The sequence below is a fragment of the Podarcis liolepis genome (genome assembly GCF_965112155.1).
Source record: "Podarcis liolepis genome assembly, chromosome: 8".
In the NCBI taxonomy this organism is placed as follows: domain Eukaryota; kingdom Metazoa; phylum Chordata; class Lepidosauria; order Squamata; family Lacertidae; genus Podarcis; species Podarcis liolepis.
The window spans coordinates 68,673,670-68,917,462 of record NC_139560.1 but is presented as its reverse complement, the minus strand read 5'-3'; the positions used below and the strand labels follow the sequence as shown (position 1 = coordinate 68,917,462).

General features: G+C 44.5%; 5 protein-coding genes and 3 long non-coding RNA genes across 23 annotated transcripts; 4 read left to right on the top strand and 4 right to left on the bottom strand.

The window, feature by feature from the left end:
• Positions 1-1,426: 1,426 nt before the first annotated feature.
• Positions 1,427-80,469, bottom strand: DROSHA (drosha ribonuclease III). Of its 2 annotated transcripts, none has more exons than XM_083519043.1 (32): positions 80,367-80,469; positions 78,398-79,281; positions 76,080-76,172; positions 75,110-75,335; positions 73,779-73,920; positions 72,536-72,687; positions 70,992-71,072; positions 70,127-70,213; positions 67,943-68,029; positions 66,349-66,420; positions 64,479-64,560; positions 61,534-61,608; positions 59,941-60,110; positions 57,218-57,342; positions 55,658-55,757; positions 53,494-53,601; positions 52,421-52,528; positions 51,174-51,312; positions 48,579-48,639; positions 47,621-47,680; positions 44,567-44,666; positions 37,516-37,618; positions 30,243-30,313; positions 27,856-27,900; positions 25,112-25,269; positions 23,200-23,305; positions 17,517-17,658; positions 13,891-13,973; positions 13,303-13,406; positions 9,378-9,470; positions 8,485-8,531; positions 1,427-1,861 (listed from the first exon to the last, which is right to left on the bottom strand). In XM_083519043.1, the coding sequence occupies exons 2-32, from the start codon at positions 79,270-79,272 to the stop codon at positions 1,731-1,733; spliced, it is 4,026 nt and encodes a 1,341-aa protein (XP_083375169.1). In that variant the 5' UTR covers positions 79,273-79,281; positions 80,367-80,469; the 3' UTR covers positions 1,427-1,730. The 2 variants fall into 2 exon arrangements, with proteins under 2 accessions (XP_083375169.1, XP_083375170.1); XM_083519044.1 differs by having other exon boundaries at positions 78,404-79,281.
• A 402-nt stretch (positions 80,470-80,871) lies between these two features.
• LOC310714227 (UPF0489 protein C5orf22 homolog) lies at positions 80,872-96,833 on the top strand. The gene is made up of 9 exons (XM_083519475.1): positions 80,872-80,995; positions 81,829-81,974; positions 82,355-82,504; positions 84,041-84,485; positions 85,464-85,526; positions 86,473-86,594; positions 89,005-89,071; positions 89,920-90,059; positions 91,956-96,833. Exons 1-9 carry the CDS (start codon positions 80,891-80,893, stop codon positions 92,095-92,097), a joined length of 1,380 nt encoding a protein of 459 aa, XP_083375601.1. The 5' UTR covers positions 80,872-80,890; the 3' UTR covers positions 92,098-96,833.
• A 376-nt stretch (positions 96,834-97,209) lies between these two features.
• On the bottom strand, positions 97,210-107,086 carry LOC310714245 (N-acetyllactosaminide beta-1,6-N-acetylglucosaminyl-transferase-like). 6 transcript variants are annotated; one of them, XM_083519503.1, is made up of 4 exons: positions 106,877-107,086; positions 102,324-103,724; positions 100,693-100,779; positions 97,210-98,931 (listed from the first exon to the last, which is right to left on the bottom strand). In XM_083519503.1, exons 2-4 carry the CDS (start codon positions 103,270-103,272, stop codon positions 98,741-98,743), a joined length of 1,227 nt encoding a protein of 408 aa, XP_083375629.1. In that variant the 5' UTR covers positions 103,273-103,724; positions 106,877-107,086; the 3' UTR covers positions 97,210-98,740. The 6 variants fall into 6 exon arrangements, with proteins under 6 accessions (XP_083375629.1, XP_083375630.1, XP_083375632.1 ...); XM_083519504.1 differs by having other exon boundaries at positions 102,324-103,611; positions 106,881-107,086; XM_083519506.1 differs by lacking the exon at positions 100,693-100,779.
• Positions 107,087-116,335: 9,249 nt separating this feature from the next.
• On the top strand, positions 116,336-127,509 carry LOC310714383. Of its 8 annotated transcripts, none has more exons than XR_014529655.1 (8): positions 116,336-119,721; positions 120,588-120,634; positions 121,609-123,432; positions 123,794-123,955; positions 124,137-124,491; positions 125,827-125,931; positions 126,278-126,788; positions 126,911-127,509. It is a non-coding gene; the product is annotated as an uncharacterized lncRNA (long non-coding RNA). The 8 variants fall into 8 exon arrangements; XR_014529658.1 differs by lacking the exon at positions 126,911-127,509 and having other exon boundaries at positions 117,871-119,721; positions 123,075-123,206; positions 123,308-123,432; positions 123,824-123,955; positions 126,278-126,654; XR_014529659.1 differs by lacking the exon at positions 126,911-127,509 and having other exon boundaries at positions 117,874-119,721; positions 123,075-123,206; positions 123,308-123,432; positions 126,278-126,654.
• A 13,296-nt stretch (positions 127,510-140,805) lies between these two features.
• MC4R (melanocortin 4 receptor) lies at positions 140,806-143,629 on the top strand. Its single transcript, XM_083519632.1, has 2 exons — positions 140,806-140,946; positions 141,515-143,629. Exon 2 carries the CDS (start codon positions 141,884-141,886, stop codon positions 142,883-142,885), a length of 1,002 nt encoding a protein of 333 aa, XP_083375758.1. The 5' UTR covers positions 140,806-140,946; positions 141,515-141,883; the 3' UTR covers positions 142,886-143,629.
• LOC310714462 lies at positions 141,131-152,627 on the bottom strand. Its single transcript, XR_014529800.1, has 3 exons — positions 152,609-152,627; positions 149,324-149,480; positions 141,131-143,075 (listed from the first exon to the last, which is right to left on the bottom strand). It is a non-coding gene; the product is annotated as an uncharacterized lncRNA (long non-coding RNA).
• Positions 152,628-160,087: 7,460 nt separating this feature from the next.
• LOC310714530 lies at positions 160,088-170,441 on the bottom strand. 2 transcript variants are annotated; one of them, XR_014529873.1, is made up of 3 exons: positions 170,154-170,441; positions 165,270-165,391; positions 160,088-160,122 (listed from the first exon to the last, which is right to left on the bottom strand). It is a non-coding gene; the product is annotated as an uncharacterized lncRNA (long non-coding RNA). The 2 variants fall into 2 exon arrangements; XR_014529874.1 differs by having other exon boundaries at positions 170,164-170,441.
• Positions 170,442-201,640: 31,199 nt separating this feature from the next.
• On the top strand, positions 201,641-238,318 carry LOC310714197 (glutamate decarboxylase 1-like). 2 transcript variants are annotated; one of them, XM_083519407.1, is made up of 16 exons: positions 201,641-201,797; positions 202,528-202,584; positions 211,661-211,795; positions 212,543-212,785; positions 214,317-214,407; positions 218,734-218,846; positions 220,358-220,473; positions 221,566-221,645; positions 223,033-223,087; positions 225,597-225,713; positions 226,488-226,552; positions 228,224-228,302; positions 230,304-230,453; positions 232,371-232,478; positions 236,145-236,193; positions 238,056-238,318. In XM_083519407.1, the coding sequence occupies exons 1-16, from the start codon at positions 201,743-201,745 to the stop codon at positions 238,106-238,108; spliced, it is 1,566 nt and encodes a 521-aa protein (XP_083375533.1). In that variant the 5' UTR covers positions 201,641-201,742; the 3' UTR covers positions 238,109-238,318. The 2 variants fall into 2 exon arrangements, with proteins under 2 accessions (XP_083375533.1, XP_083375532.1); XM_083519406.1 differs by having other exon boundaries at positions 201,647-201,797; positions 236,104-236,193.
• The last annotated feature ends 5,475 nt before the right edge of the window (positions 238,319-243,793 follow it).

The following is a 243,793-nucleotide window of genomic DNA, read 5'->3' as shown; positions in this document are numbered from 1 at the left end:
TACCATTTGAGCACCGCATCTGGTTCTCAAGCTCCATTTTAAGTTCAGTTAAAAGTTCAGTGTGCGTACTGAACAAGTGGATTTCGCTGTACTTGATACAGCAGTAAAGAAGTGAGGCAAAAGACCCTGGGCCTAAGCATATATGCATATTGTAAAAAGGTGCAAAGCCCTTCTTTCGCACCCTGCGAAACATAAATGCAATTTTTAAAAACTGGGCAACGGCGCACTACCCGCCCGTGACTCCCGAGCCTTCCCCGATCTCCTTCTCCCTTTCCCCTTTGTTTTGACAGATCAGGGGAGGCTCGGGAGTCACGGGCGGGCAGCCGTTGCCCAGGAGGGGCGAGCCTGGTAGTGCAGTTGGCTCTGGCTGGCTTCAGGAGCTGCTCACTGCTTGCTGCCGTGGCGCAGGAAAAATGGTGGGCATCATGGCAGCTGCCACGTCTGGCTCTGGGTTGCTGAGGTTGCCGCTGCCACATTTCCCGGGGACAGATTTGCAAATCCGGGGACGTTCCGGGGACGGAATTTGTCTGGGGACAGATTGGCAAATCCAGGGACTGTCCCCAGGAACCGGGGACGTCTGTTATCCCTATGCCAGAGCCCTCACCCCTCCTTCCCCAAACCCAGTGAATACCTGGCTTTGGGAAGGCAGTGTGAGGGCTGGGGGGTGTTGCCAAGGGCCACTGGAAAAGCCCTTAAGGGCCACATGCAGCCCTTGGACTGAGCATTGGACCACTCTGGTTTGAACTATGGAAAGACAGCATACAAATAAAATTATAGTCGTACCTTGGATCCTGAATGCCTTGGTACTTGGACGTTTTGGCTCCCGAACGCCACAAACCTGGAAGTGAAGTGTTCCAGTTTGGGAACTATTTTTGGAACCTGAACATCTGATGGGGCTTCCGATTGGCTGAGGAGCCTCCTGCAGCCAATCAGAAGCCGCGCTTTGGTTTCTGAATGTTTTGAAGTCAAACTGACTTCCGGAACAGAATCCCTTCAACTTTCAAGGTACGACTGTATGTATATATGTACGTACGTATGTACTGATTGTAGAAATGCCTTAAAGAAAATACAGGACAGAGGATACACAATCTGCAAATTATAAAAAAAACTCTTCTTTTTTAGATTTCGCTTACGGATGACGCTGTTTATGGAAGCCAGCATTTTGGTTCATCTCTTGTGAATGATGCTTAGATTTTCCTCATTTATCCTGCTATCAGGTGCTGTACTGAGGAAATATTTCTGAGCTAGATCATCTCATCTCCCTGGATCCAACCCCAGCACAGATTAACCCACGTCTTTCCAGTGGTAGCACAACCCAGACAGAGATCAAGGCGAGATGTTGGAAGCAGCATCTCATTTCTGCCTTATTATTTCCCATGATTAAAGACTCCGACGAACACAAAGCTTTCCCCTTTTTTGGAGATGGTTACCCGTTTTGAAATAAAACACTTTATTATTCCGCAAACTCAAGATGGAAAACAAAAAGCACAATTCTTCAGAAAGAATGTTAAAAGAAATTGTTTCGTCAAGCCTTGTGAATAAAACTTTACTAGCTAAAAATGGAATAAAACACATTCTTCTTTTTTTATGTAAAAAGTAACAATTAACATGAAACATGATTTAATGAGCAGACTTCGTTCATCCTTTACGCAAAAGTAGGCTATGTCTCCACAGGCCCACATCAAAGTTATTAAGCAGGCAAATCCACCGTTTGCTTCCATGGCCTGTACTTATTTCCGGATGTCGTCCGCTTCCTCCAGTTCTCTTTCCTGATGCTCCCGTTCCCACCTCATTTCTTTAAGCTCTTGCCTGTACTTCCGCTCAATGAATCGTTTCTGATGGGCCATCTGAGGAAAGTTATCTGAGGCAAGAAGAAATGTTTCATGCGTTAAAATAAAGGCCAGGCATTCCGAGTCTTCATTATTCTATTACACCAGGCAGGAAAAGGAACATTTCCAGCTATGGTCATGTAATACGTTTACTTATCACACTCACAGTCAAAATTTCTGTCAGGGTGCGGAAATAGGAGACTTCACCCAAGGCTTCCCAGAGAGTCTCATGAATGAATAGAGCATTCTCCCCAGCCAAAAGGTCCCCCAAATTGTACTTTGCCAAACCTTTATTAAGCATTACAAATACCTTGGAAGTCGAATGGAATCCGTTCCAGAAGTCTGTTCGACTTTCAAAACGTTTGAAAACCAAAGCATGGCTTCTGATTGGCTGCAGGAAGCTCCTGCAGCCAATCAGAAGCCACGGAGTCCCCGTCGAACGTTCGGCTTCCAAAAACAGTTTGCAAACCAGAACACTCACTTCTGGGTTGCAGCGTTCGGGAGCCAAAATGTTTGAGAACTAAGCTGTTTGAAAACCAAGGTACAACTGTATAGGCCAGCCTTTCTCAACCTGTGGGTCCCCAGATGTTGTTGGACTACAACTCCCATCACCCCTAGCTAGCAAGGCCAGAGCTCAGGGATGGTGGGAGTTGTAGTCCAACAACATCTGGGGACCCAAAGGTTGAGAACCGCTGGTATAGGCCATCATAAAACATCCATATATAAAAATTTAAAAGATGTGTGCTGGCTGTGCCAAAATGGTTGGGAGTCAGTGACTTAACAAACACAGAACTTTGCCTAGGGACTCAGCGGGCAGCGCTGTGGTCTAAACCACAGAGCCTCTTGGGATTGTCGATCAGAAGGTGGGCAATTCGAATTCCCACGAATTGTTGTTCTGTCCCAGCTCTGGCCAACCTAGCAGTTCAAAAGCACAACTCAAAAGCAGATAAATAGATACCGCCGTGGTGGGAAGGCAAATGGCATTTCTGTGTGCTTTGGCTTGTCATGGTGTCCCATTGCACCAGAAGTGGTTAAGTCATACTGGCCACATGACCCAGAAAGCTGTCTATGGACAAATGCCGGCCCCTCAGCCTCAAAGTGAGATGAGCACCGCAACCCCATAGCCACCTTTGACTGGACTTAACCATCCAGGGGTCCTTTACCTTTACCGTACAGCTGCAATTATAATGTTTTAAGTGCATTATACACATGTGACCCTAGATGGTGCTGGTGAGCTAATGGCAAATTCCATATATAGATTTTATTTTTTTTTAACATTTTCACAGCTTTTTGTATATATGTATAGCTTCAACCTAGGTGATGCTACTTCAGAGCAATGCTACACTCTGGAGACAAAAGCAGAGCCAACTTGATTATTTTAGTGCTGTATTTTAATCTTGTTTTTAAGTTGTATTTTAATCAATTGTTTTGATACCTGGTGTTAGCAGCCATGAGCCCAGTCTTGGCTGGGGAAGGCGGGGTATAAATAAAATTTATTATTATTATAATGAAAGCTGCCTCCAGGATCTTTCCAAGTCAAACAATGGGTGAGTGGGAAATCATGTTACCCAATAGCAATGGTTGTGTATGTGTGTGTGTATATTTATGTATATATCAACAATTTGAATCTGGCTATTTATTCCTCCATTTGAAGATTCTACCCAAATGTACTTATTGAGCAATTTGCGAGCCTCTAACATGAAACATTTTAGCCGGGGGGGGGGGCAGAATGGAGTATCCTTATGGAAAATTTGTAACAGTGAACTATGCTGGAAAAGTCTCCGTACTTTGGGAAGCTATCATTTTTCATCAAGGACAAGAAGGGCTCCATCTGGTGCTAATCAAGATAATCTCCCCCATTACCACCATAATGGGCATCAGGGAGGGGCAGGGGGAAAAAAGCTGTTCAGCTCTTAAAAACCAATATATACAATTGAGAAGCCAACAGGAGCTAATATATACTGCTCGGCAAGAGCGGTGCAGAATAAGGTAGACAAACACATCATCCGTAGTGGCGATGCCAGGTGGAAGGTCGCCGGCAAAAGCGTCGCCTCCGTCGGATGTGGTGCCAGATGAGAAATTGCTCTTTGTGATTGACTTGCTAGTGCTGACGCAGAAACAGCTGGTGTCCTTGGGAAGATGAGGCTTTCGGGGACATTATAGGAAACACAGCTGATGCAAGAGGCTGAGGAGGAGGCTTGAATGAAGGGCTCAGCCACTTCTGAACCCAAGGCCGTCTCCATAAACAAACAACCTCCTCTTGCAGAAGCGATTCCATTCTCTCTCCCTCCCCTTCTCCGGGTCTCTCTCTCCTCAAAAGATTGGAAGATGCCGCCAGCCGCTAAGTCTCTGGTACCGCAAAGGCACTCCTGTGCAAAGTGTGGTCCTTTTGTACTCTTCTTGCAGATCTGATGTACCAAACTAAGTGCCACTTATGGACGACAAAAGTTCGGTGAAGTCTCCCGCTTGTGTTTTCCCCAGAATTGCTTGAAAGCCCTTGTCCTCGTAAGATCTGAGTCCCCCTGACACACACGGCGGGTTTAAGAACCTCTGATGGCTTTAGACGGAAGTTCTTGTGGGGGAGAGACTGCGCCTTCTGCTATTTCGTCGTTTTCCTTTCCGTATTTCGGAGGCTCTCATATTAACTCAGGGGAGTACAGAAGGTGAAAATCTTGCATGTGGGGCAGAGAGGTGAGACTTCACATGCCACATTGGTGCTCCGTATTGGTACACAAAAGGAAATAATGGAAAGAAATCATACCGTAAAAATGGACCTCTCTCAAAAGCGCACATTTTAAATGCACCTGTTTAAAAAAATGATATTAATTCTTCCAAGACAGCGACTGAAGGCTACCGACTGTTTGGCTGATGTAAGCAGATGAGCTCAACTCTTGATAGATAAAAGTACGGCGACTTTTGCCAGAGATTTCAACGAGATTAAGAGTTATCTGGGGTTGTAGCACAAAGATTTAAGTCCCTGTTTGGCAGCAGCTTGCGGGTTTTGCAATCAATCCTGCAAGGTGAGCGCTCTGGCCCCCATCTAGCAAAGCGCCGACTTTATTTTAATCACAATGCCTAGATCATGAATGTCAGTGGAATGACTCGTGTGCCTGAATTTAAGCATGGGCTTAAGTGCTTCGCTGGACCGAGGCCAGAGAGCTCAGCACTTCACTTGACCGACTCCCCGCCAACTAGGCCTGAAATATTGTGACTTTTGGGAGGGATTATGCTTACAAAGGGGGAGAGGGCTAGACACATAAAGGAACACAGAATGGAAAACCTGCCATCACTTTGCTGAATTTTCAAGGCTGAAACTGCACGCTAAATCGCTTTACCTTGAGCAAATATGCTCAAAGCAAATGCTTGAGGGCCAGTTTTGCACTTACTTGCTTACTGCCACATCTCTCCTTGAGCCTACGCAACTGACACCACATTTGTTTAAGGCCAAGAGTGTAAAGCGCAATGCGCTCAGAAACTACATGACCTGAGGTCCCCTTACCACAAATAACCTTCCAACTTATGTCCATATCAGAGAGGGAAAGAAGGACCATCACTGCATTTTGAAAAATAAAAATGACCCGCACAGACTTCCTATATGTTTAATAATAGGTTTCTGAATACCCTAGATGATTATGATATTATTATTATTATTATTATTATTATTATTATTATTATTATTATTATTATTATTATTATTATCCCACCCATCTGACTGGGTTGCCCCAGCCACACTGGGCAGCTTCCAACACACATAAAAACATAATAAAAGCATCAAACATTAAAAGCATCCCGATACTGGGCTGCTTTCAGATGTCTTCTAAAAGTTGAATTATTATTATTATTATTATTATTATTATTATTATTATTATTATTATTATTATTTATACGTATGGTTCTTTATCCCCTTGGCATCTGATGGGAGGATGTTCTACATTGCTGAGAAGGCATTTCCCTCCAAGTTTCTTAACACTATTATACAACTCCATGGTGTGACCACATCTGGAATAATGAGTACCGTTCTGGTCACCTCACCTCAAAAAGGATATTGGGAAAGGTTTGGGGAAGGGCAAACAAGATGATCAAGGGTCTGGAGCAACTCCTCCGTGATGAAAGGTTACAGCAATTGCGGCTTTTCAGTTTAGAGGAAAGGCAGGCAAAAGGAGGCACAGAAGACAGAGTGCAGATTTTTGCGTGGCGTACTTTGGGAGAAGTGTTTCCTTCTCTCTCTCCTAACACTAGAACTTGGGCATCATCCGGTGAAGCTTGACATTAAACAATTCAGGACAAGCACAAGAAAGTTGTTGTTTAGTCGTTTAGTGGTGTCCGACTCTTCGTGACCCCATGGACCAGAGCACACCAGGCACTCCTGTCTTCCACTGCCTCCCGCAGTTTAGTCACACTCATGCTGGTAGCTTCGAGACCACTGTCCAACCATCTCGTCCTCTGTCGTCCCCTTCTCCTTGTGCCCTCCATTTTTCCCAACATCAGGGTCTTTTCCAGGGAGTCTTCTCTTCTCATGAGGTAGCCAAAGTACTGGAGCCTCAGCTTCAGGATCTGTCCTTCCAGTGAGCACTCAGGGCTGATTTCCTTCAGAATGGAGAGGTTTGATGTTCTTGCAGTCCATGGGACTCTCAAGAGTCTCCTCCAGCACCATAATTCAAAAGCATCAATTCTTCGGCGATCAGCCTTCTTTATGGTCCAGCTCTCACTTCCATACATCACTACTGGGAAAACCATGGCTTTAACTATACGGAGCTTTGTTGGCAAGGTGATGTCTCTGCTTTTTAAGATGCTGTCAAGGTTTGTCATTGCTTTTCTCCCAAGAAGCAGGCGTCTTTTAACTTCGTGGCTGCTGTCACCATCTTCGCAAAGTGCATGGTGAAACAATGGATTTTGCTCCCACAAGAAGCGACGGCTGCAAACTTGTGGTAGCCTTAAAAGAGGACTAGACAAATTAATGGAGGGTGAAAATACTCGCTCCGGCAGCTGTGATACGTCTCTAATGTCCAAGGGACACGGGTGGCGCTATGGTCTAAACCACTGAGCCTCTTGGGCTTGCCGATCAAAAGGCTGGCATTTCGAATCCGCATGATGGGGTGAGCTCCCATTGCTCTGTCCCAGCTCCTGCCAACCTAGCAGTTCAAAAGCACACCAGTGCAAGTAGATAAATAGGTACCGCTGCGGCGGGAAGGTAAATGGCATTTCCATGTGCTCTGGTTTCCATCATGGCGTTCTGTTGTGCCTGAAGAAGTTTAGTCATGCTGGCGACATGAGCCGGAAAGCTGTCTGTGGACAAACGCTGGCTCCCTCGGCCTGAAAGCGAGATGGGTGTCGCAACCCCATAGTTGCCTTTGACTGGACTTAACTGCCCAGGGGTCCTTTACCTTACTGTTCAAGGCAGTCTGCCTCTGCACATCAGCTGCTGGTAATCACAAGTGGTCAGATTGCTTTTGCACTTGGGTCCTACTTTTGGACACATCTAGACGTATCTGGTTGGCCACTGTGAGAACAAGATGCTGGACTAGATGGAGGGGCCATTGGCCTGATCCAGAAGGCTCTTCTTATGTCCTATCATTTATTCTTGTCCAATTGACCAGGTAAAGGAACAGGGTATTTGAACATCTGGACTCTCTGGGGTGCATCTTAAAAAAGCAGAACTGATTTACGGATTGCAATGCTATCTATCATCTATCTATCTATCTTATTAAATTTTCTGTTTTATAATTTAAAGTACTCATGTTTACATCCTTACAATATCAATGACTTTCCTTCTTCTCTTTGCAAGGTTCATTTTGCATATCATAAATCCCTGCATATTTTACAAAAACTATATTCCATTATTACATCCATCAAGATTTATTTACACTGTTGAATTTATCCTAATGCTGCCAGCGTTTTCAGCTGTACACAGTTATTTCCCAATAAACGTTTTCCAATCTTCTCTAAACGTATGCTCTTCTTGTTCTTTCATTCTATATGTTAAGTCTGCAAGCTGCGCGTATTCTGTCAACTTAAGTTGCCATTCTTCTTTAGTTGGGACCTTGCTCGTTTTCCATTTTTGTGCTAACAAAAAACGGGCCGCAGTAGTGTCATCCATAACCTTTTTTTGACACCTGGGAATTTCAGCCTGAATTATTCCCAACAGAAAGGACTTGGATTGCAATGCCTTCTTGGTTATCCGAGTTGGGTCATAACAGAGTCTGGTTTATTCTCTACCTGGAACTGCGATCTCTCATTTCACACGGCGCCACATAGCTGTATCTGCTTCTAGCCCAGAAAATCTTGTCACTGTGGTCTAATGATAGAGCGATTTAAAAGCCCCGGCCATTAAAAGAATAATGATAATAATAATAATATTTCCACGGCTGGCTTGTTGAGACCCACTTGCCAGGAAGCTTGTGTAATGGCTCTGCCACACTGGGGAGGGGAACATTTTTGATTTAATCCAAATGTGTGTGTTATGTAAGCAAATTTTCAATTCAAAATCGTCTAAAAGAAATGGAGGGGGAAGGTGGATGGGGATGCTGGTGTTGACTGCCATTTGCTTGTTTTATGTGTACTCTCTCTCTCTCTCTCTCTCCCCCCCCCCATAGGTAATGCTTGCACACCCCCTGTCCCAACCCCCAGAACAAAATAACCCAAGAAAGCCTCTTACATTTTTCCAAGGCATCCATTGCTGCGCACATCTCTGCTTGCTGAATGCTGTTTTTAAAAAAGAAAAGAAAAGAAAAGAAAGGGGGAGAAATCATGGCAAATGTATTTATGGGGTAAACTACAGCTTCCGAGAAGCAACCACTCTGATGACTCTGCTGAGACTAATTCTTCAAATAATCATTGGGCACTTGTTCCCATAAAAACCCTTCATGCACAGGCACACACACAAACCCGTTCCAGCGAGTTGTTTTTAAAACTTCAGATCAATACTACTAAGATCTTCCGCTTTCATAATTCTTCGGCGAATTGTTTTAATGAAAATATTAAATTTAAAACCGACCGACCAACCAACAGGCAAACTCTACAGCTCTAGAAAAATGGATGGCGATATTACAGCAAATAGAACACTTTCCCGCTAATATTTTATTAGGAATTATTTTTATCTTATTCTTAGAATCAGTGCAGTCCGGACAAGGAGGTGATCAATGGAGAAGGAGAAACCCTTTAAATATTATTTATCATGCAGCTGGCACCCTCGCTGTGCAGTCCCTAAGATGCTTTTCTCATTCATCTTCAATACAAACCTACAAAGTGTGTTGCTGTTCTTCCATTAATGGAAATGCCGGCTGGGAGAGACTAATCTGTCTGAAGGCTGCTCAGAAAGGCCATGGCTGAACTAGAATTCGAACGCAGGCCTTCTGTCCCTGGCACTCTAGCCATGGAGCTATAGAGGCTCTCTGCAACATCTTATTTTGGCCAGATACAGACTTAAATGGGAGTAGTGGGAATTCTAGCATTCGCTTTCTTAAGGAGCACCATCTAAATCGCCAAGGGATTCCCTGTAGCTCTCAAAACACCTGTTTAATTAAACGTGTATTCAAAAATTTACCATACCTTGGTCCTTTACCGCATCCTATTCTTTCGCCTTTAAAATAAACAGCTACGGTGTATGTCCTGGCATGAGAGGGTCCGACTGTTTGCAGAGTCCTAAGTCCCAGGAAAGACAGTAACACACAAAAAAAGTCACACCTTTGAAAGCAGGACTTACTAAGGGCTCTTAACAGAAATGCCCCCCTGTCTGCAAAGATTAATCACGGGATTGCAGACAAACAGCACTTTATGGATTATTTTACAAGGCACTGCAAACACGTCATTGCTTTAAAAGTGAAGTATTTATGTACGCTTGGTGTAGAATTATAGGCATTTACACTTTTTGGCAAATTCAGATCTTCGGGATAGAAATATAAGGTACGGTGACAAATGCTGTCGCTCTAAATGGCAACTACTGCAAATTGCCCCATCAGTAACGGAAAGTTGCAGGATCTGTCACTACTAACCAGGCAGCTTTCCCTTTGGACGAAGAGTTTTATATAAATCTGCAGCCATTTTAAGATGAGACACGAGTTCTCAGACAAACGATAAATTTGCTTCTCTTTCCCGTCTCCCGCTCCGATCCATCTCCAATGTCACGCTGAGTATTGGTTCTACACAGTATCAGCGGTTAAGGTACATTTAGGAAACGCTTTACAGCGGAACTAAACAAATGGTGGCTTCAAGTCAACCAAACAGCCCATCCCAAATTGCCTATGGATCTATACATTCTTTCCGCCCGCCACGAAACAAGACGATCTGTTGCAAGAGAGGCGCTAGACCATTCGAATGTCAAAGTTTCATTACTGAGCTTCACTTTAAAACAGTTTACAATAATCCTTCCATCCGTGCCAGATCCCAATTTTCTGTCCCTTTCCTGTGGCCACGAAACAGAGTCCAGGAGAAAATGGTACAACTTAAAGGGCGGGATGGATGGATCGTCAAAAGATGGAGTCACCGGTCTCATTGCATCTCCAACACTTATCTGATTCAGTCTTATACATCTTAGCAAGTCTACTCGAAGTTAGAGACCATCTGTAAATCATTTTCAGGTAGTTCTCCTTCAAGGAATAACATGATGTAAAAATTTCAGATCGTTTCCCCCCCAGAGATTAAAATCTATATTGTGTCCTATATCTATTGCCCAGCGTGTCATGGAGACTTTGACAAGCTCGTCTTTTGTTTCCCATTCTAATAACATTTTAGATAAAAGTTTTTCTTTATTTTCTAAGAGTTCTTTTTCAAATTGTGAGTTTGGTCCAAAAAAACCCCCAGTTTCCCCGTTTATTTTAAACATTTCATGTAACTGATGATATTGTAGCCAGTCTGTAACATGGCTCCTTACACTTTCCATTAATTCCTCTGTAAAGCATAGCAATTCCCTGTAAGTTGTCCACTGTCTATCCTTATTAATGCTCTTTATTGTAATAGCCTCAATAGGAGATAGCCACAAAGGTGTCATCCCTTCCCAGCAGATTTGTATATTTCTCCCAAACTCCATACAAATTCTTCCTTAGAATATGGTTTGTAAAACTTTTGTAAATTGTCGCCTTCCCATACCACAGACATGCATGCCAGCCAAATTTTAAATCGTGGCCTTCTAGGTCCAGGGTGTCTGCATTATCCAATGTAATCCATTCTGTTAACCAACACAGGCAGGAGTCACCAGGGGCTCAGAGCAGCTTAGGGCAAACTCTAGTGCTGTCCTTAAAGGCTCCCTTCCTTCCGCCCCCCCCAGCCTTCTCCAAGATGGGGCTCCCCAGATATGCAGTGGTACCTCGGGTTAGGAACTTAATTTGTTCCGGAGGTCTGTTCTTAACCTAAAACTGTTCTTAACCTGAGGTACCACTTTAGCTAATGGGGCCTCCCGCTGCTGCCACGCCGCAACCGTGCAATTTCTGTTCTCATCCTGAAGCAAAGTTCTTAACCTGAGGTACTATTTCTGGGTTAGCGGAGTCTGTAACCTGAAGTGTCTGTAACCTGAAGCATCTGTAACCCGAGGTACCACTGTAAATGATTACATCTCTGACTACAGGCCATGCTGCCTGGAGCTAATGCAGGTTGTGGTCCAAAATGTCTGGAGGACACCAGATTTTGGGAAGGCTGCTTTGGGCCCCTGGTGAAGGACTGTAGATCATTCACATCTGTGGGAAGAAGTCAAGGCTAAAGCCCGTGAAGGCTAAAGCTCACCGGCCCTGGAGTCCCAGGTCCTCTCTGGTGGGGATCCTTCTGTGAGGGATATGCACGTTGCAATGCGTCACTGAGTGGCCCACCCTGGCAAGCACGTCCTCCCTGCCTCTGTGCAAACGCTCTGGCATCACACGCCAGCCAAACAGGAGCGTCTCCATTCTCATCCTGCTTCAGCTCAAGAACGGCAGAAACGGAGAGCGAGAAGGAAAAGGGGAGGGTTCGCACTGCCTCTTCGCTGTTCCCTGAGTCCATCGAGAGTTGGAACACCTGCTGCACTCTGGCTCTCTTTGCCCTGCGTCAGAATATTCCTCTTGCCCGCTGCAATGGGCACTCTGCCCCAGGAGCAGGCAGAAGGTAGATCTGGAGATCCCTGCCGTTTCCAACGACCAAACAGCAACAAAAGAGCTCACTGCACCCCACAAAATTAAGCTGCCAAAATGAAGAAAGATTGAGGTGGCCGTGAGTGGATCTTTGGAAAGGCCTGTGTGCTTTCTTCCATTAAGCTGGAGTGTGGCGCTGATAATGCCAAAGTTGCAGGTTCGATTCCTGCATATTCCTGTATTCCAGGGGATTGGACTAGATCAGTGTTGGCCAAGCTGTTTTGGGACTACAATTCCCATCATCCCTGACCACTGGTCCTCTTAGCTAGGGATGATGGTAGTTGTGGTCCAAAAACAGCTGGAGGGCCAAGTTTGGCCAACACTGGACTAGATGATTTGCAGGGTCCCTTCCAACTCTGCAATTCTATGATAATTATCTCCTTCTCTCTCACACACACATATGCTATCTCTAGATTCCTGGGCTCCAAATTCTTTAATATGAAGTGTATGTCTAAATCCTTAAGCCTCTTCCTCACTTCCACTGTGTATTCATAAGGGAATTGATGCTTTTGAATTATGGTGCTGGAGGAGACTCTTGAGAGTCCCATGGACTGCAAGAAGATCAAACCTCTCCATTCTGAAGGAAATCAGTCCTGAGTGCTCACTGGAAGGACAGATCCTGAAGCTGAGGCCCCAATACTTTGGCCACCTCATGAGAAGAGAAGACCCTGATGTTGGGAAAGATGGAAGGCACAAGGAGAAGGGGACGACAGAGGACGAGATGGTTGGACAGTGTTCACGAAGCTACCAGCATGAGTCTGACCAAACTGCGGGAGGCAGTGGAAGACAGGAGTGCCTGGCGTGCTCTGGTCCATGGGGTCACGAAGAGTTGGACACGACTAAACAACAACAAATGTCTTTTGCACAACTTCTAGTTGGAGGATCTCAGGGACTGAGTTAAAAAAAACAACACCCAACAAAGCAGATCTTGCAAGCCTGAAGTCTGCCCACTCCATCAAACATCATGCTTTTTGAAGACAAGCAGCAACTCTGCTACCAATCCCAAATGACTCTGGAGAGTTACACTTGCAGGAGTTACAGAGTCTGCTTAAAGCAGCAGTTCCCACTCCCTGACGTGCGAAGGGAGGCACTGTGGGTGGGCGAATGCGAACTTATCGGCGAGGATCAAATGATCACCCATCCACTGAATTTAGAGCCATCCCATCTTCCACATGCAGCGGCTCTCATGACTACATTTGTGGCGCTTGAAGCTGAGTTCGAGATCGAAAAGGGGAAACGGCAAACTAATCCCTTCTTTAAACAAACGGCAGAGGGTGCTTAATCCGAGTCATATGGATATGGAGACAAAAATAAACGCCAAGTGTGGTGCTGAAAATGAGAGATCGGCTCACAAAGTTCTAAGGAGAAAGGCTTCTTACTTATAGAGAGGGATGTCTGGCTCCTTCCCTTCTGTTCGGAGAGTTAAGCAGCATTGCTGGAGCTGGGATTTTGGATCGTTCCAGTCCTGGTTTAAAATGAATTCCTATAATGCAGAGAAATAACAGCAGGCTCCAATTAGAGGAGCAGGAAGAGGCTGGAAACAGGGTTAAAGACAGGAGTTTTGCCCCAAGTTAATGTTGTTGTTTTTTGAAGTTTATACCAAAGTACATGCATGCAACAGAAGGTAAAGGTAAAGGGACCCCTGACCATTAGGTCCAGTCATGTCCGACTCTGGGGTTGTGGCGTTCATCTCGCTTTCTTGGCCGAGGGAGCCGGCGTACAGCTTCCGGGTCATGTGGCCAGCATGACTAAGCCACTTCTGGCGAACCAGAGCAGTGCACGGAAACGCCGTTTACCTTCCCGCCGGAGTGGTACCTATTTATCTACTTGCACTTTGACGTGCTTTCGAACTGCTAGGTTGGCAGGAGCATGCAACAGAACAAAGGTTTTAATTATCATAAAGATGGGACTCTGTGGCAAACCCAGATTTGTTGCTGCGTTACGTACAAAACTCCAAGCTGTCCTACCTTTAGTCGTGGGAAAAAGCAGACATTCATGAAGGTGTGGACGTATTCCAAGTCCTTGTCTATGTACAGAGCAGCGATAAAGGCTGGAAGGGAGAAAAACCAAATATGCGAGTAATGTTATTCGCTGGGTAAAAAGAGTTTACACTTGCAGAGAATCTCTGGTGTTCTCAAGGTCTCTCACGGCAAATATTTCTGAGCTAAGAACCCGGGCTGCTCAGCTGCTTGAGTGCATCTTAAGGGGGGAAAGGTGACTTGGCAAACACAGTTTTTGACCACCTTGGGAACAAGGTGAAAAACATAACGAAGAGTTAGGAGGTCTGTTAAGGCCCCAAGCAGAGAGGGCACCCAAAAGGTGAGAGTCTCCAAAAGGGAAAAGAAAATGAAATAACAGAGGGCTGGACCACCAGTTGTCTGTATCATCAAATATCACGGGTGGAATGGGATTCAGTCTGTGAAATTGCATGTTTTGGGGCGAGCGGAAGGAACTCAGCCCAGTCCAGAAGCACATAAAAGGCTTAGGGAGGTCATGTTGTAGAGGGTGTGATTCTTCTAGCCACTTCAACAGCTGCGAGGGTCAACTGACCTCTTTTGGGGAAAAGGTTCCTAAGGGTTATAGTTCCACGAAAGTGTCTCTTGCTTTTAATTCCAAAGTGGGAGGTGTGGGCTGGCCACCGTGGAGCAATCTCATAGCAGTGTTGCATTGCCGCATGTCTAATCTGCCAACATACAGCTTCCATCTAATGTGGGATGAAGGCACGAGGCCACATCAACAAGTCTGCGGTCGACAAATAAGCACATCTGATGCTCAGAGCGGCACGCACCCCCCTCCACATGCTGGCTTGTTAAGTCGGGAATTGGTTATGTGAAGTAGGTCACATTCCCAACAGCCTCTCCCTCCTAAAAAAGGTAAAGGGACCCCTGACCATTAGGCCCCGTCGTGACTGACTCTGGGGTTGCAGCGCTCATCTCGCTTTATTGGCCAAGGGAGCCGGCGTACAGCTTCTGGCGTACATGTGGCCAGCATGACTAAGCCGCTTCTGGTGAACCAGAGCAGCGCATGGAAACGCTGTTTACCTTCCCACTGGAGTGGTACCTATTTATCTACTTGCACTTTGACGTGCTTTCAAACTGCTAGGTTGGCAGGAGCAGGGACCCAGCAAAGGGAGCTCACCCCGTTGCGGGGATTCGAACCGCCGAGCTTCTGATCGGCAAGTCCTAGGCTCAGTGGTTTAACCCACAGCGCCACCCGCGTCCTCTCCCTCCTTAAGACCCTTTAAAGTTGCATTACGCTATGGGCGTCCTTCGTACAGTTGAGCAGATGGTCGTTTAGGAAACGTTGTTCTAAACTCCTAAACTCCTACCCACTCAAACCTCTCTTGTACCTGCGATACATTGACGATATTTTTATCATCTGGACACATGGTCAACAGACCCTGGACACCTTTCACCAGAAATTTAATGATTTAATACCCCTCCCCACCTTCTCACTATATAGAAGGATCTGGCAACTTCTGTTTCAGTGTATCTGAAGAAGTGTGCATGCACACGAAAACTCATACCAAGAACTAACTTAGTTGGTCTTTAAGGTGCTACTGGAAGGAATTTTCCTAAGAACCCCATTCACTCTCTTCCCCAACCCCAGACCCACTAAATGCTTTAACTGGACAGATCCAAATTGCTCCTTAAAAGCAATTGCTCCTCTAAGAATTCCTTCCTTTCCTCATGCAGTTCACCACAGTTGGTTTAATAATAATAATAATAATAATAATAGACAATCTGGTCGTCCCCCCAGATGTTGCTGGACTATAAAACCTATCATCCATGGCCATTGCTAATCCTGGCAGAAGCTGATTGGTGTTGTATTCTATAAAATGTGGAGGACACCAGGTTGCCTATCCCTTCTCTAGTACAAGGACACTGAAGAGCAAATCCTGGGCTCTGCCTGTAACCTCTACTTGAGAAGGGCTGAAAACTGAGTCACTGAATTGTCAAAATCTGGACAAATTAATGAAGCATTCTGAAGAGCTGGGGACAGAGTCTGGACTTCTAAATCCTGTGGTTTAGCCAGCAGACTATAACTTCTAAGAAATAAATCTCTGCAAAGTATACACTCCCAGTGCTTCGGATATCAATCACGATTGTTTGTGAACAACTTCCATTTACTAAAAGGATTTGGCAAGAGACACGGGACCTGCTCAACTCACAAAATGTATTAAAATGCTCTGGATAGAGATTAACTTCCTTGGCCCGTTATTTATTGCCACTTCACTTGCACTGGAAGCAGAACCTTAAAAAAACAAATAAACTTTTCAAAAAAATTAGCTGAAAGGGGATTTAAACTTCACTATGGGGGTTTACGTTACCGTACCTTCAGAAGCAATGCCATTTATGAAACTGCAAATTGACTGTATTTAAAATAAAATAATAAAGAACTATTTCCCCTTTATTTCTGTACTTGCAAAGGGGCACCTAAAAGCAGGTGTTACTGAATGTTTGCTGTTCCGCCGCATGCTATGTAATGCTCATGATCTCTTTAAGATGGGGATAACCCAACATGGTGCCTGCACTCCAGGTGTTGAACTACAACTTCCAGCGCCCCAACCATTGGATATTCTGGCTAAGACTAATGGGAATTGTAGTCCAGCAACATCTGGGGAGCACCATGTTGGTTGCCCATCTTAAGAGATCAAGAAAAGGTGGCAGAATCACATGTTCCCTCTCTCCAATCCTCCTTCCCTCTGGTGCAAACTCCTGCACAGCCCTTCCCCAATGCGGTTTGCTATGGCCAAAGTTAATAGTAAAGATAATGATAATAATAATAATTATTATTATTTATACCCCGCCCATCTGCCTGGGTTTCCCCAGCCACTCTGGGAGGCTCCCAACAGAATATTAAAAACACAATCAAACATCAAACATTAAAACCCCCATAAACAGGGCTGCCTTCAGATGTCTTCTAAAAGTCAGATAGTTGTTTATTTCCTTGACATCTGATGGGAGGGGGTTCCATAGGGTGGGCGCCACTACCTAGAAGGCCCTCTGCCTGGTTCCCTGTAATCTCACTTCTCGCAGTGAGGGAACTGCCATAAGCCCTCGGAGCTGGACCTCAGTGTCCGGGCTGAACAATGGGGGTGGAGACGCTCCTTCAGGTATACTGGGCTGAGGCCATTTAGGGCTTTAAAGGTCAGCACCAACACTTTGAATTATGCTCGGAAATGTACTGGGAGCCAATGTAGGCACCAACATTGAATAACAGGTGCCGTAACTTGATGAATTGATTAAATGTAAGTAAGTGAACAAATACACGCCAATACCTCAATAGACACACACAGCTCAATATACCTTTTGGGGAACGCAAAAGAAATGCAACAGAACCACAGTTTAAAGAAACAAAATCTCCCTCCAAGCTGCACCTTGAACTAACGCCATGTGCATTCTTGATGGATTCCAGAATCCACCAAACCCACTTGGTGTTTTTTGGGGTTTTCTTTGTTTTTTTTAAAAAACCCAGTATCTCTTATGGCACAGAACCTTGCCTAAGGACTTTCTCACTTCTGCTATCTGCTGTCCCCTTTAGCGTCACCCCTGATTTGCTTTGGGAGGAAACAGAAGATGGTGGTACTCACATTCCAAAAGATCCGCCAGCGTCTTCGTCCGCAAGGCCACGGGGCGCTTGGTTTTGTCGTTTGTAATGGCGAACTCCTGCATGCCCAGTTCTTCGGCGACTTTGGCCTGCGTTCTGTTGTTGACCAGGGAGCTCCGCAACAGCTACCGACACAACAGAGAGCGCTTAGGTAAGAACATCCCCAAAATTCTTGGGAGGAACCATTTCCCCAGCCGTTGCTTGGCAAAACAGAAGAAACCGAGTGACCTCTGCTAGATTTTGTTCCTACGCCAAGTTGCCGCTCATGCTAACCACTTAATACCAGGGACCTTCTCCTGATGCTGATCTGTATGACTCACGTGGTCAACTGCTTGGTCCCTCAGCCCCAAAGTGACGCAGGAGAATAGTTTCTCCTTCTCTCCCCCTCCCGGCTGCGCCAAGTTCCTGCCGATCAATTGGCTGCTTTCAAATGGGAGCAAGGGGTCCATGTTGCTCTAATCTTTTTTGGTAATAATAATAATAAATTTTATTTATACCCCGCCCTCCCCAGCCAAGACCAGGCTCAGGGCAGCTAACAAGCAATAATAAAAACAAGTTGATTGAAATGTAACTTAAAAAAGCAAGATTAAAATACAACATTAAAACATTAAAATGCAGCCTCATCACAGGAGGAGAAAGGAAAAAAAGAAAGAAAGAGGGGAAGGGAGTCAAATTGATTCTAAGCCAAAGGCCAGGCAGAACAACTCTGTCTTACAGGCCCTGTGGAAAGAAATCAGATCCCGCAGGGCCCTGGTCTCACGAGACAGAGCGTTCCACCAGGCTGGAGCCAGTGTTGAAAAGGCCCTGGCTCTGGTTGAGGCTAATCTAACTTCCTTAGGGCCCGGGACCTCTAGGGTGTTGCTATTTATGGACCTTAAGGTCCTCCGTGGGGCATACCGGGAGAGGCAGTCCCGTAGGTACAAGGGTCCTGCTACAAGAATCTGGAGATCACTGGAGCACCGGGCAAGATTAGTAGGTAAGCATGACTTGCTGCAGCCCTTATTCAAGAAACCTGGGGTGGCTGAGTAGTCAGAGGAAGAGCTCAACAAAGGCATTTTCGGTGGGAATAGTAGATGGGTGTCAAAAGAGGTTTCTCACCTGGGCACTTAGGATGACACCATATAAAGAAGACACCTGGTGAGGAACCTACTAGAACAGGACTAAGAACATGGGTGAGAGGGAACAGCCAATGTGATCTGAGTGTTCAATTAATTGCATGGTATATATTGCATTATAGCCTACCTCACAGTACAGCCTACCTGGAGTACAGAGGAGGGACCACCATGTTGTTCTGAGCTTCTTAGAGGGAGGGCTGTATGGAAACCAGATTGATGTTCGGTGGGGTGGGGATCCAAAAGTGATCCACTACCGCCTCATTTTGGGGAGGAGGGGTTTAGACACAGCTGCATGCTTTGCGTGCAGAAGGTTCCAGGTTCAGTCCCCATTAGGGCTGGGAAATCCCATGTCGGAAAACACAGACTGAAGCCGCCAATCAAAGTTGGCGATGCTGAGATGGATGGACCTGGCTTGACCTAACGCAGCTTCTCGTGACTCTACGGCTCCCCTTACAGAGCAGGAGCGACGGAAGGCGTCTCAGAAAGATGTCTATGACAAAAGTGTCTCTCGCCAAATGCTAACGAACTGAGAAAATGACTATGAATTGAAAGTGAGGACAATAGATGTACCTTTCCCTTTTGATCTGTTTGCTTTCTAACACACACAAAAACTTTAATAAAAACTAATAAGAAAGAGGCATGCAAAACACACCAAAGTGGTTCAGATGTAACACCAAAACATGGGTTAGGGTTACATAAATGGTACCCAACGTGTTGTGTAAGGTAAAAAGGCAAAGGACCTCTGGACTATGGGGTGCGGCACTCATTTCTGCTTTCAGGCCAAGGGAGCCAGCAGAAAGCTTTCCAGGTCATGGGCCAGAATGACTAAACCGCTTCTGGCACAACGGTCCACCATTACGACTGCCAGAGGACACGGAAATGCCATTTACCTTCCTGCCGAAGTGGTACCTATTTATCTACTTGCACTGGTGTGCTTTCGAACTGCTAGGTTGGCAGGAGCTGGGACAGAGCAACGGGAGCTCACCCCGTCGTGTGGATTTGAATCGCCGACCTTCCGATCGGCAAGCCAAAGAGGTTCAGTGGTTTAGACGACAGCGCCACCCGCATCCCTGAAATGTTGGGTGCTCCTTCCTGACCAGAGCACACAGCTATCCTCTCCCTCCTTTCCTAGCTTGAGGCAATCTGTAGTTTATCATTTGGTCCAAACTGGCAAGCCACGGTTTGTGCTTATCCTAAGATTATACTACAATTTGTCTTAGGTCAGAAGCACCCGACTCGTGTCCAGCTTCCTGTTGAAGCAAGCTAATGGGCAGAAAATATGCCAAGCTCAATTTCTCTTGCCGACAGAAGTTTGCTCTTGCTTCCACTGTGCATACAAAGCAGAGAGAGCTCCTGTGTAACTCGCTAATGATGGAGGTGCCTAAGGTGCTGCTTACATATAATCCTCTCCAATTGTCTAAAGGATGCTGCAAGAGCCGCGGTAACAGGCGGTCGATTTATCGCTCTCATCCTGGATCCGTGAATATTACTACGGCTTCAGCCAATTTAACGTAAATAGACTTGGCAACATATAATCCTCTCACACCGGTCAAAGCGAGCTGGTCCCCAATGTGTCCGTCGCAGGAGGACTGCAGTGTTAATTGTCAAAAAATGCAGCCACCTGTGGCGACGAAGAATTAAGTACTATGAGAATCGAGAGCCGGTTGACAGGAAGAGAGGAGCCCAGCGCTTTAATTAACAGCAGCCACTTTCCAAAAGAACAAGCACGCAACTTATTGTTGGGGCAACGTCCGCAGCAAACCAGTGGCTCGGAAAGCAGAACCTAATGCAATTTGCATAGGATGCGAAGGCTGGGTGAACAGCTGAGGTGAAATTTCTGTGAAAGATGGAACGATACGGGCGGGGGCTGGCAGAGCACGAGAGCGGCGCGAAACGAAACGTTAAGGCGCGCCCGAAACATAAAAGCAACTTTTGAAAGCTTATTTCAGTCTGATCAGATGAAAGGGAGCTCGGGAGAGGGGGCAGGCCCGCTGATAAGGAAATTTAACATGTCATATTTATTCATCAGAAGACAGAAGGGAGACAGGCTCAAATTATGCTTAAGAGAAGGTCTCGGGCAGAAGGCAGAGGAAGGGGACCGAGGGAGAAAGCGGTGTGGAGGGAAAACGCGCTCGCTGCTTAAAACGTAACTTTGGTTAAACATTAAAATGCCCTGCCACTTCAGCAGCAAGTTCAAAGAGCACTCGGGTCTTTGAAATCAGGGGTTAGCCTTCCTCGGAGCTACTGGCCAAGTGGAAATATGCAGAAGAGAGCAAAGGAGAGGGGGGATTGGAAGGGATGGACAGCATAAAGTCAAAACTGGATCTTCTTTGTGCTGCAGAACTCTTAAAAAAAAAGATTTGGTTGCATTCGGAAAGAAATTTATAGGAGAGGCTTCTCCTTCTGGCTAGCACAAAGGCGAATGATATAGGATCATTATATGTAAATAAAAGCGAGTTTCCTGGATTGTAGTCGCACTCCAGTTAGGGTATATCAAAATGGCGCCCTAACGATGCAGAAACTCAGATGTATAAGCTTGGCACCAAAGGATTCCTTAAACTGGGGTTACAGTTGCCCAAACAAAATGCCTGGTTGCCATTTTGGGGCAAAGCAGCTCAAAAGTCGTGTTTTCCAAGACAATCTTTGGGTTCCTTAAATTCATCCTGATTGCGCAGATAACATATAACCGATAGGATTCTACAGGGTGAGGTATCAGTGTGTGAAAAAAGTCGAGATCCAAGGGCATGCATCTCCAGATGATGGAGGCGACTAGTGCCCTCCTGGCCCCCGGGCATCTTCGCTTGGTCGCAAGTGGCCGATAGCCAGGTGAAAATGCGCCTGGCGAATTTTGAATGCTGCAACCACAGACGACCTTTTTCTTTCTGGCAATGCACAGGCACTGACGGAATGATATCATTTCTAGACTGAGCACTGAGATGTAGTTAGCTGTGTTTCGTCTTATCTCTTTGATTTGCCCTCGCTGAGCTGGATGAATCCCTAGCTGGAATTAAGATTGCCGGGAGAAATATCAACAACCTCAGATATGCAGATGACACAACCTTGATGACAGAAAGTGAGGAGGAATCAAAGAACCTTTTAATGAGGGTGAAAGAGGAGAGTGCAAAATATGGTCTAAAGCTCAACATCAAAAAAACAAAGATCATGGCCACTGGGCCCATCACCTCCAGGCAAATAGAAGGGGAAGAAATGGAGGCAGTGAAAGATTTTACTTTCTTGGGCTCCATGATCACTGCAGATGGTGACAGCAGCCACAAAATTAAAAGACACCTGCTTCTTGGGAGAAAAGCAATGACAAACCTAGACAGCATCTTAAAAAGCAGACACATCACCTTGCCAACAAAGGTCCATATAGTTAAAGCTATGGTTTTCCCAGTAGTGATGTATGGAAGTGAGAGCTGGACCATAAGGAAGGCTGATCGCCGAAGAATTGATGCTTTTGAATTATGGTGGTGGAGGAGACTCTTGAGAGTCCCATGGACTGCAAGAAGATCAAACCTATCCATTCTGAAGGAAATCAGCCCTGAGTGCTCACTGGAAGGACAGATCCTGAAGCTGAGGCTCCAATACTTTGGCCACCTCATGAAAAGAGAAGACTCCCTGGAAAAGACCCTGGTGTTGGGAAAGACGGAGGGCACAAGGAGAAGGGAACGACAGAGGACGAGATGGTTGGACAGTGTTCTCGAAGCTACCAGCATGAGTTTGACCAAACTGCGGGAGGCAGTGGAAGACAGGAATGCCTGGCGTGCTCTGGTCCATGAGGTCACGAAGAGTCGGACACAACTAAGCGACTAAACAACAACAAATAACAATGGTACTTATTCGAAGATTGGTTTGACGTGGTTTTAAGCGGCTTATCATGCCGTGCCCTGGGACCACGTGTGATGGGGGGGGGCAGAAGCATGAGTAGGAAAGCCTTTCTATGGTGGGAGGTATTCGGCTAGGGTAGAAGGATTGATTGTAAAGGGCTCCTGTTCAGTTCTATGGGGCAAGGTAAGCAAGTTGCAATAAATGTCTAGTTGAACAGTCGAGAGACCACCCAACACTTGCGTGTTACCGAAACGAAGCAGCTATTCTTAAAAAGAAAGGCAAACTTGATTTGTTTGTTGCTTTGAGATACCTATTAGCCCTGAAACTGCTCCCCCAAAAGCATTCCTACAGACCCCATGTTCATAGCATCTGTCTACCCCAAGTGCTTGCTAATGAAACAAGCGCTACTTGTAGTTTTGAGGTGGAACAAGTTAATCGCGGCGGTTATTAAAGCTATTGACCTGCTTTAAAGGAGAGAAGATATCATGCCTGGGTGGCAAGAATCAAAACTTCGTTGATCGCGGCTGGATTCACATCTTCAAATTAACAGAACCTTATTAAGAGCAGGCTGCGCGCTGAGGTTGTGGATCTTCATTAAGCCCAGAATAAATCACTCGCTGCTTCTGCAATTCCTTCTCTTTTTCCCCCTGCCCTCTGTCTCTCCTGTCCCCTCTGACTTGTCAAGTTCTGCTCCCGGAGAAGAGTGACAGGTGGCAATCTCACCGTTAGGTGGCCTTCATGATGATCGGGGAAATGTATGAATAAATATTCCGTGGCCACTAGCTGCATTATGGAATCTCCCAAGAATTCCATCCTCTGATTGTGGCCCCTGAAACAGAAAGAGGTAGAAATCAATAAAGTTGAAAAGATAGAAAAACAAGCCTTTCCTCGCTATAGAACTACATGTGTGTTGGGCTCGCTTTGGCGGCACATAAGCTAAAATTGGAACGATTTAGCATGGCTCCTGCGCAAGGCATTTAAAGAGGAGTGGGAATTTTTTGTCGAGCATATGGGAAACAATTGTGTACAGTTGAAAACACTGGCAGTGTTAAAGTAAAATTGACAGTATAATAAGTATTGAAGATAGGAGAACAGAACTAGATGGATATATCAAAATATGCAGGAATGGTGGGAAAGTGAAATGAACGTTGGAAGGGGAGGGAAGTCAATAAATGTATGGTAAAATAAAAAATGTTTAATTTGTGATATAAAATTTGAAAATGCAAAAAAAATATTTATAATGTACAATATATAAAAGTATACATAATTATTATAATTATATTACATTTAATAATATCCTAATAATAATATTAGAATAATATCACAGTCGTACCTTGGAGGTCGAATGGAATCCCTTCCAGAAGTCTGTTTGACTTCCAAAACGTTCGGAAACTGGGGCGCAACTTCCGATTGGCTGCAGGAAGCACCTGCAGCCAATCGGAAGCCACAGAAGCCACATCAGATGTTCGGGTTCCGAAGAACGTTCACAACCGGAACACTCACTTCTGGGTTTGTGGCGTTAGGGAGCCAAAACGTTCAACTCGCAAGGCGTTCGGGATCCAAGGTACGACTGTATAATTATATTATATATACATTACCTATAAAAAGAACCGCATGTGTCCCCATACTGTATTTCTACAATATTTTTGTCCTCGTAGATCACCATTCCTATCGCCCAACATTACTTGTGAGGGTCTCATAGTGGTTTCCCTCGCATTTTATTAGATCTCTGACCTTCCCGTCTCCACAAAAACTGGAGTCTCCCCACTTCAGGAAGCCACCCCCCAACTCATAGAGGGTGACAAGGATGAAGACTTGAGGGAAGAGAGAGAACTGGTCCATTTGCTGGCACAGCTCCTTCCTCGGGAGTTTGACCGCCTTGTTCTGCGCTTCTGGGCAGCGCTTCTGGGCAGCGTGTTACAGCTATCCAGTCACAGAATGTGTCACAGGTCAATTTCTGGAGCACAGGAGATGTCTCAATCAGCTGTCGGTCAGTATTGGACTCTTGTAGCTGTAAAGAGTCCAGTCACGATGTTGGTCTACCGTGGTCTGGCGATCCCTATCCAGGAGCATCCATAGCTGGCAAACCGGACAAAGCTGCCTGTTCGGAAGAGAATGCCTGAGATCCATTTTAAAACTTTGCAATGCATTTTCCAGGCAGTGGCGTAGCGTGGGTTGTCAGCACCCGGGGCAAGGCAAGTAATTTGCACCCCCTAACCCGTGGATTTGCGCCCCCTAACCCTAACCCCCCAGATGTTGCGCCCGGTGCGGCCCCCCCTGCACCCCCCACGCTACGCCACTGTCTCCAGGCCTATTTTACAGTTTAGTTTTCTGTATTTTAATTTTTGCTGGTTGCTGTAACTGTTCTCTCTGTTTCATACACCGTATTTATTCGGGTGCAATGCGCACCTTTTGGGGGGGGCAAATTACACCGCAGAAATTAGAGCGTGCATGAGATTTGATGGCGCCAATCAATACTTTTCTGGGGTTTCAAGGTTTTGAAATTTGAGGTTGCCCTTAAGATTTGATGGCGCATTAGATTCATGTAAATACGGTACGTTCTAAAATGAAATAATCATAAACTTTACTGGGGGGGGGGGAGAGAGAGAGAGAAAGAAACGCCCAACAAACTCACAGGGTCAGGTGGTTAAATCCGACAGTTCTCAAAGTGAAAGCCCGGGCCAGAAGCCGAACGTGAGTGAAAATTACTCCGATGGCTTCCTCGAACTCGGTCAATTTCTGGAGCACAGGAGATGTCTCAATCAGCTGTCGGTCAGTATTGGACTCTTGCAGCTGTAAAGAAATATGAACGCAGAGAACAGCGTGAACTTAGAAGAAAGATTTAAGGCCCAATTTAGGAAGCTGGAGCTAACAAAATAATGAACACTGTGATTTTTACTTTGCATATGACCGAGAAGAAATGGGGCCGAAACACAACAAAGCAGATTTTCAGTGGCTACTGAACATTACCTTAATAAAGCCTGGACCACAATTTTATTTTTTAACAGGTTGAAAGGCAGCAGATAACTCTGAAGCAAAAAGATCAACGTCACTGGGGCCTTTGAGCTCTCTGGCCTTTCCTGCATACATTCAACAATGCTATTTTTTATTAGCTTTTCTCAGTGGATTGACTACACCTTTTGCTATTTTAGTGATTTTTTTATTTTAAGAAACTGGCCCTATTCATATTTTCTGTTGTCCCACTGTCCTGACAGCAATTGTATGCTGAGGATTAGAAGGATATAAACATAAATAATAATTTTTTAAACAAAAAGTCTTGATGCAAATGTTTCTTTTATATACAGTCATACCTTGGATCTCAAATGCCTTGGCTCCCGAACAAATCGGCTCCCGAACGACCGAAACCCAGAAGTGAGTGTTCCGGTTTTCAAACCATTTTCGGAAGCCCAACGTCCGAGCTTCCTGCAGCCAATCAGAAGCCGCCCTTTGGTTTCCGAACGTTTAGGAAGTCGAATGGACTTCCGCAACGGATTCCGTTCGACTTCCACGGTACGCCTGTGTATGTGTGTATAGCAAGTAACTTCAGTATTTCACTATCAACTCCTCCCCCTTCTTTCTCTAATTTAGTATTTTCAAATTAAATTATTTCAGCGAGAAGCTAGCAGGAATGCTTGCTAAATGATAATACAATGCTCATACTTTGGGGTTTTGCAGGAGCATAATTAACATTTTTGTCCCCGTTTGCTGAGAAGTAGCTTTTCTATGGGTGGATCCCGAGTACAGAGAATTCTTTCAGCCATCATTTAGATTGAGTTTTCGCAACGGGAAAAGGTAGAGGATTTCAACTTCTTTGTGGCCCTTTCACAACACTGATAAAGTCATATGTGGACCACCTACACAAGTAGTTTTGAACGGTGGGATTTCAGCATGAATCACTTACGGTGCATTTTCATGCCACTCATTCTCACAAAAATACTGAAAGTACTATTCGTTTCTAATACTATTTGGAGTTGGAGGAAGAGAGGCCACTGCCAGGGCTTAGAGATTTCCTGGCGACCTCCATAACATACCATATTTTTTGCTCTATAAGACGCACCAGACCACAAGACGCACCTAGTTTTTGGAGGAGGAAAACAAGAAAAAAAATATTCTGAATCTCAGAAGCCAGAACAGCAAGAGGGATCGCTGCGCAGTGAAAGCAGCAATCCCTCTTGCTGTTCTGGCTTCTGTGATAGCTGTGCAGCCTGCATTCACTCCTTAAGACTCACACACATTTCCCCTTACTTTTTAGGAGGGAAAAAGTGAGTCTTATAGAGTAAAAAATACAGTATGTGAAGGGGTTTATATAAAAAATATAAAAATATAAACATCAGATGCATTAGTTAACGGTGTTGTTAAATTTGAGATGATGTCACCCTTGCCATTATGCTCAATGAATAGGCATTCTTTTTTTTCTTTTTTTAATTTCACAACTTTAATTTCAACACTTGTACAAAAAAGCCACAAAGCCTTGTTTGCAAACACAGGGTTTGTTTTTTTTTGAGGGGGGGTGTTTCTGAAAAGGCCGCAAGTATTCTATAAAAATATGAACTGGGAAACCGGTTCTTTTGTGTAAGTTCTGAATCAAGCCACAGCATATCAGGAAAATCATATTTACACATATTTACAACGTAAGGCCAATGTTCCAACGTTGGGGGGGAAATCAAAATACGTCCCTCCCCTGGAGACCAGCTAGCTTTGGAAAGTGGAATGCAATTTCAGAGAGAAGAAGAAAACTATTTTCCTCCATTCCCCCCACAACTTCTTCGAAATGACCAGAATTTGGGGTCTGATCGGCATTCTTCCCAGGAAGCTTACTGTCCAAAGCAAGGATGACTTCAAACTAGGAATCCCTGTGGATCATTCACTACTAGGGCTGCTGTCCAGGGAGAGTACTGGATCCCAGGTTCACCTGGGAGAGTCACTCCACAGCCCAGAATGGCCCTGATGCTGAGAGGAATAAGGACGTAAGAAGCCGACCACGTGATGCTGTCTGCTAAAAATGCTCCCATTTTTGTTGTACTCTTCCACTTGGGGAGATTTTCTAGCAAGGAAGACGGTCTGGTTATTCCCCCCCCCCTTTTGCCACCAGACTATAAATCTGCCGCTCACCTGTCCTGTGTCTGCCACCCACCTGCCAAATTACTGCCTGCCGGTTGCCTGAGGCACTCTGAAGTCCCTGCCCCCCCCCTCGAGCCCGAGCTCTCGACAGTTATTAGCCACAAAAGAAATTCACAAAGGCCATGTGCCTGCTAGCCGTTCAGAGATGTCAGCGCAGCTGAATACAGCTAAAAAGGCATCCTTGGGAACGGGGGGCGGGGGGGGGAGATGAAGAAGAAAAGCACTCTGAAATTCCTTACGGAAAAGGGAGACACTTACTTGCAGAGGGTGCAGCGGATAATTAAGCCATACTTCCCGCAGGTCCTGCAAACATCGAGAGACGCTTTTAAAGCTCACGGGAGCCGTTTAACAAATTCCACATTGCTAAATAAAATGTCATTCTGCGAAGTACTGAAATGGGTTCAGATGCTGACTCTGCTTTTTTTTTTTTGCGATTTCAATAGTGCCGGCAAGCTAATTTTTTTGAAAGCGGGCACTCTCTGCTCAAACTGCCTGTAGCGCATCCATTTAGTGCATATCCATTAGGTGGAAGGAGAAAACGAACACACACACAATTCTTGAACTATGTAACAGGTTACCTTCTCCCCTTCTCCCCCCCTTTTTTTTTTTTTTTTGCTTAAAAGTTTAGTAAAAAGGATAAGAGGATAAGAACCCCAGCCTGAAAGGGACATCTTACATCTGAAAGGGAGGGGAAAACTCAACACAAACCCAAAGAATATGACCACATAATACAGTAGGATTCTATTATACTCGAAGGCAGATGCATGCAGAAAACCAATTACATCTTAACACTTATGTTTCAGGGCTGGGATGCAGGCAGCTGAGTCAGTGAACAGCAGAAGCTGTGAGCCCTGGCAGGATCAGAGCCAGGGTAGAGCAGTGGTGAATTTTTTTTTAGTTGTTTAGTCGTGTCCGACTCTTCATGACCCCATGGACCAGAGCACTCCAGGCACTCCTGTCTTCCACTGCCTCCCGCAGTTTGGTCAAACTCATGTTAGTAGCTTCGAGAACACAAATTTTGAGAACAAAATTGTTAGGGGGCACCAAATTTCAACACCCGGTGCTGCCTCAATACAGCTGTGTGCTTCCAACACTGGGATCTGCTGGAAACATCTTCTGCATGTGAACCAGGAAGTGTCCTCTCCAGGCAACTGAACAACTCTTCTTTTCTTATATTCGTGCCTGCGATCTCTTGGGTGGCGCATGCGTGCTCTGTCCATTTACCTCCCTCCGATCCCCTGGGCTCTGGCAACCCATGCTACACCACTGGGGTAAAGGAGAAGAACTGTATGCATGTGTTGAGGAAGCCCAGGAAGGCCGGTTACCTGAAGAGTCTTGCCTCAACTGATCCATCTCCTTCTCCATGCCTTTTGCTTTTCACTTACAATAACTTTCACCTCCTCGACTTCCCCCAATCCTAGACACTTTCTACACCAAATGACCTTTAAGGTCCTTCACAGTTTGGGACCAGAATAGATCTGTTTGGAATTTTAGATCTTCTCTGGAACCCTTTCTCTGAGCATTCCCACTGAGTTAGGGGAGGGCAGGGCCTTTTTCAGTGTTGGCTCCCCAGCTGTGGAATGTCTTTCCCAGAGACGCTCACCTTGTGCCTGCCTTGGTGTCATCGGGTGCCACACAAAGGCCTTTTTATTCTCCCAAGCCCTTTAGCCTGTTTTTAGCCTCTGCAACACGGGTTCCTATGCTGTATTTATGTTGCTTTTTATTGTCGCTGAATATTAAATAGCTTTATTTCTGGTTCTGATCCCCCCCCCCGGTGATAACTCCATTATAAGTAAAGGTAAAGGGACCCCTGACCATTAGGTCCAGTCGTGGCCAACTCTGGGGTTGCGGCGCTCATCTTGCTTTATTGGCCAAGGGAGTCGGCGTACAGCTTCCAGGTCATGTGGCCAGCATGACTAAGCCGCTTCTGGCAAACCAGAGCTGCGCACAGAAACGCCGTTTACCTTCCCACCGGAGTGGTACCTATTTATCTACTTGCACTTTGACGTGCTTTCAAACTGCTAGGTTGGCAGGAGCAGGGACTGAACAACGGGAGCTCACCTGTTGCGGGGATTCGAACCGCCGACCTTCTGATCGGCAAGTCTTAGGCTCTGTGGTTTAGCCCACAGCGCCACCTGCGTCCCAACTCCATTATAGGGTGGCATTTAAATACTCTTCAGGGTTTTCCAAACTTGGCTTCCCAGTTGTTTTGGGACTACAACTCCCACCATCCCTGGGAGCTAAGGATAATGGGAATTGTAGTCCAACAGCAGCTGGAGACCCGAGTTCAGGAAACCCTGCTCTAACCAATTGAACGAATGACTGAATGGGTGTTTGCTGCGTCAAGTGGGGGAAAGAGGGATTATAAAATAAAAGCAGCGCATGGGGGGGGGGAGAGAAGGGACAAACACTCCCTGCGCTGCTTCTGAAAACCACCCTGCGCATCCCTGTTTTGCAGCAGAGCACACTTAAGGACAATAAAAAAAAATGCTGCTGCTATATAAAGGCAGAACGTTCTGAAAAGCAGGAAGCCTTCCCGTTTTCCTTTGAAACACTCCCTTTAATGAACCACAGCATAACTCAAATTGATTCTGTAAGCAAGAAGCGTGTCGGAAGGCGCAACGAGGCTATGGATAAAGTCATACCTTGCCGTTGAAAAGCAAGCGTCCGAAGAGCTGTTTGGCTTCCTCCAGGCTGCCCTCCAAGTAAACCGCCCCTGCGTGACAAAATTTGCCGTAAGATGCGCATTAACATTCAAGGGACTGCCGGTAACGCAAGCTGTGAGCCTGAGCCAGGAAGAAAGAAAATGCCTAGATGTTCTGGTGAGAGCAGGAGGACAGAATGAGATTATAATTATTGTTTCTTGAATTTATATACCGCCCTATACCCAGAGGTATAGAGAGAGGATCTTTTTTTTCTTTCTCTCTGGCAGGATCCACTGCTGGCTTGAGCCTTGTCTATAGTCATCAGACAAACCCTGACAGAATTACCCCCAATGGATTACCCCTCAAAAGAAAAAAAGGTTCTTCATACCTGCTGCAAAGGGAATATTTAAACAGCTCAAAAAATAACCAAAGACTAACCATTTTTAGCCGATCCTCTCTATCTCATCCCTATCCGCTGTTCCCTGTATCTCACCTCCCTGCTAACGAACCGTCCCCCTTAAGAAACAAAGGGATTTAGACCCAGACACACACATAAGAACGTACAGTGGTACCTCGGGTTAAGTACTTAATTCGTTCCAGAGGTCCATTCTTAACCTGAAACTGTTCTTAACCTGAAACACCACTTTAGCTAATGGGGCCTCCCGCTGCCGCCACGCGATTTCTTTTCTCATCCTGAAGCAAAGTTGTTAACCTGAGGTACTATTTCTGGGTTAGTGGAGTCTGTAACCTGAAGCGTATGTAACCTGAGGTACCACTGTACTTGAGTGGCACTTCCTTATTATTCAGTCCTGGTTTGTGAAAGTCTGCTGCTTTGCGACGACCCCTACAAATGCCAAACGAAATGCAAGCTTCCCTTTGCTTGGGGCCGACGCTCCACCACAGCCCCACGTAGCATGATGTATAGGTAAAGGTAAAGGGACCCCTGACCATTAGGTACAGTCGTGGCCGACTCTGGGATTGCAGCGCTCATCTCGCTTTATTGGCCGAGGGAGCCGGCGTACAGCTTTCGGGTCATGTGGCCAGCATGACTAAGTCGCTTCTGGCGAACCAGAGCAGCGCACAGAAACGCCGTTTACCTTCCCGCCAGAGCGGTACCTATTTATCTACTTGCACTTTGACGTGCTTTCGAACTGCTAGGTTGGCAGGAGCAGGGACTGAGCAACGGGAGCTCACCCCATCACAGGGATTCAAACCGCCGACCTTCTGATCGGCAAGTCCTAGGCTCATGATGCATACAATGACCAAAATTAAAATTAACAAACCACACACACACACACACACACACACACACACACATACACACGATGCCCTGGCTTCCCTTTGCCAAATAAATGGCAGCTAGCTCCTAGGAGACGGCCCTACCCTTCCTTGTCCCAAAAGCGCTGGAATTGTACCGCTCCCCCCTCCCACCCCCTTTATTTTTTTAAACGCTGAACATCAAAGCGTGTGTAAGAAGCGAAGCAGAGCTGGAAAGCACAGCTTCCCCCACCCACAACCCCCTTATCTTGATCTGATGAAACGCAATACAGCCCAAGGCACAACCCAAAGAGCTAGAATCTGTTTTCCAAGGCAAGGCAAAATGCATAAGGATGAGATTCAGGCGGTTCTGTTCTGCGTCATCCCATCGCTTGCGAGTTTTCTTTTCTTTTCCACCCCTCTTTCTCCTCGCCTCCCTTTTCCGCCAATTCCCTCTATCTCCTCTCCCTGCTGACTACCCGTCCCCTTGAGGAACAAAGGGATTTAGACTGATATTACCCTTGCTGGTACCTTTCCCGGGAAAATCAGAGGCTCACTATGTCAGGTTCCTATTGGAAGACCGGACAAATGCTAGAACATTAGCAGTGGCCAAGTTTTTATTGGTGGCTGCAAGAACCAATGATCCCTATCTTTAAATCTGAACAAAATGCATGTTTAACCTGGAGGTAGGCTGTCTGAATTGTGCATTGCTTTGTAACAATTTGTTGGGTCTCTGGACCGTAATAAAGATTGAATGATTGATTTAGACTAACAAGAGGTCCATAGAGCATCAAACTAGGAGGCCAAGACCAGAAGACCAGGTCCAAGTGGGTCCAGCTGCCGCTGCCATTATTACTTGCAAGGGCAAGGTGTGATGGGGACAGCCTCTTCCAAGACAGAGTGGGGGTACAGCAGCAGGCGCGCGGGTAGCCGATGGGGTGCCCTCTGGACGTCATTGGGCTACAACTCACATCATACCTGACCATTGGGCTACCTTGGTTGGGGCTGATGGGAACCTACCCAGACCCTGAGATCATCTTCTGAGGCCCTTCTTCATGTGCCTCCTCCTTGAGAGGTCCAGAAGAGGGTGGCAACATGAGACAGGGCCTTCTCTGCAGTGGCTCCCTGCCTGTGGAATACTCTCCCCAGGGAAGTTTGCCTGGCGCCTTCATTATATACCTTTAGGTGCCAGGCCTTTGGTTGACATTCTATGTGGCTTTTTTGAGGGGGGAGGGCTATCGGGTTGTTGTTTTAATTGTGATTACAGCGATACCTCAGGTTATATACGCTTCAGGTTACATACGCTTCAGGTTACAGACTCCGCTAACCCAGAAATAGTGCTTCAGGTTAAGAACTTTGCTTCAGGATGAGAACAGAAATCGTGCTCTGGCGGCGCAGCAGCAGCAGGAGGCCCCATTAGCTAAAGTGGTGCTTCAGGTTAAGAACTGTTTCAGGTTAAGTACGGACCTCTGGAACGAATTAAGTACTTAACCCGAGGTACCACTGTACGCATTTTGCAGTTTTACATCTTGATTTTATTCTGTGAACCGCCCTGAGACCTCTGGTTATTGGGCGGTATATATATTCAATGAATAAATATAACATGAAATTTAAAAATTGTACACCTCCTTGGAGAACACCATCATAGATGTCATCATCAGACACAACGAGCCCCTTTAGGAAGGCAGCAAGGCAAAGTATCATTTATCAATTGGCATTCGAAATATACAATAATAAGAGTACATTCATTTGTAAAAAAGGAATATACAACGGGATAGACAGGAAGTCCAAAGTGTTGGTACGTATATGATTTTGGAATAGTTTTTTGTCCTTGTTTCTTTTCTTTAGCTTTGTATACATGCTGAAAATTATATTATAATAAGCCTTGTGATGTAATATGATAATGCTTACCGATGTAACATAAGAATGTTAATAAATAAATAAAACATATACAGTGGTGCCTCGCAAGACGAAATTAATTCGTTCCGCGAGTTTTTTCGTCTAGCCAATTTTTCGTCTTGCGAAGCACGGTGTCGGAAAAGTTTTGGAAAAGCTTCAAAAATCACCAAAAACCTCAAAAAAGGCTACCACACTTCTATGAGTTGCTCCTCGAAGTCAAGTCGCAACTGTATTAACGGTGTTAAGAAAAAGGAAACAAACTTGCAAAAAACGCAAGACGTTTTCGAAGACGTTGCGAAGCAAGCCCATAGGGAAATTCGTCTTGCGAAGCAGCTCAAAAACCGCAAAACCCTTTCGTCTAGCGAGTTTTTCGTCTTGCGAGGCATTCGTCTTGCGGGACACCACTATATATAATAAATATAAATTAGCATTCGCCATTTATCAATTAGCATTTCTCCACCCTCACCCCACTCCCTTCATTATTCTGACTGCTTTCGAATCCCGGCGTGTTCACCCCCCCTTTCCACTATTTTAGGAGTAATTAATCCATTCCGTTTCTCCTTTCCTTTGTTGGTGACCAGGGTCCTCCCATTTCTCGACAACGCTGCAATGCTAATCTACCTCCCCCTCCTTGTGTGGCAGTCTTTCCTTCCTTGCACTTTATTAAACCGTCGCCCGGCAGTTAATAAAGCTGTCGTACTTAATGATTTTGCTATCTCTGATCGTTTTTCTTGTTTTGCTCTTATTGAAACATGGATTTCCCCATTAGATGATGCTACTCCTGTGGTTCCTTCATCCAATTCCTTCTTCATTTCCCCACTCGGCTTAACCAATTGGTTTTCAGCAGCGGATATGATAGGGTTTTTATTTCTCCCCTCCCATTTGTCTGTTTCTTCTATACTTGTACTTCTGTTTGTTTTTTAAAAAAAAATGGCACAATTCGGCTTTCTCCCTTTCAATCTCCACTTAGATGCCCTGCTTCTTTTTCCTCGCCTGCTGCCGACTCTCTTTCTCTAATCTTCAATACCTTTGATTCTCGCTGAATTACAGAATTGTGGAATTGGAAGGGACCCCGTAGGTCATCTAGCCCAACCCGCTGCAGTGGAGGAATCTCAACTAGATCATACATGACAGACACTACCCCACCCCTATTTTAAAAACTCCAAGGAAGGGAAGTCCACCATCTCTCTCTTTCTCTCTCTCTCGCAGGAGTCTGTTCCACTGTTGAACACTTGCCATCATAAAGTTCTTCCTGTTGTTTAGTCCGAATCTCCCTTCTTGCAACTTGAAGCCACTGTTTTGAGTCCTACCCTCCGGAGAAGGCTAAAACAACCTTGCTCCATCCTCCACATGACAGCCCTTTAGATACAGTGGTACCTCGGGTTAAGTACTTAATTCGTTTTGGAGGTCCGTTCTTAACCTGAAGCACCACTTTAGCCAATGGGGCCTCCCGCTGCCGCCGCACCGCCGGAGCACGATTTCTGTTCTCATCCTGAAGCAAAGTTCTTAACCTGAAGCACTATTTCTGGGTTAGCGGAGTCTGTAACCTGAAGCGTATGTAACCTGAAGCATATGTAACCCGAGGTGCCACTGTATTTGAAGATGGCTACCACTCCCCACTGAAAAGTTTTATTTCCTTCTTTCTTTCTTTCTTTCTGCTGCCGTTCCAGAAGATTTTGTCCTTAACTCCCAGCTATGTATTTACTTCTGTCGGACTCCCTTACTCGTTCCTTTAGTGCTCCTTTTTCAAGTCGGTAGCCTACAACTCTGTTTTCCCACTCCCAGCTTTTCTTTCCCAGTTTAAGATCTCTGCCTGCCTTTCAGCTGTTTCTTAATGAACGATGCCTGCTCCTTTTCTGAAACTGAATTCATTTAAAACTGAATTTTTGATTCATCCTTTGAGTTCTGGCTCTCATCTTTCCTCGTTATTGGTTCTGTCTCTATTTCTCCCGAAGAAGTAGGCACTGGAGGCTTCTTTTCGACTGAACTTCCTTGTCTTTTTGCTAGAGCTAATTCTCACTGGTCCCAACATTTAAGCATCTCCCAGCATTCCTTTATTTCCATTGCTACTACAAATACCTTGCTTACTTCTGTTACCGGAAAACACTTGGTCATCCTTTCTCATAACTTTGGCCACTCTCATTTATTTTAAATCCTGCCGCTCCTTTGCTTTTTACCAAGGGTTTTCATCACCTTCCTGGTCTAGCCTAAGGCCTACAGGGAAATGGAAGCCAATTTAAATTTCTTTTTGTGGATGTTTCCATGCTACGGCTCCGTCTCATCTTCCTGCTTCTCGTTCCTCTATACTCTTCCTTGTTCTTTATCTTCTAAAGGCACTTTACTCCTCATCAAACCCAAAATCTCAGCAGTTTCTCCTCACCTACGCTGTTTTTCTCGTTATTCTAGATCGTTGCAACGCTATCCCTCTTGTTGCTAGAACATCTCCATCAGATGTCATTTTTTAAATAGCTTTTTGAGTCAGGCGTGCTAACCTCTGGTCTTTATCCATTAGTTAATCCCCTCCCCTGTCACAGTTTCCCTTCCTATTATGTTCCTCCTTCTATAATGTCCAAGAGACTGCAAGCCGGCAGACAGGGCCTACTTAATTCCTTATACCGAACAGGACTTTGCTTTAAAACCAGTTTGGAAACCATTCCATTACTGCTACTCAGAATAACAAGAGCTTAAACAGAGGTCAGCAGAGCCCAAATCCAAATAAACATGCGTTGGGCTTGTAACCTTAAATCCCACCAGCATAATTTAGTTTAATTTTGTTCAGTGTAGCTCATAAATGTTTTGATGACCTGGTATTTGTACTATGCCAGAAGTCAGATGCAATTCCTCACAGTAGGAACCCGAGAACTGACTTGATGGATCACACCACAGTCATACTGGTCCCTATTCTGTCTCAGGTTGGACTTTCTTTCCTGGCTTCATAAACCACAATTTATGTAGCTGGGAATGAGCACCACGGCTGATTGCTCCTCCTTCATCTCCACCCTTCTCTTTTCCAAGACGGGCACTGACTTCAACGTTTCCAAGACCATATAACACCAGTCCTGAAAGACCTACATTGGCTCCCAGTTCATTTCTGAGCACAATTCAAAGTGTTGGTGCTGACCTTTAAAGCCCTAAACCACGGGTAGGCAAACAAAGGCCTGGGGGCCGGATCTGGCCCTATCGCCTTCTACATCTGGCCCACGGATGGTCTGGAAATCAGAGTGTTTTTACATGAGTAGAATGTGCCCTTTTATTTAAAATGCATCTCTGGGTTATTTGTGGGGCATTTTTTTTCCTCCAAAATATAGCCCAGCCCCCCCCCCCCACAAGGTCTGAGGGACAGTGGATCGGCCACCGAAAAAGTGTGCTGACCCCTGCCCTACATGGCCTCAAAGGCCCAGTATACCTGAAGGAGCATCTCCACCCCCATCGTTCAGCCCGGACACTGAGGTCCAGCTCCGAGGGCCTTCTAGCGGTTCCCTCGCTGCTAGAAGTGAGGTTACAGGGAACCAGGCAGAAGGCCTTCTTGATAGTGGTGCCCACCCTGTGAAATGCCCTCTCATCAGATGTCAAGGAAATAAACAACTATTTGACTTTTAGAAGACATCTGTTTAAGGAAGTTTTTAATGTTTGATGTTTTATTGTGCTTTCAATATTCTGTTGAGAGCCATCCACAGCGGCTGGGGAAACCCAGCCAGGGTATAAATAATAAATTATATTATTATTATTATTATTATTCATTCCTGGGATGTATTAAGGCCCTGTTACGTCCAAACTGGGAAACTGGCTTAATGTCAGTCAATAAACTAGGCGTGATCTGATTCTGTGGCACGAAGTGAGAAGTGCTCATTCCTGGCTTCATAAACTGTGGCTTGTTTGAACCGGACTTCAGAGTCCAAGAGAAGCAAGTTGCAGGTCCTGGTAACCGCACAAACAGAGCACGAAGATGACATCCTGTCTGTTAAGTTTGTCCCGAGAATCTGATATTCATTTTGCTACCACGTTGAAGAGCCATTTGCGGACTTATTTCCAAACAGAAATTCATACAGATAAGGGGAATTAACGCTGGACAAAACACACAATTAGCACAACAAAAGCCGCAGCGCAGGTATCTCACCTATCAACGCTTCAAAGCAGTTGGCCATTGCATGACGCAGATCTGATTCTCGACAAAGATCGGGCCCGTGAGCATAAAGCATAAATCGATCCAGCTCCAGCTTCTACAAAAGACCAAGACAGTTTCTGTAAGATAAAAGAGGCCCCAAACTACAGACCAAACCCACTGTGGAGATAGACATGGAACACACACTGTTAGGGACAAGTAAACGTTGGGGCATCTTCGGGCAACTTGTTTAGTGCTGAAGGTCAAACTGGAAACGCACAATGGGCTGGAGAGCCAAAGCTAACTGGCCAATTTACTTGCACATAATTATTATGATTTGCATGACATTTTGATGAATGTAGTAGATGCCAAATTATAGTTGATGGAAATGTTGCATTAATCCCACAGTACTCACACTCTGTAGAACGGTATCCTCAGGAATGAAAATGAAGCCCAGCCTTTTAAAATGTCTTTAGCAGTGTTAGAAATTGAGATACGAAAGCTAGGAGCTAAAGGGCGCCTTAAACAGGGGTTAAGAGCACAACAACGAAATGTCTAGGCGCACTTTTTTAATAACAAGAATACAAAGCTGAAAATGAATGAACTATAGCTAAAATATTATGTTTATTTTTCACATGGTCTAGTCCTTCCCCTGCCCACTCCCCTAATATTCTTAAGAGGGTCTCTTCTCCTGTCTTCAGAGAATAGCTGGAAGTGGGGAGGCAGAAAAAGGTCCTCCTTTCCTTCCACTTTGAGGTTTGAATCTGAAATTTTAGGCGCAGTCCTGCGCCCAGAGCTCAGAAACCGCTCACATCGATGAAATTCCCTGTTAAAAAATGCACCTGGAACAATGGGAGTTTCAAACGCTGGTCTTTAGAAAAGGATACAGAAAGGGTAAGTTGAAATGTATTTCATATAAACGTATTTTGAAGTTGCCTCCTGGGTTCTGATGTTAACCCTATGCAGATATTCTCTACATGGGTAGAGAATCAGGATGACACCATTCTGCCCCAATCACACTTCCAGCATACCCACCCTTTTCCCAGACCTTCCCAATACCCATACTTTGGATGCTATGTATAATAGAATCCAGTATCCCAGAGCCCAGTATCTACATCACTATTTGCACATCCACCAATGTTGTTTTATTATTATTATTAATAATAATAATAATAATTGAATTTCCATACCACCCTATACCCAGAGGTCTCAGGGCAGTTCACAGAACAAATTTTTATGGGTAAGAACTGCACAGATCGTGGGTGGCGCTGTGGATTAAACCACAGAGCCTAGGACTTGCCGATCAGAAGGTTGGCAGTCCGAATCCCCGTGACGGGGTGAGCTCCCATTGCTTGGTCCCAGCTCCTGCCAACCTAGCAGTTCGAAAGCAAGTAGATAAATAGGTACCGCTCCAGCGGGAAGGTAAACGGCGTTTCTGTGCACTGCTCTGGTTCGCCAGAAGCGGCTTAGTCATGCTGGCCACATGACCCGGAAGCTGTACGCCAGCTCCCTTGGCCAATAAAGCGAGATGAGCACCGCAACTCCAGAGTCGTCCGCAAGTGGACCTAATGGTCAGGGGTCCCTTTACCTTCACCTATACTATGTTAGTCCTATTGAGTGTAGACCCACTGAAATTAATGGACATGACTGATTCAGGTTCATTAACATCAGTCGGTCTAGTCTGAGTGAAGATTAGTTAAATATAACCCATGCACATATTTGAAGCTGAGCTGACATGAGTCTTTTTCCTGGGCCTCTGTCAACACTGAAAGCCTGCGAAGGACTTTAGAAAGCTTTGAAATCAAAATCCTTTCACTTATCCGACAAAGAAAAGAAAGCGAAGATCTTTTCCCAAGTTATTTTTTATAGCTTTGCTCTCACAGGCCATTTCGGTTGGGATGGGTCATGTTTAAGAGTCAAATCTATGTTGGTCTACTTCAGTGCCAAGGCACGCATTCAGAAAACAACACACTGCTTCCATAGCGATTTGGCACTAGAAAGAATGTGCATTCAACTGTTATTGAGTTTAAACTATCACCCCTATTTTAATATAAAAAACCACTGTATTTTTTCAGTAAAGTTCCATTTATGGTGAATTTTACCGCAGCAATTCAGACCTGAGTCACTGAACGAAAACAACAAGAGGTACATCCATATAAAATGTCTGAAGAAAATGCATCCACAGAACTATCCAAACTGTATAGAAATTTATTCATATATGCAACTATAGCGGCAAGAAAGTTACCGTATTTTTCATCTCATAGAACGCTCCGTCCCATAGGACGCACCTAGTTTTTTGGGGGGGAAATAAAGGGGAAAAAAAATTTGGGGGGGGGGGAATCAAGGGAAAAAAATGGGGGGGGACTCCCACAGGGCTCCCCACGCTGCGGATGTCTGCCCGGTGTGAGGGGCACTCTGCTTCAGGCCGCCCCGTGCGCCGGGCGGCAGGCTGCTATCCGCAGCGTGGGGAGCCCTGCGGGAACTCCCGCGGGCTCCCCAGGCTTGCTGATAGCTTCCTGAAGCCTGGAGAGCGAAAGGGGTCGGTGCGCACCGACCCCTCTCGCTCTCCAAGCTTCAGCCAAAGCCTGTATTCGCCCCATAGGACACACACAGATTTCCCCTTCATTTTTGGAGGGGGGAAAGTGCGTCCTATAGGGCGAAAAATACGGTATTTGCCCATAAACGGAAAGAAGAAGTCCTGACAAAAGAAGAATGGATACCAAAACTTATGGAATATGCAGAAATGGCGAAACGTACCAGAAAAATCAAGACAACATTTTTTATATCAAGGAAGGGAAATGGTCTATTGAATATTTACAAACAAACTGTAAACAGATAAGAACATTGGCAGGACGCGGGTGCGAGGAATGTTGGGAAACAGTTAGAGCGTCTCCTTCGGCCGCATCACACTGTGGTTTGGTCCTGGGAAATGAGAAGGAACCTTGCTCAAAAAAGGAGCAAGTAAGGAGGAGAGGCTCATTCAGATTTGAAAACCACAGTTTGCGGGGAGCCGATGACGTAGCTGCACAAGACTATTAAGGAGGAAACTGCTGTTTAAACAGAAGGAAGGAGCAAGCTTAGTTAGAATAATGTCACCAGAGTGCAGGTTCTTGTTTTGCTTTAACTCCTGAAGAATAAGAAACAGAATATGCACCACCATGGAGGAATAAGGAAAAGAGGGAAATAAGCAAAATCTAAACAACGCCCTATTGCGTCTGTAAATTGTCCCTAATGATTTTATTTCCCTCTGCCCTAACAACACGCAGCAAATTCAAGCATATGCCTCTGAGCACGAGAGAGAGAGAGAGAGAGAGAGAGAGAGAGAGAGAGAGAGAGAAAGAGACCCCGTTTGGTTTCTTACGCCACAGCTCCACCTAGCTTTTCCGACATGTGAATGTCCTCACATCAAGTCATCTGCTAATCTCCTTCAAGTCTTAAAATCAGAGGCGTTAGGTAATGCATGCTAATTCTGGGGTGGAAATACATTCCAGAGTTATTAGACTTCCCCTTTTAATGCATTCATTTTGCTTGGCAGAAAGCCGCTTGAGGAGTTTTCAAAGCCAGGCAGGTCGAAGAAGAAGGGACAAGGGAGATTTGTGTAAACCCCATTTTGTTTCTGGGGCGCATGAGAAAAACCCGTTCTCTACCCATGGAGACTTCTACTGGCCAGTCTTTCCTTTATTTCCCCATCCGTTCCCCCGGATTTGAAAAACAACAACAAATCCTGAAGGAGACATTTGTTGAAACACCTGTACACTGTGTGCAGCATAAATACATTCGCCTATTTAGTTAATTACAGATGGAAGCGAAGGATCTCAGGGAATCATCCGTGTTCAGAATTATGTGTGTTTCATGTTTAATTTAAGATTTCTGCCAATCCCACAGCCCATGAGAGGCCAATCCAGAGGCCACGTAATATATTGGACCTTACTCTCCAAAGCTTCACGCACAGAGTGGCAAAATAACGGGATTATTTTCCGTGCCACCATTGCTAGGTATGGTAGCTGGGTTATCAAGTCCAACTCACAAACAAGGTTTTCCCTTTCCACATTCTGAATCAACCTTGAGTGGCTTTGAGAAAGTACTTCAAATGAGCCAGAAAGATGGACCCACAAATTCTACAAAAAGCCAGGAAGGTAACTGTGCTTTCTCTCTGCAGGGCTAAAGCAACAAACAAGAGGCAAACGAAGAAGAAGAAGAAGAAGAAGAAGAAGAAGAAGAAGAAGAAGAAGAAGAAGAAGACGACGACTCCTCTCTGGACTGCAAAAGCAATTCATTAAGGAGTGCCACTTCGGACTACAAGACCAAATCCTGAATTTGGGGGACGCTTCTGTTTCGAGGGCTTTTTGTAGAAGAAGAGGAGTTTGGATTTGATACCCTGCTTTATCACGACCTGAAGGAGTCTCAAAGCGGCTAACATTCTCCTTTCCCTTCCTCCCCCACAACAGACACTCTGTGAGGTGAGTGAGGCTGAGAGACTTCAGAGAAGTGTGACTAGCCCAAGGTCACCCAGCAGCTGCATGTGGAGGAGCGGAGACGCGAACCTGGTTCCCCAGATTACGAGACTACCGCTCTTAACCACTACACCACACTGGCTCACTGTAGCTGAATTGGAGGGGTATAAATCCGAAAGGGAAAGATAAATAGAGATGACCAGACCATGAGGAAATGCAAACCTGCTTGCTTTATATTAATGGCTCGAGAGATGTCCAGAGAATGATGGCCCAAATGTGAAGCTTGGGTGGGCATCGTTGGGGTAAAGAACAACAAAGTGTGAGCAATTGGACAATTAAAATGGAAGGAGAGGGACTCTTGAGGTCCCCAAGAAATAAAAGGGAGGGGAATCCATGAACTATGCCTCTTTGGGAGCGTTAAGTGGCACTGGTTAAAGGAAAGTAAATTGAAAGATCAATTGGAAGCCCTTGGGGCAGTAACTAAGTCACTGCTATGTTTTCAGGCACTTCTAGCACATCTGTAAATCTTTCAGTAGTTTTAAATACGAGGCAGGCTCTGCTTTATGGCTGCGCTCAGAAGCAGCGCTGGCGAGGAACAATTTTTAAGCATACAGTGGTACCTCGGGTTAAGAACTTAATTCGTTCCAGAGGTCCGTTCTTAACCTGAAACTGTTCTTAACCTGAAGCACCACTTTAGCTAATGGGGCCTCCTGCTGCTGCCACACCACCAGAGCACGATTTCTGTTCTCATCCTGAAGCAAAGTTCTTAACCTGAGGTACTATTTCTGGGTTAGCGGAGTCTGTAACCTGAAGCGCCTGTAACCCAAGGTACCACTGTACAAAAGAGAGGGTTACAAACAGAGGTCTGGATTCTATTTCTCAAAAAACAAAAACAAAGCTAAATTCATAAACGAAGAAAAATAGGGACATACATCTCAAACTATCTGGGGTGAGGAGGTCTTATTTAGTTAAGTGGAGCTTTGCCTAACGTGGTGATGGGGAAAAAATCCCCTGCTAAACTCTAGATAAAGCTGATCTGAGTTGGCTGGCTGGGGAGGACGCACGACGTCATTGCATAAGGTGAAAAAAAGATCTAAAATTGAGAAGCATGGAAGAATGACAGAAAGAATTGGCTAAATTATTTGCCACCAACTAAATTGTGCAAAACCAGCAAAGTAGTCAACTTGTGGCAGCTAATTGGTAATTGTATGCTTCCTCTGAAGCCTGAAATATTAGTCATTGTCACCAATAGGGATGGCTTTCCTATTGCCGAAACCCATTGTGACAGTTCTGACCTTCTTAACCTGATCTGCTTCGAACAGGTCTTCCCTTCCGACGTGCCATGACTGCAATGTTTTGCAAGGTTCTTTAAAACCACTGTTTACTTTCACGAGCCTGTGATAAAAGCAGGTTGCAGGTAGCCTATTTCGAAACAAGGACCCACCTGTAACCTTAAGACACATTGACATCCTTTTACTGTGCAATGGCCGTTTTTGTCTTTCTCCCACTTTCTGCACTCTCCATTTTTATTTTATTTTATTACAAGCCTCTTTAAACTATCAACTCAGACCAAGTTACGCATCCCATTTTGGCATAGCTGAGCTGGCAGAGCATGAAAGACTCTTAATCTCAAGGTCGTGGGTTCAAGCCCCCTGTTGGGCAAAAGATTCCAACATTGCAGGATGTTGGATTAGACAATCCTACTGGTTCCTTCCAACTCTGCAGTTCTATGACTCTTCATAATAATAATAATAATAATAATAATAATAATAATAATAATAATAATATCCCACCCATCTGGCTGGGTTTCCCCAGCCACTCTGGGCGGCTATATATGTGGCATATTGTATAAATAAATAATTTCCCCAATGGAAGACCGACTAACTGTGTGAGTTCCCCCCCACCCAAGAACTCTCGCAATATTTAAATTACATTTTAAAATATATTACCATGTCAGCCCGTGTCTTTAGGCTGAAGAGCGGAGGGGGGGGGAATGTTTATTTAATTATATAAATAGTAAACAGACACATAATTCTGGGCCAAATGCTTTTTTTCTTTCCTTTTTTTGCCCTCCATTGTCTATCTGCTCCAGTCCACTTTCTCTACCATGTTACATAGACGGAACAATTTAATTGTTAATGCCCCTTTCGTAAGCTGGGTTTAAAAGGGGACACACGTAAAGTGAATTGTGCCCAAAAGAAAACACTCCATGCATATTCCGAAGCATAGTCATCTCCCACTGAAAGCTCCTAATTAAACTCCTAATTTAAGTACCTTTAAAAAGAAAAAAAGAAAACATCTAAAGGACATTGGTCAGATTCTTGTAGCACATTGCAAGGCCTCAGAAGCACAAAGCGGCGTTTTCTGTCCCCAACCCTAATTATGGCCCCTCATTTGGAGGCTGCTTCTCAAAATATCTTGACTCCAAGGCGCGCCCCAGTTGGGTCCTGTTTCTAATAAGATTTAAAACTTCAGAAGATCTTCTGCCTACAAGGAGATTGCAGTGCAGCCCCAAGAAAACACAAGTGTGGATCGCCCACCTTCACTTAACGAATCTATCTTGGCAATTCAAAGCCAATTCAAACTGTGGGGGACAAAATTTGTTAAGTTACCTTGGCCAGCATGGCAAGATGTTGGTTCTGAACGATGGCAGTGCGGTACGTGGCTAAGCCCCCTTCCTCTAGACTTGGAAACAGGTAGTACAAATGAACACTGGAAAGAAAGGAGAAAAGGCACATGAAAAGCCATAAATCTCTCAACGGCAGAGACACTTAACAAGTTATTTCAGCAGCTGCCTCTCCCCGCAAGAAACCATCATTGTCTGCTCTTATGCACAAGGCAAAAGTGTTTTCATGAACCTAGGCGTTTGGTCCTTAATATGGCACAGGAGTAGGGGAAGCTTTGGTCCTCCAGTTGTTACTGAACTACAACTCCCATCAGCTCCCACAAGCAAGGGTGATAGGCAGGGAATGTGGACTTTATAGTTCAGGAACATCTGAAAGGCAAAAGGTTCCCCACATTTGATATAGAGGATACTTACCGTACTTTTCTGTGTATAAGACGGGGTTTTGTGTGTGTTTTTTTACTATAAAATAAGGTTTAAAAACCGTCTTATACATGGGTAGTGGGTGGGGTGACGGGTGATTTGTTGGGTTATTGAATTACTGCATCCCTAAAAAAGCTGCACAACTCTGGGTCATTTTCTTAAATTGGAGTCCCCAAAAATAGGGGGCGTCTTATACACAGGGGCGTGTTATACATGGAAAAGTACGGTAAGTTATTGGTCATATTGGTCATGTTTAGGGCAGACTCAAGAGACATGATTCATTTAGCTTCATTAACTTCAACGGGTCTACTCTGAGTAAGGTGTAGCTGAATACAAAGCTAGGTCGACGGCCTCCTTTTTGTGTTCATCCTTTAAGTTGGTTACCTTGGCCGCACTTCCATGGAAGCAAGACAGCAAGTTTCAGTGGAAAGCAAGTTCCGCTGAGTTCATCCTAGATTTACCCAGAAGTAAATCCAACTAAGTACAATGAGGCTTCCTCCTAGGTAACTGTGCAAAGGATTGCAGCCGCACGGCGCAATCCTATATAGGCCCCACTAACTTCAGCGAGGCAGACTATCTCTTTTGTGCAAACTCGCACAAAGACCGAGGCGTTTTGGCTGCCAGAACTGCCCCTACGAAGAAAGTTCTATGCTCACGGTGCCAATTTTCGAGCCTCAGAAAGATTACGTGTAAAAATGCACTGCGGAGGTTTACGTAAATAGAAGTACTCAGAGAGCTTGTTTTTGAGCATTAAATAAATCTGTCCTCCTGCAGCCCCTGCTATTTTCAGAGATAAAAGCCCACATACGGTTTTATGCAAACCAAACAATGCAAAAAGCCGCTCATCTCAAAGTAGTTGTTGGAAGGCACTGATGGCATTTTTCTTTTCTTCTTCTGTAACATCTTAACACTTTTGGAGCCTCTCTCTACATAAGTAGACCACTTTTCCCATTACAAACGGACACACCTGAGATCTGGAAATGAGCTTCAAATCTCCCACCCTGGAGTTTTGGGGGCTACCTGCTGTCACAAATGACACTTACCAAGGAAATGGCTGCTGTTTTCACTAGGCTATAAAAAGTCAATTTTACATTATTTTTGTCGGGGTTTTTTGTTTCTTTCTGAGAAGAGCCTAGGCAGGAAAAATGAAAGCCACCTTCCATTAACCGGGAATATGTTAGTGATTTATTCCAAATACATGGGCACGAAACTGCAAACTACCGGAAGGCAAAACGCCAAGTGCGCCATTATGAAGTCGGAATTAATGAGTAATAACCCCATACTTGGGAGAGAGAATTGGGTGGGGGGTGGGGACGGGATTCAAAGTTTATTTGCAAATACACTTTTTGCTTGAGATTATAGTCGGAAAGATCAAGGAGCTCCGTGACAAGAAGATGACACGTTCCAAAATGATGTATTCCTTTTATTTGCCGGCTATAAACTTTGAAGCGTTTGGTCCTAGACTAGCCATTCTCCAGAGCTGTTATGAGCAACTCTCAATTACATCTGACAGGACACAGTCATCAGCTTTTCATCTCAGAGTATTACACTTTAGGCCCTCGGCTTGGAATGAAACTTCAAATGAAGACACAAGGCAGGGGATACGGACTTGGCAGACCAAAAACCTTTTGCATCTACAGTGGAACCTTTTGGGGCTGCTGACAAACTAGAGAGCAAAAGGTACCAGTTGATGAAAGAATATCTAGAATTGGATCTGGGTTCAATTCTGTGCTTGAAGGTAAAGGGACCCCTGACCAACAGGTCCAGTCGTGACCGACTCTGGGGTTGCGGCGCTCATCTCGCTTTATTGGCCGAGGGAGCCGGCGTACAGCTTCCGGGTCATGTGGCCAGCATGACTAAGCCGCTTCTGGCGAACAAGAGCAGCGCACGGAAATGCTGTTTACCTTCCCGCCAGAGCGGTACCTATTTATCTACTTGCACTTTGACATGCTTTCAAACTGCTAGGTTGGCAAGAGCAGGGACTGAGCAACAGGAGCTCACCCAGTCGCGGGGATTCGAACCACCGACCTTCTGATCAGCAAGCCCTAGGCTCTGTGGTTTAACCCACAGCGCCACCCGCATCCCAATTCTGAGCTTAGTCCTAAGCAAACTGAGATACAGACAGGAATGTGCTTGAAGCATTTTAAGCACCATCTAAATTACTTCTTTTTTCTTTTTCTTTTTTAAAAAAGACTTTTGTGTGGCCTATTTGAACAACAACAAAGCCAATAAATTAGGTTTTGGTTTTTTTAAAAAAAAGAAACCAAAAAAAGACTTGATTCTCTAAGGGCTTCTCTTCCGCATCTGTAAAGCAGGAATGGCGCCAATTTAGCTTGCAAGAAAAAAGGGAGATGGAAGAATTACAGATTTCGGCATGTTTAGCACACTGGAAGCGACACATAAATGTCTACTTTTGATTTTGATTTTTTTTTAAAGCAGCAGAGGTCTTTGGTGTTTCGGAAGAAAAATAAATAAATGACATCGGAGTTTTAATTGGCAGAATACCCTTTCAACTGCATGATAGCCCGAAACAAATCAGGATATTTTTAAATGTTTTATTTTAATGAGTAAGGTATGATTTTATAGCAGAAGGTGCGTTAGGAGTGAACCCAATACTCACCTAGTTAAAAATTCAACCACGGCATCTCCCAAAAATTCCAAGCGCTCGTTGTGGTTGATCCTGCAAACAGACAAATGCAAGGATCATTACACGTGACCCCTACGTGTATGAGTAATTAGCGATGGATAAACAACAGCCGGCCAATTCCTTGGGGCGATAAAGCAAAAAAGAGTTAGGCTCCCACTGCTTTCGGTTTTCAACACGCCATCCTCCGATGCCCAACAGTGGATATTTGGGTTTCTTCTGCGCAGCACAAAAAAACCACAGGCAGCCAGAAAGGTAATAAGGCTGATCTTAATGTTGTGTCAACTTATTAACCAAAGGAAAAGATAATGATGTGCAGCGGCATGCTGAGACCAGCTTCCGCGTGCCCTGCCATCGCCCTGGATGATTTAAAGAGAAGCCTCCTCCTAGGCCATCTATAGGCTTTTGGCAAGGTGCCATGCAAGAAGAAAAAGAAAGCATCTTGCAGGGAGTTCAAAATCCTCTGTTTGGTACAGCATTGCAGCCCCTCCTGCTCTTTTCCTGCGCGCTCTTTCGGCACTGGCACGGAAAGAGGCTTGCCGGGAGCGCTTGGGCATTTGCCGGAAAGCAGGTAAGCCGAGTGTGTTTTTAAGGCTAGAAAGAAATCACTAGCAAACAGCAGAATTCCAGGTGGTTACTGCAAAGAGGCGAAAGGTGCAGAGGCCACAAATAGGTTTACTGGGAGCAGTTCCAACTATTGCTGGAAATGCAGTGTTTCCCCTAACTGAAAGCTGGGGAAACCCAGCCAGATGGGTGGAGTATAAATACAATTATTATTATTATTATTATTATTATTATTATTATTATCATCATCATCATCATCATCATCATCATCATCATCATTAACAGTTCTGTTCTGATCCCACTTACTGCAATGGACCAGCGAGCTCGTAATTGCAACAACTACCACCCAGAAATTATGTTGTTTGCGTACCTGGAAGGAGTTGGATCATCTTGCCCAAGACGTGACATGATATTGATCAAGGTGTTTATGCCTGGGGGAAAAAAATACAGATCATGTGATATTTAGAAGGTAACCCCATTTAAACAGGCACGTTTTCTTTTAAGGGTTCAGCACCAAAGTAACCTTCCAGTAATTTGAATTATGTATTGTCATCTGAACAGTAAAAGGGTGGTGCTGTGGTCTAAACCACAAAGCCTAGGGCATGGGTAGGCAAACTAAGGCCCGGGGGCCAGATCTCGCCCAATCACTTTCTATTCCGGCCCGCGGACGATCCGGGAATCAGCATGTTTTTACAGGAGTACAATGTGTCCTTTTATTTAAAATGCATCTCTGGGTTATTTGTTGGGCATAGGAATTCATTCATTTCCCCCCACCCCCAAAAAATATAGTCCGGCCCCCCACAAGGTCTGAGGGACAGTGGACCGGCCCCCTGCTGAAAAAGTTTGCTGACCCCTGGCCTAGGGCTTGCCGATCAGAAGGTCAGCGGTTCGAATCCCCACGGTGGGGGGAGCTCCCGTTGCTCGGTCCCAGCTCCTGCCCACCTAGCAGTTTAAAAGCACATCAAAGTGCAAGTAGATAAATAGGTACCACTCCGGCAGGAAGGTAAACGGCGTTTCCGTGCGCTGCTCTGGTTTGCCAGAAGCGGCTTAGTCATGCTGGCCACATGACCCGGAAGATGTCTGCGGACAAACGCCGGCTCCCTCGGCCAGTAAAGAAAGATGAGCGCCGCAATCCCAGAGTCGTTCGCGACTGGACCTAATGGTCAGGGGTACCTTTACCCTATCTGAACAGTAAATGGTCAAGCTTATGACATACGTTTGTAGTAAGGTTAAAGCTTATTGGGAAATGATATATAATGAATTGAAAAGGATGTTGAAAATAACGACTGTCTTTTAAAAATCCCAGAAGCTCTTCTTTTGGGAACGATAGGGACAGAACTACCTAAACTGTATAGAAACGTATTCATTTATGCAACCACAGCAGCAAGAATGTTACTCGCCCAAAAATGGAAAGAAGAATAAGTCCCAGCAAAGGAAGAATGGATACAAAAACTTATGGAATATGCAGAAATGGTGAAACTTACCAAAAGAATAAGAAATCAAGATAACAAACTTTTAATAAAAGAATGGAAATGGTTTATTGAATATTTGCAGATAAATTGTAAACAGATAAGAGCATCGGCAGGATTATTGTAATAACCTGCAATTTCATAACAGTATATATTTAAAGTAGATGAATAAATGAGTAAATTAAGTTAATTAGGATATGCAGAAGATATTAAAAATAAATTTAAGGAACCACAGAAAGAGGGGAAAGGAAGTCGTTTTGAATTGTTAAAACAATTGTGAAATAAACCTGAAAAGCATAAATAACATTTGAAGGGGGGGGGGGGACTTATAACATAGGTTTGTATACCAATAGCTACCTCTGTATCCCAATAGCCAAGTACCTCTGTAGAATCAAAATCCATCTGCAATTTCTCCAGTCCCAACCCCGTTTGACCATTGCCCAACCTTTTTGGCTTTGGGCATTCCCATGTAAAGCCCATCCTTTCCACACCTTAGCCTGGAAAATCTCCCTTTTTTTTTTTTTAGCAAACTATCCATTCAACTGAGATGACCATCTTAACTCCACAAACTTGGGAATATGCCCCGTTGAATTCAATGGGATTTACTTTACACAACCACCCTGCAGCTGGTAAAATAATGGGGACCAAACTATACAAAAAAGTTTGGCTTGTAAGCCTAGATTTCTACATGCAAGCAGCACAAGTACTCTGCCTACTTTTGCCATCTCGTTGTAGAACAGCAACTGACATTCGGGCGAAGAGAACACAACATGTGAAACGGTCTTATGAGAAGGCATGCTGGCTCTGGTAGGCAGCAGGATGCACGACCACCTGGCAACGACATATAAGTATACCTGAAGGAGCGTCTCCATCCCCATCGTTCAGCCCGGACACTGAGGTCCAGCTCCAAGGGCCTTCTGGCGGTTCCCTCACTATGAGAAGTCATGTTACAGGGAATCAGGCAGAGGGCCTTCTCGGTAGTGGTGCCCGCCCTGTGGAACGCCCTCCCACCAGATGTCAAGGAAATAAACCAGTGTTTCCCAACCTTGGGCCTCCAGCTGTTTTTGGACTACAACTCCCATCATCCCTAACTAGCAAGACCAGTGGTCAGGGATGATGGGAATTGTAGTTCAAAAACAGCTGGAGGCCCAAGGTTGGGAAACACTGAAATAAACAACTATCTGACTTTTAGAAGACATCTGAAGGCAGCTCTGTTTAGGGAAGTTTTTAATGTTTGATATTTCATCGTCTTTTTAATATTCTGTTGGGAGCTGCCCAGAGTGGCTGGGGAAACCAAGCCAGATGTGGGTGGGGTATAAGTAATAAATTATTATTATTATTATTATTATTATTATTATTATTATTATTATTATTATTATTATTCTGCCTTGGGTTCCTCAAGGGAAGAAAGGTGGTATATACAGTAGAGGAAAGGAATTAAAATAGATGAGGAGAAAGAAGACAGAGGGGGAAATCATGACACCAGCAAAACGTACCTTTTTTCCTCATATGCATATGGTGGACTTTCCTATCTCCATATTTGGGCTGCCGGATGCCGCAGTTGGACAAAGAATTTCTGGCATGGTCTGGATTCATCCCGAAGTTTAGATGATGGCTTGGGTGAGTCATGGCCAGCTGTAAAGGCGGCAGAATCCCAAAGCAAAGACAAAACAGCCCTTTAAGCCTGCACTGCTCATTCCGTTCACTGCTAAGCTTTAAAAGGGATGGCTGCTGTGAAATTTCAGCAGCGCAGAACCACCCCCAGTTTTCACAACCGATCAAGCAACTTCAGAAGTTTTGGTTGTTCAAGTCCTCAGCATCAGTAAGCGCCAATAGCTAAACGTTGCAACTCAGTTCCAAAGACAACTTATAGTCCAGGAGCATGTGGAACCGACACGGTTAGAGGCAGAGTTTGAAACTCCCATTGTTCCAGGCGCGTTTTGTGACAGGGAATTTCATAAGCGCAAGCAGTTTCTGAGCTCTAAAATTACAGATGGAAACTGCATATTGTGGGGGAAAGGAAAAGGCGTGTACTTTTCAATGCTTTCCATTTTTACTCTATTTGTTCATTTGAAAAACTCAATAATAATAAAAAAGCAACAGAAAACTGCACATGAGGATCTAATTGCTGAAGCCAATAACCATGAAAAAATATCAGGCATGATAAAATCTTTGCTCTTTAATAGCATATTGTCTGACACCTTTCTTTTGTATTCACAGGAATGCAGGTAGACTAGATCTAGAATACTTGGGTTACCTCCACCTTATAAACATAAACAGTTCTTCCATCCTTCTCCTTATATTCCACCCCTCTCCATCCTTTCATCGACTCCCCTCCAACCAACTCCCTGGACTCATCTACATGGGTTAGTTCAAACGTTAAAAATACGTTATAAACATGTGACACCAGAGGGCGCTGTAGAGCAATGGGAAACGGCACTGAGAACTATATTGCTTTTTTAAAAAGTGTTTTTACAGATCAGTACAGATCCAGCCCCTCTCTCTGCTCCAGCCCCAACAAGGTCCTCTGCACACTATGTGATGCCAACGGCCGGTGCTTACAACTCATTCTTTGGCTCCCTGACTGGCTGTCTCCATCAGCCACCGTCTCTAGGTCGGCCTGGTCAGTTCTCTGGTCCTGCCGCCCACAAGCTAATGCAAACTTACCAGCGCATCTATTCCCTGCTCCTTTCCCCACCGCCACAATGCAACTTCAAACACATGGGAGTGCATTTGACCTTACCTGCAATAAGCAGCGATCTTTAAAAGTGTAGCCTATCAGTTTATCCAGATGCATCAGACATTGATGGTAGCGGATGTGATGAGTCAGGACTGGAAGCATCATGGCATGCTAGGAGAAAGAATTGCCATTATTTATTTACCTGGAACTTTTAGCCCTATGTTTTTTCCAAGTATTGTTTTTAACACTTGATTGGGAGCCGCCCAGAGTGGCTGGGGGAACTCAGCCAGATGGGCGGGGTATAAATAATAAATTATTATTATTCTATTATATTATTCAAGTAGTGGTTGAAGTGCTGGACTAGGCCCTAGGAGACCAGGGTTCAAATCCCCCACACTGCACATGAGCCACTACAAGAATGGTCAACAGTAGGTTGATTTTTAGGTTTACGCAGGTCATGCAATAAGATTGAACCTGCCCAGCTAATTCTTTGATGATGATGATGATTTAAACAAGCAACAAGCAAGCAAAGAAAAGTGCATACAGTGTCTCCACTTTCAATTCAGGGAGTCTTTTTGGCAACTTGTTTACATTCGGTATGAGACACTGCTGCAGATTATTAATAATATATTATTATTATTATTATTATTATTATTATTATTATTATTATTATTATTAGAATTTATTTACCGCCCTATACCAGAGGTCTCAGGGCAGTTCACAGAATAAAATCAAAATGTAAAACCACAAAATGCATAATCAAAATAAAAACAACCCAATAACCCCCCCCCAAAAAAAAATCCCTACATTTTCAAAAGGGCATAGGATGTCAGTCAAATCAACCAAAGGTCTGGTTGAAGAGGAATGTTTTTGCCTGGCACTTAAAGGTATATGACGAAGGTGCCAGGTGAACTTAAAAAGAGCATTCCATAGATGGGGGGCCACTACAGAGAATATAACAGAGGTTCTTGAAAGAGAGTTGAAGGCCCTCGGTTTGGAAGACGGCAGCAACGCCGGGGGCCCCCATCACTCGCCACCCCTATCCCAGCTGCCTCATCCGCATGCCTCAGATTTTACACACATAATTAAAATGCATATGCCTCGTTCGCTAGGGATACGGAAGGGTATCCACTCACCTGACAGACATCGGAGCGGATGCCTGTTTTCCAGAAGCCTTGGCTGCTCAGCTCGACAGTTACTTCACGACGCATGGTGTTTTTCTGCCTAATCTTCTGCAGCGCTTCCTTTACAGCAAAAAAAAAAGGGGGGGGGGGGTTTATCTCTGTAGGACCTGGCCTGGGATAGCTCAGCAGAGCAACCTAAATTGCCCCTACGTGCATTCAGAAAAGAGACTCTTGGGTCAATGGGGCTTCTCTCACTCGCTGCTTGGGACATTGGAGCAAAACGTGCCGTAAGAAAACGAGAATACCCACCCCCCACTCCCTATGCCAGGGGTCAGCAAACTTTTTCAGCAGGGGGCCGGTCCACTGTTCCTCAGACCTTGTGGGGGGCTGGACTATATTTTGAAAAATAATAATGAATGAATTCCTATGCCCCACAAATAACCCATTCTAAATAAAAGCACACATTCTACTCATGTAAAAACACCAGGCAGGCCCCACAAATAACCCAGAGGTGCATTTTAAATAAAAGGACACATTCTACTCATGTAAAAACATGCTGATTCCCGGACCATCCACGGGCCGGATTTAGAAGGCGACTACGCCGGATCTGGCCCCCGGGCCTTAGTTTGCCTACCCATGCCCTATGCGCTAGGATGAAGTTCAGTGGCCTTTGGGCCCTAGTGCTTGGCCTTAGAGTTCCAACGTCTTTCTCACTCTTAAATAATACCATATCGATCTGCTCTTCCACTCCCAACCTGGGTTTGTATCAAACCTGAGTGTTTCCGGTCTTGAAAACCTAGAAAGCTTCTGCTGATCAATGTAGATGGTGCTAAGATGGACCGACGATCCAGCTTGATATAAGGCACGTTCTGGGGAAATGACTACCAGGTTTGTGCAAATAACACATTGCAGGTGTGGACAGGAGCCACACGCAACACCTGAGCGGTTCCTCAAAGGCCTACGATCATACCAACACAGAAAGTGCCATGGTGGGTCAGATCAAGTTTCACTAAGTCTGGCATTCTTTTCAAGAACTCCAGAATCTGAGGCATCTGTTTGGCCACTGTGATGACCGGGTGCTGAATCTGACAGGATTTGGCCTGATCCAACAGGCCTCTTCTTTTGCTTCTGTCAGAACCAGGGCAATCCGCCAGAAATTGACCGTTGGTCCAGAAGCTCAGCCTTCTGTAGAGCTGGCCGATATATTGATAAATCGGCGTTCAGATTGCGACACCCGTTTCGGGCCATTTGAGCTGGCAATACATTAAAGGTAAAGGAACCCCTGACCATTAGGTCCAGTCGTGGCCGACTCTGGGGTTGCGGCGCCCATCTCTCTTTATTGGCTGACGGAGCCGGCGTACAGCTTCCGGGTCATGTGGCCAGCATGACAAAACCGCTTCTGGCGAACCAGAGCAGCACACAGAAACGCCATTTACCTTCCCGCCTGAGCGGTACCTAGTTATCTACTTGCACTCTGACGTGCTTTCGAACTGCTAGGTTGGCAGGAGCAGGGACTGGCCTGCAAACGCTGTCTGCACCTTTGAGGAAGCCCCATATGCTCCTCGCATGAGACGGAGCAGTATGGGGCTCGCTCAGCTGAAGGCCACCCCCACAACTGAGCAGTTTAATGAAAACCTGGTGCCTCTCCAGTTTGCATGAGCCAGAGCAATATCGGGCCTTGGTAGGGCTGGGCAATGTATTTCGGTTGCTTCTTGCTCCCCTCAGGTGTGGAAGAAGAGGCAGCCAGGATACATTCCAGACATCGTGATATATCGGCATACCGCACTATTAAGCTACTGATATATCACAATATCGAAAACCAGATATCGCCCAGCCCTAGTCTTCTGTCTCTTGGGTCTGTTGTTGTTGTTGTTGAAAAAAAGGAAAACCTATATCTGGAAATCTGTGGCAGAGAGCATGGGGCAGAAGAAAGGAATAAATTAAAAGGTCTAAATTGCTTTGGAAACAAAGCAATGATGCACTGACGCTGTGCTATTTGCAGAGAACCGTGGCAATATTTTCCAACACCCTCTTCAGCCTACGGTTCAGGGTTCAAGTCTCAGCAAAGGCAACAGCAACGTAAAGAAACAAAACATGGTATATAGACACACAGAGAAATTAGGACGGGTATAAAATAAAATAAAATAAAATAAAATAAAATAAAATAGCAGCATACTTCTCTTTGCACAAGTTTCTGCTTATCCGCTTGTTTCACTTTGGGGCTGTTAGCCAGCAGGTGGCGCAATTTCACATAACTCTTCCAGAGTTTTTGGTACCTGAGAATTAAAAATAAAATAAAAAGAAAGTTGGATGGGAGAGAAATCAGTCATGATCCATTTCCTTTTTGGTTTTGGTTAAGACAGCTGCCTAGCAATTCTCAGGTTCATACTGGAAAAAAATCATTTCCTATCCTTATATGGAAACTGGCATTATCTTGAAAAGAGAGCATAGCCAACATTTCCCAGCTAAACAAAGGCTGGCGGGCCTTGTTTCTTTACAATAGGAAGAGCGCATCGCTGCTTGGACCACAGCCTATGGACTCGGGCCTTTGGAATGCTCCCAATGCCAGGTTTTTTTCCTTTACGTGAGACAGTTTCTATGTGAGGCAAACTAAGGAGTTGCAGGAAGAATCAAAGAAGGTGGTGGGAGATCTGCTATAACAAAATGCAGCAGTGATGGGTAAAAGCTTGAATGGTAATGGGTAAAAACTTGGGCAGCCATTAGAAAAATTTACAGAGGATAAAGTTATCAGTGGCTACCAAGATAGCCTCAGTATTAGGACTGGGTGCTATATCGCCTCAAACCGGGTTGAAGTCCCTGTCGGGATATCAGTTTGGTAGTTTTTGACCTGGCAATATATTGTGAATCAGGATGTATGCGCTATGCAAAAATCACAATGTGGAGGAATGGGGGAAGCCAACCAGTGCCTCTACATAGCTTCATCCTTATTTTAGACATTGTGATATACAGTGGTACCTCGGGTTAAGTACTTAATTCGTTCCTGAGGTCCGTTCTTAACCTGAAGCTGTTCTTAACCTGAAGCACCACTTTAGCTAATGGGGCCTCCCGCTGCCGCCGCACTGCCAGAGCATGATTTCTGTTCTCATCCTGAAGCAAAGTTCTTAACCTGAGGTAATATTTCTGGGTTAGTGGAGTCTGTAACCTGAAGCGTATGTAACCTGAAGCGTATGAAAGCTGAGGTACCAAAGGCAACTGCTTGGCCCATGTGAGAGCAGAAGGAAATGGTTCTTAAGACAATAATAGTGAATGGACAGCCAAACATTTCACAGATTACTCCCCAGGGAACCAAACAATTTTAATGATCCATCATGCAATGCACAAAACTTAAGGGAATCGAGTCTTTAGGGAACCCACAAAAATTAAGAGAAGAGAAATCGGCGCTGGTTCAAGATAAATGGCCTACGGTTTACAATATAAGGATTTCATTTTAAAAGGCATGCATGTTTTTGAAACAAAATTAAAGGAATGCAGAAAGCAAAACCTTTTCACTTAAGGGGGGGGGGGAGAAAGCATTTCAGAGCCCAGAATTTTACTGTGCAGTGCAGAACAATGACTGATTTTTTGCCCCCCCCCCCCCTTTCCCTCTATTCTCCAGAGTACTATCGCAGTGGGTGTTTGCAACTGCTTTAACAGAAGCAGTTGCTTCAGCACCTGCCCATCAAGAGCAAGGCTGTTAAGACTGCATTCAGCCCCAGGCTTGACAATAATTGCTTACTGTGGGTCTCCAGCATAACTGAGTTGAGCAGGTCGTATTCCAAAGTGGACAATAATGGGGAAAGTAATCACATCAGGGTTGAACTGCTCACGATCCAATTGATCAATGCGAACCGAGCTGGGTTTCTGGAGCAAGCGGAGGGAAAAGATCAAACAATTAAATTTAGGTAACAGTGGCTCTATCGCAGACATATATAACTTTCCGAAAACGGCCTCTCCGCAGAGGAAGAGCCGGCCCCGAAGACAGCAGGGCCCATTCCAGCTTCCACTGTCTCTTCTCCGCTCAGCAAACAAATCTGAAACCCAACCTTGGTTTCAAATCCTCGTAAAACGAGAAGTCAAGCCAGCTGTGGCTAAGGGAGGAGGGAGCACGTGTTCCGGAGACTGGCTCCTGATTCGTTAACCACTGCTAACAGCCACCTGAATGGACCTGTTATGGACAAGCGAGGAAGAGAGAGTTGAATGACCACACCTAGGTTTGTACGAAATGCAGCCCCCTTGCTAGCTGAAGGATTTCTGTGCATGCAACAGGACTTTCCTCCAGTGACGTAGCGTGGGTTGCTGGAGCCCGGGGCTGCACAGAGCGAGGTGGTGGGAGGGAGGGGAATGGTTTACGCATGCACATTCAACCGCCTAATGATGACCGCGTCACCCGGGAGATCACAGCCGCAGAGGTAAGAAGAGTCGTTCCGTTGTCTAGAGAGGTCACTCCCTGGTTCTAAGGGAGAAGCCGTTTTCAAGGGAGCCCAGTGACGGAAGTGCGCAGCTCTATCGAGGCAGTATCGGGGGTTGGAATTTTGCATCCCCTAAGAATTTTGCGCCCAAGGCAACCACCGCTCTGCCCCTCCCCACGTTACACCAATGTTTTCCCCTGCCTCCTCCCCCCCCCCATATGTACTACATCCTTCCCAAATCAAGAGGATGGGTGTGCAAGTTGAAAGACTATCTCGCTCTGCATGGGATACAATAAGACGCACACCACAGATGACGATTTTCCCACTTAGAACTTCCCTGGAGTTAAAAGCAAAGTCGAGAGACAACAGGAAAACTGTCTACCAATGATTGATTCCACTGTTTACGCTGCACATCTAAGTGTTTAAGGCGAGAGTGAATTGCTAAGGGTTCATTATGGCTAAAAGGAGAGATATAACTGAGGAAATAAACCCGTCACACAAAAATACCACGCTCCGTTCAGCTTTTCCTCACGCCACCAACCCAAACTCTAGAGCGACAAGGTAGCCAACGAAAGGGGTGTGCGCAGAAGCACTGTTCGAAGTGTGTGAAGGCCTTCACAGAATTTAAAGGTATTCTAAAAACATTTAAAAGGTTAGGTACTGCAAGACGTCCCTTCTCTTTCCTGAGCTTGTTTAGCCTTCGCTCAGATATAAAGAAACAGAAAACCCCACACACAAATATCTTTCTTGCTATTTATTACCAGCAGGAATTAAAATGTGACCCTCTCATGGAAGGAATGACAAAGAGGGGGAACAAGCAAAGTGTGGCCATTCTTCTCCTTCCTCCTCGACTTATTACTGACAAAGAAAGCTGTACCTACAAAACACACCAATAAAACAGCTCTCTCATAAGCCTCTCCTGATCTTTCCCTATTGTGCCGAACGAGAGTTTTACTGCTGAGCTCAACAATCGCAAGGCGAAACTTTCAACGGCAAAACCCAGGACATTCCTATCATTCCAAAAAAAAGAAAGAAAAAATATGCGGCTATTGTGCAGCATTACAATGGACACCAAGCCCAATCTCCACAGAATAAAGCGAGCAGAATTGTGTGTATATCTGCGTGTACATCTGCTTCCTGGAGGACTGCGGTGTTGCTGGAGAAGGAGATGGGGGGCGGGGGACAGTGTGGAAAACTTTAGTGACACCCAAGACACTAAAACCTTAGGTGCCAGGCAAAAATGTTCCTTTATAACCAGGCCTTTGGTTGATTTGATTGACATCCTATGCCTAAAATGTGTGGGGGGGGTTTGGGGGGGGGGGATATCGGGTTGTTATTTTTATTTAGATTATATATTTTGTGGTTTTATATTTTGATTTTGTTCTGTGAACTGCCATGAAACCTCCAGGTATAGGGCGGTATATAAATTCCAATAATAATAATAATAATAATAATAATAATAATAATAATAATAATACAGTCGTACCTTGGCTCCCGAACTAAATCGGCTCTCGAACGATCAAAACTTGGAAGCGAGTGTTCCGGTTTTCCCTCACGGTGATAAGTGAGGTTACAGGGAACCAGGCAGAGGGCCTTCTCGGTAGTGGCGCCCGCCCTGTGGAACGCCCTCCCGTCAGATGTCAAAGAAATAAACAGCTATCTGACTTTTAGAAGATATCTGAAGGCAACTCTGTTTAGGGAAGTTTTTAATATTTGATGTTTTATTGTGTTTTTAATATTCTGTTGGGAGCCACGTAGAGTGGCTGGGGAAACCCAGCCAGATGGGTGGGGGAATGAATAAATAAATAAATAAATATTGTTATTATTTGCACCCACAGATGCCTTACGACCCTAGATTACTACCTTTTATTGTCCTGCAATCATCACTGCATCTTAATGTTTCGTTGTCCCTAAGATGGCCAAACAGCTTTCGGGCAGCTGGCCTAGGCCGCAACCAAAATAAATCAATAGATTGGGAGAGTTGGAATTGATTGTGGTTCGGGGTTTGGGCACAGCACAAGAAAACTCAATCTGAGAACATTTGCAGTACCATGCCAGGGCTGGTGACGATCATCCCCTTGCACTCCTCGGCATATTTCTGCCACTCCAGCTCCTCCCATTGTAGCATATTGGCAATCTCCTCTTCAGGCACCAGCGGCTTATTGCAGCGTAACAAATACAGCAGAATCTGGTGCATGGACAGCACTTCTTTCCCTCCATCTTCAAAGAAAAAAGAAGAAAAGAAGAAGAGTTTGGATTTGATATCCCGCTTTATCACCACCCGAAGGAGTCTCAAAGCAGCCAACATTCTCCTTTCCCTTCCTCCCCCACAACAAACACTCTGTGAGGTGAGTGGGGCTGAGAGACTTCAGAGAAGTGTGACTAGCCCAAGGTCACCCAGCAGCTGCATGTGGAGGAGCGGAGACGCGAACCCGGTTCCCCAGGTTACGAGCCTACCGCTCTTAACCACTACACCACTGTTTCTAGAGGAAGCAGAAGTAGGCGTCAAAAGAAGCAACAGCAGTCAAGGTCGCAAATGGCTCTAACGAAAGGCAACGGCTGCGATCCCAAACATGTCCTATTCATTGGAATTTATTACGAGGTTGGCGGGGTTAGGATTGCAGACTGTAGATGGATACAAGGCCACCGGCACATTCAGAAATTGGTGGGAATTAACTGGAGGCTCTGGTCTGACAGACCCTTTTTTTTCTAGATCTCAGCAGACTCACAAACTTACCAGAGTCCTTGCACACTCCCAAATGCCATTTTGTGGGGGCTACCAGCAGTTTGAACCTTAGGTGAGACTGTCAATCTGACCAGCATGCGTTATTACAAGTTTGGTGCGAATTCTTTCACACTGCTCAGCTGGCCGTGGCACAGATGGCCACTTTCGATTTAAAATGTGCAGGAAGTACAAAGAGAAATGTGTCGGCTGCCAGCTTGAAATTCTGCTTTCAAGGTTGGGGGTATCACTTTGTGACATGTCACCGACACACTAGTTCACAAATCCAAGGGTCAAGGAGTTACTGTGTTAAATCAGCCCAATTTTAAGAGTACTTTCTAACTACAGCATGAGCCCTTGTTGGGAGAAAAACGCAAACTAAAGGCAGCTCCACTTAAAAAGAAAAAAGGAGTCTACCCAATATCTGAAGACAATATCTAAGGGTGGAAACAAAACTTGATTACAGCCATAGCTTGGATTTCGAACGCCTCGGTACTCAGACATTTTGGCTCCCGAACGCCGCCAACCGGGAAGTGAGTGTTCCAGTTTGCGAATGTTCTTTGGAACCTGAACATCCGACGGGGTTCCGCTGCTTCCGATTGGCTGCAGGAGTTTCCTGCAGCCAATCAAAAGCTGCGCTTTGGTTTCCGAACGTTTTGGAAGTCAAATGGACTTCCAAAACGGATTCCGTTCGACTTCCAAGGTACGACTGTATTGGGAATGTGCAACACTGGTCATACTGAGAGTGGTACCAAAGCAATCAACGGACCTAAGTGAAGACATTTCCTTTTTATTTGTTGGTATGAAGGAACATTCCATTGTGTCAACTTCCTGCCTGCAATCTGATGACATGATACAGCCCAGCTGACCATCCCAGCAAGAGCTGCCTGGCTGCCGTACCAGTAACAACAAAAAACTTACCTGGAAGAAACCTGACAAAACGAGGCATGAAATGAAACCGGGGGCAGGAAGCATCATTGTTTTCTAACGAAGGACCTTCAACGAGAAATTATAAGCAATTCAAAACACAAGCAACACATTTCACAAGTCCCATCTTTGGTATTCTATTTTTTAAGAAAATATATCTTTATTAATTTAAAATAAATACATTGATGAAAAAACAGATGTACATGCAAGTAAACAAACATACAATCAAACAAACAACAGAAAAATCAAACAAACCACCACACTATAAGATACAAGAAGATTAATATAATTATAATCATATATGCTCCTGATACCGAACACAATTATAACACTTATAGAGAAGAAATTTAAAACTGTCTTCCCATTAATCTCACTGTACTTTATCTATCCATTACTTTATACCGCACCGTTACATATTTCTTATATAATTTCTTTTTACCTCCCTATGAACTTATATTTATACAATACAGGGATCAGTCTAATTCTGCCAAGATGTTTCCTTTTATTCCATACTTTTCTAAATATTCTTTAAAGACTCCCCAATCCTTATAGACTTTGGTATTCTAAAAAAACATAAAAGTTTATACAGAGCTGTGCATATTCCACGACTGTGCTGCAAATGCAACGGTTTGGTATTTAGGGTGGATAGTTCATTTAAAAAAGAAAGAAAGCAAACTTCTAGGCCTCATAGGTTAAGACAGGATTAAAAGTGGGTGGGATTCCTGTTTGCCTTAAAATCCAGCACATGGCTCAGCGGTATTTACTGAGGCTGTGGTGCAGGCTCCTTCCCATATTTAGTTTATGCATGCAACTTTGCTTAATTTCTGCAGGTCAGGAGGATTTTTCTCGGTGCACAATTGGCTGGTCTGATGCAGTACACACAACGCAAGGCATATACCTGCTGTCTTCCTATGTTATAATTCTCATTAAAATCTCCATCCTCCTCCGCCAGCCAGGACATGTAAGGCACAATCCTCTACTGCAGATCCGCAATGACAGATACACCAACCAAACACCTGAAATACACCAGAGGAGCCTTCGGGCAAGGAAGGCGCGCTGGTGGGAAGGCTGGAACCGACTAGAGTCAGGAATATTATTTGTACACAGACTTCCTCCATGTTTTGGTGGCATACAGGTATTATCGCCAGCTGCCCCAGATTGGATGCCACTGGTGACGTTTCATAATACAGTGGTACCTCTGCTTACATACTTAATTCATTCCAGAGGTCCATTCTTAACCTGAAACTGTTCTTAACCTGAGGTACCACTTTAGCTAATGGGGCCTCCAACTGCCATTGCGCCACTGCCACGCGATTTCTGTTCTCATCCTGAGGTAAAGTTCTTAACCCGAGGTACTATTTCTGGGTTAGCGGAGTCTGTAACCTGAAGCGTATGTAACCTGAAGCGTATGTAACCTCAGGTACCACTGTATTACGCTATTATAATGAGCGTACAAGATAGCACCGTCGGAATGTGCCTTTCCGATTTTGTAAAAAAGAAAGAAAGGAAGGAAATAAATCTCATCATCATTCATTCTCACTCGGAGCTAGGGAACGTATTTTAGAAAACCAAGGGAAACACACAAGCAGAACCCGCAAACTCATCAGCCTTTCTACATTACAAAGCCTGCATTTCCTTAAACCAAGTCTTCGGAAGCATATCAAACTCCACAAGAAGCCTGTATATCTCAGCTCAAGATTCTTCTGAGAAGCCCTTGGCTTTTTAAAACAAATTCTTCCTCAAGGCTCAATGTGGGGGGGAGAGAGACAGAATGGATGCTTTCATTTTGACCGCGCCACAATCCGAGGATGATTTCCAACTCCCCAAAAAGGACAGCTTGCCACCTGCGACGTTTGCTACAATTTTTTATTGCATCGCGCCACAGCCATATGCTCCTGTCTCCTATAAGCTGCACGGTGCCAACGTTTTTGTCTGGTGCTTACAATCACAACTCATTGTGCCCACCTTACGGTAATTAAAATCTCAGAGGCACGCATCCCCCAAGAAACAAAGTCACGGAGAGCAAGCGAGATTTATAATAAATTTGTTGCGGTGCTCAGTGCTCCAGCCAACCCGTGCTTTCTCTCAGGTTACGCCATTTCATACTCCAAACCCAAAGAAACATTATGGTGCTGGAGGAGACTCTTGAGAGTCCCATGGACTGCAAGAAGAGCAAACCTATCAAGTCTTAAGGAAATCAGCCCTGAGTGCTCACTGGAGGGACAGATCGTGAAGCTGAGGCTCCAAGACTTTGGCCACCTCATGAGAAGAGAAGACTCCCTGGAAAAGACCCTGATGTTGGGAAAGATGGAGGGCACAAGGAGAAGGGAACAACAGAGGACAAGATGGTTGGACAGTGTTCTTGAAGCTACCAGCATGAGTTTGACCAAACTGCGGGAGGCAGTGGAAGACAGGAGTGCCTGGCGTGCTCTGGTCCATGGGGTCACGAAGAGTCGGACACGACTAAACAACAACAACAACAACAAGCATGCCCAGTTTCCATTAAGCTGACTTTTCCTTTGGAGAGATGCCTGTCTTTTTTCCTGCTTCTGCAAGCCTTGAGAATCTACCAAACATGCCCGGACCTCCATGCAGTCTCTCGGTAGCTCCAATTTGGCAACAAAGCCATCCTAACTCATCGCTTGAGTTCACTATCAGGACATACGATGATTTACAAAAGAGAGGCGGCCATTGTTGCTTTTTAACTTCATAAGCCCAGCTTGTTAAGTACAGCATTCTCTTGTACACCAAAGAAATGTCTTTGCGTACGTTTCGGTAAATACAGGGAATGAGATTTGTGTGTTGCTCATTCACACCCAGTGGTGTGTGAGATTCTGACCACCGGGACAAGTCCTGAAAGGACGCTCTGAAATACCTTTTGGATTTTCATTTTATCCCCTGCTCTCATCCACATACACATTCTCAAACTCAAAAGTTACCGGTAAGATTCCAGTCATAAAGTTCCAGGATATCTTTAAACAAATAGGAAGAGAACAGCTCCAGTCCTCGTACGCAAAAATTCTGGAAAAGGAAAAGGAGCCAATGTTAATGTCAATGATCAGTGTATGAGCAACATACCTAAACCCCAACAACGTGGTTGGTCAGATTACAGGATATAATTTGGCAATAGTTCCTACGGTTGCTGCTATAGGCATACTTGACAAGTTAATGCCAATCAGGTTTATAAAATACACGCAGCTGCTGTGTTCTGAACACTCGTTATGCAGAAACACATTTATCCAAATGCAACAAATTAGTACCCAAACCTCGCTATGCAAACTACAGATTCAGGTATCTGTAACAGAGATTTACTTCTGGCGGTTCCCTCGCTGCGAGAAGTAAGGATACAGGGAACCAGGCAGAGGGCCTTCTCGGTAGTGGCGCCCTGTGGAACGCCCTCCCTTCAGATGTCAAGGAAATAAGCAACTATCCTACTTTTAAAAGACATCTGAAGGCAGCCCTGTTTAGGCAAGTTTTTAATTTTAATGCTGTATTGTGTTTTTATTATTCGATTTGGAAACGCCCAGAGTAGCTGGGGAAACCCAGCCACATGGGCAGGATATAAATAACATATTATGATGATGATGATGATGATGATGATGACTATTAATCTGGTGTGTGTGTGTTCCTTATTTAAAGCCTAAATCTAGACTGGAAGCAAAAATTACGAGCTCAGGGCTACGCCATAACTTACGGAGTGCCAACAGCCTTTCACTTGAATAAGCAGAAGAGATGATATATGTGGAAAGGAGGACCTCTCCATAATTCTCGGAGGATGCCACGTTCTAGCTAAAAAGCTGATAAATCACTGCTGGCGTCGTAACAAGGCGTTTTCGCAGTCACTAAACAGCACCTCACAAACTGGGGATTATTGTCCTTATGAACGGGCCGGGGAAGGAAATAAATAAAAGCAAAAACCCACACGCCGATCCGGAAATAAAGCGTTCTTCATTAAAACAGCGTCTTTCCCCTCTAGATGCAACGGGTGTGCCGCTCCGAAGCAAAAATACGAAAAATGGGAGGGTTACAAATAACGCACACATATCCAAAGACCGCTGTCCTGAAAGTTTGGAGAAGAGGCAGCCTCAGAGGGTATGCGCATGATTTAAAGATGAGAGGCAGGGGCGAGAACCTGGGGGGGCTATTGGGTTATTGTTTTTATTTTTATTATGTATTTTGTGGTTTTATATCTTGATATTATTCTGTGAACCACCCTGAGACCCCTGGGTATAGGGCAGTACAGTGGTACCTCGGTTTAAGAACAGTCCAGTTTAAGGACGATTTTGTTTACAAACTCCACAAAACCGGAAATAGTGTCCTGGTTTGAGAACTTTACCCTGTGTAAGAACAGAATCTGAACAGTGGAAAGGCACCGGTGGCGGAAGGCCTCATTAGGGAAAGCGGGCCTTGGTTTAAGAACGGTTTTGGTTTAAGAACGGACTTCCAGAAAGGATTAAGTTCGTAAACTGAGGTACCACTGTATATAAATTTAATCAACAAAGACAACAACAATATTGTTGGACAGTTTTAACAAACTGCTACTCTCCCCCACAGCAATATTCATTTAGTGGCACTAATAGACAGATGGCAATAGAGTTTACTTTCACGAGAACATTTGCTTAACTTATTTTACACCTTTCATTAGCATTTTTTCATATCGATATTCCAGGACTGTACACCTTTAATCAGAAGCGCTCATCCAGCCACACAGTATGAACTTCTTCGGAATATGCATGAACCAACGAGCTAAACTTTCTCGATGCGCCACAAAGCAAACAGATGTCGTGCATTATCGTTCCCATAACTTACTTCGGGTATCATTTCCTCGATGAAATGAATTGTATAATCGATGTTAAATCGGATGACTTTGCACAGAGGTATCTGGAGAGATGAGAAGAAACACATGCACGAGAGAGGTTCAGTCTCAAAAAGCGATGCAGGCAGCACTCTCGCTGCATTCTCTTGCTTTCTTCTGATCCAAAATTATAGGGGGGGGGGTGAAAAGGGCTTGAGACAGCCAGCTAGGAAACAGCATGACAAGCAAGGCACGTATGACATCTGCTGGTAGAGACTGCCATCTGCTGGAGGCCCGACTGCACCGAGCACAGTAGTGCATCAATGGCTACATCGGGAAGGCTTAAACCTCTTTGGGACAAACTAGGGTGGATAAAAATCAATGGTTTTCTTTAAAAAAAAAAATCAGATTTTTTTAATTTAAATTGGATTTTTTTAATATTTAAATTGGATTTTTAAAATAAAATGCTTTTGGAGGAAAAATCTTTCTAAAGATAGTTTTCTATTTACCGTATTTTTTGCTCTATAAGACTCACTTTTTCCCTCCTAAAAAGTAAGGGGAAATGTGTGTGCATCTTATGGAGCGAATGCAGGCTGCGCAGCTATCCCAGAAGCCAGAACAGCAAGAGGGACCACTGCTTTCGCTGCGCAGCGATCCCTCTTGCTGTTCTGGCTTCTGAGATTCAGAATTTTTTTTCTTGTTTTCCACCTCCAAAAACTAGGTGCGTCTTGTGGTCTAGTGCGTCTTATAGAGTGAAAAATACGTTAATTTCCATTATAGTCCAAAGGCTATTCATCAGGAAATAAGGATTTGTTTTAAGTTTTTCATGTGTGCTAAAACTCGGTCTTAAGGTTTTCTTTTTTTAAAAAAAAAGTTTAATCACATCAGCTAACAAACAATGGATACATATGCTATAATGTTATTGTTTTAGTTATACAAATTGTTTAAATTGTTATTAAGGAAATGATTATTATTTTTCTCCTTCCAATAAACAACAGCAGAAAAGTTGTCCAAATATAAACAGTTAACTTATTAAACCTCACAATAATTTCATAATTATCGGTCTATGTATTTGTAACAGCATAACCAAATCGGTAATTTTTGGTATAACTGCAAAAACTACTCTGAAAATTTATTATTCCAAAAATGAAACCTTCATCTGGCTGTAAATATTAAGATTATACCAGCAAGAATGAGTCTTTCTGTAAAAGAAAATGATTTGAATCAAGTCTTACTGACTAGTGATTTAAATCGTGATTTGAAATCGATTTGATTTAAATCAAATCCACCCTGGGACAGACCATCTGAATAGGTCAATTATTGTCAAGATAAGACTATGCAGAGACTGAACAAGCCGGGATCAGCTATGTCACTGGTGGATTCGCCTTGTGTTAGGTAACATTTTTTAAGTAAAGTTAAAAAGGCAGGGGCACCTCACCTCCAAAGAACAGATAAAAAAAAAAATGTTTAAAGGGACAAAGATTTCACGGGAGGGCTGCTATAGGTTTGATTTTTACTACGGAGAAGAAAGCTAGAATACGCAGAAATTTTAAAGGCCCCAGCAGCCATCCATAAAACTAGCTGGGCCACGAAAGAAAGGCGACTTACGTTGGTGAGGGGAGCATGGGCAAACATGGAAAAGCCTTCGAAGATGTACTCGTGGTCATCGTACTCGATCACAGTTGGCCTGTCTGTCTAAAGAGATAAGGGCAAAAGCCACAGGTCAGACTAGCCTTGCAAATAAGGCTAAGCTCTTGAAAGACCTACACTGGCTCCCAGCACGTTTCCGAGCACAATTCAAAGTGTTGGTACTGACCTTTAAAGCCCTAAACAGCCTTGGTCCAGTATACCTGAAGGAACGTCTCCACCCCCATCATTCAGCCCGGACACTGAGGTCCAGCGCCGAGGGCCTTCTGGCAGTTCCCTGGCTGTGAGAAGCCAAGTTACAGGGAGTCAGGCAGAGGGCCTTCTCGGTGGTGGCACCCGCCCTGTGGAACACCCTCCCACCAGATGTCAAAGAGAAAAACACCTACCAGACTTTTAGAAGACATCTGAAGGCAGCCTTCTTTAGGGAAGCTTTTAATGTTTAATAAACTATTGTATTTTAATATTCTGTTGGAAGCCGCCCAGAGTGGCTGGGAAAACACAGCCAGATGGGCGGGATATAAATAATAAATTATTATTATTACAGAAGCTAGTTTATTGTTATTGTTATTACAGAAGTTAATAGCCTGCTGAAATGCTTGCCGGCGTTCCAGGGACTAGCAGAGCAGCAACCCAAACTTCTGTTCATCCTCCAATAGCTTGCTGCATTTCTATGCTGGACGACGGGGCTGGCCCCATAGCGGTCAGCAGGGTGGGACGGTGCAGACCTGCTGACACAGGGGTCACCATGGTTTACCATGAGGTTGTGAGGAGGAGTGTGCAAGGAGGCATTGAGCTGCTGGTGAAACGCAGCCGGGAGGTCAGGTAAGCACCTTGGTGACTGCACCTGGGCTTCTCTCCCCTGGTAGCCCATAGTTTCCATGCTAGGGGCAGAGGAGGGATGGACCAGTTTCTGGCCTTGGTGATGGACTGGCTGGAAGCCAATAAACAGAAACTCAATCCAGATAAGGCTGAGGCCCTGTTTATGGCATCACACTCTCTCTGCATATACAGCTGCTGGATCCATCGGTGTCGCAAAATTGGACGGCCAGGTTGCTCACTGGGGCAGGACACACGGAGCATATTATACGGATCCTGGCTCAACTGCTCTGGCTTCCAATTAGTTTCCAGGCCCGATTCAAAGAGCTGGCTATAAAGCCTTAAACGGCCCAGGGTTGCAATATTATTATTTTTTTGTTTATTGGAAGCTGCCCAGAGTGGCTGGGGAAACCCAAACAGTAGGGCAGGGCAAATATAATACAGTGGAACCTTGGTTTTTGAACGTCTCGGAAGCCAAACGATTCGAAACCCAAAGGCCAAAAACCTCGAAGTAATTGCTTCCATTTTCAAACGTGCCTTGGAAGTTGAATGGCTTCCAAGCCACATTTCTCCCATTTTTTCAGTGGATTTTGCTGACCGCACATTGATCCTCAGTTTTCAAACATTTTGAAAGTCGAACAGTCCTTCGGAATGGATTATATTCGAAAACCGAGGTTCCACTGTACAGTTATACCTCAGGTTACAGACGCCTCAGGTTGCATTTTTTCGGGTTACGGATACGCCAAAATACAGAAGTACCGGAAGAGGTTACTTCCAAGTTTTGCGCAACCCGAGCGTCCACTGTAATAATAATAATAACTATTACCTCAAGGACCACCTCCCTCTATGTGAACTGACCCATACCCTGCGATCATTATCTGAGACTCTTCTTCGTGTTCCTCCTCCACAAGAGGTCTGGAGGATGGCAACAGGAGAACTGGTCTTGTCTGAGGTGGCTCCCCATCTGTGCAATGCTCTCTCCAGAGAGGCTCGCCGGGCGCGTTCATTACATACCAAACAAAAACACTCCTCTCTAAGCAGGCCTTTGGCTACTGAACAGCCTTTTAGAAGCGTGGGGACTGTTATTATATTTCCTGCAATCGCTTTATTGCTTTTATTATCATGATGCTACGTAAATCACATTTTTAATATAGTACACTACCCTGAGATCTTGGGGTAAAGGGCAGTATATAAACTGAATCAATAAATAATAACCACAAATAAATATATCCAGCTTGCTCCTATGTCACCTATGTAAGGGCTTAAAAACAAGAGCTTCAAATAAAAACAGACAGGTCTGCTGCTTCCCCTGCTTCATATGATACTTACTAAAAAGTTTGTAGGTGGTGACACTGTAATGCGGTAGTGGAATAATTTTCCGGCATTGTTGGTCATGGGTCGGCAGGGCTTAATAGGCTTTAAGAAACGAGAGAGGAAATAAGAGGGGCAGGTGATTAGGAAAGGTGAATGCTAATAAAAGGAGAGAAAGCAGTCTTCAGCAACCTAATGTTTTCCTGATGTTTTGGACCAAACCCTGCCAGGGAAGGCCGGTGTCCCTCCTCATTAAAGGCCTTAGGAAAACTCTTATTTCCCTTGCTCTTCCCTTGAAGTGTGCTTATTGGACTTCTGGTTTTAGTCAGCATTAGAAACCGAGATATGAAAGCTAGGAGCTAAACGGCATCTTAAACCGAGGTTATGGGCACAACAACAGAATATCTAGGCGCGCTTTTTCATACAAAGCTGAAAATGAACTGCAGCTAAAATATTATGTTCGTTTTTCACATGGTCTAGTCCTTCCCCTGCCCACCCACCCCTAATATTCTTAAGAGGGTCTCTTCTCCCATCTTTGGAAAGCTGCTGGAAGTGGGGAGGCAGAAAAAAAGACCCTCCTTTCCTTCAGTTTTAATCTGAAATTTAGGCACAGTACTGCGCCCAGAACTCAGAAACCACTCGCACCAATGAAATACTGTCGCAAAATGCGCCTGGAACAACAGAAGCTTTGAACACTGGTTTTAATCATAGCTTATTATTGGATTTTAATATTTTGGGGCAGATTGTTTTATAGTTTATTTCTATGCTTATTTATTAATTAAGTGGGTTTCCCACCCCCCCCACCCCATCATATTGTATTTTACCTGATAAGATGCTTTGAGATCCCTTCAACCGTCCTAAAAGCATTTTAAAGAAACATTACCTCTTCCCCAGGATAGATTCCATGTCTTATTCCCGTTCGTCTGGCTTTCGCACTGCATTTGCACAGAGGTCCATCGTTCATCTGTCAAAAATGTTAAAGGAAGATACTGAGTCGAGATGCTTAAAAACAGGAAGAGGCAGCCTGGTTAAGTGCCTGAAAGGTAATGCCTTTAAAAGCAAATTGTAGGCAACACAATGACCATGTACATAAGCAATAGACAATCTTACAAAATTTTACACACAAAAAAAATTATTTTCAGTTTATGAAGCAATTCTACATCCTCCCACTACGCTGATGAAGAATTCTACGAAACAGTTGTCAATATCCGGAATCAATGTTCAGTGTTGGACATCATATTTGCTGAATACAACAAAGCTTCACAGCTTGTCTTTCATCGTACAAAGTATGGTACTTCGCTTCATGTAAAGATTTTCAGAGACTTTATTTAAAGATTTTCAGAGACTTTGAGACTAAAGATTTCGTTTTGTACTTGTTATGGTTTGAAGGAATTCTATAAAGATTGTCTATTGCGTATGTACATGGTCTCTGTGTTGCCTGGACATTGCTGACGTTCTCTTTGCAACACAGGGGTTTGTTTGGTTATTTAAAAGCAAATTAGCATACACAAGTAAAGAATCAATTAAAAAAAAATTTAAAGCACGTGGATTGAAGTACCTTAATAGACCCCAGTACTTCAAAAGAGTGTCTCTGAATACTGCCTGATTCAAATATTCTTTACCCATGGAAAGTATTTTTGCCTAGGTTATCACCAGCCATACACCAAGACTTTTTGAAATGTACAGTGCAGCCCTCTATGTGTCTACTCATATGTAAACCCCACCAGATTTAATGGGGCTTGTGAAAAAGTACATATGCATAGTATTGGAGCCGTCTCCTGAATTTTGGTGGTTGTGTTTTGGCAACTTCAGGTGTGCGCGTACACGGCCACAAGAACAGGATTGAGAGAAGATTGGTTTGTGTAAAGCACAGGGTTGGTGGTCACTGGTTTTGGCAAAGTGACTTGATCTTCAATACGGAATAGCAAATCATTATTATTTATTGAATTTATATACCGCCCTATACCAGAGGTCTCAGGGCGGTTCACAGAATAAAATCAAAATGTAAAACCACAAAATGCGTAATCAAAATAAAAACAACAACCCAATAACACCCCCCCCAAAAAAAAACCCCACATTTTAAAAGGGCATAGGGTGTCAATCAAATCAAACAAAGGCCTGGTTAAAAAGGAACGTTTTCGCCTGGCACCTAAAGGTGTATAATGAAGGTGCCGGGCAAACTTCCCTAGCGAGAGCATTCCACAGATGGGGAGCCACTGCAGAGAAGGCCCCGTTCTCGGGTTGCCACCCTCTGGACCTCTCAAGGAGGAGGCACATGAAGAAGGGCCTCAGAAGATGATCTCAGGATCCGGGTAGGTTCATATGGAAAGAGGCGGTCCTTGAGGTATTGCGGTCCTGATTTCAAGTCACCAGCTGCATAGCCACGATGCAAATGTTTAAGACTCAGATTTTTTGGGCATGTACTACCTGTCCGGGGTCGTTATACCACAGCTCCTCGTGCAGCCGGTCTGGGTGAGCCTTCTTCCGCTTAATTTCAGCGATGACGTCAAACACCTCCGAATCCGAACTGCTGGAGCAGCTGTCGTCATCCGACTCGCACTCTGAGTCACTGGAACTCCCTGCGTTCCCAAGAAAACGTGACACCAATCTGCCCTTTTCCCTCTCCCACAAAACTACGCATTCACCTCTGATCTGAGACTGGAGCGGTGAATGCCCCAGGGGAATGGCAAAGAGCAAAGTTTCTCTACTTCTTCCTGGCAACACCTCAAGAATACAGAGTGTTGGTCACTGGCATGCAAGACATAATTTTCTAACCCCGCTGCTTCCCCAAAATCAAGCTTTTTCTTCAGGCACACGAGTTCCATCTCAGAGGGGGCTTTCACAGAAAAGAGAACAGCGGTGGCACATAAAAAGGGAAGGTTAGGCCACAGGGGAAACAGATAAAGAGTACTTTGCCTATGCCTCATCTTAGAAGACAGTGGTGCATTGAAAAAGGATCAGGATAGTGGCAGGGAATCTTTCAAGAGACAAATGGCATTTATAATAAATATTATAAAAAAAAATTATTTATACCCCACCCTTCCTGGTTCAGAAAACCGGGCTCAGGGCTGCTAACAACAAATTTAAAACACTTAATTGAGGCAACCAAAAATCGCATAAAATACAGTATAAAACGTGAATAACAATAAATTCAGAATTCAAAAATCAATTTAGGGGGGAAATCCATCCAATAAACATTAGATGATCACCAGGGCTAGCTGGCTAGATTAGTCCTATTTGGGCCAGTGAGGAGACCAGGGGAGAATTAGCTGTGGGATCCCAGAGCAGGTAATCTTTATAAAAAGGGGAGGGGGAGGGAAGGAAGGGGAATAAAAGATCAGGCTAAGTTCAAATTGAAAGCCAGGCTGAATAGCTCTGTCTTACAGGCCCTGCGGAAGGAAGCTGAATCCTGCAGGGCCCTGGTCTCATGGGACAGAGCATTCCACCAAGTCGGAGCCATCACTGAGAAGGCCCTGGCCCTGGTGGAGGATAATCTGACTTCCTTAGGGCCCGGGACCTCTAAACTATGATTATTAATGGACCTTAAGGTCCTCTGCGGGGCATATTTGAGGGCCAGATTTGGCCATTGGGCCTCCAGTAGCTGATCCCTTCTGGAAAGTGGCAAGCATTTATTTCTGGGGTGTGTCGCGTGGGTCAGAGAAGTCCTTACCGACATCCTCATCCAGTTTGGTCTTGGGGGGCTCCCAGGGGGGCCTGGCAGCTTTGGCTTTTGCTTGCCGCTTGCCCAGCTCTTCCTCAAACTTCTCATATAAATCTCGGAGCCGGCTCGTTCCGACGACAGTGGAATCGCCCTTGCCATTGCAACCAAACAAAAGTGAAAAGGATTTCAGAAATCAGGAACAGGTAGGTAGCTGTGTTGGTCTGCCGTAGTCGAACCAAAATTTAAAAATTTCTTCCAGTAGCACCTTAGAGACCAACTAAGTTTGTTACTGGTATGAGCTTTCGTGTGCATGCAACACTTCTTCAGATACCAAATCAGGAAGACGAACATTTTAACAAGGAATGGGGGGAAATTATAACTTAGCTTAAAGACCATTGTAAACAGTTAAAATCGTTAGTAGGACTGTAGTTTAAGGTTGAATTGCAGACATAATGGAAGAGGTAAAGGATTTGGATTATCATAAAAGATGTGGGAGGAAATGATTAATAATAGGACCCACAAAGAGGAGGGAATCTTGGAATCTTGTTATTATTTATGTTTGACATATCTCTGTAATTTTTTAAGTTGAAAAACCAAAAAATAATTTTATTTTTTAAAAAAGAAAGTTAAAAGCATATTCTGAATTGAAAATATTTTGCAATGTCAATTTGCAGTCGTGCTGACCCTCAGGAGTGTGTTGCACACACTCACAAATGCAGCACATCGATCACATGGGACGATTTACCGGAGATGATATAACAAGTTTTAGTTTCTTCTGGACATTCAGAAAATGAGACAGTGTGTGATACACACAAACCTAGATCACATAGTGATCATAATTCTTCAAGTGTCAGTGTTTATGTAGCCAAAACAGTATCATCCAAATACCAGAGGCATCAACAGCTTTAGAGGAACTACAAGGTTTGAAGCACCCAAAAATATTGATAGATAATGCCCCACCCCACCCCCCAAAAAACACCCCCACCCAGTTAACTAAGAAATGAGCATACACATTGGCCACAGAATGTTGACTAGAGGTTTCAGGATGGGGGGGGGGGGGGATAGATTGGGTCCCAAGGTAAATTAACTTAAATTGGGTGGAAGCCTACGCAATTTGGGGCAATTATCCCCAGGCACTACATGATACAGGAAACCAACCCCTTCCCCCTAGAAGGGTCTTACAAGGCGAAAGGAGGGAGGAGGAGAACTTCATTAAGTGATCTTGGGATAGCTCAGTCGGTAGAGCATGAGACTTTTAATCTCAAGAGTTTGAGCCCCACCTTGGGCAAAAGGTGGTCCTTCTGGTCCCTTCCAACTCTATAAACAGTTCCTCAACGTACCACTTGATCCATGGGGTCGTTTGAGTAGTAGCTTTCCGAGTGGGTGCAGCGGACCCACACAGGCTTCAGCAGGTCCTCGTCATCTTCCTCGTTCTTTTCGACGACGGCCTCATCTGGCTCTTTGTCTTTGATGGAAGTATAGCTCTTCTCCCTGCTGGCGTTTTCTGACCACCTATCCCGGTCGTCTTCCCAGCGAGTTCTCTTCCGGTCTTGACTGGGAGACTGACTGCACAAGAAGACAAGGGAATAAACAATTCATCTTGGGCAGCGAGGCTGGGCTCAATTGTGCATGAGGAGGAGAGATACTCATCAAAAGTTTGCTGCAGCTCATGCATGAGGTTGTGCTGAAAACTGGCTTCGTATCCAGCCAAACCTTGTCTTAAAGGTAAAGGGGACTCCTGACCATTAGGTCCAGTCGTGGCCGACTCTGGTGTTGCAGTGCTCATCTCGCTTTACTGGCCGAGGGAGCCGGCGTACAGCTTCCAGGTCATGTGGCCAGCATGACAAAGCCGCTTCTGGTGAACCAGAGCAGCGCACGGAAACGCCGTTTACCTTCCCGCCAGAGCGGTACCTATTTATCTACTTGCACTCTGACGTGCTTTCAAACTGCTAGGTGGGCAGGAGCAGGGACTGAGCAACGGGAGCTCACCCTGTCACAGGGATTCGAACCGCCAACCTTCTGATCAGCAAGTCCTAGGCTCTGTGGTTTAACCCACAGCACCACCCGCGTCCCAACCTTGTCTTACCTTCTCTTTATACCATCCCCCAGGTCGGAAGGCACAGTCTAACACAGGGTTTCTTAAACTTGGGTCTCCAGCTGTCATTGAACTACAGCTCCCATCATCGTTGACCACTGGACCTGCTAGCTAGGGATGATGGGAGTTGTAGTCCAACAGCAGCTGGGAACCAGAGTCTGAGAAACGGCGGCCTAACAGCTGCTACCCAACGATAATCAGCTCCCTCATCTTACCTTCCTGTCCTCTTGTGATCCTTTCTGTAAGATCTCTCAGTGGATGGCGAACGCCGGCTGTCACGGTGCCTGTGTCTTTCTCGTTGTCGTTCCCTTTAAAGAATTAAAGAAGATTTCAGCCGAGAGTAAATTCTAGTTCCAAAACAATAGAACCAGAAAGCTGAATAAACTGCCAAGCGCCCTGAGTCATTACGGAAGAGGAAGGAAGTGCCGCCATATTCTCTACCGTGTGGTCACAGTCAGAGGACAATATTGCCACTGCCAGGCCAGGAGGAACCAGGTGATCTGCTTAGCCAATAGGGTTCCATCTGCTCTTATAAACCTGACTCTGGCTTAGGTTTTCAGTCTCAGCATTCGTAACTCAAGTATAGGCTCAGCTACTCTGCCCATCTCTGAGCACAGATTTCCCCCCAGACTGCCCGCTGGGACGTATCTGGTTAGTGGTGTTCTCCAAGAATCAGTTGAATAACAAATAGTGGCTTCTTTCTTTATTCTGGCTATTTTCTCCATGAAAATAAAATATAACAACAACAACAACAACAACAACAATAATAATGGGGCAAGCAATACCAGGAGACAGGGAGACCAGGAGATAGAAAGTACATCAGCAAATGTTATGCAACATGTCTTCCTCTCCTGGTACATTTTCTCCAGAAAACAATGTTCTCAATTATTTCTCTCAACTCATCATTTTTTAAAAAAATATATCAATGAAACAATTTTACAAGATGCAACAATCAACGCATTTGACTCAGACAAGGTTAGGCCCCTTCAAGGCATTTTGCTGCCTGAGTCAAAGGGCAAGTTGAGGAGGCCTCCTCAGTCTGTTTAATAGTAGGGCTGGCCCTGGACAAGTGATGTTTATAATGAAACAAGCTGGAAAGTGGTATTATTTCTCAAGCCAGTCACAAGGGATCATCAAAGGATTTCCCACAGGTAAACTAAGCTCCTTCAAACGTGCTCACATTTGAAAGAGACCACAGAAGAAGGCAGGAGACTTAAGGCAAACATGTGAAACGAACTCTTCATTCTCAAGTATGAGCATCCTAAAAAAGCTAAAATTTTCAGCGGAGAATATTCTTCTGAACTATATACCTATTGTGTTGGAAGTTAACAACGGGACAACAAAAATGGGATTCTACATGCTCTATTGATGAACAGGAAGAATAAAGATATGATCCCCTTTAATAAATAGATTAGCAATATGATAGCATTTGCAACTTATGAACAGACTGCTTGCAAACGAAGACTTTGTTTGGACACATATGACCATATTTGGAATGAGTTTATACAAAATGCAGTCGTATTTACATATGTATTATGATGATATAATCAAATTTATCGAAGAATGTATGAGGTGGGGCATTTTTCATCTATTGCCTATACACATCCTTCTACACATTTTTATGCCTTTTTATTTTTAAAATCTTTTTCTTTGCATCCCTTTATTTATTTATAATCAAAACCTTTTCAATAAAAATATTAAGACCAAAAGAACGCTGTAGCTCAATTCTAGTCAAGTGATGCTACATATAGCACAAAATTCCGGCTAAGCATTTTATATCCAACAGCCAAAATCATGGTAGCTGGAAGCAGGGCTTTTTTTCAGCCAGAACTCACCGAAACTGAGTTCCATTAACCCTTTGGTGTGTTCCGGGACCTCTTTGTAGTGTACCAGCCACCGTATAGCAACCGCATGCCGTTCAGGCGGAGAAGCATTCTCCCCCCCAAAAAAAGTGTTGTTCCCCCCCAAAACAACTTTGGCTCCCCCATAAAAAAGGTCAACAACTTAGGGTTGTCTGTCAAAAAAAGGGGGAGTTCCCGCACCTCTTTCTGTAGAAAAAAGCACTGGCTGGAAGCATGACTATTATTATTTTTCTAAAGAGAAGGCAATCTCTTGACTTCCAATTTCCAACCGAATAATACACCAGTTGGACTGCGTAATACATACAAACCATGAGTAAACCTATAGACCAGGCATGACCAAAGTCCATTTTGGGGGCCTAATTGGGTCCCCCAGTCTAACCCTAACAAAAATCTGGCCCTCTTTGAAAAAAGTTTGGGCACCCCTGCTATAGACAGACAACTCTTCTTACTAGTGACAATATTTTGGGGGGCTCTTCTCTTTATGCACACGAGAGGGGTGTGCTGGAAGTGAATGTTGGGACTTTGACGTGGAAGCCTTGGACGCAATTTTGGCTAAGCAACAAAGCTCAGCGCGCAACTGCCGGCCAACCGTTTCCCGTCGAAATAATTGCCTCCACGGCCGAACACATCCTACCAAACCTGGCCTCCTGGCACGAGTCAAACTGGCTGACCTGTACCATTCATAACTTCTGTGACGGGGAGGCGTCCGCCCCCTGACGTAATCCGACCGGTGCCGACTGCTTTCTTGCCGCCGCCGATCAGGGCTCCTCCCTCGATCCCGCCGATCGCCGTGATTGGTGGAGCGGTGCCTCTCCCCGTGCCCGTGGTCCCGGTGGCGATGCTCCTCATAGTGTTTACTGCGCTCCGGAGACCTCCGTTCAGGCTGGGACTTCTCTATCGGATACTGACTAGGGTTGCGGAAATTGCCACTGTTGTTGTTGCTGCCGCTGCTGTTGGCGTTGTTGCCGCCACTGCCGCCGCCACCCTGGTAAGAGTTTGCATTGTGTGGGTAGCTGTTGAAATTCGGAGGGGGGAAGGACTGCTGCGAATAGGAAGGGGAGTACATAGGCTGGTAATTAATTGGCTGAGGCATAATCGGAGGCGGCATAGGATGTGGAACCGATGGAGGAGGCATCATGTAAGGAAACGTGTTTTGTCCCGCCGCGCCGGTCGAAACAGAAGGGTTTCCAGGATTAGGGGCGGGGGGCGGAGTCGGCGGAAAGCAAGGAGGGAGAGGGAAGGTCTGCTTGACCTGGTGGCCCGCGAAAGGCGGCCTCAGGGGACACTGGGAGATGGCGTTCTGCGGCGACGGGGGCATGGGCGGCGGGTATGGGACGAAATCAGGCCTGGAAGGCATGTAGCTCGTGGTGGGAGGGCTTGCATAAGCCGCCGTGGTCACCGTTGGCTGGTCGTACTGATACTGAGCTGAAGGCTGCTGAGGGTGGAGCTGCCTCAAATTCTGGGGGCGGAAAGTCGGAGTCGAAGTTCGCGCCGTGGCTCCTCCTCGGGATCGGGGGCAGCCCCCTCGCCCGGAATGGAAGGACATTGTCTATCTCTGAAAAGAAACCAAAAAGGGAAATTAAAAGACTGTGCACCACGGATGTCCCAAAGAATTCTCGCCATGGCGCCATCATTCCGCGCCAACTTCCCAGGGAAGGGCTTTTCATTCCCAGTTGTTTCAGATAAATTAATAATAATAATAATAATAATAATAATAATAATAATTTGTACTCTGCCCATCTGGCTGGGTTTCCCCAGCCACTCTGTGCGGCTTCCAACAAAGATTAAGAATGCATTAAAAAGTCACACATTAAAAACTTCCCTGAACAGGGCTGCCTTCAGATGTCTTCTGAATGTCAGGTAGTTGTTTATCTCTTTGACATCTGATGGGAGGGCTTTCCACAAGGCGGGCGCCACTACCAAGAAGGCCCTCTGCCTGGTTCCCTGTAGCTTTGCTTCTCGCAGTGAGGGAACCGCCAGAAGGCACTCGCCGCTGGACCTCAGTATCCGGGCAGAACGATGGGGGTGGAGACACTCCTTCAGGTATACTGGACCGAGGCCGTTTAGGGCTTTAAAGGTCAACACCAACACTTTGAATTGTGCTCGAAAGCGTACTGGGAGCCAATGTAGGTCTTTCAAGACCGGTGTTATGTGGTCTCAGCAGCCGCCCCCAGTCACCAATCTAGCTGCCACATTCTGGATTAGTTGTAGTTTACGGGTCACCCCCATGCACGTCTGAATGTGCTTCTGGCCTCAATCCGCAGCAAGGGAGGGGATGAGCAGGACCAAAATCCTTAACTATGAGCTGAGCGGCTCTACTCCTAAAGCATTCCAGGGAGCAAGAAAAGAAACCCGTCTATGAAATGCATGGGTCGCCTCTTTCCAAGCAGAAAGCAGGTAGACCGCAGCCGAGATCCGAGAGCACCGCGTATCCATCAGGGGCGCAGCCAGGGTTTTTGGTTGGAGTTGGGGGAAGGTGCTGGCCTTTTGTTGCGCGGGGAGGGTAGAACCTCCGTTAGCTATGTATTTTTATTGACTTTTATTGATTTAGGGGAGCTGCCTCGCCCTGCCGCCGGCCCCCGTTTGAGTCCGCCCCTGATATGCATGTCTCTTCTTTGCAAACAAAAGCGTGAGACTTACCTGGAAATAGTCGCTTCCTCGCTCCAAGACTTCAGGCACCGGCTGAGCAGCCCAGATCTAGACGGGTGGGGGGGAAATTGTGGGAAACCACGCGCACCGGAAGAGAAAAGTTAAGAGGAGGAGCAAAAGCGAAGCCGGAAAGGCAGTTTCGCAGAGATGCCTGCTGGCGACCAGGGGAGGAAACTCGGCTGGTTGGGGACGCGCTGGGTGGTTCCGTGCACGGACTGGCGAGAGCATCCCGGAGATTTTTCCCGGCCGGCCGACGCTCTCGCTGTCGGGGTTGCTTGCGACGCCGGTGGACTCTGCTCCTCCTCCCTTTCCCGCCATGCTCGCGCGTGTCACGTCGAGATGTGTCCCCCCCGCCCCGCGCGCGCGCTCTCCCTCTCGCTTTGGAACGCCGCGGTCGCCGGAGTTCGGCCTTTGGAACGTCGCGCCTGCCGGAGTTCGGAGGCCCGAACGTTGCGAAAGTCTTCGCGTTCGCTTTCGGAATCCTGCGCGCCTGAACGTTCGGTGCCGCTCAAGCAATGAGCAGCGACGGCGGGGCTGCGGAGCGCGGCGGCGGCGGGACCGCCGGACTCCTCCGTGCGTACGCGGCGCTGCCTGTCTGGGTGGTGGAGGATCATCACGAAGTAAGCGGTCAGCGGGCGAAAGGGGATATCCGATGCGTAGCTTTCACTGCTGATGGTGCGATCTGAAGAGGCGCAATTAATCGGGGAGAGTCAAGGGAGCTCCCGCCTCCGAAAAATCAGTAACAAAATATAAAGCTAACAGGTTCTGTCCCCCCCCCCCAGGACTGCCCCCCAACAAAAACATTGGCTACACCTATGCCGTCCCGCGTATAAGTTTTTGGTCCATCTAGTTATTTGTACTGACAGGCAAGCTCTACGTGGAGACAATCCTGCGTGCCGGGGGTTGAATAATCCCGCATGCGGTGCACTGTGGAGTCCATAAAATCACAGGATGGTAGAGTTGGAAGGGACCAGGAGGGTCATGGAGTCCAGCTCGCCTCAATGCAGAAAATCTCAACACACGGGCCCCCATCCAGTGTGAAACCATACCTGACCCTGCTTAGCTGTGTAAATGTGTTAGCGATTCTGTTGCAGAGACTATCCCCATAGGGCCCTTTCTGCCCCTATAGCAATCCTAAGCATTAGGTCCATTAAGAGGTCTGGTGCTTGAGCAACCCAGTCAGATGGGTGGCATGTAAATTGTGGTTATTACTGCAGTGCCAGCCTTACCTAGAAATAAGAGCTGTTAAACTTGTGGAAAATGCCTTTTGAGTAACTCTGTGGTTGCGATAAAGGCAAATGAGTTAGCCACGAGTTCCAGCTATCCTTTTTTAAAAAAGAAAGCCAAATAGAATTTTCTGCATGTTTGCGGAACGACAACGTCTGGGTGTTTTGCAATAACTCTGCACCCCAGTCTTGCTTTCCTGCAGATGCTTCTGTTCCTGTTGTTCCAGGTTCTTCCTTTCATCTACCGAGCCATCGGTTCGAAGCATCTTCCTGCCAGTGACATCTGCTTTGTCCATTTGGATTCTCATCCAGACCTCCTTATACCGGTGAACATGCCTGCGGATACAGTGTTCGATAAAGAATCTCTGTTCAGGTAGGATCGCACAATCCATCTCCTTGAGGAGATGCGGTTTTCATTTTGCATGGGAGCCGGCGTGTTGTCCAGCTGCTTCCTGAATTTTGGGGTGCTTTCCTCTTGATGGGGCAGGAAATATAACATGAGAACAAGCTCACCCAGTCAGCATGGCGGCTGAGAGAGGAGGAGAAGGGAAGTCACTGGATATTTTAAAGTTTGGAAAATGTTTATTTTGAAATGTAAAATTGAAAGCTTAATAAAAATTATATAAGGAAGCATTCTAAGTAATGTTCACTTCTTAACACAGGCTGTGTCTCACCTTTATTACAACGGCATTTGTACGCGACCTTTCCAACGAGCAGCAGCTTTCTCAATCCATCTTTCTCCCCCTCTTGCAGTGAGCTAAGCATTGAAAACTGGATTATGCCTGCCGTCTATGCTGGGCACTTTTCGCACGTCCTGTGGCTGCACCCGCCTTGGGCTCAGCAAATTGAAGAAGGCACCCATCGTTTCTTAGTAGGTAAAGACACCTCCACAACGACCATAAGGTAACTATTGCCGGCGCCTCTCTAAAGCTGTGTTAGATACAGAGGCTGCTGTTATGTGGTTCCATCTTAATGGTCTCGCGTTAGAACCAGTGACAGGCAGATCCGCACTCTGATTTGGTTGCAAGAAGTTTGGAAGTCAGGGAGTTGGGAACTGGCTGAGGGCTGACTGAGTGTGATGGGGTAGTGCCCCATTTGCCCCACCAGATCAGCCTTCACTGCTGGTATGGAATTATAGAATTATTATAGAATTGGCAGGGATGTGGGAATCTCTGCACGCGGTCTCCCATCCAATTTGAAACCATACCGGACCCTGCTTAGCTTTGTAAATGTGCCAGCAGTTTATTGCTGTGCCATTGGAATAATAATAATAATAATAATAATAATAATAATAATAATAAATAAAATTTTATTTATATCCCGCCCTCCCCAGGCTCAGGGTGGCTAACAACAATAAAATAATACAACATTCTAAAATCCTTTAATTCTAAATTAATTCAAATCAAATTGATGGCAACCATTGGGCGGAGTTCTGTGAAGATTGCCAAAGGAGGGAGTCAGGCTGTGCCCTAGCCAAAGGCTTGGTGGAACAGCTCTGTTCTTGCAGGCCCTGTGGAAAGATGTCAAGTCCTGCAGGGCCCTAGTGTCTTGTGACGGAGCGTTCCACCAGATCAGAGTCACAGCCGAAAAAGCCCTGGTTCTGGTTGAGGCCAGCCTAACCTCTCTGTGGCCTGGGACCTCCAAGATTTTTTTGTTTGAAGATCGTAAGTTCCTCTGTGGGACATACCAGGAGAGGCGGTCCTGTAGGTACGAGGGTCCTAGGTCATATAGGGCTTTAAAGGTTAAAACCAACACCTTAAAGCTGATCCTGTACTCCACTGGGAGCCAGTGCAGCTGGTATAGCACCGGGTGAATGTGATATTGCAGCGAGGACCCCGTAAGGAATCTCGCTGCAGCATTCTGCACCCGCTGGAGTTTCTGGGTCAGTCTCAAGGGCAGCCCCATGTAGAGCTAGTTACAATAATCCAGTCTGGAGGTGACCGTCGCGTGGATCACAGTGGCTAGGTCAGGGCGAGAGAGGTAAGGAGCCAACTGCTTAGCTTGGCGGAGATGAAAAAATGCCGCCTTTGTTATAGCTGCAAGCTGCGCCTCCATGGAAAGGGAGGTGTCAAAGATTACACCCAAACTCTTAACGGACGGTGCTGGCACTAATTGCACCCCCGCAAGAGATGGGAGTTGGGTTATGTATGGAAGGGTTATGTATGGAAATAATTTCATTCTCGGGCGCATTCCAGACCTGTTTATTATTATTATTATTATTATTATTATTATTATTATTATTATTATTATTATTTCACTTGTTTATTAAATTCCATTTATGAATTGCTTCCTATGAAACATCTTGAAGCAATTTCACAGTATTTTGGCTACTTTGGGAAAGGGAATGCTAGCGTACATGGGGCCCCCTGTTCCAGCAAAGTATTTCTCGCATTCTTGCATCCTCATCCTTGCTAAGAATCGCTGTCGTCGCTATTCCAGGGTTACTTGCCCAGACGATTACTTCCTTTCCGACGGTCTGTACGTCCCTGCCGGCCAGCTAGAAGGCGAGAAGTCTTTGCAGCTCAGTGTCTGCCTCGTGAATCCTTTGGAAGCCGCTGGCACCCGGGAGGAAAGCCGAGCTGTGCCTTCTGCTAAGAAGCTCAGGTTGAGCAGGGGTGATGCAGCAAACGCCTCGGAAGCCTCTTCATCGAAGGACGTTCCTCCCCTCGCCCACAGCTGCGCAGGCGAAGAGGCTGGGGGATTCGAAAACAGAACCCCTGTGTGGGAGACAACAGACAGCCTCCCGGGTCGAAAGGATGGCCACCCAGTGCCAGAGCTCCTTGACGACATACTCCAAGCGATACAGAAGGGCTCTGCTTATGTTCTCGATATTGATTTGGATTTCTTTTCCGTCAAGAACCCTTTCAAAGAAATGTACACGCAGGTAAAACTACCAGGCTGCAGCCTTTGGTCAATTAACCTTGTTAGAACGATGGAGGAAATACCTTTAAAAGCACCCGGTGTTCAATTATGGTTCCCTCTTATTTTTGCTGGGACGCAGGTGGCGCTGTGGGTTAAACCACAGAGCCTAGGACTTGCCGATCAGATCAGAAGGTCGGCGGTTCGAATCCCTGCGATGGGGTGAGCTCCCGTTGTTCGGTCCCTGCTCCTGCTAACCTAGCAGTTCGAAAGCACATCAAAGTGCAAGTAGATAAATAGGTACCACTCCGGTGGGAAGGTAAACGGCATTTCTGTGCGCTGCTCTGGCTCGCCAGAATCAGCTTAGTCATGCTGGCCAAATGACACGGAAGCTGTACGCCGGCTCCCTCGGCCAGTAAAGCGAGATGAGCGCCACAACCCCAGAGTCGGCCACGACTGGACCTAATGGTCAGGGGTCCCTTTACCCTTTATCAGCATGCTTTTGAACTGCTAGGTTGGCAGGAGCTGGGACAGCAACAGGAGCTCCCCACCATCGCGGGGATTTGAACCGCCAACCTTCTGATTGGCAAGCCCGAGAGGCTCAGTGGTTTAAGCCACAGCTCCTGGAAAAGCATGGGTGAACTTGCAGGCGAAATACTGCCAGGAAGAAAAACAAGCAGAAAATAGATAATGGTGTTTAAAAGACTAGATCTCATATCAATTGTACCATATGTAGAGATTTGTAGCAGCAGCCGCTTAAGTGTCACTTAGTGCCACGCTGTCTTAATATTCGCTTCATATCTGGGAAGCAGACGTTAGCCAAAAGAGTTTCACTTGCTTGATTGTTGAGCTTTCTCTTCGGGACGTAGAAATGTTTGAGGTGAAAGGAAGGTGCTAAATGCAAAACTGCTCTTCACATTACAGCAATAACAGCAGAATGGTTCTATGAATAACCCCCCCCCCCGCTCTTGTTTTCCCCCCTTTCCTTTCCTTTTTTAAATAGGAGGAGTACAAGATCTTACAAGAACTGTACAGTTTTAAGAAGCCTAACGGCAATTTGTCAGAGGTATGGGCCGGCGATAGCTCAGTGGGTAGAGACTCTGAATCTCAGGGTTGTGGATTTGAGCAAGACTCCTACAATGCGAGCGGTTGGAGTAAATCAGCCTTTCTCAACCTGTGGGTTGAACTACAACTCCCATCACCCCTAGCTAGCAAGCTCAGGGATGATGGGAGTTGTAGTCCAACAACATCTGGGGACCCGCAGGTTGAGAACCGCTGGACTAAATGAACCTCATGTTCCCTTCCAGCTCTATCATTCTGTGATTCTATGTATGGTTCCATCCAATGCATTCAAGGAGGAGGAGGGGTGAAAGGCAGTTTGTATCGTTTTACCTCAGTTTATAAGCTGCGTGTTTGAGAAAGACAGGAGGGGAAATTACTTGGCAAACTTGGACTGCGATTATGCCAAGCTGACGGCTGTGAAGCGGGGCCTATGAAACGTTTTCCTCGCAAAATGTTTATTCAGTTTTCACAGAGTTTTCCCACGGCTGTGAGTTTAATCTGCCAAAGTCCGTTTGCCAAGGGGAAACAGATAAAGAGGCGCCTTTTTAATTCCCGCACTCACAAGGCAATTTCTCTCCTGAATTGCTTTGGATTTTGAGGTATTTTTATTTATTTGTGTAAGTTTTATGTTCAATCGGGTAGTCGTTTGAGGGCAATCCCGTTTCAGGAGCATTTATAGGTCACTTGTGGCCTTGCCCCTCGATAATTAATTTCTGATTTAATTTTCAGTTTCCGCACCAGGGAAGCCAGTTATCACTTCACCCCTGGCAGGTGGTTGGTAACTAAGGGAGTAATCCTACCCATAAGAAGGTGGCAGAATGCAAGCCAGCATAAATTTACACCAGATCCAAACCAGATTACACTTTGCTGAACCATCAAACTGGCGCTGAAGTTGAGTCGCCGGTGAAGAGTCTCTGTCACCCAATGTTGTTCTGTTTTTATATTTAAAGGAGGACTTGCTAGACTGCGTTGAGAATCGCGTCCACCAGCTGGAAGACCTTGAAGCAGCTTTTGCTGACCTGTGCGACGATGACACGGAGGAGAACCTACAGAGATGGGCTTCGAGTCCTGGGTAAGGGATCTTGAGCGGCAGCTAAGAGAGTCGCTTCCTTTTGGGTTGGCAGATGAATGGAGAGGGTTAAATAAAAACTTTTTTAAGCTTCCAGGGCTCCCCCGGTCACAGATCAGAGTTAAAAGATGGGTTGCCAGTCTGGAAAAGGCTCAAAGGGCAGTCTGTCCACAAAACATGATAGCTATCTAGCGGGATAAGATGTTAGGACACAACTTACATAGGCATTTCTACCCCATCTTTTCAGCCAGTCCCGCAAGTTGGCTCACACAGTGAGCAAGGCCCGACGCCACTTAACAGGGAGTAAACACCATTGAATTTAATGGGGCTTACTTCTGAGTAGGCACAGGGTTGGCGTTCTGCTGGCAGGTTGGGGGAGAATGACTGAGAGGCATTCGTTTCCAGAATCAGGATGAACGGAAAGAAGAGTCAAGAGTTTTGGCTGGTCGTTGAGTCTATTATAGTGGGCGCTAGCCGGGGGAACTTATCTTTGGACGTGCACAGTTCCTACAAGAGACACAGAGAGGTGTCCAGGCTGAACGATGGGGGTGGAGACACTCCTTCAGATATACTGGACCGAGGCCGTCTAGGGCTTTAAAGGTCAGCACCAACACTTTGAATTGTGCTCAGAAACGTACTAGGAGCCAATGCAGATCTCTCAGAACCGGTGTTATGTGGTCCCGGCGGCCACTCCCAGTCACCAGTCTAGCTGCTGCATTCTGGATTAATTGCAGTATCCGGGTCATCTTCAAAGGTAGCCCCACGTAGAGCACGTTGCAGTAGTCCAAGCGGGAGATAACCAGAGCATGCACCACTCTGGCGGGACAGTCCGCGGGCAGGTAGGGTCTCGGCCTGCGCACCCGGTGGAGTTGGTAGACAGCTGCCCTGGATACAGAATTGACCTGTGCCTCCATGGACAGCTGTGAGTCCAAAATGACTCCCAGGCTGCGCACCTGGTCCTTCAGGGGCACAGTTACCCCATTCAGGACCAGGGAATCCCCCACACCCACCCGCCCCCTGTCCCCCCAAAACAGTACTTCTGTCTTGTCAGGATTCAACCTCAATCTGTTAGCCGCCATCCATCCTCCAACCGCCTCCAGGCACTCACACAGAGAGTCTTACATGGGTTTTAAGCTCCCCTTTACTCTTTTGGAATGGAGTATCAGGCCTGTCCAACTGGTCAGTTTCGTTCTACCGGTCAATCGCAGGCTGTCCATGGTTGGTCCTGGTGATCTTGAGCGACGGACCCCCCCCAAAGGGGGGGGGAGGAAGCACAACAACTCTGTTCTCTCCCCCTAAAAAAAGCTCAACAACCTCAACAACTCTGGTCAATCCAATGAGTAGATCATTTTATAGTGGGAGTAGATTGCAGGCTCTTGGAAGTTGGACACCCCTGCTATATATTGTAACTTAGGCATTTTATGACTGGCTTAAACAACTACTTGGCTGAGATTTATCGCTTCCAGGAGTGTTCTTATTGCCTCTTGTGTGCCACCGATCCCTAATTCGCTTCCAAGATAGGGAGCTGTGTTACTCTGCTGGTTCTGGGCTGTTTTAAAGCAACCGCTCAAGCAAACGTGTTGCTGGACCCAGTGATTTATGATCCGGAGATCATAAAACCTTCAGCATGGCGCACCCCACAAAATCTGCTCCAGAGGGAACCCCAAACCTCCAGAGCTGATCTTTCAGGTGCACCTCGGGAGGTTGGGCTAGAGAGGGAGAGGAAGCTTCCTGCACGCGAAGAAGGCAGGAGAGCAGGAGACTCTTAATCTCGGGGTTGTGAGTTTGAGCCCCATGTTGGGCAGAAGATTCCTGCATTGCATGGAGTTGAACCTGGACTTGACATTCTTGGAGAATGCAGTGCTTTTTTGGTGTAGTTCACATATTCAGCTGCAAGATGTCAGCGGGCACAGCATAATTCTAAACAACAATTTTGTACCCACTTAAATTACATTATTGTGCTTGAGTAATTTTTGTGTGTGTGCTGTTGCCTGGTTCTTGACACAGATATATGGGTGAATTCAGCAATAGTTATCCAGATTCTGGGGGTGGAAATACCCCTGAAATCTAACAACCCTCATTTGTATAATGGCTCATTCTTAGTCAGTGAGAGCCAGTGTGGTGTAGTGGTTAAGAGCGGTAGTCTCATAATCTGGTGAACCGGGTTCGCTTCCCCGCTCCTCCACATGCAGCTGCTGGGTGACCTTGGGCTAGTCACACTTCTCTGAAGTCTCTCAGCCCCACTCACCTCAGAGTGTTTGCTGTGGGGGAGGAAGGGAAAGGAGAATGTTAGCTGCTTTGAGACTCCTTAAAGGGAGTGAAAGGCGGGATATCAAATCCAAACTACTCTTCCTCTTCTAGTCTCGTTCATAACATTTGCAGAATATGATGCATGTGTGTTTTGTTATCACAGGATGAAACTTCTAGTCCAGCTCGTGCATAGTTTGAAAAATCGAATGGAAACGCCCGATTATGAAATGGTAAGTCTGTTTTATCAAATTTCAGGGCTGTACTTGGGGCCCCAACCTGAAAATCTTAGCTTTTTTGTTAATAATAATATTATTATTGTTGTTGTTATTGTTATTATTGTTATTATTATTTATATCCCACCCATCTGGCTGGGCTCCCCCAGTCACTCTGGGCAGCTTCCAACAAAATATTAAAATACAGTAATGCATCAAACATTAAAAGCTTCCCTAAACAGGGCTGCCTTCAGATGCTTTCTAAAAGTCTGGTAATAGTTGTTCTCTTTGACATCTGGTGGGAGGGCATTCCACAGGGTAGGTGCCACTACCGAGAAGGCCCTCTGCTTGGTGCCCTGTAACTTGGCTTCTCGCAGTGAGGGAACCGCCAGAAGGCCCTCGGTGCTGGACCTCAGTGTCCAGGCTGAACGATTGGGATGGAGATGCTCCTTCAGATATACTGGACCGAGGCCATTTAGGGCTTTAAAGGCCAGCACCAACACTTTGAACTGTGTTTCATCCGTTCATTTATTGCATTTTTACCCCACCCTTTTCTCCACAATGAGCTCTAGGTGGCATATACAGTTCTTCTCCTCTTTATTTAACCCCACACACCAACCCTGCGAGGTAGGTTAAGCTAAGAGGCAGCGGCTGGCCCAGTGAGCTTTGTGGCCAAGTGGGGATTTCACCCCTAATCTCCCAGATCCTAGTCCGACACGCTAACCACTATACCACACTGCCTGGGCATGCAGCCCCTTTGCCCAAATTAGCAAACCAAGTCTTCCGTTTGCGTTGGTATCAGAACTAGTGCCACAGGCCAGCTCAAGGAGACTGCGCTGAGCCCCTTTGTGCAATCCACTTTTCAGGTCCACCAGGCTGGGCTCACGTGCGATTACTCTGAACTTCCTCACCATGTCAGCACAGAGGAAGAAATTGAGAGTCTGGTGCAGGCCGTTGAACGTCTCTTGAGGAACTTGCCAAAGCCCACTCTTGTGACGATAGCCCGGTAAGATACAGTGCGGGTGCTGTTTGGCCCAGATCCTGTTCTCTCGCCCACCAGAGTAGTTTGCTATTAGAATATTAGTTTGCTATTAGTCCTTTCATACTGCATCATGGTGTGGTATGCTGGTTTGATATCATCTGATAGAAAATGCCTACAGAGGGTGGTGAATACAGCACAAGATATTATGGGCTGTCCCGTGAATCCGCTGGATGAAACAGCGGAAGAACGTTGCCTCAGGAGAGTTAGGAAAATTCTCAGGGATGATTCACACCCTGGCCGGCACTTTCTTGATCTCCTGCCCTCAGGTGGAAGATATAGAAGCATGATTAGTCGCACCAACAGGGTAAAGAACAGCTTCTATCTGTGGGCTGTTAGGCTGCTGAAGGAAAAGATAACAACAGGGCAACTGACTTTCAGGTTTGGTGGGTGTGCGTCAGTAAACGAGGGGAATTAAGACTAAGAGAGCCGAGTGGGGGGTGCTTGTGTAATCTCACTGTATACAAGTTGTACAAGGGACAATAAAGTATTTCAATTCAATTTCAAAGAATGAATTGTGTCAGGTCCCATAATTGTCAAGCTTTGGGGAATTTGATCCCTCCCACAGTAGCAGCCAAGAAGCAGAGAAACAATAAAAGTCCTTACCACATAATTTGTTAGCATTCATAGAGAGAGACGAAGGAAGGTCGACTTCCCTGAATAATGGTGGTTGCTCTGAGTAAAACTCCTCCATCTCTTCTATTCTGTGTCATCCCTGCATCGGCTAAGCGGAGCTTTCTGCCTCTGAGCTTTCTGCTCTTATCACCCTCAATGCCTGCCTGGTTCTGGGAGAGAGGGGGTCAGGAATGCTTTCCAAAGACACTGAGTCTTTTCAACTGTCTCTCCCCTGCTGCTGCTGCTGCTGCTGCTGCTGCTGCTGCTGCTGCTTGCTGCTTCTCTCCCAGTATTTCCCAGCTTCTCCCCTCTGCTGCCTCTGAACTATGGCCTTCTGCAAACCACTCTTCTAAATCTATACAGTGGTACCTCGGGTTACAGATGCTTCAGGTTACAGATGCTTCAGGTTACAGATTCCAGTAACCCAGAAATAGTACCTTGGGTTAAGAACTTTGCTTCCAGATGAGAACAGAAATCATTCTCCGGCGGCGCGGCAGCAGCAGGAGGCCCCATTAGCTAAAGTGGTGCTTCAGGTTAAGAACAGTTTCAGGTTAAGAACGGATCTCCGGAACGAATTAAGTACTTAACCCGAGGTACCACTATACTGTCCTCCTCAGGAGGGTTTGGGAGAAGGGGGGCAGTCCTCACCATTCCTCCTCAGTCCAGCCCCTAATAATAATAATAATAATAATAATAATAATAATAATAATAATTTATTTATAGCCCGCCCTCCCCAGCCAAAGCCGGGCTCAGAGCGGCTAACAACAGTAAAAATAGCACAGTTTACATAAAATCACAATCAGTTAATTGAAATACATTCTAAAATCAATTCATTCTAAAATCAATTCAGAATCAAATTAATGGCAACCATTGGGCTAGAGTTCTATGAGGATTACAGAAGGAGAGAGGGGGTCAGACTGTGCCTTGGCCAAAGGCCTGGTGGAACAGCTCTGTCTTGCAGGCCCTGCGGAAAGATGTCAAGCCCCGCAGGGCCCTATTCTTTTGTAATGATCGTTGGTTCCCAAATGTGCAATCTTACTGCATGTGTGCCCAGAGGTATGGGCCACAGAGTTCACTGGGGTGCACGCCCAGAAAAGCATGTGTTGGGGTTATGGTCCAAGTCACCTTGGGGAGCAAGGAACGTTAGTGCGAGCGTTGAAATTCTGACTTGGAAAAGAGACTGATGAGAATGGGGTGATTAAACGACAACATTGTGCCATGCAATCCCTCCTCTTTTTATTATTGCAGATCTAGCTTAGATGACTACTGCCCCGCAGAACAAGTTCAGCTCATCCAAGAAAAGGTCTTGAATGTTCTGCGCCTGGCATATGGCAACCTGGAAGTTCATTTAGAGTACTTGGAAAGTCCCTGTCCTGCTGGAACAGCATGATCAGTTGAAGCAAAAACAACCGAAATAGTTTCTCTCTCTGCGCCATGGGATCCGGTTGGAAGCAGACAAAGGATTGCTTGTGAGGTTGGGTTGCGCTTGTGATAATCTCCATGCAGATCATTTTATTTTGGTTTTTTTTTTTCTCAACACAATTTTCTGCTGCTATGGATCCTTGCGTTGATGCCTTTTGGGTTTGCCTAGAAGAAAAATGACTGGGAAATTGCTCTTCCTATATTCCTGTAGGAGTCTCTCTGGACTGAGCCAGCCTAGCGTTTGAGGAAGAGATTTTGCTTTAACATACTTGAATTCATTTCTCCAGTCAGTTGTAACCGAAAATACTCCTTCAAGATAAATTGCCATTTGTTTGGAAGTGGTGACCATCCTGCCTGTGTGCCTCTGTTCCCGTTAGAATAACTTAACATAGTTTCATATTTCTGTCCCATGCTTTTTCAAAGGATCTTGGCCTGGCCTTCATGAAGAGGTCCTGTTCTACTCTGCGAACAACAGCCCTGTGCTGTAGGTTAGGCTGAAATAATATATTGTCAGAGGACACCCAGTTGAACAGGATTTAAATCCAAATGTCTTAAGTGTAATATCCCATCCTCTTTGCCACACTGGTTCACATCTGACACATTCAAGTTTTTTGGCATCTATGTTTTCTGGAACCCTAAGCATTCATGCTAGGGACATGGGTGGAGCTGTGGATTAAACCACAGAGCCTGGGACTTGCCGATCACAAGGTCGGTGGTTCGAATCCCTGCGACGGGGTGAGCTCCCGTTGCTCGGTCCCTGCTCCTGCCAACCTAGCAGTCTGAAAGCATGTCAAAGTGCAAGTAGATAAATAGGTACCACTCCAGCGGTAAGGTAAACGGCGTTTCCGTGCGCTGCTCTGGTTCGCCAGAAGCGGCTTAGTCATGCTGGCCACATGACCCGGAAGCTGTACGCCAGCTCCCTCGGCCTATAGAGTGAGATGAGCGCACAACCCCAGAGTTGGCCACGACTGGACCTAATGGTCAGGAGTCCCTTTACCTTTACCTAAGCATTCATGCTAGGAGACAAGGCTTTGTTCCTAAATATTTTGAGGGCAGGTTGCAAAGTGTGGCAGTAAACTGCTATTATTTGCGGCGAAGACATATGGTTCTATTTTAGAAGTGTAAAAGATGCCAACGGGTAAGTGCCTCTTATTTACATTATAGAATATTTTTTAAAAAGAAGTTGCTACTCCTGTGTCATTAATTTATTTGTTTACCGCATTTATAGGCAGGCTGCCCAGTAATATTCTCTGGATGGCTTACAGTATCAACAAAAAGTTACAACTACAAAAAAGAACCCAATAATAACACTGAAGTTTTACATTTTTTAAAACGGGTAAATAAAAAGCCAAGCTGCTGCTCTCTCAGTCTAACAGGCAGATAAGGCTTGTTGGCATATTTCCTTGATGTCAAAACGACTCCAGATTAAGCACCAGGCGAAGTTCCTCGCTTCTGCAACTGCTTGATTATATTTCTTGGAGAGAGTGATTCTCTCCCGAGCATTCGATAATAATAATAATTTATTATTTATACCCCGCCCATCTGGCTGGGTTTCCCCAGGCACTCTGGGCGGCTTCCAGCAAAAGATTAAAAATACATGAAAATTTAAAAAATACATGAAGAATACATCATCCATCCTCTTCTAGGAACTTTGGGTCCAAAGATTCTCCAATTGTCAGAGAAAGAGAGACAGAGCAGGTGCATTAAGCTGGATGTTCGGCGTTTATCATGAAGCTTGGAAGAACTCAAAAGCACTTTGTCATCTCTGTAATCAAGGTGTGGTTATGGATACGTAGTCTTCTCATAAAGAAGGACCTCCAATGATGGTTGCAGTGTTTGGGTTGGTTCATAAGGGGAGAGGTGTTCCTTGAGGTTTTGCGGCCCTAAGCCAGATTGGCTGTGGCTCTCCGTGGTTTCAAATGGGAATCTTTCCCAGCCTTGGCTGGAGGCTGAATTTGAGGATTTCTCGTGGAAGTCACATACTGTACCTCTGAACCCTTCCTTTGCATGCAAGTCTGGAGACATCAGGGACTTGCCCACAAAATAATAGTTGCCGTAATACTTGTTTCAGGAGATCAGTCTGTCCTGAGGTCACTTTCCCCCTATGTTAAAAAGAAAATCAGGCACAAGTATTATTCACCTACAGCGCTGAGGCTACTCCCTCTTCCTGCTTAGTTGGAAACAGGAGGGAAAATTCTTCTTTTAAATAACAAACTAACAGTGATGGTCCTTGAGCATTATAATTTCAGAATGATGGAATTGCAATTCTTTATCAGTTCAGCAGGTGGGGTGCTTTACACAGGTTATCGATTTGCGCCATCTCTTGGGGAGCGATGAGGTGCTTTGAGAAAGCACCTTTATAACTGTCTTATGTTCTGATTTAAAAGAGATTTGTAAGAACTACACTGCGAAGGAAAGGAGCAATAGTCTGTTTAGAGCACACAAGCTGCGCAAGGAGTGCTCTGGTTGCTGTCAGTGCAGGTCAGAGGAGCGCAACTCACCCCACCCCAAAAACAACATGGCCCACCACACATGTACATTGCAGACTGTTGATTGCTTGCTAAATATACTTGCCTTCTTCTGGGGAACTGGGAGAAAAACAGGTTGTGTTGGCAGGCACTTGCGTGAGACTGCATCCGTTTTACTTGGAGATCCAAGTTTTGGCGAGTTAGAAGGCTGGCAAATGACACGTTCACTCTTGCATTGATGCTATTTGTTGGTTAAAAACTTGGAAAACGAATAAAAATTATTTGGCATCAATTTACCGGGATTTCAAAAGCAGAATTGACATCCGGGGGGGGGGGGATTTCCAAAAGGTGGCGCTTTTTTGTCCTGGATCTTAGGCAAATCAATCGGAAAATCGTGGGGTTTTTTGTGGTTTTTTTAAATATGGCAACCCTAGGAGTACATATTTCTTGCAGAATCTCCGGGAGTGATTGCTTAACGTTTTATTTTTGCAGCCACAGTTTGCAATGTATATCAAAAGTAGAGATGGACTTTACCTGCAGCATTTTCCATATGCAGTGATTAAAATGTTAATAGACTACCTTTCAGCCCCCATATAAAGGGCCTCTCAGATTGTCAGTGAGGGTAAATCTCTTTGTGATTTTTAAAATAGCTAGACTGTTAAGCCCAGCGATTTGCTATAGGCCTTGTCAGGCATTCAGTATGCACAAATAATGAAACAAAAATTGTTTGAAGAAGATGCTGGCTGCTGGCACCCTGCCATACCTTCAGACGCAAAAGCTATTTTCTCTCCTTCAGATGGATGTATAGAATTTGGGGGTTTCCAGAACTGGAAAAGGGGAAATTGTTCCAACCACAGAACTAAGACAATGGCCCGGTTTGCACTTAAGATTAAGCCAACAATGGAGAAGAGATCATGGCTTACTAGTCATCTAAACCTAGGCTTGTCGTTGGCCTTGCTCCAGGCCAACCAAGAGCCATAAACCCCCAAACCCCCAAGGGCAGTAAAGGCTGCCCTTGTGGGAAAACCCCGTGCAGCTGGCAAAACCTGCAGGTCCCATTTGCAGGAAATTTTACCTGCATTAGGTTTCTTTGTTGCCAATTATTTTTGATTTCCCATCATTTCTAACAAATGGTCACGAAATTAATACGAATTCAAATACAAATGGAAAAGCTGACTTCCCACCCACCCCAGATGCCCCCTCTATTTTCCTCCCTCCTCTTGTTGTTGTTTAGTCGTGTCCGACTCTTTGTGACCCCATGGACCAGAGCACGCCAGGCACTCCTGTCTTCCACTGCCTCCCGCAGTTTGGCCAAACTCATGCTGGTAGCTTCGAGAACACTGTCCAACCATCTCGTCCTCTGCCGTCCCCTTTTCCTTGTGCCCTCCATCTTTCCCAACATCAGGGTCTTTTCCAGGGAGTCTTGTCTTCTCATGAGGTGGCCAAAGTATTGGAGCCTCAGCTTCAGGATCTATCCTTCCAGTGAGCACTCAGGGCTGATTTCCTTCAGAATGGATAGGTTTGATATTCTCGCAGTCCATGGTCAAGAGTCTCCTCCAGCACCATAATTCAGAAGCATAAATTATTCGGCGATCAGCCTTCGTTATGGTCCAGCTCTCACTAGAATAGCTTTTCCAACCATCATTTCTAAATATATTCATCCCTTCTCCCTACACATCCCCTGTTCAGTTGCCAATTTCTGCTAAGAGGATTCTGTTGTGCAAACCTTTTGTTGTTTGGGCTTTTGGAGCAGAAGGCACCTAGAGTTGCACCGTAGCATGATGTGCATAAATCAGCATATTTACAGCCCAGAGAGAAGCATAACCACCTTTTTATTCATCACGCCAAGATGTGGTTAAAGTAAGGGTGGGGAACCTCTGACATTACAGATGCTGTTCGGCTACAACTCCCATCATCATTGGCCATACTGGTGATAAGTGATGGGCTGATTGACAAGTCGGTAAACGTAACATTAAACCAGCTCGCTCAGGTTTTACGTGTTAGATTTGCACCCACTTATTCCAAAGAATGAAAGATAAGTGCCATATATCTTTGCCGAAAATAAACCACATGTCAACATTAGCGGGAACATGCCTCATTTAATTCAGTCAACTTTTCCACCTTCTGTTGAGTTCATGGTTGGGTTTGTAGTGGTTGTTTTGTTGCTTATTCAGTGGTGGATTATGAAACAACAAGCACAAGAGTTTAATAAAATTTGGGCTTTGTGTTCAGTAGATGTTTGTATTCTGTGTTGTTGTTGTTTTCTCTTTAAAGGAAAAACAGGCGTCTCAACATTGGTAGATTTCGTAGTACAGAAAGCTTCCACAACCTATGAACAAAGATGACGTATTACAAAATCAGAAAAATAATACAAACCTCTTTAATTTTTGGCATAGACATATTGTTTTTATCACCTAGGATACTAACTCATCCGGTGTTTTGTTCCTTTATAGGAGCTCAGCATTACACCTAACTTTGCAGTTGTCTTTCTCCGGCAGACCAATCCAAACTTGATTGCTGTTAAGGGCACAGCTGCAGATCTGGTTGAAAAGCTGGTACCCTTAATACAAATTCTGATACCCTCAATACAGTTCTAAAGTAAAGGGAAACGATTCAGTTTCTTTTAGTTTTATTTTAAGAAAACAAATTATTTATTTACTATTGAATTGTTACAAAAAAATTTACAATGGATATCTGCAAATCTGTTTGTTTTTGTAAGAAAAAATACTCTTCCACTTTAAAGTACAACACTTAACAGACCAAAACTGAAACATAGGCAACATGTTTAACAGCAAGGGCCTAAATGGAAATGAGTCACGAGATGGAGGGCTGCGTTAAATGTCCATAATTCATTGACATACCAGTTCAAGCTCATATTTAGCAGACCCATTTTCATGCTTACGGTAGATGCCAAGAAAGAACTGGCGGACATCTCTGCACGGATGAAACCTTTCTATCAAATTTCAGTCTCCATTTAAAAAATAAATAAATTGTAAAACAGGGAAAGAAGAATATGCCGCTTTTTAATTTTTCTCCTCTGGACTTTTAGCAAATATTACAGGGATAGTCAACATGGTGCCCACTAGCTATTCTGCAGTGCAGCTCATATCAGCCCCAGCTAGCATGTCCAACATTCAGCGATGATGGAAGTTTTAGGGCAACAACATCTGAATGGCACCTCGTTGGCTACCCCTGACATACGGCAATCACCTTTTCAAACCATCTGAGGTCAATGAAGATTTAGATGGAGCACAGAAATAATAATAATAATTATTATTATTATTATTATTATTAAGATGGTGCACAGAAATATGGAAATGATTTGCCATTAATCAGCATAAGCAGTTCCTCTAAAGAAACTGGTTTGGTTGCACCTGAAAAGCCATCTCTTTAAAAAAAAAAAACAACCTTATGTGCGAAGATCTTCCTTTTGTTTTCAAGAGAAATTGTTTTTTTGGCAGTTTACTTTTTGCTCTTTTGCGCTGATTTTGAGCTCCCACATTACCTGTGGGGCCGCGTGAGGCTCCCATTATAAAAAAGGGAAAGGGATACTTATGTACATTATAAAAAGGGGGGGAAGATACTCATGGAGTTTTTTCTTTCCATGGGAGATAACAGAAGAACCCTGGTAGCCCGTATATCTGAATATCGGGTCTTGACCTCACTTCAGAAACAGGTACAATATTTGTGCGCAGACACAAGTCCTCCAGCAAATAACAAGGCCCCTTAGTAAATCTTGTATTGATATGTAGTCTGTTTTAATCCAGTCATCTTCTAGACTGCCACTTAGTGAAACCTGACTTGCAACAATGATCAAAGTCTAATTCAACCAGCTTGAAATATGAATTCACCATCTATCTTCCTGTTGGTCCAAACCGCTTCTCAAAGTATTAACAAATGATACCCGAGTTCTTTGGTGGGTGGGAGAAATGGATAGTAACTCTGTTCCAAAACAGGGTGCAAAATCCTAAAAATAATCAAGTATATCAAATAGCAAAAAATATCAACCAATATATCGATTGCCCCGAATTTTGACATAGTGAGATGATGTTCAAGATTGGAACATGCATGGCTTCAAGCTAAACTGGCTCTTCCAGGATGCTGGCTCTGTTCATTGTCTTAGAGTAAACCATATCCGTTCCCCTAAAGGTACCAGCTTGGCTCCACAGGTATTTCACTCTCTTTCAGTGCCCTCTCCCGAACGGCCAGTTCCAGGCATTCCACAGTAGGTGGATATGTTTCAAGTTCAACTTTGTTAGCAAACAGTTGTGTACCGGATAGCAGCCACTCAAGGTCTCCAGTTCCATAGACACAAATGTCTCTTTTATAATGACCTGTCAAGAGATAAAAGTACTTTCATCGGAAATATAGAAGGTCCTATAAAGAAGTAATTAGAGAAAAGAATGAAGAGTGCAAAGTCAACTTAATGGGGAAATCATATTAAATGTGATGTAAATTGGTATTGATTAAAAAATTTGTAAAACTAATAAAAATGATTTGGCATACATTATTTGTATACCATTGGGTTTTTAAAGGTGGAATTGATGTCTGGTGGCTAAAAGAAGCTCAACAATTTTGGGGTCTTCCTAAAAATCTTTTTGGGAGTCCTGGTTATGGCAACCCTATATTATGTGGGAATTAAACTCAAGGCGAGTTTTGCAGACAATCCTGAATTGTCTGCACAAGGCACTGCCTGTTAAAGTTTTAAAAAACGAATACCTTAATTTTCGCTCTATAAGACTCACTTTTTCCCTCATAAAAAGTAAGGGAAAATGTGTGTGTGTCTTATGGAGCGAATGCAGGCTGCGCAGCTATCCCAGAAGCCAGAACAGCAAGAGGGATCGCTGCTTTCGCTGCGCAGTGATCCCTCTTGTTGTTCTGGCTTCTGAGATTCAGAATATTTTTTTCTTGTTTTCCTCCTCCAAAAACTAGGTGCGTCTTATGGTCTGATGCGTCTTATAGAGCGAAAAATACGGTAGCTTTTTACTCAGCGGACTTGCAGTTACAGACTAAATATATGATGCAGGTAGGTGAATTAGGGGTGATTTAAGGGGTTTCCTAAAAATGTTGGCGTCCTCCTAAAAACATCTCAACAGCTTTCGTGGTGTCCTGGTTTTTACTTTTTGAAATATGGTCTTGACCACTCCTTTCAGAAGCAGCGTTTTTCTTCATGAAAATACATCATCAGACCACTTCTACCACAAGGCTTTGCTAATTACTATCTTTATAATATAAGATGCAGCTCACTACCTTCTTTATTTACATTGACTTGTGAGTTCTCCAAGCCACTAAGGTTGTAATTCTCAAGACCCCGACTGTGAAACATTATTCCATGAAAGTCAATGAGAGAAGTATGGCAGCCAAAAAATGAACGCAGAGTAAGGCCATACATATATTCACCCTTTCATGCAGAAATTGTTTGTATGCACTTTAGTGCACAAATTTGGGTGCAAATTTGGTGTAATCTGCAAGTTCATAACCTTGAACAATCATACAAAAGGAGCCCCATTCAGCTTTCTCTCTGCATTTAATAATAACAATAATTTATTATTTCTACCCCGCCCATCCGACTGGGTCTCCCTAGCTACTCTGGGCAGATTCCAACAGAAGGTTAAAAATAAATTAAAACATCAGTTGTTAAAACCTTCCCTAAAGAGGGCTGCCTTCAGCTGTCTTCTACATGTCAGATAGTTGTTTATTTCCTTGCCATCTGCTGGGAGGGCGTTCCACAGGGCAGGCGCCACTACCAAGAAGGCCCTTTGCCTGGTTCCCTGTAATTTCACTTCTCACACGGAGGGAACCACCAGAAGGCCCTCAGCTGGAAACGTGGTCATTCTCCAGATAGATATTAATAATACCCAGCTGATGGTTTCTGGAACTGCGCATTGCCCAGGAAAGAAACAGGACCGTGCCAGTGCTGGTGTTTCTGAGCCTACACACTGCAAGTTCTGAAATGCCACAAGTTTGTTTCCGAATCTCTTTGAAGCCCTCATTAAACTGAAGGGAAAAGAGGACCAGCATAGACAGAGGTCATGGAATAAAAGAAGGGTCCGCTCTCAGTGCTAGACAGGAGAATGCCAAATCTGTGCATTTACCGTAACATTTCCCAACAGTTCCGTTGATCCATTTGATAGCTCTCAAGCCGCCCTCTCGTGTAGCATTTGGCATGGAGCCAGGGACGTCTGTTGTTTGGAGAGAGTGCAAAACCAAAAGATGATCCTTGTGAGGGCACAGCAGTTAATCTTAAAAGTGCCAGATGGTCTATTGAAAACATGGACATTTTGTCATGCTTTGGGAGTTCTTATTTATCTCAGTTTCTCCCAAGGTAATTGGGATTTCATTTGAAATCCTTCCGTTTTGTCTGCATCATCTCGAGGGGGGGGGGAGAGAAACAAACCTGTTTAATAAATATTATAAAAATTATTTTCCTAAATTCCCAGGTGTACAAGCAAACCCTCTAAGTGCCCCTATTTTCCAGGGATGGTCCTGGATTTACAGAAGCTGCCCTGATTTACGATTTGATCACAGAATGTCCCGCTTTTCCTTAGGAAGTTTCTATTTTCATCAAAGAAATGCTGGTGGGTATGGTAGGTAGAGAATAGGTGGTCCCTTCCAATTCTTGGCCCCCTTTGCTGTTATATAAGAGGAGTTTACTGAAATAGTCAGACCAGTTTCTTTGTAAGATAGTGGCCTTAGCTGGCCACTTAAGTGCCTTCATCAACATCCCCAAGGAGTGAGCCAGGTTGCCAGAACAATAAATAAGCGAGGGTGTCCCCTGAGCAAGTGGGTGGACTTGGCTCCCACTCCCTTAGCTGCCAGAAGGGAGAACAACAGGAGTGTGTAGCACGCAAGCGCTGGTCAAAACAGGCAGAAAAGCAGGAGGCACAAGGTTATTTGTGGCAGCCATGGAGCGTTGACCAACTGGAACCAGGATGTGGTGAAGGCATCTGTGATGGCCTGGGATTCGGACTCGGAGGCTGAACCTGAGGAATCCCAGCCTGCACAGGATTCCCCGCCTCCAGAACCAGCTGAGCCGGGGCTGGGGCATGAGCCTGAAGGGTCCTCACCTGTGCTGGATCCTCAGGTGCAGGCACCAGCTGAGTCTTCTCTGGCTCCTGAGGTGATGGAGGACCCATTGCCTGCAGGTGCTCCACTCTCAGCCCTGTCAGAGGAAGCTGAGGTTGCCTCTGGGTCTGGTAACCCTCCAGCCTCTCCTGAGCTGCAGAGGCTCGGGGCAGAGAGGCGGAGGGAACTAAGTTCCCGCAGGAGGAGTGCTCGCCTCCAGACCAGGAGAGACGAGTCACCTGAGGATCGCGCCGCCCTATGCCTCGGGGCAGATAAAAGCCAACCAGCCCCAGTCCCAAGTTGCGGGAGCAACATTGTTGGTATCCAGTTCCTGCCTGCACCCTGTCCTGCCGGAGCTCCTGACCTCACCCGACTCCCTGTCTTGGACCCAGCTTCAGCTTTGACGGACTGCCTCCATACTGCACCCTCAACCTCGGACTGGACTTGGACCCCGCCTCACGGTTAACCCATGGAACCAGCACAGCATCACTTGAAAGGATGCAGGAATATGCAGCTGTCCCATATGGGGATCGAATCTGTAACCTTGGCATGACCAGCACCGCACTCTAACCAATTCATCTCCTTGAGAACCTGTGCAACTTTAGATCCGAGAACAAACCCCAGCCAACAAAATCAGAACCGGTTGGATGTTGCTACATACCTGGTATCCTATTGAGTGTCGTCCAGTATTGTTCGTCTGGACTAAAGGTGTCCTGGGACCATTCTAGCAAATCGAGGGCCCGTTCATCAGAGAAAATAAACTCCACAAAGGGCCTTGTTAGGGCAACGTATGAAGAGCCACGGTAAAGAGTCAGATTGTGGGGCACTTCTGATTTCAAATACATGGTGCTTAGCATTTGAATTGGATATTCTCCGTCGTGATCTCCAAGACATGGTTTGAAAGAATATTTGGTCCTCACGGTATAAGGATCTACAAGGGGAATGCCAGGTGTGACGTTTTTCCCGTTAAACTTTTTCAGCTTCCGGACAATTTCCTTGTTGGTTTTCAAGGGGAAGTCTTGGCCGCAGAGGTTGAGGAGGTACTTCCACTGAACCGTGGACCTCAGGAGGTCCTTCATGCAGTTCAGGTCAGCCTGGAGCCTGGTTATCCCCGTGTAAATGACCACCTCCGCTTTGGACACGAGGAAGGCGTTGGGAAAGCAATCGACCAGCTTCTTCACATCTTGCTGGTACCCGTCAGGTGCCTTCTTATCCACGTGGATGCAGTAAACGTTGTGGGGCACGTAAATGGCTCGGAAGACTCGTTCAAAGGTACCAAATTCTTTGTGGATGGTGATGGCGTACGCTATGGGGAAGCCGGCTTCCTCCGCAGACAGGGTTTTCGTGAGGTAGTGACTGCTGGCCACGTAATCTTTGCAGGAAGACGACTTCCCGAAAGAGGTGTGGAAGTGTTTCCCCCAGATAAACGCTCTGTCCTGCTCTGCCAGAGACCTGCAATGATCCTGGAGGAAATCACCTTCCCGAGATTTCTGCGTCTGCCGCCGTTGTTGTTTAGAGAGAAGGGGACGCTGGCGATTCAGAACAAGCAGAACTGCCAAGCCGCTCAGGGAAAGAACGGCAGAGATGCAACGAGCCTTCCAAGAGAGCATCGTCTTTTGAAAAATTATTGCTGCTTTTGTCGCAGCGAACGCCAGTGGAAGGTGCTCCCCTCAGAGTTGTTAATTTGGCAATGTGCTTCTGCTGCCCTGCATCGTTTTGTTTCTGCCCGCTGCCCCAAGATGGCAGGGCAGCTTTTGCCTCAGCTGGCTGCTAAGCAAGCAGCTCTGCTTGCCTATCCACAGGGATCTGAGCAGAACACAACATTAATCCGAGCAAAGCACACCATCGGCCACAAAGGCTGGAGGGAGAGCCTGGAATCCTCCTCGATTCTTCAGTTCTTCCCCCAAAGTTCAGTGGCTGCACCTCACCCGTGAAAGGGCACTGTGCTCCTGAGTTACGGGACAAAAAGGAACACAAACCAATATGAAGTCTTGAAAATGTGAGACTCCAGTAGGAAGATGGGGTGGGTCAGAGAATAGCATGGAGAAGCAATGGGGTTCCTCTGAAGCAAGGGGGGTTGGAAGAAAAGCTTCTGGAGCAATTCCTTACTTCATTGGGGGGGGGGCAGAGAGAAAATACTCCCGTGTCAGGAAAAAAAAAAGAATTTGCATGTTAGAACAAAGATTGACAAAACAAGGATGGGTGCTGTGTCTTAAAATATTTTGGTGCTGACCTTTAAAGCCCTAAACGGCCTCAGTCCTGTATACCTGAAGGAGCATCTCCACCTCCATCGTTCAGCCTGGACACTGAGATCCAGCGCCGAGGGTCTTCTGGCGGTTCCCTCATTGCGAGAAGTGAGGTTACAGGGAACCAGACAGAGGGCCTTCTCGGTAGTGGCGCCCGCCCTGTGGAATGCCCTCCCATCAGATGTCAAGGAAATAAGCAGCTATCCTATTTTTAAAAGACATCTGAAGGCAGCCCTGTTTAGGGAAGCTTTTAATATTTAATGCTGTATTGTTTTTAACACTTGATTGGGAGCCGCCCAGAGTGGCTGGGGAAACTCCTGGCTCAGAAATGGAAACTGCAGGAACTTCCAACATTGGAAGAACGGAGGAGTAAGATGGTGGAATATGTAGAGTTAGCAAAGCTGACGGTGAAGATCCAGAATCAGCGTGACAAACTGTTTCAAAAGGACTGGAGCAAATTTATATTATATATGAAAGAACATTGTAAACATCTGAAAACGTTTGTAGGTTTGAGTTGAAATGTTTCGTAATGAGAATATAAGGAACTCATTTACATTTAATGAGGGGAAATATAAAAATAAGAGAGAAAGTAAAAAAGTGGTGATAGAAATGCTAAGAAAAAAGTAATTATGTATGGAAGTCAGAAAGAGGGGCAGGGGGAGGTCGATGCTCTGTCAAAGCAATGCTTAGACTTATTGAATTATGTGTTGAAACTGTGATTATGATAAAAGTGAAAATGTAATAAAAATTATTATTTTTTAAAAAATGAAAAGGATAACTTATCCATGTTCCACATCAATTCTAAGTTCCTTTGGGCTTCAGAAAATAAAATAAAATGGAATAATACTCCAGTGAGATGTGGAAAGATACAACACAGGACAGGGTGGGTCACCTCAGGCTGGAGTTGGGGGGGTGGAGCACCGCCACCCCGCTATTCCCCGACCTGATCTGGAGGCTGGCGGGGGAGAGAAGCAAGCTTGCTTCTCCCCCCTGCCAGCCCCACAAGCTCACGGGATAGCGGGGAGGCGGAGCGCCGCCATCCCGCTATTCCCCGACCTGATTTGGGGGCTGGCGGGGGAGAGAAGCAAGCTTGCTTCTCCCCCCCTGCCAGCCTCACAAGCTCGCGGGATAGCGGGGAGGCGGAGCGCCGCCACCCTGCTATTCCCAGACCTGGTCTAGCCCCACAAGCTCTGGGGATAGCGGGGAGGCGGAGCGCCGCCACCCCGCTATTCCCCAACCTGATTTGGAGGCTGGTGGGGGAGAGAAGCAAGCTTGCTTCCCCCCCCCCCCGCCAGCCCCACAAGCTCTGGGGATAGCGGGGAGGCGGAGCGCCGCCACCCCGCTATTCCCAGACCTGGTCTAGCCCCACAAGCTCAGGGGATAGCAGGGAGGCGGAGCGCCGCCACCCCGCTATTCCCAGACCTGGTCTAGCCCCACAAGCTCTGGGGATAGCGGGGAGGCGGAGTGCCGCCACCCCACTATTCCCCGACCTGATCTGGTGGCTGCGGGGGGGGGGGAGAGAAGCAAGCTTGCTTCTCCCCCCGCCAGCCCCACAAACTCGGGGGACAGCGGGGCAAGCTGTCCCTGAAGGCAGAAGAGGGAGACGGAGCGCTCCGTCTCCCTCTTCTAGCTTGGGGATGGCTGCGCAAACCTGGGGGGGGGGGGGAATAAAAAATTTTCCCTTGATTTCCCCCCCAAAAAACTAGGTGCGTCCTATGGGCCGGTGCGTCCTATAGGGCGAAAAATACGGTATATACCGTATTTTTCCGTCAATAACACGCCCCCGTGTATAAGACGCCCCCTATTTGGAGGTACTCAAAATTAAGAAAACTTAAGAAAATGGAGGGACATTGCCCCTGTGTATATGTCTAGCACCCCTTTAATATTATTTTTTAGTAAAAAAACAACAACACGGAAAGGTCTTATACACGGAAAAGTACGGTATATGCATACTCAAGAGGGTAAGTCAATTACAAAGTTGAATGGAAAATGGAAACCAAAAAAAAGGGTGGAGGGAAGTCAAGGGATTCAAAGAATCCTAAATGCAAGGTGACTGATATGTTTTAACTGGAATTTATTATGTAAAATTTCCTTATATATATATGTTTAGGTATATACACATATATATGTATATATATGTGTGTGTGTGTGTGTGTGTATATATATATATATAATACACACACACACACATATATATATAGGTGTGTGTGTGTGTGTGTGTGTGTGTGTGTATAAAGCAAATATATGTATGTATATATATATATATGTGTGTGTGTGTGTGTGTGTGTGTATGTTGCCCCTTGGGTCAGCTTGCCTGTAGCCATGTTAACATGTAAATGTTCCCCGCTGACCCAGGATTTAGAGGAGAAAGTCCAGGAGCTGGGAAAAGGAGAAATAGAGAGAGAGAGAGAGAGAGAGAGAGAGAGAGAGAGAGAGAGAGAGTGTTAGCCCTGGGGCAACGGGGACAGACCAGCACTGGGCACCAGATAACATAGATTTGGCCAATATTAATGCCATCTTCTGTTGCATGTTGCAACAACGCAAGTGATTATGTTTGCACTTACTGAGTAATTACCTAATTCCTACTTCTTGGACGAAGACATGAAACTGAAAAAGGTCTTGGGCGGGCGGCAGCAGCAGTTGTTTCCTGAATGCTGCAGGTTCAGCACACTCGAATCCTGGATCAGTTTGCTGCAAATAATAAACCACATGATTTGAGCACCTTGCAGATAACAGGCATTATCTCAGCAGTGGGGCCCTCTTTGCGGAAGGCCTCCCATCAGATGTCAGGGAGGTAGAGAATTACACAACCTTTAGAAAGGCAGCCCTGTTCCAAGTTTTGAATGTCTGACATTTTATTATTTTTAATATTTTGCTGCAGGCCGCCCAGAGTGGCTGGGCGGTGGAAGAAGAAGAAGAAGAAGAAGAAGAAGAAGAAGAAGAAGAAGAAGAAGAAGAAGTTGTTTACTCACTTGTGCAGGCCTCAGGTTCTGGATTCTCGCTTGAAAGACAATAAACACAGAACCGAATAGGGGAGCAGAAGCCCAAGAATACGAGGGCGGAGTCTTTAGCTGCAGGCTTGCAAGCCGAAGCAGTGCAGAATTGAACTCCTTTCATCTTTCCATTGCTACAAATCAGCACAGCAGTTGGCCCTAGGCATGGTGCAGGCTGCAGAAAACCAGTACAGTGGTGCCTCGCAAGAGGAAAAGAATCCGTTCTGTGATTCTCTTCGTCTAGCGGTTTTTTCGTCTTGCGAAGCAAGCCCATTGACGGATTAGCGCTATTAGCGGCTTTTAGTGGCTTTTAGCGGCTTATCTGCTGATCGGATCAGCTGATAAGCGGTTTAGCAGCTTAGAAAAAGGGGGGGAGGGGGAAAAAACCAGCAGGAACTCGCAAGACATTGTTGTCTTGCGAAGCAAGCCCATAGGAAATTCGTTTTGCGAAGCACCTCCAAAACGGAAAACTCTTTCGTCTAGCGAGTTTTCCGTCTTGCGAGGCATTCGTCTTGCGGGGCACCACTGTATTGGGAGGGGATAGGCCACGCCAATATTGATCGGGTTTGAGCTGGGGCAATGGCGCTGAGGAAGGGGTTCAAGCAGAAGTAAACAAATCACACCCTTTCCAAGTGTTACATAAACCAAACACCGCAGCAGTTTGCACGTTAACTTGGCTGAGTCCTATTTTTGCCCCGGGGAGCACTGTGCATGATATGCCAACATCTATCATGCATTAATAATCTGTACACACCGCAGCTTTGAGTCAGACCTTGGTGCTTCAATAATTTAAGCGAGTTTCATTCTGCCTGTTTGTGAACCCCTGGTGATGTTTCCTGATGCTTCTTCGCTGCTATTGATTTTGCCATGCCCGGAATACGTATCTGGGCATTCTCTTAGATGAGCCAGAAACCGGCCGACTTTGAAGAAGTACCTTAAATACCTCCCGGTTTAATTACACAGCAAGAGGAAATGTTTTCTAGAGGAAACGAATGAGGCAAGACTTGGAATAATGAGGATGTTTCGGTCAGCTCGCAAGCAAATGCTTTCTTAGCTTGTTCTCAAAAAAACCCCACAATATTTCTAAAGGTCAGTTTTCCTCACATTGCAACCAGGACTGAGCTCTCGGATGAATGGAGCTTCCCTCCAGCCACCTCCAAGCATACAAAAAGCTATTTAATATGAAAGTCATACTGCAGATGATAATATTACACAGTTTGAAGTGACTGGAAGCATAAGAACTGACTCCTTCTGGAAGAAATAATTGTCCAGGCCCATAAAAATATTATTCAAAGTTTACTTGCAGAACTCTTCAGAAACAAAACAGGAACATCAACTGATACATCCAATAATGTCCATGCAATATCTTCTGCTGTCCAGCACAGGCTCAGCACCTTAGAAAATACTAAATAATCCAAACAGACCTTCTCTACATTGCTTGATCCCACACTACCTGCAAGGGTGACAAGCAAATTAGTCCTAAGACTTTAGAAAACCTGGGTGTTTATTCCCCCCCACCCCGAACTAAATGCAAACAGTATTGCTTAAACTGGTTATAAATCTAAACATCAAGTTTCTCTTGTTGAAGGTTTACATTTGAAAGGAAAAAGGAACCCTTGGATAAATAGGGTCAGCAGAAACTCGTTTTGTTTTGGTTTTAAAAGGATATATAAAGCATGTGCATTATAGTATCTCAGAACGATGTGCAGAAAACAAAAAATAAGTATAAGAAGTTACTAGGATCCGGGGGGATTTCCAAAAGTTGGTGCTTTATCCTGGATCTTAAGCAAGGCAATCAAAAATTCGCGGGGGGTAGCATTTTGGTTTTTTAAAAAGCTTCACAACTTTGGGGTTTAAACCATGAGAGCAGCAAGAATGTTGTGTTGTGCTGCTGTCTGTAACAGATTAGGTAAAGGTAAAGGACCTCTGACAGTTAAGTCCAGTCGCGGACGACTTTGGGGTTGCAGCACTCATCTCGCTTTACAGGCCGAGGGAGCCGGTGTTTGTCTGCAGACAATTTTTCTGGGTCATATGGCTAGCATGACTAAGCCGCTTCTGGTGCAACGGAACACCAAAACCAGAGCAGCGCACGGAAACGGCGTTTACCTTCCTGCCAGAGCGGTACCTATTCATCTACTTGCACTTTTTCCTGTGCTTTCAAACTGCTAGGTTGGCAGGAGCTGGGACCGAGCAACAGGAGCTCACCCCATGGTGGGGATTCAAACCGCCGACCTTCTGATCGGCAAGCTCAAGAGGCTCAGTGGTTTAGACCACAGCGCCACCTGCGTCCCATCTGCAACAGTTTAATCTGTGTCAAATGTACTAGCATTCACTTTTTGAAATGGGCAACCCTCCTAGAAGATGATCAGTAGATAATATTTAAGAATTTCATGCAGAAAATACTTGGGCTTGCCGAAGCATGTTCTGCCTCATGTTCTTGTAGAAGGAAGAGTCCTGAAACAATTCACATATGCTGCAAACATCTGACTACCTGAGTCCTGCTTATGAATCATACTCCATTGTACAAAAGGAGGTCATAAACGAGACAATATGGGGAGGTAGATGTTCCTGGGTGACAGGAAACAGAAGGGCAGTTTGCTTTTTGTGTTTTGTAGTAACTACACTGGTGGCCGAAATTGTGGAAATCTTTTGGAAAAGGTGTATTTCCGAGGTCTGATTGGCTCTCCAAATACTCATGCTCATTGGCTATATTCAAATGAAGGAAAGCTACTGCATATCGACCTAAGCAAGTTGTGCTTCCCTTTTCTGGTTATTTGGCTATAATTTTTGATAGAATACAGATAACTGAACAAACTTTGCTGCATTACATTCTTCATCAAATTATTTTTCCATTGATATATAATTTTATGGTATTACTCCCCCCAAAAATGGTCTTATGAGCCTTCAAACCTCAGAAATACACTTTTCCCAAAAGGTTTCCACAATTTTGGTCATGAGTGTTGGAAGGTAAAATGTTTGAGAGGCCTCACGTCAGCCAATGTATTATTGTTTTCATTCTGTTATTATGGTCTGTATTCTTGTGTTTTTATACCCACACACTCACCTATGCCGGCTGCCACCTGAAGGCACACCTGTGGACCCATACAGGGTGAAAAAGAAGTCAAAATTAGAAATTATAAAACATCTCATTGACTGAGACAATTCTACCTGCTTCACTGAGCGAAGAAGAAGCCCATTCGCAGGGAGAAGATCTCATCTGGTGCTCACGACTTTATGGAATTGTATCATTTTTAAAAAATGGATCTGTTGTCATTCACTTTATTTATACGCTCCTGTGTTTGGTATCATAGTGATTGCAATGCTTGTTGTTATCTCATGCTACTGCAATTATTGCGAGTTGCTTTGACCTCAATGTTTGTTGTCATTAAAACGGATATTAAATCGGATCTGAATCACAGGAAATTGTGCCGAATCTTGATCCTCATGGCGTTGAATCTGTGTTGCTGGAAGAACCGCAGTCAAAACGTTTCACCTAAAAGTATGCCTCACCCGTTGGCCCCATGTTCTTTGGCCTTGGGTCCCCAAATGTTGTAGGGTTACCGCCTCCCATCATCCAAAGCCAACAATCAGAGATAACTGCGGTCGTCGTCCAACGGTGGTAGGAGACCTAAGGTTGAAGAACTCTGTCCCAGCCAACACCATCAAATTTAGCAGTGAGTTGTGCATACAAATATAATGGTATACATTTGCTAACCTAAAAGCAGGCAAATTAGAAGATATTACAACATAGCAACTGGGGGGTTTTATATGTCAAGCCGCAGCAGTGTTATGTAAAATTGCCACTTGGAAATTACCAGTTCTTGAACGGCATTTTGGATGGAACTTTTTGTCATTTTGTGGGGTTTTTAGTACGATGTTAAGGGCAATTTAACTGCTGGGTGCTGTTTTTCAGCTTTATAACAATCATCTGAACTTTTATCTCTGATATGTAATTATTCTACTTGAGCACAAATGGAGGAAATACATTTGCAATTCTGACAAAATCTTTCAGGCCGGGTAGTCTTCCTTTGTCTATGATATAATAATAATAATAATAATAATAATAATAATAATAATAATAATAATAATAATAATAATTTATTATTTATACCCTGCCCATCTGGCTGGGTTTCCCCAGCCACTCTGGGCGGCTTCCAAATGAATATTAAAATACTGTGATACATCAAACATTAAAAGCTTCCCTAAACAGGGCTCATACATTCATATGAGACACTTCAAAGCTGCTCTTTATGTCATTAGTTAATGTTCTTAATGCAGAAGGTGATTCCATTTTCCACTCCAACAAATGCAGACCTAACATTCAGGATTTGACTTGCATCTGCCTCAAAGCTTGGCAGCACATTAAAGGGCAGCAAGCTGCCAATTACTTAATAAATTAATATATTTTTTTTACGATGAGGAGAGCCCGTCGTGTGGATTTCATGCCTCAGTTGCCAAAATGCCCTTGACTTTGCCCAGTTAAAATCCCGTAACAAAAGTTGGTGATAATAATAATAATAGATTCTGAAATGCCATGCTCCAAAAACTACAGTATAGAAATAAACAACCCCTTCATAACTTTTTCCCAGTCTGTACAGCATGTTCTCTCTTCACACATGCACACACACACACACACACACAGTGAAAAACATGCTGACCAGCTTCGTTCCTAATGTATTATAGCCTTTTGCTACATGAAAACAATAATGTAAGCTATTTTGGAAGAGCTGAAATGTACTTTCTTGTTCAGCTTCGGTACAAATGGGTCACGGTGCTCTCACACTTCGGTACAAATGGGTCATGGTGCTCTCACCTTCTATTTTTCAGCACTGGGTACATTTTCAGAAATGTACACCCCACCCCACAAACACAACACGGCTACCAGAAAACAGCAAAATCTTGCCAATCTTTATTTCGGACGTATCATTAAAAGACATCTCATTATACTCCTTTGTGATACCATTACTGTTAATTTTAAAATATTGATTGATTTTCGGTGTGGCTGTTAGGAATTTCTGATCAGATCTCCACATTTCCAGTATATGGCCTGGTTCTACAATGGAGCTTTCCAGACTTCTGGTGTGGGTGACACACATTGTAGACATGCGTCATTTTGCGACACAGTGATTCAGGTTTACTAGCAAATTGGAGGTTAAGGAACGCAGGGGCTTTTGGGTGGCAAGGCTACCTATTGCAGCTGGCGCGCTGATGTGTCACAACACACAATTTGGAAAGCTCTGTTCTACAGCAACCAACCTTTTCTATGATTTTCAATTTTATACATTTCAATAATTTTACAACCATTTTAACATTCTGAAACTTGACTTCCTTCCTCCTCTTTCTGCAGTTTCTTAATTTTTTTAATATATATTTTCTGCATATTCCAAATTAACTTAATTTACTCATTTATTCATCTACTTTAAATATATACTCTTATAAAACTGCAGGTTATTACAATAATTCTGCTGATGCTCTTATTTGTTTACAGTTTATTTGTAAATATTCAATAAACCATTTCCATTCTTTAAAAAAAGTTTATTATCTTGATTTCTTAGGTGGTGGTCTTGTAGTAAGGTTAAAGCTTACTGGGAAATGATATATAATGAATTGAAAAGATATGTTTAAAATAACGTTTGTTTTTTAAAAAAACAGACAGAATCTTTCCTTTTGGGAATTATAAGGACAGAACTACCTAAACTGTATATAAACTTATTTATGTACGCTACTACAGTGGCAAAAATGTTACTTGCCCCAAAATGGAAAGAAGCAGAAGTCCCAGCAAGGGAAGATTGGATACAAATACTTAGGGAATATGCAGAAATTGCAAAACTCACCAGAAAAATAAGAAATCGAGATAACAAACTTTTTATAAAAGAATGGAAATGGTTTATTGAATATTTACAGATAAATTGCAAACAGATAAAAACATTGGCAGGATTAGTAACAACTTGCAGTTTCATAAGAGAGAGAGAGAGTGTGTGTGTGTATTAAATGAACAAATTAAATGAATTTGGATATGCAGAAGATATTTAAAAATAAATTTAAGGATTTGCAGAAAGAGGGGGAGGAAGTCACACTTTGAAATGTTAAAATGATTGTAAAATTAATGAAATGTATAAATTCAAAAAGCATAAATGAAAACTTTAAAGAAGAGAAGTGTGATTGGAACATGTCTGGACTCCAGTTCAGGTGACAGATTTTGATGACTGCTCTTCTGCAGAGCAGTTTTCAAAGGGGGGGGGGGGAATTGAAACCTATTCCGTAACTTTATATATAACTGTTTCTCCCCCTCTTCAAACTACATAATACAGTTTTCCACTCTCTACGTGCTCTTTCTCCAGAGAGAGATAGCACACCTTTTTCACAAATTGCAACTAGTTAGCTACAACAAATGACATCTTTGAAACTGCATTTACGTTCTGAGCTCCTCCTGGGTTTATTCTGGCTTCTCTTGGATTAGAGAGAGCGAGAGCTTTTAAGAGAATAAATGTGGCTGTTCTTGATACCCGCTCTAGCACATTAAGCCACAAAGCCATTCTTTCTCCCTTGGAGTGTTAGATCATAATGGTCTGGGATGGCACCTTCCGCTTGGTGAGGTTAGAAAGAGAAAATGGTTTCTTTCGAGTTTTTCTGTGAACTTTTCTTCTGCCACAGAAAGGAAGGGCTGAAATAATACTATTATATGCCTCCTCTAAAAAGAGAGAGAGAGAAACTTCTTGGTAAAGAGGAGACTGAAAGGAGGTATGATAGCCATCTTCAAATATCTCAAGGGCTGTCAAATAGAAGATGAAACATGCTTGTTTTCTCCTGCTCTGGAGGGTAGGACTCAAACCAATGGCTTCAAGTTACAAAAAAGGAGATTCTGGCTAAATAAGAACAACTTTCTGACAGTAAGAACTGGTTGTTTGACAGTGGAATGGTCTCCCTCAGGAGGTTGTGGACTCTCCTTCCTTGGAGGTTTTTAAACAGAGGTTGGATGGCCGTCTGTCATGGATGCTTTAGCTACAGTATTCTGGATATATTCAGGAAATTCTGAACGTATGGCAACCCTAAATAGTCTATTTAATAACATTCAACTGCTTTTGCTGGGTTATCGTTACTGTTTTTTAAAAGCCACCTGTTCTCAATCTTTCATCTGATGCCAAGACGAGGCTATTGATTTCGGAACTCTAATGAATTTTAGTTTATTTTCCCTAAACTATTAATGATGTTTTGTTCAGGAGTTATTATTGGCTTGAGTGGCAAACTGCTGGTAGCTTTTTTTACAAATCCAACAGGCATGCTGAGCACATTCTGAAGTGAGTTAGAAAAGCCAGCTGAAGCACTGAAAACTCTGGTATATATTTAGCTTCCTGCCAAGCCTGTTAGGAAATTAATAGGTTGGAAGGGTAAATTGCCATGGTCAAGCACGATGACTAATAATCCAATTATTATTTCCTTTCTGGGTAGTTCTGGGTACAGCAACACAGTGAATTATTCTAAAGTTCTATTGAAAAGACAGCAGGTCAGGTCAGAAACAAAAATCTATACCTGTGTCTGTCATGATGAGACATTTAAAGGTTCAACAGGAAGACTATAGCTACTTCCTCTCAGGATTTTTTAAGGGAAGGGCTAGCATTTGCAAATCAAGATGCAGAAAGGTATATTTTCTTTTTCCCTTCCCTTTTGGGAACACACACACACACACACACACGTTCTTATTTGCATTAACAATTACCTGTTTAAATCCTAACTGCTATTTTATTCATATGTTTTTCTTATGCTGGTCTGTAACTGTAATAAAGTTTATTCATTCAATGTACTGCAGTCACACAATCAATCAATCAGTAGCTTGGCTTCCACACAGTCACGAAAACAAAATAAAAGAGCCGCAAAAACAAAACCACAAAATAAATAGAAAAAACAGACAGACCTCAGCAAAACATTCAAAACAGAAGCGTGGCACTCAAAATGGAGCACCTTCGGCTTCCAAAAAAAGTTCACAAACCGGAACACTTCTGGGTTTGCAGTGTTTGGGTTCCAAGTTGTTTGAGAACCAAGACGTTTGAGAACCAGTGTACCACTGTATTATGTTTTTATATAAGCTGGAAGCTGTCCAGAATGGCTGGGGCAACCTAGTCAGATGGATGGGGTATTATTATCATTATTATTATCATCATTATCATGGAAGAGCACATGCCTACTTTCATCAGAGAAATGTTGGAGGCTATGTGCTATGATGCGCCAATCTGGCATAAACTATGGGTGCTGAATACAAGTAAAAGAAATGGTCAGTATCCTATGCTATTCTGTTTTGCCTATTTTTGCTAAGGGATGCACTATGTGAATGCATCACCCCCCCTCCCCAATTAACAATATGAAGTTATAACCTCAGCGCACCTGCGTGTGTTCGTGTGGAAAATGCTCTAATCCTCTAACTCAAGACCATGATGATGGCACCAACGCCACTTTGCCTTTGCTGCGCTAACTCTCACTCGAATGGAAGGGACATTAGAGGTAATTTGTAGTTAGTGCATTAAGTCAGTCATTAATTCCTTTGTGAGGATTTTTTTTCTCCTCTTGATGGCTATGTCTCATTCCAAGAAATAGTCTTCAAAACTCTTCATTCCCATAATTCAATGAATAATTATGCTCTTCACAGGCTTTAATCACGGTCAGACCATTATCTTCCTCCGCCTCTTAACTATTTTTTATAATTTCAATTAATTCTCCACTGTCAGCTGATATGCTTCAAGAGTCTCTTGTGGAAACAGGCAGCATGCATGTCAGGAAACTTGATTAAGACTGTAGCATCATCACAAAGCTCAGTGTTTTTGTTTTGTTTTAAGCTTTTTTCTGTAGTTCTCCAGTCTCTTTCCTAAGGTTGTTTTTTTTTCAGCACTAGGAAAAAATTTCCAATGTCCCTTGTGCAGGAAGTTCTCTAGAATGTGGGCTGATCCTCATCTTTGCATATAAAGGTAAAGGGACCATTAGGTCCAGTCGTGGCTGACTCTGGGCTTGTGGCGCTCATCTCGCTTTATTGGCTGAGGGAGCCGGCGTACAGCTTCCGGGTCATGTGGCCAGCATGACTAAGCCGCTTCTGGCAAACCAGAGCAGTGCACGGAAACGCCATTTACCTTCCCGCCGGAGCGATACCTATTTATCTACTTGCACTTTGACGTGCTTTCAGACTGCTAGGTTGGCAGGAGCAGGGACCGAGCAACGGGAGCTCACCCCGTCGCAGGGATTCGAACCGCCGACCTTCTGATCAGCAAGTCCTAGGCTCTGTGATTTAATCCACAGCGCCACCCACGTCCCTTATCTTTGCATATAGGACTCATTAAATTACACCACAACGTAACAAATGTGAGTCCCTCTTAACAGTGTGAATAATTTCAACAGAACAAAGTAAGTGAGATGAAAGAAGAGGAATGTGATTCTCAGGCTGGAACTTGACATTGTGTATTGCATGGGGTTGTCATATTTCAAAACTAGGACCAGTTGCTGAGCTTTTTAGGAAAACACTGAAATCGTTGATCTTTTTTTCTAGAAAAAAACCCAAGTCCCAGTTCTGTCCTCTCCTCTACACTACAGACACCTGGTAACATTGAATAGAAAGGCAATGGCCAGCCCAAGATATTTTAACACCTGAGGCGAACCACAAAATGGCGCCCCCCTCCCTGGTAACAGAACAAGGACCCTTTATCTTACCCCACCTAATGGAATTGCACTTTGATCGTATCCCTCACCTACAGAGCCTCACTTCAGTTTTCTTTTTTTTAAGTTTCCCAGCTTTTTAGTATTAAAACTATGAAATTTGAAGATGGATTAGAAGTCTTCCTCTTCTCCTTTTACACAAAAATACATCTATCTTGTTCAGTCAGCTCTGAAGTGCATCTGGTCATCATTACCCTTAAATGTCAAACCAACCTTCCTCTACTATTTAGTAATGATATCTTTACTCAGCTGCTGGTGTGGGTTTTTTAAAGCAATACTGTGATCTCAACTGGTAGCAGGAATATGAGGGCATCAAATGTTTTCCTAGCAAGTATCGCCTTCAGAAACTTACGTGCGGCGTTGCTTTAAGGGGGTTTTACGGTAACGCAAACCTGCCCGAAAGAAAACTTCTTTGGTGTGCATGGATGCATACTGGATTGTGGCTAAAGTTTAGCTTCTGGGATCTGGAAATACTTCATTTAGGTCTTAGAATGGGATTCCCAATTTAGGACTGCATATAATTCTATAGAGACACATACAGAATCTCGTGCTTTCCAAAGGTTGCTAGACTGTAGCTCCCATAATTCTCTAAATGGGCACCAAAAGTGTTTTAAATACATGGAGTGGATTTGCCCTTAGAAAGTGCAACTTAGGCTCTCCAAAATGGAAGAATTTGTACACATTTGTCTTTTACGTGAGTCATGCGGAGCAAACCCCTGAGCATATTTACTCAGAAGCAAATCTCACTACATTCAAAACCATTCACTTCCTTTTTACTGTGCTTAAAGCTGCAGCCTTAAGATACCGAAACTCCTATGCATTTTGCATTGCTAACTGGGGTAATTATTTCTCAATACTAACTGGAGAAATTAAAACCAGGCATCCTCTGGCCCTTCAGATATAGCTGGGAGTCAGTCTCAGCCTGCCATTTAATACCTACCCTACAAAACACTATCCTTTTGCCTTTGCTCTTGACCTGCACATTTCTATTTCTGGTTCTTCTCTTAAAACATCCTCCTAGATTAGTCAAAACATATCTTTCCATTCAAAAAGTACTCTGATTTATGGCCTTAAACAAACTGACCTTGACTCACCGCATTATGAAAAGGGCTACATTGCTTTTTCTCGCTTATGTATTTTCACTCTAATAAACATCTTACTGTGTTTTCAGACGCTGACTCATTTCTGTTTATTAGTTTGATTAATAATGTGTTCTGAGTGCAAATGAACTATCAGAATTTGCAGAGTAGTTCTTGTCACGGCACCACCACCACCACTGTTGCTTTTTCTCATTTCCCAAATTTTAATTCTTACTAAGCTGTAAAGGTAACGTACCTGTATTTATTCGAGTCTAATGCACATCTCTCTCTTTTTTTGGCCAAATCACGTTGCAAAAATTAGGGTGTAAATTAGATTTGATGGCGTATTAGACTCGAGTAAATACAGTATATATTTATTAAGGGCTATGTAAAGTATCCAGACATGGTACTTGTTGATGTATGAGTTGCAGCAGGGTTTTCCCCACTTATTCTCCTCAAAGCTTGAGTCATGAACTCGGCTCTAGAATTGATCTGGGGAACGGCTGACTTGCACGTCCGTCCGTCCTCCATTCATTCCAATAGGACTTTGTGCTGGAGTTGCAGGCAGGCCCCATTGGAATGAATGGAGTAACTGCTGCTGCTGTGCAGTTAAATTCAGTTAGAGAGACCAACTGTCATTCTTGCTTCTTGCCTCGTTCTTGCCTCATGATGTTGTTCAACTTTCTCTGAGACAGTATGTTGTGGTATGACCATTTCCTTTATTACTCAAGCTTTGTTTTGCATTTACGTGAGCCGCTTCCTTTTCTGAAAGAAAAGAAACTCTGCGTAAGAACGGTGGAATATCCTAAACGGAGTTATGATTAGGATACGTTGAGAATTTCCTGGGCATATTGTGAATACTGCAGACGCAAGCAGCCCGTCTGGACGTATGGCAGCCCATTTTTGGCAGTGTTGTTTTCCCGTCCAATTTCTTTTCGATTTTGCAAAAAAACACACCAAAAAACACTTTGGACAAAACTTTAAAAAGCTAAACAACTTTGCCCCGCCCCCCCAGCAGCTCAACAACTTTTCTGTTGTTGCTGGAATTTCATTTTTTGAAATATGGCAACCCCAGTTATATTCTGCTCTAAAAAAAGAACATCAATGTTCTGCAAAGAGAAAATGATGGAAATCTGCCTAGATTCCCTGAGTTGGCACAGTGAGGAGAAGCCTTCCTGGTTTCTTATTTGATCTTGTAATGTCCCACTTTTCCTTAGGATGTCCCTATTTTCCTTGGAGAAACGTTGGAGGGTATGGAGTTATCCAACCCCTGAGGCGTCTGAAGGCAATCCTGTATTGGGAAGTTTTGTTTTAACGTTTTATTATGTTTTTATATATGTTGAAAGTTGCCCAAAGTGACTGGGGCAACCCAGTAAGATGTGTGGTGTATAAATACTCAAATTATCATTATGGAAAGGGGCTTCCCTATTTTCACTGGAGAGAGGTAGGAGGGTATGGAGTTATCTGACCCCAATCCATCTGTAGGCAATCCTGTATAGGGAAGGGGTTTTTAAAACAAATGTTTAATGTTTTATGATGTTTTCCTTACATGTTGCAAGCTACCCAAAGTAGCCAGAGCTGCCCAGCCAGACGTGTGGGATAGAAAGAGTAAAATCATCATTATGGAATGGGACGCTCCTGTTTTCACCAGAGAAAGGTTGGTGGGTATGAAAGAATCTATTAAAAGTTTAGAAAATCAAATATCACTTAAAATGGCCGCCGGGATAATTTAGCATTTTGCTAAAGGAGGGGCGGGTCTCTCTTAACAGGCAGTTTTGATTCCTCTCTTTTGGCCTCCTGCCAGTGTAGTCCAAGTTGCACTGACAAAGGAACAAAGGCTGCTTATAGCCAACCAAAATGCAGGCTGCAGGAATGAGCCATGTTGTTTCTAACCTGAGCAGCAAATTCTCCCAATGCGGTAGGCAGCCATCTTGCTGCAGCCAGGACTCTTTGCAAGCCTAATGCATCTTGCTTTTTTGTTCTGTTTTGAGACTTACCATTGTTAGAGGGAAGCAAAATGTGGGCTGTGAATCCTAGGGGACAGGGTGAGTATTGTCCTGACCAGGTTTGGGCCCTAGACTTTGTGTGTGTTTAAATATTTTCTTTGAATATGTCGGGGGGGGGGAATAATGGGTGCATGCCCTGTTTGGTTTCTGCCAGCTTAGCCCCACAACCCGGGGCTGTGGGTGCCATGCAGCGTGCATTGGCCCTGGCACCAAAATTTGTGGGTGCCCTTTATGGGGAATTTTGTGGGTGCTCGGGGACCTAGGGCCCCAAGGGGCTGGGACTTAGGCAACAGGCAGAAGCATAGCTGTCAACTTTTCCCTTGTGTAGAATCCTATTCGGAATAAGGGAATTTCCCTTAAAAAAAGGAAAACGTTGACAGCTATGGGCAGAAGGGGTGGGGGTGCAATTTCGTGGAAGGGTTGTGGTATTTTACACTGCAATCCTAAGCGTGCCTACTCAGAAGTAATTCCTATTGCGTTCAGTGAAGCTGACTCGCAGGTAAATGGGGTTACAATTGCAGCCTTCATTGTGAAACGCACATGGCGTTGAGGGGAAATCAGGACTGGGTTTTGAAAAGAGGGGTGGGGGGGAATCTTATGCCTGGTCAAAACTTAGTTCAACCCTTCCTCTTATCCTCGCTTCATTTGTATGCTGCTTTTCCAGAGCTCAAACCATGCTCAAGGTGGCTTGCAAGAGAAAATGATTTACACAATCGCAAACATAACAAAAGTAGTCCTAAACAAAACACATCGAAAAATGTGTTTGAAGTGGTTTCCACATTTAAAAATACAGATACAAAAAATTAATAATAACGGCAACCAGTGTGGATTTGATTTAAATCAATCAATTTAAATCACTAGTCAGTAAGTCTTGATTTATTTTATTTTATTTTTATTTTTTACAGGGACTCCGTCTTGCTGGTATAATCTTAATATTTACAAGCAGAGGAAGGTATTGTTTTTGAATAATAAATTTTCAGAGTAGTTTTTACAGTTATATCAAAAATTACTTATGTGGTTATACTATTAGAATTACCTAGACAGATAATTATGAAATTATTGTGAGGTTTAATAAGTTAACTCTTTATATTTGGACAACTTTCCTGCTGTACTTTATTGGAAGGAGAAAAATAATCATTTCCTTAATAACAATTTAAAGAATATATTTAACTAAAACAGTAACGTAATAGCATATGTATCCATGTTTGTTAACTAGTGTTGCTAATTTTTATAAAACACAAACAAAACTTAGACTTGAGTTTTAGCACAAATAAAAAACTTAAAACAAATCTTTATTTCCTGATGAATAACCTTTGGACTATAATGTAACTTAAATAGAAAACTATCTTTAGAAAGATTTTTCCTCCAGAAGCATTTTATTTTAAAAATCCGATTTAAATAAAATAAAAAATCTGATTTAAATAAAATAAAAATTGATTTTTTTAAAATAAAAATCACTGACTTTTATCCACCCTGACATCAACAAAAAACCCTAAACAATAGCTCTTCTCCCTTGCTTTTGTTTGTACACCTAGGATGTCTGTTTGAAGAGTATTGTTTGCTTATTACTGGAAGAAAATAGCTATAAACCGAATTCTTAAGAGTTGTGTGAGGGCTGATTGGAGTGTGGCAGCTGTAATGAAAAAGGTGTATTGCAAACACTTGTTGGCTCTCTTACTGCATCAAATCTCAGTTTCCACAAGCTTTCCTTACAACAGCTGTAGCAACGCTCAAGCTTTTGGTTAGGCAATTATGGCAGTTAGAAAGAAGTTTGTAAGAAATTTAGGCATTGATGGGAAGGCATGAGAAGCACAAACTCCATTTAGCTGACTTGAAACTGACCCTCAGTTAAGGGGTTGCCTTAATGCACTTGCACTGATTTTCTGCATCTTCAAAATTCCCGACATTTTGTCCAGTATTTCTCAGCATGTCTGTATTCCAGGCCATCAGTAAACTTTGCTTCAACAACACAGGGAAGGCTGTAAGTCCCATTGAACTTCTGAATAGACATATATGTAATTGTGTTATAAAAGGCGTTGGGAATATGGATCACTTTTTTATTTGGGGGGGGGGGTTGGGTGGGGGTGGGGAAACTCCACAACTTTGGGGTTTCAACAATTTCGGTGGTTTCCTGGATTTTACTTTTTGAAATATTGCAACTCTGCACTTACCGGTAGTTGAATAGTCTTAACTGTGAGGGCAGCAGGTATGTTGTGTTGTGCTGCTGTGCGCCCCGGAGACAGTTAGTCTGCAGCAGTTTAATCTGTGTAAAACGTACTAGCAAATTGAAAATCCCCTGTGGTCTAAACCACTGAGCCTCTTGGGCTTGCCGATCAGAAGGTCGGCGGTTCGAATCCCTGCGACAGAGTGAGTTCCTGTTGTTCGGTCCCACTGTAACTTAAGTTCCTCAACGCGTCTGTTTCCCATTGACATTTCTTCCCTTGGCATGCTTTTCAAAATTCCTAGTGGCTTGGCACCCTAGGCTTAGGTATGAGATTGACACCAACCCTGGAGGTAAAGGGACCCCTGACCATTAGGTCCAGTCACGGACGACTCTGGGGTTGTGGCGCTCATCTCGCTCTACAGGCCGAGGGATCCGGTGTACAGCTTCCAGGTCATGTGGCCAGCATGACTAAGCCGCTTCTGGCAAACCAGAGCAGCGCATGGAAACGCCATTTACCTATTTATCTACTTGCACTTTGATGTGCTTTCGAACTGCTAGGTTGGCAGGAGCAGGGACCGAACAACGGGAGCTCACCCCGCCGCAGGGATTTGAACCGCTGACCTTCTGATTGGCAAGCCCAAGAGGCTCAGTGGTTTAGACCAGAGCACCATAACCAGGATTGTTTATTAAAGGGATATTTTGTACATAAGGGAATACTCATATTTACCTTGAGTGCTATGTGAAATTCAATGTATTTTTCAAAACGTTTTTAAAAAAAGCATTTTCACAGCATTTTTTATGTGTATGTAGATTCTGCCTAAATGGATTTTACTTCAGGACATTTTTTCCAAATCTCTGCCCCGGCCAAATTTAGTCCCACCCAGTTTTAAGTACTAGGTGCAATTCATTTCTGACCCGAAAGCTCAACCAGCTGTATTTCTGACTGATCGTAACCCCTGCCCCCCTGCTTTTCTGACCTCTTTTCCAGTATGGCCTCACATAGGGCAGCTTCTTGGCATAACCCAGGCACCAACTCCCCTTTTCTGACTTTACTAAATTTACTCCACCCAAGCCATGTCCAGAAATATTAAAACCAATGATTATTTTATTAGTTATTCTTTATTTAATTTGTATACAGTACTGCCCTTCATCCAAATATCTCAGGGTGGTTCGTGGCATAAATACAAGATAAATGCACAAAATACGTAATGGTTTCTTTCTCCTTCAGACCCTGGACTCAGCTTAAAGGTAAAGGTAAAGGGACCGTGACCATTAGGTCCAGTCGTGGCCGACTCTTATCCAGCTTCAAATAAAAGGTGCTGTAAAGTGCAGTGTACAAATGTGACAGTAGATGGCGATGGTGAGCTATGGCAAATTCAATGTATTCCCCCCCCCCCGGGGGAAAAAAAAAACTTGGAAATTTTTTTTTCACAACGTTGTGTTTTTTTAATATGTGTGTAGATTCCACCCAGTTGCCAGAGCTCATTGTTGAGGAAGGTTGCGAAAGTCACTGCGACATGTGCTCCATTGTGACACGTCCCCTTGCTGGGTGACTTGCCAGACATCTTGGGCAAGAGGGGAATAAGGTGAGAGAGTTATTGAGTTAGTGAGCCATTTTCTTAGGGGGTTACTTTGTCAGTCAGAGTTAAAGCGTTAGGCAGTTGTTGTGTTGGTAAGAGAGGGAGGGGAAGAGATGCAGAATGCCACTGTGATTCTGCCACTATCCATGAAGATTTAGCACCACAGAGGACATTCCCTCTCCAATCATGGGTTGGTTTTGTTTTATTATGTATGGTGTGTTTTTATATTTTATATGGTGGTTTTATGTTGTGAACCATCCTGAGACCTGCGGGTATAGGGCAACATATTCTTCTTATTATTATCATCAAAAGATTAGCCTTGTAAAGCTTATTATTATGCTTCAAGCAAAGTGCCTCATCTTTGCAGTTCAAAGCAAGGTGTCTCCCAAGTTTCCAGGGCCTTTTGAGAAAGATGTTCTTGGTGCAAAGTCCTTCTGCTGGCCTGGAAGATGGAGGAGCGGAAAATCCTCATGTTTTTTCGAGCAACCCAGTGTTCTGAGGACGGATGGGACTCACTCTTATTCTTCAGGTGAGCAAACGATCCGTACTGGCAGGGAATTGTTCTGAGGGCAGTGAGAACCTGGCTAATGGGTTAAGAAGGAAGTTGATCTCTCCTTTGAGGAGACTTCCATGATACCTCTTTCAAAGAAGGGAGACAATCATTTCTCTCTTTTTTTTACTTCTGCCCTTTCCCGTTGTTTCATCGACAGGGACTTTCCATTGTGGACCCGCTCGCAGTGAACCCCTGCTCTCTGGGAGCAAGAAGGACAATGTTCCAAGATTTTAAAAAACTGGCCACAACTTTATTGATTCCTGGTGTAGGTTGGACAGGATGCAGGTTAAAGAATTGGCGAGCATAAAGAGTTGGCAAGCTTTCCTCAGTTGCCAGCCTAGGAGTTCCCCAACGACTGACTGCATAACCCCAGGCGTTGCTCCTAGGGGGCAAAGGTATTTGGAGCTACAGTCTGCAACAGCCGCCCACCCTGTGACTGGTTGAGGAGCCAATACTCCTTTTTTCCGACGGACCCGAGAACAAGTCAGCCCTCAAAGGCTGATGGAGAAAAGGTATTGCTCCTACCTTCCTCATTGCTTTTGAAGTGGAAGTCCAACACTGAGCATCAGTGTGGCACCTTTGGGCTCACCTGTACCTGCAGAGGCCTTTTCTGACACCCACAGGGACCTTTCTCCAATCCTCCGGCCTAAATTAGGCTCAAAACCAGCATTCCAACAAAACCAGCACGCTCCAACTGCCTGTCAATCACTCTGTCTCCAAACGAGACTCCATCACAATTCCTCTGCTGTCCAGCATTCTGCTCCTCTTTTTTTTTTAATTAATATTTTTATTAAGTACAAATTAGAAAACATATATATTCACAACAAAAGAAAATACAAAAGAAAAAGAAAATACATCTAACCAAGGAAAAAAATTAGAGAATATTTTGTCTCTTTTCATATTTACAATTATTTATACCTCTATAAAATGCTATTCACAATAAAGCAGTGAAATGAAAGATAAGATATCAGAAAAAAGAACAAAGAAAGAATAAAGAAGTAAAAGAAAAAGATCATAAGTGAAAAAACTTTAAAGTAGATAAGTACTCACAATACATAACAGTTTCCCATCTATATTTATATTCAATTGTATAATTTCATCTTGTCCTTATCTACCTTAAATAAAGTGTTGGGTTTTTTTTTAAAAAAAGACTTCCACCGTTTACCTCACACGTTTTTAATAATCCATTCGTCAGAACCTCTGTTCTTCATCTTTTCCCTTTGGATGTCCTTAATGTCTCCCTTTGGATTTTTTATATTACACACAAGATTATTCTAAACACAACCAGATTTTTGTAGTTGAGCCCTGGTTTTGTAAATAATCATTTAAGAACTCCCATTGCTTCATAACCATAGTTTTGGACTTTCTCCTTATTATAGCCGTCAGTTTTGCTAATTCCAGGTAGTCGCAAAGTTTCCCCAACCATTCTCTTTTTGTTGGGATGCTGTCTTCTTTCCAATAGCTAGCAATCAAAATTCTTGCCGCTGTTGTCGCGTATAGAAATAAGTTAGTTTTATCTTTTGGGATATCTTTATCTAGAATTCCTAATAGATATGCCTCTGCCTTTTTTGTGTGTGATGTCCTTATCAATTTTTTTATTTTGTCGTGGATCATGTCCCAAAAGGTTTTAATCTTTGGGCAAGTCCATTCTGTTCCTCTTTAAAAAAAAGATTGTGCTGAATGCTGCAAATACTTCCCTTTTCTTCATTTCATGGGAGGGAATATTCCCCTATGTCACATCAATCAGTGGCCGGGCAGCATTTCCATAGGCTGCCTTTTAATATGTGATTTTTAAATATCGTGTGTTGTTTTTTAATCTGATTCTGAGCTGGTTCTCCCTCTCACAGGAACCGAGAAGTTATATTTCCATTGAAAACATGAATGGCAGGAATCAGGCAGCCAGCAGGACCTGTTCACTGCCGACAAAGGCAGCCAGACTCCTCAATCTGAAGGTACATCTCTCACATGTATTTATTAATTTGGAAAACAAAACGTTCCTCTTTCTAGCCCCAGGAGGCTCTCAACTAACGTGGTCCCAGGAAGATTCAGGTGACATTTCCTATCCTCTTCCTTAATGCTGCCTTTCAACCCAATGCCTACTAGGTTGCAGGTCCCAGTGATGTCCTCTGGGACAAGAGATTGGAGATGAGCATCTCACTCCACCTGAGTTGCAAGAAGGTCATCTCATGGCATCCTTACTTTCGCTTGCTTCTGCTTCTATGTTGTACCCATTATCTGGAGTGCATTTTTGGCAATGCAAAAGGCATGTGACTTTGCCTTTTCTCATCTCTACTGCAGGTCATTGTCTCTCCAGAGCTGTCTGACCCACACCATAGATTCAGAGGAGGTAACCTCCAAACCATAAAAGCAGAGAATGACCCAGGACGACTCACTTTCCATATTAAAGCCATCACCTGTAGCCACAACTTAGTTGCAACATGAGACGAGATATGAATCTCCAGGCTGAATCCAAGTGTTGTGTGGCAGCGATGGAGGGACCACAATTTGTTGATTTTGTTGTTCTTGTTAATAGTTACTGTTTTCAGAGTTTGTAGGGATGGTTTTTTAGGACTTGTAGTTTTTCATATTCTATCACATTTTTCTCTTGTGGGAACACCCTTTGAGAGCTATTGAGCTGTGAATAATGAATTTGCAATAAATGAATGACGAATAAACCAATCTCTCATGGCTGATTGACTCTAGGAGTATTAAGAGAAGGGATCTATCGCTGAGCCATGGTAAAGTCTTTGCTCCTAATGCCTCCAAGTTTACATGGGATCACTCTTTGCAACCCAGATACATCTTTAAGGTGAGTAGGCAGAAAGAAACTTGGATCGATATACGGAGAAATCCCAAGTGTTCAGAGCCAGGATGGAGCCAACCATGAAAGGTAGATAAGAGTCTTGATTGCTGTATTCCACTCTTTTACAGGAAAACACAAAAGACAGTTTGCTAACGTTGATCAACGACAACAAATTCTTTGAGCATTTGCACCGTCATATTTTGAGCTCACTTTTTGCAGACTTCCTGCATTAGTCAGCCACCAACTCTCAGCCTAACCTTGCTCAAATGGCTGTCGTGAGGATATAGAATAGGACTGCCATACGTCTGGATTTTCCTGGACACTACCGGGATTCGGGCAGCAGAATGGCATCTGGGCAGACTTCTGCTGAACCGGCAAAATGTCCAGCAAAACCCCGGATGTATAGCGAGAGTGTGTCATTTTTTATTTTAAAATCCATAAAAAATAAAAAAGCCACCAAGCTTAATAATTTGACCCCCTACCCCAAATCAAATCATTGAAGGGGGTTGGATGAGATAACCCTTGTGGTCCTTTCCAGCTCTACAAGATAGTGATTCTGTGAAAATCAGTTCAGTTCCAAGGCATCAGCCAGTTTCAGTTGGGCTGATCATTGCATGTTTATTTAGATGCATAAGTACCACTTAGGTTCAGTTCAGCTTCCTCCCTAGTTTAGTGTGGACAGGGGGGAGTAATTGATTCCGAAAAGAAGTTATTTTAGGCCTGTAGCTACTAGGGTGGCATTTAAAAAAGTTTTTAAAAATTAATCCAGATCCAGTCTTCATTACTAGGCAATTTGAAAATAAAATATTAAAATTAAAATTGCAATTACATAATAAAATATTAAAATATAATATTAAAATTAAAATTGCAATTACATAATATATTGTGGGGAGGTAGGAAATGCAAAAGTGAAAAGCATTGGTTTTTTTAAGAAAGCATTAGTTTGAAAGTGTTGGTTATAAACAGTTGCAGTATGCTTGAAACATTGCTTGGTTCAGGATCTGATTGGGGGCAAGGGTGGAGCATCTTATGTAAGCTTTTAGTCTGAGTTTATTGCTGAATCAACAGCTCTTACCCCTGGTCCTAGCTACAGCCTTCCTGGCTTGGGGAAATGGGCATGGGCTCAAGGAACGGAGCCAAGCTATTGGCAAACAAACAGTTCGATCGGCTCCCACTTCTTCCTTTTGAAAACTTTCTAGACTTGACGTTTCCTGCACGCACACCTTAATATATTTTTGGCAAGGATTTTTCTGTTCATCCTGTCTTATTGATGCCGTGATGTCATGTTTTAAGCTTGCTGCTGAAAGGATTCCATTCCCTCCAGAATTTCTCAGAGGAAAATAGGGACATCCTCTTCCACAACAACAACAACAATTAATACTTTTTATTATTTATACCCCACCCATCCGACTGGGTTGCCCCAACCACTCTGGGTAGTTTCCAACTTATAAAAACGTAATTAAATATTTTAAAACTTCCCTACATAGGGCTGCCTCCAGATGTCTTCTATAGGTTGTCTAGTTACTTATCTCCTTGGTTGGGGTGGGGTGGGAGTCGCATAACTCCATCCCCTCCAACATTTCTCAGATGAAAATAGGGACCTCTTACCATACCCTCCAGCATTTCTTCAACGAAAATAGGGACGTCCTAAGGAAAGGCGGGGCATTCTGGGATCTAATCAGAAATTGGGATGGCTTCTGTAAATCCAGGCCTGTCCCTGGAAAATAGGGACACTTGGAGGGTCTGGGATTCACTGAGACGGCTCTTGCGCTTTTATGTCAGTGGATATGTCACACTATTCTGCCTCACTTACTGATTTTTAGTGTTTGTATTCCGCTAAACCATTTCAGTAGGTCATCGCTCAGAGAACATTGTTATAAAGCAAACATGCATATGATTAGTAACACCTAAACAGGTGTTATTATAGCATTTATTCTTTTAACCAGGCCAAAGACCAACATAACTCAGGGCCATTTGTAATCATCTTTTTTAAAAAGTTGGTATTCCAACAAAATCTGAACTCTGCAAACTTTATATGGTATCCAAATCCAGGCACTTTACACAGCTTCCTCTGGTTTTGCTTAATGTTTTCGGCTGTGCTTGAAGTTTCCAAAATGTAATCACTGTAGAAAACAAGCAAAAAATCGAGAAATTGTGTAAAGTGTTTTGGACTTGCATAATACGCACATGTTGCAGAATTCCTTTTCTGCTTTCTCTAGTCATGGGGCAGGACATTTGGGTACAGAGAAAGCACTAAATCCTCTGAACAATAGGAATATTATTTGGCACGACTTCCGGCTCCTGACATTTCATTAAGCAGAAGTGGAATGGTCTGAAGCTTGCTTTTCTTAAAAAAACGAAACAACGAATCTTAGGATATGAAATCTGCAGATACTTTCCATACCTTACAAACACCTCTGTGAATTTTGAACATATACCCAGCTCCAAAAAACATACCTAATTTCCACATGTATCTTTGATTTGGTCCTTCTGCCAGTGTTACAAATTTGTCCTCTGTCAGCACGGGAATTTGTCCTGCTAAAATGAACTAAATTTGTGTGCTGCTTATAGGAAGGAACAAAATTTGCCTGAGAGCACATATACTTTTCACCTTATACTTGCACAGGGCCAGGGGTTGGGGATGGTACGAATGGACAGTAAAATCCGCCAAAAGAATCCTTAAACTATGTCAGGAAGCTAACCATGGTATGAAATAATGATTCATGTATTTAAACTAGGGTGGCCATATTTCTAACACTGAAAATCCGGACAGAAAAGTTGTTGAGCTTTTTCTTTTTAAGCTATTTTTATGGGAAAACTGCAAAAATGGCACTGCCAACATAGGGGCTGCCATACCTCCAGATTTCCCCAGATGTATGGTGTCACGGGAATTGGGGTTGCTTGTGTGTAAACCTCTAGCTGTTCCAAACTGCTTAGGGGCGGTTGTGTCTTTCCCTGACTGAGCAGCTTGGGTGCTGTTGCAGTCGCTCGACGAATCCGTGAGTGGGCGGCTTCTAAATTTCCTCCAGCATAAGAATTCCTTGACGGACAACCTTCACCTCGCCTCTCTGCGCGTAACCCTTCTGCGCAGAGTGGGCGTGCCTAGTGGTGGTCCTCCACCCTCCTCACTGACTTCACTGCCAGAGTCTCGGAGCCTCTCCTCCGAGATGCTTTCTCCCTCTCCCTTCTTCCTGGTGTCACCTGGACATTCTTCCCCAGATGACGTTCTCTCTCTACCCCTACTCGTTCCCTCTCCTGCAGATTCTGGAAGCATCGCGTCCCCCCTCTGCTCCGATGTCAGTTCCCTGACATATGGCAACCCTAATTTAAACTCCTACCCCCACTGCCTCATTTGCTATGGCAAGCTAATTGTTGAAACAAATTCTTTCTACACATTTCAGTGACTTATACCCAATTCTTTAAAAAGAGCTATTAACTTTGCTTAATGAAGCTTGTGCAAGTTGTGTCTGAAAGGACGCATAATTCAGTGTTTTTTACCAGAAGAGGCAGAATGAAGCTTCTAACTGTCTCACACAAATGGTGATACATATGAATATTTGCACGCTAAGTAATTAGTCTAAAAGCTACTGCTTTGCAAAAGTACTCTGCCTGAAACAAACAACAACAACAAAGTACTCTGCTTGAAGAGCTGGTGTTCTTTTTTTAAAAAAAAAAATAATAACATGCACCAGTGGGCAATATTTCAGTATTTTCTTGTTTGAAGCGTGCATTATATCAGGCAATGTTAATGTATTCACAATGAATTCATTTACTGACCATTTGTACCATCCCCAGCAGCTGCCTTACACTTAGGAAAGCCAATTGGAAAATCACGACTTTTGGGCAACTTGTGGGTTTGTCTAAAATAAGCTCAGCTCAATTTTCAGAGTGTCCATGTTTTTACTTTTTGAAATGTGGCAAACCTAGCCCCCTGGGAAAGTATGAGGTGTAAAATGTGTGTTGCCATGCAAATCTCGTTCCCCCTCTGGCCACACCAATTTGTGCATCTTTAAATTTGCCAAGGTGGGGGGCGGGATTCACTAAAATTCAAAGCCTGACTACCAATCCCATTTGCAGATGGGAAAGAATCCCATCCCCGCCGTCCTGGTTAGATTAGCTAGTGACCCTTATGTGTTTCGCCTTATGTGTGTGGCTTGTTGGGTCATCTCTTTCGTCATCTTTGTGCAACGGTTTTCCTGGAATTCTAGGAGCAAGTGAAGATGTGGCAATACTGCAATGGACGGAAGCAAGACATTCTGGCCTACTTTCTGCTCCTTTTAATTGGGCCCTCTGTGAGAACCACTATTTGTGCTTCCACAGCTAGTGTATATTTTCTTCTCCCTCTAAAAACAAAAAAAATGAGCGGTACTGACTCCTCTTTTTACAAAAACGCAAAGAAATTGAACGTTTTGGAGCTATTTCTGAGGTAAATCAGCAAAAAAGGCATGGGCTGCCATACACCCTGATTTTCCTGGACGTTTCGCAGATTTCCGCTCAGACACTGCTTGTGGCTGCAGTATTCTGGGTATTTCCTGGACCCTAGAAAGGTCTTGAAAGTAACATTTACTAAAAAAAACCCAGAAGCTTTTTGACTAGGCTTAACAGGAGAAGAAATACCAAGAGACCTAAAAAGACTATGTATGCGACATGAGTTTGACCAAACTGCGGGAGGCAGTAGAAGACAGAAGTGCCTGGCGTGCTCTGGTCCATGGGGTGACGAAGAGTCGGACACGACTAAACAACAACAACATGCGACAACAGCTGCAAGAATGTTGTTAGCCCAGATGTAGAAGGAAGAGAAGGTCCCAACAAAGATGAGTGGATAACCAAAATGATGGACTGTGCCAAAATGGCAAAGATGACCATGAAGATCAGACACCAAGATGACAAAAAATAATAATCAAGAATGGGAAACATTTGTAGAATACCTTAAAAACCACTGTAGTTACTTAGAAACATTAGCAGGACTGATATAACATTTATGAAGTAAAATGAACTAAAGTAGTAAATAAGGAGATGAAATAGAATGGATAAATATAATTATATGCAAAAAAAGGGGGACACGTGGGGCGCTGTGGTCTAAACCCCAGACCCTGGGGCTTGCCGAATGGAAGATCGGCAGTTCGAATCCCCACGACGGGGTGAGCTCCCGTTGTTTGGTCCCAGCTCCTGCCAACCTAGCAGTTCGAAAGCACATCAAGTGCAAGTAGATAAATAGGGACCACTCTGGCAGGAAGGTAAATGGCATTTCCGTGCGCTGCTCTGGTTTCGCCAGAAGCGGCTCAGTCATGCTGGCCACATGACCTGAAAAAACTGTCCGCAGACAAACACTGGCTCCCTTGGCCTGGAAAGTGAGATGAGTGCCGGAACCCCAGAGTCGTCCGCAGCTGGACTTAACTGTCAGGGGTACCTTTACTTTTATGCAAGAAAAGAGGGTAAAATATGGAAACCGGGGGGGGGGGGGATGGGGGAAGTCCGAGGGGTTTGTATAATCCCAGTACTGTATATATGAGAAATGTTTGGAGTGTATGGAATGACCGCTCCCCGCTTAAAATGGGGGGCGCCCTTTGCGTGGACGCGTGCAGCCCCTAGATCTGGAGCGGCTCCAACAGCATTGGCTTGGCTTTGCCTTCCCTCAGGTGGGATACCTGGAGGTCTCCGCCTACCTCAGTCAGTTGTCCAATCCCACCTGGGGGAAGCGTTGCCAAGGAGACCAGGCCAGGTAGGGGAGGGATTACCTGCCCACACAATAGAGGGAGGATCTTACCTAGGAATCCTCACTTGTTAATAAAAAAAACACCTGAAAACATTTTTTAAAAAAAAGTCTTGAAAACTCTGCTGTGTTCCAATAACATTGGACTCCCAACATGGCTGGAAACATACATTTTTTGAAATAGGGGAGAAAAGGAAAGGGGGGGTGTTTAAAAAGGGTAAAGAACCCTGAGGTTCTGAACTGTTTGCTTTTGCACTTGAGCTGCTCTCCTTGGGATAATAGCAGCCTCCCAAATCATTACACACAGCTCACCGCCTGAGGTGGGCTGGGGAGAGATGGAGGAGAAAAACAGCACAGCGTATGGCTTCAAGGCAAAGAAAAAGAATCCCAAGAAAGAGCATATCGTTTATTTATTCTAGTTGTGTAGATGGAATTTAACATGCACAACAAAGGTGAAGCAATATAGCAAGTTAGCCAGAGAAAGCCCAATTACGAATCTAATGAAAAGCAAGCTACGAAAACCCTCTCTTGAAAGCTGAATTGCTTTAAATAGGGTTACCACATGCCCTCTTTCCCCCGGATCTTATCCAAGCTACGAAATCAAGATGAATATGCTACAATCACCGGTTTCCCAACCCAACTCCACAGAGCAATTTAACCTTTACCAATCTGTAAACATCTGCCGACTTTAAGAGGATGATTAATTTTAAAAGCCGGCTATTGCCAACACGAAGATAGCTCTCTGAGTGTCAAGTAGAGATTAATATTTTAAAGGGGAAATAAATAAGTGGATAAGGATAAAAAGAACTGTTTCTGGCAGGCGAAAGCTCCAAAGAATTTGTGACACCTAAGGAGTTTACACACAAATCTTGCTCTGGGATTGTTTTAGAAAGCAACCAAGTGTGTTCAGAATATAAGATATCCTCACTGCCCCTTTTAAGAGATACTTATTTCCGATCACAGGGAAGAATGTATATTATATTGATTGCAAAACTTCTAAGTGAAAAACATTGCAAATAAGGGCCCCCATTCTGCAAACCAGTTGTCAATCATATGCATATAATCTGTCTGCGTCCCCAGTTCTGCCTTCTGTGAATAGAAAGGTCCCTTGCTTCTCTCAATGAAACATTGGATTGTTACATTTCAAACTTAAATTAGACCTCCATACAATATTCTCTTTTTTCAAATCATTTTCATTATTTTTCCAAATTATTGCAAATCAAAATAAATTAATTTAAAATCAGGTCCTGTTGAAACATATGTCCAAGATACACACACACACCCCGTGTGCGCTGCTTCGTTTCTGATTTAGTGTTCCTCCTTAGAGACAGAACCTTTGTTACGTCTTATAAATATAAAATTCCAGTTCATATTTTAGGCTTAAGAGTCAGAAGGTTGCAATCTGGAAATGTGCATGTATTTGGACCAGATGGGTCCCTCTGTCCTCTACAGTTGTTTCCTGTTTTCATTGGGATTTTAACGATCCTTTGCAAAAAGATCACACCAGTCTTGTAAACTAAGTAACCTCACAACTCCAATTCAGAGAAAACCAGTTGCTGTGGAATCTGAGGCAACTAACTCCCCCCCCCCCCATCCTCAAGGCTGTGGGAATGTTCAGGGAGGCAGGAGAGGATATATTGTTTGTTAATATCCTTCCTAACTTGAGTTTGCAAGTTCCTTTACTTAGCAGAGTTTACATTCCCCTTTTAAATGCACAGCGGATAGCTGGTTGCAGGCTTGTGTAAGCCTCTCACTATTAGATTCCTGGTAAGTTCCCTTATATCCCTCTTAAAAGAGTAAACACACGACAATCTTATTTAAAGTCAATACAGTGGTACCTCGGGTTACAGACGCTTCAGGTTACAGACTCCGCTAATCCAGAAATAGTACCTCGGGTTAAGAACTTTGCTTCAGGATGAGAACAGAAATCGTGCTCCGGCGGCAGCAGGAGGTCCCACTAGCTAAAGTGGTGCTTCAGTTTCAGGTTAAGAATGGACCTCCAGAACAAATTAAGTTCTTAACCCACGTTACCACTGTAAAAAGAAGTTTAGTCACATCAACAGTTCACAGTTGGATCCCTGAAGGCAGACTTAGTTACAAAGTTTATACATGTGGATCTATCCCATATGGAGATAATTCCAGTGTCCTCTGTTCTAACTAAAAAAACCTGCTTCAACGATGAAGTGAAACTCTGACAAAAGGCCCCCTGTAATGTGCTTTAATTATTCTGATTGCAGGTTTTATAGATGTTTATATAAATATAAACTGTTACCCATCATTCTTGTCTTGAGTCTTTTTGGGTGGGTTGGAAAACTTCTCTAATTCATTCAGGTCCTGTTGATTAAAATCCTGGGTGATTTTTGGAGTGAATCAGATGGTGTTGGGTTTTGGGGGTGATTGCTCCATTTGTGGGGCAGGGCAAAATGCAGGGTTTTTGCTGCAAAACGTTTGGCACCAGTTTGGCACCAGTTTGGAGCAAATTGGACATTGTTGAGTTTGGGGACTTTAACTACAAACCCAGTTTGGATGTATCAATTACTCTGTGGGGCGCTGCAAAACACAGGGGTTTCGCTGCAAAACGATTGCAAAACTATGGCACCAGTTTGGAGGGGATCCCAGATTTTGGGGTTCGTAGTTAATTAAGCTGAGATGTCCACCCCTGTAAAGGAGGCCTAGTGGCCACCCCAAGTTCCACTTCAGAGTGTGAACGAGATTGCAACTTCTGCAAATGCAGAACCGAGGCTGAGAAGTTGCCGCTTGCCTATGAGCTTCTAAAGACTTTCCTACCCTGTTTGTGACACTGAAGCAAAATATGGACCCCATCCCGGTCTTACCTTGGATCTTTAAGTGCAGATCTGTGAGTGTTTCTTTTTTATCCTGGCTATTTCAGACTTTACAAGGATTGAAAAAGTCTGCATTTGAAAGGGAGAAGGTCTGGGACAACACTGGGCTGGGGAGACAGGCCAGTCCGGATCCATATTTTGCTCTGAAGAAGAGTTTGGATTTGATATCCCGCTTTATCACTACCTGAAGGAGTCACAAAGCGGCTAACATTCTCCTTTCCCTTCCTCCCCCACAACAAACACTCTGTGAGGTGAGTGGGGCTGAGAGACTTCAAAGAAGTGTTACTAGCCCAAGGTCACCCAGCAGCTGCATGTGGAGGAGCGGGGAAGCGAACCCAGTTCACCAGATTACAAGTCTACCACTCTTAATCACTACACCACACTGGCTCTGCTGTGGACAAGCCCTTTTAGGCCAAGAAAAAAGGTTGAAACAGCTTGGGCCTCTGTGGTGCAATGGACCAGTGCTGCCAGCAGTTAACCAGAAGATTGGCAGTTCGAGCCCACCCAGAAGATGTCTATGGGCAGGATTCCTGAATTGCAGGGGCTTGGCCTTGATGACCCTCTGGGTCCCTTCCAACTTTGTGATTCTATGGAATACCAGCTATTATATACAGACAACAATCTATTGTACAATTTGTTGATTCTGTGAGCAGATTTGACAGGACGAAGAGATGACATTTGGGTGACCTTGACATTTTACTGCCATTCTCTCGTTCCTTATAAGCATAGATTGTAGAAAGTTATGTAATGCAAAAGAACAAAATAGAAAAAAGGCCACACATTCAGTTTATTTTGCTCATTCTTGTGAAGAGCGGCTGAAATAATTGCATACACTTGATGCGGTGTATCCTTTTTTTTTCTTTTTTCACATCTGCTTCATTTGTTAGGTGATAGGCAGGCTGAAATTAACAGTCAAGGTGAAAAATAAAACAGCTTTGAACACAGATGAATTTAAAAAACAACTAAAAAACTGGATTCCAGGGAACAAAAACATGCCTTCCGCAAAAGTAAATCAAGCAGGAATGGTACATCTTTACGAATATTCTCTCCAAATGTGAACATATGATTTTACACTTGTCCCTCTCTTTTTTCTACGTGCAGCTATTTACCAGTTTTAATAATGTATGTCTGCAAGAAGCAGGTGCCTTGGCCATAAGACAATAAATAAAGGCATGCTTGCGTACGTTGCAAAGGGTTTTAAGCTCTATTATCAGGCAAAGGTGAATGAGAAAGGTTTGTATATTCTATGCCAGGGGGGAGCAAACTTTTTCAGCAGGGGGCCAGTCCACTGTCCCTCAGACCTTGTGGGGGGCCGGACTATATTTGGAAACAAAATGAATGAATTCCTATGCACCACAAATAACCCAGAGATGCATTTTAAATAAAAGGACACATTCTACTCATGCAAAAACACTCTGATTCCCGGACCGTCTGTGGGCCACATTTAGAAGGCGATTGGGCTGGATCCGGCCCCCCAGTCTTAGTTTGCCTACCCATGTTCTATGCTAAAAACAAAATCCCAATTCTGCCCAAAGCTGCTCCTTGAGGTCTAGAGCAGTGATGGGAAATCTGTAGCCCTCTGGAAATTGTATGACTCCACCATTCATAAGCAAGAAGAATGAATGGTTGCCAAATAGATCTGGCAAGAGGCCAAACTTGAGAAAAGAACTTGTTTTCAGCTATGTGCTGAAAGAGCTCCAGAGTGGAATTTTAATGGCGAAGACTGGACATATACTCTGTGGGTTATTTATAGCCGCAGCCCGTATGCTAGTTGGTGAACAGCGGAAGGCATGGAATGTGACCTTGTACCATCCAGATAAACACTGCAAAGAACTGAACAATGGAAGATAGTACTTAATTCTCCCAGCACACCAGGTCTGAAACAACAAATGTATATGAAGGACTACACCAGTGTTTCCCAACCACTGTTCCGTGGCACACTAGTGTGCCACGAGATGTTGCCTGGTGTGCCGTGGGAAAAATTAAAAAATTCGAAAGATAGCTTCATATCCGGAGAGGCGGCCTTCAGGCGAGTTTTAATTTTAATTTTCCTTCTCCCACTTAATGCCCCACGCTCGCCCGAGCAGCTTGCAGTCCTCGGTAACCACGGCGACCCGAGGGAGGGGAGGGAACAGGGAAGTCGAGGGCGGCGGCGAGCCGCGATGACGTCAGTGGGCCGCGCCGCCTCGCCCTGGCACGGTGTGAGAGCCCCGGCTAGTGGCGCGAGCTTCAGAATAAGTGGGATCCGCGTGCGCGAGACCGAGATCGCGGGTAAGGAGCTCAGCCCTGGGCAGGAGGAAGCGGGGCCGCGCGTGCGGGCCACATCCCCACAGAGAGCGAGCCTCCCCCGGCCCACCACTCCGGGCAGGTCCACTCGCATGAGGGGGCGGCGATGGCGACGGCCGGCAGCTTGCCTGCTATGCCATCCCTCGAGCAGGCGAGGAGCCCGGAGGCTACCAGATGCGAGTCCTCTTTCCCACCCTGTTCGGGAGTCCAGAGCACTTGGTCGCATTCAGGATCTAGAGTGGGGAAGCGGGGCTTGTGTCTGGGCTGGACACATTGGGCTGCCTGTGCCGCTCGACCTGCGGGGAGAAATCAGGGTGGGAGTCACGACCGTGAGGCAGGGCTGCCAAGTGTGGCAGAAGAGGACACGGCCTTAGGTAGGAGCTTCTTCCGTGTCGACCTGCTGCCCTAAAGTCTTGGCTTTTTTCTTGGCTTTTTGGCGGTTGGCACAGAAGGAAGGCAAGGGGGAGGGGAAAAAATTGAAACTTACACTTTCGTGCGTCCCTCCCGGCGTGACGCTGCGCGCTGACGTCACGGGGCTGTAATGGTGGTGTGCCTCGAGATTTTTTTCATGAAACAAGTGTGCCTTTGCCCAAAAAAGGTTGGGAAACACTGGACTACACACATGTAATGGATTTTATACTTATAAGATGTAACAGAGGTGCTGTTTGTAAGGAGGAAAATGCGGTCAGCTGCAAGAAGAATGTAATGAAGATTGGCAGATGACAACTGAACACTAAATAAGAAATGATGCAGCTATGGGAGGAAACAATCGGCATATGTTTGCAACAGGAGCAGGGAACCTGATTTTTAGGAAATTGTATTCAATTAAAGCAATTTGGTTGGATTCGTACTAATTTGGAAAATTAATAAAAATAATTGGAAAAACACAAAGTAAAAGCTGAGGCTGCTGAAATAGGGCCGCCATATGTCTGGGATTTCAAAGGCAGAATTGATGTCCAGAGAGCAATTCCGAAAGCTGGTACCTTGTCATGGTTCTTGGGCAAAAAGCTCAACAATTTTAATGGTTTCCTGGTTTTTACTTTTTGAAATACGGCAACCTTAGCCGAACAGATTCTGGAGTTGGGGTATTGTTTAGGGGGTTAACTGTTTTTAAGATGTGAGGTTTGTTGTTGTTTTTGTTTTGCTGTTGTTTTTTATTGAGGGAGGGGAGATGTGTCTGGGAGCAGAGGAACTGGGGAGAGCAGGAGGGGCCAATCACAGTGGTTCAGGGTCGGAGGAGGTATGGGGAAGTGGGGCAGGCTGGGTAAAGGCCATTAGTGACTGTCTCGTGGGCCAGCCCCTCCTCCTACCTGAGGAATTGAGGTTGCCCTTGTGGGATGTAAGAATCAGGTGCTATCAAACACAACATTGCTAGAGTAGACATGAAGGTTGTCTCAGTCCTCCAGCCGAAACTTCCTATGTGTAACTTGAGATGGGCGTGGCCTCTCCTGAAGTAATGATCCAGAACCACAGGCTGGCAACCATCTTGTCTCTCTTGTCTCTATTGATGCCATCTTAACAACAGCACTACTAAGATGCACCCTTGGCTCCAGGCCAAGGGGGGCTTTCTCCCATAAGGAGATGAAGGTAAAGGGACCCCTGACCATTAGGTCCAGTCATGACCGACTCTGGGGTTGTGGCACTCATCTCAGTTTATTGGTTGAGGGAGCCGGCGTACAGCTTCCGGGTCATGTGGGCAGCATGACTAAGCTGCTTCTGGTGAACCAGAGCAGCACATGGAAACACCGTTTGCCTTCCCACCAGAGCGGTACCTATTTATCTACTTGCACTTTGACATGCTTTCGAACTGCTAGGTTGGCAGGAGCAGGGACCGAACAACGGGAGCTCACCCCATCGCGGGGATTCGAACCGCCGACCTTCTGATCGGCAAGTCCTAGGCTCTGTGGTTTAACCCACAGCGCCACCCATGTCCCATAAGGAGATAGTCAATAGTCACCACATTTAAACTATGTTCTAACCTTTTAAGTCTGCCTTCTGGGAACCTTTGTGAGAACAGATGATTACTTGTGAGTAAATGTTTTATACTTTACGGAAGACTGTGTAGTGTCTTATTTTAGGAGGGATTAAACGGGGAAAATACCAGGAAATATTTACAAAGACTCTAATGAGTCTGAGCAAGCTATCTGCTGTGTGTGTGTGTGTGTGTGTGTGTGTGTGTGTGTGTTTAAAAAAGGGGGATGTTAACTCTGCTGATTTTGTTGAACTTGTAAAGACAAGTTGGGATAGGATATCTTAGACAATATATCCTCCCTCGCATCCCTAAAATTTCCCACAGCCCTATCAGCCAGCCCTCGGGTCTGTGGCTGCTGTTGCTGAATGCTAGGTCAACTGAGTAAGACCTCCATCATCCATGATCTGACTGTGGATGAGGAGGCCAATCTGGTCTGTATCACTGAGTGGGTGAGCAGGGTGGAGTTGGTCTGACCCAGTTGTGCCCACTTGGGTACTCGGTGCAGCATCAGGCCAGACTTGGAGGTCAGGGAGGGGGTGTTGCTGTTGTCTAAAGAGATTCCCCTCTCTTTTCTCCTCAGGCTCTCTGTCCAGGTGTGTGCGACAGGAATCCACAGCGTCTGTTCCTAGCACTGGACAAATGGGAGATTCTGCTGGTTTACGTCCTGCCTCGCTGCCCGGCGGTCTCCCTGCCTGAGCTGACAGAGCTGGTCTCAGCGGCGGTTTTGAGGACTCCCAGACTGCTGGTTGTGGGTGACTTCAACATCCATGCCAAGGCGACTGGCTCTGGGGTGGCTCAGGACTTTAGGGCTGCCATGCCAACCATGGGGCTGTCCCAATATGTCATTGGCCTAACGCATGTGGCAGGCCACACTCTGGACCTTGTTTTCTCAACTGGGCAGGAAGAAGGTGATTTCAACGTGGGGGATACTGACATCAGGCCCTTGTCGTGGTCAGATCACTTCCTGTTGAAACATTTCCCATCATCCTTAACCATTGTCCATGCTGGCTCGGGCTGATGGGAGTTCCATAACAACTGGGAGAACCACAAAGCTTCCCAACCTCTGCGATACAGAATACAACTATGTTCTACATTTCACTTGACCATAATGCAGATCACTTATTTCAAACATCATGATTCCAGTTCCTTCCCCCCCCCACCCCACCGATATGGTATTATGTCTCAAGGCAAAAGAAGAAGAAGAAGAAGAAGAAGAAGAAAAGCATTAAGGGCATCTCTACAGCTCCTACTTAAACGGTTTGTCATTCCCACCCTTCAGAGAACCATGGCGGACTGTCAGCGAGTGAACAGAGCTATATAGCATATTTGAAAAGAGAATTCTGAATACAGGTACTTGAACGCAGCACAATTGAACTAACCCTGGGAACATTGGGGGGGGGGAATCAAAGGCTGATGTATTCCGGAGTCATTACTTCTTGCACTAAAAGCTTTGTCTGATCCTGGCATTCCCAATCAAAACAAAGTAAATTCAAACAGAACAGCAGCATCATTGAATAATCATAATACAAAGCCCTAACTTGTAACATCATGTATATTCTTAGAATTTAATTTCCACATCCCATGGAGAATGATGCTGATACTGTTATAAAATCTCAACAAAAATCTATTGCAGCAAATGAAATTTGCTGTGCTCTTCTGGCGTCTCCCGTAGCTTTGGGGAGCAGCGCAACATCAGAAGCTGTTTTGCCGAGCTGTGTAAAATCCTGAAATGTATTCAGCATGTCCAGCCTGCACACATCCCTTTCTCTCTATTGGCTGATCAGTAAATCAGAGGAGGGGTATGTCTCTTACTACCTTTCCCCCCCAATACAGTATAAGAAGCAGTAGCAGCAGGCAGGCAGGCATTGCACAGAAGGCTGAGTAGTAGTTATGGCTTTCAATGATGTATCTCTCTCAGTAGCAGGGACTAGCGCACTCTAGCCTTGTGCTTTTATAGAGAACAACAGAAAAGTAATTCTTGACGCTCCCGGCTTCCTTGAGAGGGAGGCAGCATTCAGCTACATCGTTCCCAGCGGGTACAACAGGCGATTGCAGAGTTGGATAAGCCAGCAATAATTGCAAAACACTGCAGCTTTACCTTGTCTATCAGAGTCTGGTTTCCTGCTGCTGTACACCATCCCACTCTTTGGAAACGGCATTCGACCAGTTCTGCCAGTGAAAAACCCCAAAGAACTATTCAAAGAGGAGAAACCACTGACAAGTGAATTTCATTTTCAAGCAGCAAACTGGCAAGCCACCACCTGATTTGGGACCGGCGCTTTGTGAGATGAATTTTACACAGCACTATGGAGTTCACGAACCTCTCGGCTTGTGGAATCGCAGTTACGGACTACGTGGCGGAGGAGGCACGAATCGATCCCTGGGGAAGGCTTACTCTTCGGAAGGCTGCTACGAGCAACTTTTCGTCTCGCCTGAAGTGTTCGTCATGCTTGGCTTTGTCAGCTTGCTGGAGAACGTGCTGGTGATTGTGGCCATCGCCAAGAACAAGAACTTGCATTCGCCAATGTATTTCTTCATCTGCAGCTTGGCGGTGGCCGACATGCTGGTGAGCGTCTCCAACGGGTCGGAGACCATCGTCATCACCCTGCTGAACAACACCGACGCGGATGCACAAGGCTTCACCGTCAGCATCGACAACATCATTGACTCTGTCATCTGCAGCTCTTTGCTGGCCTCCATCTGCAGCCTGCTCTCCATTGCTGTGGACAGGTATTTCACCATCTTCTATGCTCTCCAGTATCACAACATCATGACTGTGAAGCGTGTGTTCATCATCATCACCTGCATCTGGGCTGCTTGCACCATCTCGGGCATTCTGTTCATCATTTACTCCGACAGCAGCGCCGTCATCATTTGCCTCATCACCATGTTCTTCACCATGCTGGTCCTCATGGCTTCTCTCTACGTCCACATGTTCCTGCTGGCCCGGCTGCACATTAAGAAGATTGCCATTCTCCCCGGCGGCGGCCCGATACGCCAGGGCGCCAATATGAAGGGGGCCATCACCCTGACCATCTTGATTGGCGTGTTTGTTGTGTGCTGGGCTCCGCTCTTCCTTCACTTGCTCTTCTACATCTCCTGCCCTCACAACCCTTACTGCATCTGTTTCATGTCCCACTTTAACCTGTACCTCATCCTTATCATGTGCAACTCCATTATCGACCCTCTTATCTACGCATTCCGGAGTCAAGAGCTGAGGAAAACCTTCAAGGAGATCATGTGCTGCTGCAGCTTGCGAGAGCTCTGCGATTTCTCTGGCAAATACTGAGTGGATGTGGCTCAGCTACCACACAGACACACACTTGCCACTTTTAAGGCTGTCTTGGCTACATCCATAACAACGAACCTCTTCCGACTGTAGTTATTAGTTGCATCTTTCTTCCTTCTCGCTTGTCATGTTTCAAGTGCAATTATTTCAATGTCAAAGCAGTGGTGGTGATTGGAAATGTTCCGACAGACTGCAATTAAAGGAACAATGTCAACTTATTTTTGAAACTGCCAGACACCAATAAATGGATGCTGAGGATTGCAAAGAAACAGTTGCCTTATAAATGCACGTAACTGTGCAGATATAAAATGCACACAGTCGTGTTCTTAGACTTGCTCCATTACACTGCATTTGTTCAAGAGCTGGAGCCGGTTTATGCCTCACACCCATGTTGCTAATTTTAATTAAATACTAGTGGGCGTTATTACAGGGCTCTGTTTTTATTCCACACTGAGCTCAAATGTATATTAAAGAGGCATCATTTAATGGCATCAATCTAGCTAAAGTTAGATAGAACTAGCAACCATTGGGTTCACTGAAATTGGATTTTTTGGAGGGGACTGTAAATTATGCTGTATATGGTGTTATGAACAATGTTTTGTTTCCCTGAAAGTGTTCATATTGGATTGTGACAATAAGAAATGTCGTTTGTATTTATTTATTTACTTGCTTGATTTACTTAAACATGTTTCCATAAGATGCTCAAGGTGAAATACAGAATTAAAGCACACCTTAAACACAGAATTGAGCAATTAAAGTCACACAGCTTAAAATATATGTTGTCAGATGCCCTGTGATTGTGGAATGAAGGGTGATATATAAATTAAACAAACAAACAAACAAACAAACAAACAAACAATTTAAAAGCATGTTTAAAATTACATAAATAAAGGAAGGGATAAAAGCACTCTGCATTAAATGTTGGATCAGGTTAGCTCCAAGCTAGATGTTTAGCAGCAGTCCTTAAGGGGTCAGATCTGGCCTCCAAGGAAAACATTGCTCACTGCAGCTGCCACATTGTCGGAAGGGTGCTGAAGGAAAAGCGAGCAAAGACTTTGAGTGAAAAGACCAAGAGGAAGGAAGGGACTTTGCCCTTTGCAACTGTGCAGCAGCCTAGAGACATTGTGGATAGCACCCGCCCTGTACCCTCTCCCCAGAACCCACTTTGCCACGGCACAAACATCCTGACACTGGTGATGCTCCAGGCTAGCCCCTGTGGTGCTGGTGCACCTGAATGTGATGACTGAAGGGGACAGGCAGACACACAGTCCTGAGAGATGTCATGTTACTCTACGTGTCAGGTGCCAAAACCTCCCGAGGTGGCCCTGCAAAGGACATAAATGGGGGGGGGGGCTTGTAGCATTCCTGGTCAAGGCTTAAAAGTCCTAGGTCCTTTTTAATACTCTAAGAGGCCTGAGGGCTTAGTGCCCCTTCCTTGTCACTATGCTGCCAAGGGGAGTAAGGGAAATGTAGCATCTACAAAACTGGACAAATCCAATGTAAAAACAACTCTGAAAGTGTATACAGTCGTACCTTGGATCCCAGATGCCTTGCGAGTCGAACGTTCTGGCCCCCGAACGCCACAAACCCGGAAGTGAGTGTTCTGGTATGTGAACGTTTTTTTGGAACCTGAACGTCCGACGGGACTTTCATGGCTTGGTTTCCGAACGTTTAAGAAGTCAAACGGACAACCGGAACGGATTCCGTTCGACTTCCAAGGTACCACTGTACTCGATTCTGACCAAACTAAGCCTCCTGAGGTACATTTTGCTCTACGAGACTTGGTTTAGCCAAAATCGAGTACAGTAGTACCTCGGATTACAGACACTTCGGGTTACAGACGCTTCAGGTTACAGACTCCGCTAACCCAGAAATAGTACCTCGGGTTAAGAAGTTTGCTTCAGGATGAGAACAGAAATCGCACGGCGGCAGCAGGAGGCCCCATTAGCTAAAGTGGTAACTCAGGTTAAGAACAGTTTCAGGTTAAGAACGGACCTCCAGAACGAATTAAGTTCTTAACCCGAGGTACTACTGTCTACACTTGTAGAGCTAATGCTAAATACATTACTTCTAGTAAATGAGCCACCATAGCCACAAGAGGGCCATGAAAACTTGTGTCCCAGGCTTTTTAGAATCGTCTACCCATGTACTGTCTGAAACCAAAGGGGTGCATGTGTTGCCAGATGTGAAATATATTGGCTATTTTTCAGCTTTTCTACGTCACTAATCCTGAGCCCTTTATTCCCCCATCGCAATAATTTCTGCAACGGTGTTCTTTTCCTGCCTCTCACAAATTTCGACGCCTATAAAATAAAATGCTTTATGACCAATTAAAGCTGGAATTAACAGGCCTGTAAGTGGTTGAAGGAACATGCACTTTAATGAGCACCACAATTATTTTCAAAGCAAGCGTCTAGCCCTGGAAAAGTACAAGGAGTGTTCCTATTAAATCTATAAAAGAACATTTTGGATCCCCCAAACTATGACTCAGCTAAGCTGGGTCACCATGATACGATGCCTTTAATTACAGGATATCTGAGATAGTTTCAGCTGCGACAATGTGACAGACACATATTTTCTGAACTCACACAAAGAATGAAAAGCAAGATTTGAGGTTTTCGTCATTCCCTCCCCTCCTTTGATTTATGCTTTGTTCAAATATGACAATTCACTCAGCAACCAAGTGCTCTCTGTGACGTGGCACAGACATTGATACAAAAGAGCCTTATTTTGAAGCAAGTGCAACTGCTGCTCAGAAAGTATGTTTGAGCATTATCTCATCTGGAGGTTTCAGGAAAGGAGAGGGAGAAATCAAGGCTGCAATCCTAACCCCAGATCTGGGCTGTTGGAGCAGGTTAGGAGCCAACAGACACCCTTGTATTGCCAGACCAGATATGGGCAGTAGGGGATGCTTCCTGGTTTCAACGTTTAATATAGCTTTAAATCTTTATATATTTATCCTAATAATGAGGGCCTTGCCATATAGCCAACTTACAATGAGGAACTGGTGCTAGATGCCGCTATATATTTGTCAATATAATTAGAACTATATATGATAAGGGCTTGGCGATCACTTTGTTACTTAATGAGAATTTGGCCTGTCTAGTTTGACAAGTTAACATGCCCGAGATGTGAACTCAGTGCCAAAAAAAATTCAAAGGAAAAAATACAACAGATGTACATTTCCAAAATATAAGATAAAAAACAAATAAAATAAAACCTACATACAGCAACAGTGTTTTGTGATGTGTAGGCTCCTATGATGTAAGTAATGGGCCCCGCCTGCTATATAAAGGGCCCCATTACCTTCAGTAGCTTAGGACCTCATCAAACCTAAATCCAGCCCTGCATGAACTGTATTTGGCTCAACCCAAGGGACAGCTGATGTCATGAACCCTAATTGGTCAGAGATAAGGCCAGCACATGCGTTCACTCCCAAGTTGGGAGGAAGGTTCACATAATGTAGAATGCCTGCATAGCCTGGCATCATGCCCTTGCGAGGGCTATATAAATTCCTAACTTCAGAAGCTGAGTTGGTCTTCATGTTCAAGTTCTACCAATAAACATTGGACGTTGGTCCCATCAACTGAGCGAAGGCTCTGCTGCTCCTGGGGACTCCGCAGCAGTGGAATCCATGAACTTGGCCTTTGCAATTATCTCCCTAATACCCTTTTGATCTTGTATCGTAAGCGCCACTTGTTAGCATGAGATATAACTGCTAGACTGATTCTTCTGTCTTATTGTCTAAGTATACCTGAAGGAGCGTCTCCACCCCCATCGTTCAGCCCGGACACTGAGGTCCAGCTCCGAGGGCCTTCTGGCGGTTCCCTCACCACGAGAAGTGAGGTTGCAGGGAACCAGGCAGAGGGTTTTCTCGGTAGTGATGCCCACCCTGTGGAACGCCCTCCCACCAGATGTCAAGGAAATAAACAACTATCTGACTTTTAGAAGATATCTGAAGGCAGCCCTGTTTAGGGAAGTTTTTATTGTTTGATTCTGATTTTAATCTGTTGGGAGCCACCCAGAGTGGCTGTGGAAATCCAGCCAGATGGGCAGGGTATAAATAATAGATTATTATTGTTGTTGTTGTTGTTGTCAGTCAATAAACCATTTTCTTCTTCATCTAATCGTCTGCTAATCCTCCATCTGCTGAGATCCGAAAGAACTCCTTGCTTGCTCTAACTACTAGGCAGCATAGCAAGACAAGCCCCATCCAGCAATCCTTGCAAATGCCCCTGTTTGTGAGGCCTGCTCGCGGGCTCTTGGTCACAAACTCCCAAAAGCTGCAATATCATGGCGCTAGATCTGGATCTGTCCATTCTGGTCCTCTCCGTTTCTCATTTTTCCAATCATCCATTCAGTTCTCCACATTTTGCAGCCATTTGCATTTTTAAAAAAATCCTCGTATGCTAATTGTAATTTCAGTGTGAATTTCTCCTGATGAACACATTTTTATATGCAGTTGTGACTAATGCACATTTTTCATTTGAAAGGCAGTGTCTTTTAAAATGTTATATTCACTAATAGCTTCATTTTTATGCACAATTTTCAAAAGTAGAATAAATGCAAGCGTCAAAGGATAGCTTTGTTCCTGTTCACGTATCATTTTGGATAGAGCAAATTTGATCGATTTAGCTTTTACTGTGTACTGAACTGATTGTCTCCTCCACTGCTACATGGCACTCATTACTCTTACTAAACATTAGAGGGAGAGAAAGTGGAACTGGACGTGGGTTTGCTATTTTCAGTGTTGACTTGTTATCCACATCCCATCTTGCTCTGCCCTTAGAAACTGAACAGTCCTGGAGATCTCTTGCTCGGGGGAAAAAAATAAGACACTTACAGCATGCACACAATGCCTTGGGCAAACATAAAGTTGACTACAGGCTTTAAATGTTTGTCTTTGATGGCTATGGTGTGCCCCAGCACCTCTTCTGGAAGGTAGTAGAGCAGAAACCATTTTAATTACATTATTGAACAAGCCAATCACAGGATCAGCACCTTGGACAGGGGCAGCAGACCAGTTACAGTTGCATAAATCAGCTAAGAATGAATTGTCCTTCCATACAGATTAGAGCCTTTTAAAATGTCCCCCCTACCCCCATGATGTACAGAAAACATATTATCAAGGATAGGGTAAAATGGGAGTATATGAATCCTGATAGTTGTGGAGCATGGTTTTTAATCTGTGTTTAGTCTGGATTATATTTCTAATTAAAATATGCTTGGAAGAAACAATTGTCACATTACACAAGGTTATTCCGCATCCACAGGGATTGTTTCCTCATCTCCTCCTAGATAAAAAAACCATGAAAGGAGTGGCATAACAAACACTGCAGAGTGTCAAATACTTAATGGGATGACTCCATTTGCCCCCAAGAAGGGGAGGGGGAAAGAGAAAATGTAAACAATATATTATTTTCTGAAAACGATTCTGATTGTTTATGTCAATTTTAATCTCCAGCTTTGTTAATATAATGGCTTTTGTGGTTCATCTTATCTGGCTTCCAGTTTAGTTGCCAGAGTCCTCTGAGATAAAGTTGGGAAAATTCCATAGTCTGGTTATTTGTATTTTCTCCCTGTATTTTCTCCCTGCAGTTTTTCTCACTCTCCCTAGTCTAAGGGCTTGCATAAACTGAATGTGGAAAGAATCCACTGTAATTAAATTAACACCCTTCTGGATGAAATATCTCTTTCCCTCTTTGTTTTGAAGAGTTCCAGATTCAGCTAAGTTAACCTGATCCATTGCTTTACATTCTGTCCTCTATTTATGCAAGTAATTTTGCTGTTGATTCTATGCAGTTCACCACCATGACATGGTGATATCTAGACATTTTTGCAAACAAACAAATTGGATTAATTGTTCTATAGGTTTCAAAGTTAAGCCTTCCCTTTTTTGCCCGAGCTCTGCCTCATGGATCCAATAATATATTTAAAATTAGGATTAATATTATCAACATTTCTTTTTGACAAAACCATGGATCTTTCTGGCTACCAGTATAATTTCATTTAACATTTATAACAGATTCAAAAATATGATAGATTCCATTGACAATTCTACATGGAAACTGCCTGTACAATGTACCTTTCTGTTGGAGCTTGGTGCCCTGTTTCTGCAGGAAAGCAAATATTGAATTAAAAACTATTCCCTTAGAGATACAGCAGGTTGCAAATATTCAGATGTGATTTAATGAACAACCCTGCATGGAAAATTCCAAGGACAGACTGGAATCGGACCGTTTTCTGCAGGTAAATCAATTCCTCAATCTTTAATCTCCAAAGAGCATTGGTGTGATTAATTTATCTAACTACAGAAGTACACTGTTTTGCTGCTATTTCTTTTTAATTCAATTAGGATCCTAAACAATGGAACACCCCGTCCAACAGCTACCAAACCTAGGGCAATGAGTATTGTCAGAAGATTTCCCGTAAAGTTACCATCTGAGCCAAGTGAAGGTCACTAGAGCCAACCTCAAGATGCTGAGGATGCAGGAACCTCAGTTCAAACGGTCACAAGCTCCGTTGCTAGGCAACAGCCGTTAATAACATGGAATACACGGCCATCATGCCAAGGTTCTAGGAGAGTCAGTGTGGCCTAGTAGTTAGAACAATGTTAATTCCATGCAATTCAAGGGTGGTGGCATATATAGTCTTTTAAATGTACCATTATTATTATTATTATTATTATTATTATTATTATTATTATTATTATTATTATTCTGCTTTCCAGACAGATGTTGTCTCCTAAAACACCTGACTGATTATTATTTTTAAAGGTGAGACAAGTCCTGTCCTCAGGTATGGAAACTCAAAAAGGCAAGACACCCAATGCAAGGGATGTGGAGGAACAAGGCACATTTCTCAAGGCCCAAGGAAAGGCCTGAGATATGTCCACAGGCAAGTCCTGTCCTTCTGGGGCCAAGCAGCCCTTCCCCACCCACAGCTGTACTTGGACAGAGATGCAGCAACTGACCCTGTAGCCCTTTGTGCCCAACTTCGGGGGGGGGGGGCTGTGGGGCTCAAGCCCCTCTCAGATCCCCCTGGGCAGGCAGTGCCAGACAAATGCACAGGCTCACCTGAGGGGCTCAATTGCAACCACGTTATATTATAGGTTTCAGGATTGAGTTTGTTGAGCCTGCCTCAATGGGCCCATTGCCCTCACAAAGGGGCTCCCCTCCTGAGCCCTGAGGGAAGAAAGGTGGGTTCCAGCAACACCCAAGGCAGCGATTCGGCTTCAAGGCTTCATTGATGCCTCTGGAGCAGATCATAGAATCATAGAATCATAGAGTTGGAAGAGACCACAAGGGCCATCGAGTCCAACCCCCTGCCAAGCAGGAAACACCATCAGAGCACTCCTGACATATGATTGTCAAGTCTCTGCTTAAAGACCTCCAAAGAAGGAGACTCCACCACACTCCTTGGCAGCAAATTCCGCTGTCGAACAGCTCTTACTGTCAGGAAGTTCTTCCTAATGTTTAGGTAGAATCTTCTTTCTTGTAGTTTGGATCCATTGCTCCGTGTCCGCTTCTCTGGAGCAGCAGAAAACAACCTTTCTCCCTCCTCTATGTGACATCCTTTTATATATTTGAACATGGCTATCATATCACCCCTTAACCTCCTCTTCTCCAGGCTAAACATGCCCAGCTCCCTTAGCCATTCCTCATAAGGCATCGTTTCCAGGCCTTTGACCATTTTGGTTGCCCTCCTCTGGACACGTTCCAGTTTGTCAGTGTCCTTCTTGAATAGTGGTGCCCAGAACTGGACACAGTACTCCAGGTGAGGTCTGACCAGAGCAGAATACAGTGGCACTATTACTTCCCTTGATCTAGATACTATACTCCTATTGATGCAGCCCAGAATTGCATTGGCTTTTTTTTTGGGGGGGGGGGGAAATACAATCTTTCAGATAGCTTGCACCTGAGCTGTGTAGACAGCACCCTGTTGGTTCAGTCAAGAGGCTGGTCCTCCCTTCTGTTCTTACCGTGATCTGACTAGATGCCTAGGAGTAGCGTGCAAGCAGGGCCTGGGTACAACAAGCTTCCCAGCTGTGAACTCTTGAGTGCAACCAAAAACAAGGCCTGCCATTGGCACCTCTCAGCTGATCCAGCCAACTGCAAGGAAACACTGTACTATACCCAACGCTGTTCTCTAGATCACTTACGTGCTTTGAAACCTGATTGTCCCTTGGGCACCTTGCAGGGTGGGCCTGGAAGGGGCAGCCTGAAGGCTTTGACATCCCTGCATGGTTGCAATGATTCCCTTCAAGAACTCACACATTCCTGCATCTTCTGCAGGAGGTCAGAAAGATCTTGCAGAGCTTTCCTTCGGACCAGCTTCTTCTGACTCATCATTGTCACAATGACGGCCGTCAGTTCAGCATTCAGCTGCTCCTCGCTGAAGCCTTCAGGAGCAACATCAGCTGCATCCAACATGGTAGAGTGTGTGGTTGGGATGCTGAGGGGAGAGAGGAATGGCACTTTTGTGTAAAAAAAGGTTTTGTTATAAGCAACAGCTTCTCTGTAAGAAAAGTTTGACGTGTTACGTGGCCTATTTGTTTTGATTATTTTAAGGATTTTATACCATTCTGTTTGTTTACAGTATTCATTGCCCACTTCTCATTGAATAGTAGAACTGAAACAGGGCTGCTTGTGTCAGAAGGGAAATGGCTGCCTTCTCACACCCACAATTGTGATCCCTCAATTCTCTGGAAGTCCTCAGCAGCTTCTCTTCCCTCCCTTCCTTCAGAGACTCCAAGCTCCACCACCATAAGCGGGTTTTTGAAAGCAAAAGGAAGATTTCAGAGATTTTGTCTTCATCAAAGTCAATACCCTGTTCATGAGAAAACAGAGCAAAGGAACAGGAAGTTCAGAGACTAGGGAATGGATCAGGCCCTCAGGCAGGGATGTCACATTTGGAAAGTAGATTTCTCTGATGTATTTCTATATATACTGATGTGTACACTGGGATATGATATGTAAGCTCAGAGAAATCATGAAGCTCATGAAATCAAAAGCAAGATACTCCCTATTCGCAGGCTTATATTGTAATAAAAAAAGCTAACAAACAGAAATACAACACACAAGGAAAGAGGGCAAGCAGGGCTGAGGAAAGGAAAACTCTCCCACTGAGGCAGCCTAATGAAATGGCTGCTGCCAGATGACAATTGAGGAAGAGGAGGTTTGAAGGAGATGGCCAGTCTAAAGCAGAGCTGATGGCGCTGTTTCTCGTCCCTCCTTCCTCCAGGTGTAGACCTCCGCCAGGCCTCCTCTCACTCCCTCACCTGCACCAGAAAGCAGCCCTCGCCTCCGATGGACTCTGTGGACAGGTGGGCAGCAGGGCTCCCTGCATCAGCTCTGCGGAAAGACCAGCTTCATCCAGCATCTCCTTCCCCTCCACTGGTCCAGCCGCTCACGCTTTATTTTCTTCTTCTGTTTTTCCCTTTCCCTTTCAAACTATAGTACAAAAATGATATCCAGAATGTAGAAATATAAATGAACCCTCTCCCAGATTCACATATGCATATAGCAGAAGGAAGTGCTCTGTTCAAAATAATATTCAATCGACTGCTGTATGGAACACTAAATTTTCCTTTACAGCATTCATTCTCCCCTTCCAAAGAGCTCAGCCCTTTCTTTGACTTTGGATAGCTCTTTGCCAAACTTGGTGATACCATTAATCTACATTCTAGAGTTAAGTCCACTGGACATGGCAACACCTACTTACCTCCAGGAGTCTTTTGGACACCATCTTCTAATGTAGTGACTGAGCGAAGGTCACTAGAGCCAACCTTGAGATGCTAAGGATGCAGGAACCTCAGTTCAAACAGTCACAAGCTCTGTTGCTAGGCAACAGCTGTTAATGACATGGAATGCACGGCCATCATGCCAAGGTTCTAGGAGAGTCAGGCAACAACAACAACAAAATAACCATGAAACATGGGAGAAATTTGCTTAGACCTCCAACTTTTCCCTGAGAGACTTAATGCTATCTTTAGAGGGCAAGTAAAACACATTCATTTTCAATGCCCTTCCTGTGTGATATGTCTACAGCCCGCTGCTAGCCACATAGGTAAAGGTAAAAAAAGGTGAAGGACCCCTGGGCAGTTAAGTCCAGTCAAAGGCGGCTATGGGGTTTCAGCGCTCATTTCGTTTCAGGCCAAGGGAGCCGGTGTTTGTCCACAGACAGCTTTCCAGCTCATGTGGTCAGCATGACTAAACCGCTTCTGGAGCAACGGGACACCGTGATGGAAACCAGGGTGCACGGAAATGCCGTTTACCTTCCTGCCACAACGGTACCTATTTATCTACTTGCACCGGTGTGCTTTCAAACTGCTAGGTTGGCAAGAGCTGGGACAGAGCAATGGGAGCTCTTCCTGTTGTGGGGATTCAAACCACCAACCTTCTGATCAGCAAACCCGAGACTCAGTGGTTTAGACCACAGTGCCACCCATCCCCCCAAGCCACACAGGTAGGTCCAGTTCAGACTGGGTTATACACCCCAGGTTTGGCATTTCTAGCATTGACGCTTTCATTGGAAATGGAATACCGGTATATCGCATTATCTCCTTAAAATATGATGAATTTAAAATTGTATTTATGGATCTGAATGGTCCCCCATCTGCCAATTATCCAGCTGTGAAAAGTCAGACTATCTAGAGGGATCCCCCCCCCATCTCTATGCCAAACATTTTTAGCGTAAAAGCAACAATCTCCATTGGCCACCTTATTGGCAGCCAGCACCATTCTCTTCACCTCTTCAGCAATCAGTATTTGGCTTCTTCACGATCTTTTTGGATGCCCCAAAGTTTATGTCTAAAGTCTTATCTGCATCACACATTTAAAGCAGTATCATGCCACTTTAAACAGCCTTGGCTTCCTCCTAAGAATTCTGGGAAGCGTAGTTTGTTAAGGGTGCTGAGCAGTGTGTGTGTCCCCCCCCAGATCTACAATTCTCAGAGTGGTTTAATGGTCAATCCCTTTCCCCAGGGATTCTCTCCTAAGTAACTCTTACCAGTAACCCAGGAAGAAGGCTGGGAAGAGCATCAGGGTAGTAGGGTGGTGTGCTAGGCCCAGGGGTAACCCGAGCAACGCGGACCAGGTCCAGTCCAGAATCTGAAGGTTCCACTAGGAGTCAGTCCGACAGGGCTAAGGAAGGACACGAGGAAGGAAACCAGGCAAGGACAGGTACAGGATCTCAGGCAGGGTCTGGCATATAGCAATGTTGCTCCCGCAACCTGGGACTGGGTCCGACAGCCTTTTACCTTTGTCAGGGTAATGTTCAGTCCTGATCCCCTGGCGACTCACTTCCCTGTTTTACCCGAAGGCAAACACTCCTCCTGTGAGTACTCAGGTCTCTCCTCTCAGACCTCAGTCTCTGCAGCTCGGGAGATGTCAGTGGGTTACTAGACCCAGAGGCTGCCTCAGCCTCCCCTGACCCAACCGGTCGTGGAGCAGCTGTAAACGATGGCCCTGCTGAAGGCAACGAGGTAATCCCCACATCTGGAGCCAGGGCAAGCTCAGGTCCCTGACTCGGCCCAGCTGCTGTTTGTTGCAGAGGCACCTGTGCAGACTGGGACTCTTCAGGATCAGGCCCCAGGCTTGGTTCAGATGATGCCTGAGGCAAAGGATCCGGTGCAGACTGAGACTCCTCTGGTTCCGAGCCCGAGTCCCAGGCCATCACAGGTGGGCAGCTCCTTGCCTTCTGCCACACCAGACCCCGAGGCACTGTAATCAATAAAGTTTGGGCAATTGTTCACTGATTTGGGGGCTCTTCTTGTTTATGGGTGCCATAAACTGTGCCCGGCATCTGTGTTATTCATGGTGGCTTATGAACGATATCCATCAATTGATGGGGCGGTTTTCTCTGTCTCTCCTTTCTTCATCTGTTTTCTTATCTCTGGCTTACAGATATATTTCTCAGCCGCAGGGAAGTACAGATTATTTGCTAACTCTGTTAACGATCTGAGCCTTTGGAGGGAGATTATTATATCCCCCAGTGCCTGATTTAATATAAAGCTCTTCTTACATTACTTCAATGATTTCACATCCACGGACGAACCAGGATTGAAAGTTCACACCATAATTTGTTCCCAACATAATGGAAAAAGAGTCTCTGGATCACAGGTGCATTTGCAGTATTGAATGTATTCAGCCACATGTAGTCAATTCATCTGATTAAGAGTGTTGGGAAAATCCAACGCTAAGCCATCCGACAAATATGTGTTTCGTTCTCACAGAATTTTCATGCTGCCCCTGTCAATACCAGCGCAGAAAGGTTTATAGGAATAAATTGTCTTTCTTTCTTTCTTTTTAATCCAACATAGTAAGAAAGGCACTTAAAAAAACAACACCCATTGATCTTGAGATCTAGAATTACAGATTCTATTTTGCCTCAAATTGTGCTTCAAAATGCTATTTATGCTTTCCATTTTCCACAGTACAACCATTAACAGTATGCATTTAACATGTGTACAATGAGACACATTCCCAGGAATGTCAGGCTTCAACCTAAGGGTACAATCCTGTCCTCAACTTGTGCTGGCTGAGGGGCTATAGCAGAGGTCGGAAACCTCAGGCCTGAGGGCCAAATGTGCCTGCCCAGCCGCCCCATTTGCCCCATGAGGCAATTTCTCTAAACCACTGCCCCCTGCCGCTCACCTGATGTCTTATGAGACTTCTAGTCTGGTGCAGGTATCAACATGACGGCAAAGGAACAATCGGGAACTTAAAGTGAACTCCTGATCTTCCTTTGCCAGAGCAAGGCACGCTCCCACCTGATGAGCAGGGGGAACATGTCTTCTTCCGATATCCCCAAGTGGTTTGCATTGAAACTGCTGCTAAAATGGAGGTGGAAAGCTCTGTTTCAGCAGCAGGCTCAGTGCAAATTGCTTGGTGCCACAGGAAAGATGCTGACGCTGCAGTTCTCAAGTGGCTAATAGCCCTATGGCTGTCAGGTGTTTGGAAACCACCTCCTTTGGTACCTCCATTGTAATATTTTCATCTTATGCTGCAGACACACGTGGGTGGCGCTGTGGGTTAAACCAAAGAGCTTAGGACTTGCCGATCAGAAGGTCGGCGGTTCGAATCCTGGGTGAGCTCCCGTTGCTCGGTCCCTGCTCCTGCCAACCTAGCACTTCGAAAGCACGTCATGTGCAAGTAGATAAATTGGGACCACTCTGGTGGGAAGGTAAACGGCGTTTCCTTGTGCTGCTCTGGTTCACCAGAAGCGGCTTAGTCATGCTGGCCACATGACCCTGAAGCTGTATGCCGGCTCCCTCGGCCAATAAAGCGAGATGAGCGCTGCAGCCCCAGAGTCGGTCATGACTGGACCTAATGGTCAGGGGCCCCTTGGCACAAGAGACATATTTTTAGGACCCATTCCAGTTGCGTTTTTTTTTTTAATTGTGCATTTTACGTTGCTATAAAGCACCCTGGGACTTTCTGGTGAAGCGCAGGAAATAGATCTAGCAAGAACAGCATCACATTGTGGCTTTATTCATACCCTCTTCCTTTTACCTCTCTAGTCGGTCAAGATTCCAGCCTCCTCCTCTTCAAATGTAATTCATAGCTTCATACCCTTTATTACTTTTTCTTTTATCCCAACCTGTCCCCAAGGAGCCAACACAGACTGATGTCTGAATTTGTACACGTCAGTTGCCTATTCAGTTCAGTGTTGAACTAAATAGGCAACTGACTTACTAAGGCTACAATCCTATACAGTTGCACCTTGGTTCTGGAAAAACCTTGAGATTCAAACGTTTTGGCTCCTGAATGCCGCAAACCCGGAAGTGAGTGTTCCACAGCTTCCGATTGAGTGCAGGAAGCTCCTGCAGCCAATCAGAAGCTGCGCCTTGGTTTTTGAATGTTTTTGGAAGTTGAACAGACTTCCTGAATGGATTCCGTTCAAGAACCAAGGTACAGCTGTAGCTGTATTCACATACTTGTAAGCCCCTTTGAACTCAGTAGGATCCCTTTGGGATAATGCTGTGTAAGTTTTTGTGTTTGTGTTTTTAAAAAAGCTCTCCCTCCGGTCCCTAGAAGATGTCTCTCTCTCTCTCTCTCTCTCTCTGGTTATTAAGACTTTGCATATCAAAGAAAAAGAAACAAAGAAACAAAGAAACCCAGAGCACATAAAACTACTCATACCTGCTCTACAAAGGTTCTGTGGTGGCCACAGGAGATTCACCTTACCTTACCTTACCTTTCCTTAGCAGAGATTTCTAAGACGTTCAAAGCAGTAACTTTATGACTTGGGTTTTCTCTTTGTCAAATATCACCTTTAGGAGGAATAGATATTAAATGTCACAGAGCCGGTCTAAGTGGATGAAACTTTCAAAGTTATTAATAGACAAAGAAATTTCTATCCGGAGTCACGACTTGCTTATTAATGTCATCTCAAAGAAAGAAACTTTATTCTAGCGGGAGTAAGGGGTCTCCTTGGGCAGCAGTTCACATCAACCGCATTGAACTGAAGCATATTAAAACATGTTGATTTGCTTAGGTATTGCTTGCTTCACTCAGGAATCAAATAGGATTAAATATATCCAGGCATCAAATGTAACTTCAGCTGTATTACATCAAATAGTAAAAGATCCATCACAGAAACCTGAGCAGACTTGAATAAGTAACACAGAATACATTCCGGTCAGGAAGCCCAGCAAACACTGGCAGAAATAGGAGAGCCTTCACTCTCAGCTGAGATGTTCAGCAGTACACACTCTAAGGGAACAATTCTACACACAAGAAGCTGATGTGAAGCAAGCTGGTGTAAATTAAGACGGGGTAAGGCTACATCAGATTTAAGCCCTAAGGGGCTGCTTCTCTGCCTAAGCCTGGAAGATGGAAAACCAGTCTTTACCATAGTGTTCTACGCCAGGTTGCCAGGTCATGTGACTGAACCGAACAGACTTAGGATACAGCCTAAGTTCCCCCTCTTTGGTCTCGCACCTGCCACACTTCTGGATTACCCCTTTTGGGGGAATTAAACTGGACTCCGCTCATCCAGATGCAGCTCAAATAGCAGAGCCAGGATGAATAAGTCATGCTGATGTTATCTTTGGCTGAACCACGGGTGGAGAATCAGCCAGCGGATCCAGAGATCCGCTGCATCCTAAGCTGCCCATCCCAGCAGATCTTGCCATAGGATTGCCCGCTAAAGCTCAGACATCTCCGTAGCACATCTCTGTTCAGAAGTGTAGCCTATAATGAAGATTTGCTTTTGAAAGGTTAGATCTAATGAAGATGAACGGAATGACTTACACGAAAGGTCAGATTTGGAGGCCACTCTGCGTGATTTGCCTCGCTGACTAATCCTCACCTCGCTAGATGAGAAAATGATTGCTAACTTGGCATTCGGTTTTAATGTTAACTGTGTAATGCAGAGCACAGGTTGCAAAGGGTGCCCTCGAGTCTTGTACAATTTTTGCTTTCACAAAGAAACCACTGATTAAAGCAGGGGTGGCATTGCGGGACTTCCTCTGCAACGGGCCCCAGCCAGCATCACAAAGGGCAAGGGATGCTGGGAACTTTAGTCCAACAACTTTTGAAAGGCCACAGGTTGCCCCCCCCCTCCAGCTTGGAGTAATGTCCCTTGCTGACTCGCAACGACTTTAGAAGAGAAATTGGCAGGGAAACTATTGTGAACGAAACAGCCACTATTCTAAAGCTGCATTGCTGAAACTCTTAAAAACTGCTTTACTTTGCTCTGCAACCCCCCCCCCCCAAACATCCCCTTCTGCTCTGAGTGCACACGCTGTAATTTATTCTCTGCAAATGCAGCCGCTAAACCTTTTGCTCTCCCTGTCATTGCCTTCTTGCTGAATCTCAAAACTACGTACGTCATCCTGCACCCATTGCTCAACAGAACTCCAAACAAAGAGACAGAAAGCTCAGTTTTATTGAATAATCTTACAAGAGGGCACAGCTGTGCGGACGTCTGGTGTCTGACTGTCATGATGGGTCTTTGCCCTCTTCTAACTTTGCCACTACACTACAGACAGACCAAAAGGGTGATGTAACTCAGACCCTATTTTAAAGACTTGCTTTCCCTCTGCCAGGCTTAGGCTGGCTCATCCAGGAGCAGTCTCACTGTTGACCAGAGGTTTGATTTGATATACCGTATTTTTCGCCCTATAGGACGCACTTTCCCCCCTCCAAAAATGAAGGGGAAATCTGGGTGCGTCCTATGGGGCGAATGCAAGCTTTCGCTGAAGCTTGGAGAGCGAGAGGGGTCGGTGCGCACCGACCCCACTCGCTCTCCAGGCTTAGGCAAGCTATCAGCAAGCCTGCGGAGCCCGCGGGAGTTCCCACAGGGCTCCCTAGGTGCAGATAGCAGCCTGCTGCCTGGTGCGCGGGGCGCCCTGAAGCAGAGCGCCTCGCACTTCAAGCAGACATAGGGCAGCCCCACAAGCTTGGGGGACAGCGGGGAGGTGCAGGGCCGCCATCCTGCTGTTCCCCGACCTGGTTTGGATTTCCCGACCTGGTTTTGGGGGGGGAAATAAAGGAAAAATTTTTTCCCTTTATTTCCCCCCCAAAAAACTAGGTGCATCCTATGGGCCGGTGCGTCCTATGGGACGAAAAATACGGTAAATTTATGCTTGCCTCATATACATCGGTTTGCTGTACAACAGTTTTTTTGAGTATTGCATTGTTCCCTTATAATACACAGTTGGCTGACTGTTGTAACTGGTGGGTTGACTCTCATATATATGGGGTAGCCCCATGGCTGTCATAATGCCCGTAGCTGTTTGAGACAGCATGAATGCTGAAACTCCCTAGCTTCCAAATCCTGGGGGAAGTCTAAGACCACCATCATCAGTCTAGCCAGGGAGACAACTTTGGACGGGGTAGCTTTAGGGGCAAGGATGCCTGAGCCAGGAGGTGGCACAGACCATTTTTTATAGACCAGTTTTCATGGGTGGTTGAACTCAAAGGGCACTTTTATGCCATGCAAAGAGGCACTTTTAATGCTATTCTTGATATACACATTTATTTTGGGAACAAAGTATGATGCATGCACCTTCATATTAAACAAGAATTGTTGTTTCAAGAAACTGATCACTGCTCGAAAAACAGCCAGAATTCTGCAATAATGTTAAACATAAAATCCCACTGGTATAAATATCTCATAAACTTGTACATTAAGGATAGTTTACTCACATCTTACGGGGGCCTGTGAATTCAGCAACTGAGATGTGTGTTTATTCCCTCTCCTGCAGCCAATTGGCTTTTCTGTTGACTCTAGCATGGGCACAGAAAATATCGGCATGAACGTTAGGACTTGTAATTCTTAAAAGACCATATCTCATAGGGAGACGCCACTCTGCCTCTCAAACAAGAAGTCTTCAATGAAGAAAGACCATTGCTTCATGCCAGCCTTCATCAACTTGTTGCTCTCCAGATGTTTCAACCCCAGCCAGCACAGCTGGGATGGTTGGGAACTGTAGACCAAATCAATTGGAGGGCAACAGGCTAGCAACAGTTATTCCATGTTGATTGAAGGGGCCCAACATCCTGAGGTTGCACACGCAATGTGACAAGGAGCCAGGGGGTGGAGCCAAACGTCTTCTAAACATTGAGGAGGTCGGGCCCCCTAAAAAATATACAGTGGTACCTTGGATTACAAACGCTTTGAGTTACAAACACTTCAAGTTACAGACTCCGCTAACTCAGAAATAGTACCTCGGGTTAAGAACTTAACTTCAGGATGAGAACAGAAATTGCGCGGTGGCAGCGGGGCAGCAGTGGGAGGCCCCATTAGTTAAAGTGGTACCTTAGGTTAAGAACAGTTTCAGGTTGAGAACAGAGCTCCGGAACGAATTAAGTTCATAATCAGAGGTACCACTGTATATTGATGGGCTCTCGAAACTGCCTCAGCCCCTAGTAATTTGCATGTATGGTTCCATGTAGTTTAACTGGTTCCATGAAGATTTACTTGCAGGTTTTAAAAAGTATAAGTAAAAAAACTTAGAGTGTGCAACTGTCAGGAAAAACTCAGAGAAAAGCGGATTTCAGATTTGGGTGTCATTTAACTTACACTATTAAAAAACTGTAAATTAATCTTTTTTAACTAGTAAAAGTCAAACACTTAAGAGCTGGAGAAAAAACAATGAAAGTTAAAAATTAGCCATTTCTTTAGCCTTTTAACTAGTTTGTGTCCATGACTGCTCGCCACTGATACTATACGTGGAACATAAGGAGGACACATAATCCATTTTTTTAATAAAAAGTTTGCAGTGCTCTGTGAGTAAATAACTCTGGTATGATTACCTTTATCAAGCACAATCCTCTGTTGCGGCATGAAATGAAAGTAACCTTTCCAAGCAACTACCTAATCATATGTTGTTACTTACAAAAGGAACACAGAAAATATCACCTAAGCTCCTAGTGATATTTTCAAATTATACCCCCTCTCTCTCCCTGTATAGCGTAAAGGTCAGGGCTGGTAGTAAAGGTAAAGGATCCCTGGACAGTTAAGTCCAGTCGAATTTGTCTATGGGGTGCAGCGCTTATCTCCACTTTCAGGCCAAGGGCGTTTGTCCACAGACAGCTTTCTGGGTCATGTGGCCAGCATGACTAAACCACTTCTGGTGCAACGGGACACCATGATGGAAGCCAGAGCACATGGAAATGCCATTTATCTTCCTGCCGCAGTGATACCTGTTTATCTACTTGCACTGGTGTGCTTTCAAACTCCAAGGTTGGCAGGAGCTGGGACAGAGCAATGGGAGCTCACCCCGTTGCACAGATTCAAACCGCCGACCTTACAACAGGTAAGCCCAAGGGGCTCAGTGTTTTAGACCACAGCACCACCTGCTCCCTATTCAGGGCTGGTAACCACATAGCACAAGGCAAAGGGAAAGCGAGCAGGATCCACATTTGCATTACTGGGTGCTGTGGTTTGACCCCATGTTTGATTGCTCATTTTCTACACATCTTTCTGCCATTGACTACTGATTTTTAAAAACTTTTTAAGAATTAAGTTTGGGTTTCCAAACTTTTCCCATAAAACAGATGGGAATTGGGGTAGACATTCCCTTCAACGAGTAAAAAAACCAAAGTAAAAAACCTCCCTTCTTAGAGAAAGAAACCTAAACTCCACAGTGGAAATAAAGAACTAAAATGTAGAAGTGCCATAGCTGAATATAGCACAAGGAAATAAAAAAGCTTTGGATTACAAGAGCTTTGGATGGTATCCAACTTGTTTTGCATCAGTAGCATCCATCGGTGGTTTGAGGCAGGAAAACCAGTTGTTGTTGCCTCCTCAGATAGGAACACACCCACCCACTCCAGAGGAGCATGATTTGCAATCCTGGCTTTTCCACAAAGCGAGTGAGTCTCACGAGTGAGCGCATCATGACTCATCTTCAAAAGCTTGCTGGGCAGGGCTCGGAGACTGTAGGGACATCTTCATTGCTTCTGTCCAGTTCCAAACATCTCGCTTGATTCCTGAACTCCTGAATCATGAGTCCTCAACTCAGTGGCTGTTGTCAAGCTTGTGCTGTTTCTCGATGAAATGAAGATCTCTTTCTTGCTTGTACAGTGGTACCTCGGGTTAAGTACTTAATTCATTCCGGAGGTCCGTTCTTAACCTGAAACTGTTCTTAACCTGAAGCACCACTTTAGCTAATGGGGCCTCCTGCTGTTGTCGTGCTGCCAGAGCACGATTTCTGTTCTTATCCTGAAGCAAAGTTCTTAACCTGAAGCACTATTTCTGGGTTAGCGGAGTCTGTAACCCGAAGCGTATGTAACCTGAAACGTATGTAACCCGAGGTACCACTGTACATAAGAGCCGGTCTGTATATGTTGGGTGTGAGGCAGAACAAACAGACGGACGCCAACTTTGTTGTCTTGAGCTTCAATCAGAAAATGTAACTAAGCATTCACAGAACCATGAACTTTGTCCATCTAAGATGTAAATCTTGTTAGGCTTGTGTGCAATTATTGAACTTCAAATCTCTCAGGATGAGGTTAGAGGCCTGAGCAAATTTTCCCCATGTTTTTGGGTTTGTTTGTTTTGTTGTTGCCTGATCTTGGCTCAAATGGTAACTTTACGGGAAATCTTCTGATAATACTCATTGCCCTGTGGCTAGTAGCTGTTGGATGGAGTGCTTCATTGTTTAGGATGCTCATTGAATTAAAAAGAAATAGCAGCAAAACAGTGTGCTTGTGCAGTAGTATAAATTAATCACACCGGGGCTCTTTGGAAATCAAAGATTGAGGAATTGAATTATGTGCAGCAAACGGTCTGATTCAAGCCTGTCTTTTTCATGAGGGCAACTTAATTAAACTTGGAATTTTCCATACAGAGTCATGAAATGAAAGCAGCAGAAAGGAAAAACACCTCTGACGCATTCACCATGAGCTATGTTTCTCTGCACAAATAGTTGTACTTCGGGTATGCTAAGACCGCAGCTGGTGTTAGTCACTCTTCAAGACCACAATAGAGTTTTGGTAGACCCTATTCCGGCAGTTCATTTTCCTCCAATGAGTGGGCAGGACAAAACAAAACAGTGCACTAGTGTTAGCTGCTGAAATTATGACTCCTGAGTGTAACATTCACAGCTGCAAACTTTAGAAAGGAACTGCAGTATGAAACTATGGAACGGTACTATTTCTAACTCCTCGGCAATGTTCACATAACAAAATGGCACTGCTCTGGGCTTCTTTCGCTTAGAGAGTGTCACGGAGAACCGTTATTCTTACTGCAACAAATCACAGAACACTTTGGTTCCCTCTTTGAGTTGCATATCACTAGACAGCGGAAAGCAAGTGTGGGTATATCAGCGAAAGAGATGAGGTTGTGGAGAGTGCATTGTCTTTTTCAGGTCTTATGAGAACTGGGCTTAAATAAGTCATGTAAGGGTTGTGGGTTTTGGCAGGCACTGCCCCTGCCTCCCAGTGTCCCTGTTGGCTCCACTTCCAGTCTTACCTTTGATTGGCAAAGGCTTCCATATTTTTAATAGAGGACTTTGCTGTCTCCAGTTTGTTTGTTTATTAGATTTATACACCACCCTTCATCATAAGATCTCAAGGAGGTTCACAGAATAAAATACAGTGGTATCTCCGGTTACATATGCTTCAGGTTACATATGCTTCAGGTTACAGACTCCACTAACCCAGAAATAGTACCTCAGGTTAAGAACTTTGCTTCAGGATGAGAACAGAAATCGTGCTCCGGCGGCACAGCAGCAGGAGGAGGCCCCATTAGCTCAAGTGGTGCTTCAGGTTAAGCACAGTTTCAGGTTAAGAACGGACCTCCAGAACGAATTAAGTACTTAACCTGAGGTAGAGGATAAAAACAAGTAAGGAAGTAAACCAAGACAACAAAACAATAACCCCCGCCTTCCCACACAAACATTAAAAAAGGCTGTAGAATATTAATCAGCCAAAGGCCTGGTTGAAGAGGAGTGTTTTCGTGTGGTACCTAAATGAAGGTGCCAGGCGAACCACGCTGGAGAGTGAATTCCACAAATGGGGAGCCACTACAGAGAAGGCCCGTTCTCATGTTGCCACCCTCTGGACCTCATGTGGAAAAGGCAGATGATGAAGGACCTCTGATGATTGCAGAGTCCAGGATGGTTTATATGGGGAGAGGCAGTTCTTCAGGTATTGTGGTCCCGAGCCATTTAAGACTTTATAGGTGGAAACCAACCCTCTAAATTCAGCCCAGAAGCTAATTGGCAGCCAGTGCAGTCGGACCAGGGACAGTGCAATGTGCTCAAACCGTCTTGTCGCTGAGGGCTTAGGAAAATTGCAACTCCACTCTCCTTTGAAAACTGCTCACCCAGCTTCTCTTTAAAGGTAAAGTGACCCTTGATGGTTAAGTCCAGTTGTGGATGACTCTGGGGTTGCGGCGCTCATCTCGCTTTACTAACTGAGGGAGTTGACGTTTGTCCTCAGACAGTTTTTCCATGTCATGTGGCCAGCATGACTAAGCTGCTTCTGGCGAACCAGAACAGTGCACAGAAATGCTGTTTACCTTCCCGCCAAAATGGTACCTATTTATCTACTTGCACTTTGATGTGCTTTCGAACTGCTAGGTTGGAAGGAGCTAGGACCAAGCAATGGGAGCTCACCCTTTTGTGGGGATTTGAACCACCGACCTTCTGATCAGCAAGCCCTAGGCTCTATGGTTTAGACCACAGCGCCACCCGTGTCCCTTCAGCTTCTCTTTGTCCGAAGCCTAATGCTTGTGTACTCACATGCATGCACACACATACATTTTGAAACTCTTTGTGAAGTTCACTGCTTATCAGAGTTCATTGCTCCTCAAAGATCTGTAGCAGTTACAGAAAATTGCCTTCCCAATTCCATGTGATGATACATTATCATGATGATATTTGAAATGACTGTTCCTAAGAACAGAACAGTGAGCAGCAGCTTACCTGCTCCTCCTTTCCACCAGATATACAATTTCCAACAGCGTTCCAGCTTGATTTATTGCTAGTGTTTTCTAGCTTTCAGGCTCTCAAGGATAGTTTAGGATAGTGCAGTGGAGATCCTTTTGCTGGGAAATAAAATGAGCACAAGAAAATTCACCATTGCAATACTGTCCACATCTCCAGGACTTTTTTTTTTAAGGACGAGAACTAAAAATTGATGAAGAAAATTGTCAGTGCATAGAAGCAAATGAATTTAGGAGTTGTGGAAGCCTCTCTTCCTTCTGTATTCCTTTTCAGGCGCCAGCTTCCACAAGGATCGCTGTCCTGGCAAAGGTGCAGACCAAGGAAGGCAGGCAAAGGGTGACAACAGCCCAGCCCAGCCCGGTGCTCCTCTCTGTGGAGGATTCACCCACCAAGGCCTGCATTGGCACCAGTCAGTTTCCCCCTCTGGTGGTGTCGGTGGCTTACCCACCCCGGGTGCTGGCAACCCACGCTACACCACTGGAGGACTCTCCCTCATTCTTAAAAAGAATAAAAATAATTACCATAGTGTCTTGAAGGAATACTAAGCCATATTCAGAGTAGACTTATGCCAACCAATTTCAGTGGGTCTGCTCTGACTAATTTTGGATATCACCGATTTGTATTTCCCTTTCCTCACAATAAGCTCGAGGAAACTAACAACAGAATCAAATCATAATTTAGCAATGCAATTATTATTTTTTATAAAACATGTAAACACCATAAAGCAACAGAAGCGGTGATCCCTCCCTCTGATCTCTTGCCCCCCCCCAATGCAAGCACTGCCACCCAATGTTCCTCCTCCTCTGGCCCTGCCTCGGGGAAGGGGGGTTTGTCTATCTCAGCTGCTTGACCCACCTCCTTGATCTTTGCCCGTCCACCCAGTGGGGAGAGGAGAGGTTGAGGAATTGGCAGGGGTCCATCCTCCTTCTCTACCTGGGCGTGCCCATGCCCCACTCCTCGCCCTCTCCTCAATGATGGACGCAGCTGCCCTCAGTCCCTGCTGACCCACAGAGACCCTCTTGGCTACTGTGCTGTGCCCCATGGGGCTGGATTCCACTGCAAATGGGGGGGGGGTGCCCTCCTTGGCTTCACCCCCTCCCCTCCCCAAAGAGCAGGTTTGTCCTTTTGTCTGATGATGGTAGCAATAAAAGTATCCTTAAAAAGAAAAAGAAAACAATGAATTGTACCTTGGTTTTGTGTGGGGTTTTTTTTTTGGGGGGGGGGGTCACTCTGCTATGCCAACTCCATCTTGGTCTCTTCCTTGTTAAACCCAATGCATATTATTGAACATCACCACAAGGCATTGCAGTGAATTAAGCAGTCGGATAATTTGTCTGTGCCAGCATTCATCTGAGTGTCTTTCCCTCTTCAATACAGTGGTACCATGGTTCTCAGACTTAATCCGTTCTGGAAGTCCGTTCCAAAACCAAAGCATTCCAAAACCAAGGCATGCTTTTCCATAGAAAGTAATGCAAAATGGATTAATCCGTTCCACTTTTAAAAACAACCCCACAAACAGCAATTTAACATGAATTTTACTATCTAACGAGACCATTGATCCATAAAATGAAAGCAATAAACAATGTACTGTAGTCACACAATTAGTCAATCAGTAGCTGAACTGGGTTCCACACAGTCACAAAAACAAAAACAAACAGCTGCAAAAACAAAAACGCAAAATAAATAGCAAAAACAGACAGACCTCAGCATAACACTCAAAACAGAAGTGTGGCACTCAAAACGGAGTATGTTTGGCTTCTGAAAAAGTTCACAAACTGGAACACACACTTCCAGATTTGCAGTGTTTGGGTTCCAAGTTGTTTGAGTACCAAGGTGTTTGAGAACCAAGGTACCACTGTATAGGAAAGAGATGTGAAAAGATGCACCTCTTTGGTGTATTATTGCACATCAGTTTCCCTGTAGGGAAAAAGCCATTGCTCTTGTGGATGATGGAGAAGAGAAATTCCTGTTCTCTCTCTCTCTCTCTCTCTCTCTCTCTCTCTCTCTCTCTCTCTCTCTGTGTGTGTGTGTGTGTGTGTTTGTCTCTCCCTCCCTTTTTAAAAAGCATGAATGATTGCAGCAGAAAGGAAAAACATCTTAGCCATGAGCAATTTGGCGGTTGAAAACATGAGCTTTCAATTGCTTGTCTTGATCACAACCTGTGGCTTATTTCCACGCAGCTATTTATCATTTCAATCTCTCTCCTTATCATTCTTCCATTTCAAAAAGGAGGCAGAAAAGATTCATTTTGCTAATATGCCCTTTGAGTCAGCTTTACATAACAGCACCATAGCATTTCAGCCGAATGAGTTTCTGCCTTCAAGAATATTATTTTTGCAGCACAGTTCATTTCAACTGGGTCTATTTTTTCCCTGCCATGGCCAAAAAATAATAATAGTAATGGGCTTCATTCAAAATAATGGTTTTCCTGCATAAGTTACAATGAAATGAATGAGAAATGTGGAAGAGCGTTACTCTGCAACTGGAATCTTCCTTGAAAAGCGTCTCCTTTAGAATGCACAGCCCAATACTCGCTTGAAGAGCGAAGACAAGTGGCCTAAGACTTTGCAGCCCATTGAGATTCCCTGGTTAAATATGCTGTTTCAAATGTCCATTTTATATCTGACTTCCTTTAGCAACGTTTTCTTTTGAAATGTTGGTTTTTTTGGTTAACTTTGCTGCATTAAATGTGCACTCTCCAGTTGACATCGGCTGTAATGTTTTATGCTGAAATCTTTAACGTTTCCTTTCCTGTTAATTAGTTTGCTTTGAATGTATCCTTTATTATTTGACTTTGTTCTGAAATATTTTCTTCTGCGTTGTTTTATTTCATGTGTGAATGTAGCTTGTAAACCGCTTAGAGATTTTCAAATGGAAAAATATAAAGTGGAATGAATATGAAAATAATAATAATAATAATAATAATAATAATAATAATAATAATAATAATAGTAGTCTCTTTGTGCATTTAACGTGCCCTTGTGCAGCAAGAAGCATCAGTTATCTGTGGAGGCTTCCTTCATGACTGAGAACCCTGGAAGGTAGGATTCTCATTTGCCCAGAGAGCATGCCCTGATTTTCTGTGCTTCCAAAGTATCCGAAAGGAGCTTTGCAAACCACCTTTGACCTAGCCGTGTGTTTACTTGTCCCATATTTGACATCACATATGCCATTATGTGTTGAGCAGATAGGTGTGTTGTGTCCAAAATGGCCCAGTGATGCAAATCGGGAGACTCAGTGGGCCAGAGGATCTGCACCGCTGCCAGGGCCAGATTTCAATTAATAGAGACCCTAGGCTACTCCACTTGTGAGGCCCCACCCAATCCCCCACCCTCACGACTAGAAGAAAAAATTCAGAAGTGAACTGTACAAGCTTGCACAAGAACTGAATAAAGGTCTGACTTCTGAAGGGCTTTGCTGACCCTCTGAAAATGACCTAACGCACAGGTCCAAAAATGCAGCATAAACACAAATTCCAGTTCTTCCATTTTCTGCAAAAGATGGTTAGCTTGGAGCCTGGTTTGCCCTTCCCATTAGCATTAGAGTACAAATGACTGGGGACGTGGGTGGCACTGTGGGTAAAAGCCTCAGCGCCTAGGGCTTGCCGATTGAAAGGTTGGCGGTTCGAATCCCCGCAGCGGGGTGCGCTCCCGTTGCTCGGTCCCAGCGCCTGCCAACCTAGCAGTTCGAAAGCACCCTTGGGTGCAAGTAGATAAATAGGGACCACTTACTGGCGGGAAGGTAAACTGCGTTTCCGTGTGCTGCGCTGGCTCGCCAGATGCAGCTTTGTCATGCTGGCCACGTGACCCGGAAGTGTCTCCGGACAGTGCTGGCCCTCAGCCTCTTAAATGAGATGGGCGCACAACCCTAGAGTCTGTCAAGACTGGCCCGTACGGGCAGGGGTACCTTTACCTTTTTACAAATGACTGAGGGTATCAATGATAGCACTGTAACTTTCCAAAACAGCTTCTGTGGTTTTTGCATGTGCTTTGCGTCCCACCTGTTGTTGTTGTTTAGTCGTTTAGCCGTGTCTGACTCTTCGTGACCCCATGGACCAGAGCATGCCAGGCACTTCTGTCTTCCACTGCCTCCAGCAGTTTAGTCAAACTCATGCTGGTAGCTTCGAGACTCCAATACTTTGGCCACCTCATGAGAAGAGAAGACTTCCTGGAAAAGACCCTGATGTTGGGAAAGATGGAGGGCACAAGGAGAAGGGGACGACAGAGGACGAGATGGTTGGACAGTGTTCTCAAAGCTACCAGCATGAGTCTGACCAAACTGTGGGAGGCAGTGGAAGACAGGAGTGCCTGGCGTGCTCTGGTTCATGGGGTCACGAAGAGTCGGACAAGACTAAACGACTAAACAACAACAACATCTACAAGTAACAGGATTTTAAACACAAACGGCACTTAAAATGTAGAAAAGGAAAACACCACCGGGCACATATAAAATAAGGCAAAACACAGTTCCTCTGACCCTGAACTGATCCCTATACTTATTTTCCCTCGGGATGAGGTCCAGTTACCAAGCTGCAGCCTGGCCTCCTGCCTTCTACAGGTAGTTCTGGATCCCTTCGAGAATCCCTTCCCACGGCTGCCTTCCCTGGTCCCCAAGGCCACTCTCTGCCAGTGGGCAATTTACAGTGCAAGCTGCAGGCACCAACAGGGCTCTGGTGAAGTGTGAAAGATAAGACTTCCCTGCCTGGGAGGGGTGAGGCCAGTGCCAGTCCCATGTGCTTGCCTTGGTCTGTTCAAGCCAAGGAGGAGGGAAGGAATGGAAGAGACTTGGGAGAGCTTGCTTGGTCTATCTGTCCCAGCCAGCCCCCCACTCGCACTCTCCCAATGATTAAAGTACAGCACGCACCACTACTGACCTGACCCTTGAGCTGGAGAAGGCTGCGTAGCTGGTTGTTGACTCTGGACCTACAGGCTCTGGATTCTGAGATGGAAAGTTCTGGGGTGCGAGGATACTCAACAGTCCAGCTCATCGGGGTGCAAGTCCCTGCGGGTCTCTGCAGTTAGCAGAAGAAGGAAGTTCCAGCCAAATACAGGAGCAAAACAGTGGTCAGCAGATGACGATCTTTATTGTTGCACAACAGGTCCCCCACACAGAATAAGAACCCCGAACATGGGTTACAAGCTCTTTGAAGACCTTCCCTCCCTACCAGAATACATGTCCAGAACCATCATTGATACATCACTGATACATCATCATGATGTCACAAGGAGGGAGGGGAGTTGGGTAACCTCACAACTTCATCAACTTGTTCATCAACTTGCCTCGTGTCATGAATGAGCCACCCGCCAGGGAAGGTTTGCAGCCAGCTCCCAGTGAAGGAAGTAACCAGGAAGAAAGAGGGTTAACTGCCAGACAAGATGAGCATAGTCTAGTGCCAACTCCCCCACCCTTGGGACTGGCAGTTGATAAGAGAAGGACACAGGCCTGGCCAGGACGAAGGAGGCCTGGCCAGGACGAAGGAGGTCTGGCTAGGACGCTGAAGGTGTGGCCAGGATGAAGAAGGGCTGGTGACGCCTCGTAGATTTAGAGGCCCTAGGCTTCAGGCTACTTAGCCTATACATAAATCCGGCACTGACCGATGCAAGGAAACCCCCAGACACTGCTGAAGCAAGCTATTTTGGGGTTCAGTTTAGAACTTCATTACTACAAGATATCCAGATGAAGACTCCACTCTCAGACAAAACTTATCCATTCTTTCTGGTTCCTGCCCAGTTTGTTTCATCAAAAAACAACCCATTTCCTTTCCATTGTACATGCCACCAAAAGTCATCCTAATGTTTTCTGTGAATTCTGGTGGACAGTGTCTGATGGGATGTATTCATGCTGCATGTTTTTGTCCTCTTCTCTCAGTTAGTGCTTCCCTGCCCACCAGACGTTCAAGAAACCTGAGGTCCATAGTGGACATGAGTGTGGATGTTTGTTTAACTGTGTGTGTACAATTTTTCTTTAAAAAAAATTTACACACACACACACACAGAGTGGTACCTTGATTCTCAAACTTAATCCGTTCCAGAAGTCCATTCCAAAACCAAAGCATTCCAAAACCAAGACGCGCTTTCCCATAGAAAGTAATGCAAAACGGAATAATCTGTTCCAGACTTTTTAAAAACAACCCCTAAAGCAGCAATTTAACATGAATTTTACTATCTAACAAGACCATTGATGCATAAAATGAAAGCAATAATCAATGTACTGTACTATTAAATAAATAAGATTTTTTTTTTAAAAAAAAATTCTTTCCTGCACTGATGATGGTCATTGTTTGGATGGGGGGCTTTTATTTATTTCCGCAGTCATGCAACCAACCAACCAACCAACCAACCAACCAACCAATCAATCAGTAGCTAAACTGGGTTCCACACAGTCACAAAAACAAATTAACTGAAAAAGCTTCAAAAACAAAAACGCAAAATAAATAGTAAAAGCAAAAGTGCCAAACTTAATCCATTCTGGAAGTCCGTTTGACTTCCAAAATGTTAGAAAACCAAGGCACAGCTTCTGATTGGTGCAGGTGTCCCAGAAACAATAGCCGACAGCCACATTGGACATTCGGCTTCTGAAAAACATTCAAAACTGGAACACTTACCAGGAAACAACCAATTCATTGTGGGCACACTTACAGGTAATTGTTTACCTGTGTGCATATACACCTTTAATTTAATTTTTTTAAAAAACAAACAAACAAACAAGTTTCTCACTCTACCAGATTTGCACAAAACAGCAGCCTTTCTCTTTCTTTTAAAAAAGTGTGTTGCTCCAAGCTAGGCAAGGATTTGTAGTCCCTTACATCATAGGTGCCATCTTACACCAAAGATTATGAGTACCTGCAATGAAGGGCTTCACCTTTGCGGGGGCCCAGCCTCACAAATATATTATTGTGGGTACAGAAGCATCCATGGCCCCCTGGAGCTGGCTTCAGTGTCTTACATGAAAGCCTGCTTCTTTCTTTCCTTCCTGATTTCCTTTCCTTCCTAAAGGAGCACTTTTTGTTTTTAATGCAACAGTTTTGTGCAAGACGAGCTCCATTTTCAAAATACAGCAGACGTGCTTCTGGCGACAGCTGTCAGAAAAGGGCAGGCTACATGCTTTCCTTTGGACTGATGGAGGAAAAAAATGCATGTGAGGCTAGAAGGCACCAAGCAAAATATCCCCACACGAGTTAAAAAACAACAACACACACCTCCCCACACAATGAGCTTCAGGGCATCCACAGTTATACAGTCATACATCATGTTACGTCCGCTTCATGTTACGTTCTTTCAGGTTATGTCCCGCGGCAACCTGGAAATACTGGAAAGGGTTACTTCCGGGTTTTGCCACTCGCACATGTGCAGAAGTGCAAAATGGCGTCAGCGCATGCGCAGAAGTGGTGAAGCACAACCCGCATGTGCGCAGACAAGCCATTGCTGGTTGCGCTCTTTTCATGTTGTGAACGGGCCTCTGGAATGGATCCCGTTCGCAACCAGAGGTACCACTGTAGCAGATTTTCTTGCTTTATCCAATGATCTGTGGATTGGGAAGATCCAAATTTCCCAGGGGGGAAGTATTGGTTGCTGCCTGGAAAGGATGTCCTGTGGATGTCACAAAAAGCCAGCAACAACCCAGATAACAAGCAGATGCAAATCCACATTAAACTCCAATGTGGATGAGACTATAATTAATATAAAGGTAAAGGTAAAGGATCCCTGACAGTTAAGTCCAGCTGCGGACGACTCTGGGGTTGCGGCGCTCATCTCGCTTTCCAGGCCGAGGGAGCCAGCATTTGTCTGTGGACAGTTTTTTCGGGTCATGTGGCCAGCATGACTAAGCCACTTCTGGCGAACCAGAGCAGTGCACGAAAATGCCGTTTACCTTCCCGCTGTAGCGGTACCTATTTATCTACTTGCACTTTTGGGTGTGCTTCCAAACTGCTAGGTTGGCAGGAGCAGGGACCAAGCAACGGGAGCTCACCCCGTCACGGGGATTCGAACCGCCAACCTTCTGATTGGCAAGCCCAAGAGGCTCAGTGGTTTAGACCACAGCGCCACCCGCGTCCCTTATAATTACGTAATATAGATATGTGCTGTATTGCCATGTCTGGCTATCAATACCTGTCGGGCTGCCAGAAATGTAAACAACTTGCAACAAAGGGAACTGAAAGAAGCTAAAGGACACCAGTCAGTTCTCCAGCTTTTCAAAGGAGGTCAAGGTTTTATTTTCAAAACAGACCAGTAATTGGAGGTTGGGAGGAGGGACTGTTTTATGAGATTGCACCAGAGAGGCAGAGAAATAATGCGTGACCACGGACAGCAAAGGAAGTAAAGCAGTAAGAGGCATTAAAAATAAAGGGGGAAAGTAGTCTCATGAGGCCAGAAGCATTTAATGGTCTAGCATTCAGTAAGAAGAAGAAAAGGGTTTATGGCTATACTGCCAACTTCCTTTTCAAGGACCAGACTTGCTCTGTTATTTCTTCAGCAGAGCATCTAGCTGAATCCTTATTTGCTCATTTATTATTTTGTGTACCGCATTCCCCGCTACAAGCTAGAATCTGCCTGCAATTTCTGAGAAATGTTTTCATATAAGGACCACGTGACGATGTTTATCTCAGCTCCCGTTTGCAGGAACTTTCTGTGCAGTGCCTTTGTGAGCCCGAGGTCATGGGCTCTCCTGTTCTGCTCTAGTTTATATCTTTGATTTGTCAATAAAATAGTAATGAATATGTGCCAGTACTTTCTCCCTAGCTGCTTCCACAGAATATAAAATCTGCCCCCCCCCCAGCATAGTGCAACGATCTGCATGTTCAGGAAAAGCAAATGGCCCATAATTTTTGGAACCATGCCATCTTAAAAAACATGACCTCTTTCCTGGGTCAAGGATGTTTTTGGTCTCTCACCTCCTTATGTCAAATAGCTAACAACAGCCACTTGCCGGAAAGAGAAAAGCTGAAAGGGGAGTAGTATTATATCGAAAGATGCAGGCTGATCGCTTTGCAGCTTCTCCATTATTTTCTTATTATCCAAAAATTGACCTGAACATCACTATGACCCCTTTTGACTGCTGGGTGGAAAGAAACTTTATTGGCAGGAAATGGCAATGTTAAAAACATCTAGCACTAAAACATGGCATAGATGCATCCATCTCCCGCCAATCCACTTGTTTTCTCACTTTCCTTCCAGCCACTCCCCTTCTTCCTGAAAGAGGAACAGCAAGGCTAGGAGGGAGTGGAATCTCTCAGGCTGGATCTACACAGCTATTTAAAAAAGCTCTGAAAATGCTCTAGGGGACGGAGGGGGGGGCTGGACGTTGTAAAGCTCACAATGGAAAATTTCATTGTGTTTCAGCTCTATAGCACCATCTGGCATCCCAGTGTTATAATGCTATGATTTTACTAATGTAGCTGAGTCCTGGGTCTATGAACTCTTAGGGAAGACCATAGATCTAAATAGGGGGCATCAAGATGAGAGGATGAATTAAACTTGATAAGGAAGGAGGTCCGATGAGATTTAAGATGGTTTAAAGGCCTCCTGCCATCCCAGGGACCCACATGATGTGCCTAAGTACGAATGATGAAGATGATACAAAGCCAGACCCCTTTTGAATACTGAGGGACCTTTCCTATCTTATCAGAATTGGTGCTCCCAGACTAATTAGGGAAATGATTAAGAACTAGCCATTCACACAAGAGCAAGTGAACCTTGACTTGCGTTTTACTGCCTTAAAATGCAGGTGGAGGTATACGGGATGGATGATTCACCCATACAAAAATAAGTATTCTGGTCACATACAAAACTAGATGTCAGGGAAGGTCTATAAATATTTAGACTTTTCTTCAGCTGCCAGCTACCTGTGGGACTGCTGAAGTGAGGGAAAGATACTTAGGCTTCTGCCATGAAGAGAAGGCCTGCAGGAGAAGTGGGGCTTGGAACGTCCTCTGTATTGAATCTTGAAAAGTCACTGCTAGTTGGTGTTGACGATGCTGAGTGAGATGGACCAATTGCTGGACTCGGTTCCCGCATCAAGGAGAAAATAAAGGTTCTCTGGTGCTGAGTAGTGTTTTGAGGTTTGTTGTCTAGCAGAAGCTCATAATCAGGCAAGAGGCAGCCAAGCAAGAGTGTTTCATTCTTGTACAAGAATGGCTTCTCATCCATGGTGCAGACAAAAGGTCCTGATTACAGGTCACACAAATGATTTTATAGCTTCACATGAGCAGCTTGAAGCCTCATTCCTTCGCAGCTTGTCCCACCTTTATAAACCAATCATCACTTTTGATTAGCAACCTTAACTACGCATTTTGGAGGAATTTCCACCGTCCCCCTCCGTCCCTGCTAAGCCCTTTCCAATTTCCTGCATTCTTCTACTTTCAGTTAGACTTGTTTTTTCTGCTGATAATTTCAAACTTTGACACCTGGGTTAACCACAAGCTTCATCTGTTAAGAGAGTTCCCTATTGTTGTCTGGGACAAGCAGGGGCGGACTTTGGCAATCTTTGGTAAGATGGCGTCCTGAGTCAGGCCAAAATTTGGCGCCCTAAAATGGACCTACGCAATTATGAATCTTCTCAATTTTTCACCCTCTCAGCTTGGCACCCTGTGCAGGGGAACCACCTGTGAGTCTGGCACTGGGAACAAGGTGTTCAGAGATACTACTGTTAGAAGCTGACAAGCAAGCACTTCATTTTCCAGAAACAGGCCCTTGATTTGCCCAGCTCACTTAGCTTTTACAGTTAGCTACATAATTGTTGCTCTTTGCTAAGCCAGAATAACTCCCATCGTTTAGCACAGTTGTCCCCACACAATAACCCCAGCACTGCTGACTGTTGTAAACAATCTTGGAGATATTTTTTATAGGAAGGAGGGAGGTAAACCTTGAATATCGATAAATAAGTAGTAACAGTGTCATGTGACTCCTACCTGTTATTTGAATTGGTACAGCCCAGAAACAGGATTAACACTTCAGTGTGGGTGAGGCCAAGGGAACTAAAACAGTACACAGAATTAGGGTTGCCATATTTCAAAAAGTAAAAACCAGAACACCCCAAAAATTGTTGAGCTTTTCTCTCCCCCCCCCCAGCCGGCGTCAATTCTGGCTTTGAAATCCTGGTAATGGCCGGGAAAATCCAGACATATGTCAGCCCTAACAGAATGTACCTTCTTGCTCTCTCAACTTGCTTTGAATGCTTAAGAGGAAGATGTCTGGAAAGAACAGGAAAACTCTGCTGAAAACATGCAACCTCTTCTCATGCAGTTGGAGACACAAAAATAAAATAAAGTTGGGGCATAATTAACTTCCCACTGAAACAACAATCAAGCTGAGAGGATGCTTTCCTCCTAACTGCACGCATGGTGGGTGTTTTGATTAGAACAACAAGCTTCTGCCAGTGTTGAATAATAATTTTCACTTTAAGGGCAGCACTGTGTGAATATTCATACAGAACAGTGTGAAAAGATTCTGATGCAGCATTTTTTGGAACACCCTCATTTTTGGGTGAAAAGCGCCTGAGCCATTTGATATCGGGGGACAAATAATTCTAACCCAGCGCATAGTTTGAAAGCAGGGCTGTAACCAGCACTCCGCAAAAGGTGGGATCCCTAGGTGGGGCTTCAAAGAATGGAATGGAAAATCAGTGATTTTTCTCATAGCTAACAGAAACGTTGACAACTCTTTCACCAACCAGAAAGATTGATGTGTATTTCAGTACTTTACTTTATTTTATTTTTTGATATATTGCTTGGCCAGAGAACTGCACTATGTAATGTGGGAAATGGTGGACTTTGATGGGTGGCTGTGTTTCAGTTTGCATCTTGCTTCGGGAATTGCGAATTAGGTAGGCTTGCCTTGAAATGGGAACCAGTCAACATTCTCTCCCAGTCCTGCTTCTGAGAAGCAAACATTCTTCTGAGAGCTCTTGGGCAAAACATTCAGTGAGATCAACAACCACAGAGTTGTTGTGGGTCTCACTTTAAGAGAAATGGATGAGGCTGTTTTCTTTCATTATGTCCTATAAAAATTAAAACCAACCTTGTCGGTGCAAGACAAGCCCTTGCTTTAACCAAATCTCAAGTGTTGTATTCTGAGTTGTGCTTTCATTGCCTATCAGTGTGAAGAATTCAGCACCAAAGTGAATCACCTGTCAGATTTTGGTAATGAAACAACATTCCCACATCCACAGGAGCCTAGAAATATCAAAGCACGTTGCACTAAAACGAAAACAAACCAAATTTTTTGAATACTGGGTTTCACTCTCATAATACTCCTATATGAAATTTTATTGGTGAATATTCAGCATGAAGTAAAAGTAAAGTCTGCTGCAATTTTCCATTAAAAAAGAGACAATCTTTCTGTTTTACATATACATCCGTGCCGAATGGAGTGGGTGGCACTATGGTCTAAAGCGCTGAGCCTCTTGGGCTTGCAGATTGGAAGGTCGGCGGTTCGAATCTGCACAATATGGGGAGCTCCCGTTGCTCTGTCCCAGCTCCTGCCAACCTAGCAGTTCAAAAGCATACCAGTGCAAGTAGGTAAATAGGGACCGCTGTGACAGGAAGGTAAATGGCGTTTCTGTGCGCTCTGGCACTTGCCACAGTCTTCCAAGCACCAGAAGCAGTTTAGTCATGCTGGCCTCATGACCCGGAAAGCTTTCTGTGGACAAACACTGGCTCCCTTGGCCTGAAGCAAGATGAGTGCTGCATCCCCATAGTCACCTTTGACTGGACTTAACCATCCAGGTGTCCTTTACCTTTTACCTTTACCATGCCATATGCAAATGTATTCATGGGAAAACTTGAACAAGACACCCTCAAAAAGCCCATTAAGAAACCACTTACATCAGGCTTCCTCAGCCTCGGCCCTCCAGATGTTTTTGGCCTACAACTCCCATGATCCCTAGCTAGCAGGACCAGCGGTCAGGGATGATGGGAGTTGTAGTCTCAAAACATCTGGAGGGCCGAGGTTGAGGAAGCCTGACTTATATGGTGGTGATGCACAAAAGATATCTTTGTGGTCTGGACAAATGACAAAGCAAATTTAGAACAATTCATAAATTACATCAGCTCTGCTCATCCAGCTATCAACATTCAACAGCACCATTGATAATCCATTCATCGCTTCCCTCACTAATGAGGAACAACAAAATGGCTGCTGATCTCTACAGCAAACTCCCTGATACCAACCCAGACTGGAAATCCTGCAATCCGAATCGTATAATGAAAGCCATTGTTTACAGCTTATGTGTCATGATCAAATGCATTTGCAAACAAGAAAGATAAATACCAAAGAAGGGTCAGTGAATTTATAGAAATCCTCCATGTTTTTGTTTGTTTGCAACATTCACTGGGCTTCCACCCTCTTTGCTGCCCAGCTGTCAACACAGATCCCTTTCTCTTTTGCTATTTGCGTTGGAAGAAAGCTTCCACTATAGTTCCAATATACTTAGCAGACACATGCCTCAGCTTTGAATTACAACATACCTGCTATTTACCATGGACAGAATTACCAATTGCATGAACGTCATCTCATCCAGTCTGGCTCTTAGTGAGTGGTTGCTATTCTCACTCCAAATAATAAGTGTGGACATGCAGTTGCCCATGTCTCCAGACACTGGGCAGCCGCTGCTGGATCCTACAGAGGTTAGGCACAGAGGTCACTGGACTCCCCTATGAGTCTTTGGAATATTCAAACAGACACATCCACCCCATCAGTCAACATTTTGCTAGTAACAGAGACTCTTCAGATAAATTTCGCCCTACCTCTGACCTGACACCTTGAGATAACCAAGTACAACAGTGCCATCTGCTTGCCATTAGATGTTCCAGCAATAGACCAAGCTTATGTTTTTGGATGGTGCTGTGGGTTAAACCACAGAGCCTAGGACTTGCTGATTAGAAGGTCAGCGGTTTGAATCCCCGCAATGGGGTGAGCTCCCGTTGCTCAGTCCCTGCTCCTGCCAACCTAGCAGTTCAAAAGCACGTCAGAGTGCAAGTAGATAAATAGGTACCGCTCCGGCGGGAAGGTAAATGGCGTTTCCGTGTGCTGCTCTGGTTCGCCAGAAGTGGCTTAGTCATGCTGGCCACGTGATCCCTCAGCCAATAAAGCGAGATGAGCACCGCAACCCCAGAGTTGGCCACGACTGGACCTAATGGTCAGGGGTCCCTTTACCTTTTTATGTTTTCGGATGGCCCATGTTGACTCCTAAAAAGAAGACAGGCAAAAGGCATGAAATACCTTGCAAGTTTAAGGACTTACAAGGAGCTTTAGATGGACAAGGAAGAACAGGTTCATCAGTTGCACTTTTGCTTTCCCTGTTGGCTTAAAACAGTGGCTCCCAAACCCTTTTGGGCCACCGCCCCTTTAGTCCCATAAATTCACCCCCTTACTCACCGTCTTATTCCACATGTGCTCAACCAATTCATTCAGTGGAACTGGTACTCCTACAGGTGCCACAGAATACCCATTCCACGTTGTCTAGAACTTGATCGTTCAGAGTAGCAACACCTGAACTTCGGAACTCTCTGCCTATTGAGAACAAGCAGGCAGCTTCACAGTAGTCTTTTCGGTGCTTGCTAAAAAACATTCCTATCTAGTAAAGCAGGGTTGCCATACGTCCAGACGTTACAGGGATTTCAAAGGCGGAATTGACGTCCGGGAGGTGGGGTGGGGGAGCTCAACAACTTTTGAGGTGTCCTGGTTTTTACTTTTTGAAACATGGCAGCCCTAAGAAAAGCCTACCCATACGCTTAGAAAGTTGAGGAATTTTTAATCTATTTTAGTAGTTTAACTTTTGTATGTTTTAAAGTGGGCTTGTGAATTTTTCTCAATTTTACTGTTTCATTTTTTGTAAACAGCTTTGAGGGTTGTTGTTTTTTACAGCCAAGAGGTGTATAACTTTTATGAAATAAGAAATAAAAAATGAATGAATGAATGAAATCCACACCTGCAGCATCCTACTGCTGCCCCCTTGCTTCTTAGTGCCCCCTAGGTAATCACCACCAGGGGCAGTACCACCCACTTGGGAACAACAGGCTTAAAATGCCCACTGCTTAAGCCCACACAATTCTTCCCAGGAATGGACCTCTGGAACGAATTAAGTTCTTAACCCGAGGTTATGCTAGTGCAAACGGATTGCTTGTAATATTGAGGGACCGAATTCCGTCCATTTCTATTTCTGAGGATTTCTGGTGAGCTGAACAGATGAAAAAAACACGACCCTCTGGCAGGATAAGCAAAAGGCAGGTGACTGTGAAGAGCAGACCTTTCCTCTCTTTCTGTTAACACCACGTGCTTAGGAGTTGTTGGAGAGGAATGATGTTTTGAAAAAATGAAGTTCGGAACGGAAATCTCAGCTTCTTTGCTTGCTGTTAGAGAACACAGCCCTCTGCTGGCTAAAGCTGACACATCAACCGAAACAAGTTGCCTTGAAGGAACATTCGCTTTGTTGCACCTTGCCTCAACCAATTTAATTTAGCCATGCAGTACTTTTCTTTCCCCAAGAAAGGTAAGAACAATAACTGCCACCCCCAAGGAGTTTGTCCAGCTGCTGCTACTTAATGCTCCTCTTCCCAAACATACCCTTGTGATGGTGGAGAGCATTTTCTGTAGACAAGAGAGGCTTTGTGATAGCAGGCCAGATAGCTCAGTTGGTTAGAGCGTGATGCTCATAATGCCAAAGTTGCAGGTTCAATCCCTGTGTGAAACAGTTGCATATTCCTGCATTGCAGGGGGCGGGACTTAGATGATCCTTAGAGCCCTTCCAGTTCTATGATTCGATGACCTTTCCTGTTGGGCTGCATGGGAAATACAATACCCTATGACTCCTGATTCAATGCATTGGGTCAGGATAGCTGGTTGGTGGCATAGCTGTCAAGCGTCCCTTATTTGGAGGGACAGTCCCTTATTCCAGCGCCATGCCCTGATGCTGTCCCTTATTGATGGATGTCCCTTAAATGTCCCTTAAATGATGTCCCTTAAATTTCAAAGGAAGCAGCTCCTCTCCCTCCCTCCCTGCCGGCCAGGGAGGAGGGAGGCTCCAACTGTGTTGCTTGGCTGTGTTGCTCACCCAATAAGAAGTCTAAGAACGACTTGGGGGTGGAGCTTGCATGCCTTGTGCTGATCAAATCAGCTGTGTTGCCTTTGCTCAGCGCTTCCCAGCGGAGAGGTGATGGTGGTTTTGCTTGAGGCTTCGTTTGGCTGCTGGCTGGGCCTTTGGCTCAGAGGGGCTCAGAAGTTGAACATACCTGTGCTGAGTGCTCGGATCGGAATCGGATGGATACGTCATCGACAGCCCACTCACCCTTGCCGGCAAAAAGGTCTGTCTGGAGCGGGGGCACATGGTGGGGGGAAAAGAAAGGAGATCTCATGGGAGAGGGGAGGCTGTGTGTGTGTGGCTAGTTAATGCAAGCTGAGGGGTTTTTTGAATGCTGGACGCCATTTTGTTGCACGTGCTGCTGCAAACTTTGCAGTGCAAAGCCAGGCCGGGGAGCCATCTTAAGTTGAGGCTGCATAGGCCTTGTGCTGCATGTGATTCAGATTCTATTCAGTTGAACCTCTGGTTACAAAGTTGGTTGGACAGTGTTCTCGAAGCTACCAGCATGAGTTTGACCAGATTGCAGGAGGACAGGAAGACTGGAGTGCCTGGAACAGGTGAGGCTGCTGGTCCCTTATTTTGGCTGCTGATCCCTTATTTTCAAGGCTGCTGGTCCCTTATTTTCAAATCTGTAAGTTGACAGCTATGGTTGGTGGCAAACTCAACAGGAAGCCGAGACTGAATTTTGGAAGCAGTTTGAGTTTTGCTCAGATTTGGGGGAAAGATTTTCAGATTCCCCCAGTTCCAGATTTGGCCCCGTCACAACACACTGGAGATGTAAGAGTGTTTGTTTTGTTTGTTTTTGTTATAGAAAAGCAATAAAAAGTACTTGGGGAAAAAATTATTTACAGGTATAACTAAATAAAATAATAATGACTAAAAAAGAAATGTAACAAAAAGAAACATTGCACATACTTTTGCAAACCAAGAAATCTTCAATAAAAAATACATTTTAAAAAAATAGAGTTTTCTTGTTCTGTCTTTTTGCAAATGCGCAGTGACACATACCTATCCAATCTTTATTGCGCTTTGCTATTCAGGGTTTGCATTTGCTGAAGCATGTTGTAGCTCTGCACATCAAGCGTCCATTTTCCCAACATTCAAGAAGGAAACCTCTGGATTGGGATCCTATTTCGTTGGGTGTATGAAGTGGTCTATTAAGAGTTAGGAATAAGCATTTTTTGCTTCTTATGTTTATGTTTTAAGACATCTGATTTACACTTTATTCAGAAGTCATGCTGGCTGGCACATACATTAAACACTGCAGGTGGGAAACTTTTTTCAGACTGTGAGTCACATATTTCAAAAAGTGAAAATCTGGACACAAACGTCATTAAGCTTTTACCCAAACTTGCACTGGCAATTCTGTTGTTTTGTTCTTTTTTATTATTAAAGATTTTCTTGTTTTACAGAAGCATGTGCAATGTCTCTCGTATTTTTCCCATGTAACATTTTTACAAATCAGTTTCATTTGTTGAGACGTTGGGGGGGGGGAAGGGGTGGAGGGGGGAAGATGGGGGGGGTTGGGTGGCGATGTTTCTATTTTTCTTAATGTATGTAGGGTTTGGTGTCAGCGCTGCTTGTGCTGTTCATTTGTGTTTCTTTGGTGGTGAGAGAGGTTGGGGTTGGCCTAGGGTGTGGTTGTTTGTTTGTGCTTGGCTGTGGTGATCTTTGTTTTCGTGTGTGAGTGGGGTGGGTGGGTGTTTTGGATCAGGTTAGCCATATTGATTTGTATGCTGTTGGTGGATTATTGTCACTGGAGATAATCTCACAGTAACTGCAGGTGTGTGGCATCATCTTCTCTGATCACCTGGCAACCAGAAGTACAATCTGTTGTCATGTCTACCAGTTGCCCAGCACATGACACAGACCACAAAGACCATTCATATGTGTGACCTGTAAACAGCGGAGCCATAAGCAGAACAAACTGCCCTGCCCCATTAACATGTGTTTTTTTATGCGTAGCACTGACAATTTGACAATCTTCTGTGATGAATAGATTACTGGGATGAATGAATCACCATGTTGAGCTGACCTCATACAAGAGTTGCACACAATGCTTCTGCTGCTGCTGTTTCTTGGGCGAAGATGAGGGAAGCAGTAGACTTTAGAATGTAATATTGAATAAGTGAAGAAGAAAAAAGACTTGTTGCTATGGTGAAAGCCAGGTGGGCAGCTGCTCCCAGCAGAGGTCCCTTCATAATTTCTTCATTGCTTCAAGTGAAGCTTCTGTGTTAACTATAAAGCTTTTATCTCTTCGGAGCACGAGAGGAAGCAGTAGGATATTTGCCACCATGCAGAAGGACTTATTGCCTTCCAACGTAGCCAAGACAAATTTCCCCATCTCTGAGTAACTGCATCCATTGGGCTGACAGAGCTTCAGGATTAGACGCATTCTCGAAGGTCTAGTAAGATATATAAATCAGGGTAGCGAATGGAATCGCAGAGGCAACAGATTCCCAATGCTGGGGACAAACAAACTGGAGTAGCCACTGTGCAGATTCCATGCTTCCAAAAGCATTTGGCCTGCAAAGGTTGAAAGCATAATTCTGGATAATCCAGAATTTTGATCCAGCAAAGTGCAACCAGAAGAGTATCTATACAGATATAAAAAAAAAAAGTTGCAAAAATGCTTTAAAAAAACTTGTAAAATATACATGGAACTTGCCATTAGCTCATCAGTGCCATCTAGTGTCACATTTGTATAATGCACTTAAAACATACATAAAACGTTATATTTGCAGCTGTATAACTACGTCCCAGCTTAGGGATGGGGCTTCCAAGGGTGTGATGAGCATCAGCTTCCTTGTCATAGAATCAAAGAGTTGACCCATGCAATGGTCAGGAATGAGGCTTCCAAGGAAGTTATGAGTATCGGCCTAGCCAGGACAAAGGCCTGTTATATACTCTGGGATTTACGAGCTTTATGAGGCATCTGACCCTCACCTGAGACTTCTCCAGCTGAGGCATCACACACCAAGCTAAAGCCCCACCTGGGCTATTTCACTATTCAGGGCAACTTTACAAGGTTGAATTCCATTCCTCTCATCAAACCTTTCTTTGGCAGGTCTGCTATAATCCTGATTCAGTATTATAATCACTAAAATTACAATTATTATTATTAAAATTTGTATACCACCCTTCATCCGAAGATTCCTAGGAGATTTACATGAAGATGCAAAATGAGAACACAAAATGCATAATAAAACAAAAACAAACCAATAACTCCTGCTCCCACAAACATATTTAAAGGCCATAAAATGTTCAATCAGTCTCCACACTAGGAACGTCCAGAATCAGCCCAAGATCATATGGATCCTAACCCTCACATCCTGTTGGATCTTGGTATTCGAATGCTCCCTTGATGCATTGAAACATTATGTTTTATTTATTAAGTTTTCCCTGGAAGACAGCGGTTAGATTTTAAAAAAACACAAAACCAAAAACACCCAAGAACCCATAGCTTTTATTTTTTATCCAAACAAAAAGGCATAGGCAATAACCGTTCACGAAAATGAATTGTCAGCTCACATTGTTTCATAATTCATCTTCCAGGCTCCCTTGTTTTTCCTGACAATGATATTGTTCACGTACCCAGAAATACTTTTTAGGATGAAACAGGGCAGCTCAGACCAGTTTCTCCAGGCTTGTTGCTTAGGCACTGTGACAGTGGCAGAAGTTTGTCATCATAGGCCAAGAAATCCGCCCTTGACGCCTTAACCTGCGGAAAAACATTTTTTTGAAAAAATCCCTAATACGCAGGGTCACAATTGCAGCAAAAATCTGACGTTCTCCAGTTGACTATAAATGGTGCCAAATGATTTCAAATGCTCCCCAGTAAGGTTTGGCTGTGGGAAAAGAAGGCAACCATTTGGCACCATTTTTGACTGAATTGGAGAAAGTCAGATTTTTGCTGAAATTGTGACCCCGCGGCTTAGGGATTTTTTCAAAAAAATATTTTTCTGCAGGTTAAGGTGTTGAGGGCGGATTAATTGTCCTGTGATAAAAAGCCTTCTGTTTCCACCGCTAAACCTTTCAGGGGAACATTTGTAACCATTTGGCACAATTGTTGAGAGAATTGGAGAACAACAGATTTTTGCTGAAATTGTGACTCCGTGGCTTAGGGATTTTTTTAAAAAAATCTTTTCCCGCAAGTTAGGGTGTCTGCGGTTAACTTCTTGTCCTGTGATAAAAGGCCTTCTATTTCAACTTCCAAACTTTTCAGGACTGCATTTGCAATTGTTTGGCACCATTTTTGAGTGAATTGTAGAACGTCAGATTTTCGCTGAAATTGTGACCCTGCGGCTTAGGGATTTTTTCAAAAAAATCTTTTTCCACAGGTTAAGTTGTGGAGGGCTGATTTCTTGTCCTGTGATAAAAAGCCTTCTTTTTTGACCGCCAAACATTTCAGGGGAGCATTTGCAACCATTTGGCACCATTTGTGGGTGAAATGGAGAAATTCAGGTTTTTGCTGAAATTGTGACCCCGGGGCTTAGGGATTTTTTCGAAAAAATCTTTTCCCGCAAGTTAGGGTGTCTGCGGCTGACTTCTTGTCCTGTGATAAAAGGCCTTCTATTTCAACTTCCAAACCTTTCATGAGAACATTTGCAACCGTTTGGCACCATTTTTGAGTGAATTAGAAAACGTCAGATTTTTGCTGAAATTGTGACTCCACGTCTTAGGGATTTTTTCAAAAAAACCTTTATCCGCAGAGTATTGCATCTGCGGCTGACTTATTGTCCTGTGATAAAAAGCATTCAGTTTCCACCGTGAAACCTTTCAGGGGAGCATTTGCAACCATTTGGCACCATTTTTGATTGAATTGTAGAACATCAGATTTTTGCTGAAATTGTGACCCCAGGGCTTAGGGACTTTTTCAAAAAAATCTTTTCCCACAGGTTAAGGCGTCGAGGGCTGATTTCTTGGCCTATGAAAAAAAAGCCTTCTGTTTCCACCGCCCATCCTGCATAACATCAGATTTTTGCTGAAAGATTTTTGAGGAGACCGCCATAATTGTAAGTATATTGTATATACTGTTTCGTACAGGTGTAATACAGACAGGTGAGTGAGCTCTTCATTTGCTCCTTGTCATGGGGAGGAAAACTGTGAGCTTCAACATTTATGTGCACAGTGTTTCCCTTTCATAGCTAGTAGCAACTGCAGGAGACATAGCTTTCAACATTTCCCTTTTTTTACGGGAAATTCCCTTACTCCGAATAGGATTACTCACAAGAAAAGGGAAAAGTTGACAGCTATGCCAGGGGAGCGGTTTGGATTGGGGCCGTGGCACCGTTAGAATGGGCAAGTCCTCCTTCCCCATCCCACGTTTTTTGCAAATATAGACCACCTGACTGCTTTTACAAAGAGAAAAATTACATTGGTACCCTCGGGGCAACCAGAAGAGGCTTCCCAGATTGGGTGAAGCTGCTACATTAGCTTTCTGGGAGGTAGTGGGGTGATTGGCATGACTGACAAATGCATTGGCAGGATCTGTACCATCCCTATCACCTTGGCCCCATGTCTCCTGGCAAACAGGAGCAACTCAGCTGTCTGGAAGCAAGTGCAACAGCTCCAACCCGTCAGGCAAGCCGCTTCTGAGTGTAATGTGTAGTTTGAAGGTGACTCGGAAACTACAGCTAATCCAGAATGGGGCAGCTAGACTGGTGACTGGGGGCGGCCGCCGAGACCACATAACACCGGTCTTGAAAGACCTACATTGGCTCCCAGTACGTTTCCGAGCACAATTCAAAGTGCTGGTGTTGACCTTTAAAGCCCTAAACGGCTTCGGCCCAGTATACCTGAAGGAGCGTCTCCACCCCCATCGTTCTGCCCGGACGCTGAGGTCCAGCGCCGAGGGCCTTCTGGCGGCTCCCTCATTGTGAGAAGCAAAGCTACAGGGAACCAGGCAGAGGGCCTTTTCGGTAGTGGCGCCCGCCCTGTGGAACGCCCTCCCATCAGATATCAAAATGATAAACAACTACCTGACATTCAGAAGACATTTTAAGGCAGCCCTGTTCAGGGAAGTTTTTAATGTATGATATTTTAGTGTTTTTTGGTTTCTATGGAAGCCACCCAGAGTGGCTGGGGAAACCCAGCCAGATGGGCGGGATACAAATATCCTGTCTCTTCCATGTCTCTCTCCCCCCCCCCCACAATCTCCCCCATTTAAAGCTAAAGAACACATCGGTCAAAGCTCATTTTCCACCAGCAGGGATGAAATCTTCCCTGTCAAGTTTTTAAAGACAGACTGGAGTGGAATCTAGACACATATTAAAAACTCTGTGAAAATGCTTTTAAAAAAAGGTTTTGAAAAACGCATAGAATTTGGCATAGCTCACTGTCGCCACCTAGTGTCACATTCGTATATTGCTCTTTACAACACATTTAAAACGTTTTGTTTGCAGTTGTATAGCTGAGTCCTAGGGGGAGTCTAGAAGAGGAGGAAGAGCTGTGTCACAAGCCGGGCACTGGAAAGAGGGCCGTAGATCAATCAACGCTCAAACAGAAACTATGACATCTGTTCTCTCTTTTGTGCAATAATCTTTTGCTCTCAAAACAAACACCTCCTGCCTCACTGTGAGCGCATGGCTGTCTTGGGTCACATCTGCAGGATGCTTATTTAAAGTCCCCTTGCACTGGGAACTTCAGCCCATGCTGATCCCCCTCCTGCCCACTTGTCCAATGGGAACCATTTTTAGACTGATATAATCCTGTGAAATCTTCACAGCTGGCTTTCTCGTGATGGCATGGACATGTCCACAGGGTGGAAGGAAGGAACTGCCTGGCTTTAGAGGGAGATTCCCATGCTTTCCATTGCTGCTGAATCAAGAGTGTGGGCAGCTGCTGTGGAAACGTACCCTCAGGGAGGCCAGATGTCTCCTATTATAGAAGGTCACGACTTATTCCAGAAGATCAAAGCACTTGGCAACCACTGCTTCACTTTGTTTTTCATGTTATGTAATGCATTTCTCAGGATACAAACAGCAGCAGCAGCAATGCCAGCGACTAAATTTGGCTCCTACAGGGACACTCACAATTTGTTCTGCTTGCAATTTAGATCCACAGCTTGTTCAGTGTAATGTGCCAGCCCAAGTCATCTTTCGTTCGTTTTACTTACGGCTGCCATACGTCCGGACATTATTGGAAGGCAGAATCAACGTCCATGAGAATCTTCGAAAGGTGGTGCTTTGCCCTGAATCAATCGAAAAATTGTGGTTTGGGGGCTCAACAACCCCCCCAATTTTGGGGGTTTCCTAATTTCCTAATTTTGGGGTATCCTGGTTTTTCCCTTGGACATTATCAGAAGGCGGAATTGAAGTCCAGGGGGGGGGGGAATCTCTGAAAGGCGGTGCTTTGTTCTGGATCAATCAAGCTCAACGATTTTTGGGTCTTCCTGTAAAAAGCTTTCGGGGTGTCGTGGTTTTTACTTTTTAAAATACAGTGGTGCCTCTGGTTACGTACTTAATTCATTCCGGAGGTCCATTCTTAACCTGAAACTGTTCTTAACCTGAAGTACCACTTTAACTAATGGGGCCTCCCACTGCTGCCGCCGCTGTGCAATTTCTGTTCTCATCCTGAAGCAAAGTTCTTAACCCGAGGTAATATTTCTGGGTTAGCGGAGTCTGTAACCTGAAGCGTCTGTAACCTGAGGCGTCTGTAACCCGAGGTACCACTGTATGGCAATCCTAGTTTTACTTCTCTTTTGCACTAGGGTTATTTAAGTGCTGGGCAGACCAGATGTGTTACTTTCCGCCATGCTGATGAGACAGTGAGGGCAGAATGGGAAGACGGAAAACCCTAGCTAGGCCACTCTAACAAAGACTATAATAATTTGCCCTCAAGAAGAAAAATAGGGGCAGTGACAAGAATCAGAAAACAGTGGCGGTTCTTGACGGAGCAAGCCCAAAACGTTTTGCTGTCTGAAGTGGACAAGATGGCGGCCTCCCTCGGCTCTGGACTAGGAGCTGGATCTTGCTTCAATGCTGAGAGGAGCAGGCTAATTTTTTTGGGGGGGGCAGGCACAGAAGAGGCCCATGGCACACCCAGGCCTAGATGTCAGGGACTGGGCGGAGGAGGAGTGGTGGAGACTGCCGCCCCATCTTGACCCTCCCAGGGAGGAGGAAGGGGAAGACAGTATAGATTTACAACAGGGGATTGAGGGAGGTAGCAGCTCAGAGGCAGATGAGGGGGAAAGTTGGGAAATTACTGGAGAGGAGCAAACAAAGCCAGAGCAGCAGCTGATTGACACGTTGTCACTAGAAAGCATTCCAGACCCTCCATGTCCCAGAACCCAGCAAGCCTTAAAAATAGGAGAGCAAAGAACTTGAAGACAGAGGGTACTTAGCGGCATCATAAAGGAGGTGGTGATGACGATGACGAATGAGGCAGTGGGAGAGAAGCGGGTGGAGATTCACTCGGGACAATGCCATTATCCAAGAGGCTGGGTTCTATGGCCTCATTCTGTAAAGTTTGAAATAAAAAAGGACTGTAAGAAACTTTTCCTTGCCTTTATACTTTCCTGGGCAAGTAGCTGGGAGCCGCTGACAGCATCCTGACACTATCCTTCTGGGATGGTGGAAGTGGTGGGACTCAGGAAGAACAGCCAGGGGGCTTCTGCTACCACCTCTCTGCTTCCATACCCTCCAACATTTCTCAGCTGAAAATAGGGATGTCCCATTCCATAAAAATAATTTTACTATTTATACCCTGCACACCTGACTGGGTGGCCCCAGCTACACTGGGCAACTTCCAACTTACAAACCCTCCAACTTTATCTGATGAAAATAGGGACGTCCTAAGAAAAAGTGGGGACATTCTGGAATCTGGGATCAAATCAGAAGCCGAGATGGTTTCTCTAAATCAGGGACGTCCCTGGAAAATAGGGACATTTAGAGGGTCTGTGCTTCTGCCACCTCTGTTTGCCTAATGATAGGGCAGGCCCTCTCAGGGATAGCTGGAGCATATTCAATGTATTGGTGAGAAGATTGTGCTCACTTGGGCTCCAGATTACACTATTTATACAATATTCAGTGTGGTGCTAAATAGTTTGTTCCATCAGGGCAACCATTTGGGCTTGTGGACAGAAATATCCTTCCCTCCTTTCCCCCACATGCTGCTCTGGACAGAAATATCCTTCCCTCCTTTCCCCCACATGCTGCTCTGGGGGGTTCAGAGCCAATTTCAGGGGTTCAGCTGGCACATAGGTGGGAAAGAGCCTTGTTTTGAAAGTGGAAGTCCTTGCGCAGGGTTTCCACTGATGGAACTCATTAGCTGAATCCTGAACGTTGTTCTGTGGGGACCATTTGGAACCAAACCAACTTTGCCTGCGGAGCTCTGATGTTTCGCCTGCATATTACAGGTAGGCCTGAGGGAGAACTTTGATTCAGGCAAACCTACCCAATTCACTCTTTCCCAAACAACAGGTGCATCAAAACGCCAGCCATCCTTCAAAATGTGTACTCCTTTGAATTTTGCTGTGCAGTTCTCCAGTCCAGTCATGTGTATATACAGCGATAAGGTGTTCCTAATAATGCACCCATTGGTGGAAAATGTACAAAACGCATTACATCAGTGAGAAACCGGCTTGCAAAACATGTGCACAGAAAAATATGTATATTGGGATGCATTAGCCCTGAAATGCTGATAAATTCTCATGGGGAGGAGTATTCTGTATACAAAGAAAAATCACAAAGTGTTGTGGGAATGTGGAGAACTGAACTCCAGCCTGGGAAGAGGAGAGACCAAGAGAAACCGAAATTTACAGGTGCGACCATCCCTTGTTGATGTTCTATTGTTTTGGTGTAACCGATGCCTGGGAACTGGATATGCGAGTGTCTGATTACCTATGAATGTCCACATTGTTTCAGGTTCTTTACTGTTACTTGGGAATCGCGATAACAAAAGCTGTATAGTTTCAGGGCGAGGCAAATGTTTATCTCTCCCTTCAAAATGCTCCGCACAAGTGGAAAGGGTGGTTACCAGTGGCAGCCAAATACCAAGGATTGAAAAGCAATCAGCAAACTGTTTCATTCAGGGGTTGCAGATGGATAAAGGGTAACTTTGCTTATGACCTGCACACCTTCAATTGTTCCTTTCTTTCCTCCTCTAGCTTTATATTACCTCACCTCAGCTTTCTATTGATTGAGTTTGTTAACATTTGATACATTTCGCAGATTGTGGAGCTGTGTAATATGACAGAAGTGACTCACCGGATGGAGCAAAGCTGCTACGCTAGCGTCCTGGCAAGTGGAGCACGGCTGCTTACCAGGACAGGGAAGATCAGTGCAATGCAAACATATAATCAGGCCCACCGAATAGCTTCCCCCTTTCCAGTAAGCAACAGTGACCCCAAGTTGTTTTCTTTCTGTAAGCTGTGTATCCTCTCCTTCTCTTGAGTTTCAATTTCCACCCTCTGCGCTACACTAGAGCAATGCATCAGATTTGGCTGTGTCCTGAACAAAACCAGGCCTATTTGGAGTAATCCAGACATCAGTCAAATCAGATCGAGACAGTCCTGGATCGCTACAGGTGAGGTTTGGTTGGACCACAGTGATTTAGGGCTGTCAGAGTGGTGGAGCATCAGGCAGGAAGGTACAAATCAGACGCCGAGCTAGTGCAGACACCTCTGACATCCCTGAGGAGTTTGAGACACTGGTAGAGGTAAGAGCAAACCTCTCAGGCCCAGCCCACTCATTTGCTTGCCAACTCCTGGGACTAAGAGCTGTATCTGCCCTTCTCTTCAAAGGAAGATGCAGGGGGCAAGTCACTTGTTGGATCAATGTCTGTGCTTGTGCGTCTAAACCTTCTTTGCACCTCCTATACCTTGGGACCACTGCCTTATGTACCAAACTTGGTTTATGCATTGAAGACTTTAGCAAATGTGGAGTTTGAGTTCTTTGTCCAGTAGTGAGGGCACTTCCCACCAGACCCCTCCTTACTGCCCCCCTGAAGCAGCAGGATTGAATTCTGCTGCTTAGAAGCTGGAAACCAGAAGCATTAGTTCCTGCATGGTCCTGGTTGCTGCTTCTTTGTGAGCACCTGCTCTTATATGGTGGGCGGAGAGGAAGAGATGCTTGATCTCCTACTCCAGCAATACCCTCAATGCCTCAAGGACCACCTATCTCCATATGAACCTACCTGGACCCTGAGATCATCACTGGAGGCCCTTCATTGTGTGCCTCCTCCTTGAGAATGTCAACACAAAAACAGGCCTTTTCTGTGGTGGTTCTCCCCAAGGAGGCTTGCCTGGTGCCTTCATTAGACACCTTTGGGTGCCAGGCAAAAATATTCCTCTTCTGTCAGGCCTTTGGCTGATAAAAATCCAATACACTTTTAAACATGACATGGGAGGGCAGATTGTTGGTTTGTCCCCCCCCCACCCCATTTTTCTTTTGTGCTTTGTGGGTTTTTATATTGCATTTTTAAAGAAGGCTGATCACAGAAGAATTGATGCTGGAGGAGACTCTTGAGAGTCCCATGGACTGGAAGAAGATCAAACCTCTCCATTCTGAAGGAAATCAGCCCCGAGTGCTCACTGGAAGGACAGATCCTGAAGCTGAGGCTCCTATACTTTGGCCACCTCATGAGAAGAGAAGACTCCCTGGAAAAGACCCTGATGTTGGGAAAGATGGAGGGCACAAGGAGAAGGGGACGACAGAGGACGAGATGGTTGGACAGTGTTCTCGAAGCTACCAGCATGAGTTTGACCAAACTGCGGGAGGCAGTGGAAGACAGGAGTGCCTGGCGTGCTCTGGTCCATGGGGTCACAAAGAGTCAGACACGACTAAACAACGACAACATACTGCATTTTTATGTCGCGAATTGCCCTGAGCTCTAAATAAAACTCCCCCTTCACCTCCTGTCCCCCAAATTGCTTCGGGGAAGATCCTGGGCAAGGTGGGTGGTCCCTGGATCAACCCAGGGTGGGTCAGCCTGACTGGGGACCCCTGGATCAGGACTGAAGGGCAGATTAGTAGGGGGAGAGGGCTGACGTATGCTACACACAGTGACAAATGTTGGTGGATTACTCTTAAGGCAGAATTCTAATCCCTCCATTCGTAGACACCTTTGAAAGATGCTTCAAGGAGTCTCACCTGTCAGCGGTGCGGGAGATATCATTAAAGAAAAGAGAAGGAGGAAATAGTCACTTACCAAACATCAGGCTAATTCTACTAGTGGTAAGCCCAGTTTTGTGATGGAGACAGTTAACACGCCTTCATCATAAAGGAGAAATTGGGATCAAACTGTTAAGAAATGTGTACTGGGTCTTACTTCTGCCTCTCCTAGAGTTTTATTAATACTTCTCTGAGTCAATCGGCTCTCTGGAATTAATTAAACAGGGTAATAAAAATGCACTTTTATTAACTTTCTCGTTTTCTTTGTGCCCCAAGGAAGGGTAAACTTATTTAATTATCACCTCCCTCCTTGCCTGGGTAAGAAAGAAATTCAGGGAAGCTTATTACAAGCAATAGAAGATTAATTTTGCCCCGGTGAGCAAGAAGCTAGGAGCTGAACAGCTGTTCCAAGGCAATTAGCTTCCCAAATGCTTCTCTTAGTTAGGTCTCGCTTCAGTTTTTATATCTATACCTATATGTGTAGATCTAAAGGAGGACATCTGGTCTAAAGTAAACCAAAGTTACCTCTAACCAAAATTATTGGGGTGACTAGTCTCTGGAACTACCTGCCTTCTGTGGTGCAGCTAAATACATCTCAGGGCAGGTCTTCAGAGCCCTGCAGCGTAGGAGGTCACTGAACAGCCATGCAGAGAGCTTCTAGGGTAGCATTCACATGCCGTGACACTGTGGGGCTGGGGCCTGTCACTGCAGCAGCCTTCCTTTTCAGAAACATTTTATAGCCAGGGGGTACCCAGCCGGGCATGACAGAAGCTCATTTTATTACTATTTCCCCCCCTTAAAAATATGTATTCTCCTTTTCAACAATGGTGCTTCTTCCCGTGGAAATTGTGCTGGTTATCAGGGCAGAAGAAATGGGCCCCGTTTCACTTCTGGTAATTATGCTATGATTTAAGTGAGTTTAGAACAGGAAACGACACATGCTGGGTGTGTATCTTTTTCCTCAAGGTATCAGGGACTGGCTAGATGAGGAGGAGTGGTGGAAGCTGCCTGACCGAGAGCCCCACCCCCCCGGAAAGCGCAGAGGGAGAGAATTTTGATCCTGGTGGTGGGAAACCAGCCACACCCTAGAGGAGGAGCTGGGAAGCAGTGGCGTAGCGTGGGTTGTCAGCACCTGGGGCAAGGCAAGTAATTTGCGCCCCCTAACCCGTGGATTTTAGTAGGGGCAGAGAGCTGCGAGTGTGAGCGTGCCCCCCAGATGTTGCACCCGGTGCGGCCGGCCCCCCTGCACCCCCCACACTACGCCACTGCTGGGAAGTACTGGAGGCTGGGAGCTTGAAGGTTGGTGAAGAGGAGGAAACAGGCAGGTGCCCCAGCACAGGGCAGGGACAGGAGTCAGACTTAGCAGTTCTCCCACAGAGGCACTCTGACAGCTTCTCTGCAGCCTCCCTACCAGAAAGAGGCATTTATTGCATGTTGCCAAGCAGAGAGTCAGGCAGATCCAGAGAGGGTTCCTTGGAGCTCGGCGTAGACAGAGCGAGAAGAAGAAGAAGAAGAGTTTGGATTTGATATCCCGCTTTATCACTACCCGAAGGAGTCTCAAAGCGGCTAACATTCTCCTTTCCCTTCCTCCCCCACAACAAACACTCTGTGAGGTGAGTGGGGCTGAGAGACTTCAAAGAAGTGTGACTGGCCCAAGGTCACCCAGCAGCTGCATGTGGAGGAGCAGAGACACGAACCCGGTTCCCCAGATTACGAATCCACCGCTCTTAACCACTACACCACACTGGCTCACACAGAGGCCTGACACAGAGGGCTAGGGAGTGAAGGAGGAGCTACAAGCCAGTCCAGGCAATTGCTTTGCCCAGACAAGTGCAACCTTTAGAAGTCTCTGTGTGTACTTTGTCCTGCTTTCCTTAATAAAGAAACTAACTGTAAGGTAGTCAAGCGTTTCACTCTCTTTCTCTGATCTGTGAACGACCTGCCTCTCCTCGTCGGCTTCTGGACAAGATGCTTCATTCCAGTGATATCATGTTCTCCTTGTCAGTTTCCTAACACAGGGTTGGAAACTTTGTGGTTATGTGGTTTGTTTGCTTGCTCTAGAATACCAGGGGTAGGGCTATAGCTCTCTCCCTGTCATATCCGGGTTCAATCCCTGTCATATCCGGGTAGGGCTGGGAATGTCCCCTCCTCGAAACCTTGGAGCATCACTGCCTATCAGTGCGGACAATGCTGAGCTAGATGTCCCAAAGGCCTGACTCATTATAAATCAGCCTCGATGTTCTCATAGGCTACGTAGAAGCAGTTGTGAAACAGCAGGGCGTGGAGAAATGTTAATTGTGCACTCTGCTGCTGAAGTAATACACATGGTTGTCTATATCTCCCCATTAAGCCCAGAATCTAAGATTACTTAGCTGCACCATTGCCTACATTGACCGTCTTTGGGGTTGGTAGCCATTTGGGGTCCGCGTGAACCTTTTCAAACTGGAGAAACTGTTGTCAGCACAGCGCGCCCTGCAACCACATGGACCTACCTGGACCCTGAGATTAACATTGGAAGCCCTTCTTTGTGCACCTCCTGTGAGAGGTCCAGATGGTGGCAACATGAGAAAGGGCCTTTTCTGAAGTGGCCCCCTGTTTGTGGAATGCTTTCCCCAGAGAGGCTCACTTGGCGTCTTCATTGCATACCTTTAGGCACCAGTCAAAAAGGTTTCTCTGTTACCTGGCCTTTGGCTGAGTGGCTATTGGCTTGTTTTTGGTTTTGCTTCGTTATGTATTTTGTGCTCTCATTTTGTATTTTTGCATTGTAAATTGCCCTGAAATCATCGCGTGAAGGGTGGTATACAAATCTAACAAATAAAAATAACCAAACACACAGAGAAACCTATTCGATTGGCTGTAATAGAGACATTCTTTCAAGCCTAATTTCAGCAGAGGGTGGGGTGGGTGGACTCTGTAGGAATCAGTTAATGAGTCCTGTCAGTGGAAGCCCCAACATTTGCTTGGTCAGCAAAAGCTGTTGTGCTTGGGCCCAGATAGAGCTTTGAGAGTTCATAATGCACACCTCAAAGAATAGGAGAAATTTATGAGTGCAGAGGGAGGTTAGTTGGAATACCTTTCAGGCGGATTCCTATATGAGGGATGGGGAGTCATAGGCTGTTTAAGAATCGAAAAAAGTGGTCTGTAATGCAACACTGTTTTAGAATTACTGTTACTCTGTAACTTGGTGAGTAAAGATTAGGATATACATATATTAAAGGTTTGATGCTACAGAATATATCACCAAGGGAAAATATTACACTTTTAGCAAGTAATGGATTAGGATGTTGAGGTTTGACCTTTCGAAGTTTATGTCCAAACTTTAAATCAATAACTAATATCTTAGATTTTACTGCAGCTCTAGGGAGGATTAATTGCCCTTCTGGATGAAGTAAGGCATCGCCTTTAACTGCAAGTGCAATTTCTGAGGTGATTTGACAGACAAATTCACATATACTTAAACCATAAAATGAGCGTTCTTTCATTTATGGTGATTGAAAAGAGACACTTCTCAAAAATAGTCACTTGCCACTCGACATTCATCAGTTTTAAAAGCACAATTGGCAGAATCATGCTCATTCCATTTGTCATATATGCAAAGTGTACTGGTTCTTCAATTTCCCTGTCCACTCATAAAGCTCGGTTCGGGTAACTTTCTGCTACCTAAACTTAAAACTGTGCTGCAGGCCAGCATAAGCTATAGTTTCCTGCTAATGCTCCATTTGTACCTGAGGGAGATAATGCAAGTAAATGTTTTGTTTCAGACTGGAGCACTGGCAATTGTACAGCATGCTAGGCACACTGAAATCAACAACACAGGGATCTTTGCGCTACCTGCCACTGGAGGTCTCTGGGCCCTTGAACCAATAACAAGCTCAGAATCTTCCATGAAGCTCCCTTCTTTTGCCCTGCCTGATGCGAGATGGGCAGGACTTACAATTTGGTGGATCTGCAACACAGATTCTCTTTGCATGGACAGGCGGAGTCCCCCAAACCCTGGGCTGCTCCCGTGTGAAATAACGACTCAAGACAACGTGCTATGGGATTAAAATTGGCCACAACTTTATTATGTTTCAGATATGGGTAGACCTTGGCTCAGGCACTGGGCTTTTATCCTGCCCAGTCCCTCGCCGGGGATCTGGGGAACATCAGGGTTATCCAGTGTGTGTGGGGATTGGGCTGGCTCTGGAGAACATATGTTCAAGCAGAGAGAGCCCGTCCCCATTTTGCCGCCATTGCAGGGGAGAACAATGACAACCTCTAGGCGTACGGCCAAAGCCTCCCCTCAAAACAACCCCTTTAACAGGGAACCCTGGTATCGCCGCCGCAAAGAGAAGAGGGGGCGTGAGTCACCGCTACATGCCCACCCCCATTTAGGGAAGATAGACTAAAGGATTCTGCCCAAGGCCTGATACCGCCAAAGTTGTGATGTTTTGCTATGGGAAAGGCAAGCCTGCCAATGCAGGAGAATTCCTTTCCGGCCCTTCAACAGCGACCTTGATGTAGCAGCGCCCGCGTACCTGTGGAGAAGAGGTTAACTGCCAAAGAAGTCTTAACTGAGGGTGGGTAGGGTGGGAGAAGCTCTGGAGCCAACTGACGATTCCCAGATAAGATCCTTCCTATTGTGTGGGTAGGGTGGTCCCTCCCCCTACCTGGCCTGATCACCTTGGCAACGCCTCCACAGGTGGGATTGGGCAGCTGGCTGAGGTAGGCGGAGACCTCCAGGTATCCCACCTGGGGAAGGCGAAGCCAAGCCTGCGCTAATGGTGCCGCATAGGGTCCAGGGGGCTGCGCGTGACCACGCAAAGTATGCCCCCCATTTAATGTGGGGAGTGGTTATTCCTGCACCCTGATTAGATTACTGTTCCCATCTAAATTCCCATTTCTGTTCACTTCTCACTTTTCAATCTTAAATTCACATTTCTACACCTGTTTGCATTTCCCCCCTTTTAAAAAGTCCCCATGAATTCATAGCCTGAATTTTTCATAAAATGCATTTTTGTTGCATTCAGTTTTGCCCAATATACACATATTTGCAAATTGTTTCCCCATAAAATAGTACATTTTGGTATGTTATTTCTACTAATATGTAGACTTTTATACACATTCTATACTAGTATGTGCGTTTTCCTACAAATTACAGTGGTGCCTTGGGTTAAGAACTTAATTCGTTCCGGAGGTCCGTTCTTAACCTGAAACTGTTCTTAACCTGAGGTACCACTTTAGCTAATGGGGCCTCCTGCTGCCACTGCGCTGCCAGAACATGATTTCTGTTCTCATCCTGAAACAAAGTTCTTAACCCGAGGTACTATTTCTGGATTAGCGGAGTCTGTAACCTGAAGCGTCTGTAACCCCAGGTACCACTGTACTGCTCAGACTGAATAGAGCTCAGTCAGTAGAGCATGAGACTCCTAATCTCAGGGTCGTGGGTTCCAGCCCCATGTTGGGCAAAAGATTCCTGCATTGCAGGGGATGACTAGATGACCCCGTGGTCCCTTCCAACTCTATGATCCTATGAAATGCACCACAAAATTCAGAGAAGTATGAATTTTAAAGGGTGTCCCTATTTCAGTTCACATTTTGTTTTGGAAAGTACATAATAGGCAGGTTTGCCTTAAAATAAAAACTGATTCTAAATTCTCCCCCAGCTCTAATATCATGTTTTAAATTGTGATCCAAACTCCTTTTGGTAAACCACCCAGCTGAAGATGTAATATAATCAAACATTTCCTATTTTGTTGGATTTTTGAAAGCTGCTTGCTCTTCTTGCAAAACAGGGGAGTGTTTGGACAACAACAACAAAAAAATATTGTGAAATATTATCTCCTCTAGTCCTCTTTATTGATATAATTCTGCCATTGCAAGAAATGTGGTTAATCTTAGCTGATTACTCCCATTCCCACTAGTGAAACAAAAGCACACGTGATTGCTCAACTGGGAAATGTACAAAGAACTTTGATCAAAACATGATAAATGATCCAGAAAAAATGAAAAGAACATCTATTAAGCCGCCGGAAATTAGATGAAAGGCATTTAAAAACTATGAAAAGAAGGTGCGAGCAATCATGTGGTCCTCTGAGAGTATCTGAGAGACATGAATAGAAAATATTATATTAAGGCAGCAGTTCTCATGCCCAATTCTTAGGAAGTTTCCATGTAAATTATTATATTTCTCACCGCTAGAAACATTTCCTTAATGCAGAGAAGATCAGTTTATAAGCCAGGAATGGGGAACTCATGGCTTTCCAGATGTTGTAACCGGGGTGTATGGGGGGTTAGGGGAGGGGCAATAACTCTAGGGAACATGTTATGCTCCTTCTGGGGTAGTTTGTCCATCTTTGGTCCCCACCATGCTTCAGCTGTCATCTGTGGCTCCCAGAAGCTGACATTATGTGACAGCATCCACACTCCGAGAAATGGCTTCAAATGGCTGGCTAAACCAGGTGAGGGTAATAATAATAAATTTTATTTATACCCTGCCCTCCCCAGCCAAGACCGGGCTCAGGGCGGCTAACACCAGATATAAAACAATTGATTAAGATACAACTTAAAAACAAGATTAAAACACAACATTAAAATGCAGCCTCATTTCAATAGAAAATCAAATCAAAAACTTTTGGAGGATGAAAATATCAAATCTTCACCAAGGCCAACTTTTTGGACTGGTCCTACGTGGGCCAGAAAAAAGCCAGGGAAGTCCCCAAATAGGAGTTCCATCACAGAAGGAGAGAGGAAAAGGAAAGAGGGGGAGGGGATCAAGTTGCTTCCAAGTCAAAGGCCAGGCAGAACAACTCTGTCTTACAGGCGGAAAGAAATCAGATCCTGCAGGGCCCTGGTCTCATGAGACAGAGCATTCCACCAGGCTGGAGCCAGTGTTGAAAAGGCCCTGGCTCTGGTTGAGGCTAATCTAACCTGCCAATGCAGGAAAATTCCTTTCCGGCCCTTCAACAGAGACCATGACGTAGCAGTGCCCGCGCACCTATGGAGAATAATAAATAAATAAATAATTTTTTTATTTATACCCCGCCCTTCCCGGTTCAGAAAAACCGGGCTTAGGGTGGCTAACAACATATTTAAAACAGCATAAAATACAGTATAAAACATGAATAACAATAAATTCAGAATTCAAAAATCAATTTAGGGGGGAAATCCATCCAGTAAACATTAGATGATCACCAGGGCTACCTGGCTAAATTAGTCCTATTTGGGCCAGCGAGGAGACCAGGGGAGAATTAGCTGTGGGATCCCAGAGTGGGTAATCTTCATAAAAAGAGGAGGGGGAGGAAAGGAAGGGGAATAAAAGATCAGGGTGAGTTCAAATTGAAAGCCAGGTGGAATAGCTCTGTCTTACAGGCCCTGTAGAAGGAAATTAAATCCTGCAGGGCTCTGGTCTCATGGGACAGAGCATTCCACCTGGTCGGAGCCATCACTGAGAAGGCCCTGGCCCTGGTGGAGGATAATCTAACTTCCTTAGGGCCCAGGATATCTAAACTATGATTATTCATTGACCTTAAGGTCCTCTGCAGGGCATACCAGGAGAGGCGGTCCCGTAAATACGAGGGCCCTAAGCCACAAAGAGAAGAGGTTAACCTGCAAAAGAAGGTTTAACTGAGGGAGGGCAGGGTGGTAAAAGCTCTGGAGCCAACTGATGCTTCGCAGGTAAGGTTCTCCCTCTGTTGTGTGGGCAGGCGGTCCTTCCCCTCACCTGGCCAATTCCCTGGCAACTCCTCCCCAGGCGGGATTGGGCGATTGGCTGAGGTAGGCGGAGACCTCCAGGTATCCAGCCTGGGGAGGGCGAAGCCAGCCCCTACTACCAGGAGCCGCGCTGGGATCCGGGGGGCTGCGCATGACCACGCAAAGGGCGCCCCCCATTTGATGTGGGGAGCGGTCATTGTTATCAAACTGCTGCAAAGAATGTACAGGGATGTATGTGTGTTTGGCAGGGAGAGTAGGAGCACAGCAGAAAGAAAAAATATTGCATTTGACCTAACAAATAATTAAAGAATCCTAAGAGCCTTAAGCCAGCAATGCCAAAAAAAAAAAAAAAAAAAAAAAGCCCACACAAAGGAAATCAGAATTCTTTGTCTCCACCCTTTTTCGCTTTAACAAGTAACTGGAACGCCCAGAGGCACTATCTATTCAACAAATACCCAACTATGTAAAACAAATTAGTTCAGCAGCAGATACATTTGAGAATTGTGTGTTTGCCCATATTAGGGCTGCTGAGAAATTGCACTTTTTAGTACTCTGGATATTTTTCTGCCGTGCATGGTTATTCAGAGCGGCAAAGAAATGGATTTCCAGATGGTGAACAACAGAACAAGTAAGTGCGCAGATCTCATTAGAAGATTATTACTTTAAAAAAATATCTAGCTGTTCAAGACGTCTAAAAATAGTGATCTATTTTGAGGATGACTTTGTCAGGGTGAGACAGTCTGGGATACGGTTTCCGTTTTGTACTGGTACATTTTAAAAAGCGAAAGAGAAGTCATTCAAAGTGTTTGGGTGACGGTTGTGAGGTTCCAAACATTTGGGGTCAGAATCCTCAATGCAAGACAAGAGCAACAAGCACAGATTGGTCTCTTGGCTGCTGTTTCTTCATCCCTGATGTTTGTTTTCCTCAAAAGCCACCTGCAGCTTTATATATGATGAGAAGCTATGGTGTTGTTGTTTTTAAACTGTCCGGAAAGAAATTAAATCTTAAAAGCTTCCTTCTTTCTTTCCTGCTAACAAGGGGTGGCGATGTGTTGGTTTTTTTATAACCTCCTCCCCCCCCAAAGGAACAATTATAAGTTTTCTTTTACTAATTTTTACCACTTTATTAGGTAACTAATTTTTATCAGGGATATAGGAGCTCGGTCTTTTATCTGAAATGTTTCATGTGCGCTTTCTTGAAATAAATTTTTCTGCTGTTAATTTTCAACAGTTAAACGGAAGCTTTTCTAAGAAATCTTTGGTGGTTTCTCATTGCTTCTTCTTCAGTTGCTGTACAGATGTAAAGACAGACTTCACAGAGCTGATTCAGATTTCACATTTCTTTTCGTTGTATTCAGATGCAGACACAAATCTAAAAATGCAACATGAGAATGGGTCCTGTGATGTTCTTCCAGGTCTGTAGAGTCTTAATACTTTTGGTCTATCCCACAGTGTTTCTCAAACTTGGGTCCCCAGATGTTGTTGGACTACAACTCCCAACATCCCTAGCTAGCAGGACCATTGCTTAGGGATGATGGGAGTTGTGGTCCAACAACAGCTTGGGGACTCAAGTTTGAGAAACACCGGACGTTTGTCCAGAAAATCTCTATGACATGGGTTGCTAATGGGGCAACTTTCAGATGTGGTTGGATCGTGACTACCACCTTCCCTGACCATTGACTGGGCTTGGTGGGGCTGATGGGAGTTGCAGTTCAACAACTTTTGGAGGGTACTGTATTGGTTATCTGGGCTGTGGATGATCTGCTGCGAATCTCTGCTATGGAATTCCATCCAGCAAACACTTATTTAAACCCGAATTCTCCTCCTCCTCCTCAGGGATAAACATATACAGTATTGTCTTTCTGTACTTTCTTGCTTAGTTTAATCAATCAATCAGTAAATCATTATGTAATCCAAGACCTTTGGCTAATGACAGTCATTTCAATGGCTTGGATTCTTTTTCTTTCTTTCTTTCTTTCTTTCTTTCTTTCTTTCTTTCTTTCTTTCTTTCTTTCTAATTAAAGATTTTCTTGTGTTACAAACCAGAGAGACTTCCATCTGATGGGAGTCTCTCTAAATGGAGATCTGTTTGAGTGATGCTTCACCCAGCAGAATGGGGCAGGGGAGATGACATTCATTGACCCCTTTCCCCCCCCTCCAGGGGGCCCCAACTTGAATAAAATATTGGGGAGGCAGGTAAGCCCTGCCCTGCACAATCGATCACATGACACATTGCACCACACCATTTGAATGGCAAAGTCTATCAGTTTGGGCGGGCCATCCCCCTTCAGATATTTTTGGGGGGAGCCAATGGGACCTCGAGCCCTAGGAGTTGGCTCCTATGCTCCCCCCTATAGCCTCTTGTGCCCTCCCACATTCTCCAGAGGGCAGGTAGATTTAGGGAACCCTCTGGGGCAGTATGAGACATGGTTCGGGGGAAGGGGGTATCTGTGAAAATTGCCCCCCTCCCTTAAGCAGGCAAGTGTTGGCTTTTTGCAGTATAGTGACGCTGCAGAGAGCTTGCTGGGGAGATCATGCATTAAAAGGAAAGGACTCAAAAATAACTTAAAGGTTTTAATAAGAAAAACAAAAACTCCATTAACACTAAATACATCAACAAACAAACATGACCCAACCACCAACCCATCCCCCAGGGTAATGGGAGAGCTAGATGCTGCTCCTTATATACTCTACCCAAATGCTGACACACCTTAATCAAATACAACTCAGCAGCACCTGCTATGTTTCACAGCTGAAAAGCTGGGTCTCGTTATCTTGCTCTGGCCCTTGCTCTGGCCCCTTAAAGACATACACATGGAGTGGAACAATGATGGACCTTTACATTTAAAGAAACCATTCAACATTTCCCCCGCGGTTCATCTTTGTGGAACAAAAACATAAAGCATACTTTGTACATGTTTTTCATGTGTAACCTTTGGAAGTGCTTTAGTAAAAATGTCCGCAATTTGATTGTCACCTGGAACATACTTAAATACAACCATTTCATCAGCAATTAGTTTCTTTACAAATTCTAAACGTAATCTTAAGACTCTAGTGCGCTGCGTATTGGTCTCTGAACACAGGATAGCAAGTCCACTCTGGGAATCAAGGTAAGCTTTTACTGGTAGTGTTACTTGCATTTGTAGGTCTGCAAATACTTGCAGATACCATTCTACATCACGAGTGGCCTGAACGCATGCACATAATTCACTCTCTGTTGTGGAGAGACAAATAATGGTTTGTGTCTGGGACTTCCATTCAAATGGACAACTGTTATAACAAAACACCATACCAGACACGCCCCTGCAATTATTTTGTTCTACTGCATGAGATGCATCGCAGAAAATTTCAAAACCTTTGTCAATACTTGTTGTAAACTGCAACCTATAGTGTTTGGTATGTTTAAGGTACATTACCACTCTCTTAAGAGCAGAGAAACATTGCGTAGTGGGCTTTTCCACATTGTGATGCATCTTTTAACAAAAGCTTAACTGTTTCATATTTTACACTTGGTGAATAGCACAAATCATAATCTTCGCCTGGAATTTGTTGAAAGCCCCTAGCAACTAGTCTCGCCTTGTACCTTACAACTTCATTTTTGTCATTCATTTTAACTCTATAAACCCATTTTGAATCAATAAGTCTCATATCTGGGGTTTGTGGTACAAGAGACCAAGTGTTGTGCTCTTTTAAAGAAGCTATCTCAGAGTTCATAGCTTTATACCAATTTACAGCTTGGTGCTTAGGTAATTTCTGAACATCATTGTAGCTTTTTGGCTCAAAAACTGCCTTATTGGCATACACAGTATTAAAATGTTCATCTGCAAAACGTTGTGGCTTCTGCCTCTTTCTATCTGAACGTCTCAGTCCGGAAGGAGAGTCAGACTCCTCAGACTTAATGGGACTGAGTGAACTACTAGTTTCAGGTTGTAAATCATCACTGTCAGACTGAAGAGGTGCCTGTAGGCTAAGCTCACGGTCAGAAAACTCAAGAGAATCTAACCTCCCCTCAGGTGCCTGTGACTTTAAATCAAACAAATTATCAGATTCAACAGGCTTTTTGTCTTTTTCTATTAATTCAGAATCACCATTTCCTCCTCCTGCTGCTGCTGCTTCCTCTTCTTCCTCAGTATCATTTATACCATCAGTATCTTGAAAAACAGCAACCCCATTCCAATTTACAGTTTGTATCATGCTTCTGGTAATATGAAATTTGCCAGTTGCTGGTATGTAAATTCTGTACGCCCCCTGCTGGTAGCCCATTAATTTTCCCTGAACACTACGTTCACCCAATTTCTGCTTAGCAGGATAATGCATAATTACATCTGAACCCCAAATACGTAGGTATTTCAGATTAGGGCGTTTTTTAAACAGCTTCTCATAGGGGGTGACATCTAAACCAGAATGATAACTGCGATTTCTAACATAACAAAAGGCATGGAGCGCTTCAGCCCAAAAGTCTTTGGGCAGATTAGCATCGTGCAGATAAGTTTTAACCCCTGCCTGCAAGTCACGCTGCACAACTTCAACAAGCCCATTTTGCCAGGGACTTCGGGGGCAAGATAACTCATGAGTAGTCCCCTGCGCTTCCAGGAATTTCTCAAAATCCTCAGAAACAAATTCCCCGCCCCGGTCAGAAAACAGGTTCTTAATTGGTTTGTTAAAGTGTGTTTTTACCCAGTTGCAAAAAACCTTGTACTTCTCAAATGCTTGGGACTTCTCAGCTATTGCATAAGTCCAACAATATCTACTATACTGGTCTATCAGGGTAAGCCAGTACTTTGAACCTCCTAATGAGGGTGGGAGTGGCCCAACTAAATCACAATGTACACGCTCAAATGGCTCAGTTACTTTCCTATCTGAGCACCTACCCTTGCGTGCAACCTTAATCTTATTCTTGCAACAGGATAGACACTGCATAAAGAATTTGCATGGTTTTAAGTTGAGGCCATTGACAATATTCTTTGTCTTAATTACATCAGCAAAATTCAGGTGTCCCAGAATTCTGTGCGCCACGTGGATACACCCAGAATGTGGTCTTACATTCCTCAACCCCTGGCTTGACTGTGCTGCTCTGCAATTTATAGGCGATTGGGAGTAGGTGCGAAAATACAGTCTATATAAACCATCAGATTCCCGGGCATACAATAGACGTTTGTTCCCCTCGAAAAACTCACACATAGACTTTAAGAAACGCACAGTTATGCCTTGACGGGCAAAGCACCTTACTGACAATAAATTGTCCACTGACGGGCAGTAAATGCAGTTCGCTATTGTAATGTTTAAAGAGTCAAGTTTAACGGTACCCCTGCCAAGCGACTGCAAGACTTGTGAATTGGCTAAATGTACATTACCAATTTCCTCTTCGAAAGAAATAAACAAGCTTCGATCATTGCAGATATGCTGCGATGCTCCTGAGTCGATAACAAAAGACTTCCACTTGGCACCTTTAATTCTTTTACAATCTTTAGTCCGAGCGTGAAAAGCTCGCGGCTCGTTTCTGTCTCTACTATACGATGCCGGCTGCTGGGCTGACGACCGTGATTGACGAACAGAAACAGGCTTGGGAGTACTTTGCTTTCTTTTGGCTCTGCAGTCCCTTGCAAAATGTCCTTGCTTATTGCAGAACCAACAACGCTTTGCAGCTTTAAATGCAGTTGTATCACCACAGGTTTGCATATGGCGTTCCTCATTCTTTCTGGAAACAGGAGTGCTTATGGCACAAACCTCCCTTCTATCCAACTCGCCCATTAATCTTGCCGTTACCCCTTCCACAGTTAATCGTGCTGGTGGAACGGCAGATATCTGGCTAGCTATACCATCAAAGTCCTCATTAAGGGAACAAAGGATGATAAAAACATACTGAATATCAGGTATCTCCATGTCCCTTCGAATTAACTCGCCGCGTATTGCCTCCAGACGTCTCAAGTGTGCTGCCAAATCACCACCAGGCTGCAACTTCGTCTGGTACAACTGCTTGAAAAACGTCAATGCAGACGCTGACTCTTTTCTAACATGCACTGCTGCAAGACTGTCCCACATTTCTTTGGCAGTTTTCTTATTTCTTATATAGACTACTTGCTGGTCGCTGACTGCCAAATTAATTATCGCCCTGGCTTTTGCATCTCCTTTCGACCAAGCATTAGTTACAGGGTCAGGAGGGTCATCAGTTACATAGGTCCATACTTCTCTAGAGGTCAAAAGCGCCTCCACCCGAAAAGACCATAAACTATAGTTCTCATCTGTTAGCTGTGGGAAGACCAGAGCCTTCTCAGCTTCAAGAACCCGGTCAACCATTCTGGAACTCTTCCACACCCACAAAAACTACGCTAACAGGAGAAGGAGTTTTCTAACCTTTCTCAGAGTCCAAAAATATGCAGTCATCCACTCAGCAGCTGGGCCCATAACCAAAGATGTTGGCTTTTTGCAGTATAGTGACGCTGCAGAGAGCTTGCTGGGGAGATCATGCATTAAAAGGAAAGGACTCAAAAATAACTTAAAGGTTTTAATAAGAAAAACAAAAACTCCATTAACACTAAATACATCAACAAACAAACATGACCCAACCACCAACCCATCCCCCAGGGTAATGGGAGAGCTAGATGCTGCTCCTTATATACTCTACCCAAATGCTGACACACCTTAATCAAATACAACTCAGCAGCACCTGCTATGTTTCACAGCTGAAAAGCTGGGTCTCGTTATCTTGCTCTGGCCCTTGCTCTGGCCCCTTAAAGACATACACATGGAGTGGAACAATGATGGACCTTTACATTTAAAGAAACCATTCAACAGCAAGATCCTCAGTCAGAGCTCTGAAGGGAAGGAGCCCTTTCATTCATAGTTGCCTCATTAGGATCCAAGCCATAATTTCCCAATTTCAGGACTCTGACTACCACCTCCTGTTTCTTATTAGGGTGCTCCCCAGTGTGGTGTAGTGGTTAAGAGCGGTGGTCTTGTAATCTGGTGAACTGTGTTCGATTCCCCGCTCCTCCACATGCAGCTGCTGGGTGACCTTGGGCCAGTCACACTTCTTTGAAGTCTCTCAGCCCCACTCACCTCACAGAGTGTAGTGATAAAGCGGGATATCAAATCCAAACCTCCCCCTCCTCCTCCTCCTCCTCCTCCTCTTCTTCTTCTTCTCCTTCTCCTTCTCCTCCTCCTGTCTCCTACTGAGCTCCCAGGCCAGTAACCCAATCTCTTCAGCTATGGCTGTTGAGGATCTGCACACAGAGGCAATGCTTCACTGCCAACAAAGGGACACCCACTGCCTCACCATTTCTCCTTTTAAGATTTTCCCAGTGAAAATACGTAACTTTCCAAAAGCACCGGCAGTACATTCAAAGATGCTATAAATATGAAAAGGAAGAACGACATGGGAATATGAAGCGCTGCGGAAGGCATGCAACTGCAAATAGCTAATTGTCCAGGGATATAATTTGACACTTTTCTTCTCTCTTTCTCTCTATCTTTCCACTCCCACTCCCCTCGCCCTTATCAAATTTTTGCAAGTGGTTAGAAGGAAAAGATTATATCTCTGAAATTACTTCACAGTCATTTTGCATGAGTAGGGAAAGAAAAAAAAGTCGCTTTACAACTCATGCTTTCATTTGAGGTATTAAATGTACCAAAATGGGTTCTGGGCAAAATGAGAACAGATTTACATTTTCAGCACAGTATATTTTAATGACAAAGCCACATTGTAAAATGTGCCATAAAACACACTAGGAGAAAAACGGGGGATTAACACGTAGAATGTAGATTTCTATTTGTAGCAGGTGCAATTTCGCCCCTTCAGATGATTGTATGCAAATATCTTTGTAGGCACCTGTGCTTTGCAGGTAAAACTGAGTCATTAACTGTGTAAATGATCTATTTTTTTCCCCATGCAGAAAATTTCAGCAAAAATCAAATGCACTAAAACAAATATCAGATGTTTCATGTTTTGTTTTGTTTTGTCTCTGGAGTTGAGTTCTGCTAAATTAATTTTAAATAGCATCAGAGAAATGTTGGAAGGTATGAGGTTATACCTATATAACCAGCCAATGTAGTATACACCTTGGGTGAAAATAGCCCCCAAGGCTGAAGAGTGAGTGTGACAATGTGCCACAGACCCACATTAAAAAAGAGAATAAGGGAAGGAGAGGCTATACCTGACCTGGTGAAGCACTAAGGGCAGCACAAAGTCAGGCCATGGAAATACAGTCTCTCACAGGACTGTGAGAGGCAAAGTGAGGCAATTGCGTCAGGCGGCAAGCTCTGATAGAGATCTTCCCTCACCCCTTCTTCTTTAGCGTGGAAGATTGTGTACAGTGTAGCAAGGGAGGGCTGTATTTTGCTATTGAGCAGAACAGTGCCATAGAATTTGCGAAACAAAAGCTGGCTGCTTGGATTCATCCTGGTGTTCTCTAAGCACACAAAGAGCAAAAGAATAGGTGAGACCACAGAACAGGTGGAAAGGATGATTTCATCCTATGTACCCTCCTGGAGAGAGGGACACGGGTGGCGCTGTGGTCTAAACCACTGAGCCTAGGGCTTGCCGATCGGAAGGTCGGCGGTTTGAATCCCCACGACGGGGTGAGCTCCCATTGCATGGTCCCTGCTCCTGCCCACCTAGCACTTTGAAAGCACGTCAAAGTGCAAGTAGATAAATAGGTACTGCTCCAGCGGGAAGGTAAACGGCGCTTCTGTTCGCTGCTCTGGTTCGCCAGAAACGGCTTAGTCATGCTGGCTACATGACCCAGAACAACTATCTGCAGACAAACGTCAGCTCCCTTGGCCTATAGAGTGAGATGAGCATCGCAACCCCAGAGTCGTCCACGACTGGACCTAACGGTCAGGGGTACCGTTACCTTTACTCTCCTGGAGTCACTAACTCTTTGCTCCCCATAGTACTCTTGTGTGCATTTTTACTATGCATCACCTTCCAGGGTTCCAAATTGAGCAACAGGTGGGACAAGTTTAGTGCACTGGTTCCTGCTCTCCCTTCACACTGATCTCATCACATGGAGGCATTTGTTGTTGTTTAGTCATTTAGTCGTGTCCGACTCCTCGTGACCCCATGGACCAGAGCACGCCAGGCACTCCTGTCTTCCACTGCCTCCTGCAGTTTGGTCAAACTCATGCTGGTAGCTTCGAGAACACTGTCCAACCTGTTGGCTTTTTGCAGTATAGTAACGCTGCAGAGAGCTTGCTGGGGAGACCATGCATTAAAAAGGGACTCAAAAATAACTTAAAGAAGGTTTTAATAAGAAAAACAAAAACTCCATTTACACTAAATACATCAACAAACAAACATGACCCAACCACCAACCCATCCCCCAGGGTAATGGGAGAGCTAGGTGCTGCTCCTTATATACTCTACCCAAATGCTGACACACCTTAATCAAATACAACTCAGCAGCACCTGCTATGTTACACAGCTGTAAAGCTGGGTCTCGTTATCTTGCTCTGGCCCTTGCTCTGGCCCCTTAAAGACATACACATGGAGTGGAACAATGATGAACCTTTACATTTAAAGAAACCATTCAACACAACCATCTGTTCCTCTGTCGTCCCCTTCTTCTTGTGCCCTCCATCTTTCCCAATATCAGGGTCTTTTCCAGTGAGTCTTCTCTTCTCATGAGGTGGCCAAAATATTGGAGCCTCAGCTTCAGCATCTGTCCTTCCAGTGAGCACTCAGGGCTGATTTCCTTTAGAATGGATAGATTTGATCTTCTTGCAGTCCATGGGACTCTCAAGAGTCTCCTACAGCACCATAATTCAAAAGCATCAATTCTTCAGTGATCAGCCTTCTTCCATACATCTCACTTCCATACATCACTACTGGGAAAACCATAGCTTTAACTATATATACGGACCTTTGTTGGCAAGGTGATGTCTCTGCTTTTTAAGATGCTATGGAGGCATTAGGATGCCTGAAAAGGGCTTGCGTGAGTCTGCCAATCAAGCATAGACCAGAACACTGGCACCAACTCCAGGGGGCCCTGGGGAGCCGGTCAACCACAATTTTGTTGTGCATGCCTGACCTCTGTACTCCACCAGTACCACTGCTTGACCTTCACCCCCAGGCTGCTGCTACTGCCTTACCTCTGGCGCTTAGGCAGTGGCTGGACTGGGATGTGCCACTGATGCGGGGCCTATATGGGCCCACTGTAGCCATGGACAGAGGCCCCAGGCACCACTGTGGTGTCGGAGCACACATGCCACTCTGTGGCGCACACCCTGAGAGCCCACAGTGTGGTGCCCAAGTTGGCGCAGCTGTGGCGGAGTGACAGGGGATGTTTGTGTGTCAAAAGAAGGGGAATGGAGGGCAATTTACACAAGGAGGTTTACAAGCTGAAGATACTACAAAACAGGCAGCAAAGATCACACACGTAATAACAATCTGATCCAATACAGCGATGGGGCATTGCAGTTTTAAACTGGGTATGACTATTTTAGCAAGCTTACTTATCCTTTGTATTGACCTTTTTTATTCCTCATTTCCAGACAAACAGATCAGTACTGGACCTGACCCACTGAGACAAAAGCGTCTTTCTAGCTTCCAGGGAGAAAGTGAAGAGAGAGAGAAAGATTCTACCATTGAGAGCTTTGTGACCAATTTTTCAAACATCTTTGAGTCAGGTAGGATTAATATATTTGTGTGTGTAGGGGAGAGAGGTGGAAATTTAAGATCTACATGTACAGTTTCTGAATCACCCCATTGTGAATCCTTCAAGACCTGCTTCTCAGGATGTCTGCAGAATCTAGAAGCGGGGTGTTGTTTAGGGGTCATTGTTGTGGTCCATATTTAATTTTGGAGATGCTAGTTTTGCCGTTACTCGTGTTATTTTTGTATACCAATTTTAAAATCTTATTACAGCATGTGGGGATTGTTTAATTTTGTTGTGTATGTTTCGATAAGTTTTTATTTATCACTTGTGACCACTGTTCTCTTATTTTTGAAATTATGTATATCTTTGCATATTGTAAGCCACCTGGAACATGGTTGGAACCATGGAAAGGTGGCATGCAAAGAAGCAATGCTGATGCTGAAGCTGGAGACTCTCCCCCTGTACTTTTTACAGCAGGGGTAGGGAACCTGTGGTCCTCTGAAAGTTGAGGCTAGTGGCCAACAGCTGGAGATAAAGTCCAGATGTCCAACATCTGGAGAGTCACCATTTCCCCATCACTATGGAGTCCTACTTGCTGGGACTGGGGCAGGGGATGGATAGAAGGACCATGGGTTAAAATGGTTGGGAGAAGCTTGACCCCATTTTTCTATCCAGTTGTAGATTTAAATGTGCAACCTCGTGCAAATCAGCCTTTGCCCCAAGTCTCCTCATGAATCCTACACATCATTAAACAGAATTTCTCTCCTCCAACTCCCAGATCTTTTGCCTAATCAGAATGGCAAGGAACTGACAGAACGTTTCCTGCATGAAGTTGTGGGTATTCTCCTGAGTTACATCAAAAAGACCTACGATGGAAAGACGAAAGTGCTGGATTTCCACCACCCTCACCAGCTTCTGGAAGGGTTGGAAGGCTTCAGCGTGGAACTTTCGGATCAGCCAGAACCTCTGGAACAAATACTTGTTGACTGTAGGGATACCTTGAAATATGGAGTCAAAACAGGTAACTGCTCGTTGTGTTTATACAGCTTTGTTTCAGTGGCTAGCAGCCATGTGGACTTTGGGTTCACAGAGAGCATGTGTCTGAATGGCAGGAGCTGGGAGTCAACCACAGGGAAGGGATATTGCCTCCTTGCCCAACTTGTGGGCTTCCCAGAGACATGTGGCCAACCAACATGGGAAACAGGATGGCGGACCACCTTGATCTGTTCATGCTGCTCTAGCATGCGTCTTCCTATTGCAGTCTGGTGGCTTACAAACTTTCTGTTTTCAGGGTAGACATAGGGCCAGATCATACATACATTCATCTGCCCATTGGTATTGTTTATGTGCTGCAGAAATGACTGCATTCAGCACCATTCTACTTCCACATAGCATACCGTATTTTTCACCCTATAGGACGCACCGTCCCATAAGGCGCACCTAGTTTATTTGGGGGGGAAATAAAGGGAACAAAATTATTTCCCCCCCAGGCACGGGGCTGGGGCAGGGGAGGCCCGAGCTTCCCTCGACCCCAGCCCCCAAACAGGCAGTTCTCTGCAAGCCGTGGGAGCCCAGCGCTGGCTCCCACTGCTTGCGGAGAGGTCCGCGAAGCCTGGACATGCTGATCTCAGCACGCGCAGGCTTCGGCATGCAGGCAACTCTCCGCAAGCAGCGGGAGCGCTCCCGCTGCTTGCGGAGAGGTCCGCGAAGCCTGGAGAGCAAGAGGGGTCGGTGCGCACCGACCCCTCTCGCTCTCCAGGCTTCAGCGAAAGCCTGCATTCGCCCCATAGGACGCGCACACATTTCCCCTTCATTTTTGGAGGGGGAAAAGTGCATCCTATAGGGCGAAAAATACGGCAATAAGTGACCCAAGAGCTTTAGACATATGCTGAATTCTTGTGCTCTTCTTTCTCCCTCCTCACTTTTATGGAAGAGCCATATGGTTGCACACGTCACAATCTCCAAGTGGTGAGACTTCAGGGGGTTCCAACGCTTACTCAGAGTTTGGTTTTGTTGGAGTGAAGGTCCTTGAGGACTATGGTGTCTTGAGGAAACTAAGTAGATGTTCATTTCTGTTTGTGTGTGTGTTTAATGAATTATCCACATAAGCCAAGAGCTTTCTTCTACCACAGTTGCTACTGTACCTCCCTGTACAAACACCCCCCCCCCTTGGCTCTACCTAACTATGTAGAAACCCCTCGAGGCTGGTATCTAGGGATTTCTTCCCTCTTCACAATATATTTTAATTGCCACTAATTTCTACCACTAATTTAGGGTTGCCATACGTCTGGAATTACCTGGACATAGCCAGAATACAGCAGTCAGAGCAGTGTCCAGTCGGAAATCACTGAAATTTCTGGGAAAATCCACCTTGGAAGTCTAGATTTTGGTGAATTTCCTTAAAAATAGCTCAAAAGCTCCATTTTTTCATCTTTCACTTTTTGAAATATGGCAACCCTAACAAATTGGAAACTTTGCTGATGAAGTGATGCACCCCTAACATTTCTTCAAAAAGCACGACCTGTTTTATCTTCAATTTATCCACATTTCAGGGCATCCTCGTTACTTCAACCAACTTTCCAGTGGCCTTGACATTATAGGACTTGCTGGGGAATGGCTGACGGTTACAGCAAATACAAACATGTATGTACTGTAGATTGTCATTTTTATACAAGATTAATCTGAATTAAGTAACAACAGCGAAACCAAACTCCTTTTTTATTATTGCTCTTTAAGAATGCAAAGGATCTATGAGATCCAGCAAACAGAGACTAAATACGTTTATGAAATGCACCCCAGCGGTACCTATTTATCTACTTGCACTAGTGTGCTTTCGAATTCTAGGTTGGCAGGAGCTGGGACAGAGCAACAGGAGCTCACTGGTCTGAACCACTGAGCCTCTTGGGCTTGCTGATTGGAAGCTAGATAGACCAATGTTCTGGTCTGAGTCTGTATGAGACAGCTTCCATGACTCCAACTTCCATCAGTCCCAGCCAGAATGGCCAACTGTCAGAGACAATGGCAGTTGTAGACCAGCTCATCTTGGAGGACCACATGTTCCTGCTGTGAATTTACAAAGTTTGTCCGACTGCCTTAATAAAAGTCCACTGAGAATTAAAAATAATGGTCGTTAGTTTTGGCTGGATCATGCCTAATTATAAATAGCAACTATTTACAGAGAAGATATGCAAACTTGTCAAAATTCTTTATAGAGAGCCTCCCCCCCCCGGCCTGCAAGAATAACACAATGAATTCTGATGCGCATTGGACTTTTACAAGATTTTAAAAATAACAACTATCCCATCAATTTTCCCGCATTGCAGGTGAAATATATAAATTTTCAGAGTTTTGGTGGGTTTTGCTGTAAGCAAATTTAAGTGCTTAAATGACACATCTAGAGAGGTCAACAGTGCTGAATCTTTACCCTCCATACTTTAATTACATCTGTGACACTATGAACAGCAGAATTAGTCTCCATAGTGACATTTTAACAAAGTGGGCATTGTGTAAAAACTCTTCAAAAGATGAAGTTGGAAGGAGTCTGAGAAATGTCAATGAAAATACTGTTGATAACTTTGGATATAAACAGAATAATGTCCATGCCAAGTTCTTATGGAAAACTTTAACAAATTTAATCGTTTTCCTCTGCTGTCTTAAATATTATGTAATGAGCTTGGAACAAAGATAGCTTATTGACTAAATTTGGACTGTAGGACTGCATCAAAGGCTTCAAAAGCTTTCCAAAAAGCCTTTTTGTTGTTGTTCAGAATTGAAGACAGACTTTCACAATGGATTGTACTCTTGCACATCTTTGATTTTAAAGAGTGACATTTCAAAAATATTCTTAAAACTCCTATGTGGCATGGCATCTCAAAGACAATTGATTTCAACCCAATGAAATCAATTGGGCTAACTTAAATCCTGTCAATTTCAAGGGACACCTTCTAAGTGTAACTAAGCCTGTATCCAAACCAGTTTAATTCGATCACCAGAATGAGTCACTGAGAATTACACCATTTGAGTTTGATATTTTAGAATAAGTCTGGAGAGCTTTTGAGACAAAGGCAAAGATACAAACAACTGTGCAATCCATTCTACATGCCCAGTGGACCTTTGAATTCATGTTCATTCCAACTGCCACTTTGATGCACAGCTTTCTGCTTCTGAAGTTCAGGAGAGCTTCAAAGTCCAAACATGAAACAGACAGGGCTATATGGCAGCAGTTTGAGAAGAGCAGCAAAAATTTCCACTAGGATGGCCCTTTCCACATTTCCTGATTAGGCGCAGAGATCAGCCTGAATTCAGTGGAGCACCATGACATTTCCCTTTTCTATTAATGGAACATTCTTGGTAGAGTTTATGTGCTCTCAACGAACCAAGCACTGGACATGTACTGTGTACTTCAATATTTCCCTGTACCTTTGTGGATGGAAATGTCCATTACGCCCACGGTTAACTAATGTTGTTCTCTGAATTTGGCGCCAGCAGTGCAGGATGAGGATAAGGTCCTCTTATCCTCTAAGAGAGGATAAAAGGACCAAGGCATGCAGACAAAGTGCAGTGTGATCAAAAGGGGATTTTGATCAAAGGGAGCATGAAACTCAACGACATAGTTTCAGGGCTCGAAACCCATTATGCACTTACCTGTACTGTTCAGTAAGCTTTGTTTACCGGCTCGCTGGCAAACACACCTCTCTTTTTGGGAGCGTGGGGTGGGGTGGAGCAGAGTGGACTGTGCCAAGCCGGGAAGAAATGCTTCAGTGTTAGATAGCGGCTTTGTTTTCTTTTCTTTTTTTATAAAATATTTATTAATTTTTCACAAATTATATAAACAAACACAACAATTCAAACAAACACACATACAAGAAAAAACAAGCATAATTTCAAATCCTTATTTTCTTAAAACTTACTTCCCCGACCTCCTCATACCTTCCCTTTCTGCATTCCCATTTAAATATTCAGTTCAGCAAATCCTCACCCTTACTTCTATATAATTATTGACCTTTCTTTTCTTTTAACTTAATCGTTACAGCTGTCATCCATTTAATTTCTAAAACCGCATCATTCTAACACTCATTAATTTTACAATGTTTCTTAAGATAGTTCTTGAATTTCTTCCAATCTTCTTCCGCCGTCTCCTTTCCCTGGTCTCAGATTCTGCCAGTCATTTCTGCCAGTCCCATATAGTCTATCACCTTCATCTGCCATTCTTCCAAGGTGGGTAGATAGCGGCTTTGTTTTCTTCCACCACATGGACCACTCAGTGTGGTTAGAGAACAAGCATTTGTCGGGAAAGTTGTTTGATGCTGATGATAACAGAACTACCTCTTGGAGGCTTCCGTTCTCAGTAATAATGTTTAATTATTATGTATAGCAATTCTGTACTGCTGTCCATTAACAACAAATTACCTGCGTAAGTTCAAAAATATCATTACAGTGGTACCTCTGATTATGAATGGGATCTGTTCTGAAGCCCCGTTCGCAACATGAAAAGAATGCAACCCGCAGCGGCGCGTCTGCGCACATGTGGGTTGTGATTTGCCGCTTCTACGCATGCACTTGACATCATTTTGTGCATCCACGCGTGCGTGAGTGGCAAAACCTGGAAGTAACCCTTCCCAGTACTTCCGGGTCACCGCGGGACGTAACATGAAAGAATGTAACATGAAGCGGATGTAACATGAGGTATGACTGTATTGTCATTACTGTTGTCATCATCATCATCAGTGGTGTGCGGTCAATGGACTAGGGGGACTAGGCTAATCCCCTAAAGAGTCCACTAGCCCTCCCATCACCTCCCCAAAGCTCAACTGGCTTTGGGAAGGAGGTAGCAGGGCTTCAGCATCCGGGAGGCCTTGTGCCTCCACCATCCCAAAGACTGGGAAGCTTCTTCTCAGCTTAGGGAGGGAGGTGCGATGCTCAGACCCCCGACCCAATCGTCCTTGCAAGCTGGTACCTCTGGTCCTAACTATCCCCCTACCAAAAAATTCACTGCATGCCATGGAATCAGTCATCAGCATAGAAGTTAAAACTGAAGTGTAACAACTAAACTCAGATTTAACATCTTAAACAAGCAGTAGGGAATCTCAGGAACTTCCCACAGGCCACACCCCCTTGCTAGTCCTACTTGTTGTTGTTGTTTAGTTGCTTAGTTGTGTCCGACTCTTTGTGACCCCATGGACCAGAGCACGCCAAGCCCTCCTGTCTTTCACTGTCTCCCACAGTTTGGTCAAACTCATGTTGGTAGCTTTGAGTCGTCCCCTTCTCCTGTGCCCTCAATCTTTCCCAACATCAGGGTCTTATATCAGTCCTACTTAGTACCCTCCTTTGGTGCTTTAACCACCTGGTATGTGATAGTGCCCCTTGCTCAGCTGAATGGAGCTGAGATGTTTTGTTGCTTAGATGCAGCCTACAGTGCAAAGACAAAAGTCCACTGACTTTTGCCTCTGGGCCCACCCACTTCTTGCTCTCTAACCATCCCTACTTTTGCCTCTGGCTCCACCCACCACTGGCATAGGTTTCTCCACCCTTGACACAGAAGATGGAAAAGAGGGTGGTAAGAAAAAGTACTTCAGGAAAGAAGGGATGAAAAAGGAAATGTGAAGGCCCCAGATTGAATTCTACCTGTGCACAAGTAACCCCAAGTAACATCCACATCCTCATAGATGGGAATGTTCGTATATATATATATATATATATATATATATATATATATATATATATGCATCCAGCCAATTCCTTCAAAGCAGGGTGAACCTTGAGATACAGGTGCAAATGAGCAAATCCAGGTGTCTCAATACATTCATGCTCCCTTCCTGTGTGGAAGCCTGTTTCTGTGAGCAATTCTCTGTTGCTTGACCGAGGCGGAAATTTGTATTGATTTTTCTTTGTCTTTATCAAGCTATTCTGATGAGTTCATTTTATGTTTCTGACTACCATTTGTTTGTTGTTTTCTTAAAAAAATATTAGGTTTACTTATGAAATAGCCCCAGTATTCATTGTAATGGAGGAGATCATACTTCGAAAAATGCAAGAAATTATTGGATGGGGGGAAAGTGAAGCAGATGGCATATTTTCTCCCGGTAAGTAGATCAGAAATTATTATTCATACAATGAGTCTTATTCAAACCCTTGAACCGACATGGATCATTTGCTGACATTTTAAAATGTGAACATTAATTTGAAGAGAGCCTGTGTATAGAAAGATGAATAGATACTGGCTCAAAATCACTGTAATAACATGTTTCTTAAGGGGAGGGCAGAGAAGTCCGAGAAAGTGGTATGGCTAGATTATCAAATCAAAGCTTTAAAGAGAAAGACTTTTTTCTTTTGCTGTGATCAGGTATCACACTAAACTATGGTTTAAGGTAAAGGTAAAGGTACCCCTGCCCGTACGGGCCAGTCGTGTCCGACTCTAGGGTTGTGCGCCCATCTCACTTAAGAGGCCGGGGGCCAGCGCTGTCTGGAGACACTTCCGGGTCATGTGGCCAGCGTGACAAAGCTGCTCTGGCGAGCCAGCACCAGCCAGGCGCACGGAAACGCTGTTTACCTTTCCGCTAGAAAGCGGTCCCTATTTATCTACTTGCACTTAAGAGTGCTTTCAAACTGCTAGGTGGGCAGGAGCTGGGACCGAACGACGGGAGCTCACCCCGCCGCGGGGATTCAAACCGCCGACCATGCGATCGGCAAGCCCTAGGCACTGAGGTTTTACTCACAGCGCCACCCGCGTCCCTAAAACTATGGTTTAGCAAGAGATTAATGACCCCAGCTTCCTCCCAGCCTTGTTTGCTCTACTTCCCATGCCCAAGAGGAGGACATTGGATGGAAGTACCCATCCAAACATTTCTGTATGCCACCACAACGCTCGGATCTTATTAGCTCCAAACTGGTGAGTGAGTGAGGTCCTTAAAAAGAAGGATTGGCGATTAAAAATGATAGGATATGCAAAGCACTTCCTTCCCAATGAAGAGCTTTTATGCTCGCAAGACTAAATGCTTTCCCCTCCGCAGTGACCACAGGTAGATACTCGCAAATTCCTTATCAATCCTGCCTGTGTGCCTGCAGTCAGGAAGTACCAAACTCACTGGACCATATTCTTTTGGACAGCCCTTTGCACAGCAGACTCCACAAACAGATGCCAAGCAAGATGTTGGACCTGGGACCCACGGCTCAGAGAAAAAGCCAAATGAGGTTCCTCCTAGCGGATAGGGATTAATCTCCATCTTACCCGAAAGGGTTCTTAATGAATCATCCCTCTAGGGCAGGGGTCAGCAAACTTTTTCGGAAGGGGGCCAGTCCACTGTCCCTCAGACCTTGTGGGGGGCCGGACTATATTTTGAAGGGGGGGGGGGAAATGAATGAATTCTCATGCCCCACAAATAACCCAGAGATACATTTTAAATAAAAGGACACATTCTACTCATGTAAAAACACGCTGATTCCTGGATCGTCCATGGGTTGGATTTAGAAGGCGATTGGGCTGGATCCGGCCCCCGGGCCTTAGTTTGCCTACCCATGTGTTATGTTGTACTATTCATTCCAAAGGAGACTAAGCTATTCAAGCAGATGCTTAATTTCTTTCTTTGTCTTCCAGGGGGCAGCATATCAAACCTCTACAGTGTTCTAGTTGCCCGCTATAAATGTTACCCTGAGATTAAAACCAAAGGAATGGCAGCCATTCCAGACATCATACTCTTTGTTTCTGAACATGTGAGTATGCACTTGCAATAAAGATGATGCGATGTTATTTGCCTGTGATATGATGCCTTTTAATGATAATCCTGTAGAGACTTGTTATATTTTAGTAAGTCTTTATATAAGACCAGTAATAAACCTTTGTAAGCTTCTTCTCTTTTCTTGTTGTGTGTGTGTATATGTGTCAAAGAGCTCAAATTTATGCCTTGTCAAAGAGCTCAAATTTATGCCTTGTTTCACTTGCAAAACCAGGTGGAAAGCTGTGTGTGTGTGTATGTGTGTGTGTGTGTAAAATCATGCGCTGCTGCTATGCTTGTCTTGCGAGAACCGCCACCCTAAGTCAAATCTAACCGAAATCAATCAGTTTGCAACAAACATTTTATGCGTGCATGCAAAATGGGTACTCCAGATTTGCCACCAATTCATGGTAAATTGGGGGGCCATTTAATTCCAGCCCTAGTTCAAACATCTCTATTCATTTCCATGGCTGAACTCGGGGGGGGGGGGGGGGACAAACAACCTGATTCTGCAAGTTTCAAGTAAAGATTGCGTATACTCTGTAAAGATTTGCCTGGCTCCCACATTGTGACCAAAAGAGCTCAAATTTATGCCTTGTTTCACTTGCAAAACCAGGTGGAAAGTTTTCAAATATCAGATTTTATCTTCCATTGATTTCAATGGAGCTTAGTCATAGCTCATTGCTGGCCTTAACTGGGCTGTGACCATTGTCAATTTCATAAAATAATGGTTGGTAACCAGAGAAATCTCAAGGATGCCTTATGAGCTGGTGACAATACCTCCCTCTGTGGATCAAAACAGTATTAGAGATGATATATGTTTTGGAATGGTTACTCTGAAACCAGCAAACACAGGAATGGGCAGTTTCACTGTGTATGATGTTCACTCTTCTCCTCAAAACAATGATTTAAGTAGTATTTTAGTTGAATTGTACTCCCCTAGATGTCAACAGACGACAAGGGCTTAAATCCCTGTCTTGTCTGTCTTTGTATTTCTTTAACATAGAAGCAATCGTAGAGCAATCTTTCAGCTCTAATGTATGTTGTGAGATCTTTCCTCTATTTAACCTTTTCAACCTTACTATCTAAGAGCCATTATTCTGTAAAGAAAGCTGCAGCGGTTCTTGGGATCGGAATGGATAATGTTATTGTCGTCAAGTGTGATGAAAGGTAAGGCCTTCAGCTGCTTTTTGTGCATGATTTTTATATCCACTCAAGCAATTTACTTGCATTTGCAGAGATGTGTAAACCTTTTATTCCTTCATATTCTAGATTCACATATTAGGAACACCTTCCCCCAAAAACAAATGTGTTGTTTTCGCAATGCCGAACTGAATAATGTTTTCTGTATTTTAGGCATAATATCTGAAATAATACCTTAATTGCACATCATTCAGTGAACTGCCCGTTTAGTCGCCATATTTCAATAAGTAAAAACCAGGACACCCTGAAACTTGCTGAGCTTTTTTTAGGAAACCACAAAAATTGTTGAGCTTCTTTATGACAAACCCCAAGGTTGTTGATTTTTCAATTGACTTGCCTAAAAAGTGCTGGCTTTTGAAATTACCCCCGGATGTCAATTTATTTTTGAAATCCTGGTCTCCCTAAGCAATTGGCTTCATTCCGCAATGGCTTGTGCACCCATCAGACATGTTTTTCACAGGTCTGATAATAAGTTCTCAGATGTCCTGTCTCTTTTGGGCTACTTGGCAAAAAACCATTTAAAGATGGGAAGCTTAACATCTTGTTTAGCACCAGAACTCCATTTGGTGGCTGCCTCCCCCAAATTCACTGGGCATTGCATCATTTCAAAGCATTCTGGGAAAATACAATGGTGACCACCTCAAAAAGTGGCAGACATCAGGCGATAGCTGTCCAAATCAGCTCTGTCACTACAGCAAAAACAACGGTTAATGGTTTATGTAAAGAAAAAACAATGAAAACAAATGAACGGAAATGAACGAATTGTAGAAAAATTCCAAAATCCATATCAGGAGAATACTTTTAGCAGGTCAATCAAAATGTCACAAAATAACATTGGGGCTTTTCAGTTCTCCAGAACAGAATGGACAAGACCAGGAAACACTGCTGGTAGTGAAGTCATGGCGTCTGCACTTGGGTCACAGCTCACGTCCACAGCAAACATTTCAAGCACATTTAAAGTTCATGGCTTCTGCACAGCTACAATTCCTAGCATTCTTTGGGGGAAGCTGTATGCTTTAATGTTTGGTGTGGGTGTGACCACAGTCTCCAGATGGAATGTGAGATAAAATAGCAGACACGAAAAGGAGGTTCTATTAGGCGCCATGCAGATTTCAGGTGCCAGCCCAAATTACAAAACTGGGGGTGGGGGGGGGGAGAAATATTGCACACTCCCAATGTAGAGCCAAACATCCTGTTCCTCTCTGAAGCGGTGCATTGAGTCTTATGGGGGTTTCTTCCACTATGCAAAACTTTAGCTTGCTGGGGGAAACGGCTGGTGCCCTTAATGGTTATGCATTTGGAAGGATGCACAATGAGTAATATTTAGCAAGCACTGCTGCTTTGTTCTTAACAGGGGGAAGATGATTCCATCTGAACTGGAGGAAAACATTATCCAAGTTAAAAAACAGGTTTGGCTTCCATCACCTTCATGTAACCTTTCAGGTCCTTGTTCTATAGCTACTCTGCTGGAATTTAATGGTATGTTTGTGTTATCCCTATTGAGCTAAATTGGACTTTGGCAGGTTATTTGGAACTAGCCAGGCAAGTTAGCAGGTGGTTGAGGATGACTTGGTGGCTGCTCTTCATCTCCTGCTCCTCTTTGTCCTTTGCAAAGTGAAAGGGATGATGGTGAAGGAGGAGGACAGGGCTAGGGACCTTATGGTCCTCCAGATGTTACCAGAATCCAACTCCCATCAGCCCCAGCCTGTTTAGCCAATGGTATTTTTATGGTATTAAAAATATGCCATATGAAGCAGTCTCAAGCAACGACTAGAGCAGCCTTTCTCAACCTGTGGGGCCCCAGATGTTGTTGGACTACAACTCCCACCACCCCTAGCTAGCAAGGCCAGAGCTCAGGGATGATGGGAGTTGTAGTCCAACAACATCTGGGGATCCACAGGTTGAGAACCACTGGACTAGAGAGTCTCGCTAGTGGAAGCCTGTGCACAAACTTCCACCAGTGCAATGGGGTTTCCCCTGCTACTGTTGTCATAGTAGCAAGTTGAAATGCCTCCCAATTTTTAAAATATTTTAAGTGTTGAAGAACGTATGAGCTGGACAAAGAGAAAGGAAACCCAAGAGTTCTGATCTGTAGGCTGACAATCAATGATGATGATTGTGCACACAAGACAAAGAAGGAAAAAAGAATAGATTCTCCCACCTGTGATGCGTCAATTCATTTTTCCAGAATATAGGCAAAATGCCTTTGCGATATATCGCATTGCCACTATATCCTACAGTGATGCTTGCCAAGAAAAGGAATGAATCTTACCATGCTCTGCAGCAAAGGATTATGATGTTTCACAAAAGTTGAGCTTTCTTTGGGCAGAGTTGTTGAACTTCTTAAAGTTTTGACCTCCTGGTTAGTTGCCCAGGAAGGTATAAAGACAAGGGAATGTTTCTTACCATTCTTTTTTATTCAATAGTTACACAGAGAGGCTATAGAACCCAGCCTCTTGGATCATGGCATTGTCCTGAGGGAAGCTCCATCTCCTTCTCTCCCACTTCCTCATTCGTCATCATCATCACCTCCTCTATGGGTGCTGCTAAGTGCCCTCTGTCTTTGAGCTCTTTGCCCTCCTACTTTTAAGGCTCGCTAGGTTCTGGGAGATGGAGGGTCTGGAATGCTTTCGAATGACAATGTGTCAGCCAGGTGTTGTTCTGACTCTCCCATAATTTCTCCCTCATCTGCCTCTGAGCTGCTACCTCCCTCAAGCCCCTGTTGTAAATCTATACTGTCTTCCTCTTCCTCCTCCCTGGAAGCGTCAGGATGGGGAGGGGGTCTCCACCATCCTCCTCTGCTCAGTCCCTGACAATTAGTTTTCTTTAACAGTGGAAGCAGGTTTTCAGATTATACACAGCTCTTCTTCAGGCTTTGATTATGAGAGCACAAAACGAGCATCTAATAGTCTAGATAGAAACAAATGGGTAGTCAGGCTGATGGTTACTTGGTTGCAGAAGTTTACTGGCCACTGCTGTTGGCATGGAGATAGTCTAGGTTGAGTGCAAACATGCCATTCTGATGTCATGTGTGATGTCACAAAGAGGATATGCTTTTAAGTCTTAGTAAAGCCAAAAGCAGTTAACAGTCAGACTGCATCTCAGCACTGTCAAGATGGATCTCCATAATAGGTGATGAATAATTTTATTTCGGGGTAAAAAAATTCCTTCCAGTGGCACCTTAAAGACCAACTAAGTTAGTTCTTGGTATGAGCTTTCGTGTGCATGCACACTTCTTCAGATACCTGAAGGGGATATATTAACTTTTACTGTTGGGGAAAAGTATTAGATTGGTTTGCCAGTTTGTACCCCATCAAGTTGAGGCCAATAGATAGATATTCACAACCCTGTACCCATCAAATAATCAACTTTATGTGTGACTTTGGGACTGATTCATACAACCACATTTCCTTTCTCCACTCTATTCCCTGCATCTCTCCCACCTCCTCATTCGTCAACCTTATCACCTCCTCTACGTGTGCCGGTAAGTGCCCTCTTTCTTCAAGCTCTTTGCTCTCCTACTTTTCAGGTTTGCTGGGTTCTGGGAGATGGTGGGTCTGGAATGCTTTCTAGTGTCAATGTGTCAGCCAGCTGCTGCTCTGGATCTCCCATGATTTCCCAACTTCCCCCCTCGTCTGCCTCTGAGCTGCTGCCTCCCTTAACCCCCTGCTGTAAGTCTATACTGTCTTCCTCTTCCTCCTCCCTGGAAGGGTCAGGATGGGGAGGCCGTTTCCACCACTCCTCCTCCTCTGCCCAGTCCCTGACAGCTGTTGAGCCAAAATGCAAAAGACATTTCTGACAGCAGTGTTCCTGATATGTCCAGGAAATTCTGGATGTATGGCAACCTAGGTTATGACAAAGGACAAGTCCTTGTTGCATGTACACTAATACAGGCTGCCATCTTGAATATGTTTTCAGGGCAAAGTACCATTCTATGTGAGTGCCACAGCTGGGACAACTGTGTATGGAGCTTTCGATCCACTCGTTCACATAGCTGACATCTGCAAGAAGTATAAGCTCTGGATGCATGTGGATGTAAGGTGGTTGTTGGCTATCTGTTCCATCTTGCTCCTGGAAGTCGAGTTTTGAAATGTTAAATGCTTGTAAAATTATTGAAATTTATAAAATTGACAAACTGGAACGTGTCCAGAGGAGGGCAACCAAAATGGTCAAAGGCCTGGAAACGATGCCTTATGAGGAATGGCTAAGGGAGCTGGGCATGTTTAGCCTGGAGAAGAGGAGGTTAAGGGGTGATATGATAGCCATGTTCAAATATATAAAAGGATGTCACATAGAGGAGGGAGAAAGGTTGTTTTCTGCTGCTCCAGAGAAGCGGACACGGAGCAATGGATCCAAACTACAAGAAAGAAGATTCCACCTAAACATTAGGAAGAACTTCCTGACAGTAAGAGCTGTTCGACAGTGGAATTTGCTGCCAAGGAGTGTGGTGGAGTCTCCTACTTTGGAGGTCTTTAAGCAGAGGCTTGACAACCATATGTCAGGAGTGCTCTGATGGTGTTTCCTGCTTGGCAGGGGGCTGGACTCGATGGCCCTTGTGGTCTCTTCCAACTCTATGATTCTATGATTCTATGAAAATTGAAAATTATAAATAAAAATTAAAAAAACAATCTTCCAAGCAAAGAGATCAGTAGTATAGCTACTAAGTTCAGAATGTCTATAGGATTGTCTGTAGATTGGATTCTTATTCTATTACGAAATGTACTTATGATGAGTTGAAGACAAAATTTTAATAAATGGTGTTGGTGAACATTCTCCCAGTAAGATAAGCGTGTGTTTCGTTTCTGATAGGCAGCATGGGGAGGCGGCCTGCTTCTGTCGAGAAGACATTCCCACAAACTGAGCGGCATTGAAAGGTAATCCCATTATGTTCTTTAAGGGGATGCTGCAGCGAGATCAACATATTAGCAAGTCTTTCTCCTCGCTTCAGACCTCTTGCTGAAGTGCAGACTGTAAGGCCTGTCACCATAGTAATAGTGACTCATAGTAGGAGTGGAAGCGAGTTGTTGCACTGAGTTTGAGGGGGAAAGGAAAATAAATCTAGAGCAGTACCAAGTTTTATATTATGTAAGACAGGGGTGAGGAGCCTCAGGCGGGGGGCTGAATGTGGCCCTCTCTGGCCCCCGAGACCCTTCCAAGGCCACAGCCCTCCCTACGCCCCCCCCGGACCAATCTGGAGTGCTTGTGTCTGGCTACAATGTGTCCTTGAATACCACAGACTTAATTTGGATGGTCCCTGGCAAAGTCCCTGATGTTGGGAAAGATGGAGGGCACAAGGAGAAGGGGACGACAGAGGACAAGATGGTTGGACAGTGTTCTCAAAGCTACCAGCATGAGTTTGACCAAACTGCGGGAGGCAGTGGAAGACAGGAGTGCCTGGCGTGCTCTGGTCCATGGGGTCACGAAGAGTCGGACACGACTAAACGACTAAACAATAACAATGACAAATCTGGATGGAAGGAGTGTGCATGTGTATGTCTAGAATCCTTTGACTTTGACATGGCTGGAATGGAGCCTCTTGTCAGGGAGCCGGCAAGGAGAGCAGGTCATTCGCAGATCAGAGAAAGAGAGTGAAACACTAGCTAACGTACAGTTAGTTTCTTTATTAAGAAAGCAGAACAAAGAGCACATGGAGATTTCTAAGGATTGCTCCTGCCTAGATGAAGCAGTTGCCCGGATTGGCTTGTAACTCCCCCTCCACTCTTACTCCTTCTGTGTCAGGACCCTTCCTCCATCTACGGTGAGCCCCAGGGGACCTTCTCTGTGTCTGCCTGGCTCTGTGTTCTGTGGTATGCAGCAGACGTCTTGTTCTGGCAGTGGGGGGTGGCTACAGGCTGTTAGAGAAGGTGTCAGAGTAGCTCCGTGGTGGACCCGCCAAGTCTGATTCCTGTTCCTGTCCTGTTTCCTCCTCTTCATCATCCTCCAAGCTCCCAGCCTCCAGTACTTCCCAGCTCTTCCCTTCCTCTGTGGTGTGGCTGGTTCCCCCCCACCAGGATTCTGGGTCCAAACCCTTTCCTTCTGCACTTTCCATGGCCATGTGGCTTCCTCATCCAGCCAGTCCCTGACACATCTTCTACAAAGAGTTGCACCTGTTCCCCTGTCCACCTTTTGCCTCACTTTGCCCCACTTCTATGCACCCCCCCAAAAAAAGTTGGCTGAACAAGACCCCTCCTCCCCTGATGTAAGAGACCTACAAGTTTATTTGCACTCTCTTCCCTGTTGGCATAATTTCATACAATTTTTTTTGCAGCATCAAATGCTGTGTCCCCATTCTCTTGAAAGACCTGCTGACTTTTCGTTTTGCTTCCCCCGCCTCCCGCTCCCCATTCTCCTGTCAAGTTGCTTTGATGATAAACCTTGTGGATCAAAGTTGCTGATATGAACATCTCTATAAAGTATTATTAGGTCGGTGACTTCATCACTAATGCTTCCAACTAATATTTATGTGTGCGTTTATATGCTTCAGAGTATACGACCCATTTCAAACCTGGCATATTCATTATCTTTTAATTTTCTTCTTTACCTAGGGCTAATTCTGTCACGTGGAATCCTCACAAGCTGATGGGAGTTCCGCTGCAGTGCTCTGCTTTCTTAGTCCGTGAGAAGGTAACACCCCCCCCCTTTCCTACCATGGACAGAGCTCAATATCTCAGGGCAGACACAGGATCCCAGACCAGTTTTCAAAGTTCCACACAAGCATGACTAGATTGCTGTCTGATGCTGGGATGTGACTCCTATTGCACCTGGTGGGACTTGCTTTAGAGAAAACATGTGTATGACTGGGTTGTAAAGTGCATTTAGTTGTCTGCATCTGGAGAGCACCAGGCTGTGCTAGGCTATATATCTGGAGGCGATGTAAACATAACAATATGTGACATGCCAAGCTGAATGCAGTCCATCAGCTATGTAGTGTAGCCTGCTAGATGCTGGCTGTGTGCAGAGTCAAGGATTTTGAAGTATCCAGCAGGCCATAATATGGGAGTGGACTGCATTCAGCTTGGTGGGTCACAAGTTGTACCGAGACTGTTTGAGTTGATCTCTTTGACATGAACACACTGGCTGGAGCAACCCAGCCAGATGGGCGGGGTATAAATATGATGATGATGATGATGATGAATACTTGGGTTGTATCCAGACTAACTCAGTCATTCTTATTTAATAATATTTATATACTACTTGATTGTTAAAAAACCATAAACCTCAAAGTAAGGCACCCCCAACCTTCGGCCCTCCAGATGTTTTGGACTACAATTCCCATCATCCCTGACCACTGGTCCTGTTAGCTAGGGATCATGGGAGTTGTAGGCCAAAACATCTGGAGGGCTGCAGTTTGGGGATGCCTGCTCAAAGTGGTCTACAAAAGGGATAAGACAATAAAAGTATTTATAAAAAACAGATTGTGGTGGTCCTGATGGCCCTGGCCAACTGGATGCTGCGCTGACGGATCGGCCAAGCAAACAGATGGGGGGGGGGTAGATTCAGCGGAAGCCTGCCTCCCACAGGTCCGCTTCCCATGCCCCGCCCCCGAGGCCACTGTGGATTGGCCCATTTGAATGGGCAGGTTTGACAGGAACCCGTGAGCCTCCACAAAGGCCGAGGGGGACGGGGGAAAACAGCTAAGATGCCGTGTCGCGTCTGGGGGAAGAGGAGGCGGCACATCAGGCCGCAAACGCTGCTCATTGGAAGCAGCTGATTTTTTTTGCAATACAATTTTTTATCAAATTTTTGCAACATTTTCACAATAATCTTCATATCAAGTAATTACATTGTTTCATAAATTGACTTCGCACCCACTCTCTACCATGTTTTTACTCAAACCTTTTCTGCTGCATTATATCTTGATCGATTACAAAAAGTTTCTCTACGTACCGTGACCTTATCATTTTTCTTCCACTGCTTTTGTCTCGAATCCTGCCCGCGATTTCATTCGACTATAGTTAAAACAGCTATTTAAAGCGCTGAAATCATCACTGAAATCAGTGATAAGCTAAACATAGATATTAAAACACATGTAAACATTCTGCACATCTGGGGGAGGCATGTCTGAAGCAGTTACGGAAAGGAGTGCAGTGAAGGCACCTACTTGATGTCAATAGGCAGGGAGTTCCAGATTGTGAGTGTGGCCACACTTAAAGATCAATTTCTTACAAATCCACAGAGAGTATTATCTACATCTGCAACAGTGCCAGATCCACAGACTGCGTGGGCATATATGGGGAAAGGTGATCTCACTGGTAGAGTCTCATGCTGTAGCCCCACTGAAATCAGTTGTATCTAAGGTAATTGTGACTAAGTTATGCCATTTATTTCAATGGGGCTAAAACATGACCATTGTCATCATGCCCAGCTTGTGGACTTCCCTTAGCCATCTGGCTGACAATTGTGGAGATCAGGATGCCAGGCCAGATGTGATTAGAGAGATCTGTTCCAGCAGAGTTCTTTTTTATGTTCCCTGTACACATGCATATCATGTTCAGGCAAATCTCTCAGAGCAGGTTCTACAAAATCATTAAAATGTCAATAAATTATGTTTACTTCCTGTCACTGAATAGTTTCAAACGTGATTTCAAATGCAGCATTATCTTAACAGTTCTATCCCTCCGCTAGGGTCTTCTCCAAGCCTGTAATCAGCTCTGTGCCGGATATCTCTTCCAACCAGACAAACAGTATGACACAGCTTACGACACTGGGGACAAGGCAATCCAGTGTGGCCGACATGTTGACGTATTCAAGCTGTGGCTAATGTGGAGAGCTAAGGTAGGAAACATCTTGCAGGGATCAGAATCCCACGTGGGAGGAAGTCGCTGAGATATATTGCATAACAATGACGTTCATCATGAGAAGATGAATCTGAAGCCATGGAAGGGAGGGAGAAGATTGGAGAGAATGGGAACTGCAGCTAAAGTGAGGTTGCCAAACCCACAAAACTCTTCTATATTGATGAACCCAGGGCTTTTTTTCAGCTGGAACTCACTTGAACTCAGTTCTGGCACCTCTTAGGTGGGCACCATTGCCATTTCTAAGAGAACAAGGAAGGTGTTCATGGTGAGTTCTGGCATCTCTTTTTGTAGAAAAATAACACTGGATGCACCTGCTGAGGAACATCTGCCGCAGAGTGATGCGTTAGTTTCTGAGGGTTATTCAAAAGGACATGTTTTATTCTGCTCCAGAGGGTAGAAACTGAAGCAGTGGATTCAAATTACAAGAAAGGAGAATCTGGCTAAACCTTAGGAAGTAACCAAACAATTAAACCCCTGTGTTGCAAACAAATACCAGTAATATCCAAAGGCAACATGATGACCAAGTACAACAATGCGATGTCAATATAAACTCTTTATATAATCTATACAGAACATTGAACAATATAAATATATGAAATATGCACTCTCTGCAAAACTAAATAAACAGAAATCTTCTAAATCTCTGAAAGTCACAAAATATGCACTCTTGATGGATTCTCTTGAAAACATAGAACCAAATAAACACAAGTCTTATAGGTCTCTGAAAGTCTCTGTGGGCTTATCAAGTCTCTGAGAGAAGCAACCATATAGAGTGGTTACATAACTTTATGACCACTGCTCCATAGCAATTGTTGTTATACAACTCCATTCACCATATGGATGGGATTATGAAGCATTTCTGTAGCCTTCTGCTGTGATGAAGAAGAATTCCACGAAACAGTGGGTATATCTGGAATCACTGTTCACTACGTCTGTTTGCGGACCACTTTGGCTGTCATACAACAAAGCTTTACGGCTTGTTTTCAGCAGATAAAAATCTGACCCATTGCTTCTCTCTCTGTGTTTTCAAGAGAATCCATCAAGAGTGCATATTTTGTGACTTTCAGAGATTTAGAAGATTTCTGTTTATTTGGTTTTGCAGAGAGTGCATATTTCATATATTTCATATTGTTCAATGTTCTGTATAGATTATATAAAGAATTTATATTGACATCGCATTGTTGTACTTGGTCATTGCATTGGTGTTGCATTTGGATATTACTAAACAATAGGAAGGACTTCCAACAGTTGAATCGACTACCTTGGAAGGTGGCAAACTCATTCATTGCAAGTTTTTAAACAGAGGTTGGGTAGCCATCTGCCAGGGATTCTTTAGTTGTGATTCCTGCGCCACATGGGATTGCACTAGATCACCCTTGGGACCATTTCCAAGTCTACAATTCTATGATTCTGTGACCTCATGCAGAGGCTTGGTCCATCAAGCTCACTAATGTCTACACTTGGCTGGAGGTGTCTCTCCAGGGTTTAAAGACAGCGCCACCTGGAGATGCCAGAGATGAACCTGGGACCTTCCGCATGCAAAGCAGTTGCATTACCTTTGAGTTTCAGCTCTTCCCTGTAGGCAGTGCACATGTTGTCTAATTCAGAGATGGGGAACCTGTAGCCCTCCAAATGTACCTGGACTACAATTTCTACAATTCTTGACCATTTGGCATGCTTGCTTGGGCCAATGGGAGCTGGAGTCCAGTAACATCTGAAGGGCTGCAGGTTTGTTCTGGATTTCTGCTATACTTGTAGCCTATGGACACCTGGTTTTTGTAGGCTGACCTGTGAGTGGCCAGGAGGCTAGATTTACTGCCCTTCCATCCTTTAAATAGTATGACACAGTCTAGATGCAAAGTGAACTCTCTTTCCCTCCACTGATATCTTACAGGGCACACGAGGATTTGAAACGCTTATCAACAGATTTCTGGAACTTGCAGATTACCTTTACAAGGAACTGAAGACAAGAAAGAACTATGAGCTTGTGTATGGTGCTGAGGTAAGTATTGAACAAGGAGAGTAGTACTGGGTTACACATTGATCCTGGCATCCTGCCTCTAAAAACAACAGGTCCCAGATACTACAGAAGTCCTGTTTTCAAAATGAGAGATCCCTTTGAAATCCCAGGGTATAAATTGCCACAGAAGCTCAGCTTTTGTGTATGGATTGGTTCGGTTAGGCTCAGGACTGCAATACTTCATGGATCCTCTCTCTCTCTCTCTCTCTCTCTCTCTCTCTCTCTCTCTCTCTCTCTGAACCTACCCAGACCCTGAGATCATCTTTTGATGCCCTTCTTGGTGTGCCTCCTCCATGGGAGGTCAGGAGGGTGTCAACACGAGAACGGGCCTTTTCTGCAGTGGTTCCCCATTTGTGGAATACTCTCCCTAGAGAGGCTCACCTGGCACCTTCCTTACACACTTTTGGTGTCATGCAAAAATGTTCCTTTTCAACCAGGCCTTTGGCTGATTAACTTCTGATGCCCTTTTAAATGTGTTGGGGGGGGGATTATTGGCTATATATATATATAGTTGTAATTTTATGTTGTGAACCGCACAGAGATCTATGGATGAAGAGTGGTATACAAATTTAATTATTACTAATAAACAAACAGACTAACACACAACCCAATAGGAGTGACTGCCTCTAGCTTGTGGCATAGGCTCTTTGAGCTACTTATGTTTCTTGTTTTCCAGAGCCATTTTCTTTACTAAGTTCCACTCATCTGGCCATGTATGTGACTCTGGGTACGAGGCAATTCCATTCAAGTGATTGTTTCAAAAAGTATATTTAAACTTTGTACATCATGTTGGGTTTTTGGCAAAGTGGAGAAGTGATGATCAATGTCTCTGTGGAGAAGTGATGATCAATCAATCAATCAATGGATTGGAAACCTGTGATCCTCCAGATGTTGGGTTACAACTGCCACTTTCCCTGACCATTGGTCATGCTGGATGAGGCTGGTGGGTGTTGGAGTCTTATAGGGTTGCCATATGTCCTCTTTTTCCAGGACACATCCTCTTTTCCATGATGAGAGTCATTATGGAGATCCATTGTTAAAAGCAGAAGTCGGCAAATATGTCCTCTTTTTTGCTCTTCAAAATATGGCAACCCTAGCAGTCTAACAATATCCGGAGGGCCACAGATTCCCCACTCCTGATTTACAAAAAAATAGGGTTTAAAAAAAATCACAAAAATGGTCTGTCAATGTAATCAAATGTTGAGCTGTTTTCATTTTTGAAAATAAAAGGGAAAAATGGATATTTCCAGGCTATGTGGAACTCAATAGAATTTCCAGTGATCTTTGAAGTTGGAATGCCACACATGGCACACCTATGATAAGTAGAAGCCAAATAAATTAGGCAAAATAAGTAAATTATTTTTCTCAGTGTTTTTTTAAGGTCTACGAGCCACAAATTGTTGCTTCAGCTGGTGTAGGATTGTGATGATCAGTAAAATACTTCCAGCAAGTTTTCTTCTGCAATGTATGCAGATACTTGTACTGTGTATAGATATGAACCGCAGGTAACCTCACTGATTTCCCTGAGCTAGTAATGCATAAAATGCTTAGTAAAGATGCGAGTATCTGAAGGAGCGATCATCAGTTTTACACAATATCCCAGAGGGAAAAAAAACCAGGCTAGGAAATGATGCTCAGTAAGAACCAAAGATATATTAAAAGTAACCGAGAGGCTTTATGATTCTAGCTGGCCGGTGTAAAATATATAATGTAAATATACTGTGAGATGCAGACGTGCTCTGCCACCAAATATGTGTGGTTCTTATGGGATGTTGCTGCCTGAGTTTCATTTGTGCCCAGACGTGCTATGCTGAAACCCTGTTTCCTCCCAATTTGATGTAAGCCTAGTCTGGGGGAAAGAGGCACCTTTAAAGGTGAAAATAAATCACTTAGATTCACCAGTGTCCTAAGTGTGATGACTGTAACTGGCCAAGATTGGACACCAGGAATCATTTATTAATCAATTTATCACAGAAGCAGTTCAATGAAATCCGTCTGTCAAATGAAAACTGTCTGTCCTTTCACTATATTGGATTGTGTCCAATGGAGATTTTGCACTAGCTTCTGCAAGTGCTTTCACATTGGCCTGATGGTTGCCAATCCCTTCAGCCGAATGCATGTCACCAACCCTCAAAAGCTCCTGAGGTCTGGGGGGACAGTGAAAAACAGAGCATCCAGGGCTGCAATTGGAACAGGGCAGTGGTGAAAATATGGTCTCTTGCTTTGAGGCAAGTGGAAACACTTCCAGCGGCACAAAGCCACCTGTTTGCAACCCAATGTCTGAACGTTAGACTTCAAGTATGACAAATTCGACACTGAATTAGGGCTGCAGTGAATTCAGCCTGTCGTAACCCACAACCCTTGCAGTTCGTAGATGAAGACTCTGATGTGGATGAGGTTCAAGCCACTTCCTTGATGGGAGAAACTTATTCAAAGGATGAATCTCCTATGTTATCTCTGCCTCTCTAGCTTTGCAGAAGTCAAGGACTAGAAGATGATAAGTTGAGGGCCTTTTTATCCAGCCAGCCAGCTCCTCCAGGGAGGCAGAGCTTTATCACTGGTTAGCCTGTACATAAAGCTTCATTGAGCTTCATTGGGTTCTAGCTCCTTGCAGAGGTGGCATCTATTGTAGCAGCCTTAGTAGGGCCTCTGGGAGCTGTCCAAGGTACCACCTGCTTTCTTTGTCAATAGAAACTACTGTGAGCTTCCCCTGTGAGCTTTGAATGTCAATGCATTTCATTTTCGGATCCACAAATTCATTTGGAATACATGTCTTGGTTGAGTTTATTCTTGGCTGAGACCTTATTCATGACTGAATTTGGGCGATCTTGGGCCAGTCACTCACTCTCAGCCTAAGCTACCTCACAAGGTTGTGGTGAGGATAAAACAGAGATCTACATACTCCACATTGAGCTCCTTGAAGGAAAGGTGGACTATATTTGCAACAAATAAATGAATACTTTTGTATAAATTAGAATTTGGACTTTTCAGACATTGTACTGAGAGTGCTGACAGTTGTCGTTTGACAAACTGATTTTATCGAACTATTTGTGTGACATATTTGCTAATAAATCTGGATTCCCAATAGTCATCTCACCTGGGGTTTGGGCACATTTAAATGATTTATTTTCACTTTTAAAAGCCAGCTCTTTCCCAGAGACCAGGCTTATATCATACTGGGATGAATTTAGATTTCACAGTAACACACAACTGACTCTTGTAGGACTTTTTTTGAGTAATGATCGTTTTGCAGCTGCCAGCTAGATTATGAAGCATCTCCGGGACTTTTTATATATTTGGAGTCTTACTAAACATTGGCTTCCATGTTAATTTTGTGCAAGGAAATTGTGAAAACCAAGATTCTCTCCTTCAGATTCTGGAATCTTTTTGAAATATTTTATATATTAAAAGCTCAGGGAGAATCATTGGGCTTAGGTTTGCTTCACATTCACACACAGTAAGCATTTGTGAGTGAATTGCACTAGAGAAATTGCTGAAAAAGAATTGTGAAATTTAGAATCTGCCCAGGTGGGTTTAATAAATGGAAACATTTGTTGAAGATAGACATTGGCATTTTGTAATTTGTATTTTATTTTGTTTGTCTAAGCCTGAACTCACCAATGTGTGTTTCTGGTACATCCCACCCAGCCTTCAAAAGATCCCAAAGGGACCAGAGAGAGAGAAAAGACTACATCAGGTAGAATTTCTCATGCAAACCTTTTTGTCAGTCATGGAAAGTGTGTACAGAAATAGGAACACCAATGCTGTTGTTGTGAAGATCTGTTCCAGACCCCAATTTCTTTCATCTACACACCAGAACTAGGGATGGTCTGTGGCAGTTTTGCATATTTTTAAAATATATAATTCAATTCTGTTGCATTTCCATGTCAATCTGCAATTTTAGGGGGAAAGCCTCTCAGGAATATTAAGGCACAGTTCTCTTAAAACACATATTTAAATGTGTTTTGGTGCATTCTTCAACCCTGAAACTCTTGGATGCTGATTCCTAGAGACTGGTTCCCTCCTGCAGCTGCCCATGGCATAGTCCTGAGAGTATCCTAGCTGTTGTGCTTATTACATCTTTGAAGAAGAAAAAGAAGAGTTTGGATTTCATATCCCACTTTATCACTACCCTAAGGAGTCTCAAAGCGGCTAACATTCTCCTTTCCCTTCCTCCCCCACAACAAACACTCTGTGAGGTGAGTGGGGCTGAGAGACTTCAGAGAAGTGTGACTAGCCCAAGGTCACCCAGCAGCTGCTTGTGGAGGAGCGGAGACACGAACCCGGTTTCCCAGATTATGAGACTACCGCTCTTAACCACTACACCACACTGGCTCTCCACTGGCTCTTTGGAAGTTTTAGCCAATCATACTACAGCACCAGTGACAAGATACCCTTTTAAAAGGGCTGTTCATAATTGTCTCATAATGTAAGTCCTTTCTTTGCATTTGTTTCCAATACTTGTATTTATTTTATTTAGAGAAATTTATAAACTGCTGAATCAAAGCGCTCTCTTAAGAGGCATACGTAGTAAAATTGTACCTAAAACACAGCAAAAACCCACATATACATAAAAATAGCTATTGTTCAAAGCATTGTTCAAAGCATTGAGAAACCAGTAAAACTTTGGAAACAAAAATAGTTCAATAGATTACATGTGGGTGTAAGTTTGCTGAAAAAATATAATAATAATAATAATAATAATAATAATAATAATAATAATAATAATAATAATAAGAAGAAGAAGAAGAAGAAGAAGTAGTTTATAACCCACCCATCTGGCTGGGTTCCCCCAGCCACTCTGGGCAGCTCCTAATCGAATATTAAAAACACAATACAGCATTAAACATTAAAAACTTCCCTGAACAGGGATGCCTTCAGATGTCTTTTAAAAGTAGGATAGTTGTTTATTTCCTTGACATCTGATGGGAGGGTGTTCCACAGGGCAGGTGCCACTACTGAGAAGGTCCTCTGCCTGGTTCCCTGTAACCTCACTTCTTGCAGTGAGGGAACCACCAGAAGGCCCTCGGCACTGGATCTCAGCGTCCGGGCAGAACGATGGGGGTGGAGATGCTCCTTCAGGTATACTGAATTTAGAGAGGATGCCTGCCAAATATTAAAAGCACCTGATAAATCTCTTCTTCTGGGTGAGCCAGTGTGGTGTAGTGGTTAAGAGCAGTGGACTCGTAATCTGGGGAACCGGGTTCGCGTCTCCGCTCTTCCACATGCAGCTGCTGGGTGACCTTGGGCTAGTCACACTTCTTTGAAGTCTCTCAGCCTCACTCACCTCACAGAGTGTTTGTTGTGGGGGAGGAAGGGAAAGGAGAATGTTAGCCGCTTTGAGACTCCTTTGGGTAGTGATAAAGCGGGATATCAAATCCAAACTCTTCTTCTTGTTTCACATGTCCAATGAGTTCCATCCTTTCTATACAACCAAACATTACAGTACCGTATCTACTCTGCTATACATCCAGACCATTGCTACTGCCTATTCATGGAACTAGTCCCTAAATTATTCCAGAACATAATTGCAACTTTTTTATATGTATCCATGTCTAGGTTGCTCCAAAGATAAAAGCGAGGATGATAGAAGAAGGTACTACAATGGTTAGCTATCAGCCTCACGGGAACCATGTGAATTTTTTCAGAATGGTCTTCTCTAACCCAGCAACCAAGAAATCAGATGTTGATTTTCTCTTGGAAGAAATTGAAAGGCTTGGGAAGGATTTGTGACAGCTGGCCATAAATCTCAAAAAGTGGGGACCAACATTTCATTGGGGTAGTGGATCCTGTTTAAAGTTTTGTCACTGTTGTTCTGATGACCTTGAGTGCGTTATTGAGGCTCTTCAACATAGGAACAAACTATGGTTAGAAGCTGCTCCTCTTTAAAACTATCTTCAAATACAAGATCTATTAATGTAGCATTTAAGGAAGGGGTGGGTAGATGATAGACTAGTAGATATCCCATATCTCTGACTTCCATGTGTCTAACAAGGTCAGCACTTTTTAGGTGGTGGATTTTAAGCTTGCATAAGGTCTGTGAAGGGACACGGATGGCGCTGTGGGTTAAACCACAGAGCCTAGGACTTGCCGATCAGAAGGTTGGCAGTTCGAATCCCTGCGACGGGGTGAGCTCCCGTTGCTCGGTCCCTGCTCCTGCCAACCTAGCAGTTTGAAAGCACATCAAAGTGCATGTAGATAAATAGGTACCGCTCCAGCGGGAAGGTAAACGGCATTTCCGGGCACTGCTCTGGTTCTCCAGAAGTGGCTTAGTACACCGGCTCCCTCGGCCAATAAAGTGAGATGAGCGCCACAACCCCATAGTCGGCCACGACTGGACCTAAAGATCAGGGGTCCCTTTACCTTTACCTTTAAGGTCTGTGAAAAGGGTGTGGCAAGCTGGATTCCAAGCTTTGGCAGCTCAGTCATGTGGCTTGGCAACCTGCCCCAAAGCTGATGTAACTTAAACACTATATAAAAGGTTTGCTTTGCCTCTGCCAGGTCAGCTCTGCCAGCAGTAGCCATGCTGTTGAACGGAGTTTGGATGTGGCGTAGCTTTCTTTACATCAGCTTAACTCACACCAGCTTGCTTTACACCAGCTTCTTGTGCAGAGGATTGCTCCCTTAGGATTTGTCTATTAAATCCTATTTCTCGGATTTGGGATGCTGTTTTCCTTATGAAGACAAGAGGAGTCCATGTATCATTTTCTTAGAAATAATAGGCCCAAGTCCAGGCAGATAGATCTAGATCTACACACACAAAAATATGGTGCACTTCTCATTGCCTTTGATTTGAACCAAACGTACCAGGTCACAATGGACCAACAGATGCAAGCCTGCTTTCTTATTTGATGGCAGCCGTAAGCAAAGCAAGCATCACAAGAGGTCAAAAACACATTTCTTTCTTCTGCCTGTACGACCCATGGGGATGATTTTTATTTTTTGATGTCGGAATAAATTCTTAATATTTATTAGGAAATTATATTTGTGTTGTGTTGAAAAGGGGCATTACTATCAGGGACATTGACAGGGATCTCAATAAGCACAGAGTAATAGATTATTAGCTGAAGTTATATGGATTTAATGTACATAATCCAGAAGACGTTGAACAGCATTGCAGCAATATTGTCATTGTATTATGAATGCTAAATAAATTAATAAACGCACAAATGATTTCCCAATTATGTAAAACATGGTTGATTTCTATGAATTATGTACATGAAACATGCATGTTAAAACAGAAGAGGGTTCTTGTTTTCATCTAGGTATGTCTCCTGTTCATTTGGTGTTAGCTAGGTAAGAGTGTGGAACTTATATAATTGAAGGCCAGGAATCCTATCCCTCCAGCAGGGAGACAAGGCAGCTTTCTGTTTAAAAAATACTTGGTTCTTCTGCTGGTTCAGTGCGGACCTCAGGGGGATCTAGCAGTTCAGGAATGGAACCAGAACAGACCCAAGTCAGCTTCATAGGTAAAGGTAAAGGGGACCCCTGACCATTAGGTCCAGTGGTGACCGACTCTGGAGTTGCGGCGCTCATCTCGCTTTATTGGCCGAGGGAGCCGGCGTACAGCTTCCGGGTCATGTGGCCACCATGACTAAGCTGCTTCTGGCGAACCAGAGCAGCGCACGGAAATGCCATTTACCTTCCCGCTGGAGCGGTACCTATTTATCTACTTGCACTTTGATGTGCTTTCGAACTGCTAGGTTGACAGGAGCAGGGACCGAGCAACGGGAGCACACCCCGTCGCGGGGATTCGAACCGCCAACCTTCTGATCGGCAAGCCCTAGGCTCTGTGGTTTAACCCACAGCGCCACCCGCGTCCCTCTCTCCAGGAGGGTACATAGGATGAAATCATCCTTCCCACCTGTTCTGTGGTCTCACCTATTCTTTTGCTCTTTGTGTGCTTAGAGAACACCAGGATGAATCCCAGTAGCCAGCTTTTGTTTCGCAAATTCTATGGCACTGTTCTGCTCAATAGCTTCATAGGGTGATTTTAACAAGGAAGGTACTCTGTGCTTCAAACTGGTGTCCAGCGTGGCTATTCTTAAACACATTTTAAAATACCAGCAGGCCCTATTCACATACTTCCCACTTGCCTGCTTTGACATGAAGAATTGGAGCCCTACTACCAGTTGGAGTAAGCATGACTGGACTAAATTTGTCAGTGGTCTGACTCAGTATGACTTGGGTGTTGGTTTCTTAAAAGAGGTGGTGATCAGCCAGCTGAGTCCCTTATGGTGGGCTCCCTTGGCTCTACTGGATTATGTGATTCTTCACATTTGAGTGGGATCAGAAGGATTGCAGATACAGCAGGAGGACTTGAGCTGGGTAATCTTGCCAATACTGCAGAAGGACTCACGATAGAGTCTTTGCTGAAGCACTAGCAACGATCTGAGGGAAGAATCTATCCTGCATGTATGAGGCATAAAATAAATTGAGGATGGGTTTTTATAGCTTCTCTGAGTCTCGTTCCATTCTCACAGGTGATGCATCCTTCCCCTGGGCAGCTTTTTTATGGTCTTATGAAACTTCTCTGAACAATAATGACTCACCCATATATTTTCACATCTGTGCTATGTGTTATAAAACATCTCGGTTCAAATTTTATGAATGCTCTCAATGATTATAGAAGCATTAACTGCCTATCCAAACCTCAAGGGGTGTGCATATCACTTTCCCCAACAACATATATTCCAATCCTGATTTAATTGGTCTAACATAAGTTAGTATATACTTTTTCTAATGTTCTGCTTATCACATTTGTTAAAAGCACCTAACTCTTAGATATTAAGAGTCTCCAAAAGAAATAGCCTCATGTAACTCAGCATGTGTAGATATTTTTAAAGGGCTATGAAGCTTCACACACACTAGATTTCCCCCAGTCTTATTAAGAAAATAATCATCCCACAGCTATAAAATTACCATTTACACAATTACATTTCTTTTATCTGACACTTCTCCAAGTTAACCCCTCTGTCTCTGTCAAAAAACAAAGAAATAAACCTTAAGTTACTGACGCTACATGCAAGCTGGAAAACTAAACTTTGTATATTGCAACCATTGGGTGAATTGGGCCCATATTCATGTATAAATTAATTTGTTCACCTCTATAATTTGATTTATCAATACCAGGTGACCTGATAACTTGAAGCTGGATGTGTGAATGGGCTCCATCAAAACGTATTAGGTTTGAAATGATATGGAAGTTGTATCTGTGATATTTGATATGTAGTTACAACACCAAACTTCACAATGACCCAATTTGGAATACAAATTTGGTTGAACTACTTTCAAAACAAATGTCACCGATGTTCGCTGCATCCCTTCACTGTGGTTGGCTAAACACTGTCTGTTCCATTCCCCATATTGCCTGTGGCTTAGGGCCCTCATATTTATGGGACCGCCTCTCCCAGTATGCCCCACTGAGGACTTTAAGGTCCATGAATAACCATAGTTTAGAGGTCACTGGCCCTAAGGAAGTCAGACTATCCTCCACCAGGGCCAGGGCCTTTTCAGTGATGGCTCTGACCTGGTGGAGTGCTCTGTCCCATGAGACTAGGGTCCTTCAGGATTTAACCTCCTTCCATCGGGCCTGCCTGGCTTTTAATTTGAATTCAGCCTGATCTTTTATTTCCCTCCCTTCTCTTCCCTCCCCCTCCCCTTTTATTAAGATTACCAGCTAATTCTTCCCTGGCTTCCTCGCTGGCCTAAGTAGGACTAATTCAGCCAGCTAGCCCTGGTGACTATCTAATGCTTATTGGATGGATTTCCCCCAAATTGATTTTTGAACTTTGAATTTTATTGTCATTCATGCTTTTATACTGTATTTTATGCTGCTTTTATGTTGTATTATGATTAAGTGATTTAAATTGGTTTTTGGATGCCCTGAGCCCAGTTCTCTGAACTGGGAAGGGCGGGGTATAAATAAAATTTATTATTATTATTATTATTATTATTATTATTATTATTATTATTAGGTACCTGTTAAATCAGGAATGTGGTCCTCCAAATGTTGCCTGACTTGTATGTTTCTGTTCTGCCTAACCCAGGCCTTCACTGCTACCAAACAGTGGCTCAACATTTCAAACGCGTTGGTAGGACCACATGGAAATCAGACATAGAATTTGGTGTCACCTGCATACCAATGACTCTACAACCCAAATCTCTGAATGACTTCACCCGGCAGATTCATGTAGATGTTAAACAGCATGTGGGGCAAGATGGAGTCATGGGCCACTAGCCAAAGTGAAGAGCAACATTTCTCAGACCATCTTCTCAATCCCATCTCTTGCGAATGAGTTCAACTCTGGAGAACCACTGTGCTCCCCCCCCCCACCTAGTTCCATCCCTTTGTGGTAACCCAGTTAGTGGTATCAAAACCCAGTGATAAATGCAGGAGAACCAACAGGGTGCCATTCTTCCTGGTTCCCATCCCTGCCTTAAACCATAATAGGAGCCAGGTTGATGACTGGAGATCTGCCTGCTCTGCTGTAATAAATGGTGGAGCCTTGGGGCACAAATTAAACAGAAGCCCAACACATTCTGCTGATCCAGGCGTTCCTTTTATTTGTCTATAAAGTGCATTTTAGCGTATTGTTCCCTTGTTCGCTTTACAAAAGAAATGGATGGGGGCACTCTGCGACGAGCTGCAAAGAGCTTGAAAATGGGGTTCTGCATTCCGTCTACAGTAAAAGATCAACTCTAATGAGCTTGCTTGCAACATGCAGTTCACAGGTAGTCACAATAATAAGCACCTTGTGAGTATTTTATGTCCTACCTGCTTGTCGCAGCTTGCTAGTATAATGGCAGAACCTCCTTTCTCTGAAAAGAAATCCCATCTGCAGTGGCTTTTGGAACAAAAGCTTGATACGCCCCAAGCTATTTTTCAGCTATAAAGCACGTATCACACTGGAGAGGGGAGAAGATGCTCTACTTCTGTTCAACTCCACTCGTCTGTTTAAATGACGAAGAGAGAAGATAAATGATTGAGTAGGGTTGCCATCTTTCAAAAAGGGGAAACCCGGACAAAAAACATGTTGAGCTTTTCTTGGCGAAATCTCAAAAAAAAAAAAAAAAAAGAGAGAGAGAGAGAGAGAGAGAGAAAAGGAAGAAGCTATTTTTAATGAAATTCGCCAAAATCTACACTACTGACATGGGCTGCCATACATCCGGATTTTCCCAGACATTGCAGTGATTTCCGCCCAGATGCCTGGACGCCCTTACATCTGGGAAATTACGGACGTATGGCAACACTAGGTAAAGGTAAAGGGACTCCTGAACATTAGATCCAGTTGTGG

What these genes read in the sequence shown, in the direction of transcription:
- DROSHA (XM_083519043.1), bottom strand. Translation starts at nt 79,272, where the DNA reads ATGTCCTTCCATTCCGGGCGAGGGGGCTGCCCCCGATCCCGAGGAGGA. An exon ending in GATCACAAGAGGACAGGAAG is followed by an intron (nt 75,336 to 76,079) that starts GTAAGATGAGGG and finishes CTTCTTGTGCAG; the next exon opens with TCAGTCTCCCAGTCAAGACC. An exon ending in CTGCTTTGAAGCGTTGATAG is followed by an intron (nt 30,314 to 37,515) that starts GTGAGATACCTG and finishes TTTGTCACGCAG; the next exon opens with GGGCGGTTTACTTGGAGGGC.
- MC4R (XM_083519632.1), top strand. Translation starts at nt 141,884, where the DNA reads ATGAATTTTACACAGCACTATGGAGTTCACGAACCTCTCGGCTTGTGG.
- LOC310714227 (XM_083519475.1), top strand. Translation starts at nt 80,891, where the DNA reads ATGAGCAGCGACGGCGGGGCTGCGGAGCGCGGCGGCGGCGGGACCGCC. An exon ending in TCAAAGAAATGTACACGCAG is followed by an intron (nt 84,486 to 85,463) that starts GTAAAACTACCA and finishes TTTTTTAAATAG; the next exon opens with GAGGAGTACAAGATCTTACA. An exon ending in CTAACGGCAATTTGTCAGAG is followed by an intron (nt 85,527 to 86,472) that starts GTATGGGCCGGC and finishes TTATATTTAAAG; the next exon opens with GAGGACTTGCTAGACTGCGT.
- LOC310714197 (XM_083519406.1), top strand. Translation starts at nt 201,743, where the DNA reads ATGGTTATTCAGAGCGGCAAAGAAATGGATTTCCAGATGGTGAACAAC. An exon ending in AGATGGCATATTTTCTCCCG is followed by an intron (nt 218,847 to 220,357) that starts GTAAGTAGATCA and finishes TTTGTCTTCCAG; the next exon opens with GGGGCAGCATATCAAACCTC. An exon ending in AAACTGAGCGGCATTGAAAG is followed by an intron (nt 226,553 to 228,223) that starts GTAATCCCATTA and finishes TTCTTTACCTAG; the next exon opens with GGCTAATTCTGTCACGTGGA.
- LOC310714245 (XM_083519503.1), bottom strand. Translation starts at nt 103,272, where the DNA reads ATGCTCTCTTGGAAGGCTCGTTGCATCTCTGCCGTTCTTTCCCTGAGC. An exon ending in GACACTCAATAGGATACCAG is followed by an intron (nt 100,780 to 102,323) that starts GTATGTAGCAAC and finishes TCCAAACAACAG; the next exon opens with ACGTCCCTGGCTCCATGCCA. An exon ending in AACTGTTGGGAAATGTTACG is followed by an intron (nt 98,932 to 100,692) that starts GTAAATGCACAG and finishes ATCTCTTGACAG; the next exon opens with GTCATTATAAAAGAGACATT.